Consider the following 244,633-nt stretch of genomic DNA (forward strand, 5'->3'; position numbering starts at 1 on the left):
AATTGACACCATTGGATCTCCACACTTTTTGTCTCTTCCTTTTGGTTTACACCAGCAATTCAACAAAGCCTTTTCATTTGCTCAATGACCAATAGAAATCTTGATCGCTCTCTTTTTGTCTGACTGGTCGCACCTACGCTTAGGGATTTTACTCATGTGATGGTTCTACTACCCTATTTTTTTTCCTTCAGCTACCAAAATTATTTTTGTTGCATGTTTCTTCCATGACATATAGGGCTATTTTTTAATATCTTTTTCATTGACGTTTTTTTCTCTGTTTTTTAGCTTTATTTGGAGTAAAAAGCTAAAAAAAAGTTTTTTTTTTAATTTCAGAGTTGTTTTTTTTAAAATTAGTATATTTACACTAAAATAAAGTATGGGAATGGGTTCTTCATTTTGTTTTGGATGTTTTGATATATAATATGTAAAGTTTTGGATTACGGGGCGCATACGGTGACGGTTTTGGTTGGCGGTGGTGGATCATTTTCTTTTTTATGTATATATTATTATTTTATTCTGTCATTTTTTTAAAATCTATTTTTGTAACTATTTTTTTTACCATCTATGTCCCCCATGACGTCATATAAGACCACTGAGGTTCATTCACATTGTCTTTTTTTCTTTTCTTTATAGCACACTTTTCCACAGTCGCTAGGGCATCCATAGGAGCCCCAGTTACAGGGAAAACATCTCACTGTAGTGACATCAGTCACTGGCAGAGCTGGTCAGGGACTGCTAGGACCCTGCAGCTCTGCTGTAACAGGGGGACCCAGCGGTCACGTGATCGCTGGGTTGCGCAGTGGAAGAAACACTTCCACTTTCTAGCACATAGCACTTATTGAGTGGTTAAAGACCGCTTATCCCTTTTCCTTCAGGTCCTCTGCTGTGTCTGACAGCTGAGGACCAACCTGCTTCTGCTTGATTGCAGCAGCATAGGCTATTCATCAATGAATAGCTAAGCGCTGCCTGTAATTGGCTGAGCACTCAGCCAATCAGCTCAGCCCTTTCAGGAGGCAGTAATTTTTAAATCCCCGCCTACTGAAAGTGCCGGACAGCAGTGCAAGAGAGACAGCCAGAGGACGTGTCTGAGCGGCGGAGAAGTAAGTAAAGATTTTTTTTAGTTTTTTTAACCAGCTAGGGATGATTTTAAGGGAAGGGCTTATATTTCAAGCCCTTCCCTGAAAATCATGCTGCGGGGGTTGCCACAAAACCACTGCTTTCAATAGGGCCGTCAGCAGCGCTGACCGCATTGAAAGCAATGGGATAACATCCTGGACTTCTACCACAGCTGTGACAGCTGTGGTAGAGGATTCCTTTATCCCCGCGGGGATGAACAAAACTCTGGCCACAGCTGTCACAGCTGTGGCAGAAGTCAGCAATATTTTACCTATGTTTTCAGTGGGGCTAGCACTGCTGCCGCTCGCCCCATTGAAAACACTGAGCGATAACGCAGATTTCTTCTCTGTGATGTGAAGCTCTGCTGAAACATCGCTAATGAGTATCAAACCATTGAAAATCATTGGTTTCATAATCATTGCTGTCGCATCGCAGGGAAAGAAATCGCAAGTGGGTGTCCACCCTTAGACTGATTTGCAGGCTAACCTTTGCAAGAAGACTACAGCTGTACTACACCTTGCATATATAAAACATGATCACGTGACATACAACCAGATACATTTTCCAGACATAATCCAGACATTAACTCATCTAGTGCTGCAGAGGTACAATACACATCAAATGCACACACATAGAATACCCTGACAATACCATTGCACAAGACAAACACATTCATACTTATGGAGGGGCCCACTAACTTTGGACCACTACAAATGTACAGTTGGGGCTCATAGAATTCTAAGAGCTGTAAGAGCTGTGGCATCCCCTGATCACCCGTCTTCATGGAACATTTCAGACAGTCTTTCAGTTGCTAAAAACGCTGAAGCCAGATGTTCGCTGCTATCATAACTGAAGAAATTGGACACAGTAGTGGCAGGCAGGTATTGCGTGTTAACAGTTCAACTTTACTCAGAACTTTCAGTATTCCAGGGAGAAGGTAGAAATCCCTTAAATGTTAAGTATGCAGGTGGTTTAATGTTTGGCGCAGCGGGGACAGACGGAGGCGGCACATTTCATTAAAAATGAACTTCACTAAACAAACTGGAATTATGCGTCATTCCATTGTACAGTCTCCATACTCCATTCATGCGGGATCAATGCACCATAGGTGCAGGATACATGTCCACTTCCCTCGGTATCTCTTGTTACCATATCCATTACACCAGAGGCGTAACTTGAAGCTCCTGGGCCCCATGGCAAAAACTGTAACAGGGCCCCCAACTATAATGCTTTATTCATAGGACTGGGCTCCCTATATGGAGAAGAGAGGTCTTATGGGCCCCCTAAGGCTCCTGGGCCCGGGTGCAACTGCATCCCCTGCATCCTCTATAGTTACGCCAGTGCGTTACACATAAGGGGATTACTTTGGCTGGACAAGGCATTTCGTACTTGTACTTATATCCATCATCACTAACCATTGTCCTCATAGTACTTCATACTCATCATTATACTCTGTATTACTAAAGGTCCACGGCATGTCAACCTTGCGGCCTAATGCACCGTAGGTGCAACAGCATGTCACTAAATCTAGGAGCGTTGTGTCACTGTGTGCTCACACTCACTGTAGGTATGAATATCAACTCAAGTAACTTTAATCTCACATGAATCTAACATCATATCATATAAGCGCATAACTCTGACACCATTCGACACTTCCCATCATATCAACAAACATCCTATAACATGTGAACATCCTATAACTTTCATTGGGTAAACATCATATAACTCCAATTACTAAACCCGACTCTGTCTCCTTCTACTCAGTCAGTATTCTATTGGCCCCTGGATCATCAGGCCCTCTCACTAACATCTCTGCTGCGTCGCTGGTAATGGTTACCGATACGTCCTTCACAGTCCGGCATGCAGCTCTCACACTGCTGCTGCCCACACACTGTTCTGGAGTCTGACTGCCTCTGCCTCTGTGAAGCAGCTACTGCTGCTGCGACACACACCACTCACACCACTGTCACATCACCTGGGGGCAGTGTTTAGTCCTCATGTACAGAGTGCATATTAACTTGCTGAATTTGCTGATTAGGGCAGAAGTGGGGAAGAAAAAGTTAATATGCGTACAGAGCTAGTCTTCGTAACTTTAAGGCCCTTAGTTATGGACAATCATGTGACCTCTTTCTCTGAAGGTCCTTCTATCCATTTACAGTCAGGCATATCAAACAGCGGTGTTACCCTTATGTTTCTCCTCACATAACCAATACAGTTGCATCTCTTCCTGTAAGAAAAACCAGGCATGCTAAATGCAACAGTCCAGCATGACAAATACGCCTTGGGGGATTCTCCCACTAGCTTACACTAGTCTATAGGAGTTCCCCTTATGCAGGTTTTTTTGTGCAATTTTACTTGGTGCTTCGTGTCCGTTTTTTTAAATCCAATATGCAATAAGTTCTACGTGTGACTTTTTTAGTGTATTTTCCTACTATAGAACCACGTTTCTAAGCATATAAAGTGACTCTTAGGACGCAGGAACTTTAAATAATGCCTCTGGCAGGGATGGTTTTAGGCAAAGTGTGGCCCTGAGCAAAGTTAAAAGTGGGGTACCAAATTCCGCTGTAAATTTCCTCACGTATGGATTTTAAATTCACAATGCAGAAAAAAAAAGAAGTCATTTGTAACTACACGATGTGGATTCCACATTGGGTTTACTGCATGTGGATTAGTCTTATTGTATGAGGCTAAAATCCATTTGCAAATCCTCGTCTAAAATCCACGTTGAAAACACATAGAATTATTTGGATTTCCATTAGGTCGGTGACACACAAGAGTAATATATACAGCCATAATAAGGACGGATTTTCTGGCCTGATATCAGGTCTTCTGTTTGGAACTCTGAGCATCATAGGGATCTATGATGCTTGGATTTCAGGTCAGGATACCTAGAGTCAGGTCGGGATACTCGCCTCTATTACAGTTCCACAAATGCAGTTGTAATTCACTCATTTCTCAAAGGCCATGGGGCACATTCTGTTATAATTGAGCAAACTAGGATAGAACTTGAGCCCATTAAAATCAATGGAGTTTTTCAGACAAGTGTTATTTTTCACGAACCAATGGTCTATTTAAAAACAGAAAAAGATTGCAGCATGTTCTATTTTGGTTCAATTTGAGGACCAGAGTCGGACATGCAATGTCCACTGCCTGTGCGTATGGCACAGCACACAGACGTGTGTCTGTGCTGTCCGATGTGAGTTGCGCCCGAGAACCTAAAGGCAACTCCCATATGACTGTGTTAATGAGGGTGACCACTGTGGGGGGGGGGGGGGGGTTACTATTACTACTGGGACCACTGGGGGCACTATTACTACTGGGGCCACTGTGGGGGACACTATTACTACTGGGGCAATTGTCGGGGTCACTATTACTACTGAGGCCGATACAGGGGATGTTGTGATAAGCCCCACCCCCTGACCACACCCTTTTGTCCCGCTTTCACTCTGGGAAAATCTGGTCACCTTAAATAAATATAATTATGAGACCCCAGACCAGCCTGCTACATTGGCTGCTGGAATCTGCCTGCAGCACTTACCTACTGATGGCGACATACTGTGGACCACTGCTCCTTTCCTTCCCCATCCTGGCACCATAAGCATGGATGGAACCTCTTCTTCGTTTGACTTTTCTTCTCTAAAATTCTCAACCTTGAAGCGCCTTGTGCGCTGCCGGCCTGCATCTGCATCTGATTCTGGTCAGTTGGGGGCATGGAGATCTGCTCCCACGGCCCGTTGACAGTAGTGTGTTGTTGCTTTTCAGATGCGCGATCTAGACAGGCAGTGCTGCAGCTGAATAGCAATAGCGATGGTGCTGAAGGGAGGGGACCCCTGTGGAAATTAGGGCCCTCGGCAATTGCCCAGTTTCTTCCACCCCCAAGCTAGCCTTGGCCACCGATTACACTCTCTTCTATGTACACCCCGAAATTTTGAGATTAACACTATATACAGTAATAGTTGGAGATGCAAAAAGTGGAAGTTATTAAAAATGAATGCTACATTTTGTTGGCCCATCTTATTTGATAACTATTTGACAAACTCAACTCATCTTTTAACCCCCCAACAGTCATGTTAAAATTCAAAAATGTCTCCTGGAAATGTCACTTTTTTATTATAGAATTCATGCCTTATGTGAATATATTTGGAGCAGGAACTTTTAACCCTTTAGTGACATAACTAATTTTAGCGTTAAGAACCGTTATTTACCCTTTTGTGTTAATGTAGTTGTATGACACCTTGTATTTTGCGGGATGGGTTCTAGTACCTGTTATGTTCATCCTGAGAGTAATACACACCATGCCCAGGACGCATGCGAATAGTAGGGGAATGCACACAAACAAACATTGAAACAGACTGAGCAGTAAATGGGACTTGCCAGCAGACATCCAACAAAGACTGACAAACACCAAAACACTTACTAAAAATACCAACACACATAAACAAATGGAATAGATAGTACGTACGAGGTATTGTTTCGTATCTTGGCGAAGATACTTAAGCTCATGAGCCAGCAATAGAGGAATAACGGAGGGATTAGATGAGGGAATGCTTATCTTCTTCCTCTTTTTCTAGAAAAAAGGCCCCCATATGTAACAATTCAAAAGCAAATATTGATGGGGTTTGATAACATGAACAAAAGTCTATGTTGCCCATTCCTGGCAGAGCAGGACAGCTAGGAGAATCACAGATCCTTCATTGCTGCCTCCTCCTCCCCCGCTGCCTTCCTCTGCTCTGCACACAGACTGACATTACAGTTGTACATTAAATATTCCCACTTTAAATGGTTGTAGCTCTGGTTACAGACAAGCTTTGACTTTAAAATAAGACCAAGAGTGTGTCTGTAGCTCCACTAGAACCAGAGCTACAGCCATATAAAGTAAAACAAGCTGTGTTTGTACAAAACTGTAATATTATCTTCCGTCTGAACAAACAGAGCTGGGGGTAAACTATAGGGGGGTTAACAGGTATTGTTTCGGATGTCTCAATTTTTTTGTTTTTCAGGTTTTCTCTCACAAACTGTTCCTAGTTACAAGTCTAGTAAATCCCAAGATATTATTGGCTGTAGAATATTACTACAATGAGCGGTACATTTGGATGATCAAGAGATAAAATTGCTTCGTTTTATGCAAATTAAAGAGGCTGTCACATTAGGAAATCAGGATATTGTAGAATGAAATTCCCTGCACAGGATCTTTCTGTATTAGCCAAAGTGGAGAGCTGCTGCAAAGAGCAGCTCCCATAACGGAGGACTCTGTAACAATGCGTTGCAAGATCTCCCATTGTAAAATCTTAAAGTACCAAGATACTTTGCAGCACTTGACAATTGGTGATGCAACAAATAAGTAAAATGACAAGTAGTCAAAGGTGATTTAGGTGTCCTTGAAGAAATTAATTTTCAACTCATGCTTAAAACTGGGAATGTTGGAAGCAAAGCTAATGATGAGGGAATGAGTTCTACAGAATGGGTGGAGAACAGGAGACATCCTGCAGATGGGAATGTGAGGATATAATGAGGAAGGATGAAAGTTGGCTGAAGGAAAAGCGCAAGTTGGTTAAATGGGCACCACATGATACCACATTCGACTGTCAATACTAGAGTATGGGGACCAGCTGATTGTCAGTAGGTGCCATAAATTGTACTTTCTACCTCATATCAACAGTTTTCGTCTCCTTGCATTTTGCACCCTATTAATATAAGAGAAGGAAGCATGCTTCAGATGGCCTTATAATATTACAAGAAGAAGAATGAAGAAAAAAATGTTTGTTTTCCAGGGACTATATGGACTTTTATCCGTGGCTTAGGCACATTCCTATGGCAACTCATTTCTACAAGGCTGTAATGAGGCACAGAAGTTTTTGGCTTCTTTCAAGATCTCTGCTGAATGAATTATATGTCTGTTATATGTTTAGTTAGTGCTGTCCAATTTTTATATGGAATCTCAGTCCACGACAAGAAGCAGCTGTGCTGGGAACCGGAGGAAATGCAATACGTAATTACATTATAAGGGAGGAGCCTCAACATTTAATTGTTTCCCCTAAAAAAATATCCCCAGTAAATATTAATCCTTGCTTGTCGTATTTAAAATTGTATCTAGCCATTTTCTATATATATCTTTTGTGGGTAAAGTTGGATGGCAACCAATATTGCTACCATTACATCTCCTGCAAGAGAAGCATTCAAAGGGGTTTTTACAGCAAGTCTAGTACATACAGTTGCTATTCAATCCCCATTGCACATTAGGCTTATTTGCTAAATTTACAAACTTTCAGCCATTTCCAAAGACGAATCCAAAAAGAACAATCAAATAGCCACAGCCAAGTAACGTAGCCATTGTTTCTTTAACTTTGAACTTGTGTACTATGCTTCCAACTATATCTGTAGGAACATTCAGTATACTTGCTATTCTTTCATATCCTTTGCCTTGTGTGTACATGGCAATATTTTTTTCTCTTAACTTTTTGCACCACTTTCTTGATTTAGCCATTTTTCTAACATGCAATCAAACATCACATCCAGGAAAGCCCTAATGAGTCCAGGTAGTTGATGTGTTTTATCTCAAGCACACCTGATACAACTAATGCAGCCCTTGATTATTTGCATCAGGTGTGCTTGAGACAACACCTGATTTGCATATGTGTGCTCTTATGAGGATTCTGTTAAGAGGATTGAGTCATTCTGAGACTGTAGTAGTCATTAAAAGTGGCATTTTGTGGTGAATTTGGAGAAACTGCTTCTTATATTAGTTGTGTTGATCTGTTTAAATTGTTCTTGCTGGATTGTTTTTTGTAAACAGCGGAATATTTGTAAATTTGAAAATAAGCCTAATCTAGTAATGCATGTTGAATAATCATCATGATTGCAGTTATGCAATGCATCATAGAGTTGGAAGGAACCTCCAGGGTCATCGGGTCCAACCCCCTGCTTTCATATGACTGCATAACACGATAGCCCCATTGGGAAAAGGCCCTTTTCTTTTCTTTGTCTAAGTCATAGGAGTTGCAGATGAAGCAGTCACAACCTGGGCCCATAGGAAGACACCAGTAATATAAATAGCTTACGAAAGTCACTTTTTCTTGGTGACTGGTGTAACCTGATGAAGTTCAGTCCCGAAAGGTGTTGTTTCCTGTCTTTGAGCAAAATTAAAAAGCTTTATACTCTACCCATCTGGTTTGTAGTATTCTATGGCTTCTTCTTGTTCCCACATCCAAACTTCTCATTGGTGCTTTTGTCTTCAGCTAAGGAACCATGGACTATGGTAAATGGAACAGGGCCATATTTACCATGCAGTACAAGAGGTTGGGAACTAAAACTACCAATGAGCAGAGGACTGTAGTACTAACCATTGAAACTTGGGTGATGTGTGTATTATATACATTGATGACTACCAGGGAATAGACATTTTGAATGCACAACTTTTACTAGCAAATGACACTTTATATACCAGTGAGTGGCATACATAGCGTGAGCAAATGTGCATTGGATGAAGACTACAGGTAATTGTTTTAATTTGTAATTGTGCTATCTTTTACTAGTCACAGTAGGCATCATGACACAGTGATGTTGGCTTGAGTTCTGTGCCAGACAGTTTTTAACTGCAGTGTATGAATGGGCTTTCAGAAAAATCCAATAAATAAAATAGTGCAATATCAGTTGGCTACTGCAGTGATATACTTTAGAGAGAAAACATGACAAAACCGAATACATTCATAAGCCCCATGCACACGGGAGTTTTTAAGATATTCTATGGAGGCTGCACAGCTCCATTGCGTGCGATATGTATGAGTCCTATTACTACTCTGTACTTAGAGGCAGAACTAAAATAGGTACAGAAGATGTCGTCGCACCCAGGCCCTGGAGCCTTAGGGGGCCCAAAAGGTATCTTCCCCATTTAAAGAGACCAATACTATGAATAAAACATTATAGTTGGAGGCCCTGGTTGTAGATCTTACATTGGGGCCCAGCAACTTAAATTTTTGCCTCTGTGTACTTCTTCTTTAATCCGAAATCTATATACACAGTACAAAATTCACCAGTTCTGCCCAAAACTGAAAGTTTGTCCAACTTTCATCTATATAAACATTCATTAGGGCCATTTATAGGGAGTGGACAAAAATATGTAAACACCAAAGCTGTAGTCTGTTTCTTTTTCATCACAATCCTACGCAATGATCGTCTGTCTCTATCACTCAACACGCATTTCCGTTCGTACTGGTGTTTGTCGGATGCGATTTTTCCAGTTTTTTCTTTATGCGGTCATAATCTTGGGTACTGTGCCTAATGATACAGCAAAAAACTCCAGCTACCTTTGTTACAGGGGCACCACCATGTTGGAATTCCATCAGCTCTGCCATGATTCCCTGACATCTGCACAGAACGCTGTCTTGAAGACAAATAACGCTTATCACGTGTTGGTGCTGCTATACAGATCATTGCGTCACGCAACAACTACAGCACCATCTACTAACTCTGCTGTGGTACACATGTATGGATCCTAGACCATTAGGAGGGATCTGCAAGGGATTTTAATTATTAGCACTAAGCTGTCCTTTTGATATAGTTAAAAATTACTGGTAGTATTGGGAAATATGATTTATAATCCCATGTAATTTAAGACATGCATTTTGTATGGTGTTTCCATACTTCTGTCCACACCCTATTACATCCTAGATACTGCAGAACTTCTTTTTGAAGAGCAAGGGAGAGATCATTTGTCCACCATTAAAAGGGTTGCCCAGGCCTTTTATTATTGATTAGATAATAGGTCATCAGTAGAGATGAGCGAGCATACTCGCTAAGGACAATTGCTCGATCGAGCATTGTCTTTAGCGAGTATCTCCCCTCTCGGCAGAGAAGGTTCGGGTGCCGGCGCGCGTGACAGGTGAGTTGCGGCAGTGAGCAGGAGGGAGCGGGGGGGAGAGAGGGAGAGAGATCTACCCTCCGTCCCTCCCCGCTCTCCTCCGCCGCTCCCTGCCCACCGCCGGCAGCCAAACCTTTTCTCTCGAGCGGGCAGGTACTCGCTACGGACAATGCTCGATCAAGTATGCTCGCTTATCACTAGTCATCAGTAATTGATCAGGGGGTAGGACCCCGAGAATAGGTCATCAATAGTAGAAGTCCCGGACAATCCTGTAAGTGAAAAGATAGTAAACTCCCTTACCATTTTCAAAAGCAGGCCTGCAGTATTTGTGGTCTGCATGCTTTTTTTGTAGCAGCTGAGGCACAGAAGCAAATAGTACACTGAAATACCTGTTCTTTAAAGAGAGAGGGAGCACCCCACCTCAGTCAAACAGTGATGGACTCGGGAGAAGAGTCTTCCTGCAAAAGCAATCCATGACAAATCACTCCTGTAAAGAGCAATAAGTAATGCCTATGTGGCACAACTAACCTTTATATCATCGTCCAGTACTGATATCAGTATTATTTACAGAAATGCCAATTTCCATTGACGTCTTTCATAATTACATTTTGAACATGTACAAAATAAATCAATAGACACCATTTTAAACATTTTTTTAATACAAAAAAACAAACAAAAACACACTAGATGAGATAACATGTGACAACATAATGCAGCACAGAACTTCTAGAGAGTTCCAACTATGTCCTGGGGTTAAATTAATCAAATTTATCATCTGGCGTGGCGTTCTTGGGGAAAAAGCAGAAAGTTGAAGAAGTGATGAAAACATGAAAAACTAAAAAACAATTGAATGTAATCTAGCCCACAGAGTAGCCAAGAAATCAGTGCCCTCAGTTCAGTGTAACATAAAGAGAGATCATCTAGGTTACATCTCCTTGACTATTTTGGCATTGTGATTTCCATTATGCAGTCTCTTTGGCACACACATTTAAGTACAGCATTGCCTTGTTGCTTATGTGCAGGATTGAGGACTGGCCGTTGTGTACTGAAATAGATGAAAACTCCACTTTTACACAATTTACACAATTTTAATAAAACATCCACCAGATTAATCTTACAAGGCTACTCAACTTTTTATGTGCATTTTAATTTTGAGGTTAGCTTAGATCAATAATAAGTCATGCTTTTGCTTTTCGAGTCTTCTAAGTTTCAACATTTCAGGAGTTTGAGAATCTATGGTAATTTACACTATTGGATCCCAAATATCTGAGATACTGATATGATCCCCAGCCAGAGCAAACATCTTTCCTAAAGTATAAAACCAAAATCAAAATGATTGTGAATGGTCAACTTGCCACATTTGCGAAGATCATGGGCTAAATACCAAGTTTCCCCACATTTACTGTTCTGCTGTTTCCAAGTTGACCACACATTATTATCATAGTTTGTAGAATACGATGTTCACCTCCCTAGGAAGATTGGGTGTTGGAAGGTATATCAACTAAGCCTCTTTCCACAAACACATTACATGTGTCCTCAGATAAAGTTAGAAAACTTTGGACAGGAGGTGATGTTGGAATCTCTTACTGACCTTCAGATTGCAGCCCAGAGATGCCTTTTCCAATATATTTTTTTCCATGAAATACTGTGTATTAAACTCCCTGAAAGTTGCTTAGGAGAGGAAGAACTGATTGCCTATTTAGTGCTCACTGCCATAGGACTGACATTTTTTAAACATATATTTTGAGACTGCCTGGTTATTCTTGGTTTTTGGAAAGATATGATGGAATTTATTGAACTAAAAGTGAGTCCGCCTCAAGTACTGAATCCTAATGTCTGTATACTTTTGTTGGTTGAAGAGTTGGTAAAATCAGTTTATCCCTTATGACACTTCTCTTATAGAATGGTTGGAAGGGACCTCCAGGGTCATCGGGTCCAACCTCCTGCTCAGTGAAGGATTCACTAAATCATCCCAGACAGATATTTGTCCAGCCTTTGTTTAAACACTTCCATGGAAGGAGAAATCACCACCTCCCGTGGTAACTTGTTTCACTCATTGATCACCCTCACTGTCAGAAAGTTTTTTCTAATGTCTAATATTTGTTTCCTCCCCCTCAGTTTCATGTAGTCTTTCTTTGTACAAATGAGAGTAGGGCTGATCCCTCTGCACTGTGACAGACAGCCCTTCAGATAGTTGTAGACAGTTATTAAGCCTCCTCTCAGCCTCATAGGACATGATTTGCAGACCTCTCACCATCTTGGTAACTCTTCTCTAAACTTGCTCCAGTTTGTCTATGTCTTTTTAAAATTCTGCTGCCCAGAATTCCAGATGAGGTCTGACCAAAGGAGAATAGAGGAGGATAATTAGTACCCCACGCGATCTAGACACTCCTAATACATTCCAGAATTGTGTTTACCTCTTTTGCTGCTGCATCACATTGTTGACTCATGTGCAGTCTGTGGTATATTACTATACCCAAGTCTTTTTCAGATGTGCTGCTGCTTAGCTCAATTCCTCACATTCTATGCTAAGACTTTTCATGCAAAGTTGCTATATATATATATATATAGTAGGATGAAGTTCACCCCTAGAAGAGCAACCTTATAAGTACAATGTTATGGGTCTAAATGTACGCGATGTTAAATTTTCTTCTATAAAATAGACAAAAGTATTATGAAGGTGAAACCTTCATTGGCTAACCAAAAAAATTATATATCTAAGCTTTCAAGGCTTGAAAGCTTGCATATAGAATTGTTTTTGGTAAGCCTTTATACTGTAGGTATCCCCTCTGTAATACTTTTGTCTTTTTCATGCAAGAGTATTCAATATTGCATAGATTTTTCTGGCTAACACAGTACTGCAATATTTTTACTCTACATTAGTCTTCATACACATCCAAAAAATACTCAAGGATCTCCTTTTGTCCTGATTAGATGATGCATTATGTGTCTTTCGTTATGGACACCGTCACTTAGATCCTGGTGGCAGCATTAGGAAACTTCTGTAACCTGTGTATACACACAGACAACTTTCTAAATAGCCATCATTGTGTGCATGAGGCCATACTGGGGAAAATCCTTGTGAAAATGGACTCTATAGTTTGGTCTTAAGTGGAAGACCTGAATAATCTGAGGCTGACTGGTTGTTGGGGATGTGCTGCCTGACAGCCACATAGACAGAATGAACTGGTTAGACATTGGCATTTCTTGGAACCATTCTATGGTTCATCTGGACGAGTTTTACGCGCAAATTCCGTCTGATAGCGATAAGAAGGGAACTCGTGTGTTTTAATAACACATTGATTTCACATGAACGATTCTTGTCTTGCAGCAATGCTGCGAAATTGAAAAATCCCTGCATGTCCTATTTTTGGGAGATTCCTTTTAAAGGATCGCCTATCATTTTCGATGGGATCTTTAAAAAAAAAAAAGGATTGCACAAGCAAGTTACATGTGAGTGCAATGCAATTGTTACCATGGAAAACTATTGGAAGCCCTTGGGATTTTTCACGGGTGTAAAAATCCCAATTACAAAGAGGCGATGTGTTTTTTTTAAGCATCCAGAATTACAATTATACAAGCGCGATATCAGAATACGTTTCTTGGACCGATATGCCGCTTTCCTGTGTGAATGCACCCCATCACATATGGCCAAACATAAAGATGAATTTTTAAGCCTAGTCCTACTGTCATGGACTTGCTCTGTGCAAGCCTGAATAGTTATACTGAAGTGACATTCCTAGGACACAAACTATGGCTCTATGGTAACATTAAGGGCAGTTTCACATGAGCGTAAGCGTATTTGCGCGTTCATGAGTGGAGAACGAATGTTGCTGTTTTTTGTGCATGTAAATAAATATATACCAGTGCTCCTAGCCATTGAAATGGCTAGTTAGTCTAATGAGTTCAAGATATATTCTTCTCCTGCACAATAAAGCAGAGTATCACGCATCTTCTAGCATACTGCATGCATTGGTGAGCATATGGGTAAGAAAATAGCGCATGATGTGTATTTTTTTTTGCGTGACCAAAATGTGCAGAAAAAATACACGCATGTGAATGAACCCATTAGAATCAATAGGTGTTATTCACTGCATATTGAGCGTGTAAACACGCCAGTGTGAAGTCGGCCTAAAACCGGAAGACTTTAGTTATTTTAGTGGCTGTAATCATGCAATTACCGTTTTACATGCAGCGCTGTACATCCTGGGACACATTACCTTTTGAATTGTGATGTAGGATAGAACAGGATCATGTATTAAAGGGAACCTGTGAGAGTCTATGAGCACCATTAACAAAGTTCATGGGCTCCTATGACAGGGGTGTCTGTTCTTAATACTTACCTGCCTCACTGTTCCCTCACTGTCTACCTGCGTAGCGACCATTTGGTCCGTGCATTGGACTCCTCTCTGCATTCAGTGCACATGCATACCAACAGAGAACTGTGTGTGTGCAACTGCCCATGCAATGAATGCAGAGAAGAGTCCAATGCCGGGTGAATGGCAAAGGAATGGGCAGGCGGTAAGAAAAAAAGCACACCTCTGGACTCGGCGCCCCCTGTCATATGAGCCCCTAAACTTATTTTATGATGCTCATAGGACCATACAAGTTCCATTTAAAGAACGTTTTTTCACTTTTTATCTTTAGTTTGCGTTTAAAGGACATATTATGGCCTCTGCACATGGGCAGATTTGCATTGTGAAATCCGGAGTGGGATTCCACCTCACCACAGCGGCGTCCTCTGCACTGCGCATGTGCACCAGCGCATCGGCTGGCACATCAACAGCAGAGGAGGAGACGCAGAGAGGTATACTGGCGTCACCGGCCGGGCACCGGGTCGAACTCTGCTGCGGGAATCCCGCATGCAGGGTACAACCCGCCTGTGTGCAGGCGGCCTAGCTCGGGCATGCTTATAGTGCCACTCAAGACAAAAGCTGAGAATTCCACTTTTCACTAGAATAGAGGAGCCCACCCAACTGCCAAAGTCTCACGTAAGTGGTCATTGTGGTCCCCAGTAATCGGGTGTCTTCTGGCTATCTCAGCCTTTCTGTATGGTCAGGTCCTGGGCAGTGTTTGACCTATCCAAGAATCTGCACAGAAAATAAATTCTTGTGCACAGAATCAGTCTCCTGGAAGACAGCTATGGATCTCCGGATCGATAGTGACTGAGAACTTGGGATTTTAGGGTTGGGTTTACCATTTCTACTCCGAGCAACATAAAACTTTTGATAAATATCTGCATTGATTGCTAATAAAATATAGTCTGATTGTTATCTAAGTCCCAATTACCGACAAACACAATCTAACTAACAACACCTTTATAAGAACAACTTGCTCCATCTTAGAATTCAATGTACCGTGAATGACTGCAAGTTGTCCAGGCCCCGAGGCGGCCGAGCAGCTCCAAACCATGATGCTTGCTCCAGCTTGCCTCACAGCTGCGATGAGGTTTTAGTGTGCAGTGTTCTCGAAACATAGTGTTAGGCATTTGTGCTAAAAAGTTCAACTTTTGTCTCATCCATGCACAGAATATTTTCCTGCAAGCATTGTGGACAATCCTGGTGATCTTGGGCAAACGTGAGATGGACCGTAATGTTTTTTTTGTACAGCAACTGTTTCCTTTGTGATGCCCTTCCATGAACACCGTTCTTGTTTGGTGTTTTTCTAACAATGGACACATATTAGTGGTGGATCAACATTGTTGGGTAATAAGCTGAACTGGATAGACACGTGTCTTTTTTTCGACCTTACATACAATGTTACCATGTTCTGTAGACTGTATGCTGCTACCCTTGGGTTCTTTCTCACCTCTTTCAGGATTACCTGTTGTGTTACTGGAGTGTTGTTAACAGGACTTCCCCTCCTAGGGAGAGTAGTAAAAGTTCTGCATGTTCTCCATTTGCACATAATTTGCTTAACCATGGGCTGATGTATACCCAGGTCTTTAGCAATGCTTTTGTAGCCTTTTCCAGCTTCATGCATCTCAGAAACACATCTGAGATCTTCTGAAAGTTATTTGTATCGAGGCATGGTTCACACTTACCAATCTTTCCTAAGGAGAACAGATCTGTCAGCAACCAGGCTTTGTGTGCCTTTATTTAATGGGCAAAGCATCAGCGAAACCAACACTTCCAATCTTATCTCCTTTACTGAAATATCTTTTGCCAATTAGCTCATGGAGAAGTCATTAACACAGAGATTCACTTACCTTTTCTCTCTGGATGGTTACTTAATGTGTTCAATAAAAGACATGAAACGGTACAACTATGTGCTATTAGTTCACTTAGATTGTGTTTGTCTATAATTATGACTTAGATAACAATCAGACCATATTTCATTACTAATTAAAATAGGAATCCATGGGATTCCAAAAGGTTCGCTTCACTTGCAACTGTATATGTGCTGAAAACTATAAGCAAAGCAGGAGTACCCATATAATATTCAGAACTGGTGGAATATAAGGCACAAAGACAGGGTTGTGAGATGTACTCCAATAAAAAGGAAATTAAAAACATATTTATAGAGATGCGTTTGGCATCATAAAATATTTCATTAAAGCTCTCTGGCCAGGAAAGCCACGGTAATGTAACAGTTTATTGTGTATAGACAGATGTTTGTCAGTACAAGGATAGCGGATACCCTAACACATTCCAGCAATAGGAAACTTGTATGACAATATTCCATACGACAAGTCCTGCTTAGGCGCAAAAATATCTTACATCTGCTGTCCAGACAGGCATAAGGGCACTGTATACTATCTACAACAGAGGCAGGGCAACTGCAGAAGTCCACAAAATAGGAGGTTTCCAAATGTTGCATGGGGAAACCCCATGCACAGACGCATCGATGCCAATATCTTGACATCATTCATCTTCATGATGAAATGGCGAACATCCATTATATTACATACCACAAAAATAATGTTCATTCTACACTGAGCAATCCGGATGGAAAGGAGTTAAATAGTTAATCTAAGGAGGACATAAATTCCATGTTTTTGCTAACACCAGAACTTACTGTTTTAGGCACTTGTGAACAACAGCCCTTACAGCTCATGCAGACTCCTGTATTTGCAGCAGCAGTTGTCCGGAGCTGAACTTGCAGATTTGGAGGCCAGCCTTGACTTACGGTGTTGATGTGTGAAATTGGCCTTAGACAATACATTTTTTTTAAAGGAGTGGTCCAATTGTAAACTATTGACAGCCTATCCTCAGAATAGGGCATCAATATCAGATTGGCGGCGATCCGTCACCCGGGGCCCCTGCTGATCAGCTGTTCTCTGGGCTCATGTACCTATACACTGAGCTGATTTCTGCATGAAGTAGACTTGGTATTGCAGTCCAAGTTCCCATTCATTTCAGTGGAAAGATGGCCTGTAATACCAAGTTCAGCCACTGCAGTATGAACAGAGCTCTTTGCTTCCTATCAAATTCAACTCAGTGCACAATCTCACCAACCTAGAGAACAGCTGATTGGCAGGGGTCCCTGGCAACAGACCTCAGGATAGACCATCCATATTTTTCAGTTGATCAATCCCTTTAATGTGGATCCCATTGGCTGAAGTTTGCGGATAGGGTGAACTTTGTTCCTATCTGATCCTTTTGTTGTTTCCAGATATACTGTGTCTGGCAGCTAGCTATTATTCCCTGGGTCACTACCGGCCCTCTATACATACTTTTTTTGTTAAGGGCCTGGGCACATGAGCCTAAAAAGGGTCCTACTACCAATTACCAGTCACAATATATTACAAAAATGGGTTCTATCTAATAAGGTTCTACGGATTATATCTAGTACATAAATATCGCGTTATCCTGCTTCCCATCCCATATTACAAAAATCCCCTCCCTTAGGTCAGTTTCTCATACGTGTATTACAAGCGCATTTTTGCATCTGTGTTAAGGACAAGTGTCTTGGCCCAACCACAGGTCGGCTGACCCAAACTTACAGCATCATAGGAAGCTATTCTGAGAATGGCCTTATCCTAGTGCCCACCAAGTCAGGGTATAGAGAAAGTGACACAATGGGAGCCCAATGGGTCAGGCCCTTTTACCTCAATGGTGCATAGATATTCCAAACTGTGGCCCTGGTCCTATCTGCTACATTGAAACAACATATGAGTTCAGCGATGGGGGGCTAATTAATAAATAACCGATTGTTATGTCCATAGTCAGTTTAGAAAGCAGTGTATAAACTTTCCCTGCAGCCAGAAGAATGACTTTATAATAGTTCATTCTTAGTTATCTATATAGACCTGAAATTGTGTGCTCCAAATAGTGTAATGGCGGGATTAACAATCTGCTGGATTTTTCAAGCTATTTCTATTATTTTAGCATCAATCTATATCCATCTCATGTTGCTTTATCACATCTTTCAAGTATCAAAAGGACAAACCTTGAAAAGCTAAAAACTGTTCTGACAAAAAGTTTGACTGTTGTCCGTTGCAACCAATCAAAATCTTCACTACTTTCAAACCCGGAAATGTTAAATCTGGAATCTGATTGGTTCATAAGAACATCTTTGGTACTTGGTTGGTTTTATTTTTCCATCATTCTTCTTCACAAACATTTTATACATGACATCGACCTGTTGGCGGCAAAAGACCCCCAAACAATGCTCCATAGTGTAAGGTGGCTGACGACAGTGGCAATTAAAGAGTAGGTATATTGTTACATAATGTTGGCACAACACACTGAAGACCTGTCATAAGCAGCAGCATCCCTGATGGACCAGTGGTAGCTGTGATCAGCAAATGCTGAGTAAAGAAGGGGACAATCGTGATGCGGACAAGCGACCCAGGGGTACAAGATTAATCCTTTATTGGCAACACATTTCTGTGCCGCACCAATACTTTCTGGTAAAGGAGTTTTCCGGGGAAAATACTTAGTAGTTGAATGGCCGGGGTCCCGACCAATGAGCTGATTTTGCGCCCGCTGACAGCACCCATTGAAATCAATGCCTGCAGTTACAAGCGCCGGCCACTACACCAGGGTCAGAGCATCTGCCTCCAATCCAACCCCTGTGCACTTGTAGGTGCTGTCAGCGGAGATAGGTCATCAATAGTATTTTCTAGTCACCTAGTCAGGCGAAGGTGCTAAAAGGATTTAGCTTGTACTCCTGGGTCTCCTGTCAGCATGCCAATTGCCCCATCCTTTTCTCTGCACTGGCTAATTAAACTGTTCGTTCACTGAAAAGTGGAATTTTATAAATGTGGTACAATGGCCTCAGGTTACAATATTTTCAAAATGCAATGGTTTTTCCTAAGCCATGGCAGCTTAAAACTACATTCGACATACAATGCCACAAACAGTCGGATCTGTGACATCACAGGTAAAAGACTTGTAATACTGAAGTGCATGCACTGATTGGCCGTCTAGTAGCGCCTCCATAGTACAGGATGGTATCCTGCACTCTACTACTCTGCAGCATCTTCCAGCATGTTCTCTCAGGCAGAGTAGTCTGGACCTCTTCTAGAAGACTAGCCTGGGTTTGTATGCTGGGCCTCTCACTCTGACTGTGTAGGTTGGTCCCCCCTTATAATAACAGTGTATTCTAGAATCCCCCCATAATATGAGCCCAGCTATACAATCTCAGCTGCTCCTGACTGCTTCTAACTGCCCCCCTTTCAGGGCTGGTTCAGAATACACAGTCAGTCTACAGTTTAAAGACTTGTTAAACTTATTAAACTTGTTTAACAGGTTATTAACCCCAAAGGACACGGCCCTTTTTTTCCATTTTCATTTTCTCCGCTCTGAAAAAAATCCTAGCTCTTTTTTTATCTATCGACGTCGCTGTCTGAAGGCGTATTTTTTGTGGGACGAGTTGTATTTTTCAATAGTACTATTTAATGTACCATATATTGTACTTTTGTACGGAAATACGTGCGGATCTCCAGTCGTGGGAATGAGCCCTCAAACGGATTTTCACATTTTTTTTTAGTCCCCACGTGGTACTTGAACTTTCAATTGTTTGATCGCTCATGCAGTATAATGTAATTACATCATATTACATTATACCACGATCTAACAGGCATTCTATCTTGCATGATAGGCATGGCAGTGCTGGGTGCCTTCAGAAGGTGGCAGCCAAATGGCACTTCACGCTCTGATCGCGGGTGACCGTTTGGGGACCCTTAAAAGTGATCGTGGGATTTAAAAACTATTATGAGGGGTGGTCCAGACTACACAGACTGACTACTGTGATGAGGGGTGGTCCAGACTACACAGACTGATGACTGTGATGCGGGGTGGTCCAGACTACACAGACTGATGACTGTGATGCGGGGTGGTCCAGACTACACAGACTGACTACTGTGATGGTTGGTGGTCCAGACTACACAAACTAACTACTGTGTAGGAGGGTGGTCCAGACTACACAGACTGACTACTGTGATGGAGGGTGGTCCAGACTACACAGACTGACTACTGTGATGGTTGGGGGTCCAGACTACACAAACTAACTACTGTGTAGGAGGGTGGTCCAGACTACACAGACTGACTACTGTGTAGGAGGGTGGTCCAGACTACACAGACTGACTACTGTGATGGTTGGTGGTCCAGACTACACAAACTAACTACTGTGTAGGAGGGTGGTCCAGACTACACAGACTGACTACTGTGATGGAGGGTGGTCCAGATAACTCAGACTACAGTTATAGGGAGTGCTCTATTCCATACTGGATTTTTTGAATCAGAACTGTGTGAAAAACGTATATTTGCTGCCATAGCAACTAGAGTGTAGCTTTACTTAAGATGCAATAAAAAATATGGAATATGTAAATAGATCGCTCTGGAATCAGTTTTCATATCTGAAAAGGTGCATTATTTTTATCTCACCTGCAAGCTACTAGGAACTTAAAATAAAAGTTAAGTATCAAGGTTGGGGTCCTTTTAAATATATACAACACTCAATCATCATATAATACAAGCACTAAACCAGAATTGGCAGCTTATAACAACCCATGAAACAACTTCCGATATCTGCTACACATCTGTATGTAAATGTTTCTTGAGGTTCTTAGAATTGGAGATTTGTGAGATAAAGTAGTGACTATGATGGAAGATATTTTTCCGGACTTCCGCTCAGTCATCCTCTCCTCGGCCTGAAAGGTCTAACGGAGAATGATTGTTGGACCTTAGGTTTAATATCCCTTTAAGGTTGAGCAGCCCAAAAGAAATGCAATGGCTACAGTATAGATATCTTAAAAAGACAATAGTTGCATAGTACTCCTATCTGTAAACTTACAAGATATTTGGTTGAAAAAGTTCCTTCAGTTTATGCCGTCACTGTGTTCTCTCTGTTTTATGTTACATTTTCCTTTCCGTTCACACGTTCCACTGTCCCCATTTTCCACTTCGCATACCAGACAGCAATTACGACTGTAAAACAATCATATCAGTTTTGCTCTCCTTCTTTAAATGCCCCTTTTTTCTTCTGTGAATTCGCTCCATTCTGCGCCCATTGCTCATATAACGCCATATACTGCCCACGTAAGTTAAACATTTTTGTAACCAATAGCCATTGCTGTAAAATAATAGTCACCATGTAATAATGTTAATTGTGTGTTCCACAACGGAAGCAGATGATAAACAAGAAATGACCCCCATAAGCAACGCCCAGTGCCCCTTATACTACAATAAGCAATATCTTCTGCGTTACAACTATTTCAAAAAGACAATGCAGGTGTGTTACATGATAATGGTTAACCCATAATTCCTCTGTGGCAGAGGGCCCCACAATGCATTGCAAAGCTCTAAAGTCATATTTCATAAAATCTGCTTTAGCAGTTTTTTTGGTTTCTTTTCGTTGCAAAGGTCCAGCCTTCTGCTGTTCGATCTCATAAATTTCCATATGGAATATAATCCCATTCTCTGGTAGGATTTCATATTTTTCACTTTATATTTCCATTGAAACCTCAACAGAAGCTCAATAAGATGATGTAAATCTGTAAATCTCTCATGTTGGTAAAAGATGTGCACACCTACAGATGACAAAGCCATTTCAATACCCTGAAAGAAGAATTTAAGAAGAATTCTGGTTTCTTCAAAGCTCATTGTGGTCCACCAGGAAGCCAATGAAGCCTTCTGCAGTCTCAGTTATGTTTTTGAAATGAGCCAGTAAGTGCTGTCATTTCTTTGTTCTTTGTACAAGCGACATCTTGAATATATTAAAATAATGTACCCAATGTATCAATGATAGAATTAGAGCTTAATGGATCTTCCGAACTTTCCTATCAATCCAAAGTGGTCAATAGTTGACACGGTTGTCTTTGGCAATTAAATAATTTCATGTTTTTTTTCATATAAAAGCCACCCCACATATTTTAGTAAGAAGACACATCAACACATTTCATAAGACATCTTGGATTCTCAAACACTTAGAAACTTCTCTTGTTGCAAGCTTCTCAATTTGCTCCTTCCCAGATCACTTGCAATGTCATTAGAGCAATGAAGCTTTCTTACACTTGTCAAATCAGACTTGTTGTCCAATGGATCCTCGGCAAAGATGTCTCATGCGAATATTCGCCAAGTCACTTCTTTGCTATCATCAATTAGCTAAGATAAGGAGGAACCTAAAGTTCATTTTTTGGTGGTGGGATCTGGGAAACTCAGGTTCATTTTCTTTAGTCAACCCAATACATCAATGGTTTCCATCGTTGAGATGGCATTTAGTCCAGCAATTTCCCAAGAATGGATAAATCCACAACTTGAAATGGAAAAAAATCTCAGAGTGGTTTGGTTAGATAAGTGGTTTTGGTCAAAAGTGTTCCGGTGGACATCACATCTATTTAAGATGAAGAACTTCTTAAAAAAGCATCCCCAGCATTACTGGAGATAAAAGGTTGAACAGAGCTTCTAAAGTGAAGGTCGAGGTGGGGGTCTGTTGGGTGGTGGAGCTCTGCATGGAGGCGAAGCCAAAGGTGGGGGTGGAAGGCTGCTTGTTGGAGATGGAACAGGTGGAGGAGAATGAGTTGGTTGAGGGGGTGGAGTTATTGGAGGAGGAGGGGTGTAAATTGGGCTGTGGGGTGCTGTGTAGATTGGACTAGATGACTGTATATTATGAGAAGCATTGTTTAATGGGTATCTTGGTGGCATCGATTTCTTTTCCCTTGTGAAATTGATGCATCTTCCCTGCAATCATAAAAAGGTAGAGAGAAGTCAACATACTTTTGTTAGACACACAGCAAAATGACTTGTATTCTAATGGGCCGGTAAGGCATGCTAGGACTGGACTATGACATAACATTCTCACATCAGATACTGTAATTAAACTGAGACCAAAAAACTATGAATACAATGCATAGCATGGAAAGGGTTAGGCTTTTTCGCTAGCCGGACTTGCCTTTGGGTTATTTTCCAAAAATGACACAACTGCCTCAAACACTTAAACCAGTTGCTGGAACGGAGAAACTAAATAGAGCCCAAATAAATTGCACTGAGATTTGAAAATATGTGAATTATATGGCAGATTCCTTGGCTGCACTCGGGGTGGAAATCTGTCAGCTGAGGGTCATGTAAGGATATTAACTCGCTAGAGCAAGTTCTGCAACGCTCACGCTGGCCTGTGGTGCTAACATTCAGCTGAATCGAGAATGTTTTTTGTAATGGAATAGAGCTTGGAACTTTATGGATTAAATTTCTCTCTCGCCTCAACAAACCATTACTCTCTAAATGATGGGCATAGTCACTAAATGTGTTCCTCATGGTGAAGGTGTTAAACAATTCCCTTGGGGTTTGGAAGAGCAGGTCTGGAAAGTATTATGCAAGTGGTGCTTGTAGGAATGGATTAATGTACGGTATAATAAACACAGTTTTCTGTACAACACTCTGTCACACTCAGACTGTATATACAGCATTTACAAGGGGCACAAAAAATGGACATTTTTTTTGTTCTCTTACAACCTGCACTAGGCATTAAGAGGCCTTTGTTGTCTTAGTCCTCACTCCACCCTAAATTAGTGCCGAATTGTGCTAGATTCCTATAAACCCAACCAGCATCTCCAACACACATGTGTATGGCTCATGAAATAGTCACTGGCACAATTTTCTGTAAGATTAGGACTCCACAATTACTTTAGGCCATGCAACAATATGTCTAATATCATGGATTATTGCAACTATTTGATGACCTCCAAGATTTCCCCCCATTTTATTGTGATTGTTGCACAACCAAAAGTTCATTAGGAGAGACCTAGCCTAATGGTCCTTCTACATTAAGCAAAGCACTCCTGATGACGAGTAACCATCAAAGAGATTGTGATTGTCTGCCTGGAATTCAAATAGGCTGATTCAGGCTCTATTAGGGGACGAACAATTATTATAAATTCTTTTCAGAAGCTATGCATAACCAAAGGAATCCAGCTAATATAGAAAGTAAAACTCACATCCGCAAAAAAGCAGTAAAAGCCACCAATGAAAGAAAGGAGAGAAGGTCAGAAATAATAGAAACATATAGCAAATTATACTATTATAAACTGGCATTGAGATAATCCCAATGGGAAATCATAAAGTAGAGTCATATCTGATGTACTAAAAATGGTTTGATATTAGAGATGAGCGAACACCAAAATGCTCGGGTGCTCGTTACTCGGGACGAAATTTTCGCAATGCTCGAGGGTTCGTTTCGAGTAACGAACCCCATTGAAGTCAATGGGCGACCCGAGCATTTTTGTATTTCGCCGATGCTCGCTAAGGTTTTCTGGGCAATTCTACAAAGTGATGGGAACGACACAGCAACGGATAGGGCAGGCGAGGGGCTACATGGTGGGCTGCATCTCAAGTTCCCAGGTCCCACTATTAAGCCACAATAGCGGCAAGAGTGGGCCCCCCCCCGCACTGTCAGCGTAAAGATCATTCTCCTCTGGCACAGCTGTAACAGAGAAGAACGATGTTTGCCCATTGAATTCAATGGAGCGGCAATACAGCAGGTTCCACTGAATGCAATGGGCTGCCGGCGATCGCAGGATGAATGGTCGGGAAGGGGTTAAATATATAACCCCTTCCCTGCAATTCATCCAGAAATGTGTTACAATAAAAATATATACCGGCGTATAAGGCGACGGGGCGTATAAGACGACCCCCCAACTGTCACCTTATACGCCGGCAATACAGTGGAACAAAGAATAAAAAGCATTACTTACTTTTTCAGACGATCTGCGGCGCTCCTGCAGGCTGTCACTCCCTCCTGGTGTTTGCAGGCTCTTGCTCCTTCCTGGTTCCCGGCAGACTATTGCTTTCTCTACGAAAGGCTTGAAATCCCCGCCTCCAGAAACACAGCCAATCACAGCAATTCAATGACATCATTGTCATTGGCTGTGATTGGCTGAAGGCACGTGTGTTTCTGGAGGCAGGGATTTAAAGCCTTTCGTAGAGAAAGCAATAGTCTGCCGGGAACCAGGAGGGAGCAAGAGCCTGCAAACACCAGGAGGGAGTGACAGTCTGCAGGAGCGCCGCAGATCGTCTGAAGAAGTGAGTAATGATTTTTATTCTTTGCTCCACTGTATTGCCGGCGTATAAGGTGACAGTTGGGGGGTCGTCTTATACGCCCCGTCGCCTTATACGCCGGTATATATTTTTATTGTAACACATTTCTGGATGAATTGCAGGGAAGGGCTTATATATTTAACCCCTTCCCGACCATTCATCCTGCGATCGCCGGCAGCCCATTGGATTCAGTGGAACCTGCTGTATTGCTGGTTCCATTGAATTCAATGGGCAAACATCGTTCTTCTCTGTCACAGCTGTGGCAGAAAAGAAGGATTTGTCTTCTATATGTTCTCAATGGGGTCGGCGCTGCTGCCGCCGGCCCCATTGAGTGCATATAGAGAAGATTTATGGCCTTTAGAAGGACCGTTGGGGTTCTTGAAGCCTACAATACTCCTAACACTCTCCCTATAGCAGCTCCAACACGATAGCACTTTCCCTGAACTAATGTCAGAATGCATCCGTAGCGAGCCGCGGGAGGGGCAGATTTTTATACTCGGGTGACACCTAATCTCCCCAGCCACTCACAGTAGGGGGGTGGTATAGGGCTTGAACGTTGCAGGGGGAAGTTGTAATGCCTTCCCTGTCTTTCTATTGGCCAGAAAAGCGCGCTAACGTCTCAGAGACGAAAGTGAAAGTAACCCGAATATCACGTGGTGCTCGTTAAGAGTAACGAGCATCCCGAACACCCTAATATTCGCCCGAGCATCAAGCTCGGACGAGTACGTTCGCTCATCTCTATTTGATATATGTCAAAATTTTGTTCAAAAAATATCTGATGCTCCAGAATATTAAAATTTGGTGTTGCCATATTGGTGCTACACTTCTATGTATATGTAGGGGATTTTGTGTCCAGTATCAGACAGATATTAACCCTTTGCAATCCAATTTTGGATTCAGAGTTTCCCAGGGGGTTTTCTCTTTCTGCCATTATACAATGGCACCATTGGCTGGCTAGAGCCAGTACTGCGGTATGGGACATGCTGGAGAGGCCCCCGACAACAGAGTGGCCAGTAATATACAGTAAGAATACCCTACCGGACGTTTTCTGACATTGGAGCTGTACAGGCTTTAATCAGAATGTCTGTAAACGTCAGACAGTATATTGGAAAGCGTTAAAATATATTGAAAAATTAATCAGAATAGACTGCTGGACCTAAAAACAGGATGGAAACGAGCTGGAATGCAAAGGTGGACTCTCGTTTACAAGGTGCTGGACGGAGTAACTGGAGACTGCCTACTGCCTGGATAGTGCTCACATACATCCTAAACCTGGTGGGACATATCGACTGTGACAAGAATCTAGGGGAGCAATGGTAGAGTCGCACTTGTGAAGCCAGACCAGCCTGGGCCAGTTGTAGCGACGACTTCCATGCAACAAATTTTAAGTGAGGCCGACCGCAACACAAATATTAGGTGTGCACACAGGCCAGTTGTATAGGAGGGGACTATGTCTAAAGGGCTTGGACTGTTTAGTAAACTTCCATCTGCTGCATTGTATCCTAAACCCTGCATCACTGCACTTCCACCTGTGACAAATACATCTAACTGTAATTAGGCCCAGTACTAACCATAGAGTTTACCCTATTAATGCAAATATTATGACTGCCCCCATGCTCACTTTCAAAATCAACAGTTTTAACGACCTGAACAAAGAGGGCTCTATTCAATATCTCTGTGAGTAATGCCAGGCACTTACTATACTTCCAGGAATTGGCTAATGACCACAATAAGCTACACTCTACCACCAAGAAAATGTAATAGTCAGTAGGGCAGAGTCTGGCACTTATGTATCAGTCGTGTGCATTGGGCCTTTGTGAAGCTGCACATAAAGTAGAACAATTTTCCCCTAAAACTTCTCTTTGTTTAACTCTTTATAAAGATACTGTCACCTATTTTCAGCCTATAAGCAAAGCCTTTAGGCTAATAGTAGGTGACCCACTGAGTCCAGAGATGTAAGTGTTAGCGCTGGTGTGAGCCCTGGAAGTTGCCACTCAATGCATTGCATGGTGCTGCCAAGTAGTCCGCCTATTATAAAATGAAAATGGGCGGACTACCTAGCAGCACCGTGCAATGCACTGAGCAGATGCTCCCAGCGCTGATGCCAGAGGAACAATCAAGTATAAAACTTACATCCCCAGACTCAGGGGGCCACCTGCTTTTATCAGTGCTAAAAGTTTTCGTGCACGAGTCGTTGATCGCTCACTTCAAGTTTTCTTGTATTGAGCGATCAGCTGTTATCAGCGCAGCCGGCTATTATCACAGCCAGCTGTGCTAATAAGATTCTCTGTGCCTGTGTCCTGCTGTGAATTCCGTCCTCTGGTCTAGAAATGCATTCAACCTGTCTTTGGAGGCCCAATTTTTTTTCTAGACTTGTTAGCAACCATCAGTGAAAAATGGAGCATACATGGATGTACTTCATGTGCGCTATATATTTTTTTTGTGTACAACCATTGACATTAGTAGGTGACTGTTGTTTGAAAAGTTGGTACAGAATAGGAAATGCTGCAATTTTTTGACAGTCTGTGTCTGTAAGGTGGATTCAGACGTACGTGTATTTCTCCCCTTATGCGGCCATGATACTAACAGCCGCATAATGGGAAAAAACGAAACCACTGATTTCAATAGGATTTCAGTGCTTTCGTTTTCACTATTGGGAATTCTCACCTATAAATTGTATAGGACAATTAATGGGCAGCATATATCTTCCAGCAGCTTTTTTCAAACTCCTGCTCTCTGGTGCGGAGTTTAAAAAAACGGCGAAGGGGAAGAAATTCCCCTCATTCAGCAGCAATTGAGCTCCGTGCCGCCAAGCGTAGTTGCGCTTACGCTCATCTGAAAACGGTCTAAAACTCTATTGACTAATCGGTCAGTGTGGTGTCCAAATGCAGTCAATTCCGGACAGCATGCAGATGTGAAAATCGGTCATCAGAATAAACCAAACATTTGACTGTAGGATCAGACTACTGAAGGTCTGTTAGTTGTCTGTAACTTAAGAGACACATATGTCTACATAACGTGTTTCCCCGAAAATAAGACAGTGTCTTATATTAATTTTTGTTAAAAAAGGTTTAACTTTTTTACACGTATAGCTGCCTGGACACTATTTAAATTGACTTTTTTTAATTAACTGATAGCAGGGCTTAATTTTGGAGTAGGGCTTATATTTCAAGCATGCTCAAAAAGCCTGAAAAATCATTTTGCATCCTCAAAAATTCTGGAAAATCATGCTATGTCTTATTTTAAGGGTATGTCTTATTTTCAGGGAAACAGGGTAGTAGCTGTATAATACAAGTAATCATGACTATTTGTAACATGAAATCATTTTTTATATTAGATGCCCTGGAATAATCAAAAACAGTTGTAGATGTATACCTAACCTTTAACTATGCAATTCTGGAGACCTGGAGTGGAACTAGCGTTCGCATAATAAAGTTGGAGAGAAGCTGAAATAAGAAAGGAGCAGAAGTGTAGTACTTGGAGCCAGACCTTGGCTACTGTAGCTACTTTGGTTTCAGCCGGTTAAATGAAGTGTAAAATGTAATATTAATATTTACAATGAATTAACTTTGATTCACTGAGATATACAATGTTTTCTTAAAAATGAATTCCTTCACTGCTAACTCTGGAGCTGAAATTGCAGAAAATTAGCTAAAGCACTAAGGTGGAGCAGAAGTCGATCCCCTTCAAATCTGGAACAGTCTAGAGGTAGACGTAAGAGTTTAAATGGTTCTAGGCCAACCCGGACCTGGATCTAGATTAACAATGCGAGTCCAAGCTGAATCTGGCAAACTAAGTGCGCCTCCAAGTCTATTATATTGAATATAAACAGTTTCAAATACTATGGAAGAGCCAGTGAAGATTTCGAGGACCGCCTTCAGTATGACAATAATGGACTCCATAGTATTTGTAGAAGGAATATACACTGAATGGCCACTTTATTAGCGACAATGGTCCTTCCACAACAGAGTTTTCCTGTATGGAAATTAAACCTGTGACTCCAGATTAAGTGAGCAAGATTTCTCAGTTTCAGGGTGAATCCATATTAGAATGGGAAAAAAATTGAGCGACTTCCAATGAGGCCTGGTCATCCATGCTAGACTAGCTGCAGTCAGGATTATATACACTGCAAGCCTCGTTGGGTTTTCACAGGCAGCGGTGAAGAGTCTAGTGCAAACAGTGTAAGACCTCTTTCACATGAGCGTATATTGGCCACCGTTTTCATGGCTGGCTGATATATGCTACGATGTGATGCATTGGATTCCGATGCATCAGATCACATGGCCGTATTCCCGCAGCGTGAAAGCGCTGGGCCGGGCCAATATAGGGCCGAGCGCTTTCACGCCGGCCCACATAGATAGTCCTGGAACTATCTTTCTGGCCAGAAAATGTCGGCCGCTGCATGGGCCCCTATGGGAGCCTTTGACAGTGGCCGGAGAAGGGAGTGGGAGGGAGTTTAGCAGCGTGACTGCAAAACTCCCTCCCTCTACCCTCCTCCCCTGCGGCTGTTTGCAATGGGAGGGGGCGTAGCTAAGCTCCGCCCGTACCGCCCTTCCCATTGCTGCTTTGCGGACAGGGGGGGGGGCGGTAGCTTAGCTCTGCCCCTCCCATTGCTGGCTGCGGACAAAGGGCGGGGAGGGGCAGGAGCTTAGTTTCACTCTGGCCCGCCACCCCCTCTCATTGCACACAGCCGAACGAGAGGAGAGAGGAGGTGAGCTGGTGAGGGGGAGGGAGGGGAGGCCCAACGGCATTGCAGGCTCGGCATGTATGTGCCGGGGCCCATGCCGTCTGAATGGGTGCACAAACGTTAGATTTGTGCCCTGATTCACACGTTTTTACAGCCCCGGCGGGTGCACATAAAAACGCCTACGGCCGTGTGAAGGAGCTCTATTTGAGACAAGCATCCATCGAAAGTGAACGTTGTGAACGTAAAGAACTTGTCGACAAAAGGCATCAGTAGAGGATGTCAGGAATTGTTCTGACAAGCAGATGGTGCACAGTCAAGCAAATTGCAGCCAAATACAAGGTTGATGCTCCAGTTAATATGTCCAACTTGTCATTCTTTAGCTCAGATGGGCTATATCAGTAGATGATCAATTCCAGCACCATTTCTGTCTAAGACAAACACAAAGACAAGACTCCAGCAGGAAAAACAACACAAAACTTAGATCAATGAGCAGTGGAAAAACATCACTTGGTCAGATAAATCCAGTTTTTTTTGGGTTTTTTGCACCATGCTGTTGGGAACGGCAGAATTCAGTGCAAGTAGCATGAATGGATGAACCCTTCCTGTCACCTGTTCAGACCATGTAGTAGTACCTTTATCTAATCTGTGGAAGATATCCTGTCCGCCAATATTCCTGCCGAATGATTCCAACACCTAGTGGAATCTATGCCACAAGGAATTACTACAGTTCTGAAGACCAAATGAGGCCCAACGTCTTCCTAGATGGTCTTCTGTAATAAAGTGGCCATTCAGTGTATTTGTGTATATAGAGACCAGCAACAATCAAGGAAGTTCAGGGTTAATTTTTTTTTTATAATCTAACAGATTATTGCTGTTTTCCTATCCGCTTTCTAAAAGCTCAGCACAAGAACAAGATAAGTAGCCTTTGAAGATGCTGCTCTTCCCGGTTTCCGACCCTTCTGTAGTTATATCTTTGAGAAAATACTCCGTCAATGAGGCAGGAGAATGTTGAGCTTCCGAACATGTGAGAAAACCGCAGGAATCCCCATGTGACCTGCGCAGCGATGTTATTGGAAGCAGCTGTGACTGATAATGACCTATAACAACCCCCTTTTCCTCGTAGCTACAGGCAAGCGGAATAACAGAGTGCGTCTTTTGTTTTAATTGCATCGTCACCATCTTTCCAACAGGGGGCAACGTAGTCTTAAAATAACATTTGTTTAATAGTCACCATAATTTCCCGTAATGTTAGGTAAGCTATTTGAAAAAAAAAATGAGTATGGAGAAACTGGCTCCTTTGTCTTTCAAAGCAAACAACTTAACCAGATACTTTCTGCATCCATTACCCAACATATTGTACTGCAGTATTTCTTCTCCTTCTTGTATACAGTACAGATTAGGGACGGTTCAGTCCTGCAGTGTGTTTGACCCAATAGACAGCTGCTCATTGTCAACATTTGATTGCCGCCTACTGGGCTTTTTTTTTTTTTTTAATCTATGTCCCTGTACAAGTGGATTTCTAGAGCTTGAGTGGATTCTGGGGTGCCTAAGAATATACACATAAGGGCTCTTTCACACTGGCGATTGCAATTTAGCCGTGAGAAAATCGTGTCTTTTTTCCTGTGATCTTTTTGAGTGTCAGCGATGCTTTTTCTTGCAAAAACATCGCTACCACTTGCGATTTTCTCGTGTGTATATCTCGTGCAATTTTGACACCATTTTTTTTCGTGAGAAAGACAATAGGCCTTTCTAATGTTAAAAACACAACACATGAAAATCGAAAGTTCGTGCATTGCAATACGATAAAAAGGAGGCTCCACAGGGAAACATGGGAGATAAAAAAAAAATACATTGCAAAACGCAGAAAGATAGGGCATGCTGCGATTTTTTTTCCCCTCCACATCGCATGAGTGAAAACATCGCAAATGTGAAGGAAACCATTGAAAATCACTGGTTTCATAATTATGCGTTTTCACTCACTCTTGCATTGCTCAAAAAAATTAAGATTTTATCATAAGTGTAAAGCGCATCCTGACACTGGGTTATCATAGTCTTGGCTGCTTTTGTACCAATTGGTCATCTTATTGCTATGATGCAGCAACAATGCTGGACCTTAATGACGTTTAGCATGTATCACTCTGCCATAGTAATGGGTACAGCTAGAATGTGGATTAGGAGATGCCACAGTGCCCCCAGGACTTCGAACCATAGTGGTTTGTGTCGCTAAAGCACTGTGACCCCAATTAGAGTGGTGTTGTAGCGGTTTCAGGCACTAGGTTGGAGCTTCAGGTGTAGCAGCCACAGGTCTGGAGAGTAGTCAAGGAAAAGCCAGCAGTGAGTAACGGGAGGTCTCAGATTACAGTACAGATGGATGAGGCGAGTAGCATAGTCGAAGGGGAAGCCAGAAGTCAATAATGGGAGGTGTTGCAGAAATGGCAGAGGAACAGGAAAGTGGAGCTTGATCAAGCGTTGCTGTGTAGCAGAATAATCACACACCGAGGGAGCGGCAGAGCCAGGCTTTTATAGGAAGTGTAATCAAGAGAGAAGCGGGGTCAGGACTAGGAGACAGAAACTAGATAACTGGGATCAGGAAACATGGCTGAGAGTCATACAAAGGAGCTGTCCATCGGCTGGATAGCTCAGTAGTGAGAGCTACTGACTGGAGTGCAGGAGGTCCACAGTTTGATTCCTGACAGGTATGTTAGAATTTCCTCAGATTTCATGAAGCCAACCCTACAACCTGCTTTCTCCCAAGTTCCTAAGTGAATTATTGTCTACAACCACAATAGTCAGCAGACAAGACGTCATAGTCACTGAGACAGGTAGTGAGGTCATTTGATTGAGAAGAATAGGATTTCATAAAGGGAAATTACTGCACTTATGTCATTGGCCATACTGTGTTTGTACATAAGTCACATGTTGTTTTGTGACGCAACATAGGCTTTACAAAACAAGGACATTTTGCAATACCTTATGATTTGAGTTATAGGGAGGCTCCAAACCATAAGACACATAAAAAATGTATAAAGCATAATATTTCATCAGGTTATGGCTGTTCACACCTCGCCATGGTCCCGTTGAGATTTCCATTGAAAATCCTTAAAACGGCACCTCTTGATGGTATCTGAATTGAACCTATCTTGGCCATTAATGAAAACTACTAATGGCCTCCGTTTCTACAGGTTTCTGTTTGTCTTTAGCATTTTTGTGCTGGAAAGAATAACTTGGTGTACTGCACAGTGTTTGGCTACAAGGGACTAAAGAAAATCCACCAACATCAAACCGCCTAATCTGTGAGCATGGACTTGAGTCTTCACCCACATTAGAGTTGTTGATCCTGTTGGGTGGTGACCCATTGCTTTGCCATCCTGACCTGTACCAGCTGGGACCTTTGTTGAGAGTGCTGGGCCGAAGGAAGCCCTTTAACTCCTTTACACCATTCCCTGTCCCTAATTTTATTTCTCTTTTGTCCTGGAAAACCCCTTCAATAAACGCTATTTAGGGTTCATGCATATGAGTGTATGCAGTTTCAGTGCTAAACACGTGCTATTTTGGTGCGTATGCTTTTATATTTATGCACTTGTTGCATCCGTATTCACTGTGTTTTTCACATGCACAAAAATGCTAGACGACCCAAATGATGGAATGATTTTTTAACTAATGTCTCCTGGCCACATGCGTAAAAATGCAGTGAATATGCAAGCAACTGCATATTTGCTGTGTTTTTACAAAATCCTGTAGTCTTTATTGGGTGATTTCAGTCCGTGATATGGACCAAAATAAGACATGGTGGGATTTTTTTTATTTAGACATGTAAAAAAATTCTCATTTAAATACCCCAACGCAAATCAACGGGGTTCAAGGTGACCGTATTAAGTGCATAACAAATACGGACATAATGCAGACAGGAAACACGCCTGTGTCAATGAGCCCTAAGGGGACACTCCGTATTTGCACAACTGAAAATCTCCTTCCGTTTCTCAGCCCTTCCTGTGGGTTTTTTGTGCAAGTTTTCTGTTTTTTTTTCTCTGAGTATGCAAACTCCGCTCTATAGCGCACAAGTCTGCATTAAACAGAGGAAAGACAGGACCTTGCTATTTTTTCTCGCCTGTACTATTAACGGCCGAGAATATCGCTAGTGAAAACAAAACCAATGTAGTCAATGGTTTCGTTGTGTCATGTTATGCGGTCGTGATTATCACAGCCACATAACGGGACTATATCATGCCCATATAAAGACTCCATCAATGTGTATTTGTGCTGGCTTATTTACTTCGAAGTCCTATTTCAGTGTGTAATATGCACCAAAATAGGAAATACCGTCAATTACTTCATGCGACTGAAAGTCACGTGAAAAATACGCATATGAAATCAATGGGTTCTATTCACTGCCTAATATGCGGCATAAATATGGTCGTGTAAAGAAGTGCTTAGGCCTTATTCACAGGACCGTATATACGCCGCCATTTATGCGGTCCTTGGTCAGCCGATTGAGGGTGCATACTGTTCTGCAAGATGCGTGCTTGTCACACATTTAGAAGTCCAAATCCTGGATCTAAATGAGCGACTTGCAACATTGCGATCCATTGACAACAGGGAAAGGAGTTTGGTGCTCACTGAGCAGACGCTCGCTGGGATAGAGGCAGGGGCGGAGGGTAGCACGGAAGAGCAGGGGGAGCAGGCAGCCAGCTGGGTGACAGATAGAAGGAGGGGTAGAGGGAAGAGAACCAGGGAGGCTAGTCCTGAGCTGGCACAACCCAGCAAGTTTGCAAAGTTGGCAGATGAGGGCAATGCCATTGCAGAGCCAGCACTGTGGCAGCACAATATGTCCTCTGAATGCCAGGGGGTTAACTGCTCTAGTGAGATGGGGACGGGGAGCGCAGGACAGGCTAGACAGGTCCTAGTGCTGGGGGACTCAATTATAAGGGGGACAGATAGAGCAATCTGCCATAAAGACCGGGATCGTCGAACGGTGTGTTGTCTTCTTGGCGCTCGAGTTCGACACATCGTGGATCGGATTAACAGATTACTGGGAGGGGCTGGTGAGGATCCAGCAGTCATGGTGCACGTTAGCACCAATGAACAAATTAGAGGTCAATGGAGGGCCCACAAAAATGATTTCAGGGACTTAGGGTCCAAGCTTAGGGCGAGGACCTCCAGGGTAGTTTTCTCAGAAATACTACCTGCACCTAAAGCCACACTAGAAAGGCAGCAGGATCTTAGGGACGTAAACAAGTGGCTCCAGAGTTGATGTAAGAAGGAGGGATTTGGGTTCCTGGAGATCTGGGATGACTTTGCTGTCGGCTACAGGCTCTACCATAGGGACGGGCTGCATCTCAATGGGGTGCAGCTGTGCTGGGAGGGAAGATGGCTAGAAAGCTGGAGGAGTGTTTAAACTAGGGACTGGGGGGGAGAGCAAAAAGAGAAACAAGGGGGTAGTCAGTGTAGCTAGCGACCTGAGTCTAAGTAATGGGAATGGGGGTTGAGCAGGGGGTGGGGTTAGTACGGTTAGAACTGACAGGACAGCCATTAGTACAATTAGTAGCAAAAGGAAGTTAAAGAACAAAAACAACTGTATAAATTGTAATGTTACCAATGCAAGAAGTCTGATTGGCAAAGTGGTGGAGCTTGAAGCGAGAATGACTGATCAAAATTATGATATAGTTGAAATAACGGAAACATGGCTTGATGATAGGCGTGCGATTGGGTGGTGAATTTACAAGGTTACAATCTCCCTAGAGGAGACTGTGGGACACAGAAATGGGGAGGGGTATGTCTGTACGTTAAATCGTACTTAATGCCGAGGCTATGGGAGGATATAGGGACAGGAGATGAACACGAGGAATCTCTGTGGGTAGAAATACAGGGAGAAAAAAAATAACAAAATCCTGATAGGGGTTTTCTATAGGCCACCAAAAGCAACAGAAGAAACTAAATCCTTACTACTATGGCAGATATAACAGGTGTCAAACCACAACAAAGTAATTATCATGGGGGACTTTAATTATCCAGATATAATATGGGATAATGAGACCTGCAAATCTCACAGGGCTGATAAGTTCTTGAGAACAATTAAAGATAACTACCTTACCCAACTTGTGCAGGAGCCAACTAGAGCGAGGGCCACTCTGGACTTAGTACTAACTAACAAACCAGACCAAATAATGGGGGTGCAGGTTGAGGGGCACTTGGGGAACAGTGACCACAAAATAATTAACTTCCAGCTGTCATTCAATAAGAAGCCTTGTCAGGGAGCAACAAATAAATAAAAAACTTTAGTAAAGCAAAATTTGATCAGCTCAGAACTACTATCAGTAACATTAATTGGGACAACATCCTCAAAAATAAAAGTACAGACGACAAATGGGAAAAGTTTAAAAGGATCCTAATCACCACATGTGAGCAGTTCATTCCCTCTAAAAATAAAAGAACTGCAAGTAAAAGGAAACCATTGTGGCTTGACGGTAAGAGGGGCAATAAACGAAAAAAAGAAAGTGTTCAAACTAATAAAGCAAGAAGGCAGCGAAGAAGCGCTAAAATAATACAGGGAAAAAACTAAATATGCAAAGAAAAGGTCAAAACAGCTAAGGGAGAGGCTGAAAGACTGATCGCCAAACAGAGCAAAAACAACCCTAAACTATTCTTCAATTATAGTAACAGTAAAAGGATTTGCACGGAGAGCACTGTCCCTTTAACAAATAATGCAGGCAAAATCATTGAAGAGGATGGAGGGAAGGCAAACCTATTAAATAGTTTATTTTCAAGTGTATTCACGAACGAAAAGGAAATGTCACATGAGATGCAGGGGAATAGAATGAACCCCTCGCAAAATATTACATACCTAACACAGGAGGCAGTGCAGAACAGGTCAAAGAGGATTAAAATCGATAAATCGCCAGGCCCAGATGGAATACACTCAAGGGTTCTGAGGGAACTAAGTGATGTGATAGCTAGGCCGCTATTTCTAATATTTATGGATACTATCAAGACCGGGGTTGTACCACTGGATTAACGCATTACCAATGTGGTTCCAATATACAAAAAGTGGTCCAAAAGAGAGCCTGGTAACTACTGGCCGGTAAGTCTCACTTCAATAACTGGAAAAATATTCGAGGGGTTTCTGAGAGACACCATCGTAGAATACCTCAAGGAGAACAACAGAATAACTCCTCACCAGCATGGGTTCATGAGGGGTCGATCATGTCAGACCAATCTGGTCAGCTTCTACGATGAAGTAAGCTATAGGCTGGACCTGGGAGAGTCTACTGATCTCGTATATCTAGACTTCTCTAAAGCATTTCACACCGTGCCCTATAATAGGTTGACATACAAAATGAGGCACCTCAGACTGGGTGAAACATGTATACCTGGCTAGATAGAATTGGCTCAGAGATAGAAAGCAGAGGGTGGTAATAAACGGTTCATACTCTGATTGGGCCACCGTCGCTAGCGGGGTGCCACAGGGCTCAGTATTAGGCCCCATTCTGTTCAATATATTTATCAATGACCTGATAGAGGGGCTGCACAGTAAAATATCAATATTTGCAGATGATACAAAAATATACAAGATAATTAATACAACGGAGGACAATGTACGGCTACAAACGGACCTAGATGAGCTGGGGGCTTGGGCAGAAAAATGGCAAATGAAGTTCAAGAAGGGACTAGATGTCTTTCTACAGCGGAAGGATATTACAGAATATAAATTTTAGGTGACCAGCGGGTTGTTGATCTGGGTCTTACAGACAGGTGACAACTATTAGAGGTTGATCCAGGAATTAGACTGACAGCCATTAAGGAGACGGGAAGGAATTCTTTCCCTATAAGGGCTAATTGGCTTCTGCCTCTTGGTTTTTTGCCTTCCTCTGGATCAACAAGGAGGTTGAATCAGGCTGAACTAGATGGACATTGTCTTCATTCGGCCTAACATACTATGTTACTATGTAGTTGTGTCAAAAAATCACCCAAAAATTGCGACCATCTGAAGCATTGAATTCCAATGTATTCATTCAGATGAAGATTTTTGGCGAGCACATCTGTGCCGATTTTATACGCTGCATCAAAAGATAGGTCTTGCCCTATCTTTTGCCAAGATACACTGGAAGCTCCCATAGACTTTTATGGGAGGGGGAGGGAGTTTAGCTGCGTCCAATGCTGGGAAAACAAGACTGCTGGCTCTATTTAAGCATTAGCAGTCATTCAGAGGGTTTTGTGCCGATTGATGGATTTCCGCGTTATAGCATATTTTTTTGCCGATACACAGCAGCCGCCCGTGTGACCAGCGTTATTTACCTACTTACCACACATCGCCTAATGAGAGAGAGGAAAAAAGGCAAGTCCATAAAAGTAAAAAATCAGAAGTAGATCACAATGAAGAACACATCTCCAAATGTCTTTCCTTTTGATTTCCATGCAGTATATCTCTGTTTTACTTTCACAAAGCATGAGTTAACCGTCCAAAGAAAGCATCCCCAATCCCCCCGCCGCGGATCCGTTCCAGGACTCCAAGCGCTCAGAATTAAATGTATTTTTTCAACCATATAAATTTCATCATGACCTCATGTTTAGATTCCTCAGAAAAAGCCACAAACAAAAGAGAAACTTGAACTCCTGCTTATTGCCAAAAGTTTCGTAACCCCACTTCATTACTTCATTGCAGATAACAACGCTTTAGGCTGCTGTCACACCTGCGTTAGGGGCAGCTCAGGGTTTCCGTCTCTCTGCTCCGTTTTTGGAGGAGACAAACTGAAATAAAACTGCAAAACATGGCTGTTTTTTTCCTAATTGATTTCAATGGGGTTTCAAAAAACTGCAAAGAATTCCATTTGCTTCTATTCCGTCATGTTTCTATTTTTTTGATAGAAAAATAACACTGCAGACTGCACTGTTTTGCCATCCAAAAAAACGTAAATCTGATGCAATGCAGCCAACGGAAGCCTTACTGTTTGCTTTCCGTTTTTGTCAAACCCAATTGAAATCAATGGAGAAAAAAAGCATATCCAAGTACTGTGACTGTAACAAGGGGGCATCAACTACATCTAGAGCACATGTGTCAAACACAAGGCCCGCTGCCTCATCTTCTGTGGCTTGCGGCGTGCCGGTCACCACTCTAGCGATTACCAGCTGGGGTGCCGCAGCTCCCCACTGGTAATTGCACTGTTACTGCTGATCCCGGCGCACACTCTGACGTCACAGTGCAGCCAAGATCCTCCTTACCTGAGCCTGCTGCTAGGGGGTAAGGTTAATGGTGGCTGCTGCTGGGGGGATAATATTGCTGCTGTTGGGGGGGGGGTTAATATTACTGACGGCGATAATATTATTGCTGGGGGGGATAATATTGCTGTGGGGTTATTACTACTGAGGGGGTCAATATTACTGTGGGGGTCGCTATTACTACTGGGGACACTGTGGGGTACCCTGTTACTACTGGGCCCACTGTGGGGGTCCCTATTACTAATTGGCCCACTGTGGGGGTCAATATTTTTATCGGGGCCACTATAAGATTCACTATTACTATTGCAACCACTATAGGGGTCACTATTAGGGTTCTTTCACACAGGCGTAATCGTATTTCGGTCACACAAACACGCTGCGTATTTGCGCAACCGAAAATCGCTTATGCCTGCATATTTTGGCAGGCAAAAAAGAGCGCAGATGGACCCATTGAGATGGTGCGTAAATATGCAGTGAATACAGAGGTTTCCTGCGCATTCACCACGTATTTGCGCGGCCCATTCACTTCAATGGCCTATTGGTGTGCATAGTACTTAACAAAACAGGTCATGCTGTGTGAAAATATACATCATGTAAATGAACTCATTGTAATTAATGGCTTCTATTCACTGCATATTATGTACGCAACAAATACACTTGTGTGAACAAGCCCTTACTATACTGTCTGACAATCGGCCCTTTGAAGGTCCCCATAAGCCTGATGTGGCCCTCGGTGAAATTGAGTTTGACACCCCTGATCTGGAGGAAAGAAAGTTTCTACACCAACATAGAAGGGGGTTCTTTACTGTAAGAGCAGTGAAACTATGGAACTCTCTGCCTGAGGACCTTGCAATGGCAAATTTTACCCGCCTCCAGCTGCTTCCGTTGTCAACCTCAAAAATAACGGATGTGGACAGCCTAATCACAATTAACATTGCGTATGGATTGTGGGTACCCATGTCATCGCTTAGCGACAGCATAGGAAATACAAGCAATGAAAAAAACAAACAAAAATAAACTGTACTACGCATGGCCGATGGCGAATTGCCGCGGTTATACGCAATAGGGTTCAAGCAGGTACACAGGGTCGGCAGCCAGGCTCACAGCTGGAATACGCTGCAGGCCTTCCGCATGCAGAATCCGGCTCGCTGGTGAGCCAGGCCTAACTTAGGCTCCTTTTACACGAAGCGGTAAATCATTTGCACGAGCGAACAAATGGATAATAGCAGAGTTCGCTCACTCAGCCTGTCTATACAGCCATAGTAGAAAGTAAGTGTCAGGCAGCACAGTAATAAATGACTACATTTCTTTATTAATCCTCCATAATCAGCACTAAAAAGGCACCGTTTGAGCCCCTAATCGGGGGCTTTTTTCAAGCCTCTAAGTGCCAAGGAATTCGCAGCCCGACTTCTCTCTGTTTGCTTGTTGTTAACGTCTTGTCTGCTACGCGGTGCCCACCTGCCAGTCTCCCTGTCCCTTTTTCCTTGGGGTCCCTGTTGCTAGTGCTGCGCAGGACCGTCGCCTAGTTGTCGCCCTGGGGCCTAGCCCAGGGCGGGCAAGTAGGTAGGGACACGGGAGAGGGTTGGCGTAGGGACCCCCTGTCCACCTGTCCCGGCCAGCCGTAAGACATACAGCTATAATTGATGGACTGCACATCTCGCTGTTTACACGGGGAGATGTGCAGTAGACCAACAATCCCCTAAACAAGATGATCAGCCGATGAACCAACGTATGCTTGTTTGTTGGCTGATCAATTTTTCTTTTACATAGCCCAATTGTTGGGCAAACAAGCATTCATAGGAACATTTGGCCCGATAAGGGCATTAAAGCTAGCCATATACATTAGATAGCTTTTGGCCAGATGATTTTTTAACTGACAGCTGCTTCTCCCAACTACCCATACACATGCTTAATGGGAAGAAGGGCATAAGCTTCTGCCAGACAGGAGGCTTATCTACTCTGAAACTTAAAATAGTTGACCCTTCTTCTCCCTGATATCATGAATGATCGTAACACCACCATGCACATTAGAAGGTCTGCCAATCGTGCAGAAATTAGCGGGTTCAGCCGACATTCTTATAATGTGTATGGCCACCTTAGATGAAGAAAAAGATCAGTAATTGTGAAAATTAACCGTTTATCATTGATCTTGATTGATTGCACCTCTGTAAAGGGCTTTATCGGAGACATGATTGATGGACATCTTGTTTACAACAGGCATTGCACTAAGAGCTCGGCTCATACAACAGCTTTCACTAGACAGGAATTATACTCCTCGTCTTGCTGGGAAATGTCCATCAGATCCTTGAGAATTACTGTTAAAACCACTGATCATTTGTCGGTGGTTTATAAAAGTGGTCTGCATGAAAGAGCCCTTCAGCCTTACAGGAAGTTCTGGTGGAGGTGAGGTAGGCTTCATATTTACTGTAAGTATAGCAACAGGGCTGCTTCTAGCAGGATTTGTCTTCCCTCTGTCTCATTGTGGGAACCCACAAGAAGACTATAAGTTGATTCTGGGGTTCTGCTCTGTGTGCCCACCTACGGATTGTGGTCCCAGTTGCCCGGTTTGGCTCCCCTTAATGATAGCTCTAGCATTTCCAGTAGGTTAAAGGCTGAGATACAGCTGGTTTGGAAAGGCTCAGGACATTTCAGCTACAACTTTGGATACTTTGCTTTATTTTTCTGCTTTCTTTATCATCATATGTCCTCCTTACCTTTTTTTTCCAGGTCATTAAAGCCAATCTAGAAAATCCCACTAGACCAAACTTTCCATCTTTCAAAATTGCAGGTTGTCTCCTTTCGCCCTGCTACATGTATTACAAAATACTCAGGAGAAACTGGACTGATTGATGTTTTACAGACGTAGCAAGGTTTAACTTGACACATAATGAATTAAGGCTGCTGTCACTCCTGCGTTAGGGGCAGTTCAGAGTTTCAATCTCTCTGCTCCGTTTTTGGAGGAGACAAACTGAGATCAAAACGGATCCATTATTTTCCTCATTGATTTCACTGAGGTTTGAAAAAAAAAAGAAAGCAAACTGAAAGGCTTCTGTTTGCTTCCATTCCATTAGGCTTTCGTTTCTTTGTATGTAGAAATAGCGCAGTCTGCAGTAACCTGACAGGATGGAAGCAAACAGAAGCCTTTCAGTTTGCTTTCCGTTTTTTGAAACCCCATTGAAAACAATGGGAAAAAAAATGATCATTTTTTTTTCAGCTTTATATCAGTTTCTCTCCTCCAAAAATGAAGCATAGAGATGGAAACTCTGAATGGAGTCCTAATTAGACAGGTGTGAAAGCAGTCTAAGGGTCCATTTAGATGGGATGAATGTTGGACAAACAATGCCCGACACTCGTCCCTGTGTGTCCTCGCTCCTGTGCACGGGAGCTGGTAGTGCTGGCTAGCTCACAGAGCAGCCAGCAGGGGTGCAGGGAGGCTGAAGGAGATTTCTCTCCTCTCGCTCCCCCACCCCTCTCTATTGACTTAACATAGCGGCCGTTCAGTACTGAATGACCGCTACTTACACTGAACGATCAGCGTTCAGCTCCTCATCCATCGTTTATGCAGCATGTTACGTCAATGGACGGGGGCGGGAAAGCGCGAGGAGAGAAATCTCCAGCTTCCCCACTGTGAGCCAGCGATACTAGCTCCAGTGCAGCAGCACAAGACCGAGTATGTGTGGGGACGAGTGTCAGGCATCGTTTGCCCGATATTCGTTCAGTCTAAATGGGCCTTAGGAAAAAGTTCTGTGCCAAAGTTTATTTGCCTTTTTAATAGCTTTTCAATGGCGTTTGTTGTGTTTAGATAAGATAACTTGTTTCACAGGTTATCACAGTTGAGTTAAACGTTGTTACATCTGTATGTCATCAGTTTGGTAACAATAAAACTGGTGGCTAAGGTTGGGTTCACACTGGATTGCACAGCCTCTCCATCCTGTCTGAATCACAGAAAAGGGTGTCAATCCAGGTTTCCATTCTGATGGAAACCTGGATGACACCATGGACTTTAATGAGTCCAACTGAGACCAAAGATGGAAACTTTGGTCTACATTTGACAGGGTTTTTTAACACCTTTCATTCACGAGGTGCATCCAAGTTCTAAGGTCTTCCAATTTTTTCTTGGGAATAGGAGCAGATAGAAACATGGGCATTCTTCGGGGATGAGTGAGACAGATGGTAGCATTGTCCAGTGCACAGAACCCACATGGCAATGGCTCATGTTGGAAGCATTTTCAGTATTTAAAATGGCAATGTTCATGTCCCAAGAATGGCATGTAATTAGTTTTCTTCACTTAGTGGGAGACTATGGTTGCAGCTACATGTCTCCATGTGAGTTGCTGGAACCAAACCAAGCCCGTCTGCGGGGTCAATGAGCATATGGTTTATCAGCCAAATCATTGTGAGTGGGTGTTGTTTCGTCTCATAAGGCCAGTTGGACCCTAAGTCCTCATCCTAACTTTGAATATGCTTTTCAGAAGTTACTGTGCAGATTGCTTTAAAAAAAAACAAAAGCCGTGCACCTATCTCAAAACATTCCTGAATATAATATACATATTACAATGAACAACCTTACCTTATCTCCAGGCTGTGGTCTCATTATTGACACCCGACTATATCCTTTTCTCAGAAGAACCCACAAAGCATCAAGCTTGCCCTGCAATGTCAGAAACACATGAATATATTAAAGTAGATATCTTTATACAGATTGCATGCAGAAGTTAGTTATTTTTCCTTCATTGTTTACTCAGCAGAGTGCCATACATGTTTTGTGGTGGTGTCTGGTATTGCAGCTTAGTCCCATTCAAAGTATCTAAATTGCAGTCAACTTTATATTGGATGCGATGCTCCATGAAAAGTTTAAATGGCAGAGACAAGATACTCTCCTCACCTCCACAGTTATACTTACCTTAGAACTTGTAAAATAAATAACTTCTTGCATATCCCAGTGCAGAAGGGTATCTCCTGTACAAGTTTCTGGGTAGCTCATGACAACCGCTGCTTGAAAACTGCACAGCAGCTGCATTGTAAGACCCTCCTACACGAAGACAAGCATAGGTCTCTATAATGATTGGACTAGGTATAACCTTGAGGGAGGGGTGGATGGCCTCCCTTTCAGGAAAAAAACTATATTTTCAGTATTTTGAAAGCTGGGTCACTTTAAAGGAAAACTCCATTTTTATAGATTTGATTTACTGTTAACAGTCTTTTGGTGGTCCTTAGCAAAACATTATGTAGAGCCTTTGGCTGCTAACACTGTGGATGCCAATACTATTGGTCATTATTGGATTAAGGGTCATTCCCTTCTAGTTTTTTCATGCCAAGACAGATGGAAGCTATAGGAGCAAACAGAAATATTTTCCCATTGCAGAACCATATCATGAATCAGTTTTCACATAATATACTACATGAATATAGAGATGGCGTAGAAATCGTAGGATAGGCTTCAGAAATCCCAAAAGCTATGGTTACATCTGTTGTTTAGATCCCCTCAATCCCAGAGCAGCCTGTTAAGCTGATCTTGTATCCTCAAAAGGAGAGAGTGTAGAACAAACTAGCGTCCATAAAATAGGGACAAGGTCAATGCATAGAATGCTGAAAAGGTTCAATAAAGATATTAGTTATCCGTATACAATATATAAGTCTACCAGTCCTATAAAAATCTTTATGTTTGCAATGTAGCTCGGCTATTGCTGGCAATGTACCCAAAGATCCAACCCCGGAGATGAATAACTATATAAAAACTTAAAAGTGTCATAAACAATAATAGTAGAGGGGACGTCCTCTTAATGTTACAATTAATGCACATACAGACCTAAGCTTTGCTTAGTGTTCCTCAGCAGACCCTTGTTTGTGCACATTGGGCACAAGTATAATGGGGAGTGCGGCAGGTGCCCAAGTACCAAGATATGATGCAGCAGATAGAGGAAATGGAATGTAAAGTGTTTATTGGAAGCACAACAAGAAAAGTCAGCAAATTAATAGTAAGTTGTATTTAACTGAGTTTTCACTTTTGACTATCTAGAAACTGTATACTAGTAAGGACAGCATAGTAATACCTCATGGAAATATTAATGATACTTTACTAATAACAGGATGGTCTAACAGGAGTACAGAACATGGCAGAGTACACACTTCTTCAGCAGTTTTTATATTTTGCCATGAAAAAAGTCTCTCAGTCCTATGATAATGTGTTTTTCATGCTCACCAATCCCATAAAGACACTGGGAACCCGAGCAATAGTAATAGTCTCTAACACTTTGATTTTCCAATGAACAGTGAACGATGGGGCAGACCTGCTAATTCCCAACAAACTCTCCCTTTAGGTATGCACACATACAGTTCTCTTAAGAGGCCAGCCTCACTTACAGTTTGACACGTTGGACGTCTTAACTGAGGCTGGCCAGAAACTATCCACAACTTCCTTGGGGACCAGGAAAATGATTCTTAGCTAATTCTATACTTGCTCTGTAAACAGCAGTTGGCCATTCCAACTCAGGGCCACAGCAATGTCATCTCCTCTCCAGGTTCCCATGGAACAAACGCCCAGTTGCTTGCTCCTTGCTATGCCATCAACTCAGCAGACTCTACAACTAGTATTTCTTTTTAGCCCCGGCCCCCTACGCAGCACAGTATGTCCTTTTTATGGTCCAAGCCTCATCCAATGAAACGGGTCCAGTGAGCATGCTAAGCTCCACTGCACCAAATTTTGGCGCATCTCTTCATTATACTTCTATAGCCCTCTCACACAGTACTGTGGGTCCTTACACAAGCTCCATCAGACCACTGAGACAAAAAATTACAAAACATCTGGCACATATAATTTGCCTGTCTTGCCTGTCAAAGTCCATGGACATTGAATCTAGGAGTGTGTTAACTTTCCTGGAGCAGGTCCAAGGATCTAATAGTATGCCAAGCAGAGAAAATACACTAGCAGGGAAATGTAATCTGTATTTGTACAGTATATAGATACAGCTCTGGCTTACCATTAAAAATGAGCACATTTTTACCGATGTTTTGCCACTGGACAAATTTCCTATTGCAGTCGTATGTCCCAAAGATCATGCAGATGTTGCCCTTGATCAGATTTAACCCCAGTATTGCAGCCATAACCACTGAGCCATCCAAAGACTAAGTTGTTGTTTTCTCTCTCTCATTAGATGTTATTCAGGATATGCAGTTTAATTATAAGCTGCTTGTACATTTGATTGACACATGCTAGAAGTAGAGGATGCTGGGAATTCACGGAGCAGAATGGAAACTTATTGAACTACGGCCGAATATTTTGCCTTCCTGCTGAGCAAATTGGAGAAGTTTCTCTTTGGCAGATGAATGAACATCTTATACAGGGAAAATATTTTAGTAGTGCTCCTTCCTCGACATTTAGGATAACGTTTGTTTAATTTTAGAATTGTTCTGCTTTCACGGCTTAAATAAAAGATTGATTGTTTTAATCAAAAAGAAATAATGAATGGGTGGAGGGTATTTAAGGTGTCATTTGTACAATTTTTTAAACACCTGCCATAATTTGAAGCCCTGCTCGAAACACGTAGGATATTTGTAAACCTACACATGTTATTTACTCCTTTTTATCCTGAGATGTGTTCAGTGAGAATGGGGCCTCCCCGTGAGGCTGAAGAGTTCCCCTGTCACTGCTGTGGAAGAGGATCGCGATGTTCTCCCATTGCTTTCAATGGGACCGGCACTTCTGCAGTCCCATTGAAAGCAGTGGGCTGCTGGCAAGCCCTGCAGGAATTTTCAAGGAAGGGCTTTAAATATAAGCCCTTTCCTGAAAATCATCCATAGAATGTGGTAAAAATTTTAAAAAATATATACTCACCTCTCCTCAGCTGTGGGGCTCAGGTGCGTCCAGCCTGTCTTCTCCCTGCACTGCTCTGAAGCTCTTTCAGCAGGAAGGCATTTTAAATCCCTGCCTGCTGAAATGGCTGCATCTGATTGGCTGAGCGCTAAGCCAATCACAGGCAGCATTCAGCCATCCTATGGTGCACGCATGTCCTATGTTTTGCAGATACGCGCGTTTGCACGTCTGTAAAACATGGACATGTGAACACACCATAGGGAACCAATGGTTCTGATGCACACGTGGTTTTGTGCGCACAATTGTGCACACATAAACACGCTCATCTGACTCCACCCTCAGGTGACACACCTTATTACGGTCATGTGTCCTGGACTGGCTGCAGGTTTCCTGACCCACAGTCTGAGCATCATTCGTAGATCCCTATGATGCTCGGAGTGTCAGGAAACCCATCATTAGGCCGGGACACAAGTCTCTGTTGTGGATGCAAAAACATGCCCGAAATATGGTGGTGTGTCACTGGCCTTCAGTGTAATCCTTGTGTACTATATTTGTAGTATATACTGTACTATTTCTTTTACTTTGACGGATAGCATGTGATTTAACTGAGGAAGAATCCAGTTTCTTCCCAGAACGCATTTTAATTGAAACAAAAAATAAAATAAAAACGTAAAACCACAACTCTGTTTGATGACCATTGATGACAGGCCAAAAAGGATCCAGTTTCTACTATATTGCTGTTTAAATTTGCTTTGGCACAGCAGTACTTTCAGTTGTACTGACTTATTTATTATGACAACATTTTTGCAATTTCACACCAGGTTTTCTACATTATCACACAAAATTCTTATCTTAACTTCTTCATAATCACTGACTGAGTGGACCACCTTGCCACGAGTGAGTAACGTAATAACTAGTTTACTTTTGCTTTTATGCTCAAACCAGGGCAAAGTTACAAATACTGTACAGTTGTTTTTATGCCAAACTTTAACCTATGAATTACAAACTTTTTACAGCCCGTCACAAAGCAGGCAAAAATAAAATGCAATTGCCTTCGTACAATATGAATCTACTACAAACCTATTAACATTTTTCTTTCTTCCTGTCACATCCAAGCAGGATAGGCTGGATCCGTAAACCTTCAATACTTTGCAACTGCCCACCAAACTGTGGTAAACAATAAAGAAAACTGACACAAGAAAAACACTGTCCCCAAAGACCCTTACCCAGGTAAAAAAAACTGCCTATGTGCAGATAACCCACCCTGACAAGGGCGAACCTGACCACTTACCTAGGCCACTAGCAGACCCTATGTGGGATAGGAGAAGACCACCGAAAACAAGATGAAAATGAATAATAACACAGCACTTAGCTTTGAAAAGACTCAGGCAAACAGGAGCTCCAGCACCTAGCTCTGACTTATATCATAGACAGAGGAAGACTGAAATTAAACAGTACTGGGGAAGCAGAAGGCAAGGCTAAATAGTCCTGACAAATTTTCCACAGGTGAGACCAAGCAAGTCTTACCTAATACCACTCACATTAGAGCCTGAAGATGGAGAAACACATACAAAACTTGTACCAAAATACTAGAAAGCCCTTCACAGTTTAGACATAAATTAAAATCAATTCCTTTTATTAGATAGCTTTAAAAACACAGTAGAACAAAACAGGGCACTACAAATAACCCTCTAGATTGCCAGAGGTATATTAACTAGAGATGAGCGAACACCAAAATGTTCGGGTGCTCGTTATTCGGAACGAACTTCCCGCGATGCTCGAGGGTTCGTTTCGAACAACGAACCCCATTGAAGTCAATGGGCGACCCGAGCATTTTTGTATTTCGCCGATGCTCGCTAAGGTTTTCATGTGTGAAAATCTGGGCAATTCAACAAAGAGATGGGAACGACACAGCAACGGATAGGGCAGGCGAGGGGCTACATGTTGGGCTGCATCTCAAGTTCACAGGTCCCACTATTAAGCCACAATACCGGCAAGAGTGGGCCCCCCCCCCTCCCAACAACTTTTACTTCTGAAAAGCCCTCATTAGCATGGCATACCTTTGCTAAGCACCACACTACCTCCAACAAAGCACAATCACTGCCTGCATGACACTCCACTGACACTTCTCCTGGGTTACATGCTGCCCAACCGCCCCCCCTCCCCCCCACAGCGCACACCAAAGTGTCCCTGGGCAGCCTTCAGCTGCCCTCATGCCACACCACGCTCATGTCTATTTAGAATTGCGTCTGCCATGACGAGGGACCGCAGGCACACACTGCAGAGGTTGGCACGGCTAGGCAGCGACCCTCTTTAAAAGTGGCGGAGCGATAGCCCACAATGCTGTACAGAAGCAATGAGAAATAGAATCCTGTGCCACCGCCATCAGGAGCTGCACACGTGGGCATAGCAATGGGGAACCTATGTGCCACACACTATTCATTCTGTCAAGGTGTCTGCATGCCCCAGTCAGACCGGGCTTTTTAATTCATAGACACAGGCAGGTACAACTCCCTATTGTGAAGTCCCTGTCGACCCACAGCATGGGTGGCTCCCTGGAACCCACCGGCGGTACACAGAAATATCCCATTGCATTGCCCAACACAGCTGAGGTAGTAATGTCGTGCTTAATGCAGGTGGGCTTCGGCCCACACTGCATGCCCCAGTCTGACTGGGGTTCTTTATAAGTGTACAGATGTAGTAAAAACTCCGTGTGCACCTACAGCATGGGTGGGTGCCAGGAAGCCACCGGCGGTACATAGAAATATCCCATTGCATTGCCCAACACAGCTGAGGTAGTAATGTTGTGCTTAACCCTTTCCAATCCAATTTGTATATGGTTTTCCTAGGGGGCTTACTCTTTTTCTGCCGTTATACAACGGCGCTATATGCTGGCTAAAGCCAGTACTGCATGAGCTGACACGTAGGATAGGCTCCGACAGCAGAGAGGCTGGCAATATACAGTAAGAGAACCCCGACGGATGTCTTCAAACATCAGAGCTGTACAGCCTTAAATCATAATGTCTTCACAGGTCACACAGTGGACTGGAAAGGGTTAATGCAGGTGGGTTTCGGCCCACACTGCATGCCCCAGTCAGACTGGGTTTCTTTATAAGTGGAAACAGATGCATTTATAATTCCCTGTGGACCCACAGCATGGGTGGGTGCCAGGAAGCCACCGGCGGTACATAGAAATATCCCATTGCATTGCCCAACACAGCTGAGGTAGTAATGTCGTGCGTAATACAGGTGGGCTTCGGCCCACACTGCATGCCCCAGTCTGACCGGGGTTCTTTACAAGTGGACACATGTAGGTTAAACTCCCTGTGGACCCACTGCCTGGGTGGGTGCCAGGAAGCCACCGGCGGCACATAGAAATATCCCATTGCATTGCCCAACACAGCTGAGGTAGTAATGTCGTGCGTAATACAGGTGGGCTTCGGCCCACACTGCATGCCCCAGTCAGACTGGGGTTCTTTAGAAGTGTACAGATGTATTAAAAACTCCGTGTGCACCTACAGCATGGGTGGCTCCCTGGAACCCACCGGCGGTACATAAAAATATCCCATTGCATTGCCCAACACAGCTGAGGTAACGTCAGCTGTAATGCAGGTGGGCTAAAAATTAATTTGATTACACTGTAGGCGAGGGCCCACAAAAATTGCTGTATCAACAGTACTAATGTACATCCCAAAAATTGGCCATGGCCAGCCAAGAGGGCAGGTGAAACCCATTAATCGCTTTGGTTAATGTGGCTTAAGTGGTAACTAGGCCTGGAGGCAGCCCAGTGTAACGAAAAATTGGTTCAAGTTAAAGTTCCAACGCTTTTAAGCGCATTGAAACTTATAAAAATTGTTCAGAAAAATTATTTGAGTGAGCCTTGTGGCCCTAAGAAAAATTGCCCGTTCAGCGTGATTACGTGAGGTTTCAGGAGGAGGAGCAGGAGGAGGAGGAGGAATATTAGACACAGATTGATGAAGCAGAAATGTCCCCGTTTTGGATGGTGAGAGAGAACGTAGCTTCCATCCGCGGGTGCAGCCTACGTATTGCTTACGTATCGCTGCTGTCCGCTGGTGGAGAACAGAAGTCTGGCGAAATCCAGCCTTTGTTCATCTTGATGAGTGTTAGCCTGTCGGCACTGTCGGTTGACAAGCGGCTACGCTTATCTGTGATGATTCCCCCAGCCGCACTAAACACCCTCTCCGACAAGACGCTAGCCGCAGGACAAGCAAGCACCTCCAGGGCATACAGCGCTAGTTCAGGCCACGTGTCCAGCTTCGACACCCAGTAGTTGTAGGGGGCAGAGGCGTCACCAAGGATGGTCGTGCGATCGGCTACGTACTCCCTCACCATCCTTTTACAGTGCTCCCGCCGACTCAGCCGTGACTGGGGAGCGGTGACACAGTCTTGGTGGGGAGCCATAAAGCTGGCCAGGCCCTTAAAGACTGTTGCACTGCCTGGGATGTACATGCTGCTCGATCTACGCACATCCCCTGCTACCTTGCCCTCGGTACTGCGCCTTCTGCCACTAGCGCTGTCGGCTGGGAATTTTACCATCAGCTTGTCCGCAAGGGTCCTGTGGTATAGCAACACTCTCGAACCCCTTTCCTCTTCGGGAATCAGAGTAGGCAGGTTCTCCTTATAGCGTGGATCGAGCAGTGTGTACACCCAGTAATCCGTCGTGGCCAGAATGCGTGCAACGCGAGGGTCACGAGAAAGGCATCCTAACATGAAGTCAGCCATGTGTGCCAGGGTACCTGTATGCAACACATGGCTGTCTTCACTAGGAAGATCACTTTCAGGATCCTCCTCCTCCTCCTCCTCAGGCCATACACGCTGAAAGGATGACAGGCAATCAGCCGGTGTACCGTCAGCAGCGGCCCAAGCTGTCTCTTCCCCCTCCTCCTCATCCTCCTCATGCTCCTCCTCCTCCTCCTGTACGCGCTGAGAAATAGACAGGAGGGTGCCCTGACTATCCAGCGGCATACTGTCTTCCCCCGCCCCCGTTTCCGAGCGCAAAGCAGCTGCCTTTATGGTTTGCAGGGAATTTCTCAAGATGCATAGCAGAGGAATGGTGACGCTAATGATTGTAGCATCGCCGCTCACCACCTGGGTAGACTCCTCAAAATTACCAAGGACATGGCAGATGTCTGCCAACCAGGCCCACTCTTCTGAAAGGAATTGAGGAGGCTGACTCCCACTGCGCCGCCCATGTTGGAGTTGGTATTCGACTATAGCTCTACGTTGTTCATAGAGCCTGGCCAACATGTGGAGCGTAGAGTTCCACCATGTGGGCACGTCGCACAGCAGTCGGTGCACTGGCAGCTTAAAGTGATGTTGCAGGGTGCGCAGGGTGGCAGCGTCCGTGTGGGACTTGCGAAAATGTGCGCAGAGCCGGCGCGCCTTTACGAGCAGGTCTGACAAGCGTGGGTAGCTTTTCAGAAAGCGCTGAACCACCAAATTAAAGACGTGGGCCAGGCATGGCACGTGCGTGAGGCTGCCGAGCTGCAGAGCCGCCACCAGGTTACGGCCGTTGTCACACACGACCATGCCCGGTTGGAGGCTCAGCGGCGCAAGCCAGCGGTCGGTCTGCTGTGTCAGACCCTGCAGCAGTTCGTGGGCCGTGTGCCTCTTATCGCCTAAGCTGAGTAGTTTCAGCACGGCCTGCTGACGCTTGCCCACCGCTGTGCTGCCACACCGCGCGACACCGACTGCTGGCGACATGCTGCTGCTAACACATCTTGATTGCGAGACAGAGGAGGAGGAGGAGGAGGAGGAGGGTGCTTTAGTGGAGGAAGCATACACCTCCGCAGATACCACCACAGAGCTGGGGCCCGCAATTCTGGGCGTGGGTAGGACGTGAGCGGTCCCGGGCTCTGACTCTGTCCCAGCCTCCACTAAATTCACCCAATGTGCCGTCAGGGAGATGTAGTGGCCCTGCCCGCCTGTGCTTGTCCACGTGTCCGTAGTTAAGTGGACCGTGGCAGTAACCGCATTGGTGAGGGCGCGTACAATGTTGCGGGAGACGTGGTCGTGCAGGGCTGGGACGGCACATCGGGAAAAGTAGTGGCGACTGGGAACTGAGTAGCGCGGGGCCGCCGCCTCCATGATACTTTTGAAGGACTCCGTTTCCACAACCCTATACGGCAGCATCTCAAGGCTGATGAATTTTGCTATGTGGACGGTTAACGTTTGAGCGTGCGGGTGCGTGGCGGCGTACTTGCGCTTGCGCTCCAACAGTTGCGCAAGCGACGGCTGGACGGTGCGCTGAGCTACACTGCTGGATGGGGCCGAAGACAGCGGAGGTGAGGGTGTGGGTGCAGGCCAGGAGACGGTAGTGCCTGTGTCCTGAGAGGGGGGTTGCATCTCAGTGGCAGGTTGGGGCACAGGGGGAGAGGCAGGGGTGCAAACCGGAGGCGCTGAACGGCCTTCGTCCCACCTTGCGGGGTGCTTGGCCATCATATGTCTGCGCATGGTGGTGGTGGTGAGGCTGTTGGTGTTGGCTCCCCGGCTGAGCTTTGCGCGACAAAGGTTGCACACCACTGTTCGTCGGTCGTCAGGCGTCTCTGTGAAAAACTGCCAGACCTTAGAGCACCTCGGCCTCTGCAGGGTGGCATGGCGCGAGGGGGCCCTTTGGGAAACAGTTGGTGGATTATTCGGTCTGGCCCTGCCTCTACCCCTGGCCACCGCACTGCCTCTTGCAACCTGCCCTGCTGATGCCCTTGACTCCCCCTCTGAAGACCTGTCCTCCTGAGTAAGCGTTGCACACCAGGTGGGGTCAGTCACCTCATCGTCCTGCTGCTCTTCCTCCGAATCCTCTGTGCGCTGCTCCCTCGGACTTACTGCCCTTACTACTACCTCACTGCAAGACAACTGTGTCTGATCGTCATCGTCCTCCTCACCCACAGAAAGTTGTTGAGACAGTTGGCGGAAGTCCCCAGCCTCTTCCCCCGGACCCCGGGAACTTTCGAATGGTTGGGCATCAGTGACGATAAACTCCTCTGGTGGGAGAGGAACCGCTGCTGCCCAATCTAAGCAGGGGCCCGAGAACAGTTCCTGGGAGTGCTCCCGCTCCTGAGCAGGTGTTATTGTAGTGGAGTGAGGAGGCTGGGAGGAAGGAGGAGCAGCAGACAGAAGATTCGGATTGGCAGCAGTGGACGGCGCAGAACTGCGGGTAGACGATAGGTTGCTCGAAGCACTTTCTGCCATCCAGGACAGGACCTGCTCACACTGCTCATTTTCTAATAACCGTCTCCCGCGTGGACCCATTAATTGGGCGATGAATGTGGGGACGCCAGAAACGTGCCTCTCTCCTAATCGCGCAGCAGTCGGCTGCGACACACCTGGATCAGGAGCTTGGCCTGTGCCCACACCCTGACTTGGCCCTCCGCGTCCTCGGCCGCGTCCACGTCCTCTAGGCCTACCCCTACCCCTCAGCATGCTGTATTACCAGTGATTTGATTTCACAGGCAGGAAATAAATTGGCGCAAGACTGCAGGCCAAATATAATTTTTTCCCTTTTTTGAAAACGAAAGGCCCCACTGCCTCTAGTGAATGAATAATCTAAGTTTAATAACTGTGCTGTTTTCCTGCTAATGTGTCACAGAACGTGAGGGTAGCAGAGTTATTAACTGTGGCAGAGCAGGTATTTTTTTTCCCAATTAAGGAAAGCAAATGGCGAAGCCAGGAGTAAAACGTAGCTGGGTGTGTATGATTTTTAAAGGTGTCACACGCAGCCGACACGTGTCCACCGCCCTTAGGACGGACAGAGGCCGGACAAATAGAATTATTTTCCGTTTTTTGGCACCAAAAGGCAGCACTGCGTATATTCTATGAACATGAGAAGTTTAATAACTGTGCTGTGTCCCTGCTAATGTGTCACAGAACGTGAGGGTAGCAGAGTTATTAACTGTGGCAGAGCAGGTATTTTTTTTCCCAATTAAGGAAAGCAAATGGCGAAGCCAGGAGTAAAACGTAGCTGGGTGTGTATGATTTTTAAAGGTGTCACACACACAGCCGACACGTGTCCACCGCCCTTAGGACGGACAGAGGCCGGACAAATAGAATTATTTTCCGTTTTTTGGCACCAAAAGGCAGCACTGCGTATATTCTATGAACATGAGAAGTTTAATAACTGTGCTGTGTCCCTGCTAATGTGTCACAGAACGTGAGGGTAGCAGAGTTATTAACTGTGGCAGAGCAGGTATTTTTTTTCCCAATTAAGGAAAGCAAATGGCGAAGCCAGGAGTAAAACGTAGCTGGGTGTGTATGATTTTTAAAGGTGTCACACGCAGCCGACACGTGTCCACCGCCCTTAGGACGGACAGAGGCCGGACAAATAGAATTATTTTCCGTTTTTTGGCACCAAAAGGCAGCACTGCGTATATTCTATGAACATGAGAAGTTTAATAACTGTGCTGTGTCCCTGCTAATGTGTCACAGAACGTGAGGGTAGCAGAGTTATTAACTGTGGCAGAGCAGGTATTTTTTTTCCCAATTAAGGAAAGCAAATGGCGAAGCCAGGAGTAAAACGTAGCTGGGTGCGTATGATTTTTAAAGGTGTCACCCGCAGCCGACACGTGTCCACCGCCCTTAGGATGGACAGAGGCCGGACAAATAGAATTATTTTCACTTGTTTTACAAGCAAAAGGCAGCACTGCGTATATTCAATGAATAATAACTGTGTTGTGGCCCTGCCTATACAATTCTTTCCCTGCAGTATCAATGGAGGGTGCAATGCTCTGCAGAAGCGATTTTGAGAAGCAAAAAAAAATGCAGCACAGCTAACAGCAGCCTGGACAGTACTGCACACGGATAAATATGGCCCTAGAAAGGACCGTTGAGGTTCTTGAAGGCTACACTCACTCCTAACACTCTCCCTGCCTATGCAGCACTTCTGTCCCTAATGCCAGGTGCAACGGTCTGCAGAGGCGATTTTGAGAAAAAAAAAATTGCCACTGCTAACAGCAGCCAACACACAGCTATCAGTGGCCCTAATAAGGACCTTTGGGGGGTCTTGAAGCCTACACTAACTACCAATTCTTTCCCTACAGCAGCTCCCGGTACAAACAGCACTGTCCCTCATCTAACTCACACGGCATCTGAGGCGAACCGCGGGAGGGGCCGACTTTTATGTTCGGGTGACACCTGATCTTCCCAGCCACTCACAGCAGGGGGGTGGTATAGGGCTTGAACGTCACAGGGGGAAGTTGTAATGCCTTCCCTGTCTTTCAATTGGCCAGAAAAGCGCGCTAACGTCTCAGGGAAGGAAGTGAAAATAACCAGAACACCGCATGGTGTTCGTTACGAATAACGAACATCCCGAACACCCTAATATTCGCACGAATATCAAGCTCGGAAGAACACGTTCGCTCATCTCTAATATTAACCTTGATCAAAGGTAAGCGACTATAGCTACTTTATTGATTTTATCGTACCCTTCTTATATTCAGAGAGGGCACTGTATAATATGTATTTATATGATAATACAGTAGCTGTCGCTATATCATAGAACTCAGGTCAGGGTGGAATCAAATTTATTTCTTACGCATCTCTTCCCATATTTTTTATCTTATAATAAAGATTGATCACTATCATTATACTGGATTCAGGAGTCCCAGCATCTAACTTACATCTTTTTTCAGTATTATAAGAGGGAAGGTTTGCGAATACAAAGAGTGTGCACCCTTTATCTTGGCAGTGCAAATATATAATTCTTACTCCAAGTAAGGTTCAAATGTATAGGGGCTCATAACCTCTTTGTATCAAAAAATGTAGTGTCATACAGTTTCATTGGTATTGAGAGAAACCCAGATTCTTTCCAATGGCTATTGATTGACTGTATGATCACGCATTTACTCAATAGATAGTGTTTACTATTTGTTTTATAGTCTCGATTATAGCATCCATAGGCTCCGATTTTAGTATTTTTTTAATCTCGACTAGAGATGAGCGAGCACCAAAATGCTCGGGTGCTCGTTACTCGGGACGAACTTTTCGCGATGCTCGAGGGTTCGTTTCGAGTAACGAACCCCATTGAAGTCAATGGGCGACCCGAGCATTTTTGTATTTCGCCGATGCTCGCTAAGGTTTCCTTGTGTGAAAATCTGGGCAATTCAAGAAAGTGATGGGAACGACACAGCAACGGATAGGGCAGGCGAGGGGCTACATGTTGGGCTGCATCTCAAGTTCACAGGTCCCACTATTAAGCCACAATAGCGGCAAGAGTGGGGCCCCCCCCTCCCAAAAACTTTTACTTCTGAAAAGCCCTCATTAGCATGGCATACCTTTGCTAAGCACCACACTACCTACAACAAAGCACAATCACTGCCTGCATGACACTCCACTGCCACTTCTCCTGGCTTACATGCTGCCCAACCGCCCCTCCTCCCCCCCACAGCGCACACCAAAGTGTCCCTGCGCAGCCTTCAGCTGCCCTCATGCCACACCGCCCTCATGTCTATTTAGAAGTGCGTCTGCCAGAGGAAAAGCAGGCACACACTGCAGAGGGTTGGCACGGCTAGGCAGCGACCCTCTTTAAAAGGGGCGGGGCGATAGCCCACAATGCTGTACAGAAGCAATGAGAAATAGAATCCTGTGCCACCGCCATCAGGAGCTGCACACGTGGGCATAGCAATGGGGAACCTATGTGCCACACACTATTCATTCTGTCAAGGTGTCTCTGCATGCCCCAGTCAGACCGGGCTTTTTAATTCATAGACACAGGCAGGTACAACTCCCTATTGTGAAGTCCCTGTCGACCGACAGCATGGGTGGCTCCCTGGAACCCACCGGCGATACACAAAAATATCCCATTGCATTGCCCAACACAGCTGAGGTAGTAATGTCATGCTTAATGCAGGTGGGCTTCGGCCCACACTGCATGCCCCAGTCAGACTGGGGTTCTTTACAAGTGGAAACAGATGCATTTATAATTCCCTGTGGACCCACAGCATGGGTGGGTGCCAGGAAGCCACCGGCGGTACATAGAAATATCCCATTGCATTGCCCAACACAGCTGAGGTAGTAATGTTGTGCTTAATGCAGGTGGGCTTCGGCCCACACTGCATGCCCCAGTCAGACTTAGGGTTCTTTACAAGTGGACACATGCAGTTACAACTCCATGTGGACCCACAGCATGGGTGGGTGCCAGGAAGCCACCGGCGGTACATAAATATATCCCATTGCATTGCCCATCACAGCTGAGGTAATGTCATGTTTAATGCAAGTGGGCTTCGGCCCACACTGCATGCCCCAGTCAGACTGGGGCTCTTTAGAAGTGGACACATGTAGTTACAACTCCGCGTGGACCCACGGCATGGGTGGCTCCCTGGAACCCACCGGCGGTACATAAATATATCCCATTGCAGTGCCCAACACAGCTGATGTAACGTCAGCTGTAATGCAGGTGGGCAAAAAATTAATTGGATTACACTGTAGGCGAGGGCCCACAAAAATTGGTGTATCAGCAGTACTAATGTACCTCAGAAAAATTCCCCATGCCCAACCAAGAGGGCAGGTGAAACCTATTAATCGCTTTGGTTAATGTGGCTTAAGTGGTAACTAGGCCTGGAGGCAGCCCAGTTTAACGAAAAATTGGTTCAAGTTAAAGTTTCAACGCTTTTAAGAGCATTGAAACGTATAAAAATTGTTTAGAAAAATTATATGAGTGAGCCTTGTGGCCCTAAGAAAAATTGCCCGTTCGGCGTGATTACGTGAGGTTTCAGGAGAAGGAGCAGGAGGAGGAGGAGGAATATTAGACACAGATTGATGAAGCAGAAATGTCCCCGTTTTGGATGGTGAGAGAGAACGATGCTTCCATCCGCGGATGCATAATACGTATTGCTTAGGTATCGCTGCTGTCCGCTGGTGCAGAAGAGAAGTCTGGGGAAATCCAGGCTTTGTTCATCTTGATGAGTGTAAGCCTGTCGGCACTGTCGGTTGACAGGTGGGTACGCTTATCCGTGATGATTCCCCCAGCCACACTAAACACACTCTCTGACAAGACGCTAGCCGCAGGACAAGCAAGCACCTCCAGGGCATACAGCTCAAGTTCAGGCCATGTGTCCAGCTTCGACACCCAGTAGTTGTAGGGGGCAGAGGCGTCACGGAGGACGGTCGTGCGATCGGCTACGTACTCCCTCACCATCCTTTTACAGTGCTCCCGCCGACTCAGCCGTGACTGGGGAGCGGTGACACAGTCTTGCTGGGGAGCCATAAAGCTGGAAAAGGCCTTGGAGAATGTTCCCCTGCCTGCGCTGTACATGCTGCCTGATCTCTGTGCCTCCCCTGCTACCTGGCCCTCGGAACTGCGCCTTCTGCCACTAGCGCTGTCGGATGGGAAGTTTACCATCAGTTTGTCCACCAGCGCCCTGTGGTATAGCATCATTCTCGAACCCCTTTCCTCTTCGGGAATGAGAGTGCAAAGGCTCTCCTTATACCGTGGGTCGAGCAGTGTGTACACCCAGTAATCCGTAGTGGCCAGAATGCGTGTAACGCGAGGGTCACGAGAAAGGCATCCTAACATGAAGTCAGCCATGTGTGCCAGGGTACCTGTACGCAACACATGGCTGTCCTCACTAGGAAGATCACTTTCAGGATCCTCCTCCTCCTCCTCCTCCTCAGGCCATACACGCTGAAATGATGACAGGCAAGCAGCATGGGTACCGTCAGCAGTGGGCCAAGCTGTCTCTTCCCCCTCCTCCTCATCCTCCTCATGCTCCTCCTCCTCCTCCTGAACGCGCTGAGATATAGACAGGAGGGTGCTCTGACTATCCAGCGACATACTGTCTTCCCCCGGCTCTGTTTCCGAGCGCAAAATGTCTGCCTTTATGCTTTGCAGGGAACTTCTCAAGATGCATAGCAGAGGAATGGTGACGCTAATGATTGCAGCATCGCCGCTCACCACCTGGGTAGACTCCTCAAATTTTCCAAGGACCTGGCAGATGGCTGCCAACCAGGGCCACTCTTCTGTAAATAATTGAGGAGGCTGACTCACACTGCGCCGCGCAAGTTGGAGTTGGTATTCCACTATAGTTGTACGCTGCTCATAGAGTCTGGCCAACATGTGGAGCGTAGAGTTCCACTGTGTGGGCACGTCGCACAGCAGTCGGTGCACTGGCAGATTAAACCGATGTTGCAGTGTCCGCAGGGTGGCAGCGTGCGTGTGGGATTTGCGGAAATGTGCGCAGAGCTGGCGCACCTTTCCGAGCAGGTATGACAAGTGGGGGTAGCTTTTCAGAAAGCGCTGAACCACCAAATTAAACACATGGGCCAGGCATGGCACGTGCGTGAGGCTGCCGAGCTGCAGAGCCGCCACCAGCTTACGGCCGTTGTCACACACGACCATGCCCGGTTGGAGGCTCAGCGGCGCAAGCCAGCGGTCGGTCTGCTCTGTCAGACCCTGCAGCAGTTCGTGGGCCGTGTGCCTCTTCTCTCCTAAGCTGAGTAGTTTCAGCACGGCCTGCTGACGCTTGCCCACCGCTGTGCTGCCACGCCGCGTTACACCGACTGCTGGCGACATGCTGCTGACACATCTTGTTTGCGAGACAGAGGTTGCGTTGGAGGAGGAGGAGGAAGGTGCTTTAGTGGAGGAAGCATACACCGCCGCAGATACCACCACCGAGCTGTGGCCCGCAATTCTGGGGGTGGGTAGGACGTGAGCAGTCCCAGGCTCTGACTCTGTCCCAGCCTCCACTAAATTCACCCAATGTGCCTTCAGGGAGATATAGTGGCCCTGCCCGCCTGTGCTTGTCCACGTGTCTGTTGTTAAGTGGACCTTGGCAGTAACCGCGTTGGTGAGGGCGCGTACAATGTTGCGGGAGACGTGGTCGTGCAGGCCTGGGACGGCACATTGGGAAAAGTAGTGGCGACTGGGAACTGAGTAGCGCGGGGCCGCCACCGCCATCATGCTTTTGAAAGCCTCCGTTTCCACAAGCCTATACGGCAGCATCTCTAGGCTGATCAATTTTGCAATGTGCACGTTTAACGCTTGAGCGTGCGGGTGCGTGGTGGCGTACTTGCGCTTGCGCTCAAACTGTGGCGCTAGCGACGTCTGGACGCTACGCTGAGAGACATTGCTGGATGGGGCCGAGGACAGCGGAGGTGAGGGTGTGGGTGCAGGCCAGGAGACGGTAGTGCCTGTGTCCTCAGAGGGGGGTTGGATCTCAGTGGCAGGTTGGGGCACAGGGGGAGAGGCAGTGGTGCAAACCGGAGGCGGTGAACGGGCATCGTCCCACCTTGTGGGGTGCTTGGCCATCATATGTCTGCGCATGCTGTTGGTGGTGCCTCCCCAGCTGATCTTGGCGCGACAAAGGTTGCACACCACTGTTCGTCGGTCGTCAGGCGTCTCTGTGAAAAACTGCCACACCGTAGAGCACCTTGACCTGTGCAGGGTGGCATGGCGCGAGGGGGCGCTTTGGGAAACAGTTGGTGGATTATTCGGTCTGGCCCTGCCTCTACCCCTGGCCACCACACTGGCTCGGCCTGTGCCCACACCCTGACTTGGGCCTCCGCGTCCTCGCCCGCGTCCACGTCCTATAGGCCTACCCCTACCCCTCAGCATTGTGTATTACCAGTGATTTGATTTCCCAGGCAGGAAAGAAAGTGGCGCAAGCCTGCAGCCAAAATACAATTTTTTCCCTTGTTTTTCAAAGGACAAGCCACACTGTGTGTATTCAATGAATACTACTAAGTTTAATAACTGTGTTGCGGCCCTGCAAAAGTGTCACAGAACTTTACTGTTGCATAGTTATTAACTGTGGCAGAGCAGGTATTTCCCAGGCAGGAAAGAAATTGGCGCAAGGCTGCACTCAACCGTAGCTGGTTGCGTCTGATTTTTTTACGTTCTCCACGCAGCACACACGTACCCAGAGCCCTGACAGCTGTCAGAGGCAGGGCAAATATAATTTTTTCCCTTTTGTTTTAAAGGAAAGGCCCACTGTGCCTATTCAATGACTAATATAACTGTGTTGCGGCCCTGCAAAAGTGTCACAGAACTTTACTGTTGCAGAGTTATTAACTGTGGCAGAGCAGGTATTTCCCAGGCAGGAAAGAAATTGGCGCAAGGCTGCACTCAACCGTAGCTGGTTGCGTCTGATTTTTTTACGTTCTCCATGCAGCACACACGTACACAGAGCCCTTAGGACTGACAGAGGCAGGGCAAATATACTTTTTTCCCTTTTGTTTAAAAGGAAAGGCCCACTGTGCCTATTCAATGACTAATATAACTGTGTTGCGGCCCTGCAAAAGTGTCACAGAACTTTACTGTTGCAGAGTTATTAACTGTGGCAGAGCAGGTATTTCCCAGGCAGGAAAGAAATTGGCGCAAGGCTGCACTCAACCGTAGCTGGTTGCGTCTGATTTTTTTACGTTCTCCACGCAGCACACACGTACACAGAGCCCTTAGGACTGACAGAGACAGGGCAAATATACTTTTTTCCCTTTTGTTTAAAAGGAAAGGCGCACTGTGCCTATTCAATGACTAATAACTGTGTTGTGGCCCTGCCTACACAATTCTGTGCCTGTAGTATCAATGCAGGGTGCAATGCTCTGCACCGCCGATTTTGAGAAAAGAAAAAAAAAGCAACACAGCTAACAGCAGCCTGCACAGTACTCCACACAGTTAAATGTGGCCCTAGAAAGGACCGTTGAGGTTCTTGAAGGCTACACTCACTCCTAACACTCTCCCTGCCTAAGCACCACTTCTGTCCCTAATGCCGGGTGCAATGCTCTGCACTGCCGATTTTGAGAAAAAAAAAAAATTTCTCCACTGCTAACAGCAGCCTGCACACACGTAGATGTGGCCCTAAGAAGGACCGTTGGGGTTCTTGAAGCCTAGACTCACTACAAACACTCTCCCTACAGCAACTCCAATAGAACAGCACTGTCCCTCAGCTAACTCACAAGGCATGTGTGGCAAGCCGCGGGAGGGGCCGACTTTTATACTCGGGTGACATCTGATCGCCCCAGCCACTCACAGCAGGGGGGTGGTATAGGGCTTGAACGTCACAGGGGGAAGTTGTAATGCCTTCCCTGTCTTTCAATTGGCCAGAAAAGCGCGCTAACGTCTCAGAGAGGAAACTGAAAGTAACCGGAACACCGCGTGGTACTCGTTACGAGTAACGAGCATCCCGAACACCCTAATATTCGCACGAATATCAAGCTCGGACGAGTACGTTCGCTCATCTCTATCTCGATGCGTTTCGCCGCTAGTTTAAGCGGGTCATCAGGAGATTAATTGAGTATTATTGTAGCTTTAGTTACAATTTGATGCCTATCCCAGAGTTTTATTTGCTCAATTTGGACTGATGCGTTACTCTGTCAGAGGCAATATAGTATAATAATTCTTTCCTAATATAGGATTTGTATATTCTGACGAGAGGACAACCTTTGATGTTTAGGTGGTCTCTCTTTATAGAATAGATCTGAGATCTATATATTTTTCTGAGAGAGCAGTCTATGATGATCAGACAGCCTCTCTGTATAATATAGATCTACTACGGTAAGATGTTCTTTTTCATATCCGAGATTTGTATATTTACAAGAGAGAACAACCTTTGATGTATAAGTAATCTCTCTATATAGTACAAATCTGAGATCTATATATTTTATATTATTTTTTAGAGAGAGATAGCGGTCTGTGGTGGACAGGCAGCTTCTCTATGTAATTCAGATCTTGATAGTTTGAGCAATATGCAATCAGCCGCAATTTCGTATAGAGATAACGGGTATAGACTAGGAGTTCCCCAGCAAAGGCTAATGCAGGGCTGATTGCTATTGCTTTCTTAATGGTACTGCCTATTGCTGATATGCATTTTTCTGATCTAGAGTGAGAGCGGTAGCGCCTCTGGCCTTGATGGTAGGTCAGGGCTATCTGAGTGCTGTGGAAGTATCTTCCCTTATAAAGCAAGCTTTCTCCTCCCCTTAGGGGTGTATCCATATTTTCTGACCAATAATGCCGCCTCAGGGGCAGACCTAGGTTTAACTTACATACGATCAAGCTCTATTTATGTGATGTAGAAGGTGATAGATTACTAAAACTGCATGTTGTAGGGAGGAATCTATTCATCCTGTTTATCGATTCCTCCTACCGGTAGCCGATCGGGAGACCGCATCATACTAAGGTCGTCTGTTGTGCCATGTTCCCGTTTGGGATCCTCCTATTATGGGCGTGATCCCTCTGAGCATGGTGTAATTGGATGGGAAGGGGGCGCTGGTCGCGCAGCGGCGTGCTTGCGTCATCAACGTGATGACGTCGCTCCGTCGCGTTTCCCCTATCTGGTATAGGGAGTGGGCGGGTCCGGAGGCCGAGCGGGTGTGTCGCATCAACGTGATGAAGCAGCTACGCCGCAGGGGGCCGCTCGAATGTCATGGCGTTGTGACATCCACGGCGTGATGACTAGAGATGAGCGAACACCAAAATGTTCGGGTGTTCGTTATTCGGAACGAACTTCCCGCGATGCTCGAGGGTTCGTTTCGAACAACGAACCCCATTGAAGTCAGTGGGCGACCAGAGCATTTTTGTATTTCGCCGATGCTCGCTAAGGTTTTCATGTGTGAAAATCTGGGCAATTCAACAAAGTGATGGGAACGACACAGTGACGGATAGGGCAGGCGAGGGGCTACATGTTGGGCTGCATCTCAAGTTCACAGGTCCCACTATTAAGCCACAATAGCGGCAAGAGTGGGCCCCCCCCCCCCCTCCCAACAACTTTTACTTCTGAAAAGCCCTCATTAGCATGGCATACCTTTGCTAAGCACCACACTACCTCCAACAAAGCACAATCACTGCCTGCATGACACTCCACTGACACTTCTCCTGGGTTACATGCTGCCCAACCGCCCCCCCTCCCCCCCACAGCGCACACCAAAGTGTCCCTGGGCAGCCTTCAGCTGCCCTCATGCCACACCACGCTCATGTCTATTTAGAATTGCGTCTGCCATGACGAGGGACCGCAGGCACACACTGCAGAGGTTGGCACGGCTAGGCAGCGACCCTCTTTAAAAGTGGCGGAGCGATAGCCCACAATGCTGTACAGAAGCAATGAGAAATAGAATCCTGTGCCACCGCCATCAGGAGCTGCACACGTGGGCATAGCAATGGGGAACCTATGTGCCACACACTATTCATTCTGTCAAGGTGTCTGCATGCCCCAGTCAGACCGGGCTTTTTAATTCATAGACACAGGCAGGTACAACTCCCTATTGTGAAGTCCCTGTCGACCCACAGCATGGGTGGCTCCCTGGAACCCACCGGCGGTACACAGAAATATCCCATTGCATTGCCCAACACAGCTGAGGTAGTAATGGCGTGCTTAATGCAGGTGGGCTTCGGCCCACACTGCATGCCCCAGTCAGACTGGGGTTCTTTACAAGTGGACACATGTAGGTTAAACTCCCTGTGGACCCACTGCCTGGGTGGGTGCCAGGAAGCCACCGGCGGTACATAGAAATATCCCATTGCATTGCCCAACACAGCTGAGGTAGTAATGTCGTGCGTAATACAGGTGGGCTTCGGCCCACACTGCATGCCCCAGTCAGACTGGGGTTCTTTAGAAGTGGACACATGTATTAAAAACTCCGTGTGCACCTACAGCATGGGTGGCTCCCTGGAACCCACCGGCGGTACATAAAAATATCCCATTGCATTGCCCAACACAGCTGAGGTAGTAATGGCGTGCTTAATGCAGGTGGGCTTCGGCCCACACTGCATGCCCCAGTCAGACTGGGGTTCTTTACAAGTGGACACATGTAGGTTAAACTCCCTGTGGACCCACTGCCTGGGTGGGTGCCAGGAAGCCACCGGCGGTACATAGAAATATCCCATTGCATTGCCCAACACAGCTGAGGTAGTAATGTCGTGCGTAATACAGGTGGGCTTCGGCCCACACTGCATGCCCCAGTCAGACGGGTTCTTTAGAAGTGTACAGATGTATTAAAAACTCAGTGTGCACCTACAGCATGGGTGGCTCCCTGGAACCCACCGGCGGTACATAAAAATATCCCATTGCATTGCCCAACACAGCTGAGGTAACGTCAGCTGTAATGCAGGTGGGCTAAAAATTAATTTGATTACACTGTAGGCGAGGGCCCACAAAAATTGCTGTATCAACAGTACTAATGTACATCCCAAAAATTGGCCATGGCCAGCCAAGAGGGCAGGTGAAACCCATTAATCGCTTTGGTTAATGTGGCTTAAGTGGTAACTAGGCCTGGAGGCAGCCCAGTGTAACGAAAAATTAGTTCAAGTTAAAGTTCCAATGCTTTTAAGCGCATTGAAACTTATAAAAATTGTTCTGAAAAATTATTTGAGTGAGCCTTGTGGCCCTAAGAAAAATTGCCCGTTTGGCGTGATTACGTGAGGTTTCAGGAGGAGGAGCAGGAGGAGGAGGAGGAGGAATATTAGACACAGATTGATGAAGCAGAAATGTCCCCGTTTTGGATGGTGAGAGAGAACGTAGCTTCCATCCGCGGGTGCAGCCTACGTATTGCTTACGTATCGCTGCTGTCCGCTGGTGGAGAACAGAAGTCTGGGGAAATCCAGCCTTTGTTCATCTTGATGAGTGTTAGCCTGTCGGCACTGTCGGTTGACAAGCGGCTACGCTTATCTGTGATGATTCCCCCAGCCGCACTAAACACCTTCTCCGACAAGACGCTAGCCGCAGGACAAGCATGCACCTCCAGGGCATACAGCGCTAGTTCAGGCCACGTGTCCAGCTTCGACACCCAGTAGTTGTAGGGGGCAGAGGCGTCACCAAGGATGGTCGTGCGATCCGCTACGTACTCCCTCACCATCCTTTTACAGTGCTCCCGCCGACTCAGCCGTGACTGGGGAGCGGTGACACAGTCTTGGTGGGGAGCCATAAAGCTGGCCAGGCCCTTAAAGACTGTTGCACTGCCTGGGATGTACATGCTGCTCGATCTACGCACATCCCCTGCTACCTTGCCCTCGGTACTGCGCCTTCTGCCACTAGCGCTGTCGGCTGGGAATTTTACCATCAGCTTGTCCGCAAGGGCCCTGTGGTATAGCAACACTCTCGAACCCCTTTCCTCTTCGGGAATCAGAGTGGGCAGGTTCTCCTTATACCGTGGATCGAGCAGTGTGTACACCCAGTAATCCGTCGTGGCCAGAATGCGTGCAACGCGAGGGTCACGAGAAAGGCATCCTAACATGAAGTCAGCCATGTGTGCCAGGGTACCTGTACGCAACACATGGCTGTCTTCTCTAGGAAGATCACTTTCAGGATCCTCCTCCTCCTCCTCCTCCTCAGGCCATACACGCTGAAAGGATGACAGGCAATCAGCCGGTGTACCGTCAGCAGCGGGCCAAGCTGTCTCTTCCCCCTCCTCCTCATCCTCCTCATGCTCCTCCTCCTCCTCCTCAACGCGCTGAGAAATAGACAGGAGGGTGCCCTGACTATCCAGCGGCATACTGTCTTCCCCCGCCCCCGTTTCCGAGCGCAAAGCAGCTGCCTTTATGGTTTGCAGGGAATTTCTCAAGATGCATAGCAGAGGAATGGTGACGCTAATGATTGTAGCATCGCCGCTCACCACCTGGGTAGACTCCTCAAAATTACCAAGGACATGGCAGATGTCTGCCAACCAGGCCCACTCTTCTGAAAGGAATTGAGGAGGCTGACTCCCACTGCGCCGCCCATGTTGGAGTTGGTATTCGACTATAGCTCTACGTTGTTCATAGAGCCTGGCCAACATGTGGAGCGTAGAGTTCCACCGTGTGGGCACGTCGCACAGCAGTCGGTGCACTGGCAGCTTAAAGTGATGTTGCAGGGTGCGCAGGGTGGCAGCGTCCGTGTGGGACTTGCGGAAATGTGCGCAGAGCCGGCGCGCCTTTACGAGCAGGTCTGACAAGCGTGGGTAGCTTTTCAGAAAGCGCTGAACCACCAAATTAAAGACGTGGGCCAGGCATGGCACGTGCGTGAGGCTGCCGAGCTGCAGAGCCGCCACCAGGTTACGGCCGTTGTCACACACGACCATGCCCGGTTGGAGGCTCAGCGGCGCAAGCCAGCGGTCGGTCTGCTGTGTCAGACCCTGCAGCAGTTCGTGGGCCGTGTGCCTCTTATCGCCTAAGCTGAGTAGTTTCAGCACGGCCTGCTGACGCTTGCCCACCGCTGTGCTGCCACACCGCGCGACACCGACTGCTGGCGACATGCTGCTGCTAACACATCTTGATTGCGAGACAGAGGAGGAGGAGGAGGAGGGTGCTTTAGTGGAGGAAGCATATACCACCACCGAGCTGGGGCCCGCAATTCTGGGGGTGGGTAGGACGTGAGCGGTCCCAGGCTCTGACTCTGTCCCAGCCTCCACTAAATTCACCCAATGTGCCGTCAGGGAGATGTAGTGGCCCTGCCCGCCTGTGCTTGTCCACGTGTCCGTAGTTAAGTGGACCGTGGCAGTAACCGCGTTGGTGAGGGCGCGTACAATGTTGCGGGAGACGTGGTCGTGCAGGGCTGGGACGGCACATCGGGAAAAGTAGTGGCGACTGGGAACTGAGTAGCGCGGGGCCGCCACCTCCATGATACTTTTGAAGGACTCCGTTTCCACAACCCTATACGGCAGCATCTCAAGGCTGATGAATTTTGCTATGCGGACGGTTAACGTTTGAGCGTGCGGGTGCGTGGCGGCGTACTTGCGCTTGCGCTCCAACAGTTGCGCAAGCGACGGCTGGACGGTGCGCTGAACTACACTGCTGGATGGGGCCGAGGACAGCGGAGGTGAGGGTGTGGGTGCAGGCCAGGAGACGGTAGTGCCTGTGTCCTGAGAGGGGGGTTGCATCTCAGTGGCAGGTTGGGGCACAGGGGGAGAGGCAGGGGTGCAAACCGGAGGCGGTGAACGGCCTTCGTCCCACCTTGCGGGGTGCTTGGCCATCATATGTCTGCGCATGGTGGTGGTGGTGAGGCTGTTGGTGTTGGCTCCCCGGCTGAGCTTTGCGCGACAAAGGTTGCACACCACTGTTCGTAGGTCGTCAGGCGTCTCTGTGAAAAACTGCCAGACCTTAGAGCACCTCGGCCTCTGCAGGGTGGCATGGCGCGAGGGGGCGCTTTGGGAAACACTTGGTGGATTATTCGGTCTGGCCCTGCCTCTACCCCTGGCCACCGCACTGCCTCTTGCAACCTGCCCTGCTGATGCCCTTGACTCCCCCTCTGAAGACCTGTCCTCCTGAGTAAGCGTTGCACACCAGGTGGGGTCAGTCACCTCATCGTCCTGCTGCTCTTCCTCCGAATCCTCTGTGCGCTGCTCCCTCGGACTTACTGCCCTTACTACTACCTCACTGCAAGACAACTGTGTCTGATCGTCATCGTCCTCCTCACCCACAGAAAGTTGTTGAGACAGTTGGCGGAAGTCCCCAGCCTCTTCCCCCGGACCCCGGGAACTTTCGAATGGTTGGGCATCAGTGACGATAAACTCCTCTGGTGGGAGAGGAACCGCTGCTGCCCAATCTAAGCAGGGGCCCGAGAACAGTTCCTGGGAGTGTTCCCGCTCCTGAGCAGGTGTTATTGTAGTGGAGTGAGGAGGCTGGGAGGAAGGAGGAGCAGCAGACAGAGGATTCGGATTGGCAGCAGTGGACGGCGCAGAACTGCGGGTAGACGATAGGTTGCTCGAAGCACTTTCTGCCATCCAGGACAGGACCTGCTCACACTGCTCATTTTCTAATAACCGTCTCCCGCGTGGACCCATTAATTGGGCGATGAATGTGGGGACGCCAGAAACGTGCCTCTCTCCTAATCGCGCAGCAGTCGGCTGCGACACACCGGGATCAGGAGCTCGGGCTGTGCCCACACCCTGACTTGGCCCTCCGCGTCCTCGGCCGCGTCCACGTCCTCTAGGCCTACCCCTACCCCTCAGCATGCTGTATTACCAGTGATTTGATTTCACAGGCAGGAAATAAATTGGCGCAAGACTGCAGGCCAAATATAATTTTTGCCCTTTTTGGAAAACGAAAGGCCCCACTGCCTCTAGTGAATGAATTATCTAAGTTTAATAACTGTGCTGTGTCCCTGCTAATGTGTCACAGAACGTGAGGGTAGCAGAGTTATTATAACTCTGGCAGAGCAGGTATTTTTTTCCCAATTAAGGAAAGCAAATGGCGAAGCCAGCAGTAAAGCGTAGCTGGGTGCGTCTGATTTAGCAATGTTGTTCACGCAGCTCACACGTGTCCACAGCCCTTAGGACGGACAGAGGCTGGACAAATAGATTTGTTTTCAGTTTTTTTCCACCAAAAGGCAGCACTGCGTATATTCAATGAACATGAGAAGTTTAATAACTGTGCTGTGTCCCTGCTTATGTGTCACAGAACGTGAGGGTAGCAGAGTTATTATAACTCTGGCAGAGCAGGTATTTTTTTCCCAATTAAGGAAAGCAAATGGCGAAGCCAGCAGTAAAGCGTAGCTGGGTGCGTCTGATTTAGCAATGTTGTTCACGCAGCTCACACGTGTCCACAGCCCTTAGGACGGACAGAGGCTGGACAAATAGATTTGTTTTCAGTTTTTTTCCACCAAAAGGCAGCACTGCGTATATTCAATGAACATGAGAAGTTTAATAACTGTGCTGTGTCCCTGCTTATGTGTCACAGAACGTGAGGGTAGCAGAGTTATTATAACTCTGGCAGAGCAGGTATTTTTTTCCCAATTAAGGAAAGCAAATGGCGAAGCCAGCAGTAAAGCGTAGCTGGGTGCGTCTGATTTAGCAATGTTGTTCACGCAGCTCACACGTGTCCACAGCCCTTAGGACGGACAGAGGCTGAACAAATAGATTTGTTTTCAGTTTTTTTCCACCAAAAGGCAGCACTGCGTATATTCAATGAATAATAACTGTGTTGTGGCCCTGCCTATACAATTCTTTCCCTGCAGTATCAATGGAGGGTGCAATGGTCTGCAGAGGCGATTTTGAGAAGCAAAAAAAAATGCAGCACAGCTAACAGCAGCCTGGACAGTACTGCACACGGATAAATATGGCCCTAGAAAGGACCGTTGAGGTTCTTGAAGGCTACACTTACTCCTAACACTCTCCCTGCCTATGCAGCACTTCTGTCCCTAATGCCGGGTGCAATGCTCTGCACTGCCGATTTTGAGGAAAAAAAAATTTGCCACTGCTAACAGCAGCCAACACACAGCTATCAGTGGCCCTAATAAGGACCTTTGGGGGGTCTTGAAGCCTACACTAACTACCAATTCTTTCCCTACAGCAGCTCCGGTACAAACAGCACTGTCCCTCATCTAACTCACACCGCATCTGAGGCGAACCGCGGGAGGGGCCGACTTTTATGTTCGGGTGACACCTGATCTTCCCAGCCACTCACAGCAGGGGGGTGGTATAGGGCTTGAACGTCACAGGGGGAAGTTGTAATGCCTTCCCTGTCTTTCAATTGGCCAGAAAAGCGCGCTAACGTCTCAGGGAAGGAAGTGAAAATAACCAGAACACCGCATGGTGTTCGTTACGAATAACGAACATCCCGAACACCCTAATATTCGCACGAATATCAAGCTCGGAAGAACACGTTCGCTCATCTCTAGTGATGACGTTTTTACGCCGGGATGCCGTGGAGTCGAAAGGACGTGGCGGCGTGATGACGTCATCAACGTGATGACGCTACTCTGTCGCAATAGGCCCACATAGCCTCTACCGCATCGATTCAGGAGGCGGGATGTATCGGCACAATCTGATAGAGTGACAGGAATAAGAGGAGGGGGTTGGCTTCTTTGATTAATTAGTCAATTATTAGTGATTCGATATCTTGACTTAGATAGTATTTAAAGACACAAATGGCAAATAGAAGTTGTATTAGATTTCATACCAATAAAGAATACATATCTAATTTGTTATTTATTTTGTGTGTCAGACTATTTATCAGAAGCATACTATATTAGTAAAAGGCCAGACTCATCTATTATTCCTTAAGAATTATATTGTGTGTATATATGTGCATATATTTTTCATGCAGGTAAGTAGATGTTTTTTAATTTATCATCACAGCGATCTTCCTTTATACTAATTTTCCTTTTTAGATGTCTCCCTCTTTATGGCATTTGTAAATCATTTCTGGTCATTGGATTTTGTCCTTTAACCAAGTCGGGTTGATTTTTCATATCATAGGAAACAATTGAATGTAAGTTGTTCATTTAGCCCCTTTGGTTGTACCGTATCCATCCTGTAAATCCATCTTGTTTCTTTTTGTAGCAGGAAGGTATCAATATCCCCCCCTCTTGTGTCTCTTCTTATCAGTTCAATTCCCTGAAATTTTAAGCAATCCGGATTGCCCTCATGGAATTCCCAGACGTGATTCGAGATTGGTGTTTTTTCCTTTCTTCTTACGTTCCCAATATGTCCTAGGATTCTTCTCCTAAATTCTTGTTTCGTCTTCCCGACATATTGTTTGTTGCACACGCAGGTTGCTAAGTATACAATATTCTGGTAATACAGTTAAAGAAGCTCTTGGTTTTAAAGGGTTTTACCAGTTATGTTTGATGAAAAAGAGCTACTTTTCTCAACGAAGCAGCAGGCGGCACAATTAGAACACGGGAAGGTACCGTTCGGTACACTTCTAGATAACCAATTTTCATTTTGTTTTCTTCGGTCAAGGTGGCTTCTGATAAGATGGTCCCTGATATTTCTACCCCGTCTATACGTGATCTTTGGGCTTTCTGGGATTACTTCTTTAAGATCTTTATCGTGGCATAGTATATCCCAGTACCTTTCCAGTACTGTTCTCATTTCCTGGTGTGCTGTATCATAGATGCCCACTATTCTCATAGTGTGGGTTTCTCTTTTCTCTTTGGGAATCAGGAGTTGTTCTCGGTTTTGTTCGCAGGAATATTTGTATGAGTCGTCCAAGAGTGTTGGTGGATATTTTCTCTGTTTGAATCGATCATGTAGTTTCTTACTTTCAATTTGAAAGGTGGCCATTTCTGAACAGTTCCTCCTGACACGAAGATATTGCCCCTTAGGGATTCCTCTTTTTAGGGAATATGGATGGCAACTATCCCATCTCAAAAGATTGTTGGTAGCCGTGGGTTTACGGTAGAGGTTAGAAGATATGGAACCATCTTGTTTAAGCTCAATTGTCACGTCTAGGAATTCGATGAGGGAATTGTTTATTGTTGATGTGAATCATAAATTGAGCTCATTGTGGTTCAGAGAATCAACAAATTGTTTTTCAGAGGAAAATCATAATCTGTCACAATATATACTGTTCTGGGCACAATATATTGATGACATTCTTATCCTCTGGTCTGGCAATGAGATACAATTTAATCAATTTGTTGATTCTCTGAACCACAATGAGCTCAATTTAGCTCATATTCCCTAAAAAGAGGAATCCCTAAGGCATACAAATATGCCTGCGAACAAAATAGAGAACAACTCCTGATTCCCAAAGAGAAACTCACACTATGAGAATAGTGGGCACCTATGATACAGCACACCAGGAAATGAGAACAGTACCGGAAAGGTACTGGGATATACTATGCCACGATAATGATCTTAAAGAAGTAATCCCAGAAAGCCCAAAGATCACGTGTAGATGGGGTAGAAATATCAGGGACCATCTTATCAGAAGCCACCTTGACCGAAGAAAACAAAATGAAAATTGGTTATCTAGAAGTGTACCGAACGGTACCTTCCCGTGTTCTTATTGTGCCGCCTGCTGCTTCGTTGAGAAAAGTAGCTCTTTTTCATCAAACATAACTGGTAAAACCTATAAAACCAAGAGCTTCTTTAACTGTATTACCAGAAATATTGTATACTTAGCAACCTGCGTGTGCAACAAACAATATGTCGGGAAGACGAGACAAGAATTTAGGAGAAGAATCCTAGGACATATTGGGAACGTAAGAAGAAAGGAAAAAACACCAATCTCGAATCACGTCTGGGAATTCCATGAGGGCAATCCGGATTGCTTAAAATTTCAGGGAATTGTACTGATAAGAAGAGACACAAGAGGGGGGATATTGATACCTTCCTGCTACAAAAAGAAACAAGATGGATTTACAGGATGGATACGGTACAACTAGAGATGAGCGAACGTACTCGTCCGAGCTTGATACTCATTCGAGTATTAGCGTGTTCGAGATGCTCGTTACTCGTAACGAGCACCACGCGATGTTCGAGTTACTTTCACTTTCCTCTCTGAGACGTTAGCGCGCTTTTCTGGCCAATTGAAAGACAGGGAAGGCATTACAACTTCCCCCTGCGACGTTCAAGCCCTATACCACCCCCCTGCAGTGAGTGGCTGGGGAGATCAGGTGTCACCCGAGTATAAAAATCGGCCCCTCCCGCGGCTCGCCTCAGATGGGTTGTGACTTAGCTGAGGGAAGTGCTGGAGCTGCTGTAGGGAGAGTGTTAGGAGTTAGTGTAGGCTTCAAGAACCCCAACGGTTCTTCTTAGGGCCACATCTAACAGTGTGCAGTAGTGTGGAGGCTGCTGTTAGCAGTGTTGCACTTTTTTTTTTTTGGTATATCGGCCGTGCAGAGCATTGCGCCTTGCAGTAATACTACAGGGACAGAAGTGTGGAGGCAGGGAGAGTGTTAGGAGTTAGTGTAGGCTTCAAGAACCCCAACGGTTATTCTTAGGGCCAAATCTAACCGTGTGCAGTACTGTGGAGGCTGCTGTTAGCAGTGTTGCACATTTTTTTTTTTTGGTATATCGGCCGTGCAGAGCATTGCGCCCTGCAGTAATACTACAGGGACAGAATTGTGTAGGCAGGGCCAGAAGACATCTTATAGATTGAATATACGCAGTGGTCCTTCCTTTTGCAAAAACAGATTTGAAAAAAATCTATTTGGCCTGCCTGTCACTCTGCTCAGTGTTGTGGGTCCGTGTCTGCTGGGGGTAAAATTGCTCCAAATAAATACGCAGCCAGCTAAGTGTTACAGCAGGCTTGCGCAAAATTATTTCCTGGCGTTCCGTAAGCGAACTCAGCCTCAAACCACAGGCCAATAAGCGGCATATTTAATTACAGTGTTGTGTTTCTGCATTCCTGGTAATACAGCATGCTGAGGGGTAGGGGTAGGCCTAGAGGATGTGGGCGCGGCCGAGGACGCGGAGGCCCTATTCCGGGTGTGGGCACAGGCCGAGCTTCTGATGCAGGTTTATCGCAGCCGACTGCTGCGGGATTAGGAGAGAGGCACGTTTCTGGCGTCCCCAAATTCATCTCACAATTAATGGGTCCACGCGGTAGACCTTTATTACAAAATGAGCAGTGTGAGCAGGTCCTGTCGTGGATGGCAGAAAGTGCTTCCAGCAACCTATCGTCCAGCCAGAGTTCTGCACTGTCCACTGCTGCAACTCAGAATTCTCTGGCTGCTGCTCCTCCTTCCTCCCAGCCTCCTCACTCCATGAAAACGAGACATTCTGAGGAGCGGGCAGACTCCCAGGAACTGTTCTCGGGCCCCTGCTCAGATTGGGCAGCAGTGGTTCCTCTCCCACCAGAGGAGTTTATCGTCACTGATGCCCAACCATTGGAAAGTTCCCGGGGTCTGGGGGATGAGGATGGGGACTTCCGGCAACTGTCTCAAGACCTTTCAGTGGGTGAGGAGGCCGATGACGATGAGACACAGTTGTCTATCAGTGAGGTAGTAGTAAGGGCATTAAGTCCGAGGGAGGAGCGCACCGAGGATTCTGAGGAAGAGCAGCAGGAGGACGATGAGGTGACTGACCCCACCTGGTTTGCTACGCCTACTGAGGACAGGTCTTCAGAGGGGGAGGCAAGGGCAGCAGCAGGGCAGGTTGCAAGAGGCAGTGCGGTGGCCAGGGGTAGAGGCAGGGCCAGACCGAATAATCCACCAACTGTTTCCCAAAGCGCCCCCTCGCGCCATGCCACCCTGCAGAGGCCGAGGTGCTCAAAGGTCTGGCAGTTTTTCACTAAAAGTGCAGACGACCGACGAACAGTGGTGTGCAACCTTTGTTGCGCCAAGATCAGCCGGGGAGCCACCACCAGCAGCCTCACCACCACCAGCATGCGCAGGCATATGATGGCCAAGCACCCCAAAAGGTGGGAAGAAGGCCGTTCACCGCCTCCGGTTTGCACCGCTGCCTCTCCCCCTGTGCCCCAACCTGCCACTGAGATCCAACCGCCGCTCTGAGGACACAGGCACTACCGTCTCCTGGCCTGCACCCACACCCTCACCTCCGCTGTCCTCGGCCCCATCCAGCAATGTCTGTCAGCGCAGCGTCCAGCCGTCGCTAGCGCAAGTGTTTGAGCGCAAGCGCAAGTACGCCGCCACGCACCCGCACGCTCAAGCGTTAAACGTGCACATAGCCAAATTTATCAGCCTGGAGATGCTGCCGTATAGGGTTGTGGAAACGGAGTCCTTCAAAAGTATGATGGCGGCGGCGGCCCCGCGCTACTCAGTTCCCAGTCGCCACTACTTTTCCCGATGTGCCATCCCAGCCCTGCACGACCACGTCTCCTGCAACATTGTACGCGCCCTCACCAACACGGTTACTGCCAAGGTCCACTTAACAACGGACACGTGGACAAGCACAGGCGGGCAGGGCCACTATATCTCCCTGACGGCACATTGGGTGAATTTAGTGGAGGCTGGGACAGAGTCAGAGCCTGGGACCGCTCACGTCCTACCCACCCCCAGAATTGCGGGCCACAGCTCGGTGGTGGTATCTGCGGCGGTGTATGCTTCCTCCACTAAACCACACTCCTCCTCCTCCTCCAACGCAACCTCTGTCTCGCAATCAAGATGTGTCAGCAGCAGCAGCACGTCGGCAGCAGTCGGTGTCGAGCGTCGTGGCAGCACAGCGGTGGGCAAGCGTCAGCAGGCCGTGCTGAAACTACTCAGCTTAGGAGATAGGAGGCACACGGCCCACGAACTGCTGCAGGGTCTGACAGAGCAGACCGACCGCTGGCTTGCGCCGCTGAGCCTCCAACCGGGCATGGTCGTGTGTGACAACGGCCGTAACCTGGTGGCGGCTCTGCAGCTCGGCAGCCTCACGCACGTGCCATGCCTGGCCCACGTCTTTAATTTGGTGGTTCAGCGCTTTCTGAAAAGCTACCCACGCTTGTCAGACCTGCTGGGAAAGGTGCGCCGGCTCTGCGCACATTTCCGCAAGTCCCACATGGACGCTGCCACGCTGCGCACCCTGCAACATCGGTTTAATCTGCCAGTGCACCGACTGCTGTGCGACGTGCCCACACGGTGGAACTCTATGCTCCACATGTTGGCCAGGCTCTATGAGCAGCGTAGAGCTATAGTGGAATACCAACTCCAACATGGGCGGCGCAGTGGGAGTCAGCCTCCTCAATTATTTTCAGAAGAGTGGGCCTGGTTGGCAGACATCTGCCAGGTCCTTCGAAACTTTGAGGAGTCTACCCAGGTGGTGAGCGGCGATGCTGCAATCATTAGCGTCACCATTCCTCTTTTATGCCTCTTGAGAAGTTCCCTGCAAAGCATAAAGGCAGACGCTTTGCACTTGGAAACAGAGCCGGGGGAAGACAGTATGTCACTGGATAGTCAGAGCACCCTCCTGTCTATATCTCAGCGCGGTGAGGAGGAGGAGGAAGATGAGGAGGAGGGGGAAGACACAGCTTGGCCCACTGGTGAGGGTACACATGCTGCTGGGCTGTCATCCTTTCAGCGTGTATGGCCTGAGGAGGAGGAGGAGGAGGAGGAGGAGGATCCTGAAATTGATCTTCCTAGTGAGGACAGCCATGTGTTGCGTACAGGTACCCTGGCACACATGGCTGACTTCATGTTAGGATGCCTTTCTCGTGACCCTCACGTTACACGCATTCTGGCCACTACGGATTACTGGGTGTACACACTGCTCGACCCACGGTATAAGGAGAACCTTTCGACTCTCATACCCGAAGAGGAAAGGGGTTCGAGTGTGTTGCTATACCACAGGACCCTGGCGGACAAACTGATGGTAAAATTCCCATCCGACAGCGCTAGTGGCCGAAGGCGCAGTTCCGAGGGCCAGGTAGCAGGGGAGGCGCGGAGATCAGGCAGCATGTACAGCACAGGCAGGCCAACACTCTTTAAGGCCCTTGACAGCTTTATGGCTCCCCAGCAAGACTGTGTCACCGCTCCCCGGAGCTCCGGCGGGAGCACTGTAAAAGGATGGTGAGGGAGTACGTAGCCGATCGCACGACCGTCCTCCGTGACGCCTCTGCCCCCTACAACTACTGGGTGTCGAAGCTGGACACGTGGCCTGAACTCGCGCTGTATGCCCTGGAGGTGCTTGCTTGTCCTGCGGCTAGCGTCTTGTCAGAGAGGGTGTTTAGTGCGGCTGGGGGAATCATCACAGATAAGCGTACCCGCCTGTCAACCGACAGTGCCGACAGGCTAACACTCATCAAGATGAACAAAGGCTGGATTTCGCCAGACTTCTGTTCTCCACCAGCGGACAGCAGCGATACGTAAGCAATACGTAGGCTGCACCCGCGGATGGAAGCTACGTTCTGTATCCCCATCAAAAACGTGGACCTTTTCGCTTCATCAATCTGTGTATAATATTCCTCCTCCTCCTCCTGCTCCTCCTCCTGAAACCTCACGTAATCACGCTGAACGGGCAATTTTTCTTAGGCCCACAAGGCTCAGTCATATAATTTTTCTAAACAATTTTTATACGTTTCAATGCTCATTAAAGCGTTGAAACTTTCACCTCCACCAATTTTTATTTTAACTGGGCTGCCTCCAGGCCTAGTTACCAATTAAGCCACATTAACCAAAGCGATTAATGGGTTTCACCTGCCCTCTTGGTTGGCCATAGCCAATTTTTCTGATGTACATTAGTACTGTTGATACAGCAATTTTTGTGGGCCCTCGCCTACAGTGTAATCAAAGAAATTTTTAGCCCACCTGCATTACAGCTGACGTTACATCCGCTGTGTTGGGCAATGCAATGGGATATTTTTATGTACCGCCGGTGGCTTCCTGGCACCCACCCATGCTGTGGGTCCACAGGGAGTTGTAACTGCATGTGTCCACTTCTAAAGAACCCCAGTCTGACTGGGGCATGCAGTGTGGGCCGAAGCCCACCTGCATTAAACATCACATTATTACCTCAGCTGTGATGGGCAATGCAATGGGATATATTTATGTACTGCCGGTGGGTTCCAGGGAGCCACCCATGCTGTGGGTGCACAGGGAGTTGTAACTACATGTGTTCACTTCTAAAGAACCCCAGTCTGACTGGGGCATGCAGTGTGGGCCGAAGCCCACCTGCATTAAACATGACATTACTACCTCAGCTGTGTTGGGCAATGCAATGGGATATTTTTATGTACCGCCGGTGGGTTCCAGGGAGCCACCCATGCTGTGGGTGCACAGGGAGTTGTAACTACATGTGTCCACTTCTAAAGAACCCCAGTCTGACTGGGGCATGCAGTGTGGGCCGAAGCCCACCTGCATTAAACATGACATTACTACCTCAGCTGTGTTGGGCAATGCAATGGGATATTTTTATGTACCGCCGGTGGGTTCCAGGGAGCCACCCATGCTGTGGGTCCACAGGGAGTTGTAAATGCATCTGTTTCTACTTCTAAAGAACCCCAGTCTGACTGGGGCATGCAGTGTGGGCCGAAGCCCACCTGCATTAAACATGACATTACTACCTCAGCTGTGTTGGGCAATGCAATGGGATATTTTTATGTACCGCCGGTGGGTTCCAGGGAGCCACCCATGCTGTGGGTGCACACGGAATTCCCATTGCGGAGTTGTACCTGCCTGTGACTTTATATAAAAAACCGCGGTCTGACTGGGGCATGCAGACACCTTGACAGAATGAATAGTGTGTGGCACATAGGTTCCCCATTGCTATGCCCACGTGTGCAGCTCCAGATGGAGGTGGCACAGGATTGGATTTCTCATTGCTTCTGTACAGCATTGTGGGCTATCGCCCCGCCCCTTTTAGAGTAGGTTGCTGCCTAGCCGTGCCAACCCTCTGCAGTGTGTGCCTGCTTTTCCTGTGGCAGACGCACTTATAAATAGACATGAGGGTGGCGTGGCATGAGGGCAGCTGAAGGCTGGGCAGGGACAGTTTGGTGTGCGCTGTGGACACTGGGTCGGGGCGGGGGGGGGGGGGGGTTGGGCAGCATGTAACCCAGGAGAAGTGGCAGCGGAGTGTCATGCAGGCAGTGATTGTGCTTTGTTGGAGGTAGTGTGGTGCTTAGCTAAGGTATGCATTGCTAATGAGGGCTTTTCAGAAGTAAAAATTGTTGGGAGGGGGGGCCCACTCTTGCCGCTATTGTGGCTTAATAGTGGGACCTGGGAACTTGAGATGCAGCCCAACATGTAGCCCCTCGCCTGCCCTATCCGTTTCTGTGTCGTTCCCATCACTTTCTTGAATTGCCCAGATTTTCACAAACGAAAACCTTAGCGAGCATCGGCGATATACAAAAATGCTCGGGTCGCCCATTGACTTCAATGGGGTTCGTTACTCGAAACGAACCCTCGAGCATTGCGAAAAGTTCGTCTCGAGTAACGAGCACCCGAGCATTTTGGTGCTCGCTCATCTCTAGGTACAACCAAAGGGGCTAAATGAACAACTTACATTCAATTGTTTCCTATGATATGAAAAATCAACCCGACTTGGTTAAAGGACAAAATCCAATGACCAGAAATGATTTACAAATGCCATAAAGAGGGAGACATCTAAAAAGGAAAATTAGTATAAAGGAAGATCGCTGTAATTAAAAAACATCTACTTACCTGCATGAAAAATATATGCACATATATATACACACAATATAATTCTTAAGGAATAATAGATGAGTCTGGCCTTTTACTAATATAGTATGCTTCTGATAAATAGTCTGACACACAAAATAAATAACAAATTAGATATGTATTCTTTATTGGTATGAAATCTAATACAACTTCTATTTGCCATTTGTGTCTTTAAATACTATCTAAGTCAAGATATCGAATCACTAATAATTGACTAATTATTCAAAGAAGCCAACCCCCTCCTCTTATTCCTGTCACTCTATCAGATTGTGCCGATACATCCCGCCTCCTGAATCAATGCGGTAGAGGCTATGTGGGCCTATTGCGACGGAGTAGCGTCATCACGTTGATGACGTCATCACGCCGCCACGTCCTTTCGACTCCACGGCATCCCGGCGTAAAAACGTCATCACGCCGTGGACGTCACAACGCCGTGACATTCGAGCGGCCCCCTGCGGCGTAGCTGCTTCATCACGTTGATAGGGGAAACGCGATGGAGCGACGTCATCACGTTGATGATGCAAGCACGCCGCTGCGCGACCAGCGCCCCCTTCCCATCCAATTACACCATGCTCAGAGGGATCACGCCCATAATAGGAGGATCCCAAACGGCAACATGGCACAACAGACGACCTTAGTATGATGCGGTCTCCCGATCGGCTACCGGTAGGAGGAATCGATAAACAGGATGAATTGATTCCTCCCTACAACATGCAGTTTTAGTAATCTATCACCTTCTACATCACATAAATAGAGCTTGATCGTATGTAAGTTAAACCTAGGTCTGCCCCTGAGGCGACATTATTGGTCAGAAAATATGGATACACCCCTAAGGGGAGGAGAAAGCTTGCTTTATAAGGGAAGATACTTCCACAGCACTCAGATAGCCCTGACCTACCATCAAGGCCAGAGGCGCTACCGCTCTCACTCTAGATCAGAAAAATGCATATCAGCAATAGGCAGTACCATTAAGAAAGCAATAGCAATCAGCCCTGCATTAGCCTTTGCTGGGGAACTCCTAGTCTATACCCGTTATCTCTATACGAAATTGCGGCTGATTGCATATTGCTCAAACTATCAAGATCTGAATTACATAGAGAAGCTGCCTGTCCACCACAGACCACTATCTCTCTCTAAAAAATAATATAAAATATATAGATCTCAGATTTGTACTATATAGAGAGATTACCTATACATCAAAGGTTGTTCTCTCTTGTAAATATACAAATCTCGGATATGAAAAAGAACATCTTACCGTAGTAGATCTATATTATACAGAGAGGCTGTCTGATCATCATAGACTGCTCTCTCAGAAAAATATATAGATCTCAGATCTATTCCATATAGAGAGACCACCTAAACATCAAAGGTTGTCCTCTCATCAGAATATACAAATCCTATATTAGGAAAGAATTATTATACTATATTGCCTCTGACAGAGTAACGCATCAGTCCAAATTGAGCAAATAAAACTCTGGGATAGGCATCAAATTGTAACTAAAGCTACAATAATACTCAATTAATCTCCTGATGACCCGCTTAAACTAGCGGCGAAACGCGTCGAGATTAAAAAAATACTAAAATCGGAGCCTATGGATGCTATAATCGAGACTATAAAACAAATAGTAAACACTATCTATTGAGTAAATGCGTGATCATACAGCCAATCAATAGCCATTGGAAAGAATCTGGGTTTCTCTCAATACCAATGAAACTGTATGACACTACATTTTTTGATACAAAGAGGTTATGAGCCCCTATACATTTGAACCTTACTTGGAGTAAGAATTATATATTTGCACTGCCAAGATAAAGGGTGCACACTCTTTGTATTCGCAAACCTTCCCTCTTATAATACTGAAAAAAGATGTAAGTTAGATGCTGTGACACCTGAATCCAGTATAATGATAGTGATCAATCTTTATTATAAGATAAAAAATATGGGAAGAGATGCGTAAGAAATAAATTTGATTCCACCCTGACCTGAGTTCTATGATATAGCGACAGCTACTGTATTATCGTATAAATACATATTATACAGTGCCCTCTCTGAATATAAGAAGGGTACGATAAAATCAATAAAGTAGCTATAGTCGCTTACCTTTGATCAAGGTTAATATACCTCTGGCAATCTAGAGGGTTATTTGTAGTGCTCTGTTTTGTTCTACTGTGTTTTTAAAGCTATCTAATAAAAGGAATTGATTTTAATTTATGTCTAAACTGTGAAGGGCTTTGACAAATAAATTAGTCTTTTTTCTGCCTCTATGACTATACAAAATACTAGAAAGGAAACAATCCCAGAACCGCTGCAAAACTTTCCATATTAAGGCCTTAGTCAGACGGGCGTTTTTTCGCGCGATTTGCGCATGCGCATGTGATTCGCGCATATATAGAACCAATGGTTCGCTATGGTATCGGTCACATGTCCGCTTTTTATGCGGATATGCGATAAATTATAGGACACAACGATTCGCAGATCGCGCCTATCTACGTTCGGCGTTTTATGTGCGCACCAAAATCATTTTTTTCGCCGGTCAGTCTAAGTTTCATGCGCATTTTGATGCGCACGGCGATTTTTCTCCGGTCAGACGGGCGTTTTGCTGCGACGATTAACGCGGCTAGGTGCAGATTTTTCCCGCGATGTTTCGCCCCCGGTCACGCGTTTTGCGCATGCAACATGCGATGCGCAAATCGCGCGAAAAAACGCCCGTCTGACTAAGGCCTTAGGGCGAAGTCAGATGGGCGTTTTTTTTTTGCATGCGGCTATGTGTGCAAAAAAGCACGTCTGACAGAACCATTGATTCCCTATGATATGTTCACATGTCCGTCTTTTATAGACGCAAAATATTTGCACCTGCAAAAAAAGGACATGCGTGCAGCGGCAAGGTCTGTGTTGCGCATAACGATTCCCCACGGGGACTCCCCTCATCACTGAACACCGTGACAGCACTGTCACAGTATTCAGTGACAAGGGTACTCCCCGCAGGGATAAAGGAATTCCCTGCCACAGCTGTGGCAGAGGATCGCGATGTTCTCCCATTGCTTTCAATGGAGCCGGCCCCATTGAAAGCAATGGGCTGTAGGCAACACCCGCAGTGATTTTCGGGGAAGGGCTTGAAATATAAGACCTTCCCTGAAAATCACCCTAACTTGTATAAAAAAAAATTAGATACTCACCTCTCCGCCACTGTTGAGGCTCCAGCACGTCTCGACGCTTGGCTTCCCGGCACTGCTCTGAAGCTCTATCAGCAGATGGGGATTTAAAAATCCCACCTCCTGAAAGGGCTGTGCCTGATTGGCTGAGTGCTTAGCCATTCATTGAATGACATCTGAGCGCTGCCTGTGATTGGTCACAGCGCTCAGCCATTCAATGAATTCAATGAATCAGCCAATCAGACACAGCCCTTTCAGAATGCATGGATTTTTAAATCCCCACCTGCTGAAAGAGCTTCAGAACACTGCCTGGATTGCACAGACAAGATGCGCTGGAGTCCCGACAGCGGCGGAGAAGTGAGTATATATATTTTTTATTTTTTACACGAGCTAGGGATGATTTTCAGGGAACGGCTTATATTTCAAGCCCTTCCCCGAAAATCACTGTGGGGGTTGCATGCATCCCATTAAAAGCAATGGGCACAGAGCCATGGTCATGCGCATTTTACTAATGCATGGAATGCTTTTTTTTGTGCACCTAGGTACGCAAAAAAAACTCGCTCGTCTGACTGAGCCCTTAAAGGGGTTGTCCCGCGCCGAAACTGTTTTTTTTTTTTTTCAACAGCCCCCCTGTTCAGCGCGAGACAAACCCGATGCAGGGACCTAAAAAAAAATCCGCACAGTGCTTACCTGAATCCCCGCGCTCCGGTGACTTCTTACTTACCGGCTGAAGATGGCCGCCGGGATCTTCTCCCTCGGTGGACCGCAGGGCTTCTGTGCGGTCCATTGCCGATTCCAGCCTCCTGATTGGCTGGAATCGGCACGTGACGGGGCGGAGCTACACGGAGCCGCTCTCCGGCACGAGCGGCCCCATTGAGAAAAGAAGAAGACCAGACTGCGCAAGCGCGTCTAATCCGGCGATTAGACGCTGAAAATTAGACGGCACCATGGAGACGAGGACGCTAGCAACGGAACAGGTAAGTGAATAACTTCTGATAACTTCTGTATGGCTCATAATTAATGCACAATGTACATTACAAAGTGCATTAATATGGCCATACAGAAGTGTATAACCCCACTTGCTTTCGCGGGACAACATTTGTCATCTGGAAATCAGCAAGTAATATTTAGGAATTTTATCATAACGTTATATTACAGCTTGTCATCTCATAAAGTGATGGCATATTGCTAGGATATGCAATCAGTTACCTAACTGTGGGTTCCAACTACTGGGACCTCCACCGATCCTAAGAATGAAGGGGCCACACAGCAGTGCTGCAGCTCCTTCACTGTCTTTCTCTCCATAGTGGTGATCCCATTAACCTGCTATGCAAGGAACTGCAGCTCTGTTCCATTGAAGAGAAGGGCATACAGCAGTAACAGAGTGCTAATGTAGTGCTGCAACACCTTCATTCTTCAGTGATATGCCATCATTTCATTGTTAATCATATGCCATCACTTTACGAGACGGAAAACCCATTTACGCTACCTTGTTTTGGACCGTCCTCTATTACCTAAAGCCAAAAACTACATACACCATAGCTCTTGGCATTGGATAACTGCTTTGTCTTATTGAAAATTGGAAAGATCTGGATACCTAATAATTTCAAGGGTTGTTCTGTCATTCATCAGTTCTCCAGCAGTCCCCACAGCTGGGTTGACTTGGGATTCCCAGAATCAAGACTCCCTGTGATCAGATTCTAATCAGAACACTTCAATATTAGAAGAAAGAAACTAACTAAAACCATAAACTGAACAAGTCTGTTTCTTTCCTATTTGTTGGATGCATTTTAAGCTACCGTAGTAAAGTACACACTCATATACATATGACTTGATGCAACTATCGTATATATGCTGTATGGTCACTCTATTAGCGCCCCCAATTATTGACATGCTGGATCGCCTTAAGAAATGCAGGTGTGGAAATCGTTCCACAGGAATATTGGCCCATGTGTACAGGTTTGCTTCTTGCAGTTGCCACAAAAAGAGAAGGATATTGACATGCTCTGAACAGTTGATAGGAAGGGTTCATTGATTCATGCTGCTTGTGCCAAATTCTGACCTTCCATCAGCATGATGCAACGGAAATCTTGATTCGTTGGATTCATCTGATCAGGCAATATTTTTTCACTGCTCAGTGATCCAATTTTTGCACTCTTTTGCCCACTGAGGACTTGCCTTTCTGTTTCTCTTAGACAGCACTGTTGTTATAGTCCATCCGTGCTAAGGAACAACGAATTGTATGTTTGGACACATTAGTTCGACCACCGGCATTGTATTGAGCTGCAATTTTCTTGACTGTGCATTGCCTGTTCATTAGAACTATTCCCGACATCCTCCTCTGACCTCTTTCTTCGATGAGTTGTTTATATCCACTGGATCACCTTTCACTGGATGTTTTTCTTCGATTACACCATTCTCAGTATACTCTTCACACCGCTGCATGAGAAAATCCCACAGGGCTGGAGTGTATGAAATATTGGCCTACGCTAGTCTAGCACAGATGACCAGGGCTTGTTGGAAGTTACTCAGGTCATTGAATTTTCCCATTCTGATGTGGTTTCCCACTGAAACTGTTTTATGGAAAACCTACACCCTTAATTTTCTGCTACACTAATTTCTTTACAGGGAATTTCCAATAGTGAAAGTATTAGTAACAGAGTGCTCCTCGCCCCCCCCTTCCCTATACAGTATATATGTAGATCAAGGACCAGCAGAAGTATATGCATAGTGGCACACCTCAATTTTTGGATTCGTACATCATGGATCACATTAATTAAGTAGTGATAATTTCCAACTTAACAACATTTAGACTGACTTATTTTGCAAAGGTTTCTTTAATTGAACTCTGCTACACGAAATGCAGCAGATGCAAAATTAATAATTTCAGCAAAGTTTGAGAATGGCAGCAACTCTAAAAATATGGACTTAATTGCCTCATCCACTTCTAATCAATTACATATCTTCTTCAGAAGATGCCACATACACTAGAAAAACTGCTTGACAGGCTATAAACATTTTTCCATTTCTGAAAATCCTTGTTGTCAACTGTAGAATTTCCTGTTTCTGGAAAGTTTCGGTACGTTCCATAACTTCCTCTTGGCTCAATATCCAGTAGTGTCCATAACATGTTTTGCTTACGTTTCCAAGGAAGAGAAAACAAATTTGAGGTTCACATGATCCAAACTCAGCTGCCAAGCTGCAGTCTGGAGGGGCTGTGTTGGATGTCAACAATGGGAAACATATGGCTTATATCAAATGGCAGAGTGTTGGAGGTCTGAGGCATCCTTGTCATGGGCATTTCATCACAGCTCATTGTAAGAATCAGGATGGTAGCTATAGGAGTGCAGATGTAACAGTCAAACACAAACCCTGAACCCCTATGTCACGTAAGAAGATACCAGTACTATAAACTTCACATGGTTTGAAGACTTTGCATTAGGGCCCAGAATGTTTTAAGGGTGATAAGAGATGGCACAAATGCTCTCCCTTATTTACCTTAAAGAGTACCTGCAATTTCACGCTGGATGCCTCCTTCTGCCAGCTGAAAACAGCCCCATATAGTGGTTATATAGTGGCCATAGGAGTATGAGCACTCCAGCATTAATGCACATTAACATGTAGCTGACCATGTCAATTAAACTTGATTTATATTTCTATTGAGCCTAGACTATACTTATTCCACCCATGAAGAGAATTAGTCTATACACATGCCCAATGTCTGTGCCACCATGTATAACATTCTTTCCAATCCAAGAAAAGACTAGCTTTAGAGATGAGCGACTATACTCGCTAAGGCACATTACTCGAGCGAGTATCTCCCCGCTCGTCTCTAAAGATTCGGGGGCCGGCAGTGGCAGGGGAGAGCGGGGAGGAATGGAGGGGAGATCTCTCTCTCCCTCTCTCCCCCCCCCCCCGCTCCCCTCTGCTCCCCGCCGCAACTCACCTGTCACCCGTGCCGGCCCCTGAATCTTTAGAGACGTGCGGGAGGATACTCGGCTAAGGCACTACTCGCTCGAGTAATGTGCCTTAGCGAGTATACTCGCTCATCTCTAACTAGCTTCTTTTTTATGCACTTAAGCAACTTCGACCTGAATGACCAATGGCCAATACTACCTTGAAAACCCTTACCAACTTGTATAATTTCAAGATTTATACATCAAATTCACTATGCAAATATTAGTAGATTTGATAGTATTATTAGAAAGTGTAAAGATAAAGCAATATCGTATATTCAATTGAGAATGTTTACAGAAGCCAGGATAACAGATGGTGTGCAGATGAACGTAGAAAAAGTCTGGCACCCGCCACAACCTTCCAAGTAAAGATGTTTTTGACAAGTAAATAGTGGATCAAATCTTCTTTAATGAAAGGTCATATGCAGAATAAAATAAAACACGTTTTTAGGTGAATAGTCTCTTCTTCAGTCAACTGGATGAAAGACTGGCAATTGGTATGAAAAGGGATCAAACAAATGTGTGTATGTGTGTATGTGGGGAGGAGTATACAGAAGAAAACAAAGGGGGAAAATGAACATGTAAACAAAAAATTAACATGAAAGCAAAATTAAAAATAACAGACACAGAACAAAAATAGGAATTCGGATAAAGACCAGACTTGTAGTAGGCATGGAAAACTAGTGACATGAATGTATGTATAAGAGTTCTATATAATCCTAAAATAATAAGCCAATAGTGAAACAATCATAAAATGTTAAACCCACAGATAAAAGAAGTATTGATACAAAGTAACAGAATGAAACAAAAATGGTATTCTGCAGTGATAATTAATATTTAAAGGGGGATGATACAAGAGAGTATAAGAGAGGAGTAGGAGTTAAAAGGCAGACCAACTACTGATGGCTTATTGAGGACAGGTCATCAATAGTTTAGTTTGAAAAAAACCCTTTAACCATGATATTTAGATACAAAGATGGGGCAGCATACTTTATGAGAAGTCTAGTAATGAATCAGGCTGGGGGTCTTGGGAACAAACAACTCAAGTTGAAGATTAGGGTCACTTTATCATATTTATTTGAAAGATCTATTGATGAAGTGAAGAGTGCCTCCCCAAGTCCACTGCTGCTGCTCTCACCTTCAAATTCTTGGAGGCTATTCTGTTGGATATTATCACTGTAAGTTGTCTGCTTTTTGGAGCATCAGCCATGAGTGTCTTTGCTCAATGGGTAACCCACAGGTGACTGCTCTCTCTTGGTGCAGGCCCTATGACCAGGCCCACTATCTCTATTAGGACCTGGAGTCCAGAACCTGTGATGCAGTGCCCCAGGCATCTGCTGGTCCTTAAGGTAAAGACTTATCTTTGCTCCCCTCAGCACTCCTGGGGGCCATCTCACTGCGTCAGCCCAGTGACTCAGACATCCTGGCTTGCCCAGGCCCCCTAACCAAAGACCTTCCAGCCCAGAGGCCTTTTTTCTCATTAGCATCCACACATTTATTACTAGTCCTGGGAATAGGTAATAAATGTTCTTAGTGGGAATACTCCTTTAATATCACACTAGTATTAATAAATATGCTACAGAAACTCATTTTGCAGCTTTGCTGATTTTTAGCTCTTTTGTGAAGAAAAAAAAAACATTCAAAATCTGTGCATTAAAAAAAATGCAACTTAAAAAGTATAAAATCAGTGAAACTCCATAAAAGGCAACAAAATGACTCGTATAGTCTAAACATACATCACTCATATTGTAGCAACAAACCAGTTGTGTAACAGGGAGAGATCCTCCGAGTCTTGGCTCCAAGAGGCCTGGTTTCTCGAACACATTTAGGGATTAAAATGTTAGCAAATTGTTTATGTTCCCGATAGCTCCACTATTAGTAACATTGTGGTTTTAGGTTTAATTTGTATTTACAGCAACAATAATGTTGTAAGAGTTAGAAGACCTGTAATGTGCATGCTATAAACTGTTTACGCAGCTCCCCCAGAGCATGTTGTCGTCAAGCTTAATAACTTAAAGGGAAATTCTACCCAAAAAGTAAACAAAAACAAGTTTACCTTTAAATAATTAGTGTAAAATGGAAGAGTAACAGTGAAATCCTCGCATATTTATAGCATGTGCTACTTTATTAACATTAAAATTCCTGCTCATTCTTCAGGGTGGCCTAATATTACCCTGTTTTTTGTGCTATCTGGTCAACTTCTAATAATTCCTGGTGTCCAATACTCCCACACATATTTTCTATGCCCTGTCAGATACAGCCATTAACAGACACAGGACCTGCTGTTCTGTATGTGACGATGGGGAGCCATGGCTGCCAGTCACATACAGTGCAGGCTTTTCCTTCCAGCAATACCTAAATTATGTTTCCAAAATGGTAACTTAAGCCGAAACCCAGAAGAGTTTGGAAGATCATTTGGTCAATTCTATAATAACCTATATACTAAAGAGCGCTTTCTTGGTTAGGCAGAAGTTACTCCATTAAAATGTCCTGGCTCCCAAACATTTTATATCTCTTTCGCACATTGCCTATTCCAATCCCAGTGGTGGGTTTAAAACGTCTACAATCCAAGCTTTTGACCTTTTACTGTCAAACAAGTCCAGATGCATTCAACAATCTACCCTATACGCACCTCGTTGTGCAGGAGGCCTTGGAGTTCTGAACATCCTAAAATACTACCACGCAGCCCAATTAGCAAAATAAACCTCTATATTCTCCCCACATGACAATCCCCAATGGGTATCGATTGAGGCCCAGGTAGTTACCCCCACAATCACTCGAAGGCGTTTTTTGACACAGAATGGAATACAAACAAGCAATTATGAGCCCTACCTTATCTTCTTCCCTGGCACTATAGGATAGACTGTCGAAAAGATATAACCTGATTTACAGACACCTCCCTATATCCAGTCTGTTTGATAATTTTGCATATCCCCCCTGGTATGAACAAAACTGGATGATGGATAGCCAGAGACCTCACCAGAATAGCTGATTTTGTCGATAGACTAGGCTTTAGACAATATATATATTTTCATGCTGTCCACTCTATTCCAAACTCAGAGATTTTTCACCTTCAGCAAATCAAGCACTATGTATTATCTACAGGCGCACTTTGGCTGATTTGTCTGTTTTTGGAAAGTCTTTGCAACACTAATACCAGAGGCCTTGGAATCATTGCCAAACTATATTCAAACTTTACTACGCCCACGGATAAACTCCCCTACATGAGGAAATGGGAAAGGGAATTGGGTGAAGACATATCGATTACGGATTGGCATAAAATCGCTGTATTAACCCCAAAACTCTCCATTAATGTATCAATCACTGAGGCTGGCTATAAACTCATAATGCGATATACATAATTCCCATGACTATTGGGTCAATTACCCACCCAACTTGATTGCTAACGATACAAAGATGAGTTTTGTGAAGGTTTTTGCTACCCATGAGCAAAGGAAATGGAGCAACCATGTTTTTTTCAAGGGTCCCATAGTAGCGATATTGCTCTCTTTCTATGTTATGAATGCCCTTGGCTCATGGCTTTTACAAACTGGTCGGACAAGACAAAAAGTGAGTAGGCTTTATCACATTGCTGATGTGTAATGCTGGAAAACTATACAAACAGAAAGCAGGGTGAAAACTAATTTAAATTTAAAATACGACAAATGCAGGAAGTGAAAATAGTTTACATCAACAAATTCTCAACATGCCTTCCTTTTGCTGCAACGCAACGCTGTGCATGAAATATGCATTGGTGTCTAGCAGCAACGAATTCATCCAGCATCAATTTTGCCCCTTATTCTTTGATGCAGGGTGATGATGTCATTCACAGGTCTAGCATCTCCTTCAGCTTCCCCAAACATAAAACTCAAGTGGGGAATAAGGCAGGGGTGTCCACTCTTCTCTTGGCAATCAAGCCCCTCCCTGGCTGGTTTGATAAGGCAACCACATGATATCGTTTGATTGCAGTATGGAGGAATTGAAGAATATTTCTCACTATATGCAGATGATCTGTTGCATAAGAGAGATACAAGTAGATCACTGAGTCCTATCATGTCCATTTTTGATACATTTGATAAGATGTCAGGTCTTACTATTAACTAGGGGAAATCTGTAATTCTTGCTTTAGATCCCTTGCCAGTGGACTATTCATTGGAACATATGCAATTATAAATAGTGAAGGAATTCAAGAGTGGTGGTATTTTTTTAAGACCCAAGAGTATATTTCTTCCAATTTACTTCCATTGGTACAAAGGATCGAAGATAAGGTTAAGGTCTGGAATCGTCTGGCATTGTTCATAATTGGCAGGGGAAATCGTATTAAAATTGTGTGTTGATGCCACAACTCCTCTACATTTTTCAAAACTCTGGTTTGGATTCCATCGCAATATTTTTTTAGACTTCATCCGATATTTAGGAGTTTATTATGGGATTAGAAATCTGCTAGAATTAAATTGGAGAACCTTCAATGAAATAAACGGTCTGGAGGGCTGGCAATTCAAAATGTTTGGATTAATTTTTTGGTGTCTTAACCCTTTGCAATCCAATTTCGGATTTAGGGTTTCCTAGGGGGCTTTCACTTTCTGCCATTATACAATGGTGCCGTTTGCTGGCTAGAGCCAGTACTGCAGTATGTGACATGCTGGAGAGGCACCCAACAACAGAGCGGCCAGTAATATACAGTAAGAATACTCTGCTGGACGTCTTCCGACATCGGAGCCGTACAGCCTTCAATCAGAATGTCTTCAGACGTCAGACAGTGGATTGGAAAGGGTTAATTGCAACAGCTGAAGGGGTGGGGAGAAAGAAATGGGACGGGGTAATGATACATTCTATGTATATTATGCTTGTCTAATTTGCCAATGTTCATTTCACTTATGTTGCATGTTCCAATTTTATGCATGAGAAGGAATGAAATGCAACAATTAAACATCAACCTACTGGGAATCGATGAACTTCACTGGACAGGGAATGGATACTTTACCAGCGGCGATTTCACAATTTTTCTACTCAGGAAATAAAAAACATCTGAAGGAATGGTATCAAAAAGATTAGTGAAGCTTTCCATGGTTTCCATGTCTTAAGAATCATGACCATCCGCATCAACGGAAAACCTCATATTCGTAATACAAATTTTTTCCCCTACCACTGATGCAGCAGATGAACAAATCAAAAAATTTTATGCTCATGTGTAAGAAACCCTGCAGCAAATCCCCCAAAAAGACATAGTTTACGTCATTGGCGATTTCAATTTAAAATTGACGCAGAAGAAGAAACACCAATAGTAAAGAAATTCGGCTTTAGGAGAACGAAATGCTGTCAGTGACCGACTTTTCCAATTTTGTCAAGAAAACCGATCAACAATTATTAACACATTGTTTGCACAGCCAAAATGTTGCCTGTAGAACTCAACGTCTCCTAACAGAGTTCACTGCAATCCAATTGATTATATCTTGTGGAATCTAAAAGTGGAAAAAGTTCAGTTCTAGCAGCAAAAACATTCCTTTATTATGGATCTGATAATACCTTTGAAAATGAGTTAGATGAACTATGGGAGGAAATGAAAAGCATTACAATCAATGCAGTAAATGAAAATATACCATGCAAAAAAGCAACAAGAAAAACAACCTGGATACTAGCAGCTAAATCACCATTCGATGAGAAGCAAAAAGTACTGGGAACAGGGACAATTACCAGTAGCTAATGCCCAGTTTTAGTGCAAAGCCTGAAAGACAAAGAACTGTTTTGGAATGCATGCTGCATGGAATTAGAAGAAGCAAACAAAAAAGGACACACCAGAGAGCTCTTCACTCATGTGAAAAATGGCTTGTACTCCTTTTGCATTGCCAATGCAGCCTCAATTTTTCATCAGACTGGCAAGGAATTACATGATCCTGAATAAATAAAGCATAGATAGGAGGAATATACAGAAGAACTGTACACAAATGATCACGGAAAGCATCAACTTCAAAGAGAAGAACTAAGAGAATTAGAATCTGATATCCTAGAGGATGCAGTTGAGTGGGCACTGAATTAGCTACCAAATCGGAAAGACCCTAGAATTGATTGCATAACTGCTGAGCTGCTCAAGCCCTGCCAATCTAGATACGAACAGCACTCTGTCGCAAGATTTGGGAAACCAAATCGTAGCCAAAAGACTGGCCAAGGTCAGTTTTCATGTCACTTCCCAAAAAAGGCGACCCAAAAGAATGCTCAAACTACAGCACGATAGCCCTACTATGGCATGCAAGCAAAGTTGTACAGAAGATTATACAAAAATGCATAGATGAACAAGAAGTCCCTGATATACAAGCCAGTTTTTGCAAAGGAAGAGGAATAAGAGACCAGATTGCAAATCTCCGATGGATTATGGTTTAGGCCTGTGAATACCAGAAGGAAGTGTACATATGTTTTATGAATTACAGCAAAGCCTTTTGATTGCATTGTACATTACAAGATGTGCCCATGCCTAAGACAAATGTGGTCCCAGTTATTATATGCAAACCAAGAGGCTATGGTGAGGACCTCCAATGGTAACACTAAATGTTTCAGAATTGGGAAAGGCGTACGCCAAGGCTGCATCTTATCTGCTGCATTGTGCAACCTGTATGCAGAGGCAATTTTGAGGCAATACAATTTAGATTAATCCAACATTTGAGTCAAGATCGGTGGAAGATATCTCAGATATTCAGATGATACAACTTTGCTGGCAGAAAGACAGGAAGATCTTGAACAACTGATACTAAAAGTTAAAGAAGGAAGTGAAAAAGCAGGCCTACGCTTGAATATCAAAAAAACTAAAATCTTGACAACAGCAAGGAAAAATCTAAATCAACAATTTCTCACAGCTGATTTATTAGAGTGAGTCAACTCACCATGCCACAGCAGCTCAGTCTCTTTAGGAGATGAGTTCCTGATTGGTTAGCCCTTCTTTAAATATTCCTGACTTCTGCAATATTTTGCTGGTTATGCTGTAAGCTATGTGCATTTAAATCCAGTATTCCTTGAATACTGCTAGGATCTTATGTATAGTCTAGCTCTGTTCTTTATTGGTCTGGTTTTGTTTCTGTGGTTATTTCTAGTCCAGGTCTTGCTTCTTAGCCTTGTAGTTTTTTTTTTGTGTGTGTGTATCTTTATTTTCCTTCTTAGTTTAACTCTGCTTGATTTGTTTGTTTGTTTTTGTCTCTGAATCTTAGTTCCCTTTCACCAGTTGTCAGAGTCACTATTTCCAATAGGGTTTCCATTGGGGATGTCTTTAGAGATTCTCGGGTAAAGCAGTGTCTGCTGTTATGGCCAGTTTCAGAGATAGATTAGAGGAAGACTTTGAAAAATGTAGAGTTGAGGTCAGTTATTGTCAGTTTGCTATTATCCACTCTATTATTGGATTATTATTGGTTTGTGCCATCATCTGATTAACATCGCCATTCTGTTTCTTTCATATATTTATGAGTGCCTATCCTTGTTTTTTTGTTACCTACTAGTGTTGATATGTGCTTTATACTATGCTTTTTTGACTATCCTGCTGTTACACATAACTTGGCCCAAATGTAAGTCTTCGGGGTATTTAGGTACTGGGAGTTCTGTCTTCTTGCGTCTAGCCGATCTCATTACAGCATTAATTTCCATTGCAATACGAAAGGGCAGAATAATTCAAAACTACTAATATCCTCGCCTCTTTTAAATTGTAAACTCTAATAGCAAAGGGTCTCCATACCTTTATCTCATTGTTAGACTGTGCCTTGTGAAAGTGTGATGGCAGGAAAATGGCATAGTTCAACTACCATTAAAATAATCTATGTAATGATAGACAAACAGCCCCAACATTGCCACTATTCCATCACAAATGGCCCCAACATTGCCCACTTTTCCATTACAAATGGCCCCAACATTGCCACTACTCCATGACAAATGGCCCCAACATTGCCACTTTTCCATCACAAATGGCCCCAACATTGCCACTTTTCCATCACAAATGGCCCCAACATTGCCCACTTTTCCATCACGATGCCATCCATCCTTATTGTCTTGTTGTTTTTACCTAACAGATTAGTAGCCAACAGCGTGTGAGTTGTTGATGTTTCTTGTCCATCAAATATTATAAGCACATGAGGTTTCCACAGAACATTGAATTCTATTTATTAAACATCTTAAATCATTGCGCAATAAATTAAAAAAAATGTTATGAAATTCTTCTCCATTAATCAAAATCCGTTCCATCTGCTCCAAAAAAGTGTTCAAGGAAAAGCAGCTGAAATTACTCAATATTGTATTTTCTCCTACTTCCTGAGAAGTTTCTTAAAAAAAAGCAGTAAGGTATATGATGATAAGTTGGAAAGGCAGCATCTAGAAGAATGATTTACACACGAAAGTATACAGTACTAGAGATCCATCTCCAAAACAGAAGTGGCACGCACAGCCAACATGTTCTGGCAACATCATCCTTAGCTTTTGAAGAAAAGTTGAAATGAAATCTGACAAATTTGTTCTACATGGAAGTCTATTTTCCAGAGGTGCAGCTTAAAGGCAACTTCTCTCCAGTATTTAGCAAAGTAAACCAACAACAGCACTGCCACTGTGAAGTACAGGTCTTTCCCACACTGCTTTTGGTATTTCTGGTGGTGAAAGCATACCTGAATAATTGAAGTTTGAAAATTGCCCTTGCCGTATGTAAAATATGCAGAGCGGTCCAGTGGGCATGCCAGACCAACTCCGCTAGCTGCCCAGTTTTCCCAGAAGCCTGCCCCTCTCTACTCCTTTGACATGGATGAAGCCAAATGCGTCATCCAAGCACTGCTGCGAAGCCTCGCGCCTGCACCTTGAGCTTGACTCCAGTGAATGGGCAAATAGGGACATCGATTCTGCCCATAAATCGGATAGTTTATTCGCGCAGACACCGGGGGCCGAGCTCATGGCTACCGCAAGACTTTGCAGCAGTGCATCATTGATGCATTTGGTGTCATCCACACAAAAGGAGGTGAGAGGAGCAGGCTTTTGTGAAAACCCGGCAGCTACCAGAGTCGGTCCGGCGCACCTACCGGACTGCACTGCCTATTTTATATATAGTGCAGGAAATTTTCAAACCGAAATTATTCATGTATGCTTTCACCAATAGCAATAGCAAAAGCTGAACTAGATGGACGTTGTCTTCATTCGGCCTAGCTTACTATGTTACTATGTTAGTGTGGGAAAGACTTGTACTTCATAATACCAGCGCTATTGTTGGTTTACTTTGCTAAATACTCGCAACAGGTTACCTTTAAAGCTCCTGGGTCTCCAAAGCCATACCTAGTGTTATGATCTGCAGGAATGCTCCTGCTGTTTTGTCATCTCCTGGCTACTAGTTTGTTGTTGGGGCAGTCGCAATGCAACTGTCTCACAGCTGATTTATTAGAGTGGGTTAGCTGACCACACTGCTGAAAATCAGGATCATTCAAAGAGGATTTTCTGATTGTTAAAATCTTTTTAAATATTCCTTGCTTCTGCAATAGGGTGCTGGTTATAGTGTCTGTCAGGGTCTGTGTTTCAGATAACGTTTGCATTAGGGATGATATCTTCAGGAATACTCAGGAAACAGTATCTGGTGTTATGGTCAGCACCAGGGATAGACTAGGGAAAGGCTTAGGGTAAGCTAGAGTTAGGGTGAATTATTGTCAGTTTTTTAAATCATGTGTTCGCTATCACCCATCTGCTCTATTATCTGACCACCGTCACCCGTTTTTGCCATTACCATTGTGTTCTAGTCATCTACTGGTGAGTTCCTATATATTTGCTACCTACTAGTGTTGATACATGCTTCATATTATTACTCATTTGACACACTAGTTATTACATAATTCGGCCTACCTGTACGACCTGGGGGTAGCTGACTACTTGGAGACACCATTAGTACCTGCTGTAGGTGAAGTCCAGTTCTGCCCTCTTGTGTCTAGCCAGCAACATTACACCTAGGCTCTATACTTAACTACTTATGACTTCACATTCCCTTTATGCAATAACCATAGTGATGTTACAAGGCTTTCCAAAGGGTCAGGCATTGATTTACAGTGTAACCGCCTATTGGTGGCAGTAGAGACCACAGTTCCCTTCCTTCTGGGGGAGGGCTATGTTGCATACGTTTTCCTAGGGAGTATTGCCCTTAAGACTCACTACCAGTTGGATATTTGCACAGGAAATTATTATTACCATCAGAATGTGTCAGTGGTGGTGAGCTGTGGTAGTGGGGGGAATTGGTGGTAGGTTTGGATGCTGGAGGGTAAGGGTTCCTAAGGATAATGACCACATAAAAGTTAATGCTTCATATGATGGACACATACTGTTGTTGGAAAGTGTCAGCTTGCAATGACGGGACACTTTGTACAATAGTCAGTGAACGCTATCTTAATGGGGCTTTTTAGCTACATTGAGTTCTCCAGGAGAACATGCTGCATATGTAGTAAGAAAACTTTTAGATTAGTAATGTTTGTTACACGCCTGTAACCTCTTCTTCTGGTCTAGATGCATTTTACAAGAATGTACAAAAATATCTGTGAACATTTCCTTTTGCCATGGTTTCACTCTAGTCTCTCCTGCCAAACATGAGGTGTAAGATTTATTTTGGGCACAAAGATATAATTTGAGAACCTTTTTATAAAATTTGCATGGATCTCGTGCCCAGCAGTTTGTGTGTTTAGTAGATTCTGATTACACTTATGCTCAGCTTTGATCAGAGCAAATAATGTACAGTACATGATGCCATCACCTCAATGACCCTCACTATCCTCTTAATGACCCGCAATACGTCTTTTGCAGTGATCATTTAGGGCAGATACATTCCAGAAATAATTGCTTTTGAAGTACTATGACTAGAGATGACCGAGTATATTCGCTAAAGGCAATTGCTCGAGCGAGCATTGCCTTTACCGAGTACCTGCCTGCTCGAGATGGAAGGTTCGGGTGCCGGCAGCGGGCACGGAGCTGCAGGGGAGAGCGGGGCGGAACGGAGGGGAGATCTCTCTCTCCCTCTCTACCCCCCGCTCCCTCCTGCTGACTGCCGCTACTCACAGCTCCCCTGCGCCGGCACCCGAACCTTCCGTCTCAAGCGGGGGAGATACTCGCTAAAGGCAATGCTCGCTTGAGCAATTGCCTTTAGCGAGTATACTCGCTCATCTCTAACTATGACCATCACATGAGCAGCAGTAGGCAATCAAAGCAGCCTGTCTTACACTACTGATGCCCTAACAATGCACAGTATGCACCAGATAGTCAAAGAAGCAGTACGGCCATCTTGGTTTGTCAAGAACTGGAGGGTCGTTTGAACTAGAAACAATTTTAGGGTACTCTGAATTTTTACTTAACCTACAGACTGTTAGTAGCTTTATGTAGATGAAATTTAGGAAAATTAGTCAATATTAATGGTCTTCAATCTTTACTATTAGGGTTGCTGCCCACGAACACATTACAGTTCTGCCAGTCCCAAGTTTACTGAGCCATAAGGTGGTAATGCTATCCTATAAAGGTTTCTGTACTCAAAGCCATGACTGTATAGAGTTAATTTTGTATGCATGCATGCAGTGCGAATTAAAAAGTTGTACCATGCTTCATTCGATATGGTGCATATTTCCCCATAGTCAATGGCGATTAAAACGTCCTATTCATGTACATGGATCATGTAACACTTCCATATAGTTATAGTGTGTGTACTGTTTTTTTCTGTTCAAACTATCAGCTAGAAAGCAGAAAAAACTTTTAAACTGAAACTACACTTATACAGAACGCCATATGGAAATATATGTGGTCGGACATACTTTCCATACAGACCTTCACAAGTGCAGATTGTGCATCCATATAAAGAGTTGATTGGTACCAATTGTTTTTATACAGTCATGTGCATGGGGCCTTACTGTTTATTAGAAGATGCTATATACTGATCCTACCTTAATTGGAGAGTACCACTTTCGAGAAGAGTTTGGCCTGTCATAGCTGGTGTTGAGAATCTTTGGAGAGGGAAACTCATACTCTTGCTCTGGCATCTTCACTTTGGCGTTCTTGGCTTTCTCTAACTTAGCTCCTTCTTCTGTGGAACCTCTTTCTCCCCAACGTACCTAAAAAAATTGAATAAAAAGTTTTAGCGACCACCAAAGACACTACATTTTGGGTTCACAAATTGATACCAATCTTTGATCACAGAGCATTAGAGTATTGCCAGTATTGCAGGGCTATGTATACTGTAGTTAGAGAGGGGACGTAGTTGTAGCATTGTCACTACGCAGAACTTGGGTGCTGGGTATGAATGTGACCAAGGACAACATGTGCAAGGAGTTTGTATGTTCTCCTTATGTTTGAGTGGATTTCTTCCCAAAGTTTAAAGCTAAGAACATGTCATTGGCTTTTATGAATTTGGCTGTAGTGTATGCATGTGTCTGACTCAAGGATATTAGATTGTAAACCCCATCGGGGAAAGTGACAGATTTGAATAGTGACTTTCTTGGTACCATAGAAGCAATAGGAAATTGACAAATAATAAGTAGGGGGGCTACACCTACAAGTAGAACAAAAAGAAGGTTCATGAACAAATGATAAGTACTTATGGAGTGGTAACATAAATGAGTCTAACCATAGTAACATATTACTGGGTATTGCAGAAGCTGAGATGTAGTCATCATAACTCAGTGGTTAGCGCTGGGGTTCTGGGTTCAAGTCTGACCAAGCACAACATCTGCATGGAGTTTGCATGCTCTCCCCGTATTTGTATGAGTTTCTTCTGGGAACTCTGGTTTACTCCAACACTCCAAAAACATACTTATAAGTGAATTTAGATTGTGAGACCCAATAAGAACAAAAACCCTATGATGTACAGGGCTGCAAAATATGTATGAGCTATATAAATGAAGTACATAAATAATGCCCAGAGGTATACGAAGCCAATTTATAAATTATTATTACAAGCCTATTAAAAATCTGATGCTCATAGCCTTGCAAGTAGAGACCTTTAATATAGAAGACATGCATGTATAATCCCCACTGCTAAAGGCAAATGTACCTTGTAAATATATGCGGTGAGTGAAAATAATGTAAGAAATGAATGTAGACTATGTGGAATATTTCCCACGATATAATCACATGGCTTTGTCTAACTAAAAGTTAAGATTTTCAAAAAGCATTGGTTGGCATGGGTGTATTCCATAATTTAAAGTTGAGGATATTAAAGAACCAAAGTTTTTCAAAGGCAGAGGAATGCTCAGAAGTTATCTTCCAGTTCTAGATACTCCCACGGGTCAAGAAATATCAAAGTGGAGTAAGACGCCATGGCACAGGGTTCCTAATTCCCATTTGTAGAATACGCCCTTATTTTAGTGCCAGAAGGTTATTCGGTGCAGATCATCCATGGGAATATTATGGGGGTACTCACTTTGCTAAAACGTTAATAGAATTTCTATGCAATCAAATGTATTAAATTACATTCTTAGCGATTAGTCCCGCGATAAAATGCAAACAAAACTTTACCTTAGACCAATGTCTAGACTAGGGGTGTCAAACTCATTTACACCGAGGGTCACATCAGACTTATGGTTGCCTTGAAAGAGCTGATTGTAATTGTATAGTAAAGGCTCGTTCACATAAGCATATTTGTGCAGCGTATCACATGTGCAAATAGTGAATTAGCTGGCGCAAATACGCAGAGAGAATACAGAGGAGACCTTTGTATTCACTGCATATTTGCGCACCATTTCAATGAGCCTGTGTTCTTTTTTGCATGCGCAACTTGCCACGAGTGTAAGCGGCTTTTACAACCGTATTTAATGACTACAATGTGCTTACGCCTGTGTGAACGAGCCATAATAGTGACCCCCATAGTGGCCTCAGTAGTAATAATAACCCTCATAGTGGCTGCAGTAGTAACAGTGCCCCCATAGTGGCCCCAGTAGTAGAAGTGTCCACAGTAGTAACAGTGTCCCCTATATTGGCCCCAGTACTAACAGTGCCCCCCATAGTAGTCCCAGGGATGCTGCCCAGCCAGAGGCCAATAGCAGCCCCCCTATTCACCTCTGGTCGGGCAGCATCCCTACAAGATTTACATTTACACGGCCTGTAGGCCGGGCGTGGTACCTGCTGCTGCGTCTGCCATCGCTGACCTCTCACCTCAGCGCAGAGTTCCGCGGTCACAGGCCCTGCATTGCACCCCTGCTGGACAAATATTGTAGACATGGCGAGTAGAATTCCAGATAGCACCCGTCAGGATACACAGGGTCAGAGCGGTTGGCGCTCGCAATTGCAAGTGCAACTTTCATTGAAATCAATGCCAGCTGTACTTGTAATTGCAGGCTTGGGTACCATTGATTTTAATGAGAGCTGCGCCTGCAATTATCAGTGTTGGCCACTACATAGAGGTCAGAGAAGCGCTTCCACTCTGACCCCGGTGTATCCCAGCAGGTGCTGAATGGGTAACCCCTTTAAGGCTTAATGAACGTCTGTCGGGCCACATAAAATGAGGTGGCGACCAGATTCGGACCGTCGGCCTTGTGTTTGACATGTACGCTCTTGAGTCTACACTAAAGATGCATTGTCTACCAAAACACTGACAGTTAAAGATGAAGAGCATAGTTTTTAGTTTAATAGTCATCTACAAATACACATTGTTGCAAAAGCAGCAGAAAGTATATACAGATGGAAGAAGGGGTGTTTTACCTCCATTCTTTTGATTCCTCCAACTCCTCGACCTCCATAATAAGATGCATCCACCGTAGGCCACTTCTTTTTAGGCAATCCATCATCTTCCTCCTCCTGTGAAAAAGAACAGGACTTATTATATGTCAGAGATAAAAACACTTAAATAGGCATTCTAGGAGGTCACGCAATATATTATAACAGGATAATGTGCAAACATTGTTTAGGCACTGTTCACACACTTCTATAAACTGGTATGTGCCAACACTGCTTGGCATAGATCTGGACACTGAGACTATACAAGGATGAAAATGAACATATACAGGGATACATACATTTTTTACAATGGGAGTCTTAGATGCAATGACATAGCTATAGGGGTCAAAGCCTATCATGGACCCAAAGCCATGGGTGTCCACAGGTCCTTCTACCAAATCAAACTCTTAGATCAAACCCTTAGCTGTATGTAAGTTTTTGGTACATAGGTTATAGATGACATGCATTCTGAACATACACACCAAATAGTGTGGACAGAGCCTGAGATATCCAGGTCACCAATAGAAAAGATTCCAAAGGCAACCCGTTTAATTGTAGGAATCCTACACAAACATACTGTATGTGAGGGCTTAAAGACATGCAAATGTTTTTGCCCCGTTATGCAGTCGTGATTATCATGGCCACATAACCGGCTAAAACAAAACCATTGATTTCCATGGCTTCATTTTCACTATCGGGATTCTTGCCCGGTAATTGTACAGACGAGAAAAGATAGGATTTGCCCTATCTTTTCTGCATGTCGTATTGAGTACGCGAAGGAAAAATCGGGCAGGACCTTTTTTTTCAAACTCCTATGCTATGGAATGGAGGTTGAATGTCCAAAGGAAAAAAAAACCTGATTGATGCACAACTATGCTCCATAGCAGTGCACATAGTTGCGCATACGGCTGTCTGAAACCACCCTGAGACATAGAAGATGCAAAGTGGCGGCTCCAGGTCGTCTATGTCTATGCAGTGGATTTGTAGTTCTGTAGGAGGAAAGTACATCTCACACTGCTATCAAGATATGTTAAAATAATGAATTAGCACAGAATGTTGGTGATAAAAGACGGACATTGCTGAAGTGATATATAAATGACCTAGTTATTGCAGAAAGTATTTCACAATATTATGCAGATTTGGACAATCTCTTAAGAAATAAATGGCAAATAAGAGGAGAAAAAAGAAAATTGAGATGCTCTAATATCCTCCCGGGTACATTCCATTCCTGTAATAAATAATCTTTAAAGCCCTACATGGAAAGGACGCTTGTAAAATCCAATCTAACAGTTCTTGCACAATCAAACTTACATTTGAAGGGACTAGAGCAAAGTGAACTAGAACCTACTTATTATCTGTCATGGTTCATGTAGGGTAACCAACCACTTAAAAAAATGGCAAGCGATTTAAAAGCAAAGTATAGTATATAGACGCCCCTTTAATGTGTATGGGAAATATTCCAGAACAGCTGTAATGTGTCTGATCTGATATGACAGGGATCTAGTATTTATATTACCCGCAAGAGTGAAATTAAAGGAACTGTCCTTCCCAACATACACTGAATTGACACTTTATTAGAGACCTGGCTCTTTCATGATTGGAGCTCCCCTATATGGAAATTAGGTCCGTGACCCCAGAAAGTAACATAAAATCCAGTGAGCAGGTTTTTCACGAATCAACTTCAGCAGTGGCATACATAGAAAAGATGGGGTCCTGTAGCAAGAACTTAAATGGGCCCCCTATAATGGTGTCCGGTTTGTTTGCCAATGCCATGCCCTTTAAAGTGACCCTTTTGTCGATTTTCTACCCCTTTGTTTGCTAACAATGCAGTGCCTCTTTGAAGGAAGGTCCTATATACTGTATGTTCTCACTAGCCAATATCAAAACGAGTAGTCATGCATTCAGAACTGAGGCACCTATCACCAAGGGCTCCATAAGTGTTGCAGGGTCTGCATCTATGGTACGTATGCCCATGAAATTCAATGTGAATCCACATTACAATGGGAAAGCTCAGTGACTTGAGCAGTTCCAATGAGGTCTGGTCATCACCGCTAAACTAGGCAGGACCAGGATTTCCTATACTGCCAACCATGTGGGGTTTTCTCTAGCCACAGTGCTAGGAGTATACCGAGAATGTGTGATCAAGCAAAAACATCCAGCGAAAGGGAATCCTGTGGATGTAAACAACTTATTGATGAAAGGGGTCAGGGTAGGATGTGAAGAATTATGCTGACGAATAGGCAGTACACAGTCAAGCTAATTCCAGTTCAATACAACGCTGGTCCCCCAATTAACATACCAAAGGCACAGCTCTTTGTTTCTTAGCATGGACAGGCTAAGAGAACCAGGAAGACAAGACCCCCTTGGGAAAAAGTGCACACAAATTGGATCACTGAGCAGTGGAAAAACATCACCTGGTCCAGAGTTCTGTTGTAACATACTGATGGGAGGGACAGAATTTGGCACAAGCAGCATGAATTGATGAACCCTTTCTGTCAGGTGTCAACAGTTCAGGCTAGTGGAGTAATTGGGGTGAGGTATGTTTTCTTGGCACGCCCTGGTCCGTTAACAACTGTGGATGGAGTCTATGACAAATTACTGCGGTTCTGAAGCTCAGAGGAGGTCCAATATGCTACTAGATGTCTCTAATAAGTTGGCCATTCAGTGTAAAGTACATCTGCAATTCATTAGAAGGGTTGTCTAAGGACAGACAGTGGAAGCACATTGCTAGTGCTGTGTATTTCACCAATGTACGAATGGATTCTGACGGCTGTGATCCTTGATGATCACTGGAATGAAGTGGCATTAGAAAAGCATCAGTTTTTAGCTCCACTAGACTTTCATCAAAGGAATGATTGTAATCAGTAGCAGGCCATGCTGCTGCAATGCAAGAGGGCTACGTTTAGCCAAAAAATGCGCCAATGAACTTCCATGCCACCAATGTCACCAGTAATGGCGAGCAGCATCATTTATTGATGATAGCTTTGCATATACACAGACATGGCACACAGCCATAATACACGGATGCTACATGCATAGACTTATGTATCAATAGCAGAGCCACACGCATGTTACTGAGGTAATCTGAACTCATAGATGTCAACCTAACAATTGGCCATTTACCAACTATAATGTTGAACTTCAGGGACTGAGGGTGAATGTGGGAGGATAGCAAATGGGCAATGGTACAACGCTTCTGCAGTATCACCTATTGGAAGTGCATTGTTATATTTCTTTCTGGACAAGACTCCGGTTTGGCTTATATCCTTAGTCATGTTACAAGGCTTATAGGGAATCCACTTTCCAATAGGTGGTGCTGCAGAGGCATAGTACCATCTCCCATATGCATACTACATTTCCCAGAGGAGCATTGCATGACCTAAAAGTCTCCTCACACCTACGTGGTGCTCTCCACAAGTCGAAACAGTACTCCTCTTGACCCTGTGGGAGGAGGAGGGCATACAAAACCCATATTGGAAAGGTTTGATGCTAAGTTATAGATTGCAATAAATTAGGCTTATTTGCTACTTGAAGAATCAGTGAAGAAGCGGCATGAACAAAATTTGCTCACCTTGACCTGTTGTTTATACAATATTTTCTCCAAAAAGAAATCTTATCAACTGCACAGCAGCTGCATATGGTAGAGATTAGAGATGAGCAAGCATACTCGGTAAGGCTATATACTCGAGAGAGCGTCGCCTTTTTCGAGTACCTGCTGGCTCGTCCCTGAAGATTCGGGGAGGGGGGGGGGAGGGAGGGGGAGGCGGGGGTGAGCAGGGGGTTGCAGAGGGGATCGGGAGGGAGAGAGAGGGATCTCTCTCACTCTCCTCCCCGCTCCCCTTCGCTGTCCCCGACCCCCGTGCCTCCCCCGAATCTTCAGGGACAAGCCAGCAGGTACTCGAAAAAGGCGATGCACTCTCTCTCGAGTATATAGCCTTACCGAGTATGCTCGCTCATCTCTGCTAGAGATACATTCATACAAATATGCCATATCTGGAGATTAATTGATCTTTTGCAATGTTTTTTTTATCTTAGCTTTCTTTTTTTGTGTGTGTTCTTTTTCTACTCGTCTTCCCCACCTCTTTAGACAAAATCTCTCACAACAGGAAATACCAAGGAGATCTTCCTCATAATCTCAAGACACGGCAGCACTCTACCTGCCAGACAGACCAGGAAAGCAAGCACATCAGGCTCAAAAAAACCTCCAATGCAGTTATCACGGTCATTGGCCGGGAAACATAACCACAGCTATTACCGGGCAGAATAAACATGTTACTGCTCCCAGCTATCACACCTCATTATTTAATGAAAGGTCATGCACTAGTAAGGACTTAAAGATGTCTTCCTTAGAGCTCAGGGAGATAAGTGAAATGATAAGTTGCCGATTTTGTGACCACAAATGACCCTAGAGGACAATTTATTCTACACTACGTTAAAATACACTTTCAATCTGATAAATGGGATGTAAGAGAGTATTCTTGGTCTTTCGACAGTATTCTGAGGATGCTCCAGTTGTATTCCGTGACTATATTAACTCTAGCTAACAATACCTAATCCTAAATAGATAATCCTGAGAAAAACGGCGAAAATGTTCAGTAGATCATAGGCAAGAAATGCTTACAGAGCACTTACTGCTTAAGCTTGATCTGAGACAGTCATTTTGTAATGGAAACAATTTTAAGAGAATTCAGCTTGTAAATTCCCTAGGAAATAATGACACAACTAAGGAACGAGGGTCTGCGGTCTTTTTTGCTTAGTTATGTTAATAATTCCCATTAAGTTGGTTAAGTGAAGATGTTTCGACACAGGAACATGGCTGACTCTACTGTCTGAAGATTGTTGACACATTCTAAGGACAGCCATCCGAGAGGTACACAATGCACTGATGGTGGACTTATGCAGTCATGGGTGGAAAGAAATGGTAACCAGGGACGTAACTATAATCGGTACACAGACCTGAGCCCTGGAACCTTAGGAGGCCCAGAAGATCTCTCTTCCCCATGTGAGAAGATCAGTACTATGACTGAAGCAGTATGTAATTTGCTTATGAAGTGGCATTACCTCATGTGATGGCTGGGGAACGTCAACACCTGTACAAGTTCTGAGCTGTTATCCTGTAAGTGTGGATGAACACTGGCCATCATGTTATGGCAAGGCAATGTGAATCATTGGAATTCGGAAGAGGCATGATAGTGGGTGCCAGACAGATTAAACATTCCATTTCCAAAGTTGTGTGGGCATTTAACATTCCTTGGTCCACAGTGTCACGTAAGTACCAGGAATATGTTATAGGAGGCATTACTATCTACAGTGGGCAGTGCAGTGGCCGTCCACCGGTGCGTAATGATCACAACCAGCGGCATCTAGCTAGAAATGTCCATGCAAACAGACAAGAAACTCTGACAGAAATCACGTCCAATTCAATGCAGGAGGCCCCACACATTCTTTTGTATTAAGTATTATTGAGCTCATACACATTTGGGGATTCTATTATACCATTGTATTACTTTTTGGATCCATCCTGTTTTTAATAATATGGTTATGTGATTTTATTCCCTATTTTGAAAATTGTAATTTGCTACATTGACATCGGATTGACCAGATTTCTGGTCACTAGAGCACATTTTGCCTTGGTATTTGAAATGCTAATGCTTGCACTCCCCTGGTTCCAGAAAATGGAATGCATATGTGTGCGCTCCAGACACATTGCTTGCACGGGTAATTTCGGCAAACGGGGACTTCCAGTTCGATGGTAATACACATACAAGAATTCCAAGCCACACTTTACCCATTGACACCAATAAAGAAGAATGGAAATAGAGGTAACTTGTTTGTGTATATATATTGCACTGTATTTGTATACTATTATTCCTGTATGTGCATGATAAAAGAGGCTCCTTGTCCGCCAAAATGTGTTGCACCCAGGGGCGTAGCTAAAGGCTCATGGGCAAAAGTTTATCTTGAGGCCCCCCAACTTCTCTTAAGCCCTTAACGCAGAGGCGTAGCTTGAAGCTCCTGGGCCCATATGCAAAACCTATAACAGGGCCCACAACTATAATGCATTATTCATAGTACTGGGCTCCCTATATGGAGAAGAGAGGTGTTATGCACCCGCTAAGGCTCCTGGGCCTGGGTGCAACTGCATTCTCTGCATCCCCTATAGTTACGCCAGTGTTTGCACCCCTGTTTTATAAGCTTTATCCAACCTCTGCAAGCCTGGGTCCTGAGGTGTGGCTTTGACGTTTGGTTTGGTGTACTTAGATTAAGGGTTTTCTCTCATTTGGGGCCCCTCTATGAAGTAAATCTTCTCTATCTTACACTGCTACTATTCTTTTCAACCCCTGGCACACTGGGATTTATTTCTATTATGATTCTGCTTGTTTACAACCAAGGTGGTTTCTCTTCGGATATTCTGTTGACGCTCTCCTTTGTTGGATGTTCTGAGTAAGGAGGGGTCTATTTGGTTAAATTATTCTGTGGAGTAATCTTGGACTGAGGTGTGACAGCCCGCCCTTCCTGGGTAGACTAGTCATACCAGGTGAGTCTGGAGAATTTTGATTTTGGTTATACTTTGCCCTTGGAGTGCTGTCCTTGTTTTAATTGTATTTCTTTTTAGCTTCCATGGGACGTGGGAGCAGAAGACCCACTGGAGTGCCTCTGTTAACACTTCACACTGGACACATTGACTAACCTGGGCTTGTGAGATTGCCAACTGGACCCTAGAGGACTGGCAACTTGTGGCATGGTCTGAAAAGTCATGATACCAATAATTTGGGCTGATGTTAGGGTTTGTGTGTGGCACAGACTCCATGAAGCCATGGACCCTAGTTGTCAACAAGACACTGTGCAGGCCAGTGGTGGTTGAATACTGGTGTGGGGTGTGTTCTCATGGCATGACTTGGGTCGACTGAGCCACTTAAACACATCATTGATGAGTGAACGCTACATTTTACTGCCTGGTGACCATTTGCAGCCCTTCATGGACTTCATGCACCACCATAATGGTGGGATATTCTACCAATCTAATGCACCATGCCATCAGGCCAAAGTTACCCAGAACTGGTTCTAGGTGCATTCTGGAGAGTTACTACAAATGATGTGGCTTGAACATTCGCCCAAAAAGAGCCCAGTGGAGCATTTGTAGGATGCAGTAGAGGGATCTATAAGATCCTGCACCTACAAATACCGTTGAGATGTGGGTAGTTATCCAAACGGCACGGCTCAACACTCAACATCCCTGCAGATGTCTGTCATCTACTTGTGCAATCGGTGCCACATCGAGTGGCTGCATTTTTCCAGGCTAGGGAGGCTCCTACACAAAATTAGTTTATGTCCCATGATTTTTGGCATGTCTGAGTATTTGGGGGGACATGCTACAGATTTTACAGTGGAGCACAGCAGCTTTATGTTATGCCTCTAATGGCAACACTTGAGAACTTGTCAAAAATTACCTGGGACCCATTTTTTTCATAGCCTGTAATCTTCTGCAAGGTGCCAATTTAAAATTTCTCTGTGCTTCACCCTCACTATGTTAGAGTTGGGAAGTGACAATCACTCTTGGTACTGTAAGCCAAACAATTAGTCAGATGCAGAGTTGTCCAACAAAGAGGCCTGCCAATTTGAAAATATTGTTCTTCACTGGATGTGGAACCTGGCCACACATTAAGGCACAGTCGTCAATGCTTCAATGTTACAAGGCCAGTACGGCAAAACTTAAAAGTGGTAATATCCTCCCTGGGAATGGATGTGCAAAGGTCATTTGTCTCTGACTCTAGCACCCTGAATTTATTCTGCTCCCACTCTGCTTACACAACCAGACTCTAGGCTCTGCATCAATGCTGGCACCGAAGCCCACAGACAACAGACAAAGAAGGGGTTGTGATTGCTGGAGCTATGATTGGCCTATGTTAAGTAGACCCCTTGCATATAACTGGTGTCAGAATCGGAAGGCCGGTCTAACGTTGCGACTATTAGCGGGTCTGAGACAAAGTAACTGTTACCAAGCTTTGGGCGGTGGGTCTGAGACAGTGGGTACAAAGCAACTGATTGCCTGATACCAGGCTGGGTATGAAGCAAGTGAATGAGCTGTGTGTTTGTTAAAGGTGCTGTTATACTCACCTGCTCTCGTGATCCAGCGGTGTCCCCCTTTCAAGTCGCCACAACATGAAAATCTGAATCTTTTCATAGTTCTGTGTGCGCACTCCTATACAAGTCTATGGGAAAGCGTGTGCATGGAACTGTGAAAAAATCCAGATTTCCATGGTGAGACGATTTGAGAAGGGAACACCACCGGAGCGGATGGGTATAAAAAATAACCTCATCCGGCTCCCCGTTACGTCCCCTAGCAGCACCATAACTTAGTTTATGGTGCTGTGAGGATGTGTCAGGTTGCCTTTAAGCTGTCACCCTGAGAACCATTACAGGAAACCATCTCTTTAAGTGAAGTACCTCTGATAAGGAGAAGGAATGGATTGTTTATATTGAATAATATTTGCATTAGGGACTTTTCCTTAGCCCATTTCTACAGAGATGAGTAACTGTCCATTATTAGAGCCAAATGTCATAAGAACTTTGTCAGTGTGGTTGATGTATGTTCTGTATCCATTTACAGTAAAGTATTGAAAAAGTTAACCCTACTATTGATGACCTCAGAGAGAGCTGTATCGGCCACTACACAGTGGTCAGAGCAGTCCGTACCTCTGTGTGTTGTGGTGTGACAGTGATCAGCTGATGAACGGGGGGGATTCAAGAAGGTGGACCCCAGCCAATAAACTATTGATAATCCATCCTGAGTAGTGTTACTCGTCTAGATCGTCCAGGAGGAAAAATCACCCCGATTTTCGCCATATCAGATTGGGTAAGTCCGACTCGATTTTTGGCCAAGATTCCCAAAATACCTGCTCTGGAGGTCAGCATGCAGCTAATTAGCAGGCAGGGTGCCTTGCTGATGTCATCAAATGCGTCTTCCATCCTGCATATGGGCAGCAGTTTCATTGGACGCCTGCATCACATGACCTAGTCATATATAACATAGGCACAGTGTAACCAGTGACCATTTTACAGTTGAGCGCAGGACAGAGAAGCTGCATCCCATTTATATGCTTATATAAAACGTGTTTTTTTCTTATAGGGAGCGGTTTTCTGAAGAGCGTGCATTTCTGCTGCTGTCACTGTATGTAGCAGCAAAGCAGACAGACAAACTATGTTTGGCTGTGAGGAATATTGCAGTTCTCTGTTTGCGATCTGTTGTCAAAGTCACTAGTCTGGCCATTGCAAATTAATTGCAGGCCTTATGCAGCTAGCAGTGGGGTCAGGGGAATTAAATTACGCTGCACAAAACAGGACCATTCACAAAGATGCTGCATGGGGGATCTCTTGGAGGGCAAATTCGTGAACCTAATTTTTACTCCCATTGACTTTAATTGGGTTCAGAATCAGCGGTCCTGATTCATGATTTTTTTCATGCAATCAGCTTGATCCTGGCTTAAACCAGTTATTCCACTAATTGCTCATCACTAATCCTGAGGATACGTCATCAATAGTATTTGTCTGGAACCCCCGTAATTTCTTAAACGGCTATTCCAGGAGGACGACTATCATCGCCGCTCCGTCTAAACAGTGCAGTAGGAGGGAAGGAGTTAGTGTTTTTACCTTTTGTAAATCCATATAACTGTTATATGGATGTGATTTCTGTATGCAAAGATTAAGGCATTTTAGTCACTTTGTAAATTTAAAGGGATATTCCCACAGGTTAAGGAACACCCATTCCCGAGATTGGGACCTTTCTAAGGAAAGGTGATAAAAGTCAATCTTGGGAATACCCCTTTAACATTATTTACTTAAGGTGGATATATAGCATTAGAAAAAAATGATATCTGTTTCCAGAAATATTGCCACTATTGGGTTGTAATTGGTATTGTGACTCATCCACCTGCAATACTAGCCACATGGACAACAGCGGTACTGCTTAATGGATAAAACAGTCCTTTTTCCAATCTTATTTAAAGTGGTTGTCTCACTTCTGTTTTGCTGTAGGAAGCAGATAGCTCCATACATTGCGCAGTGGCCTGGGTTGGTACTGCAGGCTAAGTCCTATTGTAGTGAATGGGACTCAGTCTGCAATGCCAACTTGTGCCAGTGCGCAATGCCCAGAGCTGTCTGCTTCCTACAGCAAAATAATAGAACAACCACTTTAAACCCATCCTATAGGGGCATCCTGCATGGGATTTCAGGTTAAATCATTGCAGCTCAATACCCGTGTGTTCATTCTCCAGTTCTCTATCTATAAGTTAATATATTACTTGGCGTCGACAAGATGCAAACAGAAAGCCAATCCCTACTCAATTAAGATGCAAGTATGCAGAAAAATATAACAGGACCCAAGTGAACTATTGTACACCCCGAATGTCCTGCATCTCAATTCATATAGGTGGACACCCAAATGATAAACAGGAAGGGTATGATCTGCTTCCCCGCTGTTTTTTTGGTCCATTGTGCACATTCCTCACATAAGAACAATCTAGGGACAGATACCTTTTAACCCATTTGTCACCAAATCTGACTGCACAGAGTGTAAAACCGATGTCACACGCACACCACGCTCTCATGATGGTGTTTCAGGCGCTTTAAAGCAGGACGCTAATGAGTTAGGAGGTTTTTCTCCACACCCTCTCCATTCCATTAAACCTTCTCCTCATCTGTTTCTAATCTGTAAACCCAACTCTATTTTCCCTTCTGTAATGAGAAGTGGAAACTGTTGACTTTCTTCATTTTTTTCCTTCCTCGTCGATATCTGGCAGAGGGTTTACTCAAAGCAACAAATCTTTCTTTTATGTATTATAAACAAGCTTTGTAGATTTCTTTTGTATTAAAGCGACTATCAAAAGTAAAATAATTAGAAAGATACAAACGATTTTGGATAATTGCAGAACGCAGGTTGATATAAAATCATGTAATTAAGAAACTAATCAACATTTTTACCAAGAGATTGATACAGTATCTTACTCAAGAGCTGGAGTAATGTATCAAACAAAGATACCTTACTACCTATTATGTCTATTCTATGGGATAAAGAAGAGTCCTTCATATGGAATATCCATAAATATGCCATGACCTATTTTTCCTACATTCGCCCTGCATTGCTATTATTTTCTATTTGGCAAATATGGTTCAGTATCAAGCACAGCACATACAGATGAAATGCTGATGAAATACTGATGAGATAGGGTTGTGATATCATCTGTAATACCAATCTGTATTATGGACGTGTTACAATACACTTCTCTGAAACCAGCCTAAGGCCGCTACAGACTAGTCTGTCTTTGCTCCATATTAGGTTTGTGTTGAGTGGACCATAATGCGGCTCCCGTTGATCTACTACTAGTAATAACTAGAGATGAGCGAGCGTACTCGGAAAAGCACTACTCGCTCGAGTAATTTGCTTTATCCGAGTATCGCTGTGCTCGTCCCTGAAGATTCGGGTGCCGCTGCGGCTGACAGGTGAGTCGCAGCGGGGAGCAGGGGAGAGCGGGCGGGAGAGAGGGAGAGAAAGATCTCCCCTCCGTTCCTCCCCGCTCTCCCCTGCAGCTCCCCGCTCCGTGCCGGCACCCGAATCTTCAGGGACGAGCACAGCGATACTCGGATAAAGCAAATTACTCGAGCGAGTAGTGCTTTTCCGAGTACACTCGCTCATCCCTAGTAATAACCTATCCTCAGGATAAGTCCTCAGTAGTTAAAGTTTCAAAATACGCCTTTAGGGCTTAGTCAGACGGGCGTTTTTTGCCGCGATTTGCGCATGCGCATGCGTCCGGCGATTTTTTAAAACCATTGCTTCGCAATGGTATCGGACACATGAGCGCTTTTTATGCGCTCGTCCGAAAAATTATAGAACAAAAAATCGCAGATCGCACCTATCTGCGATCTGCGATTCCTGTTCGCTTCTGTATATGCGCTCAATGGGGCCGGCGGCAGCAGCGCCGACCCCATTGAGAACATATAGAAGACAACAGCTGTGGCAGAGAAGAACGATGTTTGCCCATTGAATTCAATGGAGCGGCAATACAGCCGCTCCATTGAAAGCAATGGGCTGCCGGCGTGCGCGGGGTTAATTGTCGGGAAGGGGTTAAATATATAAACCCTTCCCTGCAATTCATGCTAAAATGTGTTAAAATAAAAAAAAATTGTATACTCACCTTTCCGCTGCAGCCGGAGTCCAGCCGCGGCCGCTGTCAGTTCTCCTGAACTGCTTCTCGGCACTATTCAGCCGGCGGGGCTTTAAAATCCCCGCCTGCTGAATGAGCAGATTTTCGGGCGATTTGCGGGCGACTTGCGCGCACCGGTCACGCCCGAAAATCGCCCGAAAATCTGCTCCTAGCCGCATTTCATTAGAAACGGGCCGGAGCTGTCCAGCGCATTGCATTCAATGGAGCGGCAATACAGCCCGCTCCATTGAAAGCAATGCGCTGCGGGCGAGTGTGGGATGAATTGTCGGGAAGGGCTTAAATATATAACCCCTTCCCTGCAATTCATCCCGAAAAGTGTTAAAATAAAGAATATATATATACTTACCTGCTCCCGGCAGCCGGAGTTCCGCGCGGCCGGCCTGCAGTGGGTGTGAAGGGGGTGTGAGTCAGACCTGCCCCCTGATTGGCTCAGCGCTGAGCCAATCAGGGGACAGGTCTTACTCACACCCCCTTCACACCCACTGCAGTACGGCTGCACGGAACTCCGGCTGCCGGGAGCAGGTGAGTATGTATATATTTTTTATTTTAACACTTTTCTGGATGAATTGCAGGGAAGGGCTTATATATTTAAAGGGGTTGTCCCGCGGCAGCAAGTGGGTCTATACACTTCTGTATGGCCATATTAATGCACTTTGTAATATACATTGTGCATTAATTATGAGCCATACAGAAGTTATAAAAAGTTTTATACTTACCTGCTCCGTTGCTAGCGTCCTCGTCTCCATGGTGCCGACTAATTTTCGCCCTCCGATGGCCAAATTAGCCGCGCTTGCGCAGTCCGGGTCTTCTGCAATCTTCTATGGAGCCGCTCGTGCAGAATGCAGGCTCCGTGTAGCTCCGCCCCGTCACGTGCCGATTCCAGCCAATCAGGAGGCTGGAATCGGCAATGGACCGCACAGAAGAGCTGCGGTCCACGAAGACAGAGGATCCCGGCGGCCATCTTCAGCGGTAAGTATTGAAGTCACCGGAGCGCGGGGATTAAGGTAAGCGCTCCGGTAAGCTTCCTTTACCTCCCTGCATCGGGGTTGTCTCGCGCCGACCGGGGGGGGGGTTGAAAAAAAAAAAAACCCGTTTCGGCACGGGACAACCCCTTTAAGCCCTTCCCGACAATTCATCCCACACTCGCCCGCAGCGCATTGCTTTCAATGGAGGCGGCTGTATTGCCGGCTCCATTGAATTCAATGGGCAAACATCGTTCTTCTCTGCCACAGCTGTTACAGCTGTGGCAGAGAAGAATGATTTGTCTTCTATATGTTCTCAATGGGGTCGGCGCTGCTGCCGCCGGCCCCATTGAGCGCATATAGAGAAGAGGACAGGAATCGCAGATAGGTGCGATCTGCGATTTCTGTTCTATAATTTATCGGACGAGCGCATAAAAAGCGCTCATGTGTCCGATACCATTGCAAAGCAATGGTTTTATAAAATCGCCGGACGCATGCGCATGCGCAAATCGCGGCAAAAAATGCCCGTCTGACTAAGGCCTTAACCTGAAATATGGGGTAAATTCTACAAAGTATGAAATCCAAGATACCACCTTGTTTTGAAAAATGAAGAGGTTTTCTGACTCAATTAAAAAAAGGAAATAGCAGCAAATGCTCTAAAATGACAAAAAAGAACAACACACGTCTTCAATCACCCTCCGATCCAATGTAGATGCTCTAGTTGTCCCGTTGGTCTTTGTTTGCAGACCAAGTGACCTCAACAGTTACGAGCAGTATTACTTGGTATCACCAATTTATGCTAAGCCATGATGCCAGTAAGTATTACACATAGCCACTGAGGCCACCGATTTGCAGCAAAAGTCATCCATCTCTTGCAACTTGTAAATGGAGGACTGAAGAGTTGAGTCTTGTTTATGTCTAGTTAATTTAGAGCAATTGTGCTGTAACTCTTTTTGTTTCGAGAAGTTGGACAACCTCTTTAAATACAAAGCTTTGGTAAGAATATTGCCTTATGGATAACATTAGATGTGGAGGGCTTGGTTTTGGGCAGCAATACAGTAAAGAAATTAATGTGTCCACATGTGGGATCGGGGTGTCTGTGCGGCTCCTTCAGCAAGCCAACCAACACTATGAAAATTATACTTCTGATAGTGGGATCTGGCCCGGTGACAGCTGTTCACTGAAAATATGATTCTATTATAGTAATATAGGACTCTACAACTACCATTTTAAGGATTACTGTAGTCAATGATATTGTGTCTTGTCTTTCTTCAGCAACTGTATAACATTCTGTAAGACTTTTCACATTTGAGTTTTAACGCATTTGTTCAGCTCAGGTAGAAAGTGCACAGGATCCTAATAGTCGGGCACTTTTCATTTGAAGGATGATTTTAAGGAGAGCTTAAAATACACAGTTCAGCTACTCGAGATAAAACAAACCTTTATCTGCCTGTAGACCTTAGGCTGTTATCTCCACCGGGAGACGGCAGTTAACATTATATTCTGCCAACACTGAGATGTGCATGATGTGTATGATTAATCACACACTGGGCTCTGTAAACAGCTCTTGGAGGCCCATTTACATGCAAATGAAGATGATAAAGTGTTAATGGCCATCAGTGGCCATTAACACCTTATACAAAAAGATCGCTAAATCTTTCAATCTTTCAATCGTTTGATAGATTATCTTTGTCTGCAAATGGGCCTTTAGTCTTGTCAAGCCTGGTGGGATGATGTCAGCAGATAGCAGCTCCGGTGACTTTTCTTTTCATTCTCAGCTCCTTTTTAATGCACATTTTCTGTGAAATGCCTCAGTAATTCAAAACTAAACATGGCTCTCTGTAATGATGGTGCCTGTTGGGACCATAGGCAGCATGAATCTCATGATAGGTTCCCCTTAATAACTAAGGAAGCATACTTAACGAATATGTAAACTATTGTACGGCAAAAAAGTGATGGAATAAAATGAGAGAAATGTTCTGCTAAAGTTCAGACCGTATTGAAGAGAACCTAAGAATGACAATTTCCACACATACAGGATGGATTAAAAAAAATCTAAATACAAGAGATATCATAACAAATATTCACTAGATAACTGACACTACCAATGATATGAAAAGCAAGTAAGCTTCAATTACCCACAAAAACCTAAACTGTTGGCCATGGAAAGTCATGGAACTTCTTAAAGAAAATGTGGTTGCAGACTTTTTCTAAACTGGCAACCAGTTATACAATGCTACATACTATTATAATACCTTGTAACCTGTATTCCAAACTTATTATGAGAAAAACAGGACTGGAGGGAGGATTCTTCACCCCATAATGACCACTTTTATAAATGTACGGTGGTTGCGAGTGGTCTATGGTGCGGGCTTGGGAGCCAAGCCTGCTCCACACTAGGTGCCAACTGTTTTTGAATAGCTGATACTCGCCTGGAACAGCAGAGATCAGAGTTAGCTCTCATTGCTGATGTTAAGTGATTAGGTGTTGCTGTTAAAGTTGACATTGCATCTACGTGGCCAGCCGGGGTAAGAGGGGAGCCACCTTGCATCGCCCCATTGGCCGCAATTGCACAATTGTAGGATACTGATGGGTTCACATGGCAGTCTGAAGCTCAGCTCATTCTTTGTAATCTATTAAGCTCTGCCTGTAACAAGGCTAAAAAAAACTATCATAAAAATACAATGTACTGCAGTTTTGAGTAATAATAGTGTATTGTAACAGAGATTAAATTACTTCAATACAAGTTCCCTATAAGAACTAAAAAACAAAACAAAAATTTGTTATAATTTTTAAAAAATATTTTAAAATATTAAAGTTTCAAATTCCCTCCCTTTTCCCATTTCTCATAAATAAATAAAATAAACATAATTGGTATTACCGCATAAAAGGTTGAACTGTTAAAATATATAATAATTTATCCTAGATAGTGAATGCAAAAAAAACATAAAAATGTTAAACGAATCAATACAGACATCCCAGTACTGAAAACCTATCGATCGCCCCACATACCTCATATGGGACAATTACTTTCCAAAACACATCAAAAAGTCCATCATCTACCAACAGGCAATCAGAATCAACCGGATCTGTTCTAATCCAACAGACAGAGAGGAACATTTGCACCATCTTAAAAGGATATTTTTGAATACGGGCTACCATCCCACCTCAATTGATGATCAAATCATCAGAGCCACCAGGATACCCAGAAAACAACTACTCCGATACACAGAAAAGGAAGGAAACAGTTGTGTACCTCTAGTAGTGGCCTACAATCTGCAGCTAGAGCTGTTAAGGAAAACTGCAAAGAAACTCCACCATACCCTGTACAAGTATAACCATCTGAGAACCATATTCCCAGACCCTCCCCTTCTGTGTTACAGGCAACCCCCAAATTTGAGGAACCTTATAATCAGGAGTGCATTGCCCTCTGACACACAAAAAGTAACCGATCCCTGCAATGTAAGGAGCTGTAAGACCTGCTCACATGTACTGACTGCAGACAGGATACGGATCCCCAACACAGAGCAGGACTATAAGATCCCAGGGACATTCACATGTTCCACGTCAGGTAGCCGGCTCAAGGTTGACTCAGCCTTCCATCCTTCTGAGGTTGGTAACATGAGTAACCAGCTTAAAAAAAATTACAAATTTCAAACAAACAAAGCGCTGCGGAATATGTTGGCGCTATACAAATAACAAGTCCTCAAGCATTTTTCTTTTTGAGATATTCAATATGAATCTGACAAGGTTTTTTTTGAAAGGCTTTCTATGATATGGCACCATCTCATGAAGATACAAGTTTTTCCATTATCCACAGTAAAACAATATACATGTCACATGATCAGTACCATGGAGAGTGAATATGAATATGCAAGCATCGCAGATGTATATCCATAAATGTTTCCTATATGTTAACATCATCAAAAAGTGTCATAAATAGGGCAACGTCTAAACTGTGGGATGTAACTCCCTTACAATAAGTCACATGTGTGATATATAATGACATCTGCTGCTATTCGTTCTGGACAAAAGCATAAACAATATCAAAGTAGTGATAACAGCAGAAACTAAAAGTTACCGCTAACCTCCAAAAGAATTTTGTAGACGGCTCATCTTTGTTGTTTGACCTACTTCTGCCTGCCCATTCCTGCTTCCTAATTGAGTTGGAAGGAAAAATCTATGAGGGAATCTGGAGTAAATGCTGCTTATTCAGCATTGGATCCTAATTAAAACATCTGGGCTAATGATAAAGTGGAGAAGAACTGCCGCCAGCTATGAACTGTAATGAGTTCAAGCAGCCACAAGCTTACACAGATCGAAATATATTTTTAGTTACTGTCATAGAGAGGAAGAGCCGCACGTCCTGTACACGCAAATATTTGTATGGTTATTTACTGGAGGTCTTCAAACAAAGGCTGGACAAACATCTGTCTGGGATGATTTAGTGAATCCTGGATTGAGCAGGGGTTGGACCTCGATGACCCTGGAGGTCCCTTCCAACTCTACCAGTCTAGGATTCAGAGGTCACGTACAGCGGGCTGTCCAAGTGTGTAACGGCTTTTTTGAAGATGATCATTACAATCTAATACAAAGTTATATCAGTCATTAAAGGCTTTTATGGAAATATATACCAAGACCATAAGTGCAACAATATACAGTCTACGAATTAGAAACTACAACAAATAGCATGGCATTAAATGGGTTGTCTCATCTGTACAACTCCGTCCATATGCTCTATTAGGGCATATAGACATCATGGTGGGGGACTTCTATGAGCCTCAGTGGAGAGCAGCTCTTGTTTTTGCAGAACTGGTTCATCCATATATTATGTACACTGATTAGTCATTTCATTAGAGACGCCCATCTAGTAGCATTAGACCTCCATTGTCCTTCACAACTGCAGAACTTAACCTAGGCATAGATTCCAGTAGGTGTTGAAATCGTTCCGCAGAAATATTGGCCCATGTGGAAGAATTGCTTCTTGCAATTGCCAAAAATTAGATAGAGGTTCTGACATGCTCTGACCAGCTGACAGGAAGGGTTCATCGATTCATGCTGCTTGTGTCAAATTCTGACATCCCATCGGCATGGTGCAACAGAAATCTGGATTTATCTGACCAGGCGATGGTTTTCCATTTCTTAGTGATACAATTTTTGCGCGTTGTCGTCCACTGGAGTTTTCACTTTCTGTTTTTCTTTAATATCAATGGGACTGGAATTGGTCACCTGTAGAGATGAGTGAACTTACTCGTTTAGGGCGATTTCGCAATTGAGCAGAGCTTTTTTCGAGTAACTGACTACTCGGGCGAAAAGATTCGGGGGGCGCTGGGGGGTGAGTGGGGGGTTGCAGAGGGGAGTGGGGGGGGGGGGGAGGGAAGGAGAGAGCTCCCCCTGTTCTCCACTGCTACCCCACCACACCGCCCCCCGAATCTTTTCATCCGAGTAGTCAGTTACTCGAAAAAAGCAGTGCTCGATTGCGAAATCGCCCTAACAAGTATGTTCGCTCATCTCTAGTCACCTGCTGTTATATTGTGTACTTGAGAGGTGCAAAGAGGAAAAAATGGGGTGGAACTTGCTTTAGAGTCAAACATGTAGTGCCGAAGCAAACATGTAGATCCCCTATTTCTGGATGTATTTCCTTGATCACACCATCCTCGGTATACTCTTGACATACTTATGCAAGAAAACTCCACAAGGTTGGCAGTATTTGAAATCTCGACTCTGGCTAGTCTAGCACCGATGACCTGGTCTCTTTTGAACTTGCTCAGATCACTTGATTTTCCCATTCTAATGTGGATTCACACTGAAGCTGTATTCCAGGGTAACGTGTCTAATTTCCTTACAGTTCAACTCAGATGACTGGTTTTAATCGCATGTGCAATCATGTATTGAGAATGCATTTAATCTCTTTTGATAGATGCCATTTGCCAAGCTGGACTCTTGACTACTTGGTGGCCTCTTTTCTACATCGTAGAGGAGTTACAAGACATTGTCCACACTACATTTATAGTGCATGTTCATCTTATACAGTGTATAAGCCTTGAAAACCTTAAACTGATAGCTTTAATACATGCAGCTGTATACTATACAGTTGCATAAGTTGTCCATTGTAAGAAAAATCTAAAAAACATCTTTTATTTGATTTTCTTCTAGGATCCCTTTGCACTGAAAATAATAGTTGAATTTATACTGAAGTAAAGAAAACCTCATTTAGCATATGTTGAGGCAATTATAAACTAGGAAAAGGTTTCATATAGATGCCAGGAGGATTATAAGGTTTCTATGGCGCACTATAAAAGTGGGTCTTACCGATCCTCTCTGACATGAACAATACTCTAGCCTACCACGGAGAGAACATCAAGCCACACTGTTCCCCTTACGTTGAGACAAAACACAAACCACTAGTTTTCATATCTGAAGATGAAACAACACAGTTTTCTTTCAGTAAGGATATTCAGAAGACCACAGCTGACAAGTTGTGCTTATTCTGCAGGAAGAGTAAAGTAACTTCAAACAGTCTAAAAGGGTAAGCAAGAAAACAAAGTTCCACAAACAGAAATCCAGTGACGGCACATGTTTATGATTCTTGAGATCTGGACCCAACACCAGACCTAGGGCGCTGCTTTATGGGTATAAGAGGATTTCTTAGTTTTTTCTTTTATTGTCAGATAAATCATCTTTGACCTCAGATGACTTGAGAAGAGTGAGCCCAACATTAGTCAAAAATATTAATTTGGAAAAATATGTAGCCGCAAAAAGCACTGGTCAACTATGTTTTCATAGTTTTTTTTATGACCTCGAGCTTCCCTCAACACCATAGACTCAATGGAATATATAGAAAAGAGGGGACCCATACAAAGATCAATGTGGGCCCCACACAGTGATGGCTTTTTCTTTTTCCCCCCTTCCTGCCCTTTTCATGACTTTTTGGCCAATTCCTTACTCCATTTATTTGTTAACAAAACAGTTACTCTGGAGCAGTAATCTCCAACCATTGGCCTGGGAGCCACATGTGGCTTGTGAACGTAAGCCAAGGGGCTCAGCATAGGAGCCTTGAGTTATAACCATATGCACTGGCTACAATAAAACTGATAATATTACAAACATATTCTGACTTCCAGCAGTGCCATTGGATGGTCTAATACGAACATGTCAACGTTCTGCAAATCTTTGGGATTTTTTGATTTCTTGATTCTCCATCTTTACTATGTCTTTCATCCATTTTGTATTAAAGAGGATCTTTCGTGTCCTCGGAGAAATGGAATGGGTTGCTAACCTTTACAGCCACATAGCTGTCTTCCACAAAGGCCTTTCTGAGCAGTGTTGTAGATAAGCTCTGATGAGGGTCACCTCACATATCACTTACCCATCCCATGGCACTTCCAGAATGCCATACCACCTGACCACACCATTGCAGTTTGGACATGAAGTGAGGCTAGTTATAGTCGCTGTCATAGTCAATTGTATTGATGTCTTTAAGATGCAGATGCAAATGATTTCAAAGAACGAAGACTGGATCAATCCCATTCTTGCATGGGCCCCCAAGTGCACTGGGCCCCAACACCTTTCCACAGGGGCGTAACTATAGAGGGTGCAGGGGATGCGGTTGCACCCAGGCCCAGGAGCCTTAGGGGGCCCATAAGGCCTCTCTTCTCCATATAGGGAGGCCAGTACTATGAATAAAGCATTATAGTTGGGGGCCCTGTTACAGGTTTTGCATTGGGGCCCAGAAGCTTCAAGTTATAGAGGGGGGGGGGGGCAGCTCACCTTTTGCATCAGGGCCCCTGAGCCTTTACTTACGCCCCTGCCTACCCGAGTTTGCCTAGTGCTAACACCAGCCCAGCTATGACTATTATTGGGTGCTGTGACACTATTATAAGGCAGCTGTTAAATTATTCGGGCACTACTGTGATTGGTCCAAGTATTTAAACATTGTTGTAGTTATCACACTTGGAAACTACTATGACTGCAGACACATATGGATACATATGGATGTAAGTAATATATTGAAATAATACTTGATTAAAGAATACTTTTTTACGAGCACTTCCATGGATAAAGTACTTGCATGGACACATGTACGACTACTAGTATTAGTACCGCTAAAGCATTTCATGGGCATAACCATAGCTAGCACTTTAAGATAACTTCTATTACATCACTGTAGATCAAAATGGCATTAAATTCTTGTATAAAATGTGTATTGGGTGAAGTTTCAATATTATATTGTATTCATCTGTCATCTATTCCCCACATATGGAGCTGCATTAAGTTTTAGGCTCTAGTTAGAATTTTCTACTTTTCACAGCAGGATTCTTGCAGGCACACCCAAATACACCTAATATAATGGTTGGATTAATGACTAATGCCCCCTAATGGTTATGAAAAGATTTTTCATTTCTTTCTAACAGCCTTGTCCCCACAGCACCTCACACATAAAAGGTATCTACTATAAAGAAGCATTCTCTCTAGATGCCGCGGATGCCATAACCTCAGGTCATGTCCATACCCAATGCCCCCGTCATGCCACATTGAATTCACTTCCCTCCAAGAGGGTACAAAACACCATCAGGTTAGCTTCATACATCACATCCATAAAAATAATCCAATTCAAATATTTCCAGTTATAATCTATACAGTAAAAATGCTAAGCAAGCATTCCCAGACTTCCCAGTAATACAATAGCTGGGCAAGACAGGGGTGGCATTTTCTGAGAGTTTAGCGGGCTTAAAGTTCATGTTTTACTTAAGTCATCTGATAGCTCAGGCTGCGTGGAGTATATTAAAGCAGCCCCCCCAAATATTATTTCAAGACCACATGAATAACAGATTTCTTTGAATACGTATCTGTGTATCTAATTATATTTATCTGCTTTTCTTATTGTCACTTATATTTAGCAAGGGGCCTGTATGCTGCATGGTATGCCATCAGCATGACAGTCACCAACTTTATACCAAAGTTTTGCTGAAAGTTGATTCTCTGTGGTAAACATGAAAAGCGCAGATCTTATTTGACTACTTTATAGATATCTTGACAAGTATGGCTACAAATAGCCCTACAACTGGTTTTCTGTATTCTATTCCTAGACAAGAATGTATCGAAGGGCCTAAACAGATAAACATATTACGCCGCGCTAATATCCTATGTGCATAACGCAGAGAATAAAATCCATTGATCTCAATTGGTTCATTCTCACTTCCTTTTTACTGCACCCGTTGTTTTTGCGGGTGCAAAAACTAGGACCTGCTCTATCTTGTGTGTGTTTGCGCACCAAAGAGCCCCATGGAGGTCTATGGGAGGTGCGCAAACACGCATATCTACCTGCATGGCTTTATGATAAACTTAGCACATACCTGGGATCACCAGGCACCGCATTAGTCTAATTAGCCATTTAAATCAGGGTGGGTGATTCCCCCGCCTGTGTGAACAAGTGGTGCCCGCATAAATATGCCTGCTCAGTATTTGTGCAGGTACAAGCGCAAAATACACTCGTTCACTTTGCAAAAAAATTGTCGAAGCCCTGAAGAACCCAGTGTACGTAACATAGTAACATAGTAACATAGTATGTAAGGCTGAATGAAGACAATGTCCATCTAGTCCAGCCTGTCTATCCTCCTGTGTTGATCCAGAGGAAGGCAAAAAAACCCAAGGCCAGAAGCCAATTAGCCCTTTTGGGGGAAAAATTCCTTCCCGACTCCCTAATGGCAATTAGACTGTTCCCTGGATCAACCCCTAATAGTTCCTACCTGCCTATATACCAGGATTGACACTTAACCTAATATTTATATCCTGTAATATCCTTCCTCTCCAGAAAGACATCAAGTCCCCTTTTAAACTCCTCTATGGATTTTGCCATCACCACTTCCTCCGGTAGAGAGTTCCACAGTCTCACTGCTCTTACAGTAAAGAATCCCCTTCTATGTTGGTGATGAAACCTACTTTCCTCTAATCATAGCGGATGTCCTCTTGTTACCGTCATGGTCCTGGGTGTAAACAGATCGCGGGAGAGATCCATGTGTTGTCCCCTCATGTACTTATACATGGTTATTTGGTTGCCTCTTAACCTTCTTTTTTCTAGAGTAAATAGTCCCAATTTGGATAGCCTCTCTGGGTATTCCAGTCCCGTCATTCCATGTATTAGTTTAGTTGCCCTTCTTTGAACCCCTTCAAGCACTGTGACATCTTTCCTGAGCACCGGTGTCCAGAATTGTACGCAGTATTCCATGTGAGGCCTGACAAGTGCCTTATATAATGGAAGGATAACGTTCTCGTCCTTCGCCCCTATACCTCTTTTAATGCACCCCAAGACTTTATTTGCCTTTGCAGCAGCTGACTGGCATTGGTTACTCCAGTTTAGTCTATTATCCACTAATACCCCCAGATCCTTTTCCATATCACTTTTCCCTAGTGGTACCCCATTAAGTGAATATTTGTGACATCCGTTCCTCCTGCCCATGTGCATAGTCTTACATTTTTCAACATTGAACTTCATTTGCCATTTTCCTGCCCAAGCCCCCAGCTTATTCAGGTCCGTTTGTAGCCGCACATTGTCCTCCGTTGCATTAATTATATTGTATAATTTTGTGTCATCTGCAAATATTGATATTTTGCTGTGCAGCCCCTCTATCAGGTCATTGATAAATATGTTGAACAGAGTGGGGCCTAATACTGAACCCTGTGGCACCCCGCTAGCGACTGTGGTCCAATCAGAGTATGAGCCATTTACACTAGGCTTAATATAGGGAATAGCCCAGTGCCTACATGTACCACATGTATGAGCAGCTTAAGGTATGACGCACATGATATTACCACTCTGATTTACAACACTGATCACTGCCAGCTTCAGGTTAGATGGCACCCTCTGCGGAATTTTTTGGGCGCCCCTGTCATAAGAAAAAAAACTATATATATTTCACTGTTTAACAGTTTTCCTTTATTCATCTTGTGCAGAACAGCTCAGGGAATAAATACTGTGCCAGAACCAAACTCATAACATACATACAGCACAAACTAACTTCAGTACATACAGTAGATATAATACCAGAACCAAGCTCATAACATAAATACAGCACAAGAACCAACCTCTGTATATTAATACAGTACTTGAACTGAGCTTACAATATAAATAAAGCCCCAGAACCAAACTCATAACATAAATACAGTAGCAGAACTAAGCAATTATGTTGCTGGGCAGCCAACTGGTTGACAGCGATGCCTCAGAATGTCAGAAGAGAGGTGTCAGAGCCAGGAGGAGAATGATTCATGTAGCTCCACAAAATGCTGCAGCACGAAGAAGATAATCTGGACAAGTGGACCAAGGGTGGCAATGCCAGCAGCCTACATTCACCTGGTATTCCCCATACAAGCTGGTGACCAATGCCCTCTGTAACTGCACAGGTTATATGTAGCTAAGGTGGGTCATGAAGGCTATAATGGGCTTTTCCATACAGGTGTATGAAGCCCTTTTTACCTTCTTATGTCTGTTTATATGCGGAAGCATACAGAAGTTTTTGTGCTATATGACTCTTATAAGAAAAAATACTCCATTGCTTACAACATAACAGGGTATCTATTGGGACAATATCTCACCCATGTTGCATCTGATGGAGCATAGTATGGCACCATACATAGTAAATAGCGTGGAGTAGCCAATACCTCCATTGTGATGCCCTCACAGTTTCCTACATAGGCCTCTGCCCTTTGTATGAGAACTAAGATTGAGCTGCTGCATAGGGTATATCACAAGTGTGAGCACTAAGCATTCAATAGTACGGCAGCGTATAGGTCCCCGTGGCTTCCTACTATGAAGTTACAGGGACCCATGTGCTGCTATGCCATGCTCCATGTGTTGCTGTGCAGCCTTCTGCACACAGCTCTGTGTGGTCTTCATACTGCTGGAGAAGCACTTTAAAGATTTCCTTACACTTAAATGTATGGATGTGATCTCTGTATAAATACAGCATTGGAGCAGGTTCAAAAATACAATGTTTATGTTGGAATTCAGCAAAGTGCAGGTAGGTTATTCTCCCGGCTGCAACATTTCCCTTCTACCTTTCCTACTGTGAATGGGAGAACTGTTATTTAATCTTCTCTGGGTATGATGAATAGTGCCCATAGGTTTACTATACTAATACTTTGCTTCTCAGTTTGTTCCCCTTGTGGGGTGGTGATGTGGATGAGTGAACTAACAGCTGGTGCATGTTTTCCTCTGCATGACTTTTATTTCACTATTACATAAATGGGTCAACTTTTCTCAGATGGACTCTACCAAAGTTCGAAGAACTCACCATGAGTGAGTTCCCAACTGAACCCGTCCATGTCTGGACAACTATGCTATTGGTCCTTTTGTGCATTCGCGGGTCTCTGAGGGCCCCACTCACAGAATACCACAGCCATGACCTGCTGTTCAGAGGCTGCTCCCTAGCAAGCATGCCTGGTACAGTAAGTCCTCACGGTGGCTGGCCACTATCTCTCCTTGGGCAGATTTACTACTCGGAGGCCAAAAGTTCTATGCGCTACTACTGATTTTCAGATTTAGGTGACCAGACGTCCCGATTTAGGTTGGACAGTCCTACTCTAGGACCCTGTGTCCTGCTTTCCCCAGAGTCCAAGCAGGAAAGCCATTTGTCTCGCTTTGGGGACATCTGTCCCACTTTTGTCCTACTTTTGGAACGCGGTATCAACATTAAAGTGGTCACCAGCCGGGGTGCTGAGGCTCCCCAGCTGGTAATCACTCAGCGGCGCTGCAAGCAGATGCACACACTGTCGGCAGTGTGTGCATCCGGGATCTTCCTCACCTCCTTCCCTGACCTCTCCTCCTTGATTCCACAGAAGGAGAGGAGGGGGAGGTGACATTGCTGTGGGCACACACACTTAAGCTCGCAGCAGCGCTGAGATGATGATGAGGAACAAGTTAGTATATCGGTCTCAGGGGGGGCGACTGTGGGGGTTACTATTAATACTGGGGCCAATATAGGTGACATATCAGCCACGTAGTAATAGTATTATCACTGAGACCACTGTGGTAATCACTCAGCGGCGCTGCAAGCAGATGCACACACTGACGGCAGTGTATGCATCCAGAATCTTCCTCACCTTCTTCCCTGACCTCTCCTCCTTGATTCCACAGAAGGAGAAGAGGGGGAGGAGACATTGCTGTGGGCACACACACTTACGCTTGCAGCAGCACTGAGAAGATGAGGAGGAACAAATTAGTATTTCGGTCTCACGGGGGCTACTGTGGGGGTTACTATTAATACTGGGGCCGATATAGGTGACATATCAGCCATGTAGTAATAGTATTATCACTGAGACCACTGTGGGAGTCACTATTTCTAAAGGCTAATATAGGGGACATTATCACTACTGGAGCTACTGTGGGGGTCACTATTACTACTGGGGCTAATATAGGGGACACTATTACTACTAGAGCTTTAATGGGGGTCACTATTACTACTGGGGCTAATATAGGGGACACTATTACTACTGGAGCTATTATGGGGGTCACTATTACTACTGGGGCTAAAATAGGGGACACTATTACTACTAGGGCTACTGTGGGGGTCGCTATTACTACTGGGGCCACTGTGGGGGTCACTATTACTACTGAGGCCACTGTGGGGGTCACTATTACTACTGGGGCTAATATAGGGGTCACTATTACCACTGAGTCCCTTCTGTATGTGGAGATACCTCAAGCTAACTTATGTTTACATGTGCAGAGATGCTGCAAAATGTCTGTAGCGGAAATTTCTGCAGCAAATTCTGCAACACTCCTACATCAAAAAAACATTTTGACTGGAAATTAGTTGCGTACCCACAGCTGATTTCATACTATGCGACACTCCCCTTCACCTCCTCCGAAGGCTTCCCGCTGTCAACGCTCATGGCTTCCGGTTCCCAGCAGCCTGGTCAGGTGAGGCCCCTAGAGGCCACTGGGAACAGGAAGCCAAAGAGTGCTGACAGTGGTTAACCGAGGAGGAAGTGAGGGAGAGGACCACAAAGTATGAAGTCAGCTGTGGGTACACGGCTGATTTCCAGTCAAAATCCACACCAATGGTGCAGATTTGGACTGTTTTTCGGATGCAGAAATGCTGTGGAATTTGTAATTTTTGAAACGGCCCTGTACATTTTATAATGCAGAGGTAAAATCATGCGTTGTAATAGGCCCCGCCCCTTGACCACACCCCTTTGTCCTGCTTTGACCCTTAGCGAAATCTGGTCACCTTAGGTTAAATCCACTATAATTGTGCACAGTCTTCATAACAGCAAATGATAACACACTTACTTTCCTACACTTCTATAATAGAAAAGTTCAACAGTAGTAATTAAACTTTAGTTCATGGTAAACAACCCGAAGTCACCTCAGTATGTATAAAGCAGTCTTTTAGGGTCTATTAGTTAAAGAGCCAGGATCGCTAAAGAGATGGGATTTCACATTCCTTCATCTTCAAACCAATATCCATTCCCAAAATTACAGTAGACTGCCACTAGATATCACTAGTGGTTAAGCTGAAAGTATAGCTTTTCTAGTGCCAGTTGGGTGAACCATCTATACCTAGAGAGGAGGGATTAAAATAGTCATCCTCATAGGCTACTATAAAGGGACCTTTGGTGGACAAATGCACACAAAAATAGAGCATGTTGAATTTTTTTTTGCGCGAACTTTGATATTTGTGCATACATTCGTCTGTTTAAGCCCTCATACTACAAGCGTTTACTTCACCATAGACTCAGGATTAGCTGCACAGCATTTGACTTGGTGTCTAAAACCCCATACCCACAAGATTAAAGAGCCGTTTCCAGCTCTCAGACAGGAACCAGCTCCCATCATTGACATAAAAGTCCCATTTCTTCATGACTGACACATGACTATCAGGAAGGAGTTACAACCAGATACTGGATACAGCAGAGCTGACTATGGACCACTTCCATATCCTCATTCTATCTATAAAGGCAGATGACAAACCCAACATTCGAGTCAACTGCATTCTACAAAATCCAAAACACATATGACAATTCTTGTGGCCTTACAAAGCAAACATATAACCATTAGTGACCCATAATAGACAGATCAGAGTCCGTAGAACATAGAGCCTGAATGTTCCTTACCTCGCTGTCTTCTTCTGGCGGTGGGGGAGGCGCTTTGATCATCTTAATAAAGGAAATTTAGAATTAGTGACCCTCATTACACACATGTAATAAACTTCAGTTTAGTTAATGATGACATTTAACCCCTTGAGTGGCGGGTTTCCTACCACCCTGTCGTGCCCACAAGGGCAGGTTTTTTAAAATGGTCTAATCATTGAATTTCAACTAATTTTGCAGTTGCGTCTCAAGAGCCATAACTTTTTCATTTTTCCATTGACATGGCCATATAAGGGCTTGTTTTTTGCGGGACAAGTTGTGATTTTTTAAACAGGGAAGAGCAAAAAAAGAAATGGGGAAAAAAGAAAAAAAGGGGCCATGTCATTAAGGGGTTAAATAATGCATTAACTTCCTTCTCTGGGTCATTACGATGCATGGATACCACATGTGTAATTTTATTTTTGATTTTTTACAAAGATAAGGGAGACAAGTGTTTTTATAATTTTTTTTATAATTTTTTTACTTTATTTTTATTTTTTTAATTTTTTTTGTCCCTTTAGGGGACTTCCACAGGGACCCATCAGGACCCCTGATCACATTCCGGGGGTCCGATGGTGACAGCCCTTTACATGCTGCAGTGACAGCCCTTTACATACTGCAGTCACATAGACTGCAGCATGTAAAGGGTTAACACAGCAGAGATCGGAGGTTTTCTCTGATCTCTGCTGTAAGAGCTGGTACCTAGCTGTCCTCTGACAGCCAAGCACCAAGCTCTCCCTGCCACAGAGACCATCGGCTGGCTTCTGACAAGCCGATGGTCTCTATGGCAACCTGTAAACAAAGCAGGAGATTGCCGGCATATCGGCAATATCTTCTGCTGGTTTTTCAAAGCCCTTGCACTGCTCTGTGTGGGTCTGTGCAGGCAGAGCACACAGCCACAGCTTGTGGCATTGTGCTCTGCAGCTCCCATAGTGATACATAGCCCGGAAATCTTCCGGGCTATGTCGCTATGAGCAGTGGAGCTCGTCCCGGAAAATTTCCGGGCGTGCCACTCAAGGGGTTAATGGTTCATTTTTGCATTTTTTGCTACTTACATAAAATATTTAGAGAATGTCATCATATGACACATCCGTACATCTACGGAAAGCCATGTATAGGCTCATGCAAATGGAAAAGTCGTGTGCAAATACTGCTCAATCTCAAATGGAGTCCCTACGTCACCATATTCAATGCATAGCTATAGGGGATATATAGATAGTGGCCAGTGGGGTTCAAAGGCCCTGTTCCATATAAGAAGACACCAATATTATAACTGACACATGATACGTTGGCACAATTTTTACATTGGGGCCCAGACTTCAGGTTACACCTGTGACTCTGTATGATGCTGCGCTGAGGCACTGTATTCCTCCATAGTACACTGAGGCACACAAATATAGAGTATGGGCCCATGGCAGACTATGGGCACAGTTTTACACATCTGTAGCAAAAATGGCCATAGTCAAGTTTTCATTTTAGCTATATGCAGTTTTTTGGCGTGATAGGTATGTGAGGGATCAGCGTCTCGAAAATGATGTGCAGATGTAGCGAGGTTTAACTTGACACTTAATGCATGAAATACATTTCGGCACAGAAACTTTTTGCCATTTCAATAGCTTTTTAATGGCTTCTGTTCTGATAAGATGACTTGCTGCAGCAAGTTTTCAGAATTGAGTTAAACTTTACTACACACACAAAGAACTGTTCATTAGGAAGAATAGAACTTGAGCTCTGACTCAAGCTGCCCCTCAGGCAATCAGAAGACCCCTAGAGACAGGACTGGATCTCATCACTCGTCTCCCAGACACGCTCCGCAGCGCAGCACCTGGCCGGGTGTCTGAATGTCAGTCTAGGTTTTCTTAACATGTCAGATTTCCAGGGACTTTCATTGGATCAGTCAAGCCTTAAACTGCAGCAATTATCCATTACCCTGAGCCCCGTGCTTGTATTCAGTGGACTGACACATTCGTGAGTTGTAACTGTACGCTTCATTTCACTTTTAGGCCGTTTTCACGAGGCCGAGAAAATTACGCGAGATTTGTACGTTGCGAGGCGAACAAATCTTGCACGAATATAAACCTATTCTTTTGACAAATGGGTGTTTAAAACAAAAACGATTCGCATCCGCAGGGACATCGCACGTTGGCGAGCACGATATTGGGCTCAGTTTCACGCCCCAATACCGCACTTGCCCACGTGAAATTAACTTGGCTTTGGAGCAAATCTGCAGCAGATGCCTGCCAGCACACATGCGAATTTCTACTGCGGATTTCCACGAGTGGGAAAAAAATTGCGGCATCTATTTTACAGCGGATTTACGCCGCAGGAGGGCTCCATTGATAACAAAGAATGGAGATCGCGGAAGTCTGCGTGGAAAAACACGATCACTCACTGGCACTTTTTTGTTTTGAATTGCGGTGCTCCCACGGCATAAATTCGCAGGCATATTCCGCATCGCTCATGGGTATGACCCCTAAGCCTGCAAATAGCGAAGAATGGAGGTTATGCAGGGGACCAGAGTCGCCTCTAGAGGTCGCGGTGCATTGTGAGACCACGGTATACCATGCTAGCAGGGTGTTTCATTTAACGTACCTTGAAAAAGACCAATAGTCGCTTTAATAATTGCTGAAAGGAGCAATTATGGGCGCCTGTCAGCCCATGTAGGCATGACCCCCGACAGGGCACTGAACGAGAAGTACCCTGTAGTTGCTAGTCGTACCATTCCTGCTTGCTAAGATGGACTGACCACAAAGTGACTTCTCGCTCTGTGTAAACAGGAGTCACTCAATCTTGTGCGGTCTTTAAGGCCGTTCATACACACAACGATTATCGTACAAAATTCGTTTAAACGAGCGAAAGTGAGCGATAATTGGTATATGTGAAAGCAAAACTATCGCTCACTTGTCGTTAGTGGTTGTTCAAGCTGACTTTCCTGCCAGCTTAAAAGACTCCATTAGCACTCGCCAGGCCAATCAACTATTGATGATCTATCCTGATGATAGGTCATCTATAGTATTTCACTAGAAACTCCCTTTAAGGGCTCTTTCACATGGGCATATGCATTTTTACGTTCGCCCGCTGGCGACGTAAAAATGCAGAAATGGATGCACAAATCTAAAGTTTGTGTGCCCGTTCAGACGGCCCGAGCCAAGTGCATATACACCAAGCCCGCAATGCCGTCTCTTGGCAAGGGGAGGAGGCGGGACGGGGCGGGAGCTAGTATGCTAAGCAGCCGCTGACGTATTCCGGCCAGAAAGATAGTTCCAGGACTATGTTTTCTGGCCGACGTAAAAGCGCCTGCTGCTATATTGGCCTGGCCGGGCGCTTTTACGCTGTGGGAATATGCCCATCTGAACTGATGCATTGGAATCCAATGCATCAGCTAGTAGCGTATATCGGATGGCTGTGAAAACAGCGGCCAATATACGCTCATGTGAATGAAGCCTTAAGAGAACTATAGCTTTTTAATGGGTTAAGATAAGATAACTTTCTGTTTGCCATCACAATCAAGCTAGAATTTGCTGCATCAGTAGACTTTTCAATAATGTGGTAAAGAATTTATAATTTGATATACATTTAATCACCTGTTGTTTAGTCACAAAAGATCCCTATCATTATAAAGACATAAGAACAAAGTTTAGTAACCACTCACAGCAACTTTAATTTAATTTTTTTTAGTTTTCATAAATTGGCATACTTTTTCCAACTAGTAGAAGTAAGTGGCTAAAGTGTACAAAAATATATTTGCATGAAGTTACATTTTAATTACAGTTGCAAATTCTAGTTTATGGTGTCCCTCAAGGTTCTGTCCGGTGACCGTTCGGTTTTGTATCTATACCAGGCAGAGGCGTAACTTGAAGCTCCTGGGCCCCAATGCAAAACCTGTAATAGGGCCCCTAACTATAATGCTTTTTTCATAGTACTGGGCTCCCTATATGGAGAAGAGAGGCCTTATGGGCCCCCTAAGGCTCCTGGGCCCGGGTGCAACCGCATCCCCTGCACCCTCTATAGTTACGCCCCTGATACCAGGAGAGCTCATGCAATCCCATGGCTTTCAGTAACACCTTTACATTGAGGACATTCAAGTCTACCTTTCTGGTCTAGATGTTACTTCTCTACTATCCAGAATCCCAAAGTGTCTGTCAGCTATATCCCCCTTCCTGCCTCTTCTCCCGCTTTCCGAAACTCAACGTGGAGAAAACTGAACTCATCATCATTCCTCTATGTCACTCAACACCACCGCCAGACTTATTAATCACAGTCACAGTCTACACATTTTCCCCAGTTCAAGAAGATTACTGCCTCAGGGTAAACTTTCATTCTGCCTTGTCCTTCAAACCACAGACAACAAAGCTTTCCATCTCTTGCCACCTCCAACTCAAAAACATCTCCCCCAATCCGTTCATTCCTCAAGCTCAAGTCAATAAAAATGCTAGTTCATGCCCTCATCATCTTCTGCCAAGACGACTCCAACACCTCTGTGGCCTCCCTCCTCTTGCACCCCTTCAAACCACTTTCAACTCTGCTGCCTGCTTCATCCACTTCTCCCCTTACTCCTCTACCTTTCTTCTCTGCCAATTCCATCATTGGCTACACATTGCCCATCAAAGTCAGTTCAAAATATTAACCCCTTAATGACGCTGCCCTTTTTTTTCATTTTCATTTTTTCCTCCCACATTTTAAAAAATCGTAACTTCTTTGGGGGATTTAAATGCCGCTGTCAGAAATGACAGTGGCATTTAAAGGGTCAACAGCTCCGACGAGCCACGCGGGTGTCGGCTGTAAGAAACAGCCGGCAACCATGATGTATGGAGGGAGATTGTTGTGCGTTCTCCCTTCATACCGTCAAGGGGTCAATGACTTACAAGGCTGTCCACAACCTCTCCGCTTTATACATCTCTGACCTAATATCCTGATTCACAACCTAAAAATCTCTGCATCCTTTGAGGGATCAGATAGGTCTACATCACTAATATATGATCCTAGCGCTACCTCCCCGAAGTAGTTAGCTTTTATAACAGTAATTTAAAGTAGATTTACGGGATGTGTGTCATATGTAGAGAAGTAGGATTTCCTGGCTTAGTAGAAGGATAAGTTGATGATTCTTCACCGCAATAGATGCTGTTTATACAGAGGCGACCAGCAACATTACAACACTGGATGCAAGAACACAATTGAGGTTAAGCACATTCCACCCGCACAGGGTCACATCAGGTCCCTGTAATATAATGTGCCGATGAGATCTGACACTTACCACAGTGCAGCACAGAGGCCAGAACCACCAGAGCAGGGCCAGGACCAACAGGAGGAATAAGATGAGGAGGGCGATAGCCAAGATGGTCCCATCTGCCTGTAGGACATAATAGCATATTGAATTCTCATTGGATGATGAGTCTTGCATTTTCATATATCAATTATTCTGAATATGTCATTTAGATTTAGGTTATTTATCCACTTGTCTTTAACTTTGTCATTGGTGCCAATCTGTAGCATGACTGCTGGATCCCCACCAGCCCTGCCCAATAATCAATTAACCCAATCCGCATTGTCAAATATCAAGAAGACAACATACCATTCAACATTCCTGGTCTTTGTGACAGATTGCCCTGGCTGTCCCCCTAATGATTGAGTCCCCCATTACTAGGACCTGTCTAGCCTGCCCTGTGCTCCTATTCCCCTTCTTGCTGGCAGTCAAACGCCATGCTCTGCTGCTGCAGTGCTAATCCAGTAATGGCATTGCCCTCATCTTCCAACTTTGCTAACTTGTTGGGGTGTGCCAGTTCAGGTCTAGCTTCCCTGGATCTCTTCCTTCTACCTGTCACCCAGCTAGCTGTCTGATCATCCTGCACTCCCATACTACCATCCACCCCTATATCTACCCCAGTGAGTGCCTGCTCAGTGAGCAGCAAACTCCTTTCCATGTTGCCAGTCAATCTCAGTGTTGCAAGCTGTGCATTTAGATCCAAGATCTGGGCTTCCAAATTCGCAACATGCATTTTATGCAGCAGTATGCACCCCTGAACAGCTGTTCAAGGACTGCATGCATAGGACAAGATGTACACTGGACGGCATTTTCGATCATGGAGCATATTCTAAATAGACTCATAGACTGGTAGAGTTGGAAGGGACCTCCAGGGTCATCGGGTCCAACCCCCTGCTCACTGCAGGATTTACTAAATCATCCCAGACAGATATTTGTCCAGCCCAAATAGGGATGTACTGATAGATTAGATAAAAGTAATATGTGCAAAAATTCAAATAGATAAGCAGTAAATAATTAAGGGACTCTTCAAGAATCTGTGAATCCAAATTCACTGAACCCAAGTCACACACTTAAGAATACAGCACACACTCAGTTCAAACATTCACTTATTTTTGCTTTGCATGGCACTTATCTGTAATACTTCTGCTATTCCCCTGTTTGTAAAGTAATTATATTTTACTCTTGGTATACAGTACAATGCTTGAGATGTAGGATAAGTTTTGCAATAGCTCCACTAAACTAGTGCCACATCTACAGTATCCTTGAGTGTTCTCTGGATCTAATTTAGCTTATTCCATAAAAGGTATCAAGTTTAGCAAAGCTGAGTTTTTGAGATGAAGCCATCATTTATCATTTGGCAGAACTCCCAAAGATATTACCATAATTATTGTGGTTTTACAAAGGATTTAAGGTAAATCTAATGGATAATGTTAAAGGGGTTAAAAGAAGATGCCTCAGCACTCTTACACATTTAATACCTGAATATAATCGCATCATTATTCTATGAGTATATACTAACCACATAAAACTGCCAGTTCTTTAGTACATATTTTGATCAAAACATGTTGGACCATCTGCCACGTCTAGGTGACCATAATTCGGATGGGCAACTAACTAACAGACACCTCTCTTTGGGCTTAAATCTTTAAATGGGTTCAGAGTAAGGATGTTAGGCTACATACTTTAATTAAGAAGGTGAACAAATATAGCAAATAACAAGAGTGCCGAGTAGAGATGAGCGAGTATACTCGCTAAAGGCAATTGCTCGAGCGAGCATTGCCTTTAGAGAGTATCTCCCCGCTCGAGACTGGGGGAGATGAGTAGCGGCTGTCAGCAGGAGGGAGCGGGGGGGGGGGGGGAGGGAGAGAGGGAGAGAGAGATCTCCCCTCCGTTCCACCCCGCTCTCCCCTGCAGCTCCGTGCCCGCTGCCGACACCTGAACCTTCCGTCTCGAGCAGGGGAGATACTCGCTAAAGGCAATGCTCGCTCGAGCAATTGCCTTTAGCGAGTATACTCGCTCATCTCTAGTTCTGAGGCATGCGTAAAAGTGATTTGTGTAAGGGCCCATTAACACGGATAAATTTCCTGTCCCTGTATTTGATAGACAGCACACAGACACATTATAGCCAATAAGGCTACAGACATGGGCAATGTTTTTTACATGGCCTGCATGAAAAAAATTGCAACATTTCCTATTTTGTTCCATATCACAGACCAGAATTAGACATGCAGCGTCCACTACCCATGAGTATTGGACAGCACATGGATGTGTGTTCATGTGCTGTCCGATGCAAGTTGCACCTAAGAATCTCAGGGGCAACTCGCATACACTCATGTGAATAAGTCCTTAGAGTTTTAAGCAATGATTGTTCAATACTTGTTTGCTGAGTTATCGTTTATAGGGGTGATCTCCATACAAATGTGTTTGCAAGTGGTTCAAATGCGAAGGATCGTGACTTTACACCAGACGAATTTTGATCAACCAACAACTATTTTCAGGTGAGCTGAAAAGGAATCACTAGTAACGAGTGAGCAAATTACTGCTCAGTGCCCTGTCAGAGGCCGCATGAACACGGGACAACCATTGGCCAAATTAGCTGTTTCTAGCAATTATTTAGAAGATAATCGTCTAGTGTAAAAATACTGAATTTATTTTTTTGCTTTTTCATTTGTGGTTACCTCCATATCTGTTGTGCACCCTGTTCACACATCTGTTCTAAGACTTTTAATTAGACCATATAGCCTGGTATCCTACATTGCTGGATCCATTTGGAGATTTAGGCCCAAACAAAGATATCTATTAGCATTAGGACATGTCTGAAAGCAATAGTCACCTGGATGTGGTAGATGGGCCCACATGTTTTGATCATAATATGCCCTAAGAACCTTACATTTCTATACAGCTGGTATATAAAACAGCTATGCAATTTTATTCAGATATTACATGTGTAAGAGTGCTGAAGCGCGTGTTTTTTGCTACTGTATTGTCTAGCTTACGTGCACCTGGTCATTTAATTTATTTGTAGGACGTGCTGACTGAATCTGCTTTTCGTTATGTTAAATAGGTTCTCGTCAGAATACTACTGTCATAGCAATCAGTGATCGCTGCGCGCCTCTCTTCCTGCCAGACAGCGGACTTTGCCAGAGAAAATCGCGCTCATTCATTCGCTCTGCTGCAGTCACTGCCGAAAAAAATGTAGTATTACATAGCCGCCGTTCAGATAAATGGTTGTCCATGTAAAACAAGGGCTGCCAAAATCTGCCTAATAGGAGGCACCCTTGTAGCAGAAGCCCATTCTATTATGGACTGGGGATATCTTCATGGGACAACCCCATTTTAAATCATCAAGTCTGTATGAAGAATGACCACATATATTTACACAAGAGCAAAGCTTGTTGTGTCGATCTAGCCAAAAACGCTACACGGTTTCAAGACAACTAATGTTTATTTCTGCTGTGAACATTGGGCGGGCATCATAATGGCGTATATAAAGCAGTGAAATTAGGCAAAAAAGATAAATTAGTCTGTGATCGTAGATGATCCAATAGAGATTATTGTATCTAGAGCACAGGAACACCTGGATTTGCTGTTATTTGATGTCCTTACATTGGACAGCATATCCTTCAGACATAGAACTTAGTCTAAAGCACAAGACTCCACATCGAGACATCCGTCTCTCCATTTATTGTTCCAAGATGTCTTGGAACTCTTCCAGCCCTGCCTTGCATCACTGCGTCTACTTCATTATAACACATTTATAACAAAGGTTCGCAAATCAAAAAGAATTCCTACATGTTTAGTGTCCCTTTATTGCTGAGTCTGTATGGAAAAAGGGATTAAAACCCACATAAGAAAACAGATTAAGGAAATGTACACAGAAGAGGACTGACTGTGACTTGTGAATGTCTAAGCTAATTTGATTTTAATCCTCGTCGTGCTAGACTGAGCTGCAGTGCACGAAAAGGTTACAGAGACAATCCCTGGAGGACCAGAAAAGAAATAAAGCTAAATAAAACTTTGATGATGTCATTGGTTCAGAAATATATTGTGAAAATTCACAAGAAATAAGGGAAACTATATTTAAAGCAACCCTCCGGTCTGGGACAAACAAAGATGGCCGCACTACTTCTCTGACTACCTGATGCACTCTGTGCATTAGTATGGATCATTAGTCGAAGACACTACATGATGTGTTGAATGGCCAGGACTGTCCATGTGATCAGTACTGGCCAGTCAGAGCAGCATGTGATGTCTTAGACCACATGTATCAAACTCAACCAAATATCATTTCTTTTCTTCCACCTACGCATGGTATGGCTTCTCCTTGAGTCATTGACAGAAGGGCCGAATATCATTTCTTCCACCTGTGTATGGTACGACTGCTTCTTAAGTAATAGACAGAGGTTATTGCTATATTATAGAATCTTTAAGCTCTGTCCATGACTCAAGAAGCAGATGCACCATGCACAGGTGGAAGAAAAGAAATGATATTCGAGCCACGGGCCATGAGTTTGACACCCCTGTCTTAGACTAATGGTGCATATTAATGTACAGAGTGCATCAGGTAGTCAGAGACGTGGTTTGGCCATCTTTGTTTGTTCAAGACTGGAAGGTCCCTTTGTAGGGAAGTTGTAGATGCATCATTTAAAAATAGGTAATTTAATGGTTCCCTAGGGAAAAGTAAGTGACAAATGACCTTACAGTTGTTCCAAAAGTTTCAATTTGGCTCCTACCTAGATGAGCTTAAGACTCGCCGTATTAGAGATTAATTTGCCGATTCACAGTTGAAACATCTAGAGATAGTAAAATTGATGGTCGATTTCAATGTTGAACTTAATGAACTGAATTCCAAAATTGCTATGTAAATATATAAGGTCCGTACTGAGAATCTAAAATAGTGCATTGGAATTGGGCAGGAAGAGAAGACTGTGTACTGCGTACTCGAAAATGCAAGATTTTAGTTGGTGAAGAGAGGAGAGGGTCCATTTGGGCTCTATGTAAGGATGGTCTTTCCATATGACCTCATAAACACTATAGAGTACGGATCCTGTGTAATGGGGGTGCCATAACCCCCACTGCAGAGATTTGGGTGTTGAGCTTGATTGTGTGGTTATATTTCACCTTATGAAAAGTATTATAAGATATGTCTCATGAAGCGCTTGCGATATTGGTTCCCTTGTTGTGATGAGAAGTCACATGGTAGGAGGGAATAAAAGGAATTGCAGCATAAGGTGGCCATGTAGTAGAGTGGGAGCAGAAAATGTGCTTCTGTCTCCAGGTAGACAGTGAAGGATGCAGTTCCTATGAGCCAAAATTTGCACTCAGTGCAGTTGGTGGAGGGACCAAACACTTATCAACGTCTAGCCTCTCACTAGTGACAACCTCTCTTCCCCGGCAGGAACCAATATTGCAGCTGCCAAAAGTTGTGTTGCAATTGTTCCTAGTAAAGTTAGTGTGCCAGCATCAAAATATCATCTGCTGATCTGTCTCGTAAACCATAGCTGTTAAGAACCCGGTGCTCCTCAAACCTCGTGCAATTCCGAACCGCCACCCTCAGACCCAGCATACCAGAGGTATGTGAAGGCAACATCTATATGCATCCCACCTGCAGTTGACTGATGCATCGATCCTGAGGGGTGGTTTTGACCTGTATGGAGGCACTCCACATGGCACAGCATTCTTCCCTAGAAAGGGTTAACCTCAAATATTCCTCCTAAGTATTTACTGGCAGTGGCTTCCTGAATAAAGTTTGCAGTCACAGCTAAGTTGCTGCGGCTCAAGTTCGTTTTCTTTATTCCAGATGTGTCACAAAATAAAAACACAACACGAAAGACATACTCAGTGGGAGGTTCAGTGTGGTGGCAAAATAGTTCTTTGTCACTGAGTTTTGCAGCACAGAACCCTACAGAAAATGTTGCATGAAAATATACCCCTAGTTGACCATAGACGTTAGATAGTTGTCATAGAATCCTGATGGTCTCCAACAACAGTGCAATATGTTACGTGACGGCCCAACTTCCCCAGATGTTGGAGGAAACAAGGGCCGGATAGCCTGGATTATAATTAGTCCAATTCTTTGATTACCCCAGAGATAAGCTGTGCTAGAGATGTCTGGCAGTGACTTGTCCGCCCACCCCATCGAAATAACATGTACAGTCAGCTGAGTCCAACATAATGGGAACAGTCAGGGAACGTTCCTAATTAGTCTATGGGCAGATTAAAGAGGTTGGTTTAAAAATCCAGAGGAGCATAAGGATAAAGAAGTTCTTTCTAGCATCCCTCTCTAGGGAACTTGACACATCCGTGCATTACATGGCTGAATGACCAATCCATTGATTCCAATGACGGTAATGTAATGCTTTATGTCCTCTATGGCAGTAGAAGAAATAAACCCCTTTTTTGGAGGATGGGAGCATTTCTTGAAGTCTACAGTCAAATATTGGGTTTTTCATAGAGTGATATCATATGACTAGGTTATATTGGTTGTATTACGTATTTGCTGTACTAGTCTGTGTGCTGTAAACTATGTAGAACACCTGTTCAAAAATATGTAGACAACCAAAAAAAATCCTATGCAAATCTAGATTTTCTCATTGTTAATGGAGTTGCTCCCAGGGCAGATGCCCCCTTAAGACCCAGAAGGTTGAAGGCTATTCTGGGACTTTAACTGTTGATGATTTATCCTCAGGATTGGATTTCAATAGTTGATTACCAGGCATCCGTGCTGATCAGATGATCCTCCTGCCCACTGTCAGCACAGCGGGCCAGACATCATCATTAGTGGTCAGGGTCAGAAGTGTAAAAGCTGGCTTCACTTCCATTAAAATCAATGGCAGCAATGCCTCCTATTATACTTCCAACTCCTCATTGAGGTCAGAGCTAGAAGTGTAATAGCGGGCATTGCTCCCATTGACTTCAAGCTGGTCATTATACTTCCTGCACTGATCCTGAGTGATGGACTATTGATGACCTGGGGATAGATCATCAATAGTAAGAGTCCCGGAATACCCCTTTAAGGCGTATTTTATCCGATGTAACAACTCAAAGCCTAAAATATTTATTTTCGTTCTGCAAATAATAAGATGGATGATATTGGTCACATTATCTCATGCAGGCAACTGTCGTGATTCTGTTACTTACACAATGTGTGCTGGTAATGATGACAGAACTGGAGATGAAGCTCAGGCCATCATTCATGCTGACATAGAGGGTAGCTGTCCTGGGAACACAAAGCAGAAAACATTGCTAATCAGATCTGGAATTTGCATTTTCTTTAACTGTCCAAACTGCTAACTATGTTTCTATTGACTCGCTCTTGATGAACATATTTGTCCTCTCGATGTGCACATGTACTGACCGTAGAATAGAAGTGGTGGCCAAAATTGGGTTCTGTTAATTGTGCACTGTCAGTACTCGTAGGACAGATGTAATATATGCATAAGAAAACATGAAATCTGGCCAGTCGAATACCGTTGATGTAGTGAGCGGTAATAACAAGGGGGCGTCCTCTACATCTAGAGGGAAGAAGCTTTCTACACCGACATAGAAGGGGTATTCTTTACTGTAAGAGCAGTGAGACGATGGAACTCCTATTGCCAGAATTGGAGTCAAGGAGGAATTTATGAATTTATTTCCCATAAATGAGGAAAATTAGCTTCTACCCCACTGGAGTTTTCACCTTCCTCTGGATCAACATTAGAAGGGGGGAGTTATAAGAGGCTAAACACTATGGACATATGCCTTTGTTCAGCCTAACATACTATGTAACATAACCCCAGTATATCTATATAACAGATCAGTTCGGTTACTTGTCTCTTACATGCCAACTTCTTCTAAAACAGGTGCAGAGCAAAGCAGATACTTGTCTTCCACAACAATAGGCTTCTGGTCTATAGGACAAACAGAAAATCAGATATGTGATAGAGGTAGGCTACAAGTAAGTATAATGCAACCCTGTTTAGCTTTAAGTGGTTGTCCCAAACCCTTACTATTGATGACCTATCCTCAGGATAGATCATCAATAGTTGATCAGCAGGGGTTCGCCACTCAGGATCACTGTTGAGCAGCTGATCACTGGGCTGTTGTCAGTGTGGACAGCGCTGTGAATATTGCAGTAGCCAGGTTTGGTACTACAGCCACAGCTCCCATTGAATTCAACCAGGCTGCTGCAATATGAACAGTGCTCTCTGCTTCTAGCACTGTCTGCACTCACAGCGGCTGACTGACGGAGGTCCTGAGTGGTGGACTGCCACTGATCAACTATTGATGACCTATCCCGAGGTTAGTAAAAGGAGAAGAGGAACATTCTATATGCAGGAGTCTCAATAATGCTCAAAAGGTAAATGTAGGTGATCCACTCACCGGATACAGTTCTGCTCGTGGCACAGCTTGCAAGGGCACCTGTCAGCTGCAGCCAGACAGGTGGTAAACCCTCTGTCAGCAATAGAAGTAAGAATTAAGAAGGACAGCACAGCACTGCTAAGGTAAGGAGGAGAAGTCCAAGAAGTGCGTAAAACCAACTTTGTTCTGTTAGCAGGGCAACGCATTTCAGAAGCAGAACACTGTATTCCTTAGGCCGCTGCTGAAATGCGTTGTCCTGTTATCAGAATAAAGTTGGTTTTACCCACTTTTGGACTTCAGCAGCTCTGTGCAACCTCCTTCTTCATTCTTGCTACTATTAACCATTTTTCAATCCAATTTTGGATTCAGGATTTCCTAAAGGCTTTCTCTTTTTGCTGTCATACAACGGTGCCATCTGCTGGCTAAAGCCAGTGTATGTGCGCCAGAGAGGCTCCAACAGCGGAGTGGCTGGCAATAGACGGTAAGAATACCCTGTTGGACGTCTTCTGACATTGGAGCTGTACAAGCTTCAATCAGAATGTAGGAAGACGTCAGACAGTGGATTGGAAAGGGTTAATAGCAAAAGTCCCCTTGAAGGTATGATAAGTCTGATTTTGCCATGATAAAAACCATGGCCATCCGATGCAGGGCTAATGTAATATTACATGGTGACCATTCCAATGAATGGCTGTCCATAAAATACCGGCAAGAGCAGCTGGAGCGGTCTTCATATATATATATATATATATATATATATATATCATGAATAACACATTAAGAGCTTTTAGACAAATTTTTTTGCAAAGACCCTTTTTAATATGAAAGAAGAGATATCATTAGGAAAGAAACATATACTTACGGAGGGAAATTGTATCATTGATTCTAAAACTGCAGAGAACTCGATCCACATTCCGGGCGTATCGGAATCCGTTCCCCCTTACAACCACTTGAAAGGACTCTGCAAGCAGATGATGTAAATCACACACATATATTTCTTTGTTCTCACTGCTATCCTTCAGACTTTCCTCTAGCCAAACATTATTGTCTAGCGCAACCTCTCTGCCCTCATATTCTTTTTGTTGATTGTTGGCCTACAGTCATTTATGGAATGTGAGCGGTAGGAGGTTATTGTCTATACCACACAGACCACATCCCGGGGTCTACAAATACAATCCCCCTCTAACTTCAGTCTATTAAAAACGTAAACTTTATTAAGATTGCTTAAAAATGTAATTTAGTGATTTAAAATGAACCGCGGCTAATCCCTAGTTTTTCATTTATACTAAGGCTACTCAATAGCTTATTGTACTTTATCATTGACGATTGAATATAGAAGCATTGTTAGACTTGTTCGCTGTTTTAGTGATTGTGCTGATATGCTAGTGGTTTGCACAATAATTGTTAAGTGTAAACGTGTGCAGCGACTGAATGATCAGCGAAAAACCGTTAGATTATCGCTAATTGGATCATTCAGGTGGGCCTAAAAATAGTAATTTATCTGTTGCAAATCCTCTGGGAAAAATATGCAAATAAGGAAGATGGAACAATTGCTCTGCAGCTATTGGACAGCAGCTTTCCTGCAAATCAATGTCAGGGCCTTTAAAAAAGTCTTTATAACAATATTTGGGAGTTAATCACAAGCCAGAATCCATACACAGACAGCTGTTTCAGGGGGTTTGCCCCTCAGCAGTGTGCGGTAGGTTTCTGGTTTGGCCAGTGAGAGGCCTGTGACGTGGGTAGAAGCTGCAAAAAACAGATGGTACACAATTTTCAACCAAACCCTATTGCAAAAAAATGATTTTCAGCCTAAAATACATGCATTTAAATGAAAAAAAATGTATCCTCATCCAAAGGTGTCTATAGCCTTTAAGAAAATGAACATTTAACTCCCATTAGCCCAAACTAATGCGTCATTACTGCCTTTGGTTTGCTTCTTGATTCTAGTTATTACCATCATCCACAATTCTAGAGTATTTTATAGTCTGATAACTATACTAAGTACTTACCTCCAGCGCATATACTGGACGGCTCTGCAGCCAGGATTTCAATACAGGACATCTTTAGGATCTGCATGTTACAAAAGGATATACTGAGCTTAGTTTTATGAAAGTATTTTTGCATTACCTGTATATACAGTGCCCCTCAAAGATAGAAATCACAGAGCCCTATATTAAAATTTGCAGTGAGCCCTTTAAGCGCAGTTTACACGGCCCAATGATCAAGTGAGATCAATTGTCTACCTGATCATTGGGCTGCCTAAATATGCCCAAGATCAGCTGACAAACAAGCAAAATCGCCCGACTTTGTAGCATCACGTGCGAGGATTTTTGGGGGTGGGCTGGGGGTGGGGGGCTTGAAATATAAGCCTTACCCCGAAAATAACCTGTAACTAAAGGAAAAATAAATAAAGTATACATCACCTCTTCCGCACTGTTCGGGGCACTGCCAGAGCTTCTCCCCAGGTCCCAGCACTGATCTTCTTCTTTATCTTCTGGCCAGGGATTGAAAAATCCCCGGCTGCTGAAAGCGCTGGCTGTGACTGGCTGACACTTAGCAAATCACAGCCAGAGCTCGAAGAATGGCTGTGATTGGTTCAATCACTGCCATTCATCGAGCACTTGCTGTGATTGGCTGTGTCAGCCAATTACAGCTAGCGCTTCCAGGAGGCGGGGATTTTTGAATCCCCGGCCAAAAGAGAAGAAGTTCAGTGCCGGAACCTGGGGAGAAGCTGCGGTCGGGCTGACAGCTCGTCTTAGGTGATGTATGTATGTTTTTTTTTCGGGCAGTTGGGGCTTAGATTAGAGTTTTGACAGTAGCAATGCTACAAAATCGCGCAACTTTGTCGCCCGTGTGAAGGAGGCCTAATTGCCACATTTTGCTTATCATGGAGTGTTTTTATGCTCACATCAAAGACACAATTATCTGACAAACAAATTTGATGGTGGTCATGTTGACATGGCATCAGTTCTTGCCTGATCATCAGGGCGCTTTCACACTAGTGTATATCGGCGGATATACGCTCCCCATCTGATGCATTGGAAACCATCAGTTCAGATGTGTGCATCCCCGAAGGCTAAAAACGGCCCCGCAAAGATAGTGCATACAGTTCTGGAACTATCTTTTCTGGCCGGAATATTGCTGGTCCCATAGATGCCTATGAGAGTTGCCGGCAAAGGGAGGTGGGAGGGAGTTCAGCAGCGTGTCTGTGGCCTTGAGGGCTCATTCATACGGGCATGAAGATTTTTGGCCGTCCATGTTGCGGCCACAGTGCGGTCGAAAATCGCGTGAAAGGCCATTAAAACTCCCATTTTAACACCTGTTCAGACAATAATACGCCGCACCCGGAATACCATTGGGTGGGGGAGAAAGTTTAGTTCTGCTAAACTGCCTCCCCCTCTCCGCCCCCTCACTGGCTGTCGGCAAGGGGAGGGGGTGGAAGCCAGTGGGCTAAACTACCGCCCCCTTTCCACCCCTTATCGGCTGCCAGTAATGGGAGGGATGGGACGGGGCGGGAGCTTAGCACACTAGCTCCCGCCCCCTGCCATTTTAGACAGCCAGCAAGGAGCAGAGAGGAGGAGGAGGAGGAAAGGGGGTGGGAGTTTAGCAGACATGCTGCTAAACTGTCTCCCATCTCTCTTTGCCGGCAACTCCCATAGGCTCCCACAGGAGTCTATGGGACCAGCCGCATTCCAGCTACAAAAGATAATTCCAGAACTGTTTCCCAGATGGTGCAATAAAAACAGCCATCGGGAATGCGCACCGTATGTGCTATGTTTGCCGGCCGGCCGTTTTTACACATTGGGAATATGCCCATCTGAACTGTTGCATTGGTTTCCAATGCATCAGATGGGGAGCATATAGCGGCCAACCATGAAAATGTGTCCGATATTATGCTTGTGTGAAAGAGCCTTCAGGCTGTATAACAAGCCCATTATGTGAGCATAAAATTGCTTTCTGTTTAGCTGCTCATCACCCGCTGCAAACGAGCTCCGATCGGGATGCTTTACTGCTTAGCGTTCGTTACAGTGGGACGATTCTTGGCCTATGTTAAAGTACCTTCACTCCCCTTAATCACTTGCTACCAAATAATGGATGAACTGCGGCTGGGCTCTTGCTGCTTTAAAACGTATGCACAACTAGTTATACATTGTTGTAGAGCCTCACATGGGCTGCTAATGCTGCAGGTATCCCTGAAAAAATGTGCAGAATATGTATGAAAATATATTGACTATAGAGAAAACCAGTCACATTCTGAGTGCTTCCACTGAAAAATACCAATTGTTGTACATTTTTGCATCGAAGGGATTTTCCGAGCACCACTAATAATCCATTAAAGGGGTTTTCCATCTTTAAACTACTGATGATCTACAGTATCCTCCGCATAGCTCATCAATAGCTAAAGTTGGAAAACCCCTTTAATTTTTTGGGCTCTAAACACTTAGTGTCAATTCCCTATATTGCTTTGAATTGAATGATATATTTGGACTATATGCTGCATCCTTCAGGTAGAAAATATCAGAGCCAACATCATTATAGAACTGTCTGGTCATTCTGAGGGCTCAGGATGAAAAAAAATCAGCCACCATTTTCTTGTAGAATACCTGCCCAATAATCACCACGGCTAGTAAAAACAAATTCTGCCTCTAATTAATCACAGCAGAGGTGACTTAAACACTTCAATACTTGACTACTAGGGATGAGCGAGTATACTCGCTAAGGCACTACTCGCTCGAGTAATGTGCCTTAGCCGAGTATCTCCCCGCTCGTCCCGAAAGATTCGGGTGCCGCCGCGGGGCGGGGAGCTGCGGGGGAGAGCAGGGAGGAACGGAGTGGAGATCTCTCTCTCCCGCTCTCCCCTGCTCCCGGCCGCAACTCACCTGTCAGCTGCGGCGGCCCCCGAATCTTTATGGACGAGCGGGGAGATACTCGGCTAAGGCACATTACTCGAGCGAGTAGTGCCTTAGCGAGTATACTCGCTCATCTCTATTGACTACCCTTTGACTCTGAGGGCTCTTTCACACGAGCATATATAGGCCGCCATTTTTACGGCCGGCTGATATACGCTACCATCTGAGGCGTAAAAACTCGTAAAATCTAACGTTTGTGTGCCCGTTCAGACGGCATGGGCCCCGGCACATATACGCCGAGGCCACGATGCTGTTTCCCCTTCCCCTTCCCTCCCTGGCTCACCTCCTCTCTGGCTGTTTGCAATGGGAAGGGGTGGGGCAGGGGTGGAGCTAAGCTCCTGCCCCCTCCCCGCCCCTTGTCCACAACCAGCAATGGGAGTAGGCGGGATGGTGTGATACTTAGCTCCACCCCCACCCTGCCCCCTCCCATTGCAATCAGCTGGAGGAGAGGAGAGAAGAGGGAGTTTAGCAGTCAACCTACTAAACTACCTCCCACCTCCGGCTGCTGTCATGGGCTCCCTTAGGAGCCCATGTAGCAGCTGACGTATTGCGGCCCGAAAGATCGTTCCAGGACTATCTTTTGGGCCCGGCGAAAATGCGCCTGGTGCTATATTGGCCCAGCCAAGCACTTTTATGTTGTGGGTATACGGCCATGTGATCTGATGCATTGAAATCCAATGCATCAGATCATAGCATATGTCGGCAGACCGTGAAAATGGCGGGCTGATATACGCTCGTGTGAAAGAGCCCTAATAGTCATGTATCCACCCAAACATATTAGTAACCTCAGTTTAGTCTAAAGAAATGCACACTGACTGCAGATGCTGTAGTAGCAGTTTCAGAGATCTGTCTTACCGCAGGCAAGCTGGATATACACGGGCCAAGGACTGGGCACAAATGTTCGCAATAATGTTCGTTTTCCTGATTAATGGCCCATTTAATTATGCACACAATCAGCTAATGAATCAGCGAAAGCTCATTTGTTGGCTGGGCGTTTCTTTTGTGTGTGCATAAAACTGCTCACTAGTCAGCAGCCGTGGCTCTTGTGCACCTTCACATTTAATTGATTTGTTGGAAGTGCTGACTTTGCTTTTTGTTGCATGTACATTTGTGTAGGACTGGCTGACTAAGCTTTTGTTGTATAATCCATTCACCCATCTGTCACAGGTGCTTCAGTGAGAGTAATTGCTCAAAGAGAAGTGTCTATACAGTTAGGAACTCCTCCGATAAGATTCGCCTGGACATGGCAGATGGGACCACATGTTTTGATCAAAATGCACGCTAAGAATCTTGCTTGTTTTAATGTGGTTAGTATACACAACAGTTGTGCAATTTAATTCAGATATTAAATATGTATGAGTGCTGTAGCATGCGTTTTTGCTACTGCATTTGTTGCAGGCATGGCTTACATGCACCTTCATATTTAATTATTTTGTTGGAAGGGCTGAGTTTGTTTTTGTTGCATAACCAATATGATCATTGTCAGTTGATGCTCATTACCCTAGACAGATTGTCTGCCCATGTAAAATCACCTTTGGTGCAGACACAGCCTTTGTATTATTCTATGGCAGCATGGTGCAACATGAATAATACAAAGGTTCCTGTGCAAACACATGGAGGGAGGAGCAGAAGGTGAATTATCCTCATCACCTAATGTCAATGGATATGTATATTTTGTAGGAGTGCAGTATCTAAATTGGTAGGTAGAGGGCTATTGGTCAGCTGGTATGAGGAAATCTCCAGCACGGAAGGGGTTTCTGTTTCTTATTAATAAGCCTGTGTGGGTGTGACTGCAGAACAACAATTCCCCTTTGTTGCTGGTTTCAAGGTCCCTGAGGTGGGCCGTTCTGGTCCATTGGAGACCAAGCATAGCATTGGTCTAGTGTGCAACTCCTGCTGCTACCTGGGAGAACCAGGAGTCTGACGAGGGTGGAAGGCCTTTAGACCGGCACCCTGGATGGGTATGAGGTGATAGACTAAGACATTAAGCCTGTTGGCTAGTTAGGTGCAACAACTCAATGTTATTTAGCAGCCAAACAGTCATAACAGTATAAGATTGTCTTCTGTTGATTGACCTGGGCTGGACCTGCTCCACCGATCTGGTGGAGGAAAGATGGTCATCCCCAAAGTTATATATATATATATATATATATATATATATACATACACTGTATATAGATTGAAGGAGTCGAACTATCGAACTATCACCTCCAATAACTGGTGTTCATTCTCTGTCTTTCCATAAATTCTGAATTCCTGATCAAAGATTGTTGAATCGAGGATTGTAGACCCATAATATTGGGGAATTTGACTTTAATGTGACATGTAGTCTACAGTTTGTGAAAAGAAAAACACCCCTTTCCTTTTATTGGGTGCCGTATGCAATAATGAAGCAGTTATACAATACCACTCGTAGCTTCTGGAAAAATAATTATCCCAAGTTGCAGATTTTCACTGACATTTGCTGCAGAACCTTGGACATCAGCCATGACTTAGTCTGCTACCTCAGCGAGACCCTGACTTTATTATTCTGCTAGAGAACCTATAATTATTGTTTTTTTAGATATTTATCAGCATTTACGTAGCACACTAACCCACTTTTTACGCTACCGAGATGGTATCTGCTGACATTTGTTTTTCTCATTGAGCCTACATGCCTGAATCTGCATGGAACTTCCATACTTGCCTTCGGGGCTCTACAGATAGAGATCACAATCCTAGGCTATGATGAGTTTGTGCTCTGCTGTAACCTGCTTGGATGACATTATTTTAGAAGCAATTATGTATCATTTTGTATTAGTTATTTAAGGTGAATGTAAGCAAACCTGATAATTAAGCCAAATATACTGCCAAAATCTAAACTAGATAGTTTATGGTTAGGTATCACCGTGCCTTTGTGTTATAGGTGGAGTTATCTTGTAAAATAACTTTTCACATTTAGTCGAACTATGGAAATGGAGTATTGAATGTAACTAGAGATGAGCGAGCAAACATGCTAAGGGCAATTGCTCGAGCGAGCGTTGCCCTTAGCGAGTACCTTCCCGCTCGAGAGAAAAGGTTCGAGTGCCGGCGCGGGGGAGCGGTGAGTTGCGGCAGTCAGCAGGGAGGAGCGGGGGGGGGGGGGGGGGGTTGGAGGGGAGAGGCAGAGAGAGATCTCTCCTCCGTTCCATGCTCTCTCGAGCAATTGCCCTTAGCGAGTATGCTCGCTCATCACTAAGTGTAACCAAACGTAGAAGAGTCTTGAACATGATAGTTGGTATATATGTATATAAACTGCATAATGTCTATCTGCAATCTTCTAACATATTCGTCAAGAGATCACATTTGAGGATTCTGTAAACTTTGATCTCAAAGAATTAGAAAATTGCTTTGAGATCTTAAAGAAGGGCCAAATGTTTTCAGGCACTATATAGCACTACGATGCCCCTTTTTTTTTTGAAAATCACTGATGGTCTGAGCTAACATGGTCCTTAAATGTAAACTTCTGGCACTTATCTATGACACAGTACCTTTGCACTGAAAATTTATGTATTACTCATTTGCTTCCAAAGTGCAAAATTAAGCAACTTTCTAAATACTGTAGTCTTCATTTAATAATTTTCTACCATTTTGCTGCTGTAGAATCTGTATAACTCCTTCACCTAGCCAGCTGTCCTGCCGAATCAGATAGAACTGAAGTTGCTGAAAATGGTTGATTTCAACAAAAACGGTTGCTTTTTGGATGAAATTTAAGAAGGAGTAATTGTTTTGGTTGATTGTCATCATCTGGACATAAGTTGGCCACATTTAAACTTTTTTTGTCAGAGAGTAGGATAAAAGATCTTTAACTTTCATGAAAGATCTTTTGCCCACAAGGTACAGTATCTTTCATTGAAGGAATATTGATTGGCCCCTGTGTAATTGAACATGAATAGCCCTTTCAAGCGACTGTAGTGGCTAATATGGACAAAATGTGTACGGCTGTATCTGCAAAAAGATTGTTCAGCAGATGACCATTCAATGGGTGTTCAATCATCAACCTACTTCTTCTATCTAATGTCTGTGGACTCCTTTAGATAGGGCAGAAGAAAGATGAGCAATGTGTATATGAAGACTGGAGAATACATCCACTTTATCAGAGTGAGCAGATTACACAGGCTGTACATAGGGAGGTGAACACACAAAAGGCAGTTTACAGGAAGTAGAGGGTGAATCACATAAGCGGTGTGGAAGTTTCGAGAGAAAGTAGAGCATCCATGGCAAACTCTGCTGAATCACACACTCATCAGCGTCAATGTCGGTAAACATAAGGGAGAAGAGACTCTCATTGGCTGTAGTAGGAAAAAGTCATTGCAGGATTGAAGCTGAGCTAGTGAACCCTTCAGACTCCTGGATACATAGACATCACATCCAGCTATAATACTCAAGTGTTACTGGGAGGGACACGTCCACATGTGAGAAGTCTGAAACTAGGGGCATTTGCCAACTGAATATCAGGGAGTCTAAAAATAAATCAAGGAATAAAGTTTGACGTTTGAAAGTTAGTGCACTCTTTAACTTAACATGATTTTATACTTTACATTTATGGAGACGTAAGAACTGCAAACACTACATGGTAAAATATATTTAAATGAAAACTATATACAGAAGTTCCTTCATTTTCTATTTTAGAGGTACTAGAGTAGTATAAAAATGGTTGCGAAGTGGTTTCAACATTTAAGACATGACATTTTTGCTGCCCTATTACATGTGATAGCACTATATCTACTACATTTTTCTGGAACCTTGTTACAGTTATAATTATGCAAAAATTGACTAAGGAGATAACATTGACCTTGGCCAGCTCGGTCTGTTCTTATGTGAGGATAAAGCTATTCTAATGGTCTTCTAATGTACAAATTATATCAAGTTGGTGTTACTCACTGAGCCTATGATATCATGAAGAGCCTCAAAACCTCCATTTACAGGGAAGACATGGTCCTTGCTGTCAGCTATTCGAGCCAACTATGTACACAGGAGGAAAAGATAAAGAAATGATGTAAGAGAAAAAGAATCACATTCAAGTACTGTATTATGATTGTACAGTATCAAGGGCTTCATTCACATTGTGTCTCAGACCCTACCTATGATCTACCTATGATCTGTCAAAATGCTGAAGACAGCATTTTGACAGAACCGTAGATGGAACCATAGGCTGCCATGCTTTGGTCTACATTTCAGCAAGTTTCTGTTCATTTTCATCACTTTAGCCAGACAGAATAGCATAGTCCAGCATGGTCTGCTGAAACAAAGACCAAGGCTGGCAGCTTTGGTCTCCTTTCATTACTGGCATCCTATGGCTGCATCCAGGGTAGCATCTGAAATGCTGAAAGCAGAACCCCTAGATGAAGATTAGAGATGGCATCTAGGAGGATGCAATGTGAATGAAGCCTAAGTCTTAGCCTTAACCATTAAGCTGTAATAATAAACTATAATATTTTTCACCATTAAAATACAGAAAATGTCAGGATTCTGCACAACCCAGTTCAACAAGTTTCACAAACCTTAACTGCACACTAAAAAGGTCAAGGAAGTTGAGATATACAGAGCTATTTGACAGGATCTTTAAACTAGAGAATATATGGTTATCTCTGAGAAAATAGTGGCTCTGCAGGGTTAGAAAGTGTTTCATAGTCCGGTAAGGTCATTGCAAATCTAGGAAAATTTAACTTGACTGTAGTAACTTTTTTTTAACAATTTATCTATCTGAGTCCATTGAAAATCTATTGTTATCTTAGCACAACAAATGCCATTGTCAAAGCAATTGAAATGGCAAATGATGATAATGATGATGATGTCCTCCGCAATGTGTCCGTTGACTGCGACACCCTAGCTTCTGGCATGCATTCAAATGTGTGATGCAAAAGCAAACTTGGTCTAAAAGGTCCAGTCACAGGTGGCACAGTATAGTAGTCCACTAGAATTGTAGGTGTAATTATAGGAGGACTTTGAGTTAGTTTTCCGAATTTGGCGTTTGGCGTCAAGTTCTTCAAGGCGGGATTGTTCAAAGGCATTAGTGCTTATTTTGACAGCCTTTCACCATTCTGGTCTTCACTGAGTAAGTTCCTTCCAAGTGTCATGTGAAAAGCCACAGGACTTAAGGTGCCGCTACAAGACATCCTTATATCTAAGGTATTGGCCTCCCTTTCGGGAAAGTTCTGAATAGAACAAAGCTTTGGGCAGTCTTGAAGAGTCCATCTGCACCACATGTCCACACCATCTAAGTTGTCCCTGCATAAGCATGCATTCCATGTCAACCAACTTGGTTCCACGTAATAAATGCCGAATATCACCTTTATAAAGGCACCCCGTTTGAGACACATAGAGCAGTAAAGGTAATATAATTGCCTTATAAACCAGGAGCTTAGTTTGTAATTTGAAGTTGTGCAATTTCCAAACACTTTGATTGAGTTTGCCAAAGGCAGCAGCAGCCTTGTCAATACATGAAGAGATTTACAACTCGAGACGATTGTCGCTTCATATCGAGCTTCCAAGATATCAGAATGTCGATACTTCTTCTATCACTGTGTCGCCTAGGAGAAGAGCATTATCTCCCATAGATGTAGATATTGAGGGTTGTTTCAGGACCTTGGTTTTTGATGCATTTATCACAAGGCCAAATTGGCGACATGAGTCATCTAAATAGCTCAACTATAACTGCAGGTTTTCCATGCTGTCAGCCATAAGGCAAACGTCATCGGCATACAGTACTACAGTACTTCAATTATAGACCGTTGTTCCACCTTGCGTTTAGTTTTAAAGTGAGACAAGTCAAAGACTCCTATCGTATCTCACGCTTATCATCATTTGTTCATGACATTTTTTCGGGGTTTGTTCAGCACAGAAGCAAAATAAACAGCAAATAAAGTAGGAACCATTACACAACCTGTTTCACTCCACTAGAGACTGGGTCCATTGAAAGTCTATTGTTACCTTAGCACAACAAATGCCATTGTAAACGCAATCAAAATGGCAAATAAACTGTAACACAAAGTTATCTTGATATGTTTAAAGTCAAGTTAAATTTTGCTACATCTGTACTTTGTAAGTAAGAGGTAACAGCTCTGAAGGTAAAATTAAAACTTCATGCTTTATTGAGAAACAGTTTTAAAAAACGTATGCAAACCATAAAAGAGTTGACATATCCTACTCAGTAAGTTGTATACAATAATTTGAATTGCATGACTGTTGGCTCTGCGGATCTTGTCATATCAGTCGTGTAGTTGGCACATTATGATGGCATCACTGGGATTTTACCTTTTTAACAACGTAACTAAGGCCAGGTTCACATGTGCTCTGGAGCCTCTGCTCGGAGGTTCTGTCACATATCCGGCACAAAATACCGGTAATAGTGGTATTTCTGCTGATAAATAGCTTGGCAGCTAGATGGAAACCGAAACGGACCACAATATAGTCAATGGGGTGCGTTTGGTGGTGTTCAGTTCAGTTATAAGATGGATCTGTTCAACCAGAGGATTGAACAGAGCAGGAAAATGGAACCCCCCCGAGCGCAGATGTTAAAGCAGCCTTAGAATCTCACGTTCATAGATATTGTTGAGAAGCACTAGATCAATGTATAGGATGTGGATCTGTTTTTCTACAGCTTTGTTAAATTTACATAGTCTGTCTGCTTTAGTTTTCTTTGCTAGGGCTACCAGAGGAACACATTTGGCACATGTGTTTTTAATTAGCAGGAGACTGCAAAAAGGGCAACTGCCTACTTGGTTCGCAAACTATTTCTGGAAACATATGGACAGGTAGGCTCTACAGGCCGGTTCATATGGTATGGTGCTGCATGGTGGCCTGTGTTATTATGTCCGTGCGTTGGTGTGACCCAGTGCCATGGGGCTGAGCCTGGCAGCAGTGGTGTTGTTGGAGAACTTGGTCGCTACTCCTGTGGGTGCTGTGCTGTGGTGGCAGGAGTCGCCATGCAGTACTGCACCCTGTGGTGTAGGGACCCTCTAAAAAGAGATTACCATGAAGTGGCTAATGGCTCATACAATTTGATCACAATGTAACAAAGCCTAATGTTTATTGATATTACTGAGAAGCTCAAGATCAATGTATAATATGTGGATGTCTGCCCATGTCTGTTTTTCTACAACTTTGTTGACTTTTTTAAGCCATGAATGTAAAGAAGCCATTAAATACCTGTCTGCAATACATCATCTGTTTAATGTAATATAATACTGTATATCTCAATATGCACTTCTGTTATTTTGTGTATTTCTGTGATACATTGTGTCATCTTCTTGGGCTGCAGCCAGGCGTAGATGGCGTCGGGAAGAAAATAACTGCAAGGCATAAACTGAACCCAAAAGACAAAGCATATTATTTTCTCTTACTTCTTCACAGAAGATTAAATAGACAGAATACCTGAGTCTCATTGAAGTCTTTCACCCCCACACAATACACCTGGGCACCCAAATCACGCGATCTGTTTGCCTGAAAGATTAAAATAAATAGCGTTACATGTTAAAAACCAAAGGATTAGAGTGAAGATTCATTTATGAGTCACTTTTTAAACTTATTTTATACTTTCTTTTACTCTGTACAGTGAACAAGCTTCTCTTAGATGGAAACCATCAAGTCATGTAAGCTGATGCTGATGGATCCCATTATGGATTCATGTTTCTTGGAGTTGTACAGCTGTGTCTGCGAATTTCGTTAAGGACTCGAATTTCTCATGACACACATTCAATACATTATTGTAAATGGCAGGATGGTACAATGTCTCTACAGCGTCACCTATTAAAAGGCAGCATTACTACATGTCAATGTCTAACTGTTTAATAGGCCATGTAACATGATTGGTAATATAAGCCAAGGCTAGAGTCTTCTCCAGAAGGAAAACATAACCATGTCCTCCCGGAGAAGATTATGTTTTTGGTTTAGAATCCCAGTCATTCTTACAAAAGTCTGTTAAAAGGTCTGACAGTAACTTTCTGAAATGCTGTCTTCTAATGGATTTTTCACACGGGACAGAATATCCCGCAACAGCATTACAGAATATTCTGCCCGGAATTCCGCATGAAAATCCACACTGTTAACCAGATTTTGATGCGGAATTGCCAGCAAAAGTCTGCTATTTTGAATTCTGCATCACTACCGCCACAATGCCACCAAAATGCAGTTGCAAAATATTCTATCCCATGTGAAAGATCCCTTATAAGTGGTGCTGTAGAGCCATCATTCCATCCTTCCGTTTGCATAAACTTCCCAGAGAAGCATCGTTATAAGGCCCAATGTCCACGGGCAGATTGGAATTGCGTAATGTGCACGGGGCATCCGTGCAGATGATCTGCAGTTCTAGCCGCCCATAGGGAAACATGGGTGTTTGCACCTGAATTAAAGCATACAGATTTGATTTGTGGATCTTTGGGTGTGGAAATCAAATCACAGCATGCTAAATCTTAGTGCAGTTCCCGCATTAATGGCTTCCGTTCAAGTCAGCTGACACTGCAGATGGGCCACGGATTCTGCAGGTGAGCAGGAGTTTGAAAAAAAAAAAAAGTACTGCGCATGTGCGCCTGCACGCCAGCTGGCACACTTGCACACATCCACAGTATAGAAAAAAGAAGACACAGACAGGTAAGCAGGGTCCTAAGCCGCGGGCAGCTTGGATTCCGCTGTGGGCTCCCGTGGACATGAGGCCTAAGTCTCTAACAATATACTCTGAATTAAGCTAAATTCACACAAGTGTGCCCATGCTTCACCCATGAAAATCGGCAAAAAAAAACATTGGAGGGCACATGGTTGCAATCAGTATGCTATCCAATGTTCACAGGTGCCCAATATTAGGTGTGCTAATCTTGTCTGTGAAAACGGACGAGAGTAGGACATGCTGCAATTTTTTTGAGAATAGTATCATTGTCTATTATGGATCCATGTACTGTCCATGAAATACGCAAACCACGCACAGAGAGATAAGAACTTACATATAAATGCTTAATGCTTGCATTGGGCATTCATACTAAAGGGTAGTGATGAGTGAGCATTTGATCAGTTCGGCTGGTTCACCAAACTTTTGCGAAAGTTTGAACCAAGCCAGAAGTTCACCAACCCCCCCAAATCTGCTGTATAACACTATTTAAGAGCCATAAAAGCTCTGTATAACATTCTAGGAGTGTTATACACAAGTGCTCATGACTAGTGTTGAGCGAACTGAACCAGTAGAACCCTGTTTTGAGAAGAACTTTGCTAATAGCTCAGTTTAGGTTCATGCCGAACCAAACTTTTAGCAAAGTACAACTTGAAACAGAGTAATACTGCTTCGGTTAGCTCAACTCCACTAAGGGGTTTTTTCTGTTTAAGGTAAAGGTGTTTTCCAGGAATAAACTATTCCTAACCCAGAATAGGTCATCAATAGTTGATCAGCAAGGGACCACTGCTTGGCATCAATTTACTTGAAGTCGTGCACACGTCATACATACCATGGCACAATGGTCTTATGAATGTTGACGCACTTGACTTACTAAATCTTCTATAATGTGTTTCACATTCATGACATTATATTCACAATCGATGACAACAAGTTTTAGTCATTTACAGACTGATCTGTACCTCTCGTTCTGCATAAAAAAAGTTGTCCTCATGCAGTTCCCCATCAGTCAGTGCAATGATAACACTTGCCGTCCTGTAACCTGCACAGATGAAAGCATGAAATATGGTTTTATGCCTGCAATCATGTGTATGAAACCTTGTGAATAGGAACAAGTGACCACGGAAACATTTTTGGTCTGCAGTATGTTTTTTATGGTAACAGAATCCTACAACATGACTGACCAATAAGAACCAAAATGCTGCTAATATTGTATTTCCTTAGTTTCACTATTTCAGGCAAAGTCCTATATTGATTAAGACTGGGGAATTTCTTCATAGTATGATTGCTTTAAAGCTAATACTATACATGACATTTTTATAGGGATGATAAATTTTTCACCAATCACATAAAGGGTCGATAAAAATGGCCAATAGTTGTATTGAATCCACAGAATAGTTGTATTGAATCCACTGCACGGTCCACGTACCGACTTTTTCTTTTTTTTGGGGGGGGGGGGGGGGGACAGCATGGGAACTAGGAGACGGAAAGTATTAAAAAAATACATCCCTGGACTCCTTAAGACCTGCTTTATGAGCACCACAACTTAGTTTGGTGCTCATAGCTGGTGTCAGGTCCTCTTTAAAGGTATTCTCTCACCAGGTTCATAAAGTCATGGAGGCGGGCTGTGTCGGTTTCTCCCCACCCCTTTCATGTAGACTGGCAGTTGGGTACTCCATTACGTCTGTGGTTATGTAAGGGTTAAGTATCATTTATTATTGTGTATTCTGTAAGTAAAGTGTTGTGTTGTTATGCTGTTCTGATGTTTTCTTCTTTGCACTGTGTAAGGTTGTACTGACAAGGTATTCCAGCCCTTAGTGAGTTCTAGTCACCTAGCAACAGCCCATGAAGTAGTTAGTCTGGTTCAGAGGACCTGTGATTGGTAGAGTCCCTTGATAGGCTGTGTTGGGGTGTAAGTATGAAAGGAGAGAGTGGGTGGAGCTAAGTCAGTCTTCTTAGTTAGAGAGTCAAGTTAGAGAGAAGTCCTAAGAGAGACCAGAGAGGAACAAGTAAAAAGCCAGTGTGGTGGGAAGGAAAACATCTAAAGTGTGAGTACTAAAGAACAAGAATTGTTATATAGGCACAGCCAGGGAGTGAAGCTGAAAGGAAAAGCACAGAGTCCCCTGAGCAGAATGCAGAAGTAGTCAATGCCTGCAAATGTAACTGTTTAATGCCAACTGTCAAGAGCAAGTAAATGTGAACTCTCCTTTGCGTGTTGGAAAATAAAGTTGCTTTCTAGTTTACTGTACAACCCGACCCCTGGAGACCCTGCCCATCTATTCCATCTGTAACATCTGCACTGAAGTACCACACTAAGTATTTCAGGCAAGACAGAGGTTCTAATCCCATTTTTGTTTAGTTCTCCACTTTTTGTATTTTATGATATTGCTTGGAATGGGTCCTTACTAGAGATGAGCGAACCTACTCGTTTCGAGTAATTACTCAATCGAGCACCGCGATTTTCTCGGGTGAAAAGATTCGGGGGGCGCCGGAGGGCGGGGGGGGGGGGGGGGCGTGGCGGAGCGGGGGTAGCAGCGGGGAACAGGGGGAGCCCTCTCTCTCTCCCTCTCCCCCCACTCCCTGCTGCAACCCCCCACTCACCCACGGCACCCCCAAATCTTTTCGCCCGAATACGGAAGTACTCGAAAATCGCGGGCGAAAAAGGGGCGTGGCCGAGTAGGTTCACTCATCTCTAGTACTTACCCATACACGGACTGGCGTCATGACAAAGCAACATCTTCCCCTACCTAACTCACCATCTTATCCTGCCCGACCCTGCAACAACACCTGCCAAATTTACCACTGCATGTAGCATACTGCTCAGGAGCCATCATGCCTACCATCTCATTCCCTGCTGCTTCCTCCCCCTTGTTGGTCTGTGCTTGGTCTCGCCTGTCACAGAAAGAGCTGGCACTCTGCATTCTGCGGGTAAAGAGGAGCCAGCACAGCCCGCCTCTATGACTCGGAACTCAGCTCTGTGTGAAACTTCATGCATCTGGTGACAGAATCCTTTTATCGGTACCATTTTGGGATACATATATACTGTATGACTTTTAGTAAGTTTTTTTTGAGGGGAAGGGTGAAAAACACAAATTGTTCAATTTTTTTTTACAGCATTCACTATGTGGTATGAATGATAACTTTTTTTCTGCAGGTCGGGACAATTACGACAATACCAAAATTATTTTTTTAGGCTCTTCCACTTTTGCACAATAAAAATCCTTTTTTTGGAAAAATAAATTGTTTTTAGCATTGCTGCATTCAAAGACCTATAACTCTTTTTTTTTCATTTTTTCCATAGACGGAGCTGTGTGAGGGCTTCTTTTTTGTGATGAGCCGTAGTTTTTATTGGTGCCATTTTGGGATACATATGAATATTTTGATTGCTTTTATTGCATTTTTGGGAGGCGAAGTGATTAAAAAAGCATTTTGGCTTTGTTTTTGTTTTTTTCTCTTGCCTTCGCCATGTGGAATAAAGAATGTGTTCAATTTATTGTATGGGTTATTATGGATGTGATGATGCCAAATGCATTTTTCTCTTATTTATTTTTCTTAAAAAAGGAAATGGGCGGAAAATTGAGTTTTTCTTAAACACAGATTTCTTATTTACTTTTTATTTATCTCTTGGTGACTGGTGACCATGCAAGGGCTTTTGAGAAAGCCACTACACAGAAAAAAGAGGACTTGGATTGAAACCCTGGTTACCGGCTAATGGTTTTGAGAAAACCCAATATACGGGTACTGGACTTTTAACGCAATATTACTAATGTAGATCCTCTGTAATAGCTGTCTGGTACACGATTATGAGTCAGTCGAGAACGGGTGGTGGGAATCAGCCCAGCTGCGATGCTGAAAAAAGGAGGAGCCTCGCCCTGTGGGCTTTTGACACCCTTGCAGATACCCGCCTTCCACCAATCCGGTAAACTTTGATGGGGCGGAGCTAAATTCCACCCGCCCTCTCCCATTGCAAATAGTGGTCAGGGGCGGAGAGCGGGCGGGAGCTCAGTGCACTACTCCCGTCCCACCTCTTTCCACTGCAGAGAGGGACAGTGTATATCGGCGGTCGTGACAACCCGGCTGATATACGGACGTCTGAATAAGCCCTATGGCTATTGCCAACAATAAGATATATTAAAACACGTAAAAAAATGAATCAGTCGCATACCTCTGTGGTTCTCGTGATAAATCTGTTCACTCGCCTGGATAAATTAGAAAAAAAAAACATTACAAACTTGAGCAACTTAAATGACAAACAGAACTAAAGTTATTATTATTCTCATAGTGTTGTTGTTGAGGCCCCATCACATTTACATGCTAGTCCTCATCAGAGACAGTGGCGTGTAAACCATAGTGATGCCACTGCAGCTGCCTGGGATATGCGATGGGGCTTGCCTATGGCCAAAAGATCATTGTGCACATATGTGGATGAGGTGGGGGGCACAAAATGGAAAATCAAGGAAGGGTAATGAAGGTAAGTATACAGTATTGAAAAGTTTTAATAGATACGCCACATTTAGTACTCCTCAACAGGGCAACCAACTCTAAGGGCTAATTCCCACGGGCAGATTTCCACCGCGTATTACGCGACGGAAATCCGCTGCATTGCCCCGCAGCTATTAGGTTCTATTGAACCTAATAGTGCAATGCTCACAGTGCGGATTTCCACCGCGGAATTCCGCACCATGAAATCACACGTACTCAACCGCGGCATGTTCTATTTTGCCATGGGCGTACGTGCGGACGGCTTCCATTGCAGTCAATGGAAGCCGTCCGACACGCTATCTTCCGCTGTAGCACAGCGGAAGAAAGCGTGAAAACGCTTCCTCGCCTACTGCCAGCCGCGTCATGTGATGCTGTGGGCATGTCACATGACGCGGCCGGCACGTCACAAGACACTGCCGGCGCGTCATGCGTTCTACTGTGCATGCGCTCTGGAACATCATGCGGGACATCAGGCGGCGGATCTGGAGGTAAGTATGGGATCTCTGGGGGGGGGGGCACCATGACGGGCTCCGCTGCGGAATCCCACTTGCGGAGCCTGTCATGGCTGTGTGCACTAGGCCTAAAGCCCTGCTAAGGATATGGATATGTTAGGAGCTCCATGGATGTGGTTTACATAGTGAATGTATATATATATGCAACTGCGTCTTATATTCAGAAAAATACAGTATTTCTATATAAAAACAATATATCAATTTGGTATCGTTGTACTCATACTGACCCACAGAATAAAGATGTTACTTTTACTGCACCATGAGTGCCTTAAATATACCCATCCACCCTCAAAATGGTTTAATTGTGTTTTTTTCCCACTTCACCCTGATTAGAATTTTTAAAAAAATCTTCCAATATTTTATACAATATGTTACAATATGTTTTATACAATATGTCTACTGACATATTATTCCTGCAAAAGTAAAATCCTCACGTAGAGATGTCACCTGAAAAATCAAAAAGTTATGATTTTTTGAAATTGAGGATCCTAGAACTGCATAATGTAAGCTGGACACAGGAGCATCAATAACCCCTGCTCATCAAACGGTTTATGTGTTTTCTCTTAGTCCTAACAGCAGCACAACTATGGGGTTAATTCTGCCCCCCCCCCCCCATCCCCGTGTACTAACAAGACAGGTGGAACTTTTAATGAATCAAATTAACTACATCCTCCTGACCCTATAAGACGGATGTCTAGCTCATCCCACACTGTGTTTATTATAAAGTAATAGTATATAATTAGGGAGGAAAGTTTGTGCTGCTGTTAGGACTAAGGGAAAACAGATTAACTATCATAATTAATGCTTCTCTTATGTCCTACAGCTGCCTGTTAAGAAAATTGTAGATCAATGTATCAGTTAATTATTCTATATTGCATTGTAGACTAGGAATATATAGCAGTGAAGGGGTTAAACGAAACTCTTCTATAGGCCTGCATGTCTTCTGAGGAAGAAAGATTAGAAGATTAGACAGTCTATTAAATCACTCATGTATGTTTATAGTATAACATACACAGGGAGAAGTGACTAGACTATATGGCACCTTCCCAGGCCTTCCTTCTCCCTGAATTTATGACGGTCTTATTGTATGTAATAGATACACTTAAGGAGGTGTAACTTATGTTAATCACTTTTATTTTAAGCCTATCATATATCCTTATTCACCTTGGAGGTATAAACTTTTGCTGTGATGTCATTTATAATATATAATCTTTGACCACCTTAAAATTAAAGCAGAAATCATCTGATATAGCTCAGGCTAGTGTGATGTGTTTCTCCTGGGCCCAGACTTCTGCACGGGATCTGGGACCGTCTTCTCTTTGATAAACACATAAATTCTCCTTACATTTTTGGTCCTTCGAGCCGGAATCACTCACTGCAGAGGGAGAGGACAGCCTGGCTGTGAAAAGGTGGGTCTGAAGTACTCTCCGATCATTAAAAGACCTCCGTCTTGCTTAGACGTAATTAGAGGCCAGTCGGGCATCCTGTCTGAAACAGTGACGTTTTTCCGAACTAGCCGGAGAATTTGGAAGCCTCCCAGATATCGTGTAGTAAGTATAACAATGGTTAAACTTCTCTTCTCTCTTCTTCTTCTTCTGTATACTTTAGTGTTAGTAGAATTTACAATGTGTATTGTAAATGAGAGGCAATCATAGACGAAGGGACAATAGCAGTAGTCTATGTGAAATGTGTAAGGTAAATGAGAAGTATAGACGAATGGGTTGCCAAAGGGGCAATAGCAGTAGTCTATGTGAGACCATAGCCATTGTGAGAAGGCTACAGGAAAGAATTAACTCCGTGCGACACGTAAAAAGTGGTTAGATGACGTCATGGGACACAGGGGTGTCCAGGAACTTTACTTCTTATCTTTCTATTACTTTCTCTTTGATATTGTGTTATAGAGTAACTAAGAATATGAAGAGGGCGGCCGCCTACTAACATAATGTACTATTTGTATTGCTGTCTTATATTGCATGAAGCGAATGTGTGAGTGATTGAGATGAGTGGAATAAATAAATAAATTAAAAGTTCTAGTTGTAAAGAATTATGTGATAAAATACGGACAAAATCAGCTAAAAGATCAGCAGAAATACGGATTATCCGCTGCTGAAGTCTGGTTAAAAGAAGCCCCAAACTGTCACGCCCATATAAAAAGAGACGCCCGACAGTTTGATGAACAATTCAAAGGGTTAATGGGGAGTTCCAATTGAATGGAAAATAGAGAGAGCAGATAGAATAATTCTATGGCCAGATTGGAGTTCTGTAGAAGGAAATTAGAATGAGAGGGGAGGAGATGGTAGACCCCTTCCATAGTATAATCAGGGGGCATGAGAGATGATCCTAATGCTGCATATAATCAGCCATTAAGGAACACATTAGTAAGTGCAGTAAAGAAGGAAATAGGAGGTTATATAATGAGATACATAGTTACCCTGAGGATGGGATCGTTGCAGGATGTTTTGCAATATGCAAAACATGCAGAAAAGTGTTACAAAGAAAAGGGTCAGAAAGTGAGGTTTTTTTTTTTATACAGGGAGAGGAATGTGATATGATGGTTCAAGAAAGTAAGAGAGGTCATTGGACAGCGAGAGGATGTGAAAGTAGAGACAGAGGAAGAAGCAGAGGTGGGATGCAGCTCAATGTGTGTTTGAATAATGGAAGTCTAGTGATTTTGCCTGAGAGTGCCCTGAGAAACAATGTTCTCAGCCACCTTGGGGAAAAATGACTAGGAGGGGTCGATGTACAACACTTGGAGGATCTCATGGCAATCTCCACTGCCTGAGATAGATCTCCTGGTGAATGGGCGGATGATTACTTTCCTGGTGGGCTCAGGAGCGACCAGGGCATTAATACATCCCAATATGTGGCCAATGTAAAATGTGTTAATAGTCATATCCTGGTAAGAGGGGTTAATGGCCGGACCCACAGGGAATCCCTCTCTGAACCAGTTATAACAGACCTAGAGACAAATAAGCCTGTGAAATGTCAGATTATATAGTCCCGAATATGTCCAGTAAATGTGTTGTAATGAGATATTATGATAAAATTAGGTATACCTTCACCAGAGTACCTCAGGGCTGCTGTGAATCTCCAACAATTGTCTCCCAGGCTATGTCAGTACACTTAGCCCAGTTCCAGCCTCTTAGAGGTAGTCAGCGACTACTGCATGTTGGTAGTCAGCAGCAGACAGTGGAGAGAATTGTGGGGGGACACAGTCGTACTCTTGAGGTTTATTTATGAGCAAGGCCATAAAGTAAACATGTAGAAACTCCAATACGGTCAGCAAACGGTTAAATATTTGGGGTATAACCTGTCAGATGAAGGTAGGCAAGCAATTCTGGAGGTCCCAAAACTATGAGCAAATGATCTCCTTTTTGGGAATGAGAATGTTACGTGTGCTGCTGGGATTTGTTGTTCTATTGTGTTTCCAGCAGCACAGCACTCACAGGGTTAATGATTGAGCTGGCTGGGTGTGGTGCTGTCTGCTAGCCAATCCCCTGGTCAGTCTATATGGCCCCTCAGGTGGGCCGTCATGAATGCTTGTCTGGTGAGGGTTGCAGTGTGACTTGGTTCATGTCCGTTTGTACGTTTAAATTCTGTCAGTTTTGTGTTAGCTTGCTGTGTGTCCTGCTATCGGTGTCCTGTCCTGTTGCAGCGTGCGGTGTGAACGCTGTCTGGTTCTGCTAGACTCCTGGTTAGTGTAGGGACTAGCAGTATAACCAGGAGCCGTGAAGCGGCCTGCTAGCTTTCAACATCTTGTACAACATGTCAACCAATACCTGGTATTTATATTCAGCTTCCAATCTGTTACTAGTGGTTGCATGTTGTATGCAGTGTATTCTGGGTCTGTCATGTGGCATGTGAATGCATCCTGTTCTGGTGTGTGGCTCCTAGGATCAGCTAGGGCCCAGATCCGAAGACCGCTGGGCTGCCCTTATTAGGGCAATGTCCCCGCTTAGGTAGGGCCACTGTCATCCTCCCTTGTAGCACAGGGTCAGTTGCCTGAAACCGGTGTGAGTCCCGTGTGACCCTGGTGATACCCGTGTGCGTCCCCTCTGGTCATGATCATGTGGGTTCCGTGCTTTGCTTGCCCACACGATCGTAACAGACAAACTTCTACAGCTCCTGGATCTCAAATTCTGCATCTCTGACAGCGCTTCTTACCAGAATCATCTATGATGACCCTCTGGCTGCAGCCGGCAGGATCCAGTGAGATGGGCCTCTGAGGAAGCCTTTGTCAGGTTAAGACAGACTCTGGTGGGCACACCAGTCTGGGGGGCTGCTGAACTACAGCAAGCCCTTTGTGCTAACTGTTGACTCAGGAGAAGGATATATAACCTCTGTGTTAACTCAGGAACACGGTGGAAAACAGACTGCTGGCATACTACTCTTGCAGATTAGATCCAGTGGCCGAGCGCTCCCAGCCTGTGTACAAGCGGTAGTCAGACCTTCTGCCACTATAGTGCTGTCCCCCCACACACTGAGTACCGTACGCAGTTAGTTATACTCATATCTCAGTCCTCGTAGACCTCCCCCTGCAGGACACTACTGCTCACAGCCGCACCTGACAACCTAGGGATGTGCTACGCTCCATCCATCTGCCTTACTGCCTATTTCTTCAGACGGTCCTCCATACAACTGTCTAGGAGAGATGGCACATGAGGTGTTACTCAGACCAGATCTGCAGGAGGTATCTCTTGTAGATGCTGAATACACTCTTTGTAGATGGGCTGTACATCTCCGTTAAAAAAAAAAAAAAAAAAAGCTATCTTACCTAAATTGTTCTTCAGATGTGCAGCAGTTTTGAGCCATGGCCTGTGTCATGTCTCAACAGGGGGGATGGTAGCACTCATATGGACAGTATTCACAGCCTAGGGGTTTACAAACTACTCTAAAAAAAATTTTTTTGTCTTGTATTATTTGTGCTAAACAATGCAGAAGGGAGTATAAGACCAGGAGGGGGCGCCGTCCTACACATGGGGGATGCTAGGAGAGCTCTGAGTGTAACTTCTATAGAAGGAGTGACGAGCGCCATACTGGTAGATCTGCTCCCTGACCTACTGACTGCAATCCCTGCTAGCCGTCATAAACCAGCCCTGCAGTCACACCGTTTCTGCAGTCACACGGCTAAATGTCTGACCATTGTCTATGTGTATAGCATCCCTCACTCTTCACTTCGCCATACCGTGCACATCTCCACCCCGCCATACCGTGCACATCTCCAGCCCTTTACCTTCTGTATCACCCCATTACCTGTAGTATGTAAGCTGGTTGGAGCAGGACCCTCATCCCTATTGTTCGCATTGCCTGATTACTATGTAACCGTGGTTCTGTAATGTTTGTACTTCTGTCTTTCTGTATCCCCTGTCTATGTAAGCGCTGCGGGATATGTTGGCGCTATACACAAAGATTATTATAGATGTGTGTCAGATGAGGGACTTGTTGGCATTGCACACAAAGGGGTAAGGCGTGGCTAGATGCTTGCCTGGCTTGATAGTACTCCTAGTCAGGCCACGTCCCTGGTGGCCATCTTAGTGCTAGTCATGGCCTGCGGCCATTTTAGTACCTGCTGTAATACCTTCGGCCGCCGCCCAGACGCCATCTTGGCTCCTTACATCCCATAGCTGTACCTTCTACCTGGCATCCCAATGCTTGCACTTGTAGTACACAACACCAGTGATTAGTGCCTTCTCTGAATTGCATAGGAATAGTCAGCAGCCTCCATCACTGTCCTCTGTGTGTTGATGATATGTTGTCTATCTTATTAAGTGTGTGCTATAAGATGGGGTCAGCTCACAAATGGTTAAATCGTCTGTTACATGGGAATGCTTCTTTCACCCTCGCCCCCACCTTTTAGCTTTAGAGTTCAGTGAGGGAGGGAGGGGGTATGTGACTGACTCTAGCCATGCTCTGCTTGCTTGATATGAATAGACCTGTAATGAAGATGATCAGGAATGAAGTTTAGTATAAACCTGTGTGAATAGGGAACGTCCATTCTTGCTGTTATTTGTGTACATGTCCGTTCTGTGATTGGTTTGCAGTGATTTTGATTGTTAAATTGTGTTTTCAATGTGATAATGTAATGTAAGATATAATAATAATGAAGTTGTTGATAATGTGAGAGCTGAGTGTCCCTATTACGGGAAGGATAGCACAAGGATGCTGCAGTTATCTGTAGGAGTCCAGCCACAGCTAAAGCTCTGTTTATCTTACTCCATCACCTCTCCTTGATAAGAGAAATTCCTGAGGGGGGGTGTTAACGTTGGAGGATTAAGCGACTGCAGATGATTGGAGTAGTAGTAGTTGTGTGAATCTTAATGTTATGCAGTAAATATTGTGTATAGAGAATGTTAATAATTATATGAGATAGAAAGACTTGATCCCACGATAGATAAAAGTTAATGACAAGTCCTCACGCTGTGATGAAAGTAAAATGTGTGATTAAGCTCTTTAACTGTACCTACCCCCCACAGATAAGTGATCCATGTTATACATTGAGTTTGCTGTTTCCACCTGTGAGCAGGGACCAAATACCTGCTGTTGCCTCTGATCTTGGGGTCATGCTTGCTTCGCGCTACCTGGTAATGGGACCAAGGCAGACTACGGGAGACTGCCTGAGGGATGCTGTGCGGAGAGGAGAACCGTAAGGGCACGCTGTCTCTGGGATATGGCCTGAGCTACAGAGAGCACGCACAGACGTGTGGTGGTTGTGTGGTGACCGGGCCTAGAACAGGTGCCAGGTACAGCCCCTAACGGGATTGTGCTTGGTACAACTGATAATGCCTGTGTACCTCATGACCTCCGAGGGTAACAGCAAGGGCCGTGTCCGGAGAACTAGGGACACCTCTCCCAAAGGTTCCTCTGACCCATCGGGGTCCCAAGGGGGGTACCGGACGAGTATGGGACGAGAAATCGGATGGCTGCAGGGGGTTTGAGTCTCTTCTTGCATGGTGGGTAACAGTGAATAAAAATGTAGACTGGATTATATATATATTATAACCAACAGAGATTTGTTAATTATACAAGAGATGCAATCAAGGGCCTAGCGGAACAACTAGGACACACCTTACACTTATTGCATGGCAAAATAGAATGGCTCTTGATATGTTACTAGCAGAAAAAGGAGGAGTTTGTAAAATGATTGGAGGATATTGTTGTACTTTCATTCCTAATAACACAGCACCTGATGGTAGTGTTACTCGAGCACTGGAAGGGTTAAATGCATAATAAAATGAACTAGCTGATAACTCTGGCATAGACGATCCATTCACAGACTGGTTGGAAAACTTGTTCGGACACTGGTCACAAGTCATATACTCCACATTAGTCTCTATGTCAGTATTTGCCTCCATTCTAGTACTTTGCGGTTGCTGCTGTATCCGAGGACTGTTACAAAACCTTATTATTATTAACACTTCCATCACCAAAACTATGTTTCAAAATATACAAGATGACGAAGAACAAGATCACTTACTGGGTCAGGTGACCACCTCTGTATGACAAGTGATGGTTAAAAGTTCTACGAAGAAAGCGCCATTTTACTTTGATGATTTTGAAGTGTGACATTTTGATTCCAGTGCGTTCTGATTGTACCGGAGGATCGCTCTAAATCACTGATGGACATTTCGATAAGTAAGATCTTATATCATGATGGACAATCATTTATATATGAAGAAAGGAACATCAATTGGATAATAAATCAAGGCCAAGCTTCTCTTGGGGGGGCGGGCCTAATTTTGGGTACAATTAGTGGAATGACTTCACATATATATATATATGCATCAATGTAATACTTTTATATGAAATAATTACATACTTAGTATTGAAGTGTGAACCCAGGCCTCCTGGTAATAAAGCTTCGGGCCGTAGCCAGGGGGTCTGTGGTAGGTAGAGTCATTATATATGTGTATTTACTGTGTTGACATATTGATCTAAAGTGGGGAATGTTAAGAAAATTGTAGATCAATGTATCAGTTAATTATTCTATATTGCATTGTAGACTAGGAATATATAGCAGTGAAGGGGTTAAACGAAACTCTTCTATAGGCCTGCATGTCTTCTGAGGAAGAAAGATTAGAAGATTAGACAGTCTATTAAATCACTCATGTATGTTTATAGTATAACATACACAGGGAGAAGTGACTAGACTATATGGCACCTTCCCAGGCCTTCCTTCTCCCTGAATTTATGACGGTCTTATTGTATGTAATAGATACACTTAAGGAGGTGTAACTTATGTTAATCACTTTTATTTTAAGCCTATCATATATCCTTATTCACCTTGGAGGTATAAACTTTTGCTGTGATGTCATTTATAATATATAATCTTTGACCACCTTAAAATTAAAGCAGAAATCATCTGATATAGCTCAGGCTAGTGTGATGTGTTTCTCCTGGGCCCAGACTTCTGCACGGGATCTGGGACCGTCTTCTCTTTGATAAACACATAAATTCTCCTTACACTGCCCAACCATGAGGATTTAGTAACAAGTTACTCTATAGGGAGGGTCCTCATGCACAGTGGAACTCGAAATTGACTTCCAAGAGACCCAAAAGTTCAGCCTATAATGGTTTATAAATATATGTTATGAGCTCTAAGCTACACTGCAAATCAGATCCGAGCTGTATCAGACTTTACTGAACCAAAGTGGTGGACACTGCCCTAGTAGTGTGGGCCCTAACAAAATGAGGTGGATCAAAGTGTCACAACTGGAGTCTGGGCAGGTGGAAGCCCCTAGTCCTACCTGCAAACCCTGTCCCTAGCTACTTGCCCCCCTAGGCTAGGCCCTAGGGTTACAGCTGGGCGACAGTCCCTAGGCTCACTAGGGATGCGGGGCAGGAGTCAGACTCACAGGCAAATACAGGAAGACAAACAAACACAACAGCAGGTTAGGCAATCCGGGTCGGTAACAGGAGAGAACATGGTACAGGCGAAGGCAAAGTCAGGACCAAAGCAGGCGACACAAACCAGCTCATCAATTCAAGGTACCGCGGGTGTAGCTGGAGTCCAAACATACACTGGTAGTTTAAATGCTGTCAGAACTCCTGCCCCAGCAGCTGACTGGGGCGGGGGAGCCTGACAGCAGCAGGTGTCATGGCAATGGGGATGCATCACGGAACGGCACCAGCCACATCCCCAGTAACCAAGCTACCTAGGCGTCCGCTCCCTGAGCATGGGAGTGCACACCTGGAGCCGGTGTCCAGGATTATAGCGTCCAGGGGAAGTCACAAAAACCGGGGCTCCCCTGCACTGCACACGCGCAGCCCGGGTGATAGGAGCGCGCGGTGCGGGCATGGAGACCCCGAGAGCCGCCGGTCCTGACACAAAGTCCTGGAATATGTAAACCAAATTAAAGGCCCCTTTGCTTCATTGGATTTTAAGCCTTATTTCTCCCCGCTAAAAGAATAAAAAACATAAAATAGAAACATAACAGTAAGCAACTAGCTTAATAAACCAACTGCCTTCTTCCACACAGGACAGAAGAAAACACCCATCTTATAGGGTCACGGGGGTTCTAGTTAATTAGCATTTAATTTGATTCATTAAAAATTCCAATGGGCAGAATTAACCCCATGATTGTGCTGCTGTAGGACTTAAGGGAAACTCGCATATATTTGTTGATACATACACTGTCTTAATGGCTCAGACCATGACCTAAGATGACCCACTGGCCTACTGAGTCATGTCTAACTGAGGGGGTGGTAAAATGAGCACATTTTCTTGAAGTGCTTCAGACAATTTTTCTTTAATTTTGTCCATGTGTCACTTGTTAACGGTCTACATTACTGCAGGGCTTGGAAGGATTTTGGCCCTAGAGCGATATTTTATTATAAGGCTCATGCAACCGCAGCATCATCCTCTTTCTATTAGAGGAAGGGATGTGGATTTTATGATGTATAATGAACATAAGCAAATTCATCCTAGAAGATCATCATCATCATTACCGGATTAGAGAAATGGCCGCATACAGTTTGTATGCGAAGTTCTTGGGATTTCATAGTTCGGCTTTCCTTCACCTTGGACAAAGATTTAACTTGCTGCCCTAGCCCTGTGTCTTAATACCCTGGACAGGGCAGTATGGCTCGTTGGCTACCCTCCTTATATTGCTCTGACAGACCCTCCGGCCAGTTTTAGACGAGCATATTATAGCACATCTGTAATACGGATCTGTAATACAGATGACATTGCAACCAAATTTCATCAGTATTTGCCATTTACATTCAATGGGGTTCATTAGGCACTGTTTTGTTCTGCCCCAAGACGAAGATATTTGCCCTGGTGATTTCCCTTTCCTGCTTCCCGAATGGAGCAGGAAAACGGAACCCCCGACACAGGCGTGAAACCACCCATACTGTTGCATCCTCCAGTAGAATGGTAAACTGGTGTTGGTTTCATCTGTACACTGATGTCAAGAATGTCAGATTTGGCAATAAAGTCGAATTTTCGTCATTTTACCAGGGATTATCTTTAATTATGCCTACTACCGTGCATTATGTTTTTTATTACCTGTGAATACGTGTACAGTGCTGTGCGTGTTGTATGCTTTGTAGTTGGCTTGTTGGATTAGTTTCTTATATTACCGATCAATTTGTGTATTGCATTAAAAAAGTAGGTTTCTTTGTGTCAGGGATGAAAATCATGTCACGACATAAGTATTTGCATTTTAGTTATGGGGATGGACTCCTATATACAGTATGAGAGTGTTTTACTTCACTGTGCACTCTATTGCGATAAAGACCACATTACTATCTAAGGCCGGCTTCACACAACCGGATTCCTCTTGCGGAGTCTGCAGTCGGTGTCTGCAGGGAGGATCCACAGCAAATCCCATGCATTACAGATTTTGCGGGTACGCGGGGTCGCCAGCAGGGGTCACAGCTGTGGGATCCCACATGTGGAATCCAAATTCATTGTGTGCAACCAGCATAAGGTTTTGTTCACACTACTGTCACGGCTTCTGGTTTTATAGGATCCCTGACTGATAGATTATGATCCATCATAATTTTTTATTGGATTATAAAGGAATGGGAAGTGTTCACTTAGATTGGCATTCCATCTCAGATTTAAAGGTACCTTTATACGGAGAAATTATCACGGAGTGATTTTTGGTGATAGCTGGACCACATACACAAAGCCACCAACACGGCACTGAGCGGGAAATTGCTTTCACACAGGAGGGATAGTCGTTCAGTGAATGGAAGAGGTGGAGTATGATGGAGATCTCTTCCAGCCACTTACCTCCATTCACTGCAAAATGGCAATCATGCAAAGATTGCACTGAGCCAGAAGTCGCTAGCTAGTCGCTGTCTAGTGAGCTGAAACGAAGCAACTACTGAGCAATTTCCCACCCAATGCCCTATTGGTGGCTTTGTGTACAAGGGATAACTATCACCAAAAATCACTGTTTCCAGGGATAATTGCCCAATAAAAATGTCCCTTTAGTAAACTATGCACTAGGCTCAGATGTATTATGAGCAGGGCCGGCCTTACATTAGATGGTGCCTTGTACGAAATTTTTAATTGGCGCCCCCGTTCCCCTTTCTTACCCATCACCCATCATAACAAAAAAACACCAGCTAGAACATCCACAGACTAGTTAAAAGGGTCTGGGATATTTAACGTGCTTTAGGCCATATGGGGTTTTTGTTTCTATTTAGACCACTTGGCATCAGAGTCCATCTTCAGCTAGCCAGAAGTGACAGCACTCAAATAGGCACTTCAGCTGGCTTGTGACCATTGGGGACTCAGCAGCTAGATGCCCAGTGAGTAAAACTTTTTACATGTCCCTACCACATGTCAAGTCTTTAGAAATCACTTTAGAAAACACTTCAATGTATTTTTTCTTACCCTCTCGAGTCCCTCATGCATATAAGTGTCTCCACCCGGCAGAACCTTCTGTAGCTCATCCAGCCCCAGCTTGATCTGCTCTCTGTATTAGAAATTGCAAGAGAAAAACAACATACAGTAAGTTTTTTATTTTTCATGCTTAGGTTGGGTACAGAAGGCCATAATGTGCCTGCTTATTCTACTGAACCAAATGCAGATCGCTCCACAACCCTATAAAACCAGCTTCTTTAGGCTTCTTTCACACAAGCGTCATTTTGATGCAGAGTAGGTGCATTAAAAAAATCGCACCTAAAAAAACCTATGGTTTCATACGGGTTCTTTCAGATGAACGACTTTTTGATGTGCCTAAAAAAATCACAAGTCTTCTTTTGACCACACAATGTCGGCAGTTCCATAGTGTTCAATGGAGTCTATGTGAACCGGCCGGCAAAGGGAGGAGGAGGGAGTTTAACATCCCCGTGGGGATGAAGGGAGTTCCCGCAGTGTTAAAATCCCTCCCTTTGAATGAAGGGATGAAGGGGAGTCCTTGGGATGAATGGACTCCCTGTGGGGATTCCCTTCATCCCTGCTGGGGATGAATGGTCCCTATGGGGAGATGAGGAGAGTCCCCGGTGGCGATGACGGGAATCCTAAGGGACTCCCCTTCACTCTTTCATTCAAAGGGAGGGGGAGGGAGTTTAACACTTTCCTCCTCCCCCGGGGTCTCCATTGATCTCCCGCCAGGGAGCCCCTCCATTGTTCTGGTGGCTGAGGGATTCTGCAGGCAACCAGGTAAAATCGTGAAAAATAGCCACGATGTGCTCGCATCTATTCTTCGTTCATGCAATTTAACACTTCAATTGCTGCAATTTTTAACATGGCTAGCAGAGCGCTAAAATGACGTTCGTGTGAAAGAGATCTTAGGACACTTTAATGCATCAGTATTTGTAGTCAAAACCAGGAATGGAAGCTACAGAGAGAAAAAGTATCATGGAAAAATTAGCATTTCGTTTTTTGGACTTGCTCCCGGTTTTGTCTTACAAATACTAATGCAAAATATGGACAAAAATACCGATATGTGAAAGTGACCTTAGGCCACATTCACATCATCTTTGAAGCTCCGGTATGATTTCCGTTGTTAATCTCCATTACAGGAGCCAAGCAGCAAAAATTTCGGAAAGGCTAGATCCAGCACATGCCAGAGTCAAGCAGTGCCAGACGGACCCTGTTGACAGACATGCTGTGCTATTTTGTCTGGAGCTTTGTGCCAGGTCTGCACCTGAGGCTCTGCAAGGAGCTCCCACCGCAGATGTGGAAATAGGCGAATAGTACGAATGAAGCCAACATGTTTGCAGTAGGGCTGGCTTCACACGTAAACGTGTTCATGCTGCGTATTTGCATGGTGGATGTTGCATTTTTGCGTGTGTGCATATTGGACTGCATTTTTTATGCGTGCGAGCCCTGCATATTTGCGCAGGCAAAAAAATGCACAAGCATGCTCTCATTGATTTCAAGTTTAATTAGTTTAATATGTGAAATGTTCGTGCACAATACGCACGTAAACAGGACATGCTGCGTTTTTTTTTTGCACGACCAAAATGCGTTCGCAAAAAATGTACATGTAACCGAACCAATTAAAATCAATGGGTTCTAGTTACTGCATATTGCTTACGCAAATTTTGCACGCGAAGTATGCCGTGCAAATGCATGTGAATAAGCCCTAAAGGCTGCCTTGTGTTTTTGTAAACACTTTTCTGAACACTTTGTTTCAGTATTATATAGATAAAACATCATCATTGTATCATGAATAATTCTGCAATAGTTTTCGTGTTGCAGGACGCACAGATCTCACACGAATATGAACCCCGTGCATTTCCTGCATGACACTGTGATACGATGCAGGAAATGAATCACAGCATGTCCCATCTTTCTGCGTGTTCTCACATTGCATCTCCCATTCTCAAAGGTGGCGGCGGCGGCAGCAGCGCACTACGTGCTAGGTGCATGCGGTGCAATGCGAGGTTTCCCCATTGAAAACAATGGGAGAAATTCTGTGCTCCTCTGCTGTCAGCCGCGGTGGAGGATCGCTTCTTCCCCGAAGTGATGCCGGGCAATTTTGACATAAACCCACCTTGTATCTATGGGGAATTCACATGTTGGTGAGCGCGATATCTGGCCGTGATTCACGGGTCAATATCACGCTCGCCATGTGTAGTTCGCCTTAGTGTAAGGACACTTTCACATGACAGTCAGCATTTTACATGAATATTTGTGTGCGCATTTGCACACGCCTGAGTGTTGCGTAATTGCGGAATGAAATAAGCTATTTCGTGCGCGTATCTGCGTATTTTACTGTACTTTTTTCACCCACAAGACATGTTCATTTGCTTGCAGCAAACAAAGGTGAACCAATTGGAATCGCTAATTAGTCTTAACAAGTTCCAGAAGTCTTCTTCTTCCAGCGGAATTATACAGTGTTCACGCATCTCCTTGAATACTGTGTGAGCCATTATGCACCCCTGATAGACTTCTATGGGGACCATGCAGGCAACAACTGTTCTGTAAGCACTGTGTTAAATCCTTCCCACATACATAAACACATATATACATACATACATACACTCACCTACCTCCCTCCCCTTTGCACCAGGCTGGTTCACTCTTATATCTGCCATGGGGGTCCCCACTCACTACTGAAGGGTAATTCAGCCTCTAATGATAGGTTCTAGCAACCCATCATAACCAGATTCTAACCTCTGATAATAGACAAGAATCTTCCATTCACTAGCAGCAAACAGAGATCTTGAAAATGGCAAGGAATTAAATCCAAAGTATAACATACAGGTATTGCAAGTAAATGGGGCTGAGCTGCAATGCCAGATACAGCCAGCAGTCAAGTCTAATGCCTTCTATGGAGATAAGTATAGCACATTTGCATTGAAAAGTAATCTTCTGAGGAGGGAGTGTCTTAAACAAAATATCCAGTACACATAATACAGTACATAAGTCCAGTCCTCGCCAAAACACAAGCCTGGTCTTTTTGGTGCTTACCTGTCATCTGTCAGCCGCATTAAAGTTGTTCCTCTTGTGGAGAACACGATGAAAGACATTCGGAGCTGTGGGCTACAAAGGAGGACAAAACACAGAAAATTGCTTCATGATATTTGGCTAACTGTACAAGCTTTAGTCTAATCCCCTCAACTCCAAACAGTATGATACCTCTGGCGTACTATAGAGCTTATGTAAGTAATAGAACAATTTTCCGTTCCTCCTTTTAGTAAGCAAGCAGCATTGCGTAAACACATACATTATACTACCAAAAGTATTTAGACACTCCTATCTGTAGAATGGATCGTGTCTGAAACCTTGCTACATAAGACCCTTAGAAGTTGTGATGGGAACTGCATGCAATTTAATATACGGGTTATGCCACCGCACACAAGCCCTGCATTATGAAGGGCAATGCCTCAACCCATCAATGGTACAGAGAGCATCATCATACGACAGTTGAGCAATAAAGGAACAATCTAAGAAGTCATGAATCCCACTACTCCATATACAAATCAGATGGACGTACCTGGGTGTGGAGGATACCTAGGGAACACCTCTTGCCCCAGTGTGTTGTGCCAACAGGACTCTGTCACCTACTTTTAGCCCTATAAGCTAAGCTTATGCACTGAAAGTAGGTGACACGTGGTGTCCGGGGATGTAGGTCTTACCTTCCCTATTGTTCCCCTGATGTCAGTGCTGGAAGGTGCTGCTCAATGCATTGATCGATGCTTCTAAGTAGTTTGTCTGCTCTAATTTAAGAATGGGCGACTACTTAGCAGTGCCCCTCAATGCATTGAGTGGCGGCTTCTAGCACTGACGCCAGGACATTAGGGAAGGTAAGTATAAAGCTTACATCCCCAGACTCCACATGTTACCTACTTTCAGTCCATAAGCTTAGGTTATAAGTAGGCTGTAGGTCGGTGACACAGTTTCTTTACATGTGGTAGACATTCCGTTATTGTCTGGGAATGTCTTATGTGGCATGATTTCAGTCCGTTGGTTTTGGTTGCTAGAACCATGAACATGGAGATGTATCTCGACATTCTAGACCATAATATGCTGTTGACAATGTGACAATGCTCTGGAAATGTTCAGCAATACTTTCAAAAAGACATTGTGCCTTGTTACAAATGCAACCCTGTTTTAAATTGGTTTGAGGATATAGATGTTCCACGATAGGACAGATGGAACTGGAGAAATTGGAGAGTTCATGACTGGACAGTTCCAACTGGAATGATTGGTGAGTTCCAACCTGAATCTTACTGAGCATCTTTAGGTTGAACTGGAACATCGGGTCAGGATAAATGGAGGGAAATACCAGCTAAAGTGTATCAGACATTAGTAGGAAGTATGTCACAGAGAGTATTATCATGTCATTAGGACGAAAGGTGCCTCCACCAAGTATCAACATAAATAAATACTACTTTTGATTTTTGCTGAGATGTCCAATTACTTTTGGTAGTGTAGTGTAGAATTAAGGCTTAGTTTATATATCATTTTTCTCTATGTTCCCACTTTTCATTTTGGAGTTCCATCTCAAGTGGTGAAAACAGCACTATGATGGAACACTGGATGGAACCATGAGCTGTAATGTGTGAAACGGAGACCCCTTCCGTCTCCATTTCACAAAGTTTCCATCTCTTTCTGGCTTTTAGGAGAATAAAAAAGCATAGTCAAACACATTATTAATATTGTGTTAAACTCAATAAGAGAAGTGTGTTAATAGACATAATAAATCATAGCTTCTACCCTCTAATTATCTACTGTCACACTACAAGATCAAAAAGGCTTCCTAGTTCAATAAATACCATTTCCAATTACCCCCCTCATAAGGTTTTAATAACCCTTTCTATATGATAGCATCTTCAATATATGACAAAGTGCACTATGTGCAATAATTCGCATACTGTAGATGAGACGATGCGTATCACAATTGATAAAGCCTTTGATTTTGAAGATCTTTTTTCCATCTGCCAAGCAGAAGGTGATTGTTTTGGATATAGTCGCACATATTACATTATGCTCCTCCACATTTGATAAAACCCTTCTATACAGGCACGTCTTACCAGATGTGGGAGTGAGTTTAAAACTGACACATCTGGTAAGACATGGCTGTTGCAGCAAAATCATTCCTTGCGTTGTGTGGGTGAGGAATGAGTCTGATTTTTGAAAGGTCCATTATTCTTTTCAGTAACAGGTGCTTTAGAATTGAATCCATGCTGGGATCAATGACTGCAGACTTCAAAACACATAAGCCTGTTGAAGAAAGTTTATTGGGAACTGTACTGCAACACATTTTAATGTGAAGTCAATCCAGGAGAGAAGGGTAATGTTTCTCCTTGTGGAGAGCACCATTAGGGTGTAGGGAGTCTTATAGGTCATGCAATGCTTCCTGGGAAAAAGCTATGCAAATGAGTGATGGAATAACCTCACAACACAACCTGTTGGAATGGTAGCTACCCTACAAATCAACATTTATTGTTTTAACAGGCCTTGCAACATTAGTAGATCTGCATGTGATGTCAATAAAGAGATTATATTTAGAAGCGCATGAGTCTTCCAAGTTTATAAATATTATCCTACAGCATGGCCAACAGTTGTACACACACCCGATAATATAGACTGGGTTTTTTGGGTATGTGATTGTTGAGGTGGTAAGCTTTCATTCTTCAATAGTCTTTCACAGAGCCTCCAAACACAAGACTACTAGAGATGAGCGAGCCTACTCGGCCACGCCCCTTTTTCGCCCGAGTACCGTGATTTTCGAGTACTTCCGTACTCAGGCGAAAAGATTCGGGGGGCCCCGTGGGTGAGTGGGGGGTTGCAGCGGGGAGTGGGGGGGAGAAGGAGAGAGAGAGGGCTCCCCCCTGTTCTCCGCTGCTACCCCCCGCTCCGTCACGCCTCCCTTTGCACCCGAGTACTGAAGTACTCGAAAATCGCGCTGCTCGATCGAGTAATTACTCAAAACTAGTAGGTTCGCTCATCTCTAAAGACTACCAATTTCAGCTTGCAGCCATTTATACATTTGGGCTGAACCATGTGCTTGGAGGCTGTACGGAAGCTCATAGAGATCCTGCAGTTTTGTAATACATGCTACATTACCTCCATACAAAATCTAAAATAGCATGACATACAAAAAGAAAAACCTCAATATGCCACCATATGAATGAGAAACATGAATAGGTACAGTATGGTACCATAGAAGTTTATGAGTGCTGTACTAACATTTTGTGGGGTCTAAGAGAAGATAGTGCCAGGTCATTTCCAGTTATCCTTTGTCCCTGAGATCAATGATACTCTTTTTTTGTCTTATAACATAAAATGCAGTAATGGAGGTGTATGGTTATAAACTGACCTGATAAACCTCTCTGTCAACTGCTCCACAAAGTCATAGATTTCACTCCAGTGGTGGTGAACACTTCCAGACCTATGGAGAAACACAAGATTTATGAAAATTATTACTTTTGTAGATGATCAAGGGTTCTTCATCTTTTTTAATATGGTAGATTTTAAGGTGGATTTAATAAAGTCATTATAGCTTTATCTTGATATTGCATACTGGTTGATGTCTATTTCTTCTGCCTTTGACCTTGTCCTCTGCACCGCTTTACATTCCCATCTAAAACACACAGTTGAGCAGAGAGACCTCTCCTTTATTTGTACTGTTGTAGATTGCAACAATCTAGAACATATGAGCAATTCAAGATAGAGCATACAGGATCCACTAGCAAGTCTTGTACACTGCCCTACCAAAAGTATTTGATCACCTCTATTTGTATAAATGGATCGTGTCTAGAGATGAGCGAGCACGCTCGTTTAAGGCTGACACCTCCACATTTCTGCATCTTATGTAGCATGGTTTGACATACTAATAGGACACGATTAGAGATGAGCGAGCATGCTTGTTTAAAGCTGATGCTCGAGCGAGCATCGGTCTTTTCGAGTAACTGATTACTCATCCGAGCAAATGCGGGGGGCGGCAGGGGGGAGCAGGGGGGAGAGTGAGAGAGATCTCCCCCCCCCCACTCTGACCGCTCACCCCCGCCGCCCCCCGCAAACAGTTACTCGAGAAGACCGATGCTCGCTGGAGCATAAGCCTTAAACGAGCATGCTCGCTCATCTCTAATCGTGTCCTATTAGTATGTCAAAGTCCTAAACCATGCTACATAAGATTCAGAAATGTGGAGGTGTCAGCCTTAAATGAGCGTGCTCGCTCATCTCTAGACACGATCCATTTATACAAATAGTGTGCTGCTGACAATGTAACAGAACTCTGGAAATGGTAAGCAATATTTCCAACAAGACAACGCTAGTATTCCAATATTTGTTGATATCTGGTTAGGACTTCCGACCTTCAGTTGTGGAATATAAATTGAAATCTCATTGGATACCACAGTTACATCTCAGTTCGTGTGCACATTACATGACTATTATTGCAATTATCTCATTAATACTTATGGATGTTATGCGTACAGAATCCTCTACGTTTTTAGGTGAATATTTCCAATTTTTGTACGTTTTGCAGATCAAACATATATAAGCGCACTTAATATTTGGAACTCCCTTGGATGATACTTTGGCAAACCTGGTGATCAGCCCACAAACCAGGGCATTCTAGTAATGCATTGATATTAGTTTGCATGTCTAATTTACTAAATGAATATCAGTGTAGTCAGTACAATAGCAAGAAGTCTGGCCAAGTCTATTGATTACAACAAGCATCTGCTCATATGTTTCCCTTAGGTATAGTCCTGCATATTTACATTTGGACTCTCCCACTACGGTCTTGGGGAAATATTGTATTAGCAATGGAAAAAGTGGCATCATAAGCTGTTCCTCCCAGATCTACGCATACAGTTCATAAATTTCATATAGGGGAGATCCCCTTGTTAGGTTGTGCTTCTGGGACCTGTAATGCTATGGGTTTCTCGGAGCACATTTCCATGATTGAGCTGGCTGGGTTTGGTGTTCTCTAGCCAGCCAATCATCACCGGTCTGTTGCATATAAATACCTGCCCTCTGGCTGGAGGGAGCTGGTGTTCCTCCTTGTGTTTGTATTCATGAACAGTCTTGTTCCATTGTGTATGTGCTCTATGCTGTTTAAGTGTGAACTGTGTCCTGTGCTGCTTGGATTGTTTACCATCTCTGGCCAAGTTAGGTCCTTAGGTTCCAGTGCAGAGCTGTCCCTATTGGGATGATCGCCCTGCTTGCAGACAGGTTTTCTGGGGTTAGTTGTCTCATTAGAGTAGGGACCTGCGAGACAACGAGGACCCTTGATGTAAGCTTGTGGGCTTAAGTATCTTGGCCAAAATATGAAACAATACCTTGTATCTAATCTATTCCATCTAGCTATGCGTGCGGGTATGCTTGGTGAGTGTTTTATGTCTGTATTCCGTGTTACGTCTGATCCACCCATCCCCTGGTTATTGGATGCCCGATTCTTATTTATTTGCCCTACCCGTCCCTTGCTGGGCGGACATCCGATCCTTATCCTGTCCCTTTTGTCCATTGGTAGACGGGCATTAGGGTCTTGTTTGACTGTCTGTTCCTGCGTCTGGCCACCTGAAGGTAAGCTGACACGTCTGTCCTGTCTGCATTAGTACCAAGTGATCCCAGAGTCCCGTTGGCAGTCCAGGACAAACATAACACCCCTAAAATAAATCAACCACAGTCCTCAAAGTGAATGAATATGCATGCCTACTGCTCCATTAAAGGCTAACAGAAGGACAAGCTCAAAATCTGTGAGGTCCCAGGTGCCAGATACCAGAGCGTGGACCACTACTGTCAGTGCCAGAAATGGTGCACTCTTGGGAGCAGTGTAATACTAATTGCTAAACCCATGTAAATCTGAATGTTATGGCTGTGTTTTACAAGTTCTGTATCTTTAGATTGTTAACATGCCCTTATGGGATTATAGCAACAATCAAAAGTCAAGCAATACTAAAAATATGCTATCAGAAAGAATATTCCAATTTCAATCCATAGAATCAAAAACATTCTGTAACTTTTTTCCCCTGGAAGGTTCTACTTGTCATGACCTCAGCAACTTGGACCTTTAAGGACACAGAGCGTCAGAAGGACAATGAATCCCAGGCCTCCATATCCCCTGCAGTACACTGTTTATTCCAGTCATGCTGGCCAACTTTATAGCTGAAATACATCATGTGGATTTAATGAGTTGCCATAAATATTGTGAACTGCAAGCTGCTGACTGAGCAGATCTTACAAACATTGCTGCCAAAGCCAGCGAAGAAAGAAAAGGAGACAGTAAATTCCTGCATGGAATCCGTTCCATAAGGAAAGTGATAGCAGCAGGAGTGACACTGTATGGCTACACTGTGTTCCTGGTAGGGTCCTTGCGTTACTTTCTAAGGACAATTTAAGATGCCAAGTGCTCCATTGGCAGGAAAATGGAATGCCTAAACATTGCCAGAAATTAATCCTATTGCTACATTACCAGTCTGATGTAGGTATTACTGTAATATTCATATTAATATTTTATTAAACTTCCAGAAATTGTAAAACTACATATTTAAATGAGTTTCACATAACGTCTGATGACCCTGCCCCTCTGAGACTCATCCCAGAACAGCTGGAGAGCCGAAGGCTGCCAATGTAAAATAATTAGCGGAAGAGTAATTTGGCTGCATAATAAGTACTGTTATTTTCACTTTTAAGTTTAAAGAGTCCAACTTTTTGAAATGTACCATGTCTCCCTATTCAGCTTTCCTGATTGTGGAGCTTAGTGATGGGGGGTTCCAAGTATTAGAAAACATGTCCTGAAATTCTCTTCAGAACCTATAGGATGTAAATTTACACATAAGAGAGAACTTCATGGATGAGATGGTCAGGAAGAGCCAGATAAGTAGCTATGGGTGTAGCTATAGGGGGTGCAGAGGTAGCAGTTGCTACCGGACCATGGAGCCTTATGAGGCCCAAAGGCCCCTCTATCATATAGGAAAACACCAGTTTTATAAATAGCACTTGGATGGTTAGGGGCCATGTTACAGATTTTGCACGCGAGCCTCCTACATTTAGCCTCTGCCTAATCTTTTAAGATTCTAACAATGCCCCCGCCTGCTAGTGCTGCATCGATGGCCTTCTTAAGAGACCTAATGATGCAGAGGAAAGTTGTGGGAGGGCCGTCATGGTAAACTTTTGCATCCGGGCCCACGAGCCTTTAGCTACACCTCTGGATGTAGCTATAGGAAGTATAGAGGTAGCAGTTGCACCTGGGTCCTGATTCCTGAGGGTCCTAATTTTGCACACAGGAGAGATCTTCATGGATATGATGGCTCAAAGAGCGAGAGTTGTAGCTATAGGGGGTACAGAGGCAGCAGTTGCAACTGGGTCCTAGTGCCTCAGGGCACCCAAAATCCCTCTGTCAAATGAGAAGATACCTATATTATAAATGGCACATGATAAATGGAGACCTTGTTCCAAATTTTGGATTCGAGTCCCAAAGCCTCACGTTATGCCTTTGAGAAGAGTTGTCTTACATCAACATATTTGAGAAAGGGCACTCTGTGCCATTTGTTGCCTATGTGACAGCTATTTCTAAGAGTATCAAACCTTGATCTCCATCCAGGTTTCCGTTCTTCTGTTCCATTATAGGAGCAGAAAAACAAAAACTCTGCAGTAAATGGATCCATCCTATGATGTGACAAAACATTGCCTGACAGATCCCATTGACGATAATGGGTTCGTCCGGCTTCCATTATGCTGTCCTGCATTTTCCCAGATGAAACCGTGCAGCATGCTTTGCTATTTCATCTGGGATTTCTGGAAGGGAATGTGCTGGAGACCTTGAATGGAGCCTCCAACGTACATGTGAACACAGCATTATTCTTTTTGACAGTAATCTAGTATGGTGTCTGGCCTCTTGTTATGATCTGTGCCATTTGGCAGTTGTTTTTTTTTTTTTTTGGGGGGGGGGGGGGGGATGGGGTTGCTGGCCCTTCCTGCATGTGGTCACACTGCTAAGACGTTATATGGATGTTTCATGTTTCCCAGAAACACTCCTGGGACGTCTCATCCACAGAAATGTAATTTCTTCTCTTTCCAATAACAAAAATAAAATCCACCATGGGACCGGCAACAACTTTTCTGCTTATACAACATCTCAGCTTCAAACGCCTTTCTGTAGAGTTCACTGTCTTGACCTATTAACATCTTCAGCTAAACCACTTCACACAATGATTGTACACAGCTCATCCTTCCTGCTGAGGCTGGCAAAGAAGACACATCTTCTGACATCTTAAGAAAAGCACTAAACACAGTTTTATTTTTACAGGGCTAGAACTCTAAGGTAATTACTGTACTCTAATACTTTAACTAAATTCAAATGACTAAATCCACTAACTGAAATATGCAGTCACTGTCCCCTGACCCAATTATTAGCATAGTACCTTTTGTGGAGGCTGTACAGTAATGAAGTCATGTACTGGTGATGAGCCTAGGTGATGGAAGTCATAATTACTCACCACTGAAACGGGAATATCTGGATACTAATCTGCCTTTATCTGGCCTCACTGGTGGTCTCTCCCAGTAAGAGCTCAACATTTTTGGTCTTTAATTGCAGCTGACATCTCCTTGACATTTGGCAGATCTCCCTCTGTCACTTGTGTTGTAAAAGCTGGGTAGCACCACTCCAGGAATCTGATATGCCTTCTCTCACTGGTGCAGGAAAACCTAGTTTTCCAGTAGCATTGGGGCTGCTCACTCCTCACAAGGCTGTCTGCTCTCTATAAAAACTACTGAGTCACACCAGAGTTCTGAAACAGCTTCTGCCTTTTATAACTAGCCCTTCAGCCAATCAGTGGGCAGCTCAGATCCTGTTAGTCCACAGCAGCAAAGTTAGAGCAAAAAAATATAGTTACATGACCTCTCTGAAGGTGCTGGCATGAACATACATAAAGTCCATCAATAATATACGCATGAACATATATGCATGGATGTTTAAAGCTTTACAATGGCAGCTATGGAAGCAACCAAGCATGCCCACTGATCACCATATATCAGACACTTGTAGCATATCTTATAGATATTTTTGTTAAGGGTAACGTTTTAGGGTGGTTGATACACAGCCTTCTTTCATCTCTGCAGTTTTTCATACATCTTTTGATGCAGTTTTTTGAACCAAAGCCAGAAGAGGACAGAAGAATGGAAAATCTAAAGGAAGGACTTCTAGCTCTGCTTTCTGCTGGATTCACTTCTGGCTTTGGCTAAAGTAAGCTACATAAAAAATTGCAATGGCGTTTTTCCATAAAATTCTGTGTGAAACTATCAGTCAGTGCAGAAAATTCAGCCAGGAAGATGAATAACCAGATCCATACCAGATGCCAGCTAGAAACAAATGTCCTTGTTCCATCCCTATGAAATTTCTTGTTGCCTAGTCTGTATTTCTGTTGCCTTTCTGTTGGATTTTATTTTTTGTGTGCTGTATTCTACTTTTTATTTACATACACCAGGCAAAGGAGATATGTAAATCAGATGTGTGAGCATTAGGTGAAGGGTGTCATACAGAGGGTGTCATACAGACATATGGATACAGAAACCATCAGAATGTCACGAGGTGTAGAGTTGATAGACGTCCAACAGGGTATGGTGGTGGGACGTTACCTGAGCAACCAAGCAATTCGGGACATCTTAGAACTTCCAAAGTCCACTGTTGAAATGTTATTTGGAAATGTAAAACATTTGGTGTGTGTGCATTGCAGCCACATTCGGGGAGACCTCGTAAACTGATAGAACGTGGACAGCTAAGCCTTGTACGAACTGTGAAGTCATCAAACACATTCTTTGCCTAAACTCTCATTAGGGAGGTCTCATAAGCTATTCCAACATCCATTAGCACCAGAACCATCCACAGTGAACTGCATGCGGAGAGTTACTATGGATGAGTGACTGCACAAAGACTCTTGTGATGGTGCTTGGACCATCATTCTTGGACTGTAAATGAATGGAAGCAAGTGTTGTGGGCAGCTGAATCACAGTACACCATCTTCCAATCCAATATCTTGAGTGTAGTGACTGCCTGGAGAGCAGTTTCTACACCAGTGAAGTTTGGAGGAAGTTCTGTTATGGTGTGGGGGGTGTCTCTGCTGGAAAAGACGAGGGCAATTGATTATAGCAAAGTCCTTCCTCAGCACCAATGAGTACAGAGACATTCCAGACAATGTGGAATTACCCACCTGTGGAATCACTATGGTACAGGTCACCGTCTCTACCAAAATGACTGAGCACCATGTCATACAGCATGCAGTGTTGAGACTTGGTTTGAGGAGCAGAACATCTGCAAACTTCGTTGGCCAGCCCAAAGTCCAGATCTCAATCCTATGGAGCATCTTTGGGCAGGGGCGTAACTATAGAGGATGCAGGGGATGCAGTTGCACCCGGGCCCAGGAGCCTTAGGGGGCCCATAAGGCCTTTCTTCTCCATATGGGGAACCCAGTACTCTGAGTAAAGCATTAGTTGGGGGCCTGTTACAGGTTTTGCATCGGGGCCCGGGAGCTTCAAGTTACGCCTCTGTCTTTGGGATAAACTAGAATGCCATATCTGTACACGCTCAATACACCGATCATCCCCCTCATCACTATCTGAAGTTCTCATCAAAGAATGAAGGCAAATCTCTTCACACATCTATAGGAATTAGTCGGAAAGCATGCCTTGGAGAGACAGTGAAGTAATTGAGGCCAAAGGCGGCCCAACACTGCATTGAAAAAATGGATTTTCTTCACCTTCTATGTGTGTTCCAATGTCTTTTGTCAACATAGTGTATGTCTACACGTCGCTAGAGCCAGCGTTGATCAGTGCATGGACTTATGTCAAATTTGAGCTACTATTTTTCTTCACTGCATTTCTATGTGAGCCTATTGCTATTGTGGGCTTGTTGCATCCCTAATCTAAAATGCAGAACCCATTGATCATATGCTGACCTACACTTACTAACACTGTGTCCTTTCTTGATTAGAGATGAGCGAACGCGTTCGTCCGAGCTTGATATTCGTGCGAATATTAGGGTGTTCGGGATGTTCGTTATTCGTGACGAACACCATGCGGTGTTCTGGTTACTTTCACTTCCTTCCCTGAGACGTTAGCGCGCTTTTCTGGCCAATTGAAAGACAGGGAAGGCATTACAACTTCCCCCTGCAACGTTTAAGCCCTATACCACCCCCCTGCTGTGAGTGGCTGGCGAGATCAGGTGTTCGCCTAATATAAAAGTCGGCCCCTCCCGCGGCTCGCCTCAGATGCGGTGTGAGTTAGATGAGGGACAGTGCTGTTTATACCGGAGCTGCTGTAGGGAAAGAATTGGTAGTTAGTGTAGGCTTCAAGACCCCCCAAAGGTCCTTATTAGGGCCACTGATAGCTGTGTGTTGGCTGCTGTTAGCAGTGGGATTTTTTTTTTTTTCTCAAAATCGCCTCTGCAGACCGTTGCACCTGGCATTAGGGACAGAAGTGCTGCATAGGCAGGGAGAGTGTTAGGAGTGAGTGTAGCCTTCAAGAACCTCAACGGTCCTTTCTAGGGCCATATTTATCCGTGTGCAGTACTGTCCAGGCTGCTGTTGGCTGTGCTGCATTTTTTTTGGGCTTCTCAAAATCGCCTCTGCAGAGCATTGCACCCTCCATTGATACTGCAGGGAAAGAATTGTATAGGCAGGGCCACAACACAGTTATTATTCATAGAATATACGCAGTGCTGCCTGTTGGTGGGAAAAAACTGAAAACAAATCTATTTGTCCAGCCTGTGTCCGTCCTTACGCCTGTGTAGACGTGTGAGCTGCGTGAAAAACATTGCTAAATCATACGCAGCCAGCTACGCTTTACTGCTGGGTTCGCCATTTGCTTTCCTTAATTGGGAAAAAAAAATACCTGCTCTCCAAGAGTTATAATAACTCTGCTACCCTCACGTTCTGTGACACATAAGCAGGGACACAGCGCAGTTATTAAACTTCGCAGGTTCATTGAATATACGCAGTGCTGCCTGTTGGTGGGAAAAAACTGAAAACAAATCTATTTGTCCAGCCTGTGTCCGTCCTTACGCCTGTGTAGACGTGTGAGCTGCGTGAAAAACATTGCTAAATCATACGCAGCCAGCTACGCTTTACTGCTGGGTTCGCCATTTGCTTTCCTTAATTGGGAAAAAAAAATACCTGCTCTCCAAGAGTTATAATAACTCTGCTACCCTCACGTTCTGTGACACATAAGCAGGGACACAGCGCAGTTATTAAACTTCGCAGGTTCATTGAATATACGCAGTGCTGCCTGTTGGTGGGAAAAAACTGAAAACAAATCTATTTGTCCAGCCTGTGTCCGTCCTTACGCCTGTGTAGACGTGTGAGCTGCGTGAAAAACATTGCTAAATCATACGCAGCCAGCTACGCTTTACTGCTGGGTTCGCCATTTGCTTTCCTTAATTGGGAAAAAAAAATACCTGCTCTCCAAGAGTTATAATAACTCTGCTACCCTCACGTTCTGTGACACATAAGCAGGGACACAGCGCAGTTATTAAACTTCGCAGGTTCATTGAATATACGCAGTGCTGCCTGTTGGTGGGAAAAAACTGAAAACAAATCTATTTGTCCAGCCTGTGTCCGTCCTTACGCCTGTGTAGACGTGTGAGCTGCGTGAAAAACATTGCTAAATCATACGCAGCCAGCTACGCTTTACTGCTGGGTTCGCCATTTGCTTTCCTTAATTGGGAAAAAAAAATACCTGCTCTCCAAGAGTTATAATAACTCTGCTACCCTCACGTTCTGTGACACATAAGCAGGGACACAGCGCAGTTATTAAACTTCGCAGGTTCATTGAATATACGCAGTGCTGCCTGTTGGTGGGAAAAAACTGAAAACAAATCTATTTGTCCAGCCTGTGTCCGTCCTTACGCCTGTGTAGACGTGTGAGCTGCGTGAAAAACATTGCTAAATCATACGCACCCAGCTACGCTTTACTGCTGGGTTCGCCATTTGCTTTCCTTAATTGGGAAAAAAAATACCTGCTCTCCAAGAGTTATAATAACTCTGCTACCCTCACGTTCTGTGACACATAAGCAGGGACACAGCACAGTTATTAAACTTAGATAATTCATTCACTAGAGGCAGTGGGGCCTTTCGTTTTCCAAAAAGGGCAAAAATTATATTTGGCCTGCAGTCTTGCGCCAATTTATTTCCTGCCTGGGAAATCTAATCACTGGTAATACAGCATGCTGAGGGGTAGGGGTAAGCCTAGAGGACGTGGACGTGGACGTGGCCGAGGACGCGGAGGGCCAAGTGAGGGTGTGGGCACAGGCCAAGCTCCTGATCCAGGTGTGTCGCAGCTGTCTGCTGCGCGATTAGGAGAGAGGCACGTTTCTGGCGTCCCCACATTCATCGCCCAATTAATGGGTCCACGCGGGAGACGGTTATTAGAAAATGAGCAGTGTGAGCAGGTCCTGTCCTGGATGGCAGAAAGTGCTTCGAGCAACCTATCGTCTACCCGCAGTTCTGCGCCGTCCACTGCTGCCAATCCGAATCCTCTGTCTGCTGCTCCTCCTTCCTCCCAGCCTCCTCAGTCCACTACAATGACACCTGCTCAGGAGCGGGAACACTCCCAGGAACTGTTCTCGGGCCCCTGCTTAGATTGGGCAGCAGCGGTTCCTCTCCCACCAGAGGAGTTTATCGTCACTGATGCCCAACCATTCGAAAGTTCCCGGGGTCCGGGGGAAGAGGCTGGGGACTTCCGCCAACTGTCTCAACAACTTTCTGTGGGTGAGGAGGACGATGACGATCAGACACAGTTGTCTTGCAGTGAGGTAGTAGTAAGGGCAGTAAGTCCCAGGGAGCAGCGCACAGAGGATTCGGAGGAAGAGCAGCAGGACGATGAGGTGACTGACCCCACCTGGTGTGCAACGCTTACTCAGGAGGACAGGTCTTCAGAGGGGGAGTCAAGGGCATCAGCAGGGCAGGTTGCAAGAGGCAGTGCGGTGGCCAGGGGTAGAGGCAGGGCCAGACCGAATAATCCACCAAGTGTTTCCCAAAGCGCCCCCTCGCGCCATGCCACCCTGCGTAGGCCGAGGTGCTCTAAGGTCTGGCAGTTTTTCACAGAGACGCCTGACGACCGACGAACAGTGGTGTGCAACCTTTGTCGCGCAAAGCTCAGCCGGGGAGCCAACACCAACAGCCTCACCACCACCACCATGCGCAGACATATGATGGCCAAGCACCCCGCAAGGTGGGACAAAGGCCGTTCACCGTCTCCGGTTTGCACCCCTGCCTCTCCCCCTGTGCCCCAACCTGCCACTGAGATGCAACCCCCCTCTCAGGACACAGGCACTACCGCCTCATGGCCTGCACCCACACCCTCATCTCCGCTGTCCTCGGCCCCATCCAGCAGTGTAGTTCAGCGCACCGTTCAGCCGTCGCTTGCGCAAGTGTTCGAGCGCAAGCGCAAGTACGCCGCCACGCACCCGCACGCTCAAACGTTAACCGTCCGCATCGCAAAATTCATCAGCCTTGAGATGCTGCCGTATAGGGTTGTGGAAACGGAGTCCTTCAAAAGTATCATGGAGGCGGCGGCCCCGCGCTACTCAGTTCCCAGTCGCCACTACTTTTCCCGATGTGCCGTCCCAGCCCTGCACGACCACGTCTCCCGCAACATTGTGCGCGCCCTCACCAACGCGGTTACTGCCACGGTCCACTTAACTACGGACACGTGGACAAGCACAGGCGGGCAGGGCCACTACATCTCCCTGACGGCACATTGGGTGAATTTAGTGGAGGCTGGGACAGAGTCAGAGCCTGGGACCGCTCACGTCCTACCCACCCCCAGAATTGCGGGCCCCAGCTCGGTGCTGGTATCTGCGGAGGTGTATGCTTCCTCCACTAAAGCACCCTCCTCCTCCTCCTCCTCCTCTGTCTCACAATCAAGATGTGTTAGCAGCAGCATGTCGCCAGCAGTCGGTGTCGCGCGGTGTGGCAGCACAGCGGTGGGCAAGCGTCAGCAGGCCGTGCTGAAACTACTCAGCTTAGGCGATAAGAGGCACACGGCCCACGAACTGCTGCAGGGTCTGACACAGCAGACCGACCGCTGGCTTGCGCCGCTGAGCCTCCAACCGGGCATGGTCGTGTGTGACAACGGCCGTAACCTGGTGGCGGCTCTGCAGCTTGGCAGCCTCACGCACGTGCCATGCCTGGCCCACGTCTTTAATTTGGTGGTTCAGCGGTTTCTGAAAAGCTACCCACGCTTGTCAGACCTGCTCGTAAAGGCGCGCCGGCTCTGCGCACATTTCCGCAAGTCCCACACGGACGCTGCCACCCTGCGCACCCTGCAACATCACTTTAAGCTGCCAGTGCACCGACTGCTGTGCGACGTGCCCACACGGTGGAACTCTACGCTCCACATGTTGGCCAGGCTCTATGAACAACGGAGAGCTATAGTCGAATACCAACTCCAACATGGGCGGCGCAGTGGGAGTCAGCCTCCTCAATTCCTTTCAGAAGAGTGGGCCTGGTTGGCAGACATCTGCCATGTCCTTGGTAATTTTGAGGAGTCTACCCAGGTGGTGAGCGGCGATGCTACAATCATTAGCGTCACCATTCCTCTGCTATGCATCTTGAGAAATTCCCTGCAAACCATAAAGGCAGCTGCTTTGCGCTCGGAAACGGGGGCGGGGGAAGACAGTATGCCGCTGGATAGTCAGGGCACCCTCCTGTCTATTTCTCAGCGCGTACAGGAGGAGGAGGAGGAGCATGAGGAGGATGAGGAGGAGGGGGAAGAGACAGCTTGGCCCGCTGCTGACGGTACACCGGCTGATTGCCTGTCATCCTTTCAGCGTGTATGGCCTGAGGAGGAGGAGGAGGAGGAGGAGGATCCTGAAAGTGATCTTCCTAGTGAAGACAGCCATGTGTTGCGTACAGGTACCCTGGCACACATGGCTGACTTCATGTTAGGATGCCTTTCTCGTGACCCTCGCGTTGCACGCATTCTGGCCACGACGGATTACTGGGTGTACACACTGCTCGATCCACGGTATAAGGAGAACCTGCCCACTCTGATTCCCGAAGAGGAAAGGGGTTCGAGAGTGTTGCTATACCACAGGACCCTTGCGGACAAGCTGATGGTAAAATTCCCAGCCGACAGCGCTAGTGGCAGAAGGCGCAGTTCCGAGGGCCATGTTGCAGGGGATGTGCGTAGATCGAGCAGCATGTACATCCCAGGCAGTGCAACAGTCTTTAAGGGCCTGGCCAGCTTTATGGCTCCCCACCAAGACTGTGTCACCGCTCCCCAGTCACGGCTGAGTCGGCGGGAGCACTGCAAAAGGATGGTGAGGGAGTACGTAGCGGATCGCACGACCATCCTTGGTGACGCCTCTGCCCCCTACAACTACTGGGTGTCGAAGCTGGACACGTGGCCTGAACTAGCCCTGTATGCCCTTGAGGTGCTTGCTTGTCCTGCGGCTAGCGTGTTGTCGGAGAGGGTGTTTAGTGCGGCTGGGGGAATCATCACAGATAAGCGTAGCCGCTTGTCAACCGACAGTGCCGACAGGCTAACACTCATCAAGATGAACAAAGGCTGGATTTCCCCAGACTTCTGTTCTCCACCAGCGGACAGCAGCGATACGTAAGCAATACGTAGGCTGCACCCGCGGATGGAAGCTACGTTCTCTCTCACCATCCAAAACGGGGACATTTCTGCTTCATCAATCTGTGTCTAATATTCCTCCTCCTCCTCCTCCTGCTCCACCTCCTGAAACCTCACGTAATCACGCTGAACGGGCAATTTTTCTTAGGGCCACAAGGCTCACTCAAATAATTTTTCAGAACAATTTTTATAAGTTTCAATGCGCTTAAAAGCATTGGAACTTTAACTTGAACCAATTTTTCGTTACACTGGGCTGCCTCCAGGCCTAGTTACCACTTAAGCCACATTAACCAAAGCGATTAATGGGTTTCACCTGCCCTCTTGGCTGGCCATGGCCAATTTTTGGGATGTACATTAGTACTGTTGATACAGCAATTTGTGTGGGCCCTCGCCTACAGTGTAATCAAATTAATTTTTAGCCCACCTGCATTACAGCTGACGTTACCTCAGCTGTGTTGGGCAATGCAATGGGATATTTTTGTGTACCGCCGGTGGGTTCCAGGGAGCCACCCATGCTGTAGGTGCACACTGAGTTTTTAATACATCTGTACACTTCTAAAGAACCCGTCTGACCGGGGCATGCAGTGTGGGCCGAAGCCCACCTGTATTACGCACGACATTACTACCTCAGCTGTGTTGGGCAATGCAATGGGATATTTCTATGTACCGCCGGTGGCTTCCTGGCACCCACCCAGGCAGTGGGTCCACAGGGAGTTAAACCTACATGTGTCCACTTGTAAAGAATCCCAGTCTGACTGGGGCATGCAGTGTGGGCCGAAGCACACCTGTATTACGCACGACATTACTACCTCAGCTGTGTTGGGCAATGCAATGGGATATTTCTATGTACCGCCGGTGGCTTCCTGGCACCCACCCAGGCAGTGGGTCCACAGGGAGTTAAACCTACATGTGTCCACTTGTAAAGAATCCCAGTCTGACTGGGGCATGCAGTGTGGGCCGAAGCCCACCTGTATTACGCACGACATTACTACCTCAGCTGTGTTGGGCAATGCAATGGGATATTTTTGTGTACCGCCGGTGGGTTCCAGAGAGACACCCATGCTGTGGGTCGACAGGGACTTCACAATAGGGAGTTGTACCTGCCTGTGTCTATGAATTAAAAAGCCCGGTCTGACTGGGGCATGCAGACACCTTGACAGAATGAATAGTGTGTGGCACATAGGTTCCCCATTGCTATGCCCACGTGTGCAGCTCCAGATGGCGGTGGCACAGGATTCTATTTCTCATTGCTTCTGTACAGCATTGTGGGCTATCGCTCCGCCACTTTTAAAGAGGGTCGCTGCCTAGCCGTGCCAACCTCTGCAGTGTATGCCTGCGGTCCCTCGTCATGGCAGACGCAATTCTAAATAGACATGAGCGTGGTGTGGCATGAGGGCAGCTGAAGGCTGCGCAGGGACACTTTGGTGTGCGCTGTGGGGGGGAGGGGGTGCGGTTGGGCAGCATGTAACTCAGGAGAAGTGGCAGTGGAGTGTCATGCAGGCAGTGATTGTGCTTTGTTGGAGGTAGTGTGGTGCTTAGCAAAGGTATGCCATGCTAATGAGCGCTTTTCAGAAGTAAAAGTTGTTGGGAGGGGGGGGGGGGCCCACTCTTGCCGCTATTGTGGCTTAATAGTGGGACCTGTGAACTTAGGATGCAGCCCAACATGTAGCCCCTCGCCTGCCCTATCCGTCACTGTGTCATTCCCATCACTTTCCTGAATTGCCCAGATTTTCACACATGAAAACCTTAGCGAGCATCGGCAAAATACAAAAATGTTCTGGTCGCCCATTGACTTCAATGGGGTTCGTTGTTCGAAACGAACCCTCGAGCATCACGGGAAGTTCGTTACGAATAACGAACACCCGAACATTTTGGTGTTCGCTCATCTCTATTCTTGATCCCTCTCTTCTCATCATTCATCAACTAGTTTCCTGGACAGAGCATATTCCCTACTCTATTCACAATGAGTAATGTCCCTCATAGAATAAGGGATGCTCATAACATTAGATCATCATTTGGTGTATAATAGGCTAGATACTATGCAACAATCATGTTGGCAGCAGATTTCGCTGGTAGGATTATTTGTTTGGGTTTGTATCATTGTGTTGACTCAACTTTTAAGATTCGTGGGAGGGGTAAGTTACTTATGTAATATTTGGTCAGTGTAGAGCTGACCATAGACATTGTAAGAAAAAAAGTCATCTAAAATGAATAACTGCAGTCAGCTGAAATTTCGATTGTGAATTGCAGGACCATTTTTTTCCAGTGTCTATAACTAGCTGGATCATAGTAATAATTGGCTAATTGTGTAGTCAATTAATTATTATTGATGGATACTCAACCTATATTCTTTTGTAGAACATAGTTTATTATTAATGGGCATGTAGTGCATTAAGGGAAGATTTAAAGGGGTTGATGGCCTATCTTTAGTATAAGCCATCAATAGTTGATCAGTGGGTGTCGACCATCTGGGACCTCCAGCAGTCAGCTGTTCCGTGGGATAGTGTACAAGTGCAATGAGCTGATGTCTGCAGGAAGCAGATAGCTTCGTCCTGCTGCAGTGGTCAGGTTTGGTATTGCAGACCATTCAATTCAATGGGAACTTTGCCTGCAGTACCAAGACCACTGAGGTGGGAAAGTAGCTGTCTGCCTCCTGCAGAAATATGTGATTCTAATTATTTGCGGGAATCAAATTCTAAAATGGACAGTCATAGTTGCTAAATCCCACCAAAAATCTGTTCCTGGCTAATGGTAGCCTCTATGAGGGCTTGCTTACATGGGTGATTTTCCCATGAGAGTTTTGTGCATTGCAGGATGCACAAAACTCGCACAGAAATGGAACCTGATGCTTTTAATTCGTCTATTTACATAAGCGATTTTCCTCTCGCAGGAATGCTGCAAGACGAAACAAAGTGCAGCATGTCCTATTTTTCTGTGAGATCGTGGAAAGTGCTCCCCTTGCTTGTTATGGGGCAAGTTAAAAATGGCATTGCACTCGCATGTATATGCGAGTTTCATACAAGTGCAATTCAATTTAAAAAAAAAAATTCTATTTAAAAACCCGCAATTTTTTACACGTGTGAAGTTCACATATTCCTCAAAGCGATGTGATTTTCTCACAAATCACATCTCACTCAGGCCTCGGTCAGACGACCGTTTTCTTGCCGCGATTTGCGGATCGCATGACGGATGCGCATCCGCAAATCTGGTGACCGGGGCCGACGATTCGCCGAAAAATCTGCAGCTAGCAGCGTTTTCGGCGAAACGGGCCAGACACGAGGAATCGCAGATCGCGCCTATCTGCGATCTGCGATTCCTTGTGTTTTATATATGCGCTCAATAGCTGAGAGCTGCCTCTGATTGGTCCCTGCACTCAGCCAATCAGAGGCAGCACTCACTTACCCATTCATGAATTCATGAATGGGTGAGTGAGAGCTGCCTCTGATTGGTGAGGGCTGTGACCAATCAGAGGTAGCCCATTCAGCAGGCAGGGATTTTAAATCCCCGGCTGCTGAATACTACACAGAGCAGTTCAGGAGAACTGCCGGACGGCCGCGGCTGAACTCCGGCTGCAGGGACAAGGTGAGTATATATATATTTTTTATTTTTACACATTTTAGGATGATTTTCAGGAAAGGGATTATATTTTTAAGCCCTTCCCGAAAATTCATCCCGCGCTCGCCGGCAGCCCATTGCTTTCAATGGAGCAGGCTGTATTGCCGGCTCCATTGAATTCAATGGGCGAACATCGTTCTTCTCTGCCACAGCTGTTACAGCTGTGGCAGAGGAGAATGATCTTTGTAGTATATGTTCTCAATGGGGTCGGCGCTGCTCCCGCCGGCCCCATTGAGCGCATATATAGAACACAAGAAATCGCAGATTGCAGATAGGTGCTATCTGCGATTCCTCGTGTCCTATAATTTATCGGACATCCACATAAAAAGCAGCCATGTGACCGATCCCATTGCGAAGCAATGGTTCTATTTATGCGCAGATCGCATGCGCATGCGCAAATCGCACGAAAAAACACCCGTCTGACCGAGGCCTCACAGTGAAAAATCGCATTTTTATAAGCAAAATCAGTTTGAGCTTTTCGGATCTATATCACACTCTTCTATTTAAATACAGGCACTGTATGATTACTGCAGCTTCTTCAATCTTTATATCTGAGCACGATCCTGTATGTACTCAGAATAACAGAATTTAAAGTGGCCATTCTGAGTATTGAAGGCTGGTACCATTCATTTTATTGGGAGAAGCTTATAGAACTAGGAATGAGCGCATTGAGAAAGAAAATGGGTTTTTGAGTATTCACAGCATCGTGCTCAGATGTAAAGATTAAAGAGCTGACAGTACTCTCCCTAGCGCCATGGCCCTTTCAATCAGCTGATTAGTGGGGTTTCCTAGCATGAAGATAGGCCATCAATTTTTAAAGCCTGGTTAACTCATTTAAGTCATTTTCATATGTTTTTCCTACTGAGAACAACTTTGGGACTTACAGCAGTAAGCCTGATCTCCCTAATGGCTCATACAGGGTCATATAATATGAGATGGGACTGTGAGACCTCTACTGATACTATAGTATGAATATCTATAAACTCTCCAGAAGACTATCTCTATGAGATCCCATCATTTTATCCAGACCCGATTTCCAGTGACACGTTTTCTTTTCCAACATATACTATGCATACTGATAATGTTTTATCCGACCACCTCTCTGGAAGATCATTTTTCAATGGGATTTTTGTGGTCATCTCAGGGAGATTATATAAGATATTGAAATTTCAAAACTACTAAAACAAGTTTTAGTTTCTTATTAGGTCGAATATGCTTTTCCAATGAGAATCATTTATGGCATTCTATATTGACTCGTAAGATCTGGAGAACAAAGGTGTTCTGCCAATGTTTCTGATAGAGCTGGCCACCTAGAGTCACTATATGGTCATATTAGATGATGTGCAATGCAACAGTAGCAATGATAAAAATACCAGGCTGTAGAGTGCAGCAAAAGTCATAATTGGGCAGATGAGAACAGCAACATAAAGGATAAGAAGGCACCAGCTAGCAGTGGTCATATAGGGAAGCCAACAGAAAGGAGGTGATCAGGTCAATGCAGCAGCTAGCAACAGTAAGCAGTTATGGGGCAGAATCAACAGGTTGGTGGACAGTTTAAAAGCAAGGTCAGAAACCCAAAGTCACACGAGGTGGGGTGCAAAGAGAAGAGGCAAGTTTTACATGCTATCACAGGCGTAATAAGATGTACAAATAATAATGGTCATGTTTTGATTAGCCAAGTAGAATGCCTTGTCACTTCAGAAACCTTTGCTAAACAATACATGGCAGTGGAATTAGCTGTATTTCAAGTGGGTTGTATGAGGTTAAAAAAATAGGTCTGTTTTGTTATCCAAAAGCAGCACTACACTTGTCCATTGGCTGTCTATGGTTTGGCAGGCTAAAAAGGAATCATGCTTCGTAACATATTTTGCGCTAGATGATTGTAACATAGTATGTAAGGCCGAAAAAGTGACTATTTAAGTATGTTTGTATTTCAGTTGTAGTATTCTTTTAAGTGCAGATTAATCACATCCATGTCTGTGCCTTGTTATAAGTATGTGTGTACAATTATGCATAATTATACATTTCAGCCTAAGTGTTGATCCAGAGGAGGTCAACTTGAAACTATTGAATTTCGAGATTTTTACGAGAGTTACACTTTAAGGCCTTAGTCACACGGGCGTTTTTTCACGCGATTTGCGCATCGCATGACGGATGCGCATGCGCAAATCGCGTGACCGGCGCCGAAAAATCGGCCCAAAAATCGCCCGAAAATCTGCTCCTAGCCGCGTTTCATTAGAAACGGGCCGGAGCTGTCCAGCGCATTGCATTCAATGGAGCCGGCAATACAGCGGCTCCATTGAATGCAAGCGCTGCGGGCGTGCGCGGGGTTAATTGTCGGGAAGGGGTTAAATATATAACCCCTTACCTGCAATGCATCCTTAAATGTGAAAAAATAAAAAAAAAGGATGTACTCACCTGCTCCCGGCAGCTGGAGATCCCGGCGGTCGGCCTGCAGTGGGTGTGAAGGAGGTGTGACTCAGGCTTGCCCCTGATTGGCTCAGCGCTGAGCCAATCAGAAGCAAGTCTCAGTCACACCCATTCATGAATTCATGAATGGGTGTGACTGAGCTCAGCCTCTGATTGGCTCAGGCTGAGCCAATCAGGGGCAAGCCTGAGTCACACCTCCTTCACACCCACTGCAGGCCGACCGCCGGGATCTCCAGCTGCCGGGAGCAGGTGAGAACATCCTTTTTTTTAATTTTTTCACATTTAAGGATGCATTGCAGGTAAGGGGTTATATATTTAACCCCTTCCCGACAATTAACCCCGCGCACGCCGGCAGCCCATTGCTTTCAATGGAGCGGCTGTATTGCCGCTCCATTGAATTCAATGGGCAAACATCGTTCTTCTCTGCCACAGCTGTTCCAGCTGTGGCAGAGAAGAATGATTTGTCTTCTATATGTTCTCAATGGGGTCGGCGCTGCTGCCGCCGGCCCCGTTGAGCGCATATAGAGAAGAGAACAGGAATCGCAGATCGCAGATAGGTGCGATCTGCGATTTCTGTTCTCTAATTTATCGGACGAGCGCATAAAAAGCGCTCATGTGTCCGATACCATTGCAAAGCAATGGTTTTAAAAAGTCGCCGGACGCATGCGCATGCGCAAATCGCGGCAATAAACGCCCGTGTGACTAAGCCCTTACTTGCAAAGCATGAAGTGACCGTAGGGCGGCTCTTGCAAAAGTTTTACGTATCTTGAAAACAATTTGGTTAGAAATCTCACTTATGTCACACATAACTCAACAGTAAATATAATACAACCCTTGTGCATTGCATTGGTCAGGATTCATATGAGACAGGGCTATAACAGAATTAGACGCAGTTAAGCAATTTCAGTCACCCAATTATGTGGAATGCTGGTGTGATCCTCCACAAACTCCATATGTTCTCTTTATAATAGATGGCTTATATTTATTTTAGCCCATTAGAGAATAGTTATGGCTTGATGATAGGATCTCGCCAAGAATGATCTTATTAAAATCATATGGGCAATAACACATTATCTTAATTTTTAGGTAATCAAAGTCAAATGCAACATTTTCATATGTATCCAACTGTTTGGGTGTAACCAATGGGAGGACATAACCTGGCGCCAGAATACAGAGTAGGCCTTTTCACGGCATAATGAGTCTTTAGCTGTCATGAAGCTACAAGTGCTAATATCTATGGTATTCTGTATAGTTCTACAAAACGTGGATCTTAGGAAACCCGCTAATAGCACTGCTAATTGTTAAAGGGTACCAATCTGCCAGTTTAGTATTTCGGAAGTGTATGGAAGAGACGTATCTGTTGCTTGTTAACACAATGGTTTGGTGTTAATTGTATTGATGACATCAGACTCGGTAAATGCTTAAAAACTTCCTATACTCCATAATGATAGGCAAGCTGTTTTACAGAAACTGCAGACCATTACTTTATATCGTATATTCTTGACTGTCGCCAGTGATAAGCAAAATATCACTCCTGGAAGTAAAATGGTCCCCGTTATATTAAGCAGCACTAAAAAAAACTTTGAAAGGAAGCCCTCAGCAGAGAGTAGTGATCTATGTTCTAAAGTGATTAGTGAAGACAATTTATCATTTAAATGTGCCAATTTTTTTACACAAAATAGTCCCACACTTTGTTGTAAGCCGTATTTGCATTAAAATTTACAACTTTTTTTAATTTTCCACCACATTTTTAAAAAATGGGCAGGAGTTAGCATTAATGGGAGAGGCCATCGGCATCTTAAGTGATTTACTATAATTTACATTGGTTCTTAAGCCTGGTTTAGACACAACAATCATCGCTCAAAAGATGTAGTTTGAGCGACTTATGAGCGATAATCGTTGTGTGCCTTTAAGCGCAAGGTGATTGCTCAAACGTTGAGCGATCACTTTGCACTCTGAGCGGGGGATGCAGAAGACAAGCGGGGCTACTTGTCTTCTGCATCCAGCTGTTTTCTACTCGGAGCGCCCCGCTGTTATACAGCGGAGCGCTCCGAGCGAGGCTGCTTGTCTTCTGCATCCAGCTGTTTTCTGCTCGGAACGCCAGGCTGTTATACGACTAAGCGCTTGACTGCTGTGTTCTTCATACCCTGGCTGTTCACAGAGTGCTCAGCTGGTATACATCTGTGCACTCCGTGTGAAGTATGAAGAACACAGTTGGACCCCTTTGTTCTTCATACCCCGCCCGTGTTCAGGGAGCAGGGTACAGCTGAAATAATAGTATCAGCTGTATCTCTCTGTGAATTCCTGATAAGGCTGATTGTTGTCTTTCAGCATGCTGTAAGAGAACGATCAGCGATTCCTTAAGGAAAACTGCAAGATGGCAGTGCAGTTACACACAACGATTATTGCTCAAAAGACGACTTTGGGCTTTTTTTGAGCGAAAATCGTTGTGTCTAAATCAGCCTTTACATGGCATAGATTTCACATTGTGGTGTATGGACAGACAGAATTGCGCCTAATTAATTAAGATGCATGTGCCTCTTAAGTTAGATGCATCCTGCTGCATTGAACTGTATAGTGAAGGGGTTTTCCAGTCTAAATCTATTGATGACTTATACTCAAGATAGGTCATCAATAGGAGATCGATCGGAGGAAGTCTTGCCCATCAGCTGATTTAAAGAAACTTGTGGTTGTCTGGAAGTCTCAAAACGCCATCAGTGTTGCAGTGGCCTGATTTGGTAGTGTATTTGGGAGAGCTACATTACCATAATGGGCCATCGCAGAACAGACAACTTTTTGAGTCTTCTGACAGCCTGCAGACCCCTGCCTATCTGCTATTGAAGACCTATAGGTCATCAATAGCTTTGGACTAGAAATCCACTTTAAGATTGGAATACAAAACACCAAGCTTAATAAATGTGCCCCAATATAACAGATCTGTGGAACACTGAGGGCGAGCACCCACTGGCGTTTGCGTTATCCGCGATTTTTCCACGCGTTTTTCGCGGCGTTTTCGCGGCTTTTCCATTAATTTCCATTGACTTTCATGGGTGCATTAGGAGAAAAATAGGGACACATATGCAACTGACAGTTCCTATGTTAAAAACGCAAACGCAACGCAAAAAAAACGCCAGTGGACAGGAACACATGTTATCTCTATGCCTGTGCAGGAAAAACGCAAAACGCAGGTAAAAAAACGCCAGAGGGTGCTCGCCCTTATTCATTTGCTTACTGTCGCTTATATTGCACCAACATATTCTGCACCTCTGTAGAGACATTGTATTATCATTACTCACATCAGTCCCTGGCCTTAGAGGGGCTCAGAATCTAATCTTTCTATGTCAAGCACACATGCTAGGGCCAATTTCATTAAACACCAATTCAACTCAATGGGACAGATTTATTCATGCTGCCTTCAATGCACACAACTTAAAACCAGAGCAGGCAGGTACAAAATGTGCCAGATTTATTACTATGGCTCATGCTGTGTGATAGATTTTTGTACTGCACCTTGCTAGATATATTAGGCACTTTTCCTTATGCTGCCTCTTAGTTGGCTTGCTGTACTTTAGACCAAGGTGCAAAAAGTGTCTAAAAACGTAATCAATATGGCGCAAGGAATGTACACCAGGTGGTAATTAGGGCATTAATCTTAGCAAACCTTTGCTAGCATGCATTTGGAGTGTGGAAGGAAATCAGAAAATCTGGAAGAAACCCATAAGCACCTGGGGGAAACATATAAATTCCATGCAGATGTTGACCTCTGTCAGATTCAAATGATGGACCTATGAACCACTGTGTTGACCATTCCTGGTCATTATTCCTTATCAAAAGTGTAGGCATTATGTGCAGTGGTATACGCTTGTCCATTAACATCATAAATGATGTCATGTGCATGGGCCATCATCTGTTCAACATGGGTGCAGAAGAACTGAAACTCATGGCGTCTCCAATTGCCTGAGCTGAAGACATCAATCAAGATTATGATGGTAGTGTTTTTGGAAAGAAAAGTAGGGGAGGTGGACCGTCCATTGGACTGTTTACTGGCAATCTACAAACCGGGCAGGAAGTGTGGAAAATATGATATTTCTACATTAGGGGATGTGATTGTTCTCAGTAAGAGAAACCAAGTAATCTTGCAGATATCATACCTTTAAACCCTTGCCAATCCACTGCCTGACATCTTAAGACATTATGATTTAAGGCTGTACAGCTCTGATGTTGCAAGACGTCCATCGGGGTTCTCTTACTGTATATTGCCAGCCTCTCTGCTGTCAGAGCCTATCCAACGTGTCACCCCATGCAGTACTGGCTTTAGCCAGCATATAGTGCCGTTGTATAATGGCAGAAAAAGAGTAACCCCCCTTAGAAAACCAGGATACAAATTGGATTAGAAAGGGTTAAGGGCTAACAAAAATACATGATGTTAAAGCAAGCTTTCAAATCTACTCAGGGTTCTTCCTTAGGCATAATGGAACAGATCTGAGGACACATGTATATAAATACATATACACATGAAAGGGTACAGACATGAACGAACAATTTAGATAAATGAGTCTTCAGATCTGTTCCATTATGCCTGAAGAAAAACCCTGAGAGATTTGAAAGCTCACTATAGCATCATGTATTTTTGTTAGCCATTAAAACTTATCATATCTAGAAGATTACTTGGTTTCTCTTACTGAGAACAATTATATATTGTTCTACTGGCTAACAAGGTACTAAACTTGTTTCTGTTTGTATTAGGGGATTTTGTGAACAAAATAAAGGTATTTATTTTTATTACTAATGTCTCACATCTTATGATTTAATCTCTTAATTTAAATCAGGGAACAGACTTCTGTTAAGTAATATGTACTGCCAGAAACTCTGTTTTTACCCGGCTGCTGGTAGATCACACTTTGATTTGAGTTCCATAGACTTGCATGGAGGGACTGATTTCCAGTCCACACAGCAGACACACTGGCGTTTGGCATGTCAGTGCAGGGTCACGTGATCTACTGGCATCCGGAACAGAGCGGGTTATAATTCAATAAGGTGTCAGGTAAGAGTTCCATGCAGTACATGTTACTTAATTGGGTTTATAGACAGGGGTACCTAAAAAAAAATTCCAGAGTGCTTCTTTAAATGAGCTTTTAATTGTGCCGCTGCCATAGTATTATATTGTATAGTATACAGTAAGAGTGTTGGTCTATCAGGAAGCCGAGCAGACCTGCACCTCTATGAAATTCTCTTAAGCATCTGTTTTAATTGAGCATATATAGAGCTGAACAAACCTTGCGATTCCCTCAGGACTAATCTGCTGTAATGTTTTGGATCCCATCCAGACCAGCTGGCTTGGATGCTAGAATGATTCTTAACACACACCTACAAGGTTACAGTCGCTTGGATTCCCAGAGGCATTGAAAAAAAAAACTCTGCAGGAATTGGAAAAAAAACAACAAAAAAAGAAACTTTTAGAAATTTCCATGTATCTCTGGTTAGTTACCATGGAATTATAATTACTTCAATGTGGTGCGAAAATGTGGAAAGTCATGAGTTGGTACTGTAGTTTCCAGAAGCTATTTCCATCCACTTGATGAATGCGTACTGTATTTCTATATATAACAGGGGATTAATGTAATATGCATAGGGGAATGGAGGAAGGGATGTAAAGATACTGATTCGGTATGTTAAATCAATAATGAAAGAAGCTGATAAGGTACTTAGAGGGAAACTTCAAGCAAAAATTTAGTATAGGCAAGGGAGTATGTAAATATTGAACATGGACTGGCTGATACTTATAGGTAAGTATATATAATACATTTATTACATATGCCCAAAGTTACCTCCAATCTTGGCCATGAGGTTGGTGCATATGTACAATATTTTGACATATATATATATATATATATATATACATTAAATGGCAACTTTATTTAAGAGTAGCGCATTGCACCTCCTTTAGCCCTCAGCAATTCATTGTGTTGTCCATCCACAGCTGCTGCTTGCACCAAATTCTCCCATCAGCACGATGAACCCCCGGTGTATCCCGGTGGGCGCTGCCTGGATAACCCCATAAAGGTTTAATACAAAGCCGGCAGGCACCTAAAATAAGGTGGCGGGCCGGATTCAGCTCGCGGGCCTTGTGTTTGATGTGTGTCTTAGACAAAAATGGCACTGGAATCCTTTGTTTGGTGTTTTAGCCCATGTGTGCTGAGGTATGTAGTTGTGTGTTTGGATATGTTAGCTGAGCACCAGCATTGTATTTAGCTGAAACTTTCTGGATTGTGCCTGTACGTCAGAATGCTCCTTGTCATCTTCCTTTGACCCCTTTTGTTGATGAGTTTTGTACGTCTACAGGATCCCCTTTCACTGGACGTTTTTCCTTGATCACACTATTCTCGGTATACTCTCCACACTGTTAAATGAGAAAACCCCACATGATTGACAGTGTATTAGAGCCTGGCCCCAGCTAGTCTAGAACCGATGACCGGGCCTCATTCGAAGTTGCTCAGATCGCTGGATTTTCTAATGTGGTTTCCCACTGAAACTGATCTACGGAAACCTAGCTCGCTTGATTTTATGCTGCACTGCGGGTCACATGTCTAATTTTCATGTAGGAAAGCTCCAATTGTGAAAGGGTCAATGCCTCTAATAAAGTGGTCATTCATTGTGTATGTTCTTAGTACTGCAGATATACCATAATAGAGCAGAATGTATCATTTTTTTCTTTTTGTTCTGTGCTGTGATAACTCACACTTCCATAATGTGTGAGTTTTATCAGCAGTTCTTAAGGCCCATTAAGACACAACAATGCCCACTCTAAATTCACTCAAAGCCGTCTTTTGAGTGATAACCATTGTGTCTAAATGCACGGACATCGTGCAGTTTTCGTGCACGATTCGTTCCTCGGTCAATTATAGTTTTATAGAATTGAGCGATGAACTCTTATCTGCGGTGCAGGCTGTTCTCACAGTTGGCAGCACTGATAAGATTCTTTCAGCTTGTGTCCCGCTGGTAGTTCATAGCGGGATGCGAGCTGTAAGTGGGGAGAACAATGCAGCTGTTTGCTTATGCAAAACAGCTGTACTGTTCCCCGAGCGATAGCGACGGTTTCCCGCTCCACCTGCATAGCTCTTTAGTAGCTAATTAGCTACTATAGACTATGCAAAGATGATCTCTCAAAACTGTCACTCAAACTGTCGATTGAGCGATTTTTTTTTTGAGTGATCATCTCTCAGTGTAAATGGGGTCTTAGAGTCGATATAGTAAAGAAGCTATGATGACTGTATGGGTTATTTTGCATGGAATTGGGGGAATCACTTCTACACTTAAATCTATGTTTAAAGGGAACCTGTCACCATGTTTTATCCCTATTAACTATTCCCATCATCCTGAAGCTGGTGTAAAGCTCCTTCTAAATTTATGGCTACATGTCCAGAGTTCAGCTGCATACTTTGGAAAATGAAGTTATAAAAGCTCCTTTATAATTTTTTGAGTGATGGCTGAAATCAACTATTAGGGCAGATATTTTGTCATCTTTCTTTGCTTTGGAAAGAGTTCATAGAGTTCCTGCTAAACTACCTCCACCTGGTGCCACGCTGAGAACTGTCTGATAAAGCTCCTGCATTATAAAGATCAGGAGAGCACAGTACTGTATATGTGTATTTGCTGTTTTAATTAGGTATAACGAAAAAAAGGTTTGCTACTGTGTTTTTTATCTTCCTTATTTGCAGGTCTGAAGGAGAGATAACACACAGGGCTGTGACCCCCCCCCCCCCCCCCCAACACCAATTTAGAGGTGATAAAACTGTCACATTCCTCATCAGGGGACAAATTAAGTATTTACTTCTCTGCTCAGTGGCGTAACTATAGGGAATGCAGGGGATGCGGTTGCAGCGGGCCCAGGAGCCTTAGGGGACCCATAAGGCCTCTCTTCTTCATATAGGGAGCCCCGTACTATGAATAAAGCATTATAGTTGGGGGCCCTGTTACAGGTTTTGCATTGAGGCCCAGAAGCTTCAAGTTACGCCTCTGTCTCTGCTTGTCTGGTATTGTTTTAAGTGCAAATTAGTCTCGCTATGTCTGTGCCTTTTCATGTGTGTACATTTGTGTGTATATATATATATATATATATATATATATACGTCCCATCAAGATCTGTTTCTTTATGCCTAAGGAAGGACCCTGAGAGGTCCGAAAGCTTGCTATAACATCATGTATTTTTATTTGCCATTAAAAGGTATCATATCTACAAGATTACTTGGTTTCTCTTATTGGGAACAATCACATTTGCTGTTTTAACTGAATGGGCAACCAAGTGCGGTCCCACTGAGTCTTCCTGAGATGGAGCCAAGCGCAGCATTCCTCTCTATTACATCCATATACTCCAATTGGGCCTTTCGCTGTGCTGCATTATGGTTCATGTTTTGGGGGAATAGAAGAGCAGAAAAGTGCAAGAGTAGTGGTCTCTAAGGCTGGGTTGTTGTGAGGCCTGTCTGTCGTTTAACCAAGTGACGATGACGAGAAGGAAAGAAGCCTGCAGTGCATGTGTGCTTCATGATGGCGCTCAGGTGCAGGCATCTGCGAATGCTACTGCAAATGCTTTGTACAGTGAGGCTGACTGCACAACATTGGTGAATATTGAGGGGGGTGATCGTGTGGAATGCATGAAATGTTTTGACCATTCTGATTCTAAGAAATGCCACAATGCAGCGAATAGGTTGGCAGAACTCCTCCTACAACCACGGTAAGAAATGCTCATAAAATATCTATAGCTGTATTTGTCTCCTCTTATGGTATTTTTAATATGTTATCTCACTCTGTAATTGAGAAAGGTAAGTATGGCCCTGCTTTATATGCTTCATCTGCCTCAGCGAATACTATTATGCGGGTCATTTCAGCACAAGTTACTGGTGTGGATAAGCAAAATGATACACAAAATGAACCTACTCTTCGCAATGTTTTTGTAGCTGTGACTAAAACTAATACTGTGTTGGATTCCCTTTCTGCTGAGGTTGGTAGTTACTGAGATTGTTTAAAGCACAGACACATATTAGTGAAAGAAAGTAAAAATTGTTCCTATGCAGTATACAGTTAGTATATACAAACAATCTATCCATACTTTACAATGTAAAGTAGATGATCTGTAAAACAGATTAAGAAAAAATCATTTGCGACTGATGGCAGTTCCAGAAAAGGTGGAAGGATTGTACCCAAGAGAATTTTTTGAATGATGGCTGAAATCAACTATTAGGGCAGATATTTTGTCATCTTTCTTTTTTTTGGAAAGAGTTCATAGAGTTCCTGCTAAACCACCTCCACCGGGTGCCACGCTGAGAATGGTTCTGATAAAACTCCTGCATTATAAAGAACGGGAATTTTAAAAAAAAAGAAAGATGGTCATCGTATAGCCGTTTTTCCAGATATAAAAAAAAATGGATGTGGTTCCAGGATGTTAAGAGAAAGTTAGGCTGGGTTCAAACTGGGCAGATTTGCCGCGAAAATTTTGTCCGGAATTTCGTTGCGGCACATCCGCTTGCGGCCACTAATCCCGAGATTAGCCAGTTATGTGGACGAGATTTCTCAGAAATCTCGTCCACATGGGACGGCAAATCCCCCGCAGCTAAGCCGGCAGAAGCCAGCGCTGCGGATTCGCTGGCAGCAGCATGTTCATTTTTTTTCTCTTTCCTCTATGGGAGCGCTGGCTGCAGCGGAAGAGCATGCGGCCAGGCCGCTTCAAAACCCGCGCCTATGTGCTGCGGGTTTCGAAGCAGCGGATTCCTGGCAATTTATTGTTAGATAGATGGGAGGCTCCTGGGTACGGCTCTTTAGTATTTGTGACCTTACTGTGATATGGGAGTTTTTTATCATTATCACTACGCCTAAGTGACTAGAGCCCTAGGGAATATGGGTATATGTATATGGGGTTGGGTGTGGTGGGGTGTTTTATTTTTTTCTCCAATCTCTCTACTTCTTCTCTTCCTCTACCATGCAATGCAATCAGCGTCTTAAATTACATGTGTAAAACAAATAATGAATATGATTTACCACGCTTCAAGAAGTTAATATCATTGTGGAATGTGCAGGGCGGGAGGGACAAAACTGACAGATACAATGTTTTTTCATCTATGCAACAATTGTTTGTTTATTAGAAGCACATTTAACAATGTATACTGAACACTTGCTTCACCATTCTGGAAGGCTGTGGTGTCCCCTCTTCTCTTTGCCTTGGCAATCGATCCCCTGGCTGGTTTCATAGGAGCAAGAGCAACGGTAAATGGTCATATTTTAGGACAGATGGTGTTAGAGAAGGGAACAAGGCTATGGTGTTCCCTCTTCTCTTTGCCTTGGCAATCGATCCCATGGCTGGTTTCATAAAGCAATCACCTGTTCTAGTTGGATTGCAGTATTAAGAAATTGTGGGATATATCTCACTATATGCAAATGATCTGTTGTTGTATACAGGGGATGTGAGTAGATCAATGAGTGCTAATATGTCCATTTTTTGATACATTTGGTAAGATGCCGGGTCTCACTATTAAGTGGGAGAAATCTGGGACTCTTCCTTTAGATCCCCTACGAATGGACTATTCATTGGAATATATGCAATTACAAATAGTGAAGTATTTCAAATATTTGGGAGTTGTGGTATCTTCTAAGCCTCAAGACTTAAGAAAATTTGAGGATAAGGTCAAGGTCTCCCATTGTCAATCATTAGCAGGGGAAATCTTATTAAAATTGTTTTGATGCCGAAACTCTTTTATATATTTCAAAACTTTCCAGTTTGGATTTCATGACAATATTTTTTTAGACTCTATACGATACTTAGGATTTTATTATGGAATAAAAATGATGTTAGAATTAAATTGGAGACCCTTCAAAGGGATAAGCTGTCTAGAGGGTTGGCAATTCCAAGTGTTTGAATATATTTTTAGACATTTTAATTGCAAGAGTTGAAGGGGTGGGGAAAAGGAAATGGGGTGAGGTTGAATGGCAGATTAGTTTCTAAAATGACAGGTTGTATCCCTCCTATAATGGTATGTGAGTGAGGGATGAAAGAAGGACAACTATTTTAATAATTAAGTTATGAAATACATTTAAGCAGATTTTGCAACTAGATGGATTTACTATATACACCTCCCTTTACAGAAAGCCTAAATTGCCAGAGTTTTTAAGTTTCGAGTGATTTTCACCATGGGAGAAGAGAGGAGTAATTTTTTTGGAAAATGTACATTCTGTTTTTTGTTTTGTTTTATAGTTTTGAACAATTTAGAGAGCTTTATATTGTTCTCCATAGTGATGTTTTTCCAGTTCCTTCAGTTATGACATGTGTTTGCTGCTCAGGTCTGGTCAGTTTCTGTATTTACGGATCAACACCCTATAGTGAATTTTCTTGGATGTTCTGGAACTACAAAAGGTATATTATCCTATTTATATAGACAAATGTTTTCTTATTAATTATAGCAGTGGTACACATCTTTTTCTTGTCTGAGGGCCTCATTTCCATACGGAACCACTTCCAAGGGCCACAAGGAAATTCCTATCTGAGACATTTATGGTATTTCCTAAGTATTTGTCATAATAAATCAAATTAAGTTCCACTTCCAGGACTCCCACCTATTGGGAGAATGGGGTCATCTTTCCCCCAATCGGCACTCCAAAGAGGAGATAATGCATGTAATATAGTAACATAGTATGTTAGGCTGAATGAAGACAATGTCCATCTAGTTCAGCCTATTTGCCCCCCCCCCTCCTTGTTGATCCAGAGGAAGGCAAAAAACCCAGTGAGGCAGAATAATCCCTGGACGTTTGAGTTCCTACCTAACTCCAAGACCCGGATCAACAACCCAGCTGGTCACCTAATGTTTATATCCTGTAATATCATAGCACTCTAAAAAAAGTCTATTCCCCTCTTAAACTCCTCTATCGATTTTGTAATCACCACGTCATCAGGCAGAGAGTTCCACTGTCTCACTGCTCTTACAGTAAAGAACCCCCTTCTGTCTTGGTGATGAAACCTGTATCCTTTTAGACGTAGCGGATGCCCTCTTGTTACTATTGTAGTCCTGGGTATAAACAGATCATCAGAGAGATCCTTGTATTGTCCCATAATATATTTATACATAGTTATTTGATCGCCCCTTAGCCGTCTTTTTTCCAGAGTGAATAATCCCAATTTTGATGCCTCTCTGGGTATTCCAGTCCTCCCATTCCATTTATTAATTTAGTTACAAGCACCTCAACATCTTTCTTGAGCACCGGTGTCCAAAACTTTACATAGTATTCAATGTGAGGCCTGACAAGTGCCTTATATAGGGGAAGAATAATGTTCTCGTCCCTCGCCCCTATACCTCTTTTAATGCACCCCAAGACTTTCTTTGCTTTTGCAGCGGCTGACTGGCATTGATTGCTGCAGTTACATCTACAATCCACTAGTACCCCCAGGTCTTTTTCCATATCACGTTTCCCTAGCAGTACCCCATTTAGCATATATTGGTGACAATATATGCCTATATGCATAACCTTACATTTATCAATATTATTATTATTATTGATGGGCTTGATGGGCATACTCTTGTATTCCAAAATATAACCCTCAATAAGAATGATCTGATTAAAAATAATCATCTCATTGGCCGAAATGGCTACTTGCAGGTAACAACCAAATAATCTGACCACAGAGTATCACACTGCTAGGACCCCCAATGCTCATCTGTAATCTGGGAACATGGCAGCACGTTTTCTTGCAGCACCACCACCACAGGGGAAAGAAAGCATTACACAGTCCCCAATAAACTCAATGCACTGTCCATGGATTCCCCAGAGTGAGAAACATTATTTGTAGCCATTCTCCATTCTTACTAGTATTTCCTCCCACTACTTAAACCTCCCTATGTATTTGAAAATCGTTTTCTAAATGTGACAGGCCCTTTAAAGTGCAGAAATTTACAACACTTTATTGTTAATTACTATTCATACCTTGGTCTCTTGACATAAGAACTCTATTCCAACACTTCTACTGGACTCGTAACTATTGCAACATCATGTTTTTATTTGATAATGTACTGATTAGATTAATTAGCTCGTCCGGGAGTTGAAAAAATGAAACTGGCTGCATAAAATGTTGGTAAATAAAAAGAAATAAAGATTACTCATCTGTTAAACATCTTGCGGTCCCGGTAGTCCCCGCTGGACCTTGTTTATTTTCCAGGAATGATGACGTGCTGCAGTGGCACATGACCATTGACTCCAATCACTGGTCTAAACAGTGATGTTGGCATGTACTGCATGTGACCACAGAGGCCAGCATTGGTTTCAGCATTCACGTGCCGCTATGGAACGTCATTGCTACATGAAAATAAACAAAGACCAGTAGGGAATAACAGGATTTAACAAGTTAGGTTTTTTTTTTCTGGTATAACATTCCCTGCAGCTAATTTCATTTCTTCAACTATTAGACAGTGAATGTAATTTGCCTTAAAGTAGCCCTTTGGTCCTGGATAGAGATAAGCGAGCATACTCATTAAGAACAAATACTCGATCGAGTATCTTCCTTTTCGAGTACATGCCTGCTCGACCGCAAAGATTCGGGTGCCGGCGGGGGTGAGCGGTGCAGATACTCGAAAAGGACGATACTCGCTCGAGTATTGGTCCTTAGCGAGTATGCTCGCTCATCTCTAGTCCTGGAGAAAAACAAAGATGGACGCATTGCTTCCCTGACTACCTAATACACTTGTAGACTAACACACTACATGCTGGTCGCAGCAGTTGCACCCCCACCGATCAGACGCTTAACCCCTATCCTCTGTGTAAATTTAAATCTTGGTACAACCCCAGTTCCAAGAGTTGTTACCGGATCTACTATCAGTGCAGTGGAAGTAGACGACTCTGTCAACATTACAGCAGCCCTTGTTGTTTCTGCAGGTGTAGATCCCAATGAATTCAGTGGGAACAGTACCTGCAATATCAACCATGGTCACTGCAATGCAGACAGAATTGTCTGCCTCTGACTCCAAAAGTGGAGCTGGTAACAGCTAATCGACGGGGCTCCTGAGTAGCCAAACCCTGCTGATCAATTATTGGTGACTTATCCTGAGGATAGACAGAAAAAAAAGAAGATAGGCTCAGAATCTGATCCAGTCCTATTATAATCAAAATCAAAAAATGCTCTTGCCATAAGCAATAAATATGAGTTGGATCCCTATCCTGAGCTTGTGGGCCAGGGTGCAACCGCATCCCCTGCATCCCCTATAGTTATGCCCCTATGGTGGTCACAAACTCTAGTTTTTCAGCAGTGATTGTCAGAATACTGTAAATTTTCGGAAACAGAATCAGATGAAATTCCTGGGAAGTAGTAGCCTCGTTGTCATCAAGATGCTATATTTATAGCACATAGTAAGTAAGAGAGAGGATTAGCTGATGAAAGTCAAGACAGAAGACGTGCAACATCTTTTTTGTGTTCAGTAGGACATTTCTTGGCTTAAATCTATAGCAAGAAAGTATTTCAGAAGTGTCCATATGTCTTTTCCTACAACCATATGGAACTGTACATCTGAAAAGTCATAGATTATTCTACCCGCAGAATCATAAAGTTACTGTTAAGTAGAGATGAGCGAACGTACTCGTTTAGGGCGATTTCGCAATCGAGCACCGTTTTTTCGAGTAACTGACTACTCGGGCGAAAAGATTCGGGGGGCGCCGGGGTGAGCAGGGGGTTGCAGAGGGGAGTGGGGGGGGGGGGGAGGAGAGAGAGAGAGCATCCTCCTGTTCCCTACTGCTACCCCCGCTCCACCACCGAATGTTTTAATGGGTAAAAATCTAGGTGATACATTCCCTCTAGGGCCAGGCTCACACGAGTGTGTGGTAAGACGCTGCGTGTTTAGTGCTGCGCTTTACTGCAGCGTGAGCCAGCGTATCGCCGCATGTAGCAGCGAGTTTTGACTGCGCATGATAGCATATCTCACGCACACTGTCATGCGCAGTCTTCCTAGTTTCATTTTTTTTAAATTACCCTCTCTATCGCTTAGCGACATTGAATATAATTGCGTATGTACAGCATTTAGTACGCACCCATACAGAACAATAGGGCTCTATCACGCACAATACACGGTTTAATAGAATATGTTGCGTTCTTTTTTACTCACGTATTATACGCAATGAAAAAATACTAGTAAAACGTAACAGACAAAATCAATGTATTTGAATTGTCGTGATGTACCGCGTATTAAACACACACAGATCGCATACGTAAAACGCAATTCTAATACACTCGTGTGAGCCTGGCGTAAATCTCCTTTTAGATACTGGAGATATTAATGTTGTAGTTATTGTTATCAAACTAGACCTCATATGTAAAAGTTTTCCCATATCATGTGTTTAGCAATTAAAACTGGCAAGACAACACAAAGTGGCTACAAGTATACAAGGATGCAATGTATCAAAGGCACTCTCTGAAAGAATGTCTAAGGCCGCCTGCAGACGGGCGGAAATTCCGCAGCGGGATTTCCCGCGGAATTTCCGCCCCTGGAAGCTGCCATAAGATTGCGTTAACAAACGCAACCCTATGCAGACGGCCGCGATTTGGCCGCGCAATATCTCACGTGGCAAACAAATTGCGTCATGCTCTATTTCTCTGCGAGCCCCGCACAGAAACGTCATGCGCTGGTGGCCTGGCAGCCGGCACATGAAAGAGCCGGGGCCGCGGGAGAGGTGAGTGTCCACGCTGCTCTCTGCAGGCGCTCGGGTGGGGTCCCGCTGCGAGAATTCTCCCAGCCGGATCCGACCCGGCCGTCTGCAGGCGGCCTAAGATTGGAAAAGTTGCAGAATTTTCTGCAACAAATCTGCCAGGTGTAACATATTCTAATACCTCCTTTAGCAGTGAAAATCACCTTTACATTAAGGGTGACTACCCACTACAGTTTTTTTTCACTGCGAAATTCCCAGCGTTTTTTTTTCTCCAGGGGTCTATGGGACTTGTAATGTTAAAATCGTGATCGCGCAAAATCGCGATTTCGCGGTAAATTGGGATTTTGCACAGTCGCGATTTTAACATTACAAGTCCCATAGACCCCTGCAGAGAAAAAAACGCTGCGAATTTCGCAGTGAAAAAAAACTGTAGTGGGTAGTCACTCTTACATAGTAAAACATTTTTTTAGTTGACTGCAGATGCCCCTGATGGCAATATTGTCCATGCTACTGTAAGCTGATTGCAGGATGTCTGCCCTATTTTTACCAGAGTCTCTGGAAGTTCTAGAAAAGATTGGCCTAAGCAGAGGATGTGGGGATTCCTCAGTTGGCACATGCTCGGGAGTATATGCAGCAAAAATGGCTGTGGCCAATAATGCACATGACCCACTAAGTTGGTGGAAATTTATAATCTCTCCAGCTTGCAGACGATGAAGTCAAATGGAAGATCATTCATGTTGGCAGATCCTCAAGGCACAAAAATGTTGTTTCGGTCCACTCCATCTCATACAAAGCTGCAGTCTCTGGTACACTGAACATTACAACATTGCCAACTCTATGAAGTGTTCCCCAATTAAAATCTGCTGTGCCTTGAACTCAACCATTAACTCATCATATCTCGCCTCTGTATTTGCCAATCCCTTGCCATGGCCCAGTCTTTTTTCCCTCCCTGCCAGATATCTCCGATCCCCGTTCTCATCTCAGATTTATCGCCAAAATGTCACCACCATTTTCATCTCTAATGGCTATCTTTCGCTGCTTCAATTGGCTGATACTATGACATGATGCCTCATTCCTGGCCCATGCTGCCGACTACTCCACTAGAGTCTAAGCCAACAGAAGATTCACTTGATGGGGCAGTAGGGGCAGGAGAGGCTTTGACTGTTGGATTGGACCATCTTCAATCCTTTTGGGTTTACTTCTGGCCTCTGTTGGCACCCCAAATTTCCTAAAGTAATACCAGTCACAAGAGTTGTGTGGTACAAGATGGTGCGGTGGAGTAGAATACGTGAAAGCCCACATGGTGATGCTCTGAGTAATTTTACTAAATGACAGCAACAAAAAATGTCTTTGTTTCACAATAGCATTGGTACAGTGGTCGGTGGCAGAAGCCCTGGTACTGGCAGGCTTGACTTGACTTGGTTCTCGACGGTGAATGGTACAGCACTTGTTAGAGGGGAATCGCAATGCCAGCTCCGTCACACTAGTCGTCCTCAGCAAGAAACGTTTGGCAGATACCCATGGGAGCGTGGGCAGCAGCTTTTCCGCTTCAGGAACTTGAAGCGTGGGAACCCAATTATTTAAGGCACTCCCACGTGTATACCAGCCACGTCTACTTGACATTCACAGTCAGCCAACCACTACTGCATGCCATTACAAAGAATTCAATCACTCTTAAAGTGATCAAAGACACCAACATATAGTAAATGTTAAAAAATAGCTTACAATACGATGAAGATTAAACTTGTGTCTAGTTGCCATATAAATGGGAGGACAATCTGCCCATGCAGACCTTTAACTACTAACGACTGATTTCAATAAAACACATCCAGCTACTTCTTTCTAATTCCTGTATTTTACTATATGAATTCCATTAATTCTAATAATGTCCCCTACAGATGACACGCATACAGGAAATGCGATTTGCATTCCTCCAGATGGCTGCTAGCAAAAGTCTACAGTCATTTCTCTGTATTCTATCCACTAGGCTGAAAACTTTTTTTCTTTCTATGATTGTTTTTCCAGATACGAACCGAAATCGAGGCCCAACATCATGTGGGCTATTTATACTGTTCATCATTGCAAAAAAGTGCTCTAACGCATAGCAACTAGTCTCACACATGCCTTGCTACATCAACCAGAATCTCATAGGGGGACCAGAATATACTAGTTGTTCTTCAATGGCCATACCCGCACAATAAGAGTTAAGAGATGTTGTGTGGGCCGGACATTTATAAGGCCCAGTGGGAACCAGATGATATGAGCTGAACGTCAATGCAACGGAGCAGGCTTTGAATGGTTTATGTCAGTGATTAGCTTGGGCATAATTATATATTTTTCTTGGCATTTTCTCAAGTCATGACCTCACCGCCCCGTTGTACAGCATTAACTCTGGAACAAGAAACATTTCTGCATTCATTTTTACATCTGTACTCACGCTCTGACAAATAGCATAGAAATTAATGTAGTAGAACTCTGCAAAATCAATATTCCCAAACTTGGAGGAATGATGTTGACCCCCTTTAGGCTCATTTAAAAAGTCATGCAAAATCAATGCCAAAAGTAAAGTTATGTAACCATTGGATTGTGTGCATATTTGACCCTTACTGTGGGTGGACATATCATGTGTACATCTGCACATGCACTGTAATTAAGGGGGTCTACCTTCTTATAAAGAAAACTATTCCAGTACCTTCTACTAGTCTGAATGTAAAGCGCTGCACTAATTACTCCCATAGCTTACTTATGGTTGTAGTCCAGGAATGCAATTAATGAGGGTTTTGTAAGAGTTTTGGTGATCAGCAATCGGGACAGGACTCTTTGCCAATTGGCTGTTGAGACCAAGGGACCCACATACAGTTCTGTATGGGGGCCTCTGTGAGTATATCCATCTCAGACCCACACAGAGGGATGCATTGCATTGTTCTATACTTACCTGGAGAGACCCTCTGAACTGATTATACTGATCTATCTAGTTTTTCAGGCCCTATTATTTTTTTTGAGAAATGCAGAACTAGAGGCCTTTTATGTTTCCTTGCTGCCTACTATTATTTTATACAATTGGACTTTTCTTAAGTATTACTTCAAATTCACTCCAAGATGGAAATGTTCCTTAGCTACTCCTGCTATAAATTGTAAGGCTACTAGAAGACACTAAGTAGCTCCTTGACCATAGGATAGCATGGGATTGTTTGCTAAGTGTATTCGTGTAGGTAACTTACAATGCCCTCAATCACTGGCGTAACTATAGGGGGTGCAGTTGCACCCGAGCCCAGGAGCCTTAGGGGGCCCATAAGGCCTCTCTTCTACATATAGGGAGCCCAATACTATGAAAAAAGCATTATAGTTGGGGGCCCTGTTACAGATTTTGCACCGCGGCCCAGAAGCTTCAAGTTACGCCTCTGCCCTCAATAATTTATAGTAGGGGGTGCGTTATTATTAGATGCACACCTGAGCTACTGCAAAACCTCTTTTTTTAATAAGTTGAGTAAGGGCTCATGTCCACGGACGGGTCGGATTCCACATACGGGAGCCCGCAGAGGAATCTGACCCTGCCAGCGGGCGAGAACCCTGCCTACCCGTCCGGGTCTTCTTTTTTCTGTACTGTGGATGTGTGCAGAAGTGCTGACTGGCACGCCGGCAGACATGCGCAGTAGAGGGTTTTTTTTTTCAAACCCCTGCTTTCAAGTGGAATTCGCAGCCTATCCGCAATGTCAATTGCAAGTGGACCGCAAAACGGACGCCTTCCATTTACTTCAAAGGAAGGCATCCATTCAGGAACCGCACTGAAATGGAGCATGCTGCGATTTGATTTCCGCACGCAGAGGTCCGTAAATCAAATCCGCATGCTTTAATTCAGTTGCGGACGCCCATATTTCCCTATGGCCGGCTTGAACTGCGGATCATCTGTGCGGGTGCCCCACACAGATTCTGCAATTCAAATCCACCCATGGACATTGGACCTAAGGGAGGGCTGCCTTTCCTCCACTAACTCCTTGATATGAGTCTCCCTCAACCGTACCTCAGTTTGATATCCCAGTGTTTATGTGATTATTACACAGGTGAATAATTCAAGTCATCATCACATGACCAGGACATGTGCAAGTAGAAAGACACAATTAAAAAGGGGCTTCTCTATGGTGCAAGGTGTAAGAGATGAAAAATTAGGTAGACCAACACACCGGGTTGTGTGGCACAAGTTGGTATTAAACTGAGTGTATTTATACACAATCAAATCACAATCAAAATTGGAGTTTTACCATGGTAGTAGACCATAACCACTGGAGGTTAGCAGCCACTTATCTAGTTGGTCGTAATACACACACATAGAAATCGTGAAAATAATGGAAAGATTGCTCAGGACCACAACTCTGGTGTTTCACACCTAATTGTGATCTTGATAAAAATAATGCATTCGATGGGAGGGAGAGGAAACCTGTCTGGTCCCCCCACGTATCTCAGGAAGCTGCGACCAGCTTATAGATGAGATCTAGCAGTTCCATAAAGAATAAAAGCTTTAAAAAAGACTACTCAACTCATTTGGGGGGCCAACCTTCAATTCTACTTCTTCACGAATACAACATACAGTACTGTGCAGAAATTTTAGGCGGGTGTGGAAAAATGCTGCAAAGTAAGAATGCTTTCAATAATTTTATTGTCGTATTAAAAAAAAATCAAAGTAAATGAACATTTGATGTAAATCAAATCAATATTTGGTGTCACCACCAGTTACCTTCAGAACGGCAACAGTTCTTCTAGGTACACTTGCACTCAGTTTTTGAATTAGTTCAGCAGGGAGGTTGTTCCAAACATCTTGGAGAACTCACTACAGATCTTCTGTGGATAGAGGCTTGCTCAAATCCTTCTGTCTCTTCATGTAATCCCAGACAGACTCAACAGTGTGGAGATCAGCGGTCTACATGGACCATATCATCACTTCCAGGACTTGTTCTCCTTCATGCTGAAGATAGTTGTTAATGACTTTGGCTGGATGTTTGGGGTTGTTGTCCTGCTGCTGAAGCATTTTGGAGCCAATCAAACCTCTTCTATTTTTTTACAAAAAGTCTTACCTTTCAGTATTTTTTCCACACCTGCCTAAACCTTTACACAGTACTGTACAGGAAATGGATGGTATTTACATTTATACATGGTGTTTTCTAAGACATCCCAGTCTGCAGATTCCTTCATGCTGGGATATCCTGGGAAGGGTAAGTGACCCGGACATGTCTCCTTTCCTTCCCATCAAGTGAGTGCACAATTTGATGTGAAGCACCAGAGTTATGGTCCTGAACGCCCCTTGAATTTTTTCTCAATTTCCATCCTCTGCAAGTAAACACTGAAGGCTTCCATTCAATAACTACAAGCAGAGATCTTGAAAACCACAAACTGATACAGAAAGTATCTGAAAAACCGCATTACATTTCTTTCCACAATAAATAAGGAAAGTACAGAACTGGATCTGGACACTTTTTGATGTCTCAGGGCTTAAACACATGGATGTGTTTTTCTTCCCGTATGCAACCGTGACAAAACAAAACCATTGATTTCAATTGATTTCCATGATTTCGCTTTCACTATCTGGATTCTCGCCCATTAATTGTATGGGCAAGAAAAGACAAAACTTGCCCCATCTTTCCCGCACGTAGTATTAACTACGTGAGGGAAAGATAGGGCAGGACATATCTTCCTGCTACTTTTTTTCAAATTCCTGTGCTATGGCGCAAAGTTTGAATGGCCAGCAAGGTAAAAGCAAAAACCTCATTCATGTGCAACCATGGTCCATACCAACACGCGATGTTATGCATATGGCTATCTTAAACTGCCCTTATGCTTTAATGAGGTGGTCCAGAATCTAATATAAAAAATTGTACATGCTTTTTCTTGCACCACATTTTGACCACTTGCCGTGACCTTTGGTGGATGATTTTAGTGTCATTAGATTTGTGACATCCTTACCACCGCCAAAAAATCATAAAATTTGAGTTTGATTCATTGAGTGACCGGTCAGGCCAGGTCAAACAGAGTCATGCGTTTTTACGTGACGTTCATATCAAGTTGATGTAAAGAATACAGCTTACCAGTTTGACTGTTGCCATATCCCCAAAACGCGCAAGTCAAGCTGTGGATGACAAACAGTGCAAGCCAAATCCTCAGCCCGACAACGTAGAGCCGATAATTGCAAGCCTGTGTATCCAGTAGGTCAGCATAACGCCATACTGAAGTTCAAACTCTGGAATCCATGCACAATATTTGCCAGCATTATAAGGTCCTGCACTTTCAAGCTGAATGGAGCCATGACCACTACAGGCTGTGTTGCTGGAATGGGAAGCTTAAATTAGGAATATTTCCAATCCATATTCAATTTGAAGAGTTAACAGCATTGACGTAACTATAGAGGGTGCAGGGGATGTGGTTGCACCCGGGCCCAGGAGCCTTAGGGGGCCCATAAGGCCTTTCTTCTCCATATTGGGAGCCCAGTACTATGAGTAAAGCATTATAGTTGTGGGCGCTGTTACTGGTTTTGCATCGGGGCCCGGAAGCTTCAAGTTACGCCTCTGCTTAACAGCATCAAGTCTTCAATATTTGAAACACATCCATCAACTAAGCAGTAGCATGGCTTTGGCATCATTAAAATAATCAGTTCTTAAAACATTTACAACCGTTTTTCCAAACATTATTAATAATAATAATCTTTATTTGTACAGCGCCAACTTATTCCGAGTGCTTTCGAGGCACATGGGGAACACAAACAATACGAAAATTACAGAGTTACATATGATATTCAATTATTTGGGGACAAAGGGGGTGAGGTGATACAGAAGGTACAAGCCAGGCGGTGGAGCAAAGGGGGAACACATCAATGCAACGATAACATGTAATATACAGTTTTTAGGGCATAAATGGGGCGGGGGTAGTGCAGGAGGTACGGGGCAGGAAGGGTACATGATAGTTAAAAGTGGAAAGCTATAGGGAGGGGCAGGGGGCATATTGTGGGGGTGGGAGACTAGATCAGGAAGTTTGGTATGCTACTTTGAAGAGGTGTGTCTTTAAGGCACGTCTAAAGTTCTGTGCATCTGGGATTGTCCGGATGCTTTGGGGTAGAGTGTTCCAGAGGATCAGTGCTGCTCTAGCAGGCGAGCATGTGAGGTTCGTATTAGAGGGGCGTTTAGTCAGAGTGTGTTAGCAGAGCAGAGTGTGCAGGCTGGGTGGTGTATGGACAGGAGAGAGGTGGTGTATGGGGAGAATCTGGTGCGGGAAAGGCCAATGAGCAGTGAGTTGCAGTAATCGAATCGGGAATGGATGAGGGTGATTTTACATTTGCGTAGCGAACATTGGGTCAATCTAGGTATAAAGACATGCTTATATCTTTTCAAAAACAATGGAACAGAGCTGTGATACCAGACACAACCAATGGATAGATGCCTATAAATGTAGTTTAACTATAGAAAGTGCAGATGGTGATTCCTGCAATTCTCTACACTTGGTAAAATTTTAATATAAGATAGAAATGTAGCAAAGTGTAATTTGAATATGATAACTTTCTGAAAGAAGTTAACTTAAACCACTGAAAAGCTTTTGATAACTTATGTGAACACACCACAAGTCATTGAAAAGCAATTGGAAGGGCAGCTAAACTGAGGCACAGGCAGTTATCTCAAACTGTTAAGTGTAAAGTTAAACTTTGCTACATCAGTACTGCACACAGTGCAAAACGTAATGGCGATGTTGAGCCCACGAACACTTATGACACATTCCTCCACCAAATAATAATTATATGTTTTCCCTCTATTTCTTGAAAAAATGCTCTATAATTGACACATATAATTATCTTAATACAACATGACTTGAACAGATTAAAATGTGCTCCTGGGTATAATATGAGCATGAATTGTGTAATATGTTTTTATCTGAAGGAGTAATCCTGGCATATCTGGGGGCTGTCTTCTGGGGAAAAAAAGTTGACTGGATTGAATGAGATTAGCAAAGCATGACTGTTTCCTTCCAGAAACAACACCACTCTCGTTTATGGGTTGTATTTGGTACTGCGATTAAAACCAACAGTGCTGGTCTTGGGTTAGCACGCACCCTGTGCAGAACCTTTTCATGCTGCTCCCATGGTAAGAAAGTATGTATATTGCACTAATAGGCAGTCTGCCTGTATTCTGCTTTGCTTGTGCAGAGAGCAGCAAGATAGTAGCATGCTCGAACTAGAGTAGCTCAGTGAATAAATATGGTACCATAACCAAGCTCATGACATAAATGCAGCAGCAGAACCAACCTCAGTCAGTACCAAAATACAGAACCAGGACTAAGCTAATAACAAATGCAGCACTGGAAAAAAACTCAGTACACAAATATAGCACCAGAATCAACCTCAGTGTTACGGCGCATCTCTGCAGCTAAGCTGTTATGGGTGTTGTGGGGGGACACCGCCACTGGTCACATGGTGTGTGGGGCTCCTGTCTCATCACTTGCTCTTAGGTCTCTGCCTATAGGGTTTGTGTGTGGACCTCTTAAAGGGCCAGTGCGTGACTTCCACCAATTCTCACCTGACACCTGCTAAAATAGGTATTCTCTCCTATGGAGGATGCCTAAGTAATTGTTCGCCCTACCACTGTGTCAAAGCCCCATTTCTGTGTATTTCTGGTTTTGACCCATTCTTGTTTTGACTGTCATAACTTAGGGCTCCCTGGCCTTAGCTCTGTGTTTCTGGACTCCACTGCTTTTTGTTGCCTGTCCTTAATTTTGGTTTTGATCCCATTGATACATCTGCTCTACCACTCCTGACTTCTGCCTATTTCCTGACTATGCGCTGTTCAGACCCACATGTACGCGCCTTCGCCCAGGTCAGCAACCACAAAACCGGGACTATCTGTGTGTAATGGCTTGAAGATTCCACAGCAAAGCCGGTATCGTGCTTGGAGGGGGTTATGTGTGAAAGCCCAGGTTTCCCAGGTGCTGGCACCTCAGCCCACACCTAAACTGGTGTGTGGCAAGGTGGATCGACATCCATCTATCTGACAGAACATAAATACAGACCCAAGCACATAACAAAAATACAGCAACAGAGCCAAGCTCATAATATATATGTACAGCACCAGAACCACTTTCAGTACATAAATATAGCTCTAGGTCTCATAACATAAATACAGCACCAGAACTAAGTTTATAACAAAAGCACAGTACCAGAACCAACCACAGAACATAAACAAAGCACCAGAACCAAGCTCATAACATAAATACAGCACCAGAACCAAGAAATACAACACTACAACTAAGTGACTGTGCAGTTAGTGTCCCGATGGACTGACAGCAGTGCCTCAGAACATCAGAGAGAAGGAGATAGAGCCAGGAGGAGGTTGATTTATATAGCTCTACAAGTCACTGTCACATGGAAGTAAAGATCTTCTGACCGGGTGGATCTAATGGGGCAGTCACCCCCAGCCTACATCCACCATATGGGTCACATGTAGCTTAGGCCGACCATGCAATTTACGTAAATGGGGCTACGTTCTAATACTAGATTCAACCAATTTGAAAAGAGTGGTGCTATTTGTGGAAAAAGCATGTTTTTCTAATCTCACAAGATTGTATAGCTTCTACTAACTCAGACTTCTTCTCCAAAAGGAATGGGCTCTCCACTTTCACAGTTTGAGGTTTATTTAAATATGTTATCTCAGAAAATAAATCCTTTTGTGAGTGCAATTCAAAGCACAGTTCTTTATTTTAGATAGGAATGTCCTGCTCCATCCGCTCTCCTCCAGCTGCTCCCTTCAGGAGTTATAATAGTCTCAAACCACCCAAAGTCAATCGCATCTTGACACTCCACTATATGTATTTCCATTGGGGCACTGTAAGGTATTCCTGAGGGAAAGAAAGGGAGCCTCAGTCCTATTCACTTGAATGGGAGTAAGGTTATGTTTACATCTGCCCTAGAAGCTCTGTTTGGACTCAACAGCACAGATCTGACAGGGAACCCAGACGAAAATAGCACAGAATCTGTGCTATTTCATCTGAAAGAACTTCTGACAGTATACTGGACTGACCCCATTATAGTCAATGGAGTCCATTCTGTACCTTCCGGGACGAGCATATGCAGAATCCAGCGCTTCTGGTTATTTTGTTGTTTAGCTATGAGAACAAAGCCAAACAATGTAAAAGATTAAATGTTGGTGTGAACCCAGCATAAACTGTAATGAGCTGTAATATCAGAATACCAGACACAGGCACTACCAAAAGTATAGACTGTGCCTCATAAACAATGAAGGAGACATGGTACCACTGGTGTAACTATAGGGGATGCGGTTGCACCTGGGCCCAGGAGCCTTAGGGGCCCATAAGGCCTCTCTTCTCCATATAGGGTGTCCAGTACTATGTCTAAAGCATTATAGTTAGGGGCCCTGTTACAGATTTTGCATTGGGACCCAGGAGCTTCAAGTTAGGCCTCTACATGGCACTAACTGGTCATTCAAGTTGCTAAGAGCTTGGACCCCATCGATCAGATACTGATGGCCTAGCCACTAATAGGCCATCAATTTTGAAGTCCCAGATAATACCTTGAAATACAAAATCCTTTTGTGTCAGTATTGTTCCCTTTTGCCTTCAAAGTACTTCAATACTAACATACTGTATGTAAATGCTTTCAGAGCATTTCATAGTCTGAAATATTGGAAAATTGTAAAAAAAAACATCACTAGATTAGGGAATTGTGGATTAAGTAAAGATATTTTTGCCCTTTCCTCTGAGGTGACTCTCAACACTTACAAACAGATCTTAAATTCTTTATTCTTCTTAGCCAATTGACTGTATGCCTTTAATTGATCTTCAGCACAATAATTGAATGCACTGGGACCTACGTAAGTGCGGGATTGGGGGAAGATTACATTTCACATCTTGGACCCATTCTCTTTAAATCGCCAGAATGGTTTAAACATCAAGATACGGTTTATTCTTTTCACAACCTCTGCATCTAATTTGTGAGCAACTGAGAAGTATTAGTATTTAATCCAAGGGATCTCCACAGTATTTTATATTCTGGCAAGGTTCTTTGGAGTAATATCATACCTTCCCCGAAAAACATACACAACTGAATATGGGCCAGTAATGAAATGTAATGTAATTTATTTAAAGTGAATATCAATTTTAGTGGTCAGCATTCTCAGTGCAATTCATTCCACTAGGTGGCAACACCAGTTATAAACTAACAGCTCTTGGAAACTCTTCAGACTCCTGATCACTGGAGTGTTCATTGAAACCATTTTCTAGGTCATGAATCCCAAATATTTGGCAGCTATGCTAATACTGAACTACATCTTCCACGATGCTCAGCCAGTTGTCCCTGCCATGGTTGGGTCATTTATCTCTTCTCTCCTGTGCATTGTAGTCTATTAGGTTATGAGTCAGTCACAAATACACCAACCAAGAACTCTTTGGCCGAGAACCATCAGTAACTTTACTGGCAGCAATCATCCAGTAAACAAGCCTTTTCCACTTGGAAAAAGTTAAGGTCTACACACGTTTTTAGGGGTTATCTAGGGTCAACAACTAACTCCATTCAAAACGTAAACTTTTAGATGCTCTGGCAATTAACCTCAACAGCCACTTATCCCCCACCATCAGTCATAGCGGTCTAGGAATGTGACATGTTGGCGATTTGTTTCACAGGGTCAAAGCCGATGGATCTTCCAGTATTGAGTACTAAACCCTGGTGAGCAGGTTTGGCTGGATAGGAGAATGCCGGCCATTCAGATGAATTGCTGACCATGTAATATATAGACTGGCCAGGTCAGGCAGAGCAGATGCTAGTTTACAGAATGGCTCATGACATGAATGGCATATGGAAAGTGGTGGACTTTATAACCCTTTTATCTGGTCACAGTTGAATTTGAGTGAAGTTACGTTTCAAACTGTATTTACAAATTGCTCATACTTTTTATTTTTCCTTCTTAATTTACAAAAAGACCATAGTTCAGAAATTCTGCTGGTAGTGTTGAGGGAACTGGAACAGTTGAACCCTGTTTTTGGTCAAACTTTGCTAAAATTATCTTCCATTGCTGCCTGCATTAATGGTGGTCCGGTGATCTACTGATTGGCATGGATCCCAGACAGTGGACCCCCACCAATCAACAATTAATGACCTATCCCGAAGATAGGTCATCAATAGTAAAAGTCCCAGGCAACCCATTTTAGGGCCGCATTGCAGTCTACATTGGCGACTCCATTTGGAGTCTCCAGCAAAAATCTGGCACAAAATCCAGGATGAAACAGCACAACATGCCATTCTGTTACATCTGGAAAAATAGAGAGCACAATGGAAGCTGGACGGACCCCATTATAATCAGTTGGGTCTGTTCTGCGTCGTTTGATTCTGTGTTGGGACAGACTTGTTGAGGCAGAGGAGAATGTGGTATAAGATAATTGCATCTCTATGTAAAACCAGAGATAAAAGATATCACAATGAGTTGTGCCAAAGTTTGTCTAAGCTCTGGCATACATAGCAGATACAGAAAGTACAGCACATCACTCAAAGTAGCTCCATAAATCCTGTAATCAAGGCATATTTGGCTTCTGCAATTTTCATGGGACAAATTTTTGCAGAACTTTTCGATGGCTGGTGTTCCCGGAGAAGATGGATTTTGGAATCTCAGTGTATGTAAAGATGTCATTGATTTCTTTTGCTTCATAGATCATCAAGAATTAAGTGTAATAAATAATGAATGTGTCAGAATATTGTATTTGCCTGATCTATCTATCTATCTTATATCTATCTATCTCATATCTATCTATCTATCTCATATCTATCATCTATCTATCTATCTCATATCTATCTATCTATCTATCTATCTATCTCACATCTATCATCCATCTATCTATCTATCTAATATCTGTCTATCTCATATCTCTCTATCTATCTATCTATCTATCTATCTATCTATCTATCTATCTATCTATCTATCTCTCTATCTATCTATCTCATATCTATCTATCTATCTATCTCATATCTATCTCTCTATCTATCTCTCTCATATCTATCTATCTATCAATCTCACATCTATCATCTATCTATCCATCTAATATCTGTCTATTTCATATCTATCTATCTATCTCATATCTATCTGTCTATCTATCTATCTATCTATCTATCTATCTATCTATCTATCTGTCTATCTTATATCTATCTATTTATCTCCTATCTATCTATCTAATATCTGTCTATCTCATATCTATCTATCTATTTATCTATCTATCTATCTATCTATCTATCTATCCATCCATCTATCTATTGACCCTTTTATCTCGAATACAGAGAGGCACATAAAAAATAGCATAACAGCCATGTAGATATCTAGTTTCCCAACACATTTCCATTGGAAATTCTTAGATAACTTCCACGAGCACAGCTGGCAGCTCTGCAGCTGAAATGCAAGCTAACACTCAGCTGAAGAAGGAAAACAGCTGGCTCAGCTATTCTGTATGCCTTCAGCTATGTGCACTCAGTCAGCACTGATCCATAATAATCTCCACATTTTATGGCAAATTTTAAAAGAAGAAAGCTAGACACTGTGACAGAATTTTTTTAATACCCATATAATGCCCAACTAAAGTACCACTTACGGGTATAGTAGGTAACCTTGGGACTCTACGCCAAAACTTGGAATAGGGCCCTGCTCCATCAGGATATGAAAGCTTATAATTACTTTGGTCTGCACTCGCTCCACAGCGTCTTTTCCTCTTTTCCTTGCTCCCTTAGTGATCTGCAATCATTTTAACACTCTTGCCTTCCACCATCTAAAGTTAGCACCACAGTATAGATAAGCTCTATCGAAGCTACTTTACCAGGTAGTTATGCCCACGAGTTACCACTATTCAACAATGTCCAAAAAGACACTTCTACAAATGTGTAAAAAAAAACAATTTGGGCAAGTGGTCCACAAATATAAGGATGTAGCAGGTCTGAACTTGTCACTTTACATTTTAGAACTGGTACACATGTAGCAAACTTTAGCCTGACTTTTAAGGTGTTATGCTAACTTTCTGTGCTGCAATTTGTTTACCCTTTCAATAGCTTTGCATAGGAGTTTTTGGGGTTAAGATAAGATAAATTGTCACTGAAAAGTATCAGATCTACACTGCACCTACTCACTATAATATCCTTTAATCTGCCCACCTCATTATATCATCAGTACAGTAGAGTTATTTTCATATTATGTAATGTGAGTAAATATGGAGGAGATGAACGTGATGCATCCTGTTGAGGTATTATGCGCATTGTTATTTCCAAGTTCACATCTGCATGCCATTTAGCCTGCATGTGTGGGTTTTCAATCAGTTTTCTAGCTTCTTACTGGTGAAAAGAAAAAAAGAACCTACGTGTTCATTAAGAAACTTTGCTACCATACAGCAAATATGCTCAACTATACCTTTCATTTTTATCCAGCAACTTACACAAACAGATGTAGCAGAGCTAGATTGGCATCACTTCTGTAAGTTAATATAATACTTTTACCATTACAATCCTTTGTGCCACATGACAAACTTGCTTCTACATCTGTATGTAATAAATCATCACAAGCCACCTGCAAATCTACCGGCTTGCTATACATTTGCATACTCTTTGTGTAGATGCCATGTTCATTTTGGTCCACATTGCAAAGAATAGAAGTCAAAAAGAAAAAGCTCCCCCCACCAAACATCCCTATATCATCGGTTGATTACCATCATGAATCCGGTCATTAAATATATTGAGATATTCTCCAATAATCCTTATATAGCGTATGAAATATCCTAGAGAGCTTTGAATTCGGTTACCTTAAATCTCCTAATGGTTATCACCTTGGAGTAGGTCATGAGCTGACCCATAAAGGGTGCAGTACACTCAGGTCTGCTGTTGACTTTAGGCCAAGAACCCAACTGCATAAGTAATCTAGTAAAGTTCTCTGTGTGCAACTGAGAGTCAATCTGCAGCATTTGCGCTCTTAATCTGGTGAAACATCTCAAAAAACGTCTTGACTGAGATGCAACTCTTATTCCCAGTTACATAATTCTGTTCAATCAAAAGATAGAGCAGTACTTTGTCTAAATTTCACATAAAGCAATTAATCAATGCCGTAAAGCTTAAGCAGCACTTACTTGTCCAAGACGAAGTACAGGTCAAAACCTCCGTAGCAGGAAGGTCTACCACTTTCTTCAGTACTACTTTGACCATCACAAACCAAAAGAAAAGTAGCAAGGAGAAGGGGTTTCAAACTCAAATGAAAGGCACATAATGCAGCCATAGTTATTCTGCACTTCCAGAAAGCTGGACAAAAGTTTCTTCTTATAGATGCTTAATCCACCTAGAAGAATTCCACTTGAGGATCTGCCAAATGATTCCTTCCTTTCCACCTTCAGTCTTAGGTTTCAGGACTAGTCCAACACTGTTTTTCTATCTTTGTTGTCAAGAATTTGCATCACATTTGTATGCGGCTCGGAGGAGGCACTGCTGTGCACCGTTTAATGGGATGAAAACTTTTTCCTGAGAAACTTGCTTTGTCTAAACCTGCAGATTTTTTTTTCCATGTGAGCGGAGCGAGAATAGTACAAATCCTGACATCTTGTGATGATAGAGCAGAATGCAACATACTACAAGGAATAGGGAAGTTACATATGTTCTTTACAACTTCTATTGGCGAGTGGTAGGAAGACCCTTGTGTTTCTCATTGAAGCTTTTATGGAACCGTTTAAGGGACTTTTACTGACTCTGAAAACACTTAGAAGTTGTGCCAAATGTTGAAAGAAAAAGTCTTTTAACTTTTAAATGAGTAAGTCTTCTGTTATCAGTCGCCGGGGGTAACATTAGCTCTACGTGATTGTGGTAGGCAATTGCTGGTCACAGATGTGAAGTCACTATAGATATTACTGTATAGCACATCAATGCTATAAGAAGTGAGAGGAGGATAAGTATGGTTTAATTGGCTCAGCAGAGGGTACTCAGCTATACTCAGGCTTTGATGTAACGATGTACTCCAAAAGTACCCCAAGTTGAATGGATCAAGGTAGAGAAAGAAAGAACAAATTGGCTGCAAAGGAAAGGTGTCAAGCAGAAATTATATTTTGGGGGCATTCATAGCAACTTTTTTTAAAACTAAATGTTATTAACATAAATGAACCATACAATAGTAGACAATCAGTAGATATTTCATTACCATATACAATACACTACAGGTAAACAAAACAAGACATCAAAACTCGTATAAACCAACTTCTTCCAAATTAGGCATTTTTAGGTGTTGAATTCTATATATCCAGCAAAGAGGAAAGTAATTTATGAAGAGGTTGTAAAAGGGTATTCCAAGCTAACGCATTATTCACCTATTCATTGGAAAAGTGTAAAACTAAAAAAGTTTGGTACTGTCTTAGCCAGTAGAGCAAAACATGATTGTTCTCAGCAAGAGAAACCAAGTAATCTTGTAGATATGATACCTTTTAATGGCTAACAAAAATGCATGATGTTATAGCAAACTTTCTAACCTACACAGGGTTCTTCCTCAGGCTTATGAAGTAGATCTAGCCATAAACCCCAACCTCAAATGCTCTGTAAGAGCAGTGTCTTTTTACACAGAATGCAAAAACATCATAAACATCATCCATATCCAGAGGTCATCACACAATACTTGAACCAATACTATAACCCTGTATCATATGCTTTATTGTGCCATTACATTTTTCATCATAAACATTTACATGGCATCATATGTATTACAGCATAGCCTTACAACCTGTCAACTAGTCTAAAAGGCACTATCCAGAAGAGTGCAATACTAAGAACCGCCAAGATTTAGCACAGAATCCTAAAACTCTCAGATTTCCATCTACCAGAGGTGTGAGAGTTTGAGGGTTTTGAGCAGAATCTCGGCTATTCCTAGTATTGCACTCTTCTGCATACTGTGCTCAAATGTTGTTCCTGGGATTTGTAAGAAACTATTCCCCCAGTTTAGGAGTCACAGCCCCAAGTGCTCCTACCACCATTGGGACCACTTTGGCCTTCACATTCCACATCCTCTTTAGTTCTTCTTTTAGGCACTTCCCCAGCTTCTCATATTCCTCCTTCCTAATGTTGCTGTTGCCTGGTACCACTACAACTATCACCACCATTGTGTTTGAGTCATCATACTCAAAAAGTGGTTATAAATGGCTAAACATTCAATTGGAAGAATGTATCAAGTGGGGTATCGCAAGGCTCTGTCCTAGGCCCAGTGTTGTTCAACAGTTTTGTAAATGAGGGATTTGAGGGGAAACTGATCAAATTTGCAAACAACACAAAGCTAGGTGGGATAGTTAACACTAGAGAAGAGAGAGGATTCAAAAAGATGAACAATGTTCAAGCTTGAACAATGAGCTGCAACTAACTGAATGGTACTTAACTTGCACAAATACAATGTCCTACATGTGGGCAAGAAAAATGGAAAAAGCACATACAGAATGGGAGGAATTGGACTAAGCAGCAGCACATGTGAAAAAGACTTGGGTATACTTATAGATCACAGACTGAACATGAGTCAACAGTGTGATGTGGCTGCAAAAAAGTCCAATTCTGGGAAGTATTAAGAGAAGCATAGTGTCTAGATCACTTCTACGCTTCCTTGGTCAGGCCTCATCTGGAATATTGTGTCCAGTTCTGGGCACCCCAGTATAAAAAAGACATTGCCAAACTGGAGCAAGTTTATAGAAGAGCTACCAGGATGGTGAGTGATCTGCAAATCATGTCCTATGAGGAACGGTTAAAGGATCTAGTAATGTTTAGCTTGCAAAAAAGAAAGCTGAGAGGAGACTTAATAGCTGTCTACAAATATCTGAAGGGCTGTTACAGTGCAGAGGGATCAGACAAGAAAAGACTAGAAGCAATGAGATGAAACTGAAAGGGAGGAGACATAGATTAGATATTAGAAATTTTTTTTTACAGTGAGGGTGATCAATGAGTGGAACCAGTTGCCATGGGAGGTGGTGAGTTCTCCTTTAATGGAAGTGTTCAAACAAAGGCTGGACAATTATCTGTTTGGGATGATTTAGTGAATCCTGCACTGAGCAGGGGGTTGGACCCGATAACCCTGGAGGTCACTTCCACCTCTACCATTCTGTGATTCTATGAAGGGAGTGAAAAGTGTCAAAGATTCGTTTAGGATTGTGATCTAGTGATGAGACGAGAAAGGTGAAGCAGACCTTTTTGGCATGGTGGAGGGCTAGGTCGTAGGTTCTGTGCATGAATTTGAAGTGGAGAAAGTCTGTGGACTTTTGCGACTTTCTCCACAGCCGTTCAGCACACCTAGAGCACCACCGGATGTAGCACATTTAAGGAGTGAGCCATGGTTGCCAAGGTCTGCATCAAATGGCTTGGGTCACGGGGGGTGCCACTTCATCCAGGGCGTGTTTGACAGTGGTGTTGTTATGTTTGGCAGCCAGGTTGGGGTAGGAGAGGAGAGATATAGGGGGCAGAGAAGACTGTAAAGACTAAGCAAAGTTTTGGGTGTGAACAGCCTAAAGGTTCCTGTATGTACGATAGGTAGGTGGGTCTGGAGAGATGCTGGGGAGCTAGACAAAGAAAGTGAGGAGGTTATGGTCCGAGAGCGGGAGAGGGGAGTTAGTGAATTGGGAAGCAGTAACTAGCTCTTCACAGTATAGACAATATTTAAAGCTAAATTTTATAACTATAATTAAAATAGGGCTTCAGACGGACAAGAAAATGACCCTCAGTCAACTAGTAACCTTGTTATTCAATAGCATTCAAGGACAAGAGACAAGGGTCTATACATAAGTCTAATCTACGAGAAATAGATAAATAGGTCGGTTCATAGCTTCAATGATTAAATAGCTTCGTTATTTGTTGGATCAACATGTTTTCCTGGAGGGTAGAGTTCATCAAGAACCTCATAAATCTCTTTAGTTGAAGAAAACTCAATGGTCAATCCCTAAAGACCCTTGTCCTTGAATGCTATTGAATAACAGGGTTACTAGTGGACTGAGGGTTTTCATTTATACCTCCTTATAGGAGATCAGGGTTGTATGCCCGCGGGCCATCTAGAAGTTAGGGCTTGTTTTTTACTCCTGGGCTATTATATTCTCTGTAATGTGATAGCCCAGGTCTATCTACTTGGTTTTTCTTTTGTTTTGTTTGTTTGTCCATGTGCTCACGTTAGCCCCATGAACCATCATAATTGTGAGTTCATTACATGAACCTGGGATTATTGTGTCATTCTATTGTCTGTCTGAAGCCCTGTTTTAGTTGTATAGTGGGTTGGAAAGCCAAAGGACCCAGAGGCATCCGTGAAGAGAGACAGCTTCCTGATTGGATTTAGGGTTCTCTCTCTAAATCGTGACCCGTTGAAATTGTGCAGGAAGGTTTGCCATACTGCTAGGTCTTTCTTTATGCATTTCATAATTCTAATCTTGCGGAATGGTTTCTTTATCTGTACTGTACTTCTTTCCAGCTGTATACTGAAAATTTTACCCATGGGTATGACCCTGCATGCAAAGTTTAACGATCCCATTAAGGACTGCATTTCTTTTAGTATTATCTTCTTTTTGCTTGATGTGGCTGTGACTGTCTTTCAGCTTCTGCACACTGTCTTCCAACAGTCTGCACAAGCCTTTCTGCGAGTCGATTTCAATGCCTAGGTAAATTAATTTGGTTCTGGCCTCTACACTCTTGTCATGTGCTAAAGGGACTCCAAATTCGGTCATTAGTATTTCAGATTGCTGCTTTACCACCTCACATATAGTTGAATTTGCAGGTCTCACGAAGAGGAAATCATCTGTGGGCAATATGCTCCCAATCTTATGCCTTTTCAAGACACCAATATAGGAAGGAAAGCACTTCTCAATTTAATATTTCCCTTCCAAAAAACAGCCCATAAACCTGAAACTGTCCTCTTTAAGAGGTAGGAATCTGAAGGCTGACTCACTGTCAACCTTCGCCATTAAAATAATTCTAATTGCCAAAGCAAAAAATACCCATAGGTAATATCCCCTAAAATATAAATGCTTTATTATTCAAAAATAGACAAGGACAACATCAAAGAATCTATTATAAAATAAAGGAGGAAATGGTGGTAGCAATATAGTGTGACCAACAGTCATCAATCAGTATCATGTGTGTAATTGTGCATATACACACTTAAACATAGGCCTGGATGGCCAACTTCCAAAAGCCTATGTAGAAATTAGTAGGTCAGCACCTCTAGAACCCTATTAGAAGTCTAACTTATAGCCACTCTGACATGTTTTGCCTTACGGCATCCTCAAGGGGAACCAAAAACAGGACTATAGTGAGTATTCCTAGGGAAATCTTACAATATAACCTTCATGATTGCAACTGCTTTCTCAAAGTGCTGGTATGCCAACATTCACTAACTTGCCTCTAGGGTATGATGTGCTGGATCATGCGAAATTTGCCCAGTTCCTTTTTTGAGACTACCCCAAGCAGCGAAATGATAAGCCCTGCGATGGGTGGTATCAAGAAAAGGCCCTCTATTCTCCCTAATTGTACTTATTTCATTAGCTTATCCCTTAAAACCTGAGGATTTTTCCTGGTGGACTTTGGGTACTGTAACTTTCATGTTCCTGTGACCTCAGTCAAAACTAGTAACTTGAAGATTTAGTTACAACCCCCATAGTAGTTTGGCCTGGCTTGTGTGTGGGTACTATTCCAGCCATGGTCTTAATTTGCTTGCCCTCATTGGTGATATTGCGTTGGTCAGCTGAACGAAAAGGCTCATTCCTCTTCTCTACCTAATCTCTTTCCCCTCTTAATTAGGTCACGTTCCCTTAATTGCTTTTTCCAAGGACATAGTAGATTTAGAACTAATGTTGGGGCTCCTAGTTTTTCCCAATTCAGCCCTCCATGGATCCAAAGTGCTTCAGTGATCTGGAATGGGTTTCAATTGTGTTCAACGGTGACCCATAATTTGGACGTGTGATGATAAAAAAAATCTAACACGCAATTGTAGATTATTGCTTTATAGTATAGGTCCAGATTAGATGGCCCTGCCCTTGCCAGATCTTTGGTTTGTGTTAAAGTTTTGTAGCTAAGGCATGAGGAGGAGCTTCGCCAAACAAACCTGGCAATGATTTTCTGAAGCATTTCAAAGTAATGTTTAGGTAGGTTTCATGGAATAGTCTGGTATAGAAGTATATCTATCTTTAGGGCATTAATTCTACCAAACCAACAAAAGTGATAATCTGAGCCCATCCTTTAATTTTGATTAAAGGGTTGATATCAGAGGCTTATAAGTTTGAAGGTTAAAGGGGTTGTCCCGCGCCGAAACGGGTTTTTTTTTTTTTTCAACAGCCCCCCCGTTCGGCGCGAGACAACCCCGATGCAGGGGTTAAACAAGAACACCGGACAGCGCTTACCTGAATCCCCGCGCTCCGGTGACTTCTTACTTACCTGCTGAAGATGGCCGCCGGGACCTTCTCCCTCGGTGGACCGCAGGGCTTCTGTGCGGTCCATTGCCGATTCCAGCCTCCTGATTGGCTGGAATCGGCACGTGACGGGGCGGAGCTACACGGAGCCCCATTGAGAAAAGAAGAAGACCCGGACTGCGCAAGCGCGTCTAATTTGGCCATTAGACGCTGAAAATTAGACGGGCTCCATGGAAACGAGGACGCCAGCAACGGAACAGGTAAGTGAAAAATTTCTTATAACTTCTGTATGGCTCATAATTAATGCACAATGTACATTACAAAGTGCATTAATATGGCCATACAGAAGTGTATAGACCCACTTGCTTTCGCGGGACAACCCCTTTAAGTCAAGATCAACTGGTAGATGAATTCCCAGGCATTTTATAGAAGTGTCTCTCCAACGGAAAGGAAATATCTCTTGGATATGTTGGACCTCACCCTGAAGGATGTTAATCTTTAGTAACTCTGATTTTTGTGTTTACTTTAGAACTATTGAATTTACTATAACTGGAAAATTCCTTTAAAATGACAGGGAGGCCCACTCTGGAAGCCAAAACAGGGTCAGACATTTAAGGCATTTTCTGATTGTAAACTATTGATGGTCTATCCTCAGGATAAGTGATCAATAGTAAATTAGTGGGACTGTATTGCCCAGGACCCCCGCAGATTAGCTGTTTACAAGGCTGGTGTGCTTGTGCACTGAGCTGATTTCTGCAGGAAGCAGACACCTCCATTCTTGCTACAGTGTCCAGACTTGGTATTGCAGGCAATGGTCTCATTCATTTCAATTGGAATGTGGCCTATAATATCAAGCCTGGCCACTACAGTAAGAAAGATGTCATGTGCTTCCTGTAGAATTTAGTTGAGTATACACATACACCAACATGGTGAACAGCTGATTGGCAGGGGTCCCGAGCAATGGACCACCACTAATCTACTATTCATGATTTATCCTGAGGAGAGGGCAACATAGTTTACAACCAGAAAACCCCTTTAACATACAGGGTAGTTACCTAGAGGTGCCACTAGAAAGAAAGTTTTCTTCCTTTAGGCAAATAATAATAATAATAATCTTTATTTGTATAGCGCCAACTTATTCCGCAGCGCTTAAATAGTTATTTTACATATTTTTCCCAGGGAGCATTGACCTTAAGACTCTCTACACAAGCTGGATTTCAACAAGGAGATTCAGTAACAGATATTCGATTTCAGCCTAACTCACCCGAATGGAGCTTAGCTGTAATATTAAAGCACAGCTGATGAACAGAGTAGCACTATTTCTAGAATACAAATAGATCATTCTGTCTTATCCTAGAAAACATGTTTAAATGAAAAGAACTCGATGAAGAATGTACAATAATGCAACAAAAAGGAATTGTCAGAACCTAATGCACCTGTGTATGTGTGAATGAAATGGTGATCTATGTAAGTGATTACAATATAAGAGCAAAATGATATGTTTATTGGGGAAAACTGTACAATACAAAGCAGGCACTAGTACCCTGTTGGGCCACCTCTAGCCTGGATACATAATGAGATAGGGTCGGGCATGGAAATGGAAGAAGGAAAAAATTCCAGCATCAGCCTGGACTTCATTAAAATTTCTTTTTTTATGGCATTATGAAGGAAAGTAATTTCTGAAACGCATAGAAACTCACCATATTGAGAAGTATACTATGCTCTGGACTTTAAAGATGTATGAATAAAGAAGGAGGTTTTAATGAAGTCCGGGTTGATGTTGAAGTTTTTTCTTCTTCCATTTATTTGCATTGGATTTATGCTCTGATTCCTCCCTATGCATGCTGTAGACTAGGCAAGCATGTAGACTAGGCAAGCCTGCTTAGGTGAGTTGATTAAACAGATTTGATCGTTGGGCAAGGAGGTACACAAGCTTTATATGTTGGACTGTGCCACACGTGCCCACAGATGTTGCAACTGGGCCTCTAGATGCTGCACACTATTAGGCATCCCAGTTGACCCCATAATTGCTCTATCGGCAATAAATCTGCCAACCGGGTTGGCCAAGGCAGTGTTCAGCTTGGCGGAGGCATTCCTAGGAAACCCTTGTTCAGTGTGGGTGAACAAGGGTGAACCAGCAATTTTCTGCTGAAAAATGCCAGTTGGAAGCCCTGCCATGAGAGGCAATGCACGCATTATTTCCTCCACATATCATTGAGCTGTTAGTATTTCTCATACCACTATTAGGGGTGACCAGTTTTTGTATGCGATAGCTCCCTAGATTATCACTCCAGCAGTTGGGGCAGGATTTTGCTCTACAACAAACGCAGGATTGAAGCACTCCCCACGAGGCCTCCATACTTGAACATGACTGTTGTCAGCTCCCAAACAGAACCTGGATTTGTCGCCAAAGATGATATAGTTCTAGTCTGTAGTAGTTCAGGTTTCTCTCTCATGACAACACTGCAAACAAAAGGAATGGTGTTTGGGTGTTAATGGCAATCATGTAATGGGTGCTTTGACACCAAGTTTTCTTCTGCTAAGTGCCTGGAAATGGTCCAGGCAGAGACAAAAGTTTGTAATGAAGATTCCACATGTGTCTAGATGATGGACAACAAAACTGTTGGATCTGCTCATGTTTGTTGCTGGATCAAACAATCCTCTTTAGTGGTGGCTTGTCTGGGCTATTCAGAGCCTATTCGCCATATGTGCAGGCCCATATGTAGCCACTGCTCCCAACACCTCCTAACAAGTCGGTCAGAACAGCCTAGATGGTGGAAAAATTCTTCAAATAACCATTCTGCTTCTCTGATTCCAATGATGCTCCCCCTCCTAAAGTCTATTAACTGGGCAAAATGTCTTTGAGTGCATCATAGAGGAATGTCTAGCAGTCAATGATCTCTCAACAAGAGGTACACTACACAAAAGTAGCCTCTGAGAGCCTTTTTATAGGACAACGAGAAAGCAACTTTATGGCCTCTGGTGGCAAGACCAAGTGTGTAATCAAACCCCAACTAGAATAATTTACGTATCTGTCTGAGACATACATTTTGCAGCAATCTAACATTTCTATCTGGGTTTTTTTTTTTTTTTCTTCTATCAATGAGTGTAAAAATGTAATTGATGACACCTATTAGCCTGCAATTGAAAACAAGAAAATATGATTTTCGCAGATAAGACTTTCACGAGGAAAACCTGCTAGCAATTCCAGATTACAATCTGCTTTAGGACATTTTTTTTGCAGATGTTGACTACGTTTGATTATCGAGAGCCAAATATAGTCATTGAAATAATACTGTATAAAGTGTTTCATTCCTTTTTTGGATTAGAACATATATCACACTTGACATTCAGTAATGTGGTTGGTATTATCTCCTGCCTATTATAGTTCAGCAGGATTAGAGTTTTCTGGCACTAACAATACAGGAATATAAATGTTTACTTTAGCTGAATGAATCTTTTATCAAACCCGGCGCTACTAAGCTGATTCCTTCAGCAGCAGAATTAATATGCTTTTGTCTAATGGCGATTTCTAAGCTGATTTCAGCAGCTGTACATCTGACAAGTATGCTGCTACACATGCAGAACGACAAGTACCGCTACTACACATACATAATGTATAGCTTTTCAGTGGTAAAATTGAGACAGTACTTCAAGTGATTTTAGGTGTCCCACTAACGTGGGTAGTTCTGCCACATCACAGGCAATTGGAGGGAAATTCCTGAATGCTTACCCTCTTCTTATATATTTCTGGCTTTTGCAGTGTGTTGCTGGTTATAGCGTAATCTATGTGCATCGGAATCCAGTATTCCTTATATGCTGCTGGTGTCTTGTTCCTAGTCTTAGGCCTCATGTTCATGGCACACGTGGATTCTGTGCAGGGAATCCCGCACAGAATCCAGCACTGCCCATGCCCAGTGAACCCTGCTTACATGTATTCCCTGGTAGCAGCGTTCATGTGGATCCCTCCACTTCCGGCTCGCTGTCAGACATCCGCTGTACAGGTTTTTTTTAAATCTCTCGCAGCTGCGGGTGTGCCACGAATCAGACGGCTTCCGTCCATATCAGGATCCACACAAGAATGGAGCATTCTGCGATTTGTTTTCTGGACCAAAAGGTCTGTAAATCAAATCCGCATGTTTTAATCCATTTGTGGATGCCCATGCATCTCAATGGGCGGCATGATTTGTAGATCTCCCGCGCGGGTCATGCACGCGGATTCCGCAAATCAGATTTGCTCGTGGACATTGGGCCTAACTTTGCTTTTTACCAGTGTAGTTTTAGTCTTGTGGTTATTTCTAGTTCTGTTCTTGATTCCTAGTCTTGGTTGTTTTGCTTGTATCCTGCTTGTATCTGTCTTTGTCTTGCTTCTTAGTTGAGCTCTGTTCAGTTTAGTTTCTTGTTTCTGGATCTCAGTGACCTCTCCTTGTTTGTCATGGTCAGAGTTTCAGATAGGGTTTCCATTAGGAATATCTTTGGGCATACTCAGGGACAGTGGTGTCTGGTTTTAGGGTTAGCACCAGGGATAGATTAAAAGAAGACATAGTGAAATCTAGATCTAAGGTCAGTTGGTTAGTTATTACGTGTTCACCATTATCCATCTGCTGCATTATCTGACTACCATCACCATCATATGTTTGATTGCCATCACCATTTTGCTCCTGTCACCTATTGGTGAGCTCTTATTCTTGCATTTTTGTTACCCACTAGAGTTGATATGTGCTTCATATTTCTGTTCATTCCACTGTCCTGTTGCTAAATAATTCAGTCCTACAGCAATTTCTGGGTTTATGTGAAGACAGGAGATACCGTTAGTACCCAGGAAAGATGAGTGTTTTAGTGTAGAAGTCCAGATGTGCTTTCTTATGTCCAGCCAGCATCATTAAACTCTTGACTTCTATGCCATAGCTGAAATATATCAGTGTGCTCTTTACTCCAGAAGGGAGCCCAAATTATTGCCAAATTGTTAGCTTTCATCTGGGAGCAGGAGAGCTGGAGACTCAGGGGAGTGTATGAACCAAGTCAACCAGCATGAACAGTTTCCTTTAAAACCATTCATTTTTTAACAGAAAAAGGGCTATTTTTTTTAAATACAAACACTATTTTACTTCATAAGAGGAATTGCTGCGAACAGATTGTGATAATCATTGAACTGGTCGAAGATCTAAATCCTGTATAGTGGAAAACACAGTCACAAACTGCAGCATCAACGCAGGAGAAGACAACATAAACAGCCAGTTATAACCAAAGAAAACACAATGATGTGAATGTATTCTCTTTATTATTGGTCTGTAACCATAGAAAGTTCCATATAGTCTACTGGCTCATCTCATTGGCTGCTAAGGTCTTAATGTGAACAGCACCAAATGCTTGTAGATATTGGACAGAATGGAGATTACAGGTGGAATCCTGCGCAGAGACCAATACGGAGGCAGAATAAGTGAATGCCAGCACATCCTTCTGCTCCTAACTCTTTTCTTGGGGCTGTGAGAAAGAACACCGTGTTATTTGTAATACATTCCTTATTCATTTTGATATAACATGGTTCATTTTAAAGTATTGTTCAGATTGTAGGTCGAAGGAAAACTTTTGTGTTAATGTTTTTGGAGATAAAACATAAAATGTAAACCACCTAAAGTAGTTGTCCGGTTTGAAAATACCCTATAAGGGTATTCTGAATTAATAAATATGACACATTCATTTGAGACCTCCATCTATATGTCCAGCCAGCATCATTAAACTCTTGACTTCTATGCCATAGCTGAAATATATCAGTGTGCTCTCTACTCCAGAGGGGGGCCCAAATTATTGCCAAATTGTTAGCTTTCATCTGGGAGCAGGAGAGCTGGAGACTCGGGAGTGTATGAACCAAGTCAACCAGCATGAACAGTTTCCTTTAAAACCGTTCATTTTTTAACAGAAAAAGGGCTATTTTTTTAAAT

At 43.9% G+C, this 244,633-nt stretch overlaps 1 protein-coding gene across 1 annotated transcript; it reads right to left on the minus strand.

Moving 5' to 3' along the window:
• Positions 1 to 10,611: 10,611 nt before the first annotated feature.
• Positions 10,612 to 232,812, minus strand: ANTXR1 (ANTXR cell adhesion molecule 1). Its single transcript, XM_066593054.1, has 18 exons — positions 232,425 to 232,812; positions 182,320 to 182,391; positions 178,965 to 179,036; positions 175,935 to 176,016; positions 163,258 to 163,291; positions 160,055 to 160,134; positions 157,868 to 157,936; positions 154,376 to 154,456; positions 146,573 to 146,633; positions 145,426 to 145,524; positions 144,046 to 144,115; positions 143,367 to 143,445; positions 136,218 to 136,313; positions 130,949 to 130,990; positions 102,637 to 102,732; positions 99,885 to 100,052; positions 43,923 to 44,003; positions 10,612 to 23,100 (listed from the first exon to the last, which is right to left on the minus strand). The coding sequence occupies exons 1-18, from the start codon at positions 232,568 to 232,570 to the stop codon at positions 22,825 to 22,827; spliced, it is 1,704 nt and encodes a 567-aa protein (XP_066449151.1). The 5' UTR covers positions 232,571 to 232,812; the 3' UTR covers positions 10,612 to 22,824.
• Positions 232,813 to 244,633: the final 11,821 nt, after the last annotated feature.

This window comes from Eleutherodactylus coqui, chromosome 2 (assembly GCF_035609145.1).
Source record: "Eleutherodactylus coqui strain aEleCoq1 chromosome 2, aEleCoq1.hap1, whole genome shotgun sequence".
NCBI lineage: Eukaryota > Metazoa > Chordata > Amphibia > Anura > Eleutherodactylidae > Eleutherodactylus > Eleutherodactylus coqui.

What these genes read in the sequence shown, in the direction of transcription:
- ANTXR1 (XM_066593054.1), bottom strand. Translation starts at nt 232,570, where the DNA reads ATGGCTGCATTATGTGCCTTTCATTTGAGTTTGAAACCCCTTCTCCTT. An exon ending in AGTGGTACTCTCCAATTAAG is followed by an intron (nt 44,004 to 99,884) that starts GTAGGATCAGTA and finishes CTGACATTGCAG; the next exon opens with GGCAAGCTTGATGCTTTGTG. An exon ending in GACCACAGCCTGGAGATAAG is followed by an intron (nt 23,101 to 43,922) that starts GTAAGGTTGTTC and finishes TTATGATTGCAG; the next exon opens with GGAAGATGCATCAATTTCAC.